Source organism: Lepisma saccharinum, chromosome 7 (genome assembly GCF_977018435.1).
Source record: "Lepisma saccharinum chromosome 7, izLepSacc3.1, whole genome shotgun sequence".
Taxonomy (NCBI): Eukaryota; Metazoa; Arthropoda; class Insecta; order Zygentoma; family Lepismatidae; genus Lepisma; species Lepisma saccharinum.
In genome coordinates this window covers 34,671,333-34,884,146 of record NC_139235.1, presented here as the reverse complement: position 1 = coordinate 34,884,146, position 212,814 = coordinate 34,671,333, and the positions used below count along the sequence as shown (strand labels likewise).

Sequence of the window (212,814 nt, the reverse complement as noted above, 5' to 3'; positions counted from 1 at the left end):
ACATTTCTAAGCTTATCTACATCTTTCATTTGCAGGTTAAAAGCTTTGAAAGGACTAGATTCTTATCGTTAATTTGCAGTAAATTGACACAGAAGTCCAAATGCACTTCATTGGTTCGGTTAAAAGCATTGTTGGATGTCTGCTAGGTTATTATGTTTTATTATACTTTATAAATCAGGATCGATTTCTTAGAAATAATGTATGAAACACAGCACTTGTTTCAAATAATTGTGACGTCATTATCTTTAGGTTGAATGCACAGTCAGAGAGACATTTCTATTGAATTTCAATGCGATCGTTAGAACCCGCAATTGCCGGCCCCCGTGGCACATCACGCTACGACGCCAGGGGTCCCGGGTTCGAATCCCGGCCTGGGCATGGATGTTTGTGAGTGTCCATTCATCAATTTCATCATATCATCACTCATCCCCATCTTCGCAAATTAGCCAAAAGTGGCACAAAAAGCGAAGTAAAATAAAGCAAATCAAAATAACCCGCAAGTGTCCATAACTGTATGCCTCAAATTAATAAAGCATATTAACACGATCAACAAGTCACAGAAACAGTCTATTAAGTAATGCGGAGTGGATTTAAGATCGCCATGTTTCTCCCACGGACAACTTTAATAGAAGATTGGGATAAATAAATACCCGGACAACGCCGGGCAATCAGCCAGTTAATGAATAAAATACAGAATCCAGCTCATAGTTGCATTCATCTTTTCAGCAGCTTCTATTGAACTCATTCGCTGAGAGTCATATTCGAAGTGTTTCTATGATATAGAAAGGTTGTACAATTGTCGCTTAAAAGAAATTTAAGTGGAATAAATGCAGAAAATCAATCGCACTTTATCAGTGTGTGTTTTGAGTCCACATTATGCACTGATAAGCTACTCGGGACTGAACCTACAGTTTAAAGTGGGATCCGAACCACTGTGCAATGCTCTTCCACCTGAGATTCGAACCCGGGACTCCTTAATAATCAAGCTTAGAGAACCTATCTTCACGTACAAATAATAATTTGCCTGACACGAACACGTCCGGTGTCTGATTCAACAGTTTCTATATGTTTGCTTCAAAACTTGGCTTTGCGATTTAATACACATCTGATAGGGTAAGTCGGGTCAGAGATTTGTTATCATAAGAAAATGTTCCATACAGCTAAATGAACAGGTTTTGGTCGATGCATAGTAGTTCACGTGAACTAAACTCTATTTTTATCTGTTTTATCAACGAGTCAAACTATGGAGAGAAAAAAAAAGGGTGTGCAAAACCCATGTTACTTCCGCTATAGTAGGAGTCCAAGGACTCCCGAAACAATTTTGCAAGATCTCAACCTTGAAATTTATAATGAAACTGACTACTTAGCCTTTTACTTGTCCCCAAATTAGTTCTATGGGATTGAGTCAATGCCGTGCACTGAGAAGTAGCAGTGATAGATCACACAATCTTACAACTTATACAAGTTTAAAATCGCAAAAAGCATTGTCTTGTCAAAGTCACTGTTATTACGCGGCAGTTTATTTCACGTGCTGGAAGGAGTTCTTCAGCTCGGTACTCGGAGTGAGGAGGGAATGTGGGGGGCTGGTATCCCCCAGATAGCAGAATTTTCGCAAAGCAACCCCTCATTGTCACCATCCCCTTCAGCCAACCCCAAGCCACAACCAACATACCGCCAACTAGCTTTTTCCTCTTCAGGGACAGTAGATTGGGCCGCATTATATCCCGCTGATGCAGCAGAAATCTGATTCGTTCCAGCCTGCGTTGCAGTGGTGCACAAACGGGGGGGGGGGGGGGGGGTACAGGGGAGGTACAGGGGGGGTACCCCCTCAATTTTTGAAGGAGGATACTGTATCCCCTAAATTCGTAAATCCCGTTGTACCCCCTGTACCCCCTTAGATAATTTGACAGACGCAAGGTGCTACTGTTAAAGGAACATATTTTCAATTTGCTTAATAAAAAAGGTTTAGGTATATTGTTTATATCTTACAAGCATTATCTAATTTATCTTACTTAGCTACCACAGAAATTTAAACTATTGTAAACTTATTCTACTACATTGTGCTTGCTACTATGTAGTTAGTTCATTGACCTGTGTTCTTGGAATCCTCTCTAAGGAGATGAAAATTGTGTAAAATTTATGTGAAACGATGGAATCAGATAAAGTTTACTCTCAGAAAATCACGCTCTAGATGAATGCTCCTTTGCGTAGGGGGGGGGGGTACACTTTTCTAAAGAAGTGGTCGCGTCGATTCAAAGGTAATATATAAATCTTCATCACAATAGTATATGACCGACCTTTTCTTTTGAATTTTTCAAATGGAATTTTCCGAGACGAAATACTTACATAAATGACACGAAACATTGGGGGTTACAATATACTCCTGTACTTCATAACTTTGTAAGAGGGAAAACTATACTTAAACCTATATATTAAGAGAATTTTGAACATATAGATGATACTGAGACAAGAAAAGTATGTGTTTCCTCTCAAATTTCGAAACGAGACTGAAATAAATCTCTGCAAAATCAAAGCGAGGCGATACTCGATGTCCGAGATGATCTCGTTCGAAACTTTGGTTTCATACAGGGTGACAATTAATTAATGACCACATTTATATTGTAAGTTTTGTGGTACTAATTTGGTTTTTATTTTTCATTTTAGGTGAATATAAAGATCGACCTTTGCAAAATTAAGTGGTGTAACATGGAAAGGTGGAGTGCACAACAGCGAGCAGCAATAGTGGAATTTTATTTCGCTAGCAATTACTCGGTGACCACTGCTCAAAGAAGGTTCCGTGCAAGGTTTGGCGGGCGTGCATGTCCTTCGAGAAAATCAATTCTGCGATATGTTGCATCCCATAGAAACAGAGGCAGTGTAACTGATGCTAAACGTACTGGTAGGCGGAGATCTGTGCGCAACGAAGAAACAATTGCAAGGGTGAGAGTTGCAATCACAAACAGCCCAAAGAAATCTGCAAGAAGGTTGTCACAAGAAGTTGGTGTCAATAAAGAAACAGTGCGCAAAATCCTGAGAAACGATTTGCACTTGTTTCCGTACAAACTTCAGGTATCCCATCAGTTGAAACAGACTGATTTTCAAAAACGTTTAGCGCTTTGCAACACAATGATTGGACATACCACTAATCCTAATTTTGGAGAGAGGCTCATAATGACCGATGAAGCTCATTTTCATTTATCCGGTTATGTGAATAAGCAGAATGTGAGAATATGGACTGGAGAAAACCCTAATGAAATCCACGAACGTCGTACACATAGTGCAAAAGTTACTGTATGGTGTGCATTATCGAGATCATGAATCATAGGTCCATATTTTTTTGAAAACGCAAATGGTGTTACTGTAACTGTTAGCGGTGACCGTTACAGACAAATGTTAAGAGCATTTTTTCCCCTGAGTTACAGCGTCGAAACCCCAATTTTGAGGACATGTTTTTTCAACAAGACGGTGCAACAAGCCACACTAGTCGTGAAACAATGCAATTATTGCAACAGAAATTTCCCAATCATGTGATTTCGAGATTTGGTGACTTTGACTGGCCTCCTCGTTCCCCGGACTTAACTGCTCCAGATTTTTTTTTTTATGGGGGTACTTAAAGTCTAAAGTCTATGCCACGAAACCAAACAACTTACTGGACTTGAAAAGAGCCATAAGAAATGAAATTGACTTGATATCATGTGAAACACTTTCAAAAGTTATGGATCATGTATTTGTCCGTATTCAGGAATGCATACGATTCAATGGAGGGTACCTCAAGTCTGTTATTTTCAAAAAATAAGCAGGGTTTGTTATTTTCCTGTAATTTCATATACCATACTACCTACTCCTTTACTTATGTAGCTGCAAGTTTAACACACAAAAAATTATACTCAAAATGAATGTGGTCATTAATTAATTGTCACCCTGTATTTGAAGAAATTGGTAAAAATAAATTTAAATTACTGTGTGTCTTATCAGACATACCAAGCGTATAATTTATTGACTTCTTTTTATTAAAATGTCGTGTATTTTGTTTACTGTAATTGCAAAGTTAATGCATTAGTAACAATTGCGAGCCTGTGCTGCCCGGTTTAATCTATTTATAATATAATTCCGTATTTCGACGGTTCACAGCATCAAAACAAGATATAAAGCAGAAAAACGTTATTAAGAAAGTTTTGCTTTAATGACATATACGTTGTGAAACTTTGAGTGTATAACGATCGAATCTTGCTAACTATCAGGTAAATAGATTAATCACCGTAATAAGCAATAAAGAGAATTAAACTGTGGCTGTTCTCCGAGAGTTGCATTGTGGAATACGGATGACAAGCCGGTTTCCCGAGCGAGGAGGCCGATCCTCGGGTAAAAAAAACAACATAAAAATACAACTTTGGAGACAATGAACGGGTTCGATTGAAATTTAAGACAGCCAAGTATCAGATTCTGATCGACAAAATCCCAGAAACACAACATGATAGGATGTGAATTAAGGGAGATATTAAAGGTTAATGAGCGAGATTTGATGACAATAGGTACAGACTCCTCGTCGCTCTCTACGATGCGACCGTGCGGAATATAACGGGTCCGGCGAGAGGGTAGCCTCCCTTCGAGGAGTCGCTGTAGATAGGTCAAGGAACTCAAATTACACGGGCAAAGATAAAAGGGTAGGATCCCACGGTTTGAGTACGATTTAACAAGGCTTAGACAGAGAGGGTATCATAACGAACATTTGGAATATCACATAAATAGACAAGCGGAGAAAGGGGAAAACACAGTTTCTTTGACAACCGCTCTTAAAAGTACCCGCCTTGTGTGTCTAACCCATCAGTGTTGTATTTAGTTCGTCCGGGATTGTTTACAAACACGATGGAGTAGAGACCGAAAAAGAGCCCACGTGGGGGCGTCCTCCCCCTTGCCTCCCTCGAAGATGCTGAGCTCCAGAAGTGTGAAGCCTTACCGTCTGGAAGCCATCTCATTCATCACGCCGCCAAGAGCATCATCTCCAAGAGGATTACATCAAACATATCCGGCAAAGCTAAGCCGAGTGGTAAGTGAAAATGGAAGCTTCGTTCTCCCCGTCGTAATTATAAACGCCCAATGAACTCGCATATTTACGTATAAATTACTCATTGACATTGCTTATTACGGTGATTAGATCGTACCAGCGATAATTTTACCATGTAAATCAGAGTACAACTTTCAGTCATTCAATTAGGCAAAGTACTTAACCTTCAGATTGTACGACACTATAAATTGTCGATGTAATTATATAACGGTGATCCAAGTTAACCTCAAAAGTAACAATATAAAGATTGACCTAATAACATTCAATTATACCTGCATAAAGGAGTAGTGTTTTCGTCCATGCTTAAGCTCCTACCTGAACATGATACCCGGAAACGGGAGCTCAAAATGTAAAAAATAAGAAAAGATTTAATCAATGCTACGGTCTTTAAACATCACCCGAAACTAAATTTGTATAAATTAATGATGTCTTTTGAAATGCCGAAGTATACGTGAGAGAGTGACTGTAGGAATGAAAGGGGCATTAATGTAAGTGTTTCATGCATGTGCTCTTATCTAGCAATTATATCATATAAAGTGAACTAACCCTGTGGTGTGTAATTTGTTCTACCCTATGTAATCTCTTGGGCTCCAACTGATGGCACTTACCCTGGCACAAAAGGTAAATATTGCATGAATCATTGCCTTTTGTTTATTTGTTTCTTGTTTGTTTACATTACCCATGTAATGTACAGCCAGGGCGTCGTCAGGCACACAATAAGGTAGACGCCGTTATAACTGGTGACACAATGTACGTGTTGCTTATACTAAACATTTCGTGGGTCAGGACGAAATATCTCGCCTTGTAATTGAAGGGGCCAACATGCACAGAGCTTTGGATTTCACATTAAACTGCAGATTCAGTCCCGATTAGCCCATGAAGTGAATATACATAGAATAAGTTTTAACAACTTCTGAGTGGACACCGAAACAAAAGAAAAGCACAAACAAGAACGAGAAGGGCCTCACCACACAGGAGGGCCTCCCCAGATAGCGCAGTGGTTGCGTCGTCGCCTTGTAATCAAGGGATCCCGGGCTCGATACCCGGTGGAGGGCACAGTGGTTCGGATCCCACTTTAAACCGTAGGTCCAGTCCCGATTATCCTTACTGTGCATAAAGTGGACATAAAACACCAACTCAAACAAACTCAATCTCACCACAAAGGAGACGAGATGAGGCTGTGACAATTCTCGACTCGTCTCATCTCGATGCCATTTCCTAGGTCAAATGAAAGGTTCCCCTTATCTAGACATTAGAACAGGGTGCAATTTGTGATTTTATCAGAGGACGTTAACTTACTTTTACCTAAGTATTAGATATAGTATTTAGAATTGGACATTAATCGCTTAAAATCTAATTTTGATATCGAATGCAACACAAACACAACGCCATTTCAAGTTAAACCCTAAAGTCAAACTGGAAGAAAATTACATTAGTCAAATGAATGCACGGGATAAATGAGACTCACTGCAGGTCCTACGGCTTGCCAGTTGACTTGTCAAGGCCACTGTGCTATCTAGACTAGACATCATTCAATTTCTTGCAAATTTATCTGCATGAAAGCAATGCACTGGGGGTATAAGGAAAGTATGTTTAAAACTTCTAAATTAGTTCTCTAATCAGTTAAGGTTAGGTTTATGACACTTCACATTCGGCTGGTAGATATTGGTAGATTTTTGATTGAATTCACAAGGTCTTTGAGCAAGATGGGAATGTTTGATTGAGTGATTTAGTTTATTTTACTTCGCATTTCTGCAACTTCTGGCTAATCGCGAAGATAAGGATAAGTGATGATATGATGAAATTGATGAAGGAACACCCATGCCCAGGCTGGGATTCGAACCGGGGATCTCTGGCGTCGTAGAACGCTATGCTAACCCCTCCGCCACGGGGGCTGGCGAGGTGGGAATGTGTTTTGGATTTTCTTTGTAGATGCGAAAATCTATAACTGTGACGCGCACATGCTTTTGCTTACATTAAAGTTCACCTTTTCACTTAAACGAGGAATTGCCAAGTCACCTTAAAACATACATGTATATGCATTTAATACTACTAAATACGAAAAGAAACCTTCGCCGGCTCTTCATATTATCCACCGAAGATTGAGCGTTTGGCTTTCCTTGCTTGCTCCGACATCTGAAGAATTTCGGTTTTGTATATGTAATGATAGTACTTTCAGTGCTTGAAGAACGTCGTTAGGTACAAATAATTATGTTCAAATAAATGCTTTGTCAAATGTTTTACAAATATTCCAAACTTGGACCTCTTACGACTTGATCGGGAACCATCTCCACTCAATATTTTTTTTAAAAAAAAATACAACACCCTATAGACGTCTGAGGAAATACCGAATACATGAAATTAAAATGAACTGAACTGATGTGGACTCTATAAGTATGATATATTCAATAATATGCTTTCTATATCCAGTTGGTGAGAGACGATTATTCCTGGTTGGGATGGCTGAAGATAGAGGAGAAAGGGGAATCATCCTCACCCCCTTCAATATCACCCTGAATTAAAAATCAATAGATGTATCTTTGTTCGCAATTTTCACATTTCGAACTCCTGATATTCCGTTTCGTTAATTTCAAAATGAGCCTATGAACAAGGTCCAGAGCTTTATATTTTTCGGAATTGTTATCTGGTTAAAATCTGTTTTTAAAATGGCCATAAATACTAAGGAAAACAAAGAAATAAAAATTATCTATGCCAATTTTTAATTTAAAAAAAACAACAGGAAATTCTTGTGCTGTTCTAAAATGGAATATTTCCGATGCCTTCACATTATAGCTGTAGGTACTACCTTTGAAGTAGTATATGCGTAGTATATATATGCGTGTGTGTGTGTGTGTGTGTGTATAATTTTGTATTCCCCCCAAATGAAAAACGTTCCTGCGCCACTGCTGCGTTGTAGCATCGCGGAATGAAAGGGCACAGAAGAGTGTCGCATAATAACTGCAACTTCCATAGTTTGATAAATATTGCGATATAAGTATCATAAAAGATGTGAAGCCGAGTGACGAGTGGCTAGTGACAGCATTAGCAATTTGGAAATACATGCTAACAGAACCAAACAGGACCTGCCTAACCTATACCCAGGGGCGCCGACTTGTAAAAATTATTGGGGGGGGGCTCTGATCACTGAAATAATTTAATGAATGACTCTCACTCTCTCCCTTTTTTAAGTTTTGGCCTCAGTGTTCGGAATCTCATAAAAGCCCATGAATTCCTCAAAAATATCAAAATTTTTATTCAAAGTTCGAATGCAGAATATTAATTGTCCACGGATGGACAATGTCACAAGTTTCGTCAACCAAAATAGCAAAATATTCCCGACTTTTATTATCTGCTACCACGGAGCGCAAAACAGATCTCCCTAATATATCAATGATCTCGTTCTGAATGTCATGTGAGAGCCATTTGTAGCCCGAACGTCCCATCCACTACCCTAGTTCATGCACATCGTATTTTGAAACTCTTTTTAGTAAAAATTTTAACAATACTCATAATTACATACTTAGTATATAGTAATAAGTCATGTGTTTTGCTGTCTCTGGTCATAGCCCCTCCCCCCCCCCAAAGTTGATGGTTTAGCGGTCTCAGCCCCCCAAATTGATGATCTAGAACATTTCAAATGTGTATTTAAAGTTAACTTCATGTGGCGCAATTCAGAGTAAACTTTACAAGTGAAGCAAAATAATACATTAGATCCTCTAAAGCAAAATTATTTGGGGGCTCTGCCCCCACATCGTTAACATTGGGGGGCTCGAGCCCCCCCCCCCAAGCCCCATGCCTATACCCTACATATAATAGCTGAAATAGGCAAAATTTGAACTGCCTAACATATTTACATATTTACATGCTTATTTCAGCTATTATATGCCTGCTTGGATAGGTTATAGGCAGGTCAGGTTTGGTGCTGTTAGCATGTATTTCCCAAGGTGCTAATGCTGTCCCTAGCCGCTCGTACAGAGTGATTTATAATGCTAGATTCTCAAGCAGTGGCGCAGACCCCTAAATCATTTGATGCGAACTGTACCCCTTGTACCCCCTTCTCAAAAAAAATTGCATGCACAAGATGGTGCTCTTTCAAAGAAGTTCGTTTTTAGTGGCTAAATGTAAAAAAAATCTTGTGTGCCACAAAATATCCCTATCCAAAAGAACTCAAGCACTGTGGCACTGGGTCTGTCCTCACTGAAAGCTTTATCCTAAAGTAGAAACTGCTTAAAATGGGTGCAAAATGATGTAGTAAGTGCTTGTGCATGTTTCAAGAAAAACGTTAAAAACCTTGAAAGAAGCCTTAATTTTTTCACAAAAATGAAACAAAATCAAAATCAATTTGTGAATATTGCGTTTCTATTTGCCATAGAAAGTGTGAACACACCCGCACACAAATAATTCGTGTATGGAGATTGAACTTTGTACCTCCAAGTAAAAACGTTCTTCCACCACTGCTCGCTACCCCTCGGTGCGCGGCACTGAGTGTCTCTTGGTCAATTCCCTCTAAATCTGTTCATCCTCCTCGCCCCGGTTAGCCAAAAGTGGATGTAAAGGACATTTTAATAACAAAAATACAAACATATGCATAACTTTACCGAGAGGAAGCCCAAGGAGAAATTGCAAATGTGAAGTAATCCAACAGACCGAAGCGCTAAACTGAAATTCAACAATGAATGGTAGCAAATAAAGTATATTGAAGAAAACTATAGTAAATACTGTACTGTAATAAACAAATATACCTTGTGATTAGAAGATTACATCAGCAATCGAGACTGAGCTCGGGAGAGGGATGAGTGCTGTCCGATTTATGAAGAGAAAATAATCTACGTGGTGATTACTGTTATAAAGACGATTTCACATTGTTTGGGGGGGAGAGAAAGAGACCGAGCGGTACATCTGAAACGAAACAAAACTAAACTTACTTTTTTTTTAAAAAATAAAAAAAGATACTATTTTCATTATTTTAATGGTCGTTTCCACATTCTTTTTTAATTTTTCGATAAGACATTAGTGGGTGCCCAGGCCTCCATGGCCCTCCCGCGTGGGCAAGCCTATGATTGTGCCCCCACCAGAAATCAATCCCGAGTCCCAGAATTACAAGCCGATTACATTTTAGGAATATAACTCGCAAAAGGCACTGTGCGAATTAAGATTTTTTGCTCTGTGGGAATTGGGCACTCAATGGCGTGTTTGTCATTTCATTGCGGGAGGAGCTTTCTATCGATATGCAGATTTATATATGGCCTTTTCTCCTTGGTGGAAAAGAACCTGCGGTTGTCTCGGCTCTTGTGAAGTTGGTCAGTTTCAGAATGGTGTCCTTATTTAATCCACAATGCCGCATAATTTTCGGCAGGGAAATCTTTGATGACTAGATCATTAATAGACACGAATGATTGATTGATTTGCATTATTTTACTTCACTTCTTGTACCACTTTTGGCCAATTTGTGAAGATGGGGAAGAGTGATGACATGATAAGATTGATGAATGGACACTCACAAACTTCCATGCCTAGACCAGGATTCGAACCCGGGACCCCTGGCGTCGTAACGCGATTTGCTAACCACTCCTCCACGGGGGGCGGCTGGACACGAATGAGTTCTTACCATATACTTTCAGTCTCATTTTCTTTGAGGGGGATAAATCATCCCTCCTTGAGGGGGGAAATCCCCGGCACCCCCTCTTCAATTTGCACCCTGGCGAAAGGAATAACTAGGCAGCATTTCTGTCTAAAGCCATTTCGCACTAAAGTAATAATAAATGTCGCTAAAAGAATAAACGCACAAAGAGTGATGCAGATTCGTATAAGAATTGATCATAAAATCACGACAATTTCCTAAGATTGAGAAAAAGGAGGTCAACTGCGGAAAGATATTGTACGAATCGGAAACGCATTCGTATCGAAGCATGTGTTTCGTCTTGCAACCTAACGGTTAACTTGTTTTATTCTACGAATCTATGCATTTGGATAAAAATAACGAATTTTGTTTTCTGTTACAAGTCTGGAGCCCGGTAAATACACTCCGGTTTTACTCCTACAAAAATAGCTGTTACTTTATGATTCATTTATATGCTTGATTGTACCCAGCCTACCCCAGGAAAATTGAATCAATAAAAGTGAACTGCGATAGTGTCAAATTATGTGTATATAAACATTAATGGCCTACCGCTTCAAAATTTGTTCAGAGTTTAGACATTATTAAATAATTTATACATTTTCCGTCTATATACATCTTTCAAATTTTCCATTACATCTGTTAGCAAAATTTATTATGTGCTACGTGCTGCTACCTGTTAATTAAAAATTCAACTTTTTCTCTACATGAATTTTGTTTGCAGAAAGTCGCAATCATGCATAACTGGATTGATTACCAGTAGGAAATTTCCAGTTAGGCTTGGACTAGTTCCGTGGTACTGGCTCATCTGCTAGTTTTCGTCTCACACGATACTTGTTACTGTACTTGTCGGTATGCTTTTGTTCCCTTCCCACAAGACATTGCGCAGAGCAGACAAGCTGAAAAGATGGACGAGCGATTTGAAGAATGCTGTATAGGAATAACTGCTGCTTTTATTAAAAATTAAAATTAAAAGAATTGAAATAAAAGTATTTGCAGGGACCAGAAATTGGCTCGAAAGAGAGTATGGTAATCAACGTGTACTCAACAAGGTATTTAATGAACTCGGATATGTAGGCTACAGTTCATGCATGAAATTCGCAGGATTCATTCATAACAATATATGTATGTTGTAACGACTGCCATGTTAGGCAGATTTCAGTTTTATATTGGCATTTATCTTATTCGTATACTTTCAAGTTTATACTTGGATAAAATTATTTATACTTAATTGTTTTCATAATTCATATATATATATACGTTTTATCTTATATTATTCGCGTATTTTTGCAATATTTATTCAGAATTTATAGGCTAAAGATTATCCCAAATAATATATGCAACGTTTTCATTGTTTTTGAAGCACAAGTTAAATACATTTCTTCTTAATATCGATTTTTGTTCAACAATGTACAAGATTGAAGTAATTTGTCTTTGTTATAAACTAAATCTTTATTTAATCATTTTTTTATGTACAAGGGCAAATATGATTTATTTGATAAAATCAGTTTAGTTATTTCTATATAGTTTAATATTGTAATATTATAGCAAAGTATTTCTCCCTCGTTTTCAATAAAATATCGTATTCCTATTGGCTGTTTATGTTAGGAGTGGGGGAAGCACGCTTCGTGTTCTTCGCGATGTAAAAACTTCCACGTTGGCATTTTTAATTGTTGCCAACCTGAACTTTAGCTTACTATCGCTAATTAACATTGATGTGTTATATAAATTATCAGTTTTTCTTGTGCTATTTTATGTTATGAGTTTGTATTGTAAGTTAGAACAATCTGTTATGCTGCGCCTCGCGCTTGAGGTAGCAGTTGAGGTCTTGCTATTAACTGTGAAGGCGGTGCGCGGACTTTGGTGTTAAATAAATTGCTTGTCACTGCCTGCGAGCGTGCATGACCCAACAAATTATAACTTTTAACTTGTGCGAATCAGTATGTACGCGCGCGATTCGTGATTAAAGATTTTGGACATTTTAATTATAAAGTATTTGGAATTTTATTTACTGTCACGTGTCGCAATTCGGCGGTTTCCTTCCTGGAGGAAGGGTGGATCGTCTTAATCCCGATGCCTGGGTGAGAACTGGTGCTCCCAACTGACCAGCCGGAGCAAGGAGCGGTGTGTTGCCAATTCGGATCTCCATACCCTGGAGTTACGAGTGGTGGCACGTTGATTTTTTTTTTCTTTTTTAATGTCCACGTTGGGAACCACAAATGCAATGCAACGGCACTTTGCTAGGGGCGGCACGATTGTTTGTTTTAAATTTATAAGGACTACCTAATTCTCGGATTGCCTCTTTCTTTCTCCGGACACACGAATGGAATGACTTAATGTAGTTGTATTGTAAATATAAGTTATCGAAGAATATTTCTTATGAGAGATAGAGGCTAGCAGGGCTCGGAACTAGTTTACTAATTTGTTGTTTTAATTACCGACGTTGTTGTTTGGAATGTACAGTAGTATTGTGCTAAGAGGATTTGCACTGAAATAAGTGTAGGTGAACAAGACTTCGTGGCTCTCAGATGCTTAACCTACGAAATCTTGGACACACTGACTGTACTACAAATGGAAATACGTTTTGGAAATCTTGAAAAGATAAAATTTGTTGAATTGCTAGGCCAAAATAGCTTTGCGGGATATAAACTACATTTTCCTGTGATGAAATTAAATAACCTTCTGTCCACATATCCATATTTCAACAAAGAATGATTAGAAAATGAATTAAAGAATATCTATGCTGATGAAGAAAAGCATTTACCTCCTGCAGACCTTCTAAAATTAATTCAAAAATGTAATTGATACTTTTGCGACCAACAAGAAACGACGCATGGACCTGCTGTATAAAAAAATATAAGGTAAGCAGATTTTTCAACCTACCTAGTATTTATTCCTTAGCTTCGCCACTGGTATACAATGTAACATGTAACAATCAAAGTGTGAGTAACAGCGGCCCAGATAGCGCGCTTCTAAGGAAATTCACATGAAAATGAATGAAGTATTATTTCTTGTATACACACATGTGAATGTTAGCAACATTTGTACCTTGTTGGATAGCTGATGACTCAAGGAAGTAATTTAAGTAATTATACGCTTCGTGTCATATCATTTTTGTTATTAATACGTTGCCTAATAAACTAAGAGTGTATTTTTTTTTATCATCACTTGTAAGTTTAGACCCACCCGTTACTTACATGTGATTGTTATTTGGGGAAAACTTTTTTTTTTCAACGAACCACTTATTTGTTAGCTATCAGAAAACGCTGAAATATGTGCCATACAATGAGCAGTTTTTTCTCAATTCACCTTTTTTATGTGGAAAATTGTCATTTTTTAAAAAACAATAGAAATTCGATTGTCTCGAAAACTACTAATTTTCGGACGGGGTATCATATGGTCAAATTTATTGCAATTTGTCTACTTTAACCCCTTTCAGGGAATACATCTAGTAATTACAAGTCACCCTGTATATGCATACATACAGGTATATACGTATATTATTACACTTTACACATATATAATGTTAATGTATCTGTGTGTGTGTAATTCTTGATCTCATGTTGACAAAGTAACATACAAGAGCCTACAGGGTGATTCAAAAGTTCCTTAACACCTCTCCCCTATAAACAGTAATGTAGTTAGATTGGGTCAATTGGTCATGGTAGAAACAGGTTATGCTTGAGGGGAACCACATTGATGTGTTCCAAGCGTATGTTAGCCAAATTTAGTTCAACTCAAAGTTTATAAATGGGAAGGGGGTGATGTGTATAGGCCAGTGGCGTGGCGTGGATTTTTAAAAGTGTTACCGGTTATCAGTAGGACATTTAAGGGAGACTTGGGCGCCTCCCCACCTCATGCCCCCCCCCCCCCCCAATGTCTTCCAAGTAGTTCATATAATATTAATCTGGTACGTATGCAATTCAATACTAGATTTTGGTAAAGTTATTAATCAGGAAAAAAAATGTTGACATAAGGACTAAAGTGAAATCGCAAACATTGGTTGTTGACACAATAATACGTAATTTGATACTTACAGAAACATCGAAGGCTACTTATAGAGCAGATCAATACCACTTTGAAAATAGTTATATGATGCTGGGATCCCGGGTTCGAAACCTAGCTTGGGCATGGGCGTTTGTGATGTCTATTCATCAATTTAATCATATCATCACTCATCCCCATCTTCGCAAATTAGCCAAAAGTGGCACAAGCGAAGCAAAATCAATCAAATCAAATCAAAAAACTTCTATGATGCTGTCATAAAGAGAAGTTTTTCATTTGAATTTGAATTTTTGGATGCGTCATGGTCATGGTCCATGTTATCCACATCTGAATTCGACACGTTTTTTTTTTCACCCGAAAATAGAGTACATGGCCAACAAAAGAGTTTCGACAACTGCACACATCCACATAACCACAGATAGTCGTTATACCACGAAACATTGAAATGTCGGTCATATCCAGCAGACGACTTGGTTTTTAAATCGTTCAAAATAGGCTTTGGCCTCCCTTTCGCCACAATTTCGATTTTTTCTGCAAAATAATGAACCGAAAGATTGCTTCAAAATATCTTCTATCGCACGATTACACACACTGTCCAGATAGGATGAACCCGCCACCTCGGAACTCGGAGCAAGCTTCATTAATTAATTGACAATGCCCGAAAACAACATAAAGACGAAAGACACCAGTCACAAAACTCCCACTGCACAGTCCCTCCCACAAACCGTTGTTTACTTTTGTAACACGTGAAGCACCCTCCTTGCCCCCTCCCCTCTCAGCATCGGCCCTTCCCCAATATTTCCTTCGGAACCTGCAAGAAGTCCAGTTCTACTAATGTTGCCATCTTAGTTCTTTTGAAACCAGATTTGCCCAAATCGCGAAATTTTTCGTTTCAAATAAGACGTATGTAGAGTAGATGTAGTCTTCATCTGTTTCCTAACTACTCCCACTCCCATGTTTCGCTAAATCCACTGAAATCTCATTTCTGACACCACTACTATTTCGTATATTTTACGTCCTTTGCTACCTTTAAGGCTTTCGCTTTATAGGATAATCGTGACGATGAGGATGCATGGTGAATTATTGAAATAAAATTATTATTTCTTTGTGTATGTAATTATTAATTTTTATAATTATGTAAGTAAAATAATAACAACGAACATTGAAATAACCATTTCTTGCTGAGGATTCGAACCTGCGACACCTGACACTTCAGAGCGTGCTAAGATAACAATCGGGAAATTATGCTTGTAAGTATTGCTTTCACCCAAAAACAGTTCTACCACCTCAAAAACATTGCTTCAATCCGAAATTATTGCATTCCTGCGACAACGTATGTCAATCTCAATCAGTATTATCAACAATTATCACAAATTCCTGTAACCGAAATAATATTATATGTGTGAAATATAGAATTTTAGGTTGACATTTTTAGAAGGACAGCGGACCCCTTGACCATACCCATCCCTCTTCTCTCCTTCTCGCCCATGATGTCGAAGAAAGACAAAGAGGACTTTCGTAACCGCTGATATTTAGTGTAAATACAAAATATCACTTGGTAGTTTGCTTTTGCTCCAGTGTGATTTGATTTTTTAAAATTTTGATTTGGCGATTTAAGTTCACTTCATGAACAGTAATGCTAATCGGGACAGTTTAAAGCTGGATCCGAACCACTTGTGCCTCCACCGGGTATCGAACCCGGAATCCCTTGATTATAAGGCGGCGACGCTACCACTGCGCCATCGTTCCCCAGTGTGACTGGATACCTTCAGAGTAAGATAGGCCCGATTAGGCGACTTAGCTCTTTTCTGTCAATTGAATATGGCAACACTGGTATGTTTCCGGTAAGGATCACCGGCAACTGCGCCGGCTAAACAGGCATCCCAAAAACCCGCCTCCTCCTCCCGCGGTCAGTCTTTGCCGCAACGCGAAGTCTTCCTTGCGTGGGCTCAGGGCCCTTTCCTCATGTTGCCTGTGGAGCCTGTGGAGGGTACCGGATCAGTCTTCCTCTTCGCTTTTGCCGGTGTCAGAGAAAATGTCAGTCTGCAATGTTTACTTTACGACAATATTACCAGTTTATGTACATAATAATATTTTAAGACGGGTTCTTCAATTCTTTATATTTTGGTGTTACCTGCGGTAACAGCGGCTACATGCACGCCACGCCTCTGGTATAGGCGCCGATTTCTTCAGAGTTTAGTATAGCATAAATACTGATTTGTCTCTGTTTGCCGGGGGGGGGGGGTGATAAAATTTGGGACCTACTCTACTTGAGTTAACCTATTAAAAATTATAATTACATTAACTAGATTTGACAAGACATATACAGTATATATCAGGGTACATCGAACTTTATAAGCTGGACAAAAAAATTCATTGAACTACTGTGATTATGTAATTACACAACATAATACTATACATGTAACTTTTGACTGAGAATTTGAACATCATATTCGGTTTATAATATTTATTTCTATAATCCTCTATAAGAGTTTAATATCTTCACACATATTTTCAAAAAAATGGAAGAACCAAGATAAAATTTCCATCCAGACAAGGTCGGTTTTTGGCAAGCTAACTGTCAACCCTGTCATAATATACCATGCGTTTTCTTTAATTCATTGTCGGTTTGAAAAATGAAATACTGAAATAGTAAACGCACAAGCACAAGAAAGGGGGGGGGGAAGGTGCAAGCAAGAACTGGAAGGGCCCGGGCCCCCTGCCCCCCCCCGGTTTCGGCGTACGTGGTGATGTGATTTATATATATATACAGGGTGATTCTAAAGGTAGGGTACAAACGAAAACCACAGATACCTCACATGAAATAGAGACGAAAGTGCCCCTTCCTCTTTGCCGAGAGATGCCTCCGTGAGGAGCTAGACAACGCCGAAAACGTGTGAAAATGAACTTCACACCCCTGTACAGCCAGTACCAGTGAAGATAGAAAGGCGGAACAAAGGAAGTCAAAAGGAACACCAAAGTCGCCCATCCGAAAAACACTAAACCGCAGCTGCGCAACGCATGCGCATGGGGTTCCACTAAGGAAATAGGAGTGTCCCGCAAGACAAGTGAAGGGAAAGCGTAGCGATCGACAACGGTAGGGACAAAAGAAGCAATGAAGCATGAAGTAATGACTGCACAGCGGGAAACAAACACCCTGACTGAAACAGTGCAGTCGAGAAAAGTAGTGCGGGGTTGCAGAACCACGGGAGGACGACGTAGGACGAAGAAACACACCGAGAATGCAAGCAAAGTGGTCTGTGACACTCGACAGGCAACAGACGCGTACATGGTTCGGGGCAGAAATGGCGACGCTGGCGGTGCAGCGCATGTGGAGTTCCCAAACACAGTGGGGAGACACCGCAGCAAGAACAAAGCACGGTGCAACAAAAGAGGAAGAGGACCAGACGGGGAATGGTACCTTCCAAGAGACAACAAACGTCGGTCGATACCCTTTCCCTTCACTCGTCTTGCGGGACACTCCTATTTCCTTTGTCGAACCCCATGCGCATGCGTTGCGCAGCTGACGCCTGGTGTTTTTCGGATGGGCGACTTTGGTGTTCCTTTTGGCTTCTTTTGTTCCGCCTTTCTATCTTCGCTGGTACTGGCTGTACAACGGTGTGAAGTTCATTTTCACACGTTTTCGGCGTTGTCTAGCTCCTCACGGAGGCATCTCTCGGCAAAGTGGAAGGGGCACTTTCGTCTCTATATCATATGACGTATCTGTGGTTTTCGTTTGTACCCTACCTTTAGAATCACCCTGTATATATATATATACAGCGTGAGCACAAAAACACTCCCTGGTTTTGAAAGGGTATAACTTTAATACCAAAAGTAGTATTCTAGAGAAATGTTCACAGTAGTTGTAAAAACTCAAAAAGTTTTCGTGGTGTTTATTGGAATTACAAATGCTCAATGTGCGCGCCACCTGTTACGCGGGAAACATCGAGACGATAATCCAGCTCCAACCACACCTTCTCAAGCGTATCCGGTGTGATGAAGTTGACAGCTGTACTGATGCGTTCCTGAAGATGATTCAAGGTTGTGGGTAGTGGAGGTACATAGACCTGGTCCTTCACGAACCCCCAAAAGAAAAAGTCACAAACTGTCATGTCCGGTGATCGTTGGGGCCACTTGCATAGATTTTGATCATGGGTCCAGCTCGTCCTATCCAATGGTGTAGGAGGTTGTCATTCAGAAAGCTGCGTACAGATTGATGCCAGTGTGGGGACACTCCATCTTGTTGTAGAATGTAGTCACCTCTCTCTGCAGCAAGTTGATAAATTAACCAGTCACGTAGCACTGTTAAGTAGCTTTCACCTGTGATTGTTGGCCCCTCAAAGAAGAACGGACCGTACACTCGACGCTCTGACACTGCACAAAAAATATTCACCTTGGGTGAGTCACGTTCCACATCAAGAGTGGCATGCGGATGCTCGCTTCCCCAGATCCTAACATTATGCCTGTTCATTTTTCCACTCAAGTGGAAGGTCGCCTCATCACTAAAAATGATCCTTGTCAGAAAGGTTTCATCGTCCTCCATTAAAGTGTGGATAGTCTCGCAAAACTCACGTCGCTTTACCTTGTCTTGTGGATATAACTTTTGAACCAATTGCAGCCGGTACGGGTGAAAACGCAAACGCTTCTGTAAAATCTTGCTTACGGTAGTTTGTGGCACCTGCAACTGCCTGCTGGCTTGACGTGTTGATTTTCTGGGACTGCATACAAACATGGGCGTCCGGAAGGGGGGCAAGGGGGGGCCATGCCCCCCTTCCCTGGAAAATGAAAGTTAACCAAAAATTATGTATTTCACACATATAATTTCATTTTAGCCACAATAATATGTGTTAATTATTGCATGAACACCATAAATTCAAATTTAAGCAATGTCTTTTTAGGGAACAACACTATTTTGGGGGAAAATGTGCCTTGTTTGCCCCCCCTGGAAAAAAATACCTTCCTTGCCCCTTCCTGGAAAAAATCCTGCGGACGTCCATACATACAAAGGCTTCTCGCACATGCTCCACAATTTCCTCAGAGATGGACGGTCGGCCAGAATGCTCTTTTCTTTGATCACAAATGCATCCTCTCTCAACAAATGTTTTATGCCACTGCAGAATCGATTTGTGTGTAGGTGGATCAACATTAAACTTCCGTTTAAATACACGCTGCACTCTCACAACACTGCTTGTTTTGGCAAATTCTAACACGCACCAGCTTCTTTGCTGCGGAGTGAACGCCATTTTCGATGTTACTGCCCTCTAGCTACCGAATTCACAACTAGCGATTCTGAAAAAGAAAGATATTAAAATATTTTGAGTTAACTGAGCTATGGATATCAATTTTATCAAAATATTCAAGTAACTATTAATTTTATGACATCTTGAAACCAGGGAGTGTTTATGTGCTCACGCTGTATATATATATATATATATATATATATATATATATATATATATATATACAGCGTGACTTTTTCAAAAAATGCCTGACCCTGGGCCGAGTGGTTAGCAAACACATCGCGCTGCGACGCCAAGGGTCCCGGGTTCGAATCCCGGTCGGGCTTGGTTGTTTGTGAATGTCCATTCATCAATTTCATCATTTCATCACTCATCCCCATCTTCGCAAATTAGCTAAGAGGCACAAAACGCGAAGTAAAATAAACTAAATCAATCAATCAGACTTTTTCAAAAGTGTTACCGGCTATCAGTACGACAATTATCCCTCCTAGACGTTATCGCCCCCCCCCGTAAAGAAAACATGTCTTCGAGCTAGATATTTGTTCATTTCGTTCTTGTTTTGCAAGCATCACAGTGATTTAGCCACAAACACTCCTAAAAAGAACTACCACTCATCATGAGACAGTTACCACGAAAATCCAATGAATAGTGGTAGATCCTTGTCAATTCTTCATCTGTCTCTGTTTCTTTGCAATGAGATGCGAAGGGGAAGAAGAAGATACACACTTTTCTCGGGTCAGTTTGACGTTTGTGTGGTGAGCACTGAGCAGACGACAGACCTCCGCTCCTTTGTGGAAGGGAAGCCCAGCTGTACGTACTACTGTTGCTGCCAACTTAGTATTTTGGAAGAAGGTTTGTCCAAATCACGAATCACACCAAGGAACTATATTTTCGTGTATTACCTAACTGGTCTCAGTTGTAGTTCAATCCAGCCTTGGCTCTGAAGTCTACCTCTAGTTGCTTCACAGAAATTGTATTCCTATTTTTAGGCGAGATTTAGCCATAGCTCTTTTCTGCTAATCCGATGTGACAACACTGGCTGACCCGGTAGGTCTGAACGGCAACAGAGCCCCTTAACATGCATATGAATAACCCCATAGCACACTAATATGCCCCAAAGTCCTTCCCCGCTCTTTCCTTGCATTGGCGCCCTCTTATCCCTTGTTGCCTCTTCAGGGTAAAGGAACGGCCTCCCTCTTCGCTTCTGTCGGCTGCAGAAAACATGTCCTAGGCAATATCTACTCGACGGCAACGGTGTTCATTAACATATTTAACAATGTTGTCATTTTATTGAAACAACTTTTTAATTCTTTACATTTTGCTGTTACCTGCGGTAACACCGGCTACATGCACGCCACGCCTCTGAATACACATATATGACACTGTCTTCTCACACCTGGAAAATGGTGCATTTGTTATATAATCATGCAGTCATAAGGTTGAAGAAACCTTCATCACTGCATTTCTCGTGAAATTCTAGCCCGATTTGATTCTATTTTGACTGCCACGCGGGAGACCCAGGGTGGGTGATCTAATGTCAGATTTTTCCGGCTTTATCCCCGCATAAAGCGGCTCCAGGGCCCACCCAGCTTCAAATCGAATGGTACCAGGTGGGGGTAAAGGTGGCCGGAGCGTGGTGCAGATCACATCACCTCCAATATGTCCTACCCCCACATACCCTAAACGTGCCTTCATGGCACGGTACTATATGCACAGGAACTTTAACTTTACCTTTACCTGTATATATTGTATTCGTTTCTGTACCCCTGAGTAACTAAGTTTATTTTTTACATACTCGAATCCTATACTATGTCAATGGCTGAGGGCCCCAAAAAGCTCACTTGTCTCCGCCCCCCCCCCCCCTCCCCGGCTTGTAGATCCGGCACTGATCGTAGCCATTAGCCTAAAGTGGCAGAAAAGCGACTCTAAATAACATAATCAATTAATCAATCAATCCATTAGTGGCGGCTCGTGGTGAACCAAAGTGGAAGGGAGATAGCTCACAAATTTGCTCTATTGATTTGCTTTATTTTACTTCGCCTTTTGTGTAACATTTGGCTAATTTGCGAAGATGGGGATGAGTGGTATGATGAAATTGATGAATGTACACTCACAAACATCCATGCCCAGGCCGGGATTCGAACCCGAGACCCCTGGCGTCGTAGCGCGATGTGCTAACCACTCCGCCACGGGGGCCGGCACAAATTTGTTCTACTAGTAATGTGAGTTTAAATGATTAATTTCGTATAACAGCCAACGTGATAAGAAATTGATACGTTCGTGTTTACCGAATATCATGTTTTACACGTTTGCACATATAATAAATTAATAATTATTTAACAGTAATGCGAAGAAGATGGAAGAAGAAATAAAATTCTAACAGATTTAGTCGTTTAACAGAGGGCAAAATTCAGAAGGGATATTAATTTTTACACAACTTGATAAACACAATGACGAATATTTACATGCATTCATCGTGAAAATTTCTAGTAAAAAAGATACACAGAAAAAGTTTCCTGTCCAGCATGACTAATTGATATGTGAAATAGGGCACCAAAATAAATATCTCACTGGAATGTGATATCTGCGTTACCAGAAGCTCTAAAGTAAAAACTTAAACTTACCAGAAATCTTCAGACATGCTTGTAACTGAAATTCATCCTTCTGTTCTTCAACGCGAAACTTGCGAGGAAACTCACGACCTCCCTTCTTTGACACTTGTTCTAGATTCAAATTCGGCCTAGGATTTTTATGTTTATTTTTTTTTTCATGCAGACTTCAGACTTCTGGTAGAAAAACTTCGCACCAACAATTTCTCCACACTGTTCATCGCGACAAATGCACAACTACAGCACACAAGTACCGAAATAGCTTCACTTTTCCATGCAAAACGACATCGCGCTGCGACGCCAAGGGTCCCGGGTTCGAATCCCGGTCGGGCTTGGTTGTTTGTGAATGTCCATTCATCAATTTCATCATTTCAGCACTCATCTCCATCTTCGCAAATTAGCCAAGAGGCACAAAATGCGAAGTAAAATAAACTAAATCAATCAATCAATCAACCATGCAAAACGAAGAAACAACAAGTGTCAATAATCGTCTTCCCATCCGGTCGTTTTATTGCTTCGGGGTTGCCAGACAATTTTGCCAAATTTTCAGAAATTTGTAGTTCACAGTTTCCTGTAGCTGCTCTTGGTGAGTTTAGATGACGAGTTTCTAATTTATTTAACATCCGCCTTGAAAAGAAATTGGACAACTTTGTCACGTTATCAGGATTTTTTTCAAACGTGCTAATCAAAACATGTAATTAAATCTACGTGATGTACTCCACATCATTGTAATCCAAATGTACTTTTCACTAAACTCAGAAGAAATACAACGCATATATACGATAATTTTGCGTGTAACAAGAATCTATAGTCGACTTCCGTGGCTAGCATATCGCATTACAAAGCCACGGATCCTATTCGAATCCCGGCCTGGGCATGGGTGTTTTTTGTGAGTGCCTCCCATCAATTTCATTATATCATCACTCATCCTCATCGTTGTGATTACCGAAAAGTAGCAGAAAGCGACGGTAAATAACAAAAATCAAGTAAGAGTCTGTACATTTTCAGTTACCGATATTCTCTTTCCTCATTGAAAATTGCGTTATTTATTGCTCTACTCCTATGTCATAAGTGAATAAGATTATGGAATACAGAATGATTTTTTTCAACTGTTGGTAATTTTCTTTCTTATGTTAACTTCATTGCTTCTGGCAACTCTTCATTCTTTACCGTTCGCCGGAGAGAGGGCCAGTTTCGCCTAGGGGTTGGGTTTCGGACGACAAACCCTCCGTCCTCCCAGGCACAGATCCCGCGCGTGTTATTCCCACAGTTCCCTCGCCTCTTACCCCTCGCGACCGCGCCTGAGAATGCTCTACGTCTCGTAAAGTGGGAGGACGGCGCCCTGCCACATTTCTCTCCAAGTTCCGTATTCCCTCGCACGATGGCGTCTAAACTTCGCAATTGTCGCGGAAGAATGAATACAGAACCGACTAACCAACAATCTATAAGCAATGGAATATTTACAATTCAGACAATGTAAAAGCTAATGTATAAATGTTAATGTAATGTTTATTCACTTGTGGTTACACACGGCAGTGCGGCGTCCGAATCGTCCTTATGAGCGGCCGCCTCTGCGAATCCATCAATTTCATATGAAAATGTAGTAGAGTAATGTTGTTGCCGCCCCTTTTTAATTTTTTTTCATTGTTCTTAAAAAATATAAATGCATAAATGAAAAAAATATGTACTATGCATTATCACACTGAAAAGGTAAATGCAGTGAAATATGTTAAAAATTAAACGAATCAGATATTCACGAACCTACACCAGTCCATTCCAACATGGATTGATTGTTTATTTCAATTTTATATTTCTACACCTGTGAACGTGTAACGTGAGCAACAAAAATAATAATTTCAATTTGTCATTTTTTTTCTGGTTGTGAGTTTCAAGAAGGGAAAATTAGACAAAAAGGGGATTTTATTTTCCCATGCTAAAGGGAAATTGTATCTCGGATTTTGACAACACTGCATGATGGTGGTGATGTGTCGCCGTGTACCAAATCACAATCGCAGCGAAGATATACTGAATTTGCACTGAGATTAATGTGTTACCGGTTTTGAAACATGTTAAAGCAATTTTACAAATGAAACATGTTTGCGTTTAGTGTATTTTGAATTTGAATTGGTAGGAAAATCTGAATTCAGGTATGTGTTAATTCAGTGGTCCATAGATTTAGATCTTGCCGTGTAATCATTTGAGAAATTTAAGGGGATATAAGAAAAAGTACATCACTGATTCCTCTTGTTTGGAACTTTTCCTCGCATTCTTTGTTTGCATGGTTAAAACTACAGTAAAAACTTGTTCAGTAACTCGACATTCAATTTGTGGTGAAAGCTATACTTTTCATTGGTCCTTACTTTCACCAAAAAAAAATCCTTTCACAAACTTACCTTGGGGATTTGCATTGTAATATTGCTATTTTCACAATAGAAATTAACATTAGTGCTATGTGTGTTCGTGATGGTCTAATGATGGGTGTTGTATGGAATAAAGCTTATATATAAATATCCAAAATATGATTGTGGTAAATTTCTCGTATCGCACAAACGGCTGAAATTTGCTAGTTCATTTAATTTGAATATTCGTACTTACGTATTCTGCATTGAGAAACATTGCTGAAGGTGGCATTTCTCATATTTCACGGAAATAAGCTCTATTTGCGACATATCGAGTAAGTTTTCTTCGTTTCTTTTTGCCTTCGGTAACATGCAAAATGGCGGTCACAGTTTCACTACCGTACGTGTTTCCACACCACTGCACCCAAAAATACCTACATAGCCTCACAAACAATTGACACATAGCCCCACGAACCATTCATACATATCCCCACATACCATTTCCGGTAAGGTTAGGTTAGTTAGGGTCACGTATAGGTTACAATTAAAAATTGGCTTCGAAAAAAATATGCGTAGCCCCACACCCATTCTCGCATGGCCCCACGAACCATTCACACATAGCACCACAAACCATTTTCGGAAACGTGCCTTCTTCAGTTACAAAAACACGTATTTGGAAACACTGACCCGGATTACGTCATCACACACAGGCTACATCCACCTGGAAGTAAATGGAGAAAGAGCTTTCGTGCATCGATCACACATTTATATCGAGAAATAGATTATTTACCGGCAAAATTCAATGAACGATGCGAGAAAACACTTCCACAAGTATAAAGAAACTGTATTCGGTAAGTAATTTCTCCTGTAAATTTGAAGAAATCCGTTTGTCCGATACGAGAAATTTACCATTATTTTTTCCAGATCTGCATATATTCTGTCAGTAGCTTGACTATTCGTCCATTGAGAATGTAAATGTAATCCAAATTGTAAACAAATCGAGATATTTTGGCTGTGGTGTATTTAAGATGCAATTGTTTCTGTAACAGTTTCATACATCGGAGACACATTTCTTCAATTTTACTCAAGAAACTACTTACGGAGATGAGTTTCTCCAAGGTTTACAACGTTCGTCAAGGTATTTTCTTTGATCGTGGAATATATTTGACCGGGAAATCATGTATTTTTCAAGAGAAATATCTCACCGACGCACAATTGCTATTGCTTTCATTTGCTTGCCCTATGACAACCGGATGCTGCGTACGTTTGATGACGTAAGCCCCTGTCAGTGTTTAAACCCCCCTTTTTTTACTATGTTTGCCTAACGTAACCTAACCTTATCGGAAATTGTTCGTTGGGCTATCGGTCAGCTACCGTGCTTAATGGTTCGTGGTGCTATCCGTGAATGATTCGTGGGGCTATCCGTCAGCTACCCGTGCATAATGTATAATTTCCACATGGACGTCCGGAAGCCCCCCCCCCCTGGAAAATGAAGGTCCACCTAAAAAGTATATATTTCACACACAATTTCAATTCAGTCACAGTAATTTATGTTAATCATTATAAGGGTATTGAAGGAACATGATAATTTCAGACTGAAGGGGTGTTTTTTGTGGGGGGGCAGCATCACTATTATGTGGGAAAATATGCCTTGCTTCCCCCCTCCCTGGAAAAAAATTACCTTACTTGCCCCTCCCTGGAAAAAATCCTGCAGACGTCCATGAGCAACACGAATGCAAATCTAACAGCCAAAGAAGCCTTACAACAATTTCCACAACCAATCATAAGTACCATCCGAGTATGAGATGAACCACTTACATTCTAACCCAAAATATGAATTCTTTATTTTACTTTGCTACGGAGTGACAAATTTATAAAGAAATTGTTTCATCTCCATCTAGTTTCCAGAATGCAGTGTTATATCTGGTAGACAGAACACTGGCACTTTCAAATCAAAGCTAGTGTTGCGTGCAATTGTTCTATCTGAAATTTCAATAATTAATTACAGGATAAATACCTAACCAAACAACTTCTTGTTTTTAGTGAGGCTTCAATATATCAGCCTTTGCAATGATGCAAACTTTCAGCAAGATGGCGATAAAAATCCAAGAAATATATCATGTGAAAATAAATAATAATAATTCCTTTATTTAGCGGGCGAGGTTCAGCCGTAGGCTGCTCTGCCACCTAACCCTTGTCATGAGCTACATAAGAAAATATAAGTATATATAATATAATATATGAGTACAGATGGAAAGCTTGATTACACTAAAGAGAAATTGAAAAAATCACATTACCTACAATTATGAATATTCTCATTTCAGTAATATTAGTCATAAGATAATATAAATGTGAAAGAACAAGAAAAGTAATATATATATAAATGTGATTGTTACCATAAGGTTGCATTTAAGTAAATAATTATAATTATAATAATTTGAAGATATTATTAAAATTCCAATAGTTACAGTTATAGAATATTAGTGTTTTGTCGTTTGTTGAGTGCCAGTTCACTTCTAGTATGTGCTGCTGTTCCTGTAGAAGCATTTCTTTCAATTTAATTTTGAAACTCTTATTGAGTTATATGGATTTAACATTTGTTGGTAGTGCATTCCATGCTTTCGGGGCAGATATAGAAATGGATGAGGTATATAGCGTAGTCGAATGGTGAGGAATGTCAAGTTCGTTGTGACGACGTGTCCCGTGTTTGTGAATTGTGTTGTGATTACTTAATTTTTCCAATAAGTATGCTGGTTTACGTTCAGTTTGCAGATCATGAATGAAAGATAGATAGTGCAGTAGCTTCCTATTGGCCATTGTTAAAATATTATATCTGTTTAAGATGAAAAATTGGGCATAGAACATTTACATTCTCAGTGGACGTATTCTATTTTGTACATTTGGAAGAGTGTCATTTATGGTTTTGAACTGCAGTATTAAAATTGTAGATGCCTTTGGAAGATAATTCGAGTTCGACAAATCGCTTCAACCATTAATTCTGTAGAATTTTGTTCCAAGTGTGAAACTAGTTTTCTTACTATGTGAGGAAGTTATAGTTATCAAGAGCTTTGTGTGTATTGTATATGCAACAAAGAGAAAAAAATATGGAAAAAATATTAGCAATTGAACCCAAATGGCCACTTTCTCCAGTTTACCATAATGAACGTATTAATTTAGCCATATTAGTAATGGTTTCTGTTACTCTTTATCATTAGCGTAACTAGGAGTGTGTTTTAGGAGAGGGAGTTCGAAGTTGATAGATTCACATGTTTCACATTATTTACTTGTGTGAAAAGGGACATTCCAATGTCCAATGAGAATTTCTGGTGAGAGGGGGACATCTGTTGTAAATCAGGAGGGGATCCCATTTTGTTTTATTATACACCAATTTTCTTCCTCTCCAGTCTCATGATGAAAGTGTTTGTTCCTTCTGATGCAGAAACTGGCACATTTCATGAACATAGGCTAGGCTCTTGGTCCAAGTTCCAATTGTTTAATTCCAATTTCAACATGGTATGCTGGCATTGGTTCGATTTCTATTTGTCTGTTAACACATACTTCAGAGTTTTAGCGATTACTTACTGCATGTTTGCTTGAGAATGGTTTTTCACTTCTGTATACCCTTATATGGTTCTTCTCTTGCAATCAGCAATTTGTTTACTGTCATTTTGATTACGGACCTCTACTGACATCTATGTTACGTGTATGTAGGGCGAAAGAGTATCCTAGTTAGCTTAGTTGAGTTAGGTTTGGGGCTCTTAGCATTAGAATAATTTCCCTAAATGCTTTCAACATCTCATCATGTTGGTCTCAAAGTAGCAGTATAGATCCACCAAGCTTTCTGAAACCTCGGAAAATATGCGAATTACAGGTTTCCCGTAACTTAGCTTAGCGACACTAGCGCCACTGCCTCCACGCAAGGGTTTCAAATGTCTTGGTGGATCTATAGTATGGGGAATGCCTTGTCAATGGGAAACTGGCATATTTGTGTAAGGTACTCTTTACATCTTCTTTTTGCTGATAAATCGGACTTTTCAGAACTGCAGACACAGTGCTGATTACTTTCACAATCATGTCTTCTATGAACGAAAAATGCTTTGTCTATAAATAGCACTTTTTGAACTACAATCATGTCTACAATACTGCGTCTTTCTCATATGAAACTTTGAAAAAATTATTATACATTCGGAACTGTTACCAGGTTCTGTAATAGGATAGATATACCCTGTCAGTGGCACATATGTGAACCATTCCATTGAACCACTCACAATCCACAAAATGCCACTTGATAGAGCCACTGTCTTGCTTGAAGTGACATGTCCACCTATAATAACTGGTGTATGATCATGAAACATGGCACAATCAGTCTGCAAATGCACCACTGTCTGGCACCCTTCAGTGCCTGAAACACCCAATCAATTGAAATTTGTATTTTTTTTCTTCATATGTTTACTTGCCTATGTAAGAATAAAAAAAACAGGAGAGAAACAAGTAATAAGTTTCCAAATTTTAAAGTGTGGGGTCCTGTTTATTTTGTTCTGAGAATTAATACCCTATGCTGGCATATTTTCACTTCACTTTATGAATCCTGAGTTGCACTCCCCAAACTAAATGACAGTCTTTTGGTTTGTCAGCCAACAAATCTGGAGACACATAGTGGTTCGGATCCCACTTTAAACTGTAGGTCCGGTCCCGATTAGCCTATCCATACATAAAGTGGACTTCAAACGACAATTCAATCAATCAATCAGCCAACAGAGCCTTGTACCCAGAATAAAATCTATCTATGTGGACTGATACTAGAGGGGCAAGTTTATCTTACTTTTGAAGTAACTAGAAACTTCTTTCTCCCTTAAAGAAATGAAAATATGCAGAATATGACCAAAAAGTGGTCAAATACGCACACATATGCAGGAAACATGGTGAAGATATTGAATGGTAAAGCTCCATGTTTCTGTGTTATCTGATTAATTTCAACAGATGACACATTTTTTTGCACCTGTGATGGAGATCATAGCATATCACTACTTTGCCCCTGGTCAGCAGTAGTTTAGATTACTGGCAATGCTGTAGTGCCAAGTTGTGTCATCATCTGGGCTGTGCTCTTTGGTACAATGTGGTTCATGCTTATTAGGTGGAGGATGGTACAATAGGTCTGCAGTAGATTTTTCATAACTTGAATATTTCTCTCTCTCTCTCTCGCTCTCCCTCCCCTCTTGTTAAAGTGGTGCATATATTGTAACACTGTAATATTTATGTAGTTGTGAGAGTATTAATTTTTTTCCTGTGTTAAAGAGTCCATTTTTGCTTGTCAAATATAAACAGCAGAATTAATCAATTTTTCATTATTTGCGTAACTTGCAGGATAATTCACACTTCAGAATGTGTAAATAAACTCTACTAAGAGTTTATTTATGCATTTTTCAGTTCATTTTGCCGGTAGGAAAATGCACCTCTCACCTTGCAAAAACATGAAAATTTCACGATACAGTGTATTTCACATTTCTTGTTTCTGTCGACAACGAAATATGCATTCCTGTAGTAATTACTATTAAAAAAGATGTTAAGCCAAACTACACAATGAACTGCAACAGGTAAAGTACTTTAAATGTGTGAAATTAACTTAAATGTGAAAGAATAATGTTCTATTATAATATGTATATATCTAATATATCCTATTATTTTTTTTGCAGGCATACTCTCTTAAAACCTTCCAAGTCGATTGAAGCATGTCGTGGATAACTGGTCTTGCAGGAAAGGCTGAGGACTTCCTAAATCGCATTGACCAAAATGCAGCAGTAGCCCTTCAAAAGGAAACAAAGAACTCTTTTCCCAACGACGGATACTTGACAGAGGTAACCTGGGAAGGCCAAAGCAAGAAAAGGTAATATACTGGTAGAAATTTATATTGTCTGTCTTTTTTTCTCCCTTTTTTATTCCTTCCCATTGTCAAGCGTCTGCCCGTAGCACTGACTGTTACTTTCAACAGTTTCTTATGATGGCCAGCCTTTCGTGTAATTGTTATCATTATACCTTTTGCCCCGTCTTTATTACATTTTTGTTTCAAAATTCTTATTTCTTTTCAAACAGCATGTACATTATTGGCGTGAACAACTCTCAGCTCTAACAAAAAGCATATGTTTCTCAAAGCTGCCCTGAAGAACTCTCGGACAGTTCTCCACAAATCTGATATGATATAAAATCACTTACGTTAGACATGTTTCGTATTTTCTATTAACACAACAAAAACATATAGGTATGAAATCCCTCTAGAATCAGCATAGACTTATTGACTAAATAATGCACAAACCTAAATAAAAAGAAAAAAGAAAATCGGCCAAGGGTGAGCCCTGTGCTCACTCTGACAACACACCACAACAATGGTCTCTCTTATACTGCCATTTACATCATGTCATTATAATGTGATCATGCCAGTGGCGGCTGCTTAATACGTGCTACAGCACGTTACTCAATTTGCTAAAATGAAAAGAAAGAAAAGGACAAATTTAATAGATTTAAGAAGTTCAGTAAAACACTGAAGTGAAATGAAACTTCTCATGGTAAGAGGCTGAAAAATTTGCAGCGTGCTATGTATTTTCCGCATGCTATTAAAACATTCACCAGGCTCAAGGAATGAGTACCGGACTATTGGCTTCATAGCACGTTTTCACCATCTTCCGGCATGCCTGCTTACACCCCTGTCAGGTCCCTTCGTTTCTTACGGGCGAGGGTCTTAGCTCGGGAAAACCATTGCTAGCATGCTATGCAGATCATCAGCATGGTTATATGTTGCCATCTCACTATAAGAAGAAAACGTGCGGATTACTTTACAGATTCAGACAACAAAAAATTCACGCGGTTCATTGTTAAGGCTCGGCTGGACCTTTGGCATGCAAATGGGCAAATTTTTTCAAATTTTCCTCTCCATTCGAAAAACTTCTTGGATATTTCAAAATATGAAACATTACATCAGCTTAGAATTCCTACTAGAGCATTGACGTGAAATTTTGTGTAGTTTTCTTTCACTGTTGTCTAGATATTATCAATAGTTTTGTGGTTACATAAGTCTATTAAACTATTGATAATATCTAGACAACAATGAAAGAAAACTACATGGAATACACGGAATACGATCGTACTCTTTAGATCGAAGAATCCTACTAGTAAACATGTATTACGTTTAGTGTTTTAGTCTTTCATCAATTTTGAGAATGTCATACTTGCGAGCATAAGAGTCATTTTCCCCTCAGAAAAAAATCCTGTGCATGCTAGCGGTTCCAAGTGAGTGTGTATGTTGGAGGTAGGGGGACATTTTAAATGATAGGAACAACATCTTCCTGTAGGACACAACTTTGCAAATACTATTGAGATGGCAATTCACTCATCGTGGGTTGATTTGCTCGCTAATAAAATTCCTTTTTTTTTTTTTTTTTTTTTTGCAATATTTACCATAAAGGAATCAAGTTGTTACAGTTTTTATATCCTGGTACTTTTTTGTAGGCTGCAACAATGCTCGGTTTGTCTAATATTCCAATTCAGCCTAGTGTAAGCCACATGTATTACTATTTGATGCATGTGCTCATGATACACATGTAACAAACTACAGGTCCAGGTTACTTTCTGTTTCCCCACATTTTCTGTTCCGTGTGTTAATTGGTGCAGGAACCAATCACAGTTAAGAAACTCGGAAACTTTGCAAACTTCTGTAGTTTACAAAGAAACTCCCACAATATGTTCCATAGGTTGAAAAATATCAATGAATATAGACAAAACTTGGTTGATATAATTTTAATATGTTGCTGAATGTTTTTCAATATTTAGTATATATTTTCAATATTTGTAGAATGTAAAAAAATCTTTTTGACCATTTTAAGTTCTGCTGGAACTTGTTTCAGTTCTTAAAAGATCTACTTTGTTCAGAAAATCTGGACTCTTTAGGTACATGCTGAGTCTTGCAGTTTTCCTTTTATTATTACAAAATCTTGTATTTTCTTTTACCATTTTCATTTTAGGCACATTTTATAATTTGGGAGATGATTTAGTATTGTATTATTCATCTTCGGCAAAATTAATATGATCAAAGCACTTTCTTTCTGTAAAATAATAGATTTGAAATGTCATTTGCACCTCTGCCAGAAATTTCTGAACGTCTTTCCAAATCTGTCTTCCTTTCATGGAACTGATCACATGCCTTAATCATGGGGAAAGATTTGCATTACTTTCTAATGCAATATTCGATACCACTGGTTTTGGTATTGGATAGTATTGATTGGAATTTAATCATAGATTCCTTTCTGGATTCTAGGTGTTGTGAAATTATTAATATTATAATTCAGAATTGAATTGGTGTTTTAAGTTCGCTTTATGCACAGTAAGGCTAATAGGGACTGGAGCTACAGTTTAAAGTGGGATCCGAACCACTATGTGCCTCCAGTGGGTATTGAACCCGGAACCCCTTGATTACAAGGCGACGACGCTACCACTGCACCATCGGAGAGGCCCATTTTAAAGCAGAACTCTGTTAGCTTACTATGATATGGTTCCAATGGAAATCTTTTACTTAAAATTTCTTCTTCGAACTCCAACTTCAAACTGTTACAATTCCTAAGTATTGGCATCACTGTGAATCAGTGTTGGTTAAAAGGTATTGGCTTACAGTAGAATCTTACCTAGGTATACACAGTGTCATCCACTTCAGAGTCATAAAATGTAACACAAACTTAGTGGTACAACTTCATATCCTCTTATCTTTGTTCCCTTTAACCCTTTCTGGATGAGCCTGAAAGTACAGAGTTTTTCGCTGTTTTTCAAAAAATGGAAAAATATGTTTTGTATGTTATTTTAACATTTTTGCAGAAATCTACAAATCTACATCCTGTTTCTACAGATATATAATGTTACATGTTATGTAAATTTTCTCATTTATATTTTGTTTGTGTAACAATTTTTCGAAAGTAAAAAAAAATAACATGGAATAAAAGTTACTGAAAACATATATTGTTAATGTATTATAGAATGAATTAATGAAAAAAATAACATAAAAATTTCCTTCATGATGGATGCAGTAAACGCGGTTTAAAATTACTTAAGTGAAATTTAGAGATTTCGTATTTCCACGTTGCACAATTTAATAGTCGAATCCTATTAATTTTGAGGTCTTCATTCACTAAGGGTATGGCATCTGGAGCAGAGATGGTACCTCGTCAATACTTTGCTTGTTCCCGGGTGGCGGTAGTTGCAAGTTCTCCCGTTTGGCGGTGCTGGCATGTGTATCCTGGTTTGCGTCGTCTGCTTCTTGTTGTCAGGTGGCGCTGCCGGGTGGTGGTGGCAATCCATGAGACTGACAACCCGAACCAAAATCCCAAACCCAAATGGATCGCTTTTCCATACCACCCCACCACATCAAACTAATTCGCCAAGGTTCTCAAACCCTTCAACATCCAACTGGCACACAAACCCATATCCCAAATCGGAAGAGCACTACCCAACTTCAAGAGATACTAACTACCCAAACTTGCATCCCCTGGTGTCTACAAGGCCACTTGCCAATGCCACAACACCTACATTGGCAGAACCATCTGCACTGTCCAAGAACGGATTAATCAACACGTAAAAGATGCCAAAAAAGATACACCAAAACCAGGCCTTTCTCGACACCTCCACTCCACAAACCACACCATCGCCTCTGTATCCAGCCTTCACCAAACAGGCTCTGTTATAGAAAACACTGTCAAAGAAACCCATGCTATCATCCAACAGAAACCAGCACTGAACCTGGACAATGGACAGACACACCCTACTTGGTACACCGTCCACAAAAATATCCCCGACCAGAAAAAGAAAATATGTGGTGCGCATACTCGACCCCTCCAGCCACGTGGGGAACAGGAACTGCACCGCACTGAACAGCACGACACCAGCCCCCCAGCTACCACCTGGCAGCCCCACCTGACAACAGGAAGCAGACGATGTAAACCAGGATACACATGCCAGCACCACAGAACGGGAGAACTTGCAACTATCACCGCCCAGGAACAAACAAAGCAGTGATGCGGTACCATCTCCACTCCAAATGCCGTACCCTTAGTGAATGAAGACAGAGGATCTTCGAAATTAATAGGATTTGACTATTAAATTGTGCAACGTGGAAATACGAAATTTCTAAATTTCACGTAAGTAAAAATTTCCTTTTTGGATCAAAATCATCACTAACTGAAATTTGAAGCGAAATTCTCATAAATATTTCCACAATATGTATACAAATTATTCAATGCTATTCTCAAGAGTATAAACAAAAGCTCCACCTAATTTGACATGAGTACAAGTAAAATTCAGCTATGAAGATAATGCAAGATCTAGCACTCGAAATTTGAAATAGCACACGTGCACAAGAGATGCAGTGTGATTATAACTTGTCATTCATTTACAATAGAATTTTATAGTCTGTCTTATTGGACTGAAATTGTAATATGAGTTATACCCATTGCTCATCCATAAAGGGTTAAAGAACAATGTGCAGCGTCAAGTGTCAAAGGAAGCAAATTTTACTTTGAGCAAGCATGCTTGCTTTTCTCCCCCCCCCCCCCCTCTCTGTGCATTGTACAAGCCAAGAAGTTATCCTGGTGTGCATGTGGTGACAGTTACATTATGTAGTGTCGGGTTTGGTGCTCAGCATTATAATTACACTATTTGCTTAGTGTTACTGTTTATACGTTTTAAGTGAGTGTTTGGTTGCCTTAATATTTATCACACTTTTCTTCAACTGGTGCATGTGTATACATTTTCCATGCAAACAAAGTTTCAGACAGCAGTGACTTATGAGTGTGGTCACTTACAGAAGCTAATTTCATGACATAATTGTTCGCTAATTAATACTTTATACATCCTTAAAGTATACATGCATCATTTATGATGTTATGGGAAAACCACAGTTAAAAATTGCATGTAAACCACAGTACCTATGTTGCTAGTTTCTTGCAGTTTTTAGCCTATTAATTCGAAGGTCCACTGCCTTCATTATTTGAGGTGGCTTGAACCTAAGTTGTAGCATGAGACTTACATCCAAGACACCTCAGGCGATGGAGGCAGAGAACCTTTGAAGTTAATAGCATTAAAGCTGAAATAATTTGGCAATACAGATACTGTTGTGTTCCGTATTACACACATTAGTTTTTCTAACTTCAAACTTAATTTCACAACCATTACACAATCGCATGATGTAGTAACCACATATTTTCACAATCAGAACCATGACCAAATAGGTGATGGCATTCTTCATTTTGCATTTGCTTCCAGGGACATTGCTCGAGCGCCACCTCTGAGATACACACCACCTCCGCCAGTTGCCCGACCCACAGCAACTTTGCCTCTTGTGAAATCGTCACCTAACTTAGGAGCCAATCAGCCACTGCAAGCTAAGGAGAAACAAAGTGATGAGGATCTCATTAATTTCCTGAATAGTCCGGATCCAGTGGAGAAGAAGAACGGTCCAGAACATGTAAGTTGTCGCTGAACAGGGTTGAGTAATTACACTTTAAGAATGCAGTGTGAAACACGAGAGAATTGAAATAAGACTAATTATTCCAGTGTTTTTATGCCTGCATCAAAAAGTAAGATATCTTCTTTCAACTAATTATCATTTAGATGACTAACTTCTTAACGTACAGATTATTACAAAAAATATGTTTCAATTTGCATGATTTTTTTTATTCCTGGAATGTAATAAGCACTTAGGTACAAGTGCTATGCTAGTGGCCGCGGTGGCTCAGTTGGTAACGCATCTGACTACCATGCTGAAGGTCCCGGTTTCGATCCCCGGCCAATTCAAATTCGGGAACTTTTCTAACATTGGAAGCGGCCCACCCAGCGTCGAATAACATGCGTACCTGGGGGAAACCCTGGGGGGGGGGGGGGTGTAAAGGCAGTCAGGGGTATGATGCTGATCACATCACCCCCTCTCACTACCAGATCAAGAAAGTGTGGGGCATTACCCCCACACCCCTATATGCCTTCATGGCATGGTGCTAAGCACAGGGGAGCATTTTACCTTTTTTTTCTTTTTTTTTTTTTACTTATGTACAATAATCATGGCACCTATTAGATTACACTGGGGAACAAAAAAAAGATTTTATTTTGCGGCATAAAGTTTAATAACAGTTTCAGCACACAAAACAGCTGTGATTGCCAATTGTATGATTGGTTCAGTTGAATTGACTCCAGTTATAAAAATAAACACACCATGGAAAATGTAGGAGGTAAAATTACTCTACGCTTTTCTCTGTAATACCAAAATTTGATAATGGGCTGAAATTCCCATTAAGAAACTTATTTATTAATTTGTACATTGTTGCTAAGCAACTTATGAAGCATTGCTAGGCAATATATCGGACACTCAACAAAGCTTAAGGAAGAATACCAAAACATAAAAATGGTTTTAGAAAAAAAATTGAATATGCTGAACATAAGTGGCTCGTGTGTGTGGATTTGAAGATGGTGGATTTTTTACTAGCACAGCAAAGTGGGTACACAAAGTATCCCTGTTTCCTATGTTTGTGGGATAGTCGTGCTAGAGAAATGCATTGGACAATAAAAGTTTGGCCCCCAAGGTAAAATATAAGTGGGAAAAGCTAATATCATTCATGAACCGCTGATAGATAGGGACAAAATCATCCTTCCGCCACTGCATATTAAATTTGGGTTGATAAAACAGTTTGTCAAGGCCTTACATACAAGTGGTGATTGTTTCAAATATATATGCCACACTTTTCCAGGACTAAGTATTGTAAAATTGAATGCAGGAATCTTTGACGGACCACCACAAATTCGTACACTTATAAATTATGCCAATTTTACAACTTACATGTCTTACATCGAATCTGAGGGCTGACTGAGCTTTGTGTCCGTCGTCGAAATTTTTTTGGAAATCACAGAGCAGAAAACTACCGTGATATAGTTGGAAATATGTTGAAAAATTTTGAGAAATTGGGAGCTAATATGAGTGTGAATATACATTTTCTACATAGCCACATTGACAGATTCCCTGAGAACCTTGGTGATTTTAGTGAAGAACGGGGAGAAAGGTTCCATCAGGATATAAGCATAATGGAAGAAAGGTACCAGGGACGGTGGGATTCCCACATGATGGCCGACCACTGTTGGAGCTTACAGAGGGATTGTCCTAAAAAGCAATACAGCAGGAAATCGTATAGAAAACGTTTCACATAGTTTGTTACTTCATTGTGTACATATTTTCTTAATTATTATGATCATAGGCCTATATAAATTTATTTTTATAATAATGATTGTAATCACAATAAGAAATATTAAATTGTTGTTGGAAGTTCATTTATATGTATGTCTTATGTTTCCGCCATTTTGGTTTAGCTGCATTTATTTCATAAATTAGAGCCAATTCAGGAAATATATTATTATATCATTATTCAGCAGCATGAAATTGCCCTAAATTAGCTCTCAAACACTGTGCCGCAATTTCACTGTTCCCCAGTGTTATTTTTTAGGAACTCAACAATTAAATGCTGACCTCACAAAAGTACTGATTTTAAAACCCCGAGTATATTTGTGATGAAAATATACATCATTTTTTTTGTTCTCACGCATGAAGCTACAAAGGAAAAGGCATGTTATCACTCAACATTTAACTAAAAGGCACATTAGCACAAATATTGTACACAAACACCTCTAACATGTGTAAGAAAAATGGTAGCTGCTGGAACTGTCAGACTTAGAGATGCTACTACCAACACTAAGAATGCAATGCAAACAAAAGCAATTACAGTGATATCTTGCAGGATTAACAAGAAATAGATGAGAAACAAAAGTGATTATGGTGATATCTAGCGAGAATCACAAGAAACAAGTATACTTGGTCATTTAAAACACGTACCGTCAGATGGGGTTATTTTTTACAGTTTTTTTGTTACATTTCACTAATGACGAGGCAATTGTACATAATTTTATTTTATTCAGCTAGCTACATGTTTAAGGAGCATATGGAACATTGGAAAATGTACAGAGTAATTCACTATATGGTGTTAAAAAATGTTAAATTGTGTCCGAAGCTACCCCAGTAGGTGGTGTAATTTTGGACAGTTATTTGTTTTAGGAGTTTGTCCGAATTTATCCCACGTATGAGGTTATTTCGGACTCAAAATTAGGAAAAAAATATTATTCAACACTTTTATTAAGGGTAAAATTTTTAATTTCGGGAATTTTATGACTCTTTACTATTTTTTTTGTTTCAAAACTGATCTTACAAAAATTTACATAAGAACAAAATGATAATACAATACAAAGAGCAAAATAATAAATACATTTCTGTGTAGTTTAGTATATACAGGAACAGTTAGATAACATCTTCATCAAAAATGAAAACTCGTTTTTTCTTTGGTGCTGGTAGAATCTTGACAATCTGGTCCTTTGTCCTCGTCCTCAACATTTGGAAACACAAACATTCTTCTACTTCCACTGTTCGATCGCAAGAATTTTACAGTCACTTCTTGTGCTCTTATGTCAACCGCAATGCCAACATTCTGTCTTGTCTGTTTCCTGTTTCCGTGGTCATAATTGTAGTTCACTTCAACAAAACTTTCTAAATCAATCAACGGTCCAGAAATTCCAGAATATTCATTTAGTTCTCTCTCTTGAATTTCTGCCTCAATTTCCACAGTGACATATTCTTGCTGCTTTTCTGTAACAACTGCTTCATTTTCTGCCTGGTTTCTGACAACAACTTAATTGTGAGTGAAGTGGCAACCAAGGAGAGATTGCTCCGCAGGAACATTCAATTTGCGACGGTGAACTGTTGGCCTCTTACCAGAGCCGTAGCGTGCTTCAGGTAAAGCCTCGAAACTGGACGACCAGGATTTTTCATTTTTACCAGATGTTTCTGGAAATATTTTGAGTACCCTCTGTGGGTCAAAAGGAATTAACCCAGTGCTGCGGAAGCCACTCCTTATGATATCCGCGTTTCGTGCTTCGATTTTTGGTAGTGTCTTTTTCAGGAGGGCTGGAAAGGCATCTCTAGAGATAGGCCCACGTGTGGACGTTTTCCAGGTCGTCAGTACTTGTCTCCATGCTTTTTTAAGTGGCCCAAAATAGCACACATCTAACGGCTGAAGAATATGTGTGCTATTTGTTGGTAAAAAATGAAAGAAATGTTCTGTTTTTCACATTCCTGGACCACTGATAAAGACACATGACTGGACAAATTGTCTCCAATAATGACTTTATGTCCCTCCAGCTGTTTTAAATATGGCAGTGCTACCGTAGAAAACCAATCTTCAAAAATCAGGTCAAACCACCCACTTTTGTTTCTGTTGTATCTCGTGCCATGTGTCCTATAAATGTTCGGCCTTGTACAAGACATATGGGGGAGTAGCTTCCCATCGCCACTAACACACGCCATGAGAGAAATACTAGTCTTAGAAGAGTCTATAACCCTCTCTCTATGTTTTATGCCCCTCTTAACAATCACGCGTTTCTTTGCGGGGTCATCACACAAATTCTTTTAGTCATAATTGATGACATTTTCAGGTGGGATGTTCTCTAAGGTGTGTTGTACATGATTGAAAAGAAGCTCTTGAACAGTCTCCGAGCTGACCTCAGCTCAAGCTCTCTTGATATTCTCATACAGACAAACGGAAAGAATATTTGCATGTTTCTTCAAGAATGATTTTGCCAATTCGATGCCTTGCAAATTCTCGTGAAATCGTTTCTCTTTTCTTCCCAACCTGACCAGGTATCCTTTCACAATGTAACGTAAACCATTTAGTGAGAGGGTAACCACACTGTGCTGCCTTTAAGATACCATGTATCAGCATTTCTTCTTCAGGATCAAGAACAGATGGTGCTCCGATGGGTTTTGAGTTTGTTCGATTACCTTATTTTCTAAGGTGGACCGTGGTACACCAAGAAACTCAGATGCCTTGTGGTATGTCAATTTGCCATCTTTAATGGCTTTTACTGCTGCATCTACTTTATATTGTTCGTAGTTGCAGTGTATCTGCGCTCCTAACTTTATTTTATGTGCACGCGGCATTGTCCAAAGTTACCACTGCATATTACACACTTCGGGAAAGCTGTGTGCGAGTTTATGTGCCATAAAAAGCCTTCATTCTCTGATGAATGTCAATCGGGGGACACGTTTTCTGCAGTTAGAAACTCGGTCACCCCACCAATTTTCAGGTGCACCGACATAGTATGGTTACATGCTGCCATTTTCCTCGCTCTAGTTCAGCAACCCCTGGTGATAGAAGTTTGAAACTTGGAATGGAGAAAGGGGAAAGTCTGAGGAGTACAATGCATGGTTGCTCAAAATCCAAAATGTCTTTACACCGTCACAAAAAAATGAGGCATTACTTTTCAGCATGCCCTCGTACAAATGAGCCTACATCAGAATTATGGAATCAAGCCTGAAATTCACAAATCACATTCTTTTTTTACATTTACTTCGTTCTTACACTGGATGGAGAATATCACACACTGTAGTATTTTAAATATTTCCAAATCGGGAGGGAAGATTCCAGTAAATTCTTTGGAACCATAAGCATATATATGTAGCATCCCCCAAGGGATTAACGGTTGCAACCAAATGCACCCTTTATCCCCTACTCAAACAAATACCATTGAGAGACAGGCACTCACACAGATTTATGAAGACAACGTGTTGAGAGCTACGCAACAAATAATGCCACCCTGCAGTCACTGCCACCTGGAACTATGACTCATTTCTTTTTGATGTCGGCGATTGGGTGACTTGTAGGAAAGTGGTTTTCTTTCTCTTTGGAACAAGTGTAGTTTCCTGTTACTGGACGTCCTTGAACCAACCAGGGCAAGGTAATTGTATCCTTGGCACGAAGGACAATAAGATGGAAGATACACTTGAAATAAATGATTGCACTAAATTACTTCCAATATATGCACAATAAGCTCAAATATGCATTTATATGCACTATAAAACCACCAGATTGTTCCCAATCAAGCGAAATGAATAAATCCGTTGAAAGCATGTGAATTTCCTCCAAGGAAAAAACATGCAAATATGCAAAAATCTGCCCCTTAGTCATAATTAACCTACCTGATTGATAAAATGATATCCAAATATATGGTATATATCCACAACTGAATATCCATATTGTTAGATAATCTTGATTGTCTACTGTTTTCAAAACTAATACTGGATAATGTGACATCTGAATGTTCACATTTCTTGTCCTGTAAGTGTTTTTATGTGTGGTTCAGGTGCTGATGTGTCTTAATTAACCTAAGTATTACAATCATTGTTTTCAGACAAAACAAGCTTTGCCAAAAGATTCTGGGAGCACTCATTCCGGAATCTTTGAGAATCTGGGTAGGAACTCCCCTGCAGGATCTCAAGATCTTGACCACCAAAGCGTCGACACCGATGATCTAAGTTCCCATTCTAGCAGGAGCACACCAAAGAAAGAGCTAGTGGAAACCAAAAAGGATGAACCTAGAGCCGTGCCGGTTGAAAGAGTCATTCCGTTAACAAGCGCCGCCTCAGCAATTGAGACGATGGAGAGAAGTGGAAATTCTGTCGACAACAATGCCATGGTGCAAGATGCCGATGTGCTGATAAGCGAGAATAATTTCCTGAAGCATGGATTGAAGAATTTAAACCAGGAAATGCTTCTTCTGGTGCAGCGATCCAAAGCAGCCGAGAAAGGTTAGTAAAACTGAATCATTACTCTTACTAAACACTTGAATAATTTGACATTAAAAAACATCTTATGTCATGTGCCGGCAACATACTTGTTAAAAACTACACAAACAGCACGATAAAAGACACTTTAAAAGTTTGTCCAAGCTTTCGACTCCATCTCGGAGTCATCATCAGAGCTGGTCAAGAAATGGCGAAGGTGACACGGTTAAGTTTCCGCTTACACTACTCACTGTATCTGCCGGAAGATGTTCTTGCGGTCTTGCAGTGATGTTAAGTTCTTCTTTGCTAAGTTTTGGACTATGAATTTTCTGGGTTTATATGCTACACAAGTAATCTCAATGACAATTTAGGTGGAGATCTTTATTTATCGTGGCATAACACAGTCAAACTTAAAAAACTCAATCTCTCTCACCTCCCTCATGAACCATCAACCTCAACAAACAAGAACTTACCAAGACTGCAAGACTTCTTCCTTTAGCTTTCATTACTGGGAGTTCAATGTATAAATTTCATTTTCACTTAAAAGGCCTGTCATTCCCCTCCCCTCCAAAAAAAATTCATCACTCTTGAGTTGTTTTTTTTGATACCACTACAGGTTAAAATTAGGACAGAGCTGACACCAATGCCGATATATTAGCTAGAATTTATTTACCGATACCAGCTGATAATTTTCCGCAAAAAATCTGCACGACACTTTTTATTATCCTGGATATTATGCAAAGTTAAAGGTTCTTTTGATTTTGCACTAGTTTTGTATTAAGAAACTGACTTTTTTTTTTAACATAACAATGTAATTTTAAATTCTGTTCGTTGAATATTTTAAAGCGAAAATGCATTAATTAGAATGGAATGTTTATACACTAATATTAATCAATATTTTGAACTACTATTAATTATTACAATTTTCAAGCATTGGTATCAGTGTCAGTTCCAAGTGATATCAGCTCATCCCTAGTTCAAATATTGATAATTTTACATGAGATAACAATTTAATTCACAGAATTTATCTCTCCCCACAGTGTTGTTGTAAATATGAAGAAAATTGTGTATTTTGCAGATTCCATAGGACACTCGGACTCCAAAAAATATCAGTCAGTGGTGATTACATTACAACTGATAATTAGTGCATAATTTTTCTGAAGCATAAAGAATAATACTTTTGAAGTGCTTGTCTAAGTTTACTTTATACTGCTAATAACTAGAGCCCGGAAGTTCAGGCATTTATTTTCGTTAAAATAGGCAGGCAAAAATGCATTTATAATGTGGAAAATAGGCACTAAAATGAAGAAGAAAAAAAAGGCAAAATAAACCGAAAAAAGGCACATTTGGAAGTCGCTTACTTTTATCTATAATTTCTGGCAAAATATTAAAATCTACAAATCTACATTGGGAAGAGCATTTCAATTTTCTCCATTTTGATTGCACATAACTACAAGGTTTTTTTTTTAAAGTTCTCAACATTCATTGATAGTCGTCTGTCAGAGAGAATGTTTTTCATAGTAGAAAATGATCTTTCTACTTCGACAGAAGTTATTGGAGCATACATAAAACAAGCTAATGTAGCTGGACTCATTTCGGTAACAGCATTTTCACCTTTTAGAATATCACAAATTGTTTTCAGTTGTTTCAAGTCCTCATTTGCACTCACTACCCGTTTGCACTTTTCCGCAACAGCTGACCCCTTTTCTCCTGGCACTTCCATCATCTGCTGCATAGATGCCTCGTAGATTTTCATGGATGCTATAATTGTAATTGTCTCTGGCAATGCACCATAATGTGCAAAGAATAAACTTGAATAGCACAGGAGTTTTTTCACTTCACGAATTGAAGCTGCTTCATTTTCTGGAAGAGCATCGATCACCTGATCAAGGTTGTTAGCATAATATATAGCTGCTGATATCCAGGTTCTCCATCTCGTCAAGATTGGTTGCGGAGGTAAACTAAGCTCAGGCGCAACTTCCTCAAATTTTCGGGTTCGAGAGGGAGATTTCAGGAATATCTTCTTTGTGTTCGAAATCAACCTGTCCACTTCAGCAGTCAATCATGCACAAGGAAATGTTAACCAAAAGCAATATCCTAACTCGGCATGAAATACTTTTTTCTCACACTTTTCTCCTTCAGCAATGTTGAAACATGCGTGAGTTCAATATTACTTAAATAAGGCGAAAATTATTCACATAATAAACGGAAGAAAAATAAATGCCAACAACGTTTTTTGGGAGAAAAATAATTTATATAGACATTTTTTAAAAAAAAAAAAAATTGTCAAATTTCATTGAAAAAGGCAAAAAAGGCATTATAATTAAAAATAGGCATTGAGGTTCCAAATAGGCAAAATGAAAAGGCTTCTAAAACATTCGAAACAACATAAGAAACGTATATCCGGGAAAAAATTATCAATATATGCAGTAGATAAAAAGAGGCATTTTGCCAAACTTCCGGGCTCTACTAATAACTATGATTACAAAACCTCTAGATTTGCGTTATGACAACATGCCTGAATTTCGTAAGGTCAATGAAATGCTAAGAGTAAAACCACGTACATAAATATCCAGTATTCTAAATGAGTTCTTTTTGTACAGTGACTTTTGTAAAACCCCAACCAAATTTTCCATCCAATGTGTTGCGAGCTGTAATACCACAAAATTATTGACACATAGCATGAGGATTTTTTTTTTTAATTCACTAAAAAGTTGTATTGTATAAAAGTATTTCCATTCTCAACACACAACACACAAACGGTATGATAAAACACACTTTAGAAATATGTCCAAGCTTTCAACTCCATCTCCGAGTCATCCTCAGATCTGGTCGAGAGACTTGGAGCGAGAAGCAGCTGTAACTCCAATGCTACTACTTGGCTGTGTCAGTGGGAACATACTACTGTGTAAGCTTGGACGTATTTTTAAAGTGGGTTTGTGTTGTGGACAAAAATGTTTTTGGCAGTACAACATAAGGAATTTTTTTATGGTACATTAAAAAGAATACTTGCCAGAGTTTACATGTGATAAGATAAAAATGCATGTTGGATCTACCCAAGATAATTCATTATAATAAGGGAAGCAATTAATTGCCCTATTTAACACACTGTGTTCTGCTGTACCATGAGGCATTCCCATGTAATCTTATCAATCAGTAACATTTACAATTCATCAGAATAAAGCATAATTTCCATCAAAAAATGTCGAAGAATTAGGCCGTAGTATTGCAGGGAACTTAATTTAAACATGCATTTTAGTTTTTAATTTTGTATTTTGCACTTACTACAGGAGCTTCTCAAGAACAGTGCCTACAAAGGAGGAACTCTTGTTACCTTGTAATCTACAGGTTCAGTCCCTGTGGAGGCACAATTCACAGTGGTTCAGATATCACTTTCAATTGTAGGTCCAATCCTGTTAGCCAATCGAAGAACTTGCTATGCATCTGGAAAACAGGGGAATATCAGGGAATTTGGCTTATCAGGGACTCTCGCAGATCATCTGGAATTCGCTGCAACACCCATCCTACAACCCTGACTTAATCCCTAGTGACTTTCATAATTTCATCTCCCCTGAAAAATATCAGGGAATTTGGCTTATCAGGGACTCTCGCAGATCATCTGGAATTCGCTGCAACACCCATCCTACAACCCTGACTTAATCCCTAGTGACTTTCATAATTTCATCTCCCCTGAAAAAAAATACTGCAAGGTCACTGTTTCAATTAAAAGAAGAGGTTCTAGCAGCAGTTAGAAACTGCTTCTGTTTCCAGAGGATCTTCAAACAAAACTTTCATTGCATCTTTTCAGTGCGGCAGTTCCCTTAACATATATGGGGTTTATTTGTAGAGATCTCTGGGGATACACTTTTTTCCTTTAAGTTACCGGTATCTTTTCGTGTGATCCTCCCTTGTACAAGCAAAATATTTATTTATTTATTTACCTTCAACAGAGACAAGGCTCCAATTACAGAAGGTAGTATTATAATATTACATTTACATTTACAACTTGTACACACACACATACATTCCCCCTCCTTTCTCCTTTACGCACACCCATACATACACATAGACATACTGAACATAATATACAGGGTTATTACAAGTGATTGGAGCGGTGTCATGAGTTTGCTGTAGCTATAATATTTGACATATTGCCATGAAATTTTACGGTAGTGTAGAAAAACTTAAAAGGTTTTCTTCTCTTCTAGGCATGTTTTGGATTTATGTCAGGAGAGCGCAGCACTGAGCAGTGAGTAAATATGGTGACAAGCTTTGAGATAGTTTATGCTGTGCTGGAATTTCATGCATATCAGTCAGTCAAAACAGTGCAACGACGCTTTAGAACAATGTTCAAGAAAGATGCACACATTGTGCCTGTTCAATGTGCTACTTAAAAGAAATGTTGCCTCGTCACTATAAAAAAGTTTGTCACAAAAACCATCCTCTTCCATCAGTTCTTGCATTCGTGTAGCAAACTCCTTGCGAACCACTTCGTCATGGGGCGTGAGGGCTTGTACCAATTGTAAGCGGTAAGGCTTCTGTTGCAATCGTTTCCATAGGATATTCCAAACGGTTGGTTGTGGAGTGTTCAGCTCTCTGCTTGCTCTATTCGTCGACTTCTGTGGGATACGTGTGTAACTCGCTCGCATGCGCTCAACAGTTTCTTCACTCACTGGAGGCTGACCTGTTGATTCCCCCTTACAGAGGCATCCCGTAGTTGTAAACTGTGCATACCATCACCGAATGGAGTTGGCACTCAGTGCATCTTTCTTGAACATTGTTCTAAAACATCGTTGCGCTGTTTTGACCGACTGATATGCATGAAATTCCAGCACAGCATAAGCTTTCTCACCGCCTGTCGCCATCTGTACTCACTGCTCAGTGGTGCACTCTCCCGACAGAAATCCAAAACATTCCTGCAAGAGAAGAAAACTTTTTGAGTTTTTCTACATTACTGTAAAATTTCATGGCAATATGTCAAATATTATAGATACAGAAAAGTCATGAAACCGCTCCAATCGTTTGTAATAACCCTGTTTGGTGACAGAATAGGTTTATTACTTAACTGACAACAAACATTTTCAGATATTTACCCATTTCACCTGAATCACACAAAACGGTATCACAAACACGGGTACTATATTTCATTACAACAAACTTTGATGTGACAAATCCATTATTTAGGATTAACATATTCATAAATTTGGCCTGTGTCATACCAAAATCCAAGTCCACCAAACGGAGATCTTGTTATATTGAAGGGTCATTTTTTGTATTTAAGAACTTTTATACATTTCTGTTCTCAGGAGTAAGTAAATGTCTATTACGTAAATGACCCTGTCTCACATGAAACCATATTATTTCATATATAGTACTACTATCAATATATCCATTTATTATTTTATACAGATACATTTGTTGAGGAATTTCACATCTATTTGACAGGTTTATCAAATCAAATTCATTTAACAAATCATTATATGGTATTTTAAGTATCATTGGTGATATTTGATGCTTCTTATATTACAAAAATCTCAGATTTTTTTTCTGTATACGTTCAATCATATTTTTCTGGGAGTTATAGGTTGGTGCCCATACAGAGCATATATCATTTAAACTTTTAGCATTTCTTATTAGAAATCCATGTTTCTTGTAGACATTCTTGGTAATGGAAGAAATATGCTCATTGAAGGTCATCTTATACATAATAATTACTCCTAGGTCTTTAATGGAATACACTCTTTTTACATATTCACCATTGATAACATACTTATTGAGACGGTGTGTTCGCCTTGCTATCCACCCGCACCACAACTCTTATGCCAAAGTATCCCCAAAATAAACTTCAGCAAATTACAACAGATCTACCTGGTCTTTTGCGAGTCTCGCCTACAGCGCTAGGAGCAAAACTGGAGGCTCACAGATATGAAATTGTGTTGAAAATCACGTATAACAGATTCTACCAAAAAAAAAAAAAAAAATCCAAAACGAGAAAAATGCCACTAATATATTGTGCTATGTATTTTTTTGGTCTTATACGTCCCTCGAATAATTTTTGGGGGTATGACTACTTATACACCTTTGATTTACTATAATTGACTCAACTCTAGCGTTGAAGTAGAATGGGGAGAAGAACTTGCGAGAAAAGGGATGAAGATTAATATTAAGAAAAGTAAAGTTATGCAGGTGGCAAAAGGAGAAAAATATCATGAAATAGCAATTAGATATGGAAACGAGAACTTGGAGGAAGTAGATGAATATGAATATTTACAAACCATCATAACAAGTGATCGTAGGTGTGATGAAGAAATCCTAAATAGGTAAAGAAAAGCAAATACAGTATATTATCAGTTCAGTAAAACAATAATGGGAAAGAAAGAAGTGGCAGTAAAGACAAAAATGCAGCTATACAAATCAGTATTGGTCCCTACATTAACATATGGAATGGACAGTTTACCACTTCAAGATAAACATCTGAGTAAAATTCAGGCTAGTGAAATGAAATACCTGAGAAGAGCTGTTAATAAGACTAGGAGAGATAAAGTGAGGAATGAAAGAATAAGAAGAGAAGTGGAACAGGAGTCGCTAGAGAAAACAATTGAAAAGAGACAGCTAAAGTGGTGGGGACATGTATTCAGAATGAATGAAGAAAAAAAGGTAAAGCAAATTCTAGAAGTAAAGGTGCAAGGTAGGAGAGGTAAAGGAAGACCAAGGATAATGTTTGAAAACAGAATGGAAAAGATTGGAAGAGAAAGGAATAAGACAATAAATATAATGAAGAGAATGATGAGAAAGACAGGAATGGAGGAGATGGATCGGGGCAACCAACCCTACGCTATGATGGCAGAAGGGGACTAGAGGAAGTAAGTAAGTAAGACTCAACTCTAGCAAATTGTTCTTGTATATGGAAGCAAAATATCAAAGGCTAGTCGATTAACTTTAGTCAGGATGCCAATTCTTGAACACCCCTCAACACAGAATAGCTGACCGAGGTGTTAAGTACCAAAAGAAGTTAGTCATGGTGTATACTAGTCACAAATTCAAACTGACAAAATCAAACAGGGTGCTAAATGTAGTAAACCCCCACTTGCATTTTATTCAGTTTGACATCACCATGAATGATCAATTCTTCCTGACATGCCCCTTATCATTTATGAAATTTGCACAGAACAAAGTGAATGTACTTCCCAGCACCAATCATTTATTTATAACCGACTAGAACATGAGCTTCCCCCTGCTGCAAGAGAACTTCACATTAGAACACTTTTTTTACGCAATGTTCTATCACTATAGGACAATTATCACAGGTGAAATGGTAACTCAATGGTAATGTATAGAATGGTTTTATTCAAATAACCACAAAAAAATCACTCGTACAAAGAAAAAAAGTGTTGGTCCTTTGGCACAATTATTCCAACATGTGCGATTTAACATCAGATGTGTCCAGAAATTTAGTTCTAACTATTATACTTTATTTACAACTACCACTGCCCTCCACGCATCTCGTATGTCTGAACTAAGAAAAATTGGAAGGATTTCAAATTTACCATAAATTCAACAATTTTTTTTCAAATACTTGTTTATAATGTATTAGCATGCCACAGGTGGAAGAGATCAAAATACCGAACATACATGCTATTTAATTAGCATTTTTTAAAGTCACGTGACATCTACCAAATTACCATATATTTCAGTATATACTGATAAGTAATGTTCACATCATCGTATTGAGTGCTTAAAAGACCAGTGCAGCGACGCAAATGTGTAATTTTTCTTAATTACAGATTATTTGCAACTTTTTTGCAAATGGCGTCGTGCTTTCCTTTGTTGTCTGCACGAGATCTGAAAGGTTCGAACGCAACTTTTTCTTGCTCGAAACGACACACGTTAAGCTAGCTATATACGACGTATCGCATGCAATAGTACTACCGAGTTTCAAACTGAAATTACTCTCGAGAGATTTGAAAGGTAAAGCTTTGTACTTACAATCCCGTGGGTGGGGCTGGGGTGGACAAGCCAGACAGGGAAATTCACTTTTTTTCCACTCTCCGCTGTTACACTTCCCACAGAAATACTACCTGAAACAATTTCCTTATGTCTGTATTCCATGTTGGGGTAGCTGTGGACTTGTACCCACACGTAAGACACTCCAGCCAATCCTTTTCTTTTGACTCGCTAAACTCCCGCAACCATCTTCTTCGTCTTCCTTGTACCAAGCTTCTTTTTGCTTCCTTCCAACACCGTATAACAAAACTTCCCGCATTCCGCCACCACTCCCACTGTTGCAAAATGCGTGAACAATCTGATTTCACATTCAATAATGTGTGTCATGGACCTATTGTTGACCCATGACACCAAAACAACATGCGAATAACATTCACAGCAAACAAATTTCATCTTCACACTTTTGTCTCCTAATTGATCTTTTGATCAATACCAAGTAAAAAGTTTTTTTTTCTTTTCTCAATTTGCCCCTCACCTCGAACATACACAAATATCACTGATTTACTACAAAGCTAAAACTGTAATCAGCAGTAAGCTGATGCCATCTACTCTGAATTCTCACAACCAAATCGACACTTATGGCGACAACGTCATATTATCGTTTTGCACATTATTTCTTGGTCTGTTAAATATCATATAGGAACATTTCTTAATGTTAAACCTGAGATCATTCTCTACACTCCACCTATGAGCCATGTTTATATCAGTCTGTAATTTCCTAGTATCCGTAATATATCTAACTTCTCTATATATTTTAACATCATCTGAGTACATTAAATACTTGGAAAATTTGATTGTACCTGGTAGATCATTTATATATATTGCAAAGAGTTAAATAACTCTGATGATACAAATCTAAACGATTATAATAGAATAAAGCGAGAAGTTAACCGCACGTTTAGAAGTATAAAAAAAGAGATTACTTGAAAAGCAAAATTAACGAAATTGAAACAAACAGCAAAAATAAAAATATCAGAGATTTATATAAAGGTGTAAATGAGTTTAGAAAGGGGTGGCAACCTAAGGTAAACTTGATAAAAGATAAAGACGGTGATTTTCTAGCTGACCCAAGCGATATTCTAAATAGATGGAAGAACTACTTTAATGACCTTTTAAATGTTCATGTAGGAGATAAATCAGAAGTAAATGAAGTACACACAGCAGAACCTTTAGTTCCAGAACCTAACTTGACTGAAGTTAAAGATGCTATTAAAAGGCTAAAGAACAACAAAGCACCTGGCATTGATTTAATACCAGCTGAGTTAATTAAATATGGTGGAAATTCGTTAATATGTCAAATTCATAAATTAATTTGTTTAATATGGAATAAAGAAGAAATCCCTCAACAGTGGAAAGAATCCATAATTGTTCCTGTGTTTAAGAAAGTGATAAAATGAACTGCAATAATTACCGTGGAATTTCTCTACTCTCAACAACATATAAAATATTATCTAACGTTCTTTTAACAAGACTAACCCCATATGCTAATGAAATTATAGGTGATTATCAATGTGGATTTAAACGTAACAGATCAACTACAGATCAAATTTTTCACATCAGACAGACACTTGAAAAAAAGTGGGAATATAATCAAAATGTCCATCAGCTATTCATTGATTTCAAAAAAGCATATGATTCGGTCAAAAGAGATAAATTATATAATATATTAGTAGAGTTTGGAATACCTAAGAAGCTTGTTAGTATGATAAAAATATGCACAAGTGAAACAGAAAGTAAAATTCGTGTGGGTAATAATATGTCTGACAAATTTACAATTCATGATGGGTTAAAACAAGGAGATGCATTATCTCCATTGCTCTTTAATTTTGCCTTAGAATATGCTGTAAGGAAGGTAAAAGAAACTAACGAAGGACTAAAATTAAATGGTGTGACTCAGTTGTTAGCATATGCAGATGATGTAGACTTACTGGGGGACGATGGGAATACAATTAAGAATAATGCTAAAATATTTTTCAAAACTGCTAAAGAGATAGGTTTGGAAGTTAACAAAGAGAAAACTAAATGTATGCTTACAGGCCGAAACCAAGTGTTAGGTAATAATCAAAATCTAATTATTGATAACAACTCGTTTGAACCAGTTTCCAAATTCAAATACTTAGGAGTAATATTAACAAACGAAAATTATATTAAAGAGGAAATAAAAAGTAGGCTTAATTCAGGAAATGCATGTTACTTCTCTCTTCATAAACTTTTGTCTTCTCGTTTAATATCTAAGAAACTAAAAGTTAATATACAAAACAGTAATTTTGCCTGTGGTATTATATGGGTGTGAAACTTGGTCCCGTACATTGAAAGAGGAACATAAATTGAGAGTATTTGAAAATAAGATCCTTAGGAAAATCTTTGGACCTAAAAGGGATGAGGAGACAGGTGAGTGGAGAAGGTTACATAATTTAGAACTACATAATTTGTATTCATGTCCAGATATTATTAGAATAATTAAATCAAGAAGACTTAGGTGGGCAGGCCATGTGGCACGAATGGGAGAGGAAAGAGGAGTTTACAGGATTCTTGTTGGGAAACCTGATGGTAAGAGACCTGTAGGAAGGCCAAGACGAAGATGGAGGGACAACGTTGAGATGGACCTAAGGGAAATCGGTAGGGATGGAAAGGAGTATATAGAACTTGCTCAAGATAGGGAAAGATGGAAGGCCTGTGTTGCTGCAGCCATGAACCTTCGGGTTTAAAGAAGGCTAGGGAGCCAGCCAGCCAGCCAGCAAAGAGTAGATTTGAACCCTGTGGAACCCCAGATTTAACATGATAAATAAAGGATTTTGCTTGTTTATAAGTTACATATTGTTATTGATTAATAATGTAAGGTTTTAAAAGAAAAAAATATATTGTGTGGAAAACCCAAAACTGCCAAGTTTTCTCAGAAGGATATTATGATTAATTCTGTCAAAAGCATTTGCGAAATCTATATATATATTGCATGTACACTAAGTCTCTTGTGGAACACATCATGTATATCCTGGACAAAATTTATCAGATTTGTTTGTGTTGATCTACGTATTGGCAAGAAACCATGTTGATTGTCACTTAACCTTTAAGAGACCAACAATATTTTAAAAGATAGTTGCCTGTAAATCCCAACTGCCCAAGTATCTTTATAAAGATAGTTGGTCATGTTCGTAGTTATGACGTCATAACGTCGCTAATATTTGCTGGAATTACGATTTTTATCTTGCATATTATTGTTAACACACATATTGCACCGTAAGGACTCTTGCAGGTCTTAGTGGTCCATAAAAAAGGTGGGAAAATGGCAGCTTTCTTTGTGATGAAATAGCGTTGGTACGAACGTAGGTTGTTTTTTTCTACAACAATAATCTGCTTGAACCTCGAGTTGGGGAAAGTGTCATTGCTGATTGCTGGAAATTTCGAAAGAATTTTCCTGGTAGGAGGGGAGGGATTTTGACAATGTCTGGTACTTTGTTGTCCAGGGGGGAGGGGGCAACCCTTTCTTTTTTCAGAAATTTTGGAATTTTCTGGGTTCTGCCCCCCCCCCATCCTTTCCCTCCATGGATATGCTCAATGTGCATACATTTTATATAGTCCGATTCTATGGTTCATTCCGCGTACAACGGTATATTATTCATCTCTGTAGGGCAATTAGCCTCCGATCTACAGTCATCTAAACGAAACTCTGCATTTTGTTAAAAATTGGCCCGGTCCCAAGTGACTTACCTAGTGAAATGGGCTTGGTCTCCTAAAGGTTAAGAAACATTTTACATGATTACAAATGCGATTGTATAGGATGGACTCGAACACTTTCGCCGGTGCACAAAGAATTGATACGGACCTATTTTTGAACTTTCACCAGATTTTAAGATACACGTGTTTCCTTCCAGATATGAGATATTACATGTCTTGCTTGTTTCCTTCATTAAACAGAATCCAGAGACCTGAAGCAGCAGTTGGACATGCAAGAAGAGAAGTTCATAGCCCAGGAGCAGGCGTTCCAGAAAGTCCTTTCACGTGTGTCATCTGCAGAAGCACGCATACAAGAGAAGGAGAAGCACATTGTGCAAGTGGAGGGTCAGTTACAGGAGACATGGCAACAGCTTGCTTCGGCTCAGGAAAGGATACAAAGTCTCCAGTCTGAGAATGAAAGGTAAAGCGGAAACATGCAAAAACAATGTAATTTCCAATATACCATTTCAGGGTGGCTACTGACCAGGAATTTCTTGAATTCCAGGAAGTATGCGTGAATTATGCTCTGGGAAATTGCACGATTTTTTCCTCCGTAGACATGAAAAAATGCAACTTTTGAACTTGTACTTATTTGTAAATGCCATGAGGCAAGTTATCACAGTTTAGCTTTTATTTTTTTTCGAGGATGGAGTAGAAACTGCATGGGAATAAAGCAGAATTCTCTCAAACTGTTTACTTGGTTAGTGTCCTTTACAGAACAGTCTATCGGACAGACGGAAGATTATTGCAAGATAAGATGTCTTGAAGTTGATCAGATAAATTTGAGGTTGAAATTCTTTTACAATTAACAATTTTTCATAGATTAATATACCCCCTAACATTATTTACTTGTGTTTCTAGACGTATTTAGAGTCTGAGTATGTGAAATGCCAACTGTAAACTCTGCACCTTAAATTAAATATTGTAAATATACATATTGTTTAATTGAATTAGAATTTTAGGATACGTTGGAAACACACATTATTTTATATACTGTTAATATATTTGTGTGTGAGTGGTCACAGGTGGTAATACGTAAGGTTGAACTAGAGAAATCATCCTGCATGCACTCTTGAATTTTTGGAAAGTTTGTCTTGAAAACTGGGAATTATATTTGAATTTTATCATGGTCCTAGAGTGGCCACCCAAATTTGGTTCAAACTTTTCAATAGCTTCTAGTTGTTGAGAGAATACTAATAATCGGGTGTGTGCTTACACTAGTAACATTTGTGGTACAATGTTGTGGCAGGCCAAACATAAACCAAGAAGTTTATGTTGCTTTATGCACCAATCTCTGCTACCTTTCTTAACCATCATGTTGTTGGGTCCTTTTTGGTAATGAAACCACGAATCATGGATGCAACAGGGAATGCCCAAGGTGTTAACGAAACATGACATTAATGGTCAACAATGTTAAGCAGTCAACTGACTGATTTGTCACTAAAGAATCTGGATTCAAGTCACAGCTTCAGTGGAAGTATTTCTTTGTGTATTTCTCACTGACCTCTGTGGTGGAGTGGTTAGCACATCATGCTACGATTCTAGGAATCTCTGATTCAATTACCGTCCAGGGCATGGGTGTTCTTTGTGAGTGTCCCTTCATCAATTTAATCATATCATCACTCGTCCTGATCTTCGTGATTAACCAAAAGGAGCAGAAAAGTGAGGTAAAAAAAAACAAGTGATTCAAAAGAACAAAATATAAATGTGCAGAAATCACCAATCACTAGGCTACCTTCTAGTCTTGTAGTCAAAATAATTGGCCCACATTTCATTACCTGTTTTGATATAATGGGTCTCATTAGACCCAGTATGAAGTGACACCGCCCCTGTAGCTTTTTGATAATCCATAAATAAAGGTGGGACTCAATTGGCAAGTTGCTTGATAAGGGCAAAATTTTGATTCACAATGGTTTGTTTCCACTGCTATTGACACAATATTCAACATACTTTTTATCTCAGAAAAAAAATCAGGTGTAGATTCATTTTTCTTGCAGCAGCAACCTCATCTTGTGTCACTGTTAAGTGAACACACTTTATTTTCGCTTTGGGAAATTGTCATCTTGAAAATTCCTTCTCACCACAAAATGTGTCCCAAAGAAGAGTGACACCAGTGACGTTCTTTTTTTTGTCTGGCCCAAGATTTACTACATCACAGTAGCTGCCCAATATACATGCAATACACAGTAGAGTTACACTGAGCCCTCTCAGGGTGTAATGTTGGGGTGTAAGAGGTGACCGTCTCTGAAAACACCCAAATGTCAACCTTACTTCCATGTAGTACACCCTGGATTGTATTCTGCAGACTAACGAGGCTCTGGCGTCTGGACCAATGGCCAGTATATTCCTCTATGAGACTTGCATTGTGTGCTGTCCTGCGTGTTTGTAATTGTTCCTTCCATCTCTTTCATTTTATCACCATTCATTCTCATCTTCGTATTTATCCAATAGTGGCAGAAACATGAATGTGTGATGCCAAAAAATGAAAGGATTGTACATTTTGCTCAAAGTTTGCTGTTTTTTGTTGTTTTTTTTATCGTTGAGAACACACACATGTATATAATGACACTATTGTCACTTACACAAGTTCAATACAGTGAACGTTTCTTTGATAAATAGACTTTTCCATATAAAGCTCATCAGAATCTTCAATCTATCTCTTCACCAAGCGTTGTTCTAGAAACCGATTCAATAACCGACTGTCTTATCAAACTGGACTTTTCTAGAAATTTCTTAAAACCAAAAAGGACTTCAGCTTGTGGTGTTGAGATCCGGGAACTAAGACACTTCATTTTATTGTGTTTAATCAACATAAAGCCCAAAACCCATATATGTATTCGACAACAACATTTAAAATATGTTCTTTTATCTTTACCCAACAAGATGCCTTGCTTGTGCCGCCAATTTTAAAATCAATACAGCTCTTGAACTTATGAAGAAAGATGGCAACAGAACTTTTCCTGGAGTATGGAAATGTTTCACACAAGAAAAACTGTGCTTGACCTGCAATTTGCTATTGCACAAATAAAACATATTAGTGCGAAAATAATCAAATGAATAAAACTTATCAGCAAAATAAATAAGGCGTAGCTCACTCTTCAAATGTTTAAATCTTTTTGTTATTTTTATAATTGCAGCTCCTGATTTAAACTTCATAATTTCAATCCAATAGGTTGCTCCAGGACACCACAAATGCAAGCGGTCTACAGAGCCAGGCACTGCAGGCCCTCCAAGATAGGATCGTAGAGAGAGAAGGTCAATTGGAGCGACTGCACGCAAGCAATCGAGAAGAGGTATCCAATCTTAGAGAGAAACTGAGGGCAGCTGAGTCTGAAAGGATCTCCTTGTCCGACGAGCTCACCAAAGTCCAGTTGCAGATTAGCCAGCTTCAGTCGAACAATGCAGAGATCCAACAGCACCTGGAGCGCACCAAAGCGGAGACAAACGAGGCACGGCAAGAGCTAGACCAGTACCGAGTCAGGGCTCAGCGGATTCTGCAGGACAAGGAGAAGCTCATTAGCGAATTGCGAGGAGATACACGACGAGACGAGGAAGATGACACAACAATCATTGAATTGGAGCAGTTAAGGTAAATTACGCATGTAACATGCCTTGCACAAGTATCAATATCAATGTAGTGAACTTTGATGACTGAAACTTTTATATTGCATTCAAACAAGTGGAGAAATTAAATTTGCCACAATTGATGTATGGAAGAAATATATATATATATATATATATATATAAGTTGAAAATATGTTTTTGCAATATGAACTTTTGATTTATATTAGGGATGGGCCGGTACCGATATAAAATTTACCGATACAAATAACTAGAGGGATGCATATTCCGTACACGAAATGTGAAATAGCACATTGTAATGTTAATTTTTCTTGTTTCTGAAAGGAGTGAGGTGCATTTTCCTACCCTGTTTTGTCACGAAATGATGCGAAATGAACTGCAAAATGCGAAATAGATTCTTAAACATGAAATTTAGCATTTATATACCGACACTACACTTTTCTTAAGTTTGAATTATCCTGCAAGTTATGCAGTTCACGGAAATTTGATTAATGCTGCTGTAAATATTTTAGAAGCAAAAATGCACCCCTTTATACAGGAATAAACTTAATACTCTGGTAACTATATAAATGTGCTATTAGAAGGAATATGTTTCTATGGTTTACTAAGTGCAGTTTTAAAATCAAATTTAGGATTATATTCACAATTTTAAAACCACAATCTCATTTTATATTCCAATTTTTCATCGCTATAACAGCAAAATTTTATTTTATTTGCCACTTTTGAACTCAAAATGGACTCTGTTTTTGTGCCGAAATTTTGCTTTTATATTTACGAAAAATATGTGCCTCTACCGATAACTGATATTTTACCGATCCAACATAATATTCCAAATGGTCCTTGAAGAACTTGAATAGTTCATTGATCTCCATAATAGATGTTTGTTTCTAGGTGAGTGCAGTGCAAAAGAAGTTGCATATTTGGACATGTACTTTTTTTTTTAATGTCGGGCATGGAGATTATTCATAAAGTTGTAACAAGATGACAGAATTTTGCACAAAATTATAAGATATTTACAGATTATTGGATTGGTAAAATAATCGGTAATTTTACTGATACACCAATATGCTTATATCGGCCGATACTTATAGAGTACAGATTACTCTGTCCCATCCTTAATTTATATAAATATTGTTTCTTCTGTGAACCAACTTCTATATATTCTCAGTTTTAATGCTAAAACCTGTACTGGCAGTACATTTAAGCAATATTTACATGAATATGACAATAGAACATTTTGTAATTAGTTATTCCAAAACTAAAACCTTATTCTCCATATCATAATAACACTTTGAGGATCAATGTCAGGCAAGTGGCATTTTTAATTGAGTGATATGTGATTAGCACATTGACTCACATCTGAGTGGTTGAATACAGGCACTGAAGAAATTCAATATGTATTTGAGTTCTTGAGACACTTATTACTTGGGAGTGGGGGAAAACATTTCGTGAAGTAAAGTGAAATTTGTGTTGTGACACCTCTATGGCCGTGTTTATAGTAATTAAAAGAAATATACTGGGTTTCCACTAATCAAATCTTTACTGGTAAGGAGAAGAGATGGAGATAGGTCGATTTAATGACAAACAAAGCTCTTCAAACTTGAAAGATCCATTAAAAAAAGTACAAGTCCCGTATCTTTGGAAGAATTATTCTAATACTATCAGGAATCAACACATAATATTGCTTCTCACCATTCAAATTTAGAAAATGACTCAAATAGGTGTTTCCTAAAATTACGACTGAATTATTACTATAGATGGCTACAAATTCCGGATAACAGATATCAAAGTATGTGATATCCATTTTGAATTCAAACAGATAATCTGAATATCTGGATGCCAGATAGTATTAATATCCAGATAATCCATACCTCCAGGTAGTATGGATATCCAGATAATCCTATTATCTGTATAAAACCGATTTGATGAGGACTTTGTAAAAAAGACATACAGTGAAATATGAAATGAATAAACAATGAAACTGTCTCGATAAAGCACACATTCAGATATCCGGACATTTTGGATAATTCAGATAATCCGTATATCTGGATATAAGAATGTCCGATAAAATTTTACCTGGATTTGACCATCCCTAATTATTACTTAACACTTGGTTTCAGCCTGTAAGCATTCTCCAAACCTATTTCCTTTTCCATTTTTCAAAGTAAATACAACTAAGGATTCCATTCTTCTTTCAGGCAAGAGCGGGACATGCTGCGCGAGGAAGCTCTCCAAGTGACGTCTCAACTGCAAAAGGCAAGGGAGGAACTCCAGGATACGGAAAGACGGCTTGAAATGTTGAAGGAGCAAGCAAGCGAAAGCCAGCAGCATCTCCAAGATGCCGTTCAGGAGGAGAGGAAGAAGAGGCAGGCGGCGGAAGAAGATTGCCAGCAACAAAAGGAGGTAACTGCTCAGATTTTAATAAATATTAGGGCTGAGTCAATACCTATACGTAGCAGAGTGGTTAACACAAGTGTGCTATCATGCCAGGGGTCCCAGGTTCGAAACCTGGCCTGGGCATGGGTGTTCTTTGTGAGTGTCCATTCATCAATTCCATCACTCATCAGTGTCGTCATTAGCCAAAAGTTACAGAAAAGGAATGTTAAAAAAAAAAATCAACAGCAGCAATATCGATACCACGGTCCCACTTTGTCCTCACATGTGGCAACTTCACGTTTGAGAACAAACATTAACTCCAGATCAAAGGCCACAGCCATAGGCACAAGAAAGGCCTCCAACCTATGTAAACCTCTTCATAGACAAACTCAAACAACCCTTGGTGGCTCCACTTTCATGCACTGGACACATGGAGAACCATCGCTATCCGCTTTCCTAGACCAACTGAACCACTTCAACTCCATCTACTTTGCCTGGACCCACTCCACCAATTAAATCACCTTCCTAGACGTGGACGTGCACATCGAGGAAGATCATTTGAAAACATCCATCCACATCAAACCCACCAACCATATGCAGTACTTATGGTTCTCACCGTGCCCCACCAAGAAAGCAATCGCATTCTCCCTGGCCCTCAGATAATGCATCATTACCTCACCCATTCCTGACAGAACAACTACCTACACCTATGCCAAGCCTTGGTCAACTGTGGTTAATCCCCCCTATGCTGGTCACAAAACAAATATCCCAAGCTGCCTTATACACTGTCACCGAGAAACCTGACACCATCCCCTTGTAGTTGTCGTCCCACTTCAACAAAATCAGACACTTCCTACATTCTTTTCTCCCCCATTCTCCACAGTGATCCTGAAAACCCCATAGTTGTTTTCAACCCCCTGAACTTCCAAAACATCCTGGTCCGTGATGCCCCTTCACCCAACAAATGCAAGGTGCAAAGCATACCATCACTTCCCATGCCCTCCAGATTCACACTGCCAGTGGCAAATTTATCCTCTACCTGCAACATATGTGGTGGCTTTTACCTAGGAAAAACATCCACCGCTCCTACACCTTAATCCTGGACTTCATTGTCGCCGTCCAGGCCAACAGTCAAAATACCTCTTTTAGTGACAATCCCAATGTACCAACACCTCAGTACTGGAAAGATGGGAGAGGACCTACATGTCATCCATAAGGGCAACCACAACATCCCCTGGCCTGAATCAGGCCACTCGGTAACTTTCACAACCAACCCTATTTCAATTCATCCCCATTCCCAGCTGTCCCTTCTCACACTGCCCCTCTCTCCACACACACACACACACACACACTCACAATATTTGACAAGCCTGGCAAGAGAATCCCATTTTTCCATACCAAATATATGTTTACTTTGGACCTGGCAATTTGATAGGTTGAACATTCACTCCTGTTCCCACCATCTTTTTTTTGGAACTGAAGATACAGCCCATAGCCATGTACATTTAAAGTTTCCCATGTTTCTTATAATTTGCTATTTAGTCCTTCTGACCCTCCTTCCTTTCATTCACTACATATACCTAGTCATACCATAAATTCTGTTACAAAGTTAATAATGAACTACAGGCACAGTGAGCAAGCTAATGTATTAATATTTGGATGTTACAAAGGTACAGGCTGTGCCAACACAGAGCACCAATCACTGTTCAAAATGGCCACCTCTAGCCTTCACACAGGTCCAAAGTCTCTGAGGCCAGTCATCGATCGAAGCATGCACGGTCTCGGGGGGGGGGAGTCCACCACTGCCTTCACAAGAGAACACTTGAGACTTGCAAGGTTTGGGTGCCTCTTCCTACAGACCATGCTCTCCGAAACGGACCGCAACCTGTAGTCCAATGGACTGAGATCAAGGCTGCCAGAGGGCCAATCAGCCGAAGCAATGAAATGAGGCACCTTCCTCTGAAGCCACTCCTGTGTGGTCTTTGCCTTGTGGGCCGGTGCTGAGTCCTGCTGGAAGTTCCACGGCTCATTGTTGAACAAGGTGCAGGTCAACGATTTCAGAAGTGGCTCCAACACTGTTGCTTGGTACACTATTGCAGATGTTTTCACACAGTTTCAGTTGTGTCATCGTACAAAACCCCCCACCAAACCATCACTGAGGCGGGATGATGTTCTCTGAGGATCCGTAGCTTCACAAGCTTCGTGTGATGTCGTAGCAGAAACACGATCATTTTGAGGATTGTAAGACTCTTCAATCATGAAAATGTTTTTCGTCCGTGAAATGCACTGGGGCGGTCCTCCTGTAGCCACCATTTGCGTAACGCTGAAGGAGTCTTTTTGTTTTCTGCTCCCTCTGGAGTGGAGCTGTGGAGTGAGGAAGTGACCAGTACTTCGCCGATAAGCATGGAGTTCTAGGTCACTTCGGAGCACACACGACATCGACATTTTCGAAATGTTCAGCTCTCGAGCCATTACTGCTTGTTTCCTGACAGGATTTCATCGAATCCGCGCCGCCACTGCTTTCACGAGCTTCTAGCTCCTCATGCTGCAAGGTCTACCTTTCCTGGGGCGGTCCTCAATTGTCCCTGTGTCACAGTATCTGTTGATGGTCCCATGCACAAACATCCTGCTGATATTCAGCTTTTTCAGGGAGTTGAAAATGTCCGATAGCGATTTGCCAACTTTGCGATTACTGCCACACAGTTCTCGTATACACCCCACTACATTCGACTTGCAGTGAAATTCACCTTTCCGCTACCACAGTCTAACACACAATGATACTGGTTGTTGTTTGATCCAACATTGCAGGGTTACCTTGCCAACCAGTGTTGCCATCCCTGTCTAAACTTTTTAACAGAATGTATGATATGACTAGGTACATATGTACCCAAATTATATCATATTTTGGTTTTATGAGGACAACTTATTTGAACCTACTTCAATTCATCTGCTAATTTCTACATATTATTAGTGAGGTATATCACACAGTTGAAACAGGTATACAGAATTGAAAACTCATTTTCAAATTTTACAGAATTTATTTTGTCATTTTGGGCAAAGCAGCAAAAAACTAGTCATCATTATTACACTGAAAATTAGCCTACTATGCCTACTCTGCTGTGCTCTAACAACTCAACATGAACAATCAGTTAATACTTAGTAGGAAATCTCTTGCTATCAGTCACAGCTTGGCATCTACATGGCATGGAATCGAGGAGAGTATGGATGACAGATGGGTCGATCTTCTCCCACTTCTCCTTCAGCTGTCTGAATTTCTCATCTGCAGAAGTGGCTCTGGTGCCTCGGAGACGTCGACTGAGCTCCTCCCAGAGATGTTCTATCGGGTTCAGATCAGGATTTTTGGCTGGGCCACTCCATAACTGGCACTCTGTGCTGTGCGAACCATCCCGTGACATCCTTCAATCAGTGCTTAGGGTCATTGTCTTGTTGGAAAACCCATCTTCTGCCCATGCTGCGACGTGCCCACGGCAGCATGGTATTTTGCAGGATGTTCTTGTAAACATGCCGATCCATGATTCCATTGATGTGTTCCAGGGGGCCAGTGCCAAGGGAAGAGAAGCACCCCCACACCATGACTGATCCACCACCGGGTTTGACTGTAGGAAGCTGATACTTTTGTGAAATCTGGTGCCTGTAGGACGTCGTACCCACTCTATGCCGTCAGTCTCGAACAGTAGATACTTCTATTCGTCACTCCAGATTACGGTATTCCACTCACAACGAGTCCAGTTCAGATGTGCCTTGACCCAATCGACATGTGCCTTCTTATTCTTCTCGGAGACAAGCGGTTTCTCAACTAGCAGACATCCATTCAGTCCGGCAGCCTTCAGCCTTTTGTGTATCGTCTGTATGAATGGCTGGTGATGTCCTGGACTCACTAATTCCCATCCAATATCCACTGCAGTAAGTCGGGGATTCTCCCGAGACAAGCGCAGTATGTTTCTATCTGCGACACAGTCTTGTGATGCGTGGTCTCCCTGTCTTCTTCTTCTTCACGTATCCTCCGTGGACCCACCACTGCTTCAGAAGTTTGCTCACAGCCAACTGGCTGATTGAAAACTGCTTCCAGCTCCTTCTTAGTCCTCCCTTGGCGATGGCCTGCCACAATCGCATCTTGTTGCGCCTTGGTGAGATCGAACGCTTGCTTTGTTTTACACATCACTGAAGTGATTATTATAATACACTTCAGCAAAACAATTACAGATTGAAATAGAAAAATACTTCTAAAATGAAGATTAAAAAAAGATGGAAAATCAGCGAAAAAATCAATTCTGCTTCTTACCATTGCACACCACGCTGTCTGGCTACGGTAACACAATAGACAGTTCAAAGTGCTGTGAAAATTTCATAGAGATCGGGTAAGTCCCCAAAACGTTATTCTCAGAAAAGTTGAATATGATATAATTTGGGCAGGTACTGTATATATAATCAGAGGTAGAAAAAATAATTCAGGAGCCAGCATTTTTTTTTTTTCAAATATGGTCTAAGAAAGCCATTAATTCAACTAAGTTAAATCTACACATTTTGAAATGTGATCATAAAACATCTAATGTATTAAAGTTAACAAATACAAGATTGAATTAGAAGTAATTAATTCTTGCTCCAGAGACTCAACTGGTAACAACATAAATACCGGTAACTATGCAATATATCATATTATATGGCCAACTGTACCATATTGCTGTAGATTTTAGATTTGACTAGCAACAGTGAAAACATTTATAATGGAATGTTTATTATTCTGATTCAATGTTACACATGATACAGTTTTCAGGTGGCATCTGTGCAACCTGTATTTGTCTACTCCTGTATGTATTGTATCGTTTTATATCATATCTCAGTTGATAGCACATGAGTCTCATAAAATAACTTATAACCTTTCAATTACAATTGCTAGAACTTGTGCCTCATAATAATCTAGTTTATAACTTATGATCAACCACCATGTTTGAAACTCAAAATATGAATCTCAAAATTAAACTTATGACCAAAACCAAAATGCTATGGTTCAGATGTCCTGGTTTAATCTAAAAGCAACAGCAGGAGCTTGACTTCATCAAGAGTATGGGAATGAATTGATTAAATAATATATTTTAAATATGTATATAATTCATTCAACAAATTCAATATATATATATATATATGTACAAATTGATAACTATCTGTAATATACTAAAGACAATAATAAATCAAATCATCAATAACTTATCTTCTACATATACAAATCATATTTCATTCACATAGGTATGAATCAGTTATATATCCAATTTACATTATGAAACTACTTCAGATTTTTTTTACAAATTAGATTTAAACATACAAATTTGTATTACTTTTAGTAAATGTCTTTACTTCATTTAGGTTACAGGTCTTGTAATATGATTTAGCCTGTAAAAATATTATCACTTTTGTCGATTAATATGAGGAACAGCTCAAATCCACAGCTTGAAATACAGCCATGAAGAATTATGAAATTTCTTGTAAGATTTGCCAGTTTCAAACGCAATAATTGCACTACTTTGATTCCTTGACACTCAAAGCCACTATTTTATTAGTAATGTGACAGTTTCCACTTACAAGGAATGATCAAGGATACTTATCTTGACTTCACAAGAACACAATCTCCTGTTCCAAATTCGAACATCTTGCCTTTGTCATCAAATTGATATTGTGACAAAATGTACACATATTATGCTGAAATTTAAGTTATAACATAAGTCTGGGCATCATATGCAACTTTTTTGCTACTTCCAATCGTTTAGTATGACTTCAAACCACATATTTGATCATATTTTGTCATCATGACAAGATGCGATGTCATTATATCTGCCATCTTTTCATTTGCTCTCCTCAGTGTTTCCAAATGCGATACTTTTTCACTATAGTTACAGAATGTAAAGTTTTATAATTTTTCTTGTACGAAATATTATTTTACCACATTTTGTTATAATTTTTACTGTGATGCATATTTAATACAATAAATTGATATATTATCATCTATGCTTAGGTTTTTATTTAATTTACACCATAAAATTGTTTGATCAAATATTTGTACCCTCGGTGGGAAAAAGGTTTTCCCGTATTTTATAGATTTTTCCCATGAGAAGGGTTGATATATATAAACAATGTATATCATGTGTAGGATGAAATAAGTCACTTTTTGATCAAATTGACAAATTTATGACTAATTTCTACTGAAAACAGGTTTATTTTGGTTATACTTGCTTCCAAATTAGCACACGCATGTGTACAAACCCAAATTTTCTTGCAAAATTTGCCAAATATTATACTATCGATGTTTTTATGCTTAATGCATTGCAATTGTAAGTACTTAAAGTAACTCTGTATGTTTAAGTACCGTAAGCGATAATTCTTGTAATATTCAATTTCGATCATTAACAAACTTTGTGTTGATAAATACGGAGAAACTAGTACTCACTTTTATCCGCGAAGCTGTTTTTTCTTCTTTTTCGATTAATTTCAGTGGCCACTGCCACCATCCTCGTTGGAACTTGCTGTACTGTTGCTTGGCATGCGTCTTTTGTTCGTAGTTCTCTGGCTGCTGCTAGGTGCACTGTTAACTGTGCGTCTGGGTTTGTGCCGTCTGCTATTTCCGGGCGATAACTGTTGTAGTAGGGATATCCAAGTGTGGTGCGCTTGCCCGCTATCGATGTTTAGCCCGTGCGGGAAGTGCATTATGGTGTGCGTTTCCTTGATTTTGGTGTCTACGAGCATGTGGGCAGTGTGTTTGACTTGAACCTTTTGAATTTTATGGATATTGTATTTGATATGTTTAGTAAGACCAGTAGTGGCTTGGGCTTTTTTATCTGCTTGGTGCTGTTGGATTCTTTCATTGACAGATCTGATGGACCTGCCGATGTAATGAGCCTTGCATTCACACTCTGCATCGTATACACCTGGGTTATCAAGGGGGGAGAGGAAGTACCGTTTGTGTTTGTTCAGTTTATCAGCTATTTTGGAATTGGGTTTGTGAGTACTAGTTTCTCCGTATTTATACGTATACTACCGCATCTCTCTTTTCCCAATTATGAATTTGTGTTGATGTTTAATTTTTCGTATAAGTCATAAATCAAAGAAAATTACAACAACATCAATGAAGTTTAGGTTTTATATTACCAAAATAACTGTTTTTACTAAGCTTATATGCTTAAAAGCAAATAATATGATGAGCAATATAATATACTTATAATGGTACGTGACAATGTACCGTTATAGTTTGAGGTATAATTTTCAATATTAAGTGAAGGTATTCCTTCTTTCAAAATTGGTTTCATGAATTATCCTCATGTACAACATTTGCTTTTCTTTTCAGGAGTTGGCATGTGTGAGAGATGAGTTATCACGGCAGCGAGGCCTTCTTGCCACACGTGTCAGGGAGAGAGAAGCCGAGTTGACCAAGTTGAGAACCCAGCTGTCGACACGGCCTCTCTCTCCGGCTGGAGGAGAATTGGAGTCTCGTCTCCATGCTCTCACGCAGACCCTGGTCCAGAAGCAGAGCCTGCTGGAAACTTTGACAACAGAGAAGAATGCTCTGCGTTTGCAGCTGGAAAAGACAGAGGTAAGCTGTTCTGATTATATTAAGTATGTATATACAGGGTGTCCGGGCTAGAGGTGTACAAAAACATATGCTTATAAAGAAAGAACTATACATTTTATGTTGTTGGGTAAATGTTCAATCGATTGAAAATATCCCAGAGGTTTGATCGTCGCCATTTCAAGGTCTGCACTGAGTCTTATGGATCGCACATGCGCAAAAATGTTCAATGTGACGATCTCTGGCAGGTCTAGCAGCGTACGCCTAACAGTCAACATGTGGACTCCACAACGAAAGGTACAGTGTGTGCTATGGTTAGCAGAGTTCAAATCAGTAACACATGTTAAGCAGCTTGCAAGAAGAGAATGGAACGTGGACCCTACCACATGTAAGTCCATTTATTAGTGGGACAAAACTCTAGAGGGTCTACGTTCTGCATTTGAATTCTGAATTTAAATTGTTCAAAAAGATGCAGTGGTTGAGGAGTTATAGCCTTTTATCTTTAATTTATCACATAGTAACATATAGTTTTTTTGAATTGTGCTTGTTTTTGTATTGTTTTGTAATTCAAGTATATAATACCTTTAGGTGTAAACTAAATAACAAAAAAGACAGAACTGAAATATAGTTTTCAAGAAATTGCACGTTAATCGCTGGTGTGTGCTAACACATGATCAGGGTGAATTTCGACAATCGGGCCTTTGCCCCCAGGTCCCCAGAATCCTTAATTGTTGGACGTTGCTTAAAATGTTGATTTTTACTCATTCTTGCTTGTAGAATTTAAAAAAGATGCAGTAGTTTTGAACTTATAGCGACTTTTAGAAATCTATCCCAAAATAATGTGGCGGCTGAATTTTCAACCGTCAGGCAGTTAAATGTTAATGGGAAATGCAATACAATTTACTACAAAAGCAGAATAATTCTCAATTGTAACATTCTTTTAATTAAACAAACTTCTTAGTGTACATGGCTCTGTGATGTATTATTTTCTTCACCTTAATTATATACTTTGAAAAGCATAACAATATTGCATTAGTATTTTTAGATGCACTGAAAGCAGCTAAAAACTTTGTTGTGTTTATCTTTATGTACCAAATAGTTTGAAAATGGGAAAAAAATTCGTCTTCGTATGTCATTCCATTTTTAACTGTGAAATTTTAATAATTTCACATTGTAAACATGGAATTATACTTGAATTTTATCTTCGTCTTAGAATAGCCACCCTACAATATTATTCTTAATCATGTTTATTTTTTCAGCCTTATTAAGAGGTCTCTGAAGTTGACAGTTTTGGGGAGGGAGGGGGAGTTCCTTAGATATATATTTAGAGGCAGAAATCATTTTTGAAGTGGGCCTCCCTGATGGCGCAGTGGTAGCGTCGCCACCTTGTAATCAAGGGGTCCTGGGTTCGATTCCCGGTGGGGGCACATAGTGGTTCGGATCCCACTTTAAACTGTAGGTCCAGTCCCGATTAGCCTTACTTACTGTGCATAAAGTGGACTTAAAACACCAAATCAAAATCATTTTTGGAGTTTCTTTACTGGGTTTTGCTCCTTCTTGGCCATTTCATGTTATTTTGGTTGTATTTGCTTCTCCAAGAATTTGTCCAGTGGGAATCCATGCTTTACTTTGGCCCAGGGGAAGGAGAGCAAGTAGGTGCCTGGTTGCAGATAATGATAGATACAGGAAGGAATCAAATATTTAATGTAGCAGGCAGTTACAAATTTAAAAGAATGCTATATTATAAAAATTGTAAATTAAAAGTTTGTGTATTTGGTTTTTAGTAGCTTAAAATGCAAAACATAGAGTTTTTGTTTTAAGTCTACTTTATGCACACAGGCTGACTGGGTCTGGACCTACAGTTTAAAGTGTTATCCGAACCACTATGTTCCTTCACCGGGTATTGAACGTGGGACCCCTAGATTGCAAAGCAATGATGTTAAAATGCAAAACATGCTGTTGTGTCAAATTATTTAAGCAGTTTCAGGAGTACATTGATTTTTTCTCTTTACTTTTTAATTTTCGAAGTAACTTGTAGTTTATTGGTTTCTTGTAATTTTATGGTGATTTTATAGTTCATTTGTTTTTATAATGAAGCAACTTATTGTCAATAAATAACTAAAAATTATGGATTTTTTCAAAACTTGCACATTCCAGTGTTGTTTTTGGTTAGTGACAGTCATAAAATGACATACAGAATGTTCATAAATTACTGTGTGCATTTTAGTGATACCATGTTCAAATGTATAATGTAAATGCCGCATCATAAGAGCTCAGTTTTTCTTTTATGTGCATAATGTGCACTATATTTTTGTGGCCATGATGTATTGCTAGCCACAATATTTTATTAATTTGTGTAATAGTGTATTTCACGTGATTTGTATTTTATTTCATTGCCTCAAATATAAATATTCTTTCCTAAAGAAAAGGGTTATTTGGAACATATTAAGAAGTCTTGAAATTGCTATTTGGGTGCAAGAGTTGAAGTAATGTATAATTGTTATTATTTTATTCCAGAAACAATACAGAGATACCGTAACCCTTCTGCATCAGACACAACATGGCATGGTTAACCTAAATGATACAGATGATGGTAAGTTCACATTTTATTCATTAATAGTACACATGCTTTATATGGGTAACAGGATACATTCACCCATCCTTTTGAAGATTTTTATTTTCTTTGGGAAGTAATTTTTTGAAATGTCATGGGTAGACCAGTTCAAATGTATAAGGGTCGAAATGAAACATAGACAAGGATCAAGAAACAAAGATTTTATGTACTGTACGTCATACTCTACATCCTAATGACAGCATACTGAGAGGTGAAATGCCATTCAGGGTTGCTATGCATCTGGAAAAGCTGGGAAACAGGGAATTTGGCTTGTCAGGAAAAAATCAGGGAATTATGCAGATCGTCTGGAATTTACTTGCATTTTGGAGTCTGCAAGAGAAAAAGTTGCAAAATGAACAAGCAGTTCTGGATTCGGTTCTTGTGATTATCAGTCTTGTGCAAAATTATGGTTCCTTCGAATTTCTGTAATAAATTTTCACTTTTATAATACTAGATATTAGAAAGAATATCAAAGTAAAACTTTCAGTCCAGATATCTGATTGATAACTAAAGTACATTGACAATATGTTCATAATTATCGGAAAGGTTGGTGAAGAGGAGGTTATCGTCTATTATTTTGTAGATCTTAGTCTTGTTGGCAGTTCCTATAGAATTCCTATATGCAACAAAAATTTCTCCAGATGCTGTTTACTTATAAATGTAAGCAAAAATAAAAAACAGCATTTTCTATGAAACTATAAATCCGACAGAAAATTAAATATTGTGTATGGTTTATGAAGTTTTTCTGTTGTTTTGATATTGTGGAGATCTGTTATGGTGAAATATGTACCTCTGTTAACTTAGCCTGAAGGCTAAATGCACATGATTGTAGCACCCAATACATTTGATGCCGATTGTAATTTTACATTTTACTCTTTGAATTTTCACGTGTTCTAGTGTGTGTAGAATGAAATTTGCCAAAAAAAAAAAAAAAGTTGTGAAAGTGAATATTCATAATAATTAACAGATTATATATTTAATTGAAAAACAAGGTTCAAAAGCAAAAATCATGATGATAAAGATAAACATGTTTGGAAAAATTTCATTTTTGGACTGAAAAACCTGGAACCAAAAATTGGAGCAACCCTGATGCTGCACAACAGTTTTCCTGGTAATCTGTTTTTCATGGCTGTGCAGAATTTCTGCAGGGTTTCACAATAACGTGCAACATCGATTGTGGATCAAATGACATTGGTGGCACCAGGTTTCACCACCAGCAACAATTTGCTCCAAGGAACCTTGTCCCTCTTCATTGTATTGAGTGAGATTTTGCAGGGATACTCATACATAAGGCTTTCTCTTGGTCTGTGAGGTGTTGGCGAACCCATTGGGTACACACTTTCCAGTACCCCGGTTCTTTGTGAAGGATTCTGTAAATGGACCTGTCGTTGAGGTTGAACAGTTGAAAGTTCACATATGGTTATATGGTGATTTGCCTTTACCAACATGTCCACAGCTTCAATTGTTTCCACAGTGATTACAGATGCCTGGCACAGGTCGTGCAAGATTTGTCATGTTTACCTGTTCTCAAAAACTCAGCACACCAATTGAACACAGTACTATGTTTCTGCCATGTAGAGATATCATGTAAACAAAACTCAAAACATAGGACAGGTCGATGGTAAAAAATAAAGGTAAAGTGCTCCTCTGTGCTTAGCACAACGCCATGAAGGCATGTAGGGGTGTGGGGATGCCCCACACTTTTTTGATCCGGTCGTGAGTGGGGGTGGTGAGATCAGCATCATGCCCCTGACCGCCTTTACCCCCCAGGGTTTCCCATGTCATTCGACACTGGGTGGGCACCGGAGCAGCTTCCAACGTTAGAAAAGGTCCCAGATTTGAACCTGCCGGGGGATCGAACCCAGGACCTTTAGCATGGTAGTCACACGCGTTACCGACTGAGCCACCACGAAAAAGATGTTAGCGTTTCAGGTATCTCGTTAATTAAATAACTATTTCATCTTTTAAATTACATGTCTTGAAATTTATTAGTTATGAAAACCACATACCACATGCTGTATATATCTAATGTTCTCTGCATACTTTGCATTGCAATCAAAAATGCTAACTGGAATTCGTGAACTGCTTCCATGTAAAATATTGTCGGCTGTAGAAAATGCTATAAGATTTTTGGAAGCGTGTACGTAAAATTTATGCTAGCAAAAATGTTAAAGGGAATGCTTCTGTGTAAAGCAGGATTTTCACTATATTCACTGGTGGCGTCAATACACTGCAGAAGTAAGGAAAAAATAAATTAATCATTATGTGAAAACAACTTGCCACATTTATGAAAAATCTTTCATGCATTGGTATAGAGGCATGAGCAGTTTCTGGCCAGACAGCTTCTTTGCAGCATTTCTAGGGCAATGAAAAGTTTCCATGCCACCAAAGCAAAGATGTCAAAGTGTACTAATTTTTACATTATTATTATTATTATATTATTAGTTTGCAGTACTTTCCCAGTAGTAACAATTTACAATAGGGTATTTATGTGCAGGATATCCTACTTATCTAAAAACATCTCATTTTTACTTTAAAAGAAATTGGGTGGGACGGATTAATTGGTGCCCTGTTGGTGTTGGCCAGTGTAGCATGTAGCATTCATTATCTGTGTTGTTAATATTGCCGATAAATTTACCAATCTGATATATTTGTCAGTAGCATATAATTTAGTGTAAAATTCTGCCATTTTGTTATTTTTATGGATATTGACATATCCTAGTTTTCTAAAGTAAGTGTCTAAATACCCAGCTTCTGTTTCAGTGCAAAACTGTTCTAATTTGTGTTTAGTTGCATTGGTGCTGACTTATTAGAAGGAGAGGGAGACATTTTATGTGTCCTCAATATTCTTTGAAAGGAGCAGATATTTTATGTGTGTGAATGCTACTTACACACACACATATTGTTTTTAGCCAATCTTGTCCCCCCACTGCCTCAAAAAAAATATTTGGAGCTGGCGCCACTGAAGGTTAATGACCATAAATTTTATATTGAGTCCATAGAATATTGGTTATTGGTATCAGTAAACTTTATATTGGTAATTTATTGATATTCTTAAAAAAAAAATATTTGGCCACTCAAAAAAAAAAAAAAACAAGTTTGAATTGTAACGGAGCGGGAATAATTTTTTGCCAATATAAAAGATACTAATATTACACCAATCCAAGTGCAAAAGTTTCACTGCCTTAATTAATGTATGTAATCAGATGATTAAATAACAGGGATTAAAATTCATAAGAATAATAACAAAATGCAAGAATTTTGCATAAAATAACATGCCATTATAAAAATATCAGACCAGTAAAATTTTCGCCAATTTTACAATACACTGATCTAATATACATATTTATATCAGCTAATACTGATCGTGTAACTTTGATACCTAGTGGGGGCACACATTGGTTGGGACCACACTTTAAACTGTAGGTCCAGTCTCGATTAGCCTAGTGGACTTCAAACAAGAACTCAAAACTGATGACGTAATGATTAATCTTTCCCATCAGTGTTATTAATTCTATTGTGGAAATAGTTTAGAGGAAAATAGCATTGCATTAAAGATGGCATTCAATTTTTAAATGGTGATTCACGTTTTGGAAGTGTTGGTTTCAAGGTGGTTGTTATGATCAAATTACCTTGTGAATCTCTTTCAGCTAAAGCAAGAGTTCCAAGTTTTCTTATAGAAACACCGTTTGACACCGGAGTTGCTCGACGTGTGAAACGTGCCTACACCTCGCTCGATGCCGTTAGCATAAGGATGGGAGTGTTTCTGAGGCGGTACCCACTGGCAAGGATCTTCGTGGTCTCGTACATGGTGAGTTGACTCAAGTTATCTTTCAAGTTTAATTAATTAATGGAAATTTTTATATATGTTTTTGTAACAGAATTTTGTGTTAACGTGTTTTACGAGCTATATTATTCAGGGCTGTCAGGGTGCCTCTGGATCTTTTCTGTCATTTCAAAGAAGCAGCTACAATATTTCAAATTCTGAAAAATTTAAGGTTTAGCAGATACCACTTGGAACTGATATCGATACTCCTACTGATTCTTTCTGATACCGATGCTTGAAAATTGTAACAATTAAAAATTCAAAATATTGATTAATATTAGTGGGTGAGTATTCCACTACAATTACAAGTATCGGTTTACCAGAGTTTTTGCCGTGAAATAATAAACAATTACTTCGGAATATAAAATTACAGTGTTTCCCTATAATGTTGGATCAAAATCAAAGGAAGCTTCAAATTTTGTAGAACCCATGAATGATCAAAATGCCGGAAAAATACAGCATCAGTAAATAAAATCCAACCGATTTTTTCTGATGCATTGGTATTGGCTCAGCTCTACAGAAATTACATCTAAATTCAAATTGTCATCGTGAATTCAGAGGACATTGTGATATGGGAAGAGAGAAAAAGTTAATTTCATTAAAGAAATACAAAATAATAGAAATTGAATGTAATTTTGATTTGTACTTTCATTAAATAGGACATCATTTTTTTTAGAAGAATTCAAGAATGTTTTTAATATTATTTGTTTTCAATTGTGTTTATGTTGTGATGAATTATTTTCCGCTTTTAAAACTTTTTAAAATGTTGCATGTTGATTTAAATACGAAATTCTGGGGGGCTAATTCTGAATTAATTAATCGTTGGGGGGGACAGTATCCAACTCTACAGCGCAGAAGAAATAGCTTGGCAGTGACGTCATCTCCCACCTTCACCTCTCCTTCCAGAAGCGAAGGCTCATTCGCTAGAGCGGACGACAAGGTGACGTGCAAACCAATCGAAATCATTCCGAGAGGGGTGATGCAGGCGTGCAAACCCCCACACTGCTACAATAGTCTAACAAACCGCAGCTATGAGCGAGGGATTGCAGGCTATTTTGTTTCTTTGTTAGGGAGGTTTTTTTGGCTGGTTTTGTCGTTGTTGTACAATGAGCAGTGGAGTAAAGAAAGGTAAGCCCTTGCACAGCGATGCAAGAGAAATAGTTTTCAATGTGTATAAGTATTTTGATTGCCATGAAAACAAAACCACAGCTGTTCACAGAACGCCCGTGGCGACAGGTGTCAGTGAAAGATCTGTGTGGAGAATTTTGAAGGAGAAAGACAAAAGTGTTGCGATTGCGAGCAGGAAACCTTTTTCAACGGCGGGTAAAAACCGACCGAACGCCCAGCAACGTGTCAGAAATCTGGATTCTTTTGATGAAGCAGTTGAGCGCCGAACAATCCATGATTTATACACGAAAGGCATTGTTGTCACCGTACATAAACTGATGAAGGAACTGCAAGAAAATGTTAATTTTAAGGTTTCGCGTTGGTCGTTGCGTATGATCATAAGAAAATTAGGATTCAAATTTAAAGAGCACAGCGTAAACAGCAGGAAGCTACTCCTTGAACGAAACAGCATCGTTGCTTTGCGGCGATCATTTTTGCATGAAGTTAAAGAACTGCGCAGAGAGCAACCCCGCCGGTCTTTCATTCACATGGATGAAAGTTTCGTGAACACACACCACACTGTCCTCAAAGTTTGGCTGGATTACAAAGATTCGGGGGGGGGGGGGAGTGCCAACAGGAAAGGGTCCCAGGTTTATTATTGTGCATGCCGATGGTGCGAAGTTAGTGTTCCTTCCTTTCAAAAACAACTTCTGGTGACTATCATGGGGAGATGAACACTAACAATTTTATGTTGTAGTTCGAAGAACAGCTTCTTTCCAATCTGCCCCCAAACTTGTTATTGTGTGTGACAATCCTCAATACCACAACAAGTTACTGAAAAAAGTCCCAACATCAAACAGCAGAAGGATGAAATGAAGTCGTGGCTATCATCTCACAATATTCCGCATGCAGAAGGTTTGCTGAAAGCCGTATTATATGAAATAATTAAAATAAAGAAACATAAAATAAACATCTAGCAGTGCTAACATTAAATTGAAAATTGGTAGTTTGCACCGCGATCTTTACTGCTCGTACTCTTACTCGTGCCATGGTTCCTTTCATAGTAGTTGGCAACGCTGACTTAGCAGGGAGTGGCGTCACTGCCAGGTTATTCCTTCCCGGCTGTAGGTCTTAGATTATGGCAGGTATTTTAGTTAGAGGGGGGATTGAGCATTAAATTGAGGGGTATCGAATTGTTGACTATTACTATTGTCTTAGATTGTTGCAGAAATTCTGGTGTGGAGACTTGAGAATTATTTTTTTTTGGAGGAGGCAATATCCACTCTTCAATATCAACAGTAAGTCTAAAATTGGCATGGAAATTTTGTTGGTAAGATTGAGTATTATATTTAAAGGGAGATATGTGAAGTGTTAGATTGTCAACTAAGTAAGTCAAGATTTCTGTAGTAAAGAGAGAGTTCCAACGTTAAATTTTAGAGTATTTAGCAATATGGTATCCACACGTTTTCGACCCCGAACCTGCCAAAAGAGAAGCTGGAAAGGATGCAATATCTCGGGATCCTAAGAAAGTATTGACACCCCATTAAGTTAATGTTCTTCAGAGCCTGCAAAAAAATGGATGTGAAAATTTTCTTGACATTTCTGCAAGCCTTTTGCAGCCCGTAAAGGTATGCTGACCACAAGTTAAGAAACACTTTTCTAGAGCATTCTGAAAAAACGTGTATGTGATGTACATTCACTGCTGATGCACAAGAGATAGTCTGAAAATAAATAGGTTTTGTCATTCTGTTAGTGGAGGGAAACTGGCTTATGCTGGTGCACCATATTAGAGAGACCCTGATGAATCAGTTTGTGCTCTGCATACAAATAAATTTGAGAATGGCATGTTTCATGTCGTCATTGCTGGTGTGTTCAATAAGCACTTTCAAAGTTGGGGAAAAAGTGGAAGATGCCATGCACCAGGTGAGGACTGTTGGAAGAATAGGTGGTCCGTGAGTTCTCAACGCAACTAAAACCAACCTCCGTGGTGGAGTGGTTAGCACAGCATGCTACAATGCCAGGGATCCTGGGTTCAAATCTCAGCCTGAACATTGGTGTTCTTTCTGAGTGTCCCTTCATCAATTTCATTCATTGTTGTAATGAGCCGAAAGTGGCAGGAAAGCAATGCTAAATACAAATCAAATCATTCCAGCTATTTGAGCTTTTGTCACTGCCATGTCGGGTCTTGTGTTGCCAGCTTGAAACAGAAAACCAGAATTGAAGAAGGTCTCTTTCATCGAACTGTGATGTGTGTTGCAGTACCTGTAAAAAAGTCAAGCAACAGAAACACTTTGTCTTTTGTCCATGTCTGCAACCCTAGTCTGTTCACCATGACAAGTCCCATCGGACATTCTCACAACAGGAGTCGCTTGTTTCCATCTGCTTCAGTGAAAGTACAGTACACACTTTCCAGATCAAAATGGGTTCACTGGGGATAGAGGACTACTGCAACTACTAACTACAATTTGGAATCTGCAAAACATATTTCACAGTCCTGCTGCAAAGTCACCAGTTAGGGAGTGCATTTCCATTATATCAAAAACTGAAACCAGTTCAGTCACAACCTAAATACCATAAATTCCTTCAATTATTCTTGGCAACTGAACATATTTTGTAATATGCACAATTGAGCACTCTGAATATACTTATTTTTTTACGCCATTATATTCCAGGTCATCCTCCATTTGTGGGTCTTGGTGGTGCTTTTAACATATACTCCAGAGGCTCATCTAGAACCTGAGCCCCCTCCTAGACATTGAGTGTTATAATTATTCTTCTTTATTCTGTGATACATCTTGAAGTTGGCCGGAGGAAGCATATTTAACACACCATATATGAAGTTCCAGGCAGGTAAGATGTGCACACTGTTAGCTTCATATCGTATTTTGTAAATATATGTACAATGAATTTATCGCTCCATTCCTTGTAAATTCCATGTATATTTTTATGAAATAACATCAATTTTTGAAGTATATGCATCTGTGTTTTTGTCCTGTTCTAACTAGTTACACAAGGCATATTTATTGTGATATCATTGAAACAGGCTATATAAACTATTGGCCATATTGAACAGATATGATTAATAAATAAACTAGAAATTCATCCCAGTATCGTGCTCGAAACAACTTAGTGGATGTCCAAGATGCAGTAAATTAAAGTTTACTTAATTGTGAGCATGTCATAATTGGTGCATAAAATGCTGATGTGAAACAAGAAACAGCCAGTATATTGAAGTGTATATACCAGGTGTTTCAAAAACTTTGATATCATTCGTAATCGAATAACGGTACTAATTCTCATGCAAATGATCTGAAATTTAACAGTATGTGTAGAAACACCTCAAAAGTCAATGTGTAATGTGGTATGAAGACAGCTTTGATACATGTCTTGTTTTTAGTGGTGAGGCCACGTTCCACACAAATGGCAAAGTCAAGAAGCATAATGTTCACATTGGGGGCAAAGAAAATCCCCATGCCACAGTTGAGCAACTGAGAGACTCACCAAAAATGGCTGTTTTCTGTGCCATCTCCAAGAATCGTCTTCATGGCCCATTTTTCTTTGCGGGAAATGTGGCCGGTGATGATTATGTGCACCACCTCACTGGAAGCTCACTGTGCGGGAGTATCTCAATGAGACACTGCCAGTGCGATGGATCGGGCATGCTAGTGATGACGATACCTCATCCTACAAGCCTAGAAGAACTCCAGCAGAGAATCATCGCTGCACTGCAGACTGTTACCACAGACATGCTGCAGCGTGTTTGACAGGAGCTGGACTACTGACTTGACGTGTGCCGTGTCACAGGCGGTGCACATATGAACACTTGTGAACAATCATTTGTGACATCCACATACCTTTGAATTTCTTATTCAAATTTTTATGCATACATCTTATTGAGTTGAGGATTACACTTGTGTAGTTTCTTTACCTTGATGTGTAGGTATTGAGCTATTTACATCTGTAATGATATCAAATTTTTTGAAACACACTGTATAATGAACAACATGAAAAAAATATGAATACATATTACTTAAAGGACAAGAGTACAGCGCCTTGAACACGTAATGTGGAAAACGAGCCAAGAAACTGGTTCCCGAGATGGATGACAACATAGATGGCAGTGCGATCAGTATCGCTGCTAATTTTCTTATGAAAGTAATGCGGCTTAGTTAATTTTTGGAATATGTGTAGATTTGTTTGTCTTGAAAGGTGGTACGTGAATTGATGGAAACAGTTATATTTGTGGAGTGATTTGCAGTCACGAGATGGCATTAATTAGGAAAGAAAGTAAAATTAAATTAATAAATAAACACTTGCTAATAGACTGAAGGCACCATGTCGCTTGTCACTTATTTGGGAACGCTCCCTGTGGCGTGTCACTTATGTCTGAGCACCCTTCCTTTAAGAAGCTTTCCAACCGAAGTAACAAGTGGCAAGCGAGTACGACATATGAACGTGTCGTTTTCTGTTTGGACCCTCATGCGCAATGAATGCTATTTTAGTCTGGAAGTGTCTTGTGTGACTAGTCACATCAGTGTGAACATCCCGTGTGGCTTGTCCCATTGGTCTGAAAGTTTCCTTACACTCATGTCGATGGCATTAAGGACGTTTTGTGGGTTTCCCCTTGTCATTTCATCAATCATCATTATCATCATAGCCGCGATTAGTTTAAAGTGGAAGAAAAGAGACAGTAAGTATAAAAAATACAAATGGTTCAGTGTGTATATCTTTAAAAGAAATGATGATGATAATAATAATGAACCTAATTCAAACACAAAAATTTAGTTGCCAAGAGAACATTCCATGCGTATATTTTCTCCTGTATTATTAATGAAAGTAAAAATAACAGTACGTGGCTGACTGTCTAGAATGTTCGTTAATATCTTCGCGACCACTGTACCAAATATCATAGCAATTTTCATATTCATAGAAATGCTTCATGTAAAAGAATCAGACGTTGCAGCAAAAACTCCGTTTACTTCCATTATAAGCAGACAAATACCATGCTGCGAGACCAGCGCCTCTAGCGGTATCATATTCGAGTGGAACCTGTCAGAGCCCAGAACATCAGTGTTTTCCACACTACGTGTTCAAGGTGCTGTAACAAGAGGTACCATCACAAAACGCTGAACATGACGATCTACGTACGTCAGACTGGTGTCAGAAGCTAGATTTTTACGTACCTACTTCTGGAAGTATGATTTTTTTTTGGTGGGGGGGACACAAAGCACATGCAGAGGATTTGATTAGTGAAAACTTCAAGGACTTGCTACACTTTTCGCTGGGGCCAGCAAAGTTGTTTTCCAAAGTTCCTCTCCTTTTGAAAAAACACCATGATATTCCAAACTCTGAAAAATTGACTGATTCTAATGCATTCAAGCGTATCCCTGAGTGGTTAGATTTTGCTGTTGTTTTAGATATTTGTGATAGTTTTGTGGCACCGTAAACCTATTTTCTATTACATATACTTCGGTCAATCAAATATAAACACACAGTTCATCTTCAAAACATCCAGTCAGAAGTAAGTAAGAAGTTGCAATCATTTGTTTGGATCTCTTGAGGAGACATTGAGATGTCATTTGAATGTTTTGAATGTTGAGCGATGAAGAGGTGGAACTAGAGTGACCATAATAATTTGACCCAAAAACGGGACATCCCAAGGAGATCAGTTTACCCCTCCGAAAAATCAGTAGGCCTAATCATAAAATTGTTGTTATTTATTATAGGATGGATCACATAAATGATACACCATAAACAACAAATGAAATATGATCTCGTGTTGTCAAAAGGTATTTTTTATTATACGAGGGCCACTATTTATATTTTGAGCCTTGGCAACACTGATTGAAGTTAGGCGCGATTTGACGTTTGCAGGGAATCGTCTGGCATTATTGACCATAACGTACTTCAAATGTTTTGTCAATAGCTTGATTTGTGTTGTTTATGTTGCCTTGGAGATTGCGCGACAACAATAAAATGGAATTAACTCGTGAACATTTTCATGCGATGATTTTTTACGATTTTCGACGTGGATTATCAAGACACAAGTGCATCGATCAACTTTCTCCACATTTGGCGATGAAGCCCCATCCTTTGCCACTGTGAAACGCTGGTATAACGAATTTAATCGTGGCCGCCATTCGCTCTCCGACGAGATTCGCGAAGGTCGTCCAAAATCAGTTGTTGTTCAAGAAAACATTGATGCTGTGCAAAACCTAATACTGCAAGATCGTCATGTGACATACTGTGAGATTTAGGCAACCATAGGCATTAGTTCCACCAGCATATATAAAATATTACATGATCATTTAGCTGTGAGAAAGGTATGTTCTCGTTGGATCCCACACAATTTGACAAAAATTCAAAAAGACGCTCGCGTCAATTGGTGCAAACAAATGCTCAATAAATACAATTGTGGTGCTTCAATAGACGTATATAAGATTGTAACAGGTGACGAATCATGGATATATGCATATGAGCCGGAACGTAAACAGCAGTCGACTGTATGGTTGTTTCAAGATGAACCCAATCCAACAAAAGTTGTTACAATGCCAGCTGTCACACATCTCGTCTAACAACCGACTTTATGAAGTCAAAAAATCGAATTGATGGGTCATCCGCCATACAGTCCTGATTTGGCACCCAATGACTTCTTCTTGTTCCCGAATGTCAAGAATAAATTGCGTGGACAACGATTTTCGCCGGCAGAAGATGCCGTTGATGCGTTCAAAAACCATATTATGGAGGTGTCTCAAGAAGATTGGAAAAACTGCTTTGACAAATGGTTCGAACAAATGCAAAAGTGTATTGACCATAAAGGAGAATACTTCGAAAAACAATAAAGCAGTTTTCAATGCCAAATTCCTGGTTTTTCATTGTTAGGCGCAAAATATAAATAGTGACCCTCGTAATCTCTGTATGACTTACATAGCGTTTCTTGTCCTTTCTGATCAACTTTTATGCTGAAGTTGAGTAATGCCAGAAGTATTTAGCAGAAGAACCAATCTTCTTGAGAGCAGCTTTATTCTTTACCAACCATTCATAAATCTCCCCGAAAACCTTACCCCACATATCACACAACTCTAGATTTTTATTTTGTGTCAAGAAGCAGGAAATTTAAATTCCTGTTGTAATTCCGTAAAGAAACTGCATGCTTAATCACTGCTCTAGAAGTAACTGAATACACACAAAACAATACATCTTTTTCAGCATGAAATGTCTCTCAAATTTAGACTTGGCTTTCAAGATAATTCCTAGACTTTTATAAAATGGGACAAATAGTGTATTTTTAATAATATGGGTGGGACATCAAGGACATGCCTCTGAAATGGGACTGTCCCAGTTGAAACGGGATGTATGGTCACCCTAGGTGGATTGCTTCTTGTGCAATTGGCTTTGACAAGAAACCACAGTCTTACTATGCCATGGAATTTAAAATATTACCAATCTGGTGGCAAAAGTGCCTTGATTGTAATGGAATGTATGCAGAAAAATGATCCATGAATACAGGGTGTAACATAAAAATAGGTATTTTTGTTTTAGTTGGGAGAGTTTCTTTAATGGTGTTGGTAACACTTATTGTCATTTGCATCAGCAATGTATGCCATTTACAGACATATATTGATGGAGCGAAGCTCAACATGCTGTAGCTGTGAGGATGTTTCATAAAAATGGTGACTGTTGCCTCTGCGAGACGAGAATATCAACGTTATTTTAATCTCGGGAGACATGATCTTACTCCATCGGTCAATGAAATCAGGGTGTGTGAAGAACTTTGAAGCTACGGGAAGTGCTTTGAAGCATAAACCTGTTGGAACGTGCCTTGGATGATTTCCGTCGCAGATTGTCAAAGTGTCAGCATCGAAATGGTGGTCACCTGAAGGATGAAATTTTCAAAATATGAACGTGACTGCAATATTTTCATGTAATAAAAAGCTAGAGATATATTCTTGTTCATATTTGACTGACCCACATATCTAAACAACAGTGAAACCAAACCACATATTTGCTCTGGAAGGAACTTTAAACAGACGTAATTTATCGGAATTTGGAATATCATATCGGTTTTGCAAAAGGAGAGGAATTTTTTAAAAAGACTGCAGGTGCAGGTTAAAAGTCTAGCGTGTCATAAAGTTGAGGAGCAGGCATTTTCATTCTCCGTAAGAAAATCATGAGAATTGAAACGTATATTGGTTGGAGGTTTAATAGTAGCAACATACAATCATTTACAAATGGTACAGTTCTTTAGTGTAATGACCAGCATTGTGTACAACCCATTGCCAGCGATGTTGAAGTTGTAGTATAGCTGTAGCAGGGCCTGTTCTGTTGATGGCTCGAATGGAGCGGTCTATTGCCTGAAAGATCTCTGGAACAGTTCAGAAGCGAATGCCCTTCATCTTATGAATCAAGTCACAGGGGCTTAAATCTGGGAGTAAGGGGGATGGTAGAGCACTTGCCAGTCCCATCGATCTAAATACACCACAGGTTGCACTACATGCGCCCAAGCATTGTCCTGCAAAATAATGGGAGGATTGAGCAGAAAGTGTCGCCTCTTCTTTCGCAACGCAGGTCATGCTGTACAGCTGTGGAGACATCCAACTCCAACGATACTCTATTCCTCTCGTCACTGTATTGGGAGGTAGCTTAGGTATCAAACTAATGTATGGTACAAGCAAGAAGCACTGGTTCCATTTCATGGTATATATACCCCGTACAACAGTGTTGCCACTATTAAAATCTCCAACCCACTTTTTTATTGATGATGTTTCCAATAAGCTTTATCTGGATTTATAATCATCGTAAAGTCCTCCTTACAGCTTCAATGAAAGGGGAAATCAATAACACACAACTCCTCTCATTCCTTTGAGAAGCCACAAATGAGTTAATTATACATCTGCCTAAAATGACTTCGGACCTCATAACAAAAGCACAAAAAATTACATCTTTTATCACAGGCCGAAGGCTAAGTCCCGAATCATTGACTTGTTGGTAAAAGTAAGAGACTTGGTAGGATTAATTGTTCTATCATTAAAGATATTTTCAGTTGAGTACCCGATCGATATCTGCGCTCCGATGGCCGCCATATTTTATATATCTCGGGAATGGTGTCTCCTATCAACGTCCAGTTTTCTCAGAAATGTTCCAAATAGTGTAAACTTTCATAATAAATCAATTTGTGAAAAATAAGAAATAGAAGCTTTTCAGAAAGTCTTAATTAATAATTCTTGAACCAAACAATGGCATTTTCTATTTTGTAAGATTACTTAGTGTTTGTTAGAAGTATTTAGACGAACTGAACCCCTATTTTTTCTAGATTTATAAATTTGCCTTAAATAACATTTTAAGAGAAATACAATTTACAAACAAGTCAACATAATTTTTGAAAAAAGAATCATTGTTAAGACTTTCAACTCGCAGTTATTCTCATAAAATGTTTTGTAGTTTTTTTCTGAAAAACTTCTATTTCTTATTTTTCAATAATAGATTTATTGATTTATTATGAAAGTCTACACTATTTGGAACATTTTTGAGAAAAACAGACATTGATAGGAGACACCGTTCCCAAGATATATCAAATCAAAAAATATCAAATATGGCAGATTATTTTCAAGATGGTGGCTGTGGGAGCGCAGATATCGATTGGCTACTCGACTGAAAATATCTTTAATGATAGAACAATTAATCCTACCAAGTCTTTTGCTTTTATCAACAAGTCAGTGATTCAGGACTTGGCCTCCGGCCTGTGATAAAGGCGTAATTTTTTGTGCTTTTGTTATGAGGTCCGAAGTCATTTTGCAGCGGGTGTATATGACGATGAAAACAACTTGTATGGAAAATGAGCATTTATCTGCGTGTTCGGTTGTGACTTGATATACCTGCATGTTGCAACACTACTGCACAAGTTTCCATTTCAGTGTATGTGGATAACTTTGCACCAGTAATGTCATTGGATCATAATAAGCCATAGTAGAAGAAAAGGGTTGGAAAGTAAGAAAGAAGGTTATAAATATTCTTTTTATTGTGCATTCGATGAAAAGGTTGTTCCAATCTGTTTACAAAACATAAAATAGCATTTTTCAAATATCTTCATAAGAGATACCAGCGTACTTTGAAAACTAACAGCATTCAAATATTGCACAATACAAGACATGATATGCGACTGGATGTAAAAATATATAACTTATTCTACATAGTAAGTACTACAAGCAAGTTGATCATTTTAAGAAAGCAAGACAATTGTGCCTCAGGAAATGTTGAAAGTACATATGTTAGATAGTAATGAGCAACCTTTTTACAATGAAGATTCTTTTGTACAAATTACGTTGTTTCTAGAAAATAATACTGTTCTTAAGATATACTGGTAATGATGTATTTACAGGGCAGTACATTCTTAAAAGTGTGTCCATTAACTCTCTCTCAATTTGGCATTCTGAGACAAAAAAAAAAAAAAAATAGCGATGACATATTCCCAGTTTCTTACTAAAGATATGTGCTAATGTGTACACTACATACTTGCATTTGGAAGTATTTTTAAAATACAGGTATTCTAACCATAATTAATATTTACAAAAAAAAAGATCACTTGAAGTTATAACAAATGTAATTGTTTAGGGAAAAATAACTTGTTACATACTGGCAAAATACCATACATATTCCAAAATGTAGACAGGTGTTTATTTCTTACCAAATGAAATTTTGTTAGAAGTGCAGGATAATTCAGCATCAACGATATTGAATAAATAAGAGCATGGCAAATGTGCCCAAGCTAATATTCACAAAAAAAAGTTAAATTTATAATTATTTTTTTCGTGTATTAGGTCATTGCAAGTTTATTAGAATGAGCTAAAACAAGAAATGTGTTTCCAAATTTTGCTTACATGCAAATTTTTGTTCCATTTTAATGTTCTCTTCGTGGCAGTGCAAGCTGAACACCAAAAAACTCCCATCTAAACAAAGTTTATAAACGCTTCTTTTATTGTAGCTAGCAACAAGTATGTATATTTTATCGAAAATGCAATTTTTTATCAGAAAAAAATTTTATTTGCAAATGAAGCTTAATATGTAATGGTTTTACTACCTGGACTTTACACATGTTACATACAACCTCTTGAGGGGATATCCGTGTAATTGACAAATGTTTTTATCTATTTTAAAGATAATTTGCAGCATTGTTCAACGTACATTAATCAAGGATAAAACAATAATTGCATACAGAAAAATATAAGAGCTATTTTCACACTACAATGTGAAAATGAGGAACAATCGCAAAAGAAAGAAAGTAGAATGTGCTTCTGTTGTGTTGCTTATTTTCACATCAAACTTTTTATAAAGATTTGATAAGATTTAATTAATGTGTATTTGTTCACACACTATTTCAAAACAAGAGTGCAACTTTTAATGGAAAATGTTGTTATTCTTTGCACAAATTTGCTCAATTTTTGCCATTTCTGCATGGTTTTTCATATTTTTAATACCAAACTCGTTACGTCATCTTATGTTGTAGATAATATTAGAGAAATGGGAACAAAATTTCAACCTGAAAAAAATTTGCATGTTGAACTTTTTAAGATTACAATTTATTGTTCTGCCCTTGTTTTTACTAATTTGACATGATATGCCCTGGCTAAAATATTATTGTCTCTTTTTAAATTGAGAACTGATCAATTGGTCAAGCTATAATTGTCAAAATGAACCATTCTTGTCCATTATATAAGGAGTTCATGATAAGAGATGAAGAATTCCTGAAAATATTTATTATCATCGCTTTAGAAGCATTCTTGAGCAGAAAGTTGGAAAAAGTTTGAAATCACAGCAGACCAATGAAACAATAGAATGTGTTTCATTGAATTTATATATAAAAATAGTAATTTTTTACTACAGCACAAACATCATTTGCCACAAGCTGCATTTGTGTGTTTAAGAGAGTATGCAAGATCAATCTTTACATCTTTTGATGTGCTTCAATAGAGATTGAGTACTTTGGCCAATGCATAGATATTACTCGGAAGCATATGCTTCAACTTGGGTTTCAAAAATCCAGCACTTACACAAAAAGTATGTATCATTTGTCTTGAAATACTGAACACACTGTTTTGCTGCTATGTGATTCCACTGGTTCTTTTATCGTGGATGCACAACTGTCGTTGCTGTTTTCTGACGTAAACACAGAGTCATACACGGGAGATTCACAACTCTCTCTTCTTGATGCAGTACCAGGTTTCAGTGCTACCGAATCACCAAGCCTGAGTCGTTTGTTTTCGGGATTGTTCAACACTGAATGCACGAAGGCACGGGTTTCGGCTTGGAGGGTCATGAGTTGGCGCTGCAGCTGATGATTACGTCGGACGAGCTCCGCTGTTTTTATTGTGATATCGAGGAGACCCGATCTTCGTAGAAGTTCCGTCGTTTGCAGATACCTTTGCCGACGAGCTTCTAAGTCTCGCTTTCGTTCACTGTCTTGAACACTGTTTGAGATCCACACCTTATTCCCTTCACTTTTCATGCTTTCGTGTTCGAGTGCCGTGTGTCCCACGTACAGGGACGAATCCTCTGACTCACTGTCGCTCTCGCTCTGTGACATGTGTCGTCTCTCTCCTGTCATTACACCCATCTGAGCCTGAAGTTCAAACAGTTTGTTCCTTAATGCTCTGCCGTCAAGCACCCATATCTGTAAGGAAAAGAAAATGGCATATTAAGTTCAAGTTCATTGTTAGTGGTCATGGTTGCTAACTTGAGTGAAAAGTTGCTAAATCTTCCCATTGTTGTATTGATAAGCTTTGACATGACTAAAGGTCATTCAAAGCTGTGTAACTTTCTTGGACATACTAAAGACACTTCAGTTACAAGTAAAAATGACGATGTAGTTGTCCAGACGAGGTCCATAACAGTTCTATGCTGTTCGTGTGTGTGGGAGTGTGCGTAATAATTTTTACAATGATTTTGTAACAACGTCACTTTCTTTTGTGGGATGTGAACTTATGCTTTTTGCATGTTTTTGTTCTAAAGAATATTTTTGTATGTTTGCTGAAAGGAACATAACACTAAAGTATGACAGTTATTGGGTATCAAACGTGAAACAGACAAAAATGGGAACCAACAAAATGCTAGGATTAGAAAATTACTAGAAGAATCATACTTAAGTGATGATGTGAGAGGAGGTGATGGAGAAAATGGTCAACCTGATGGTGTTGAAGATGATATCGTCAAGTAGAGTGACAAAAACTGATGATGATCCCGATTAAGAAGAAGAATCCAACACTGAGTCTGATTCGCCACCCGAAAAATAGCAGAGGATGTAAAGAAAGAAGGTGTAAAACTGCCAGCAGTTAACTGTTATATTCAAGTTTCTACCTAACTGATTTATATTTGTAAAATTGGTTTTGAATTAGTATCAAAAGATATTATGTACATTTCATAACATTTAACTAGCTATCAAAAAAATAAAAAGTTTCCTGTTTATTTTTTTAATAAATAAATTCAGAACTCTATTCTTTTTAATTTTTCTCGGCAATTTTTATTCTAAATAATAGCACTAAGAAAACTATTAAAATATATAGTTTTGAAATGATAAGCTAAACTAACAACAACAAACGTAAAAATTATAAAAGTTTACTAAATAAGATGATTTTTTAAAAAGATAAAATTGTTGTAAAATTTACAAGGGTTTTGTGCTTACATTTGTCACTCAAGGTTTGTATTCTACGGTTAATATTAATTCTATACATTTCACATCCCCATGCAACAATTCCTAAGTTCACTACTAAGTGGATAGATTACAGATCTACTGATCTGGTTTTGTGCCAGAAAGCATTTCTCATCCACCATTTTTTCCCCAAAAATAACAAGTTACTTATAATAATGCAGTTAAAAGTACCAGTTATCTTTTCCAAGTAACTGTAAATGAGTTGCTTCTTGAAATTAATTAACTGTAACTTAGTTACTTTTTCAAGTATGAGTAATGAAATTCAGTTACTTTTTCAAGTATGAGTAATGAAATTCAGTTACTTTTTCAAGTATGAGTTATGAAATTCAGTTACTTTTTCAAGTATGAGATGAAATTCAGTTAGTTTTCCAAGTATGAATAATGAAATTCAGTTACTTTTTCAAGTATGAGTAATGAAATTCAGTTACTTTTTCAAGTAATGAGTAACAAACTGCCCAGTTACTTTTAGAGTCACTGTACATATTCATGTGGAAAAAAATCATATCTCAGTTTATATTTTGTGTATGTATGTTATTGCAAAAATAGTGTGCGTAATATTTTTTTAAAAAAACTGAGGTTTATCTTTATTTTTCTTGAATCTAAATTTTTAACATGAGGTTAATTATAATTTAATTAAAACTGTAATTTCAGATAATCATCTGTGAAAAAATATCCCACGTGCAGCTCATGCATGAAACTGTTTCATTAGAATAAAGTAACTTTACGAAGACCATTATTCACAATTCTGTACCTTTGTATGATGCCTAGTCACATGAAAAGCCTGGTCAGCTTCCCTTGGAGATTGAGGAGATTTCAGATTATCACCTGCAATTAAAGACAAAAGTCAAATTAATAACTAGACTACAGACAGTTTTTAATTATTATTATTATTATTATTAATGCAGATCATTTCAATTACACAAATACGAAATACAGGCAACCTCACTAGAAACATACATGCTCTACACCAGCAGTTCTCAAACTTTTTTCTCATTGTACACTTTAATCGTAAGTAAACGTCTAATGTACTCCCACCATAGGTTTTCTCTGAATAGTGGGTTTTGAGGATTTTTTTGGCTGTCTGATTGGTGAGGCATTTTTGATATGGTGGAGGGATTCGGGCTGTGTGTGGAAAGATGGTAAACAAATAAACATTAGAATCAGTGGCGTACGCAAGGGGGGGTTACGGGGTTTAACCCCCCCCCCCCCTTGAGCTTGTGAAATATTATGAAAAGTCCTGTGGAAAAAAATTTAAATGGCCAATTTACCAAAGTCAAAGATCTGGGACAATACTATTACTATTACTACATCTACTACTACTACTACTACCACTAATAATAATAATAATAATAATAATTTGAATTATTATTTCCATGTAGCATGGAGAAAAGCACAGCATTCCAAGCACACGCGTCTTTCATAGTGATGCCTTGAACAAGTTCTTGAAAGTGAAATATGAGGGTAACTATGATTTAAAAGAGAAATAAAATGTTTTGTATTTCAGTTGCAACAATGTTCAATACTCTGGCGTACGCAGTTTTTTTTTTGGGGGGAGAGGCCGGAATAGTAAATGTGGATAACACATGGCTTCGTTTTGGAGGGCAGGATGCATAATAAAATATTTCGTATTTTTGGAGCTTTTCAGTCTATTAAAATTGTATTCAAAGACAAAAATGGTAATCGGGACTCACTTTAAAAGAGGTTTCGTATTTACACTTTGATTTTTTAAAGATCTTAACGGATTTTTATTTGAAAATTCTGATTTTCTCAAAATTTTGGTAGGGGCTGAAGCATCATCGGTAGAGGCATGCATATTTCGTTTTTGACAAAAAAAAAACGAAATTTGAAATGCTATGTTAATTTTTAAGGTTTCTGAAAGGTGTGAGGTTCATTTTCCTACCCTGTTTTGTCACGAAATGATGCGAAATGAACTGCAAAATGCGAAATAGACTCTTAAACACGAAATTTACTGTTTCTATACCGACGCGACACTTTCTGAAGTCAGAAGTATCCTGTGTGTTATGCAATTCACGGAAAATTGATTAATTTTGCTGTAAATATTTGAAAAGCAAAAATGAACTCCTCTATACAGGAATAAACTTAATATTCTGGTAATGATTTAATGTGCTATTAGAAGGGATATGTTTATTTTGTGTAATAGTGCAGTTTTTAAATATATTCACATTTTTAAGACCAAAATGTAATTTTATATACCGCTTTTTCACCGCTATAACAGCGAAATTTCATTTTATTTACAGCTTTTGAACCCAAAATTGACTCTGTTTTTATACTGAAATTTTGCTTTTTTATTTACCAAAAGTATGTGCCTGTAACCATCGGCCAGTGTTCAACGAACATGTATTTTTTTGTGTGAACAATGAGAATTAACTAAAGAAAGTTCTTGGTTCGTTGTTAGAGGCTAATGTATAGACAAAGGCTAGGCGGACAAGAATACAGTCACCAGTCTGCCTTCCCATTGTATTATTTACCGCAGCACGTTTGAATGTCTCTCTTTAAAATGTCTCACCTTGTTGACTAGACAATTATTCAAACGACAATAAGCTTAACTAGTGGAAAATGTTTTGTTGGTAAGAACAGTGAGACAATCCAGATGTGAATTATCGGGGACATTTATGCGGGGAAGAAGCCGGAAAAATTCCAACCAATTCCAGGGAATCGAATCCGGATCTCCCGCGTAATTGTCAGATGCTCTACCGACCAGACCACCGCAGCTTCTTGGATGAGTTCCATACTTTAATTATTTCAATTTATTTTAATATATTTTCTTGTTTTATGGATTTTCTTCACCCTTAAAATGTCTCACCTCGTTGACCAGACAAAAAACAAAAACAAAAACAAAAAAAGGTCCCAGGATTTGATAAAAATTGAATCATTAGAAAGTAATTTCTTTCTATTGTTTTCATAAATGATATATTTCTGTAGATCTCTACTACATAATAGTAGTAGTGGTATTAGTAGTATTATTAGTAGTAATTCAGCTAATTAATTAATTATAAGTATTATTAATTAATTGTGATTATTATTATTTAATTAAAGTATAATAAATCAAAGGTAAAATTAAATTTGGAGGAAGTTTTAGAAATAACCCCCCCCTTGACGAAATCCTGCGTACGCTACTGATTAGAATAGCACGTTTATTATTTTATTGGGTGTTCCTATGTTTACAATCATGGCCGTAACATGGGTCCTAACTTTGGGGGGCAAAATCGAACTTCAAACTTAAGGGTGTCAGAGTCAAACTTGGGACTTAACTTTGGGGGTTAGAATCAAACTTAGGCTTTAATTTTGGGGGCAGAATCAAACTTGGGACTTAACTTCATGAGCCAGAATTGATAAGTTTTCCATCCCACAAAAATAACGTCCAGATCTATTTTTCTAAATAGCTTACATTTGCGTAACTATAAAAATATACTCTTCAATACTTTGCTCCCCAGGTCCCAGGAGGTTAACAAAAGTATTGTTAACTTATACATTTTTTATCCTGAAAATTTTGGAGGGGCAAGTGCCCCTTTACATTTTTTATGATTAGTTACAAAGATATAAATGTGAAACACATGTACGATAAAAAGCATATCAGCATATATTTTTCCAGAGTTATTGGAAAAAAGTAAACAAAAATAAGTTTAAAACTGTCATGCACAATTTTGGAGTTTTTGTCGTAAGTCCTCAGAGTTTCTAGTGAGAAGAATGTGCCTGCATAGCCTGACACAGTTTCTTGATGTCTGGTTGTGCACTTGAAACTTTCAAGCGGAGATTCGGCTCCAAATGTAGCCTATTCTAGATTTTGAAGAAGTGTTTTATTAAATAATAATAAATATATTAAAAAAAAGATAAGAATGTCAGTGACGAAGTCAGCCTTATTTTCCTTTTGAGTGTTAAAGATACGAAGTCTGCTCTACACACCTGCAGCAACAATGTTGTTGTGAGGGTATTCTTGACATTTCTCTTCCGAGCTGATCACATACTCCCTTCAAGTTGTTCATGTACCCCTAGTGGTATGTCTACCACAGTTTGTGAATCACTGCTCTACACTATAGTTATTATGGGAAAAGGTGTAAAAAAACAAGTATTTTCCCCATTGTGCTGCAAAGTCACACGCAGAAGGTTGGGTAGGATCTAAGACACAGTTAGGCACAGACTCATCGAGTCCAGGGCCACTCCCGAAATTTTGTCAAATTGCACTGCACTACAGTGCAAATTTTAAAAATATATTGTAGGGTACTGATTTAAAAAATGATGGACTGGCTCTTGTTTTCATATTTGCAAGAGAATGCCACTGTAACGCATACAAATGTTTGATTTTTGATTTGATTTATTTTGCATCGCCTTTTGTGCCACTTTTGGCTAATTTGCGGAGATGGAAATGAGTGATGACATGATGAAATAGATGAATGGACAGTCATAAACATCCATGCCCAGGCCAGGATTCGAACCCAGGACCCCTAGCATCGTAGCACGATGTGCACATACAAATGTTGTATCATCTGTATATGTAGGGCTATATTTTTCGTAATTGCAATAGCACTGGAAAACATGAATCATTGCCAAAAAAAAATGTAAATGGATGAAATGGCATGCCCTTCATTTGTACTAAGACATGAAATAATGATTTTTAGTGTTTCTGATGAATTTTACTACATTTTGCACAGATTCTATCAAAATCATAAATTTTCTGATATACTTGTCTATTGTGTTTGTTAATATTCTGGCAAAAGAATGAATTCAATATTTAAACTCGTATATGCTGGCAGATTGTTGCAAGTTGTTACATTTTCCTCATATTTTATATTTTCACAGAGCAGGACTGTGGGTAAAAAGTTGGAAAATTATTCGGGGAAAATGGTACTGCTATGACAACTTGAAATGTATATTAATTGCAACTTCTGTAAACTGAAAACTTATCAAAAATATAGGATGCATTTTTTAAGTGCATTTATATGTTACTGAAGTAGGGCTGAACCAATAGCAATACTTGAAAATTGTAACAATTAAAAGTTCAAAATATTTATGAATATTAGTTGTAAATATTCTTCTCCAATTATATGCTATGATTATAATTGCTGCGAGTCTAAACACCATAGCCTTGTTAGTCTGCAAAATGCAGTGCAGTGGGATCCATGAGTATTACCGTGCAGATTGTCCCATCACCATGTTCGTGCAATATATTTGACCCAATAAAAGCTTCAAGATTTAAAATAAAAATTAAACCAAGCTGTTGACAACTTCTGCACCAGCATATATAAAAATCTATCGCTTAAAAACACACAGACGTAAGAGAAAAATTGATGAAAATAGTCATGGACAAAATGCATGGTAATACTCATGGATCCCACTGTACTAAGGGTTGTCCCTATAGAAATGGATATTAAAGTAATAATTAAAAGTTATACAATAATTTCGAGTATAACTGGAAACATAGAAAAATAATAAAACAATAATCATCACCATGTGGCCCGAGCACGTACAGTAATTAGTCATAATATTTTTATTTATTATTATATTTGTTATTGTGATTCATGGTGGAGTGCTCATTGAAATCAGTAAATAACAGATTTTTTAAAATAGAATGAATTGTTGGTGACAGGACAATGTTTTTGAAAAGTTTGCGCCGCTGTTCATCACCATCTATATGCTTTCATTTTATCTTGATCCTGAATTAGCTCATTGTCATTATATTTTACAGGGTAGGCCAATCTGCACCAAACAAGTCGGGAAGTCTCATATTTCATAAAACTCTTGCAGGCTCATCGATTGGAGAAACAAAAACGAAACGCATCCCGCGCCCGGTTTTGAAATCCGAGCCCCGAGTTGCGCAGATCTAAATGGAACAATGCCCTCAAAGAACCCCTGCCTTTGCCATTGACCTAGTTTCGCGGTCGGTGTGTGGTACTGATAAGTATCGATCATATACATTTCCTAGTTACTGAATCAACATGTCATTTGGGAGAAGGATTGCATCCAGGCACACACGCAGAGGTTAACGAATGCTCCCACGATGTTGAAAAAAAAAATCGATTCGGATGCGATGTGACCTGGTTCCGAGGTCAGAGAACACACACACACACAGGTTGTAAAAGCAGGTGGCACGATGCCAGGAGTCTAAGCTTGTGGGGTCAGTCAACTCCAGTATCAACATATTCGGGTTCCGGGCTCTCGACGCAAGGCTAAAATGCAACCTTTCATCTTTCAGCCTACGATGTTTCGGTTTTTGAGCTTGCAAGAATGAAACTCGAGGAATCAAAGGGCTGTATTTGTAATTTTATCTTTACAAAACTAGGTCACTTGGAGCGTTTTTCAGGGAGAGAGAGGAAGAGGGGTGGGGGGGGCTATTTTACGTCCTTGATTAAACACCAGTGGCGAAGGAACTCTTTTTTTTTTATTTGGGGGGTTAGCTATTACAAAGTCCAACCTCCATATAAAATAACAAGAGCCAGGCCAGTAGAACTTCATTTTTTCATATTCCATAATTTAATCCAAAGCATAAGTGGCTCTATAGTTTTCAAAATTCCAAAGCCGCCCTCCTTGGCGGAGTGGTTAGCACGTTGCGCTAGATGTTGATTGATTATATAATAAGTATAAATTGGAGGGAAAGCCCTCACCTTATATACGGCCATGGCTACCACACACTATTTGGGCTAAAAGAGTATCTATTTTATTCCACTTGTTTGCTAGGGGGCGGTAAGGGAAGTGGACTAGTTGATGGATGGGGAAGTATGTCCGACACCCAATACCTCTATCTGGCGCCGTCACTGTGGGTAATAGAGAATCCATACAATGCAATCTCTTTTTCAGTAAATATATAGTATAAAATTTAGGAATTGCAGCATATAGTTATTATTTCTTTTAAATCCACAAATTTTCGCTAACTATGTACATTGTTTTATTTTTATTCACACGTAAATTCTGGGGCCCTTCACCCACCATCTCTCCACTCCCACAAATCACGGCCATGTTCATGAGGAAATCGGCGTATATTTGTGAACACTACTACCAACGTCGATTTTGTTTGTTGTAAATTCTTATCATAAGTGCAGCAGTACTCCAGGGTTTGAGCGTAGGCGCCCACATTTCTCTGCTTATATCTAGTGACGTCACTACATGCTGCGTTGGCTCATTCCTTCTTGCTCAACATAGCTTTGAAAAAAAAAGAAGAAGATGATGATTCTGAAGTTGCAAAACACATACTCGCGACCTGACAACCCTAATTATGCAAATACATCCGTATAAAGTTTCGTACGGGTACCGACCGTACTGTATAGCCAATTCTAAGAAAAGTGTTGACTATTGTTCAGTCGTTTTTCGCGATGCGAGGTTCAACTGCTTCAACATAACATAATTTTCTTTCCTTAAAATGACCAGGGACGGCGATACGGGGGGGGGGGCTGAAGCCCCCCAAAACTGAGCTCAGCCTCCCTTGTAGCCCCCCAGATTTTTATAGTACGACGAATTTTGACCGAAATTAAGAAAAACTAGAAGTTATCTAACTTGATATTTTCCATTCTAAAATTTGAATTTGGCGAATCATGAATCGCCAAACTTGCTACTAAATTGAAATGATACTCTGCTGCCCACGTAGTAGGTTGATGTATTCAGTGGCTGTGAGATTGTTCTTTGGTTGGAGGTTCAAACGGTGACGGTGAATACAGCCTAATGTGTATAATTATTACCCCTATAAATAGAATCACTTTTATTAGGAATAGATTTAACAGGTGCGAGAAATCCATTTTCATTAGTAGGAGGACGTTCAAACATCCAAAGGATCGTCAAGTTTCATTTCTGTTTGCTGGTTCCTCATTCAAGTACAGGCAATGTTCTCTCATTCGTGTCATAATAATACGTATATATCCTTATCATAGGAAATATCCGAGACTGAGAAATACTACACTAATGAATCAACCTATTTCTTAAATGCTATGAACTGGAAATATTAAAATTGAGCTCCCCACCCCGGTAGTCTAGCTGTAAGACTGCTACTTTGTAACAAAGTGGTCCCGGGTTCGATCCCTGGTGGAGGCACATTGCATTAAGTCAGGGCTCGAAATAGAAATTTTCACAAAACTGAACGTTTTACTATCGTTAACATAGTGTTGTCTCTTATTACAGCCAGGGGTCCCGGGTTCGAATCCCGGCCTGGGCATGGATGTTTGTGAATGTCCATTCATCAATTTCATCATATCACTCATCCCCATCTTCGCAAATTAGCTAAAAGTGGCACAAAAAGCGAAGTAAATAAAGCAAATCAATCAATCTTATTACAGCGACGAGATTAACGACTAGTGAAATGTGCGCTCTATTACAATTAATCATGGTTAATATTAAAATTCATACTAAAAATAAAAATGTAGTAAAATATGTACAAAAATTAAATGCACCGAAACGGAACGCAAAAAGTTCCAGATATTCACGAATTCGAGCCCTGCATTAAGTGGATCGGATTCCACTATAAGGTCCTGATTAGCCTCTGTGCATGCAGTGGATGTAAATATAAATCCAACTTACTAAATGCTGCAGTACACTGCAAAAATCAGAATGCTTGCGCAATTGTAATGCTCGTAAATTATCATTTCTGCAGTACTGTCATAGTAGCCCATTTCGATTCCAGCATGTGAAAGCAAAGGAGCTGCATGTGAAGAAGATATTAAAGTTAGGATCCATTTCCCAGTTCTTGATCACTTAATTTCTAAATTAAAGGAAAGCTTTACTAAGGATAGTGATGTACTAATTGGAGTTAGTCTTTTCAGTTCTGAAAATGCCGATGGAAAGCTGCCATCTTTCGCCGCCCACTACTGGTGTGATATGGACAGTTTACAGTCTGAATTAGAGCTGATGTGCCTAAAGTGTGGCCCGTTACGAGACAAAAAGGAAAAACCAAATAAGAATCCTTCAGCAGCTGCTTGCAATGGTTGAAATGTTCAAAATTGCATTTCACTTGTTAAGCTTTGTTTATTGCAATGTGCATACCCCATCAACAGCTGAGTGTCAAAGGACATTTTTCTAGTTACCTTCGTAATCGGATTGGTAACTAGAGGTTGAGTGCTCTATCTATTCCCTCAAATGTAACAGTTATTAAGCAAGATAGTCCTGGACACTATTTTTATGCAATGGAAAAAAATCGATTCTGCCCCCCCAGTTATATCAGGCTGGCGCCGTCCCTGTAAATGTCAGAATTCAGTAGGAAAACATCGAAAATTAGCGATTTGCCCTATTGTGTTAGTTTTTTCCTTCATCGTTGTGTGTCGTTAGAGAATGGAATTGGACTTGTGCTGAACATAACCTAAACATTATTGTAATAAATAATTTATATATTTCTTGTTACGTGAGAGCAATAAGAACATGTTGAAGTTTGAAAATTAAAACCAAAAATTATGGGAGGCTAATAAGTTTCTAAATTAGGGCATAGCATAGAGTTTCTTGTCATTTCCGATACGCCACTAGTCCGACGTTCATTGTATTTAATTACAAAAGTAGGTATGTTCAATATCAAACTGTATTATTTTACCCATCCATTAATATTCTGTCATAATTCACTTTTGTTTACTTTCATTGAATTTTGACGCTGGAATTTACATCCTATCATAAATATAATACTTGTATTTTCATTTCATGATTTTATTCTGAAATTAAACCAATACTATTTATTATTGATAGAAATATTTGACCACCATTTTATGTAGTACTTTGTTTATAACATGACGGTACCCAACCCCGAAGCTCAGGGTCACAGTAGAATGTGAAGAAAACTGGAAACTGTCACGCACAAAACAAAGTTAGGCAAATGCATGGTAGGTGGGGGTGTTTGCGGACCCCAGACAGCTGGTACATACAAGGATATGAATCGTCAAACGTAAACACAACCGGCTTTGGCAACCTCGTAACTCACATTGGGAGATTGATTTGCTTTATTTTGCTTAGCTTTTTGTGCCACTTTTGGCTAATTTGCGAAGATGGAGATGAGTGACGATATGATGAAATTGATGAATGGACACTCACAAACAATCATGCTCAGGCCGGGATTCGAAACCGGGACCCCTAGCGTCGTAGCGCGTTGTGCTAACCATTCCGCCACAGGGGCCGGCCCACATTCGGAGAGAACACACGAAAGGATAGTAAACAACATTAGCTGTCTGACAAAATATTTTGTGACTACTGTTGTGTGGGGTCCAAAAAGACCCCACCATGACAGTGGTTAAACCGTGTTTTTCACTTATTCATGTAATAATAATAATACAATATTAATGTACATATTATAAATAGACCTATAAATTATATTAACATATTAATTCAAACATTTATATTATTATTTCTGAGACACCTGGTTCGGACCTCGAAATATATTTCTAGATAAGTGCCTGATCCCCCCCCTCCCCTTTCGGAGGCGCTAGTGTTAAACGCTGGTGATGGATTATTTGAGTTCATGTCTCTTTAAACCTGACTTCCAAAGTAGGCGTAACAGTGTGACAAATGTCAAGATATCAACTGAAACTGTCACAATAAAGGCTTCTCAGTTTTAGAATGATTCTCTCTTACCTTGAAGTCTGGTGACTTTGTTTTGTCCTTCAAACACTATTCACTATCCTTTAGATCGAGATTAATCCTACAACAAAACACGCACTCAAAACTACAATGCTGCCACGGTGTCAGTGAACGGTCAAATTCATGATCAGCCCCAATGTGTGCCGTGTTTGGTTCGTTCTCACAGATGGCGTTGAGACCAACGAACTCCGCCAGCAGGATTGTATGTAAGCGTGGTTGCCAAGTCTCCGACAATACATGCTACTTATGTATATTCTTTGTTTAATGGTGCTTTTGTACGCCGCTTGTCCAACAACTTCTCTACCTGGATATGTGTGATAAACCGTTATTCAGAATTCGAATTGAAGGAGAGCTTGGAGGAGGGGGCATATCCTCCCATCTGGATTTTTCTTTCAACTTCCTCTGCACTGGAGTTTTCATAAACACGTTTCGATCCCAGGTTCGAACTCGGATAAGGAACGGGTGAATCATTGTGCATTGTGTTTGCCCCTTCATGCATTTCATTTTTCATCACTCATGACCGTATATTCAGATAACGAATGGAAGGGTTCAACTTTGAGTATTATATTATGCATTATTAAGAACAATGTTACATTCAAGGAATGTTTGTTTCTTTCGAATACAAAGATTGACGATGCTGTAGGTTAATTTTATTTTCTGCAAGAATGTTATTTCCATTTAACATAAATTCTCTATCATAATGCGTTAATATTCATAAAATTACATGCTGACTCATACAATACAATATGAAATAGTTATTCTGGAATTTTAAACTCAATCACGTTACTGGAAATGATGAAAGAGCAGATTTTCAATTCCGAACTTATAACTGTAATGTAAATGTAAATTTAGCACCAAAATTATTAATTTAAGTCATTATACAGGGGCGGCGCCAGGAGGGTGCGAAGGGGTGCTCCCCTTAATTTTCTTCCGCGCCCCCTTCAGCCAGCACCCCTTGGACTAAAATCAAAAGAAAATTAAGCACGTTGCTAGTTTTCTTAAGTTTCATTGGCATATTATTATATGCTTACTAAAAGTTGATTAGTATTTGATTTAGTGGCTAAAACATGAATGCGTGTTTCATTTTTTCAACATGGCATCCCCATTCCTCATCCAAATCACTGCTATAAAGTGTACAATTTTAAACTACTGCAAATCTCTTTTAACCATTACAATTTCATATTTTGAGATCTTGCTCATTCGATACTGTTAAATTATGTAAAACATATACTAAACCAATAGAATGCGCTTGGACCTGCTAAACGACGTCAACGTCACCATTCATTCTTATCGTCGTGAATACACAAAAATGGCAGAAAATAACGGAAAATAAAGCGTTGTGTGCGTACTGTTACTGTATTACTATAAATTAGAACATCGTAATATTACCAAAACGATGTAATCTACGTAAATATTCACATCGTCTTCAATGTAGCAAACTGACATTCCTATAAGTGAATGCATGATCAAAGCAACGAGGGTTTTTTATTATTATTTTACTATACATATTCCATTATTATGTATTTATTAACCTAAGATTTTTCCTCAGGGGGGCAGTCATAGAAACTTTATTATTATTGCTATTATAGTATTATTATTACTATTACTACTTTTATATATATATATATATATATATATATATATATATATATATATATATATATATATTCTTTTCAAAATCACATACATTTATAATTTTCATATTCTGTATATCTATACATATTTGCATAACTGTATACTTAACGTGTAGGTGTAGGACGAAAAGCTTTTTTATAGTTAGATATTAGACTGAAAGATTAAATATAACCCTACTTCAATAATAATAATTGTTGTTGTAACTTACGGCCTGTAAGTCACAAAAAACAATATTTTTTGTTGTAAAATATATCTACAGTATCACCATTCCAATTACGTTAACTCTTTCCAGAAAATCAAGGAGGGCAAGTGCTTTCCCTGGCCCCTCCCTGAAGGCGCCCTTGGCCACGCGGGAAACTCGGGTTAGATTCCCATCCCGGCATGGGTGATCTAAGGTGGGAACTTTTCTCACAAAATGTCCCTGTATGAAATGCTTCTGGGGCGTACTCAGCCTCTTACCAGTGGGGCGTGGCAATTACGTCACCACTACTAATGACCGAGGTCAGGAATGTGTGGGGTCTTCCAAGATTGTTGTGTATGTATATCTTTCTCCGTGGCACACGCATACGAAATAATTAGGGTGCAGCATTCATTATCTTTGATCGCCTTTTATCAGTTCAGGAGTGAAAGTTGTTGACAGTTTTCTCAAACAAAGGGGTTTTCTTCTCAGATAAAACTTGCGAAGGTCTGGACGCAAACACTTTCCTTATCAGCTGGAAACATGTTTTCGCCTTGTGTAGACGATGCATTCAGAAAACCTCAAAGACACTAGCAAGCTTTTGGGCTTTCCTACGTACAAAGTCCTTCATATAGGCAGCAGCAACCTTGTATCGTACTTATTTTTATATTTTTCTTTCTTTCTCTTTTTCTTTGTTCTTTCTCCATTTCTCCTTCCTCTTTATTTTATTTCTTTCTCTTTCTCTTTCCCTATCTTTTTAATTTTCTTTTTCTTCTTCTTTATTCTTTTTATTTCTCTTTCTCTACTTCTTTCTTTCTTTTTATTTATTTTCTCTTTTTTCTTTATCTTCTTTATTTTTCTCTCATTCTCTTTTTCTCTTTATTTTCCTTCTTCTCTTTTTCTCTCCCCCATTCTTCCGTCTCAAGTCCTTTCCATCTGTTATTTTATGTCGCTTTTATACATGTTGGGTTTACCGCGACGATGAAGATGAAAAATGAACTGATGAAATAAATGAGATCAAAAACACATGCCTTACACAGAGTTGGAAAACCTCTGGAAACCGTTATGCTGACCCAAGGGCGTTCCCAGAGAGGGGAGCAGGGGCACTTGCTCCCCTTGAGATTTCTGAAAAAACCTAATATAATTCAAATTTTGAAATTGTAGCATGAAAACATTGTCGAGAGGTGCCGTGAAAGACAGTAGATTAAGTGCCTATGCAAATTATCCTAGTGCTGGGGGATGCTTTATGAGAATTCTTTTAACTGGGGGAAAGCGTCACTCCACGTTTTCCCCACTTTAACCCCCCCCCTTCCTGAGAAAAATCTGACCACTTTCTGCCGTTTTCTCATCCTGCCTGGAAACGAACCGTGGTTGACCAAAAGCAGAGCCACCACCATGAGAATAAATGGTGGTCAGTTCAATTGACAAATATCCACAGACAGGACACACCACAAAGCCCTCAACGAAGGGTTATGCTGGCTGTGAGTCAATGCGCCATATCCTCGTTAGTCTGCAAGATAGCAGTCCAGGGTAATGTGAAAGTATTTGCATTGGAGTACCTTTTAAAAGAAAAACAGGAAAATAAATAGATTGAGAGATAATTTTGTTGTTTGTTTTTAATTTCCTCTTTATGCACAGAAAGGATAATAGGGACCGGACCTACAGTTTAAAGTGGGCTCGGAACCATTATGTGCCTCCACCGAGTATTGACCTTGTAATTAACGGATCGCGCGGTGTTTCCCTTAAAGGTATAGTGCCAAAACCAAGCACTAGAGAGCTGTCTATAGAAATACCTTAAATTGTAAGGTTAATCTGTTCATCACTTTTCTAAAACGTTAATTCACTATTTGTTGTCATCGTCCCCACATCTCCCGCTGCAACCCACTGCAGAAGTCGCTTTTAAAAACTGAAACCATTCATCTGTTCGTGCAATGACCCGAAGTTTCATTCGTCGGCGCTAGATGTCGGGACCTGCTCGCAGAGTGGAGCATCTGGGCTAAATGACCCACTTTTCGGGCAGAACTTTTACCCCCCTGCGACAAACTCGTGCATTTATGCGCACGTGTACGCCCCGATTCCGAGGATTCTGTGCGTTAGCCAGAAATTGTCCTTCTATCATCTCTTCTTCCATCTCATTCAACCGTTTAGAGTTCAATAGAATTTAACTTACAAGCAATGATGTGCAGTAGACTATAAGTTTACGTCTACATGTGTTGTCTACACGTAATCTACGCGTAGTTTACATTGGGTTGTAGTTTACATAGACTACGTACACAATCTAAAGTGCATTAAAATTAATTTTCAAGGGTTTCATGAAGGGAAAGTGACATATTCAACTATATTGGTTCCTAACGAAATGAAAAGAATCCTATGTACAACAAAATTTCTCTTATCTTCTATTATCAACTATGGAAGAAGATAAATAGTATGCAAGAAACAACAACAGATGGCAGTCGTGAGGTAAAAGTGGTCTTTTCCCCATAAAACACTAGAATATTTCCTATGTTAGGTTTCTTCCTACGTGAGAAATTGTTCGAATTTGGAAGGGAGCGTACTCCTCACACATTAGCAACTGATACGCAGTATAATTTTGTTTTACTTCCACGTCGTCCTTTGCTAAGTTATCACCTTTCGCGATGTTGTTTACATAGATTACGTAAAATAAGCGTATAAAATAGAATCAGGGAAAAATGCGCCTGGGAAAAATGCGCTCTCGCAATAAAAGTGGGAAAAATGCGCCCTCCCAAGAGTAACCACATTAGAAAGTGGGAAAAATGCGCCCAGCACACATGACCTTCACCAACTAATCCATTGAAGGGTTGGAATTCCCGGTTATCTAACTCTGTTCATTTGTTTGCTTCTATCGCACACCTTGCAAACTACTTGGCTTTGTGTTAAAGAGAAGAAAGAGAAATGTAGAGGACAGTTAGTTACGAAAGGAAAATAAATCATCAGCTCAACAGATCACAAGTGCAAACCGGACGTCGCCAAAACAGAAGTCCGAATTAAGCGAGTGGCAGCTAAGAAGCGAGCAAGAGAAGGAGACGAATCTATGTCTAAGCTCTACCAGGAAGAAATGGGTCCCTTGTTTAATCAAGGATTCGACCTCGTGGCGGAAGTTCCTGTGTACTCCAGCTTCAAACGCAGCATGAACTATGTGAGGAGGCAGGCACAAGGAGATCGTCGGGACCCGAATTCCAGACAGAACATCGGTTTATCTGAAGAAGACCTGAAAATGGGCGACAGTTCAAGTTTCCTTTTGGTAGATGAAGGAGACGAGCAGAGAATCCTCGTTTTTTGTAGCTCCGAAGGCAGGGGAATACTGCAGAATCACAATCAGTTCTTCATGGACGGGACTTTCAAATCGTGTAGCAAGCAGTTCACCCAGCTCTATACAATCCACGCAGACCTTGGCAGTACAGATAACGAGACGAACATCGCTCCAGCAGTATTCGCCTTCCTGCCCAACAAAAAAAAGAGAAATTACGACCTACTTTTTGGGAAAATGAAGGAATGTTTACCGAGTTGGAATCCAGAAAGAATCATGGTTGACTTCGAAGATGCGTGCATTTCTTCCCTCATTTCAAACTTCCCGACTTGTACCATCAAGGGATGCTACTTCCACTTTAACCAGTGTCTGTGGCGCAAAGTTCAAGACGTTGGATTAGTACCGGACTACAAGAATGACGAAGTAAGGCTTCATGTCCGCATGTGCAGCGCTCTGGCAATGATCCTCCGCGAGGACGTTGAAGATGGGTGGCTCCAAATCCATAGTACGGAGCCAACAGGAGAGAAACTGACAGAAACTTCATCCCAACTTCTACACCCTTCTGAAGACGCTGAAGCAGGAAGCGGAATACAGCGGATACAAATATGACAGGGCTAGCATCGGTTTGGAAGGAACGAAGAGGAAACGAACATACATAAAACTGGATGAACAGATTAGCAACATTTTACATACTTACAAAACAAGCATACCTAAGGACCTTACCAAGTGCCTGAGAAGTCTGGCGTACATCCAAAAAATGGAGTAAAAAATGGAAATACAAATGTAAATAAATACTTTAATCAAAGAAAATAAAAATTACAAAAGTAAAAGAAAAAAAATTATGACAAAGGACATCATCTCCAGCTTCTAAACACGCCAGAAAAGAGAATATTTTTACTGTACTTTAAAAAAAATTATCTTTCCTGACAGTCCCAAGCCTGTGTTAAGTGTGAGGGGAAGCTGCGTAAAGGTTGTTTTAATCAACATATTATCATATTGGTGAAGGTCATGTGTGCTGGGCGCATTTTTCCCACTTTCTAATGTGTTCCCTCTTGGGAGGGCGCATTTTTCCCACTTTTATTGCGAGAGCGCACTTTTCCCGGGCGCATTTTTCCCGACACCATAAAATAGTCTACGTGTAGAATGTAGACTATCGTTGTTTACGCGTAGACGCACATCACTGCTTACAAGCTGCTATCAGGATGCACTGCGGATTAAATACGCGTAGAATCCTCTACTTGTAGAATTCTCATGCTACAGTAAAGTTGATTGATTGATTGAATTGTTTTTTCAAGTCCACTTCATGCACAGAAAGGCTAATCGCTGCTGGACCTACAGTTTAATTGGAATCCGAACCACTGTGTCATGTGCCTCCACATGGATCGAACCCTTGATTACAAGGCGACGGCGTTACCACTACGCCATCGGGGAGGCCCCAACAGAACAATATAATGAAAAGGTGTTGTGTATACTAGGGCCACTATTTATATTTTGAGCCTTGACAACACTGATTAAAGTTAGGCGCGATTTGACGTTTGCACGGAATCGTCTGGCATTATTGACCATAACGTACTTCAAATGTTTTGTCAATAGCTTCATTTGTGTTGTTTATGTTGCCTTGGAGATTGCGCGACAACAATAAAATGGAATTAACTCGTGAACATTTTCGTGCGATGATTTTTTACGATTTTCGACGTGGATTATCAAGACAAGAGTGCATCGATCAACTTACTTCCACATTTGGCGATGAAGCCCCATCCTTTGCCACTGTGAAACGCTGGTATAACGAATTTAATCGTGGCCGCCATTCGCTCACCGCCGAGATTCGCGAAGGTCGTCCAAAATCAGTTGTTGTTCAAGAAAACATTGATGCTGTGCAAAACCTAATACTCCAAGATCGTCATGTGACATACTGTGAGATTGAGGCAACCATATATATAACCAGCATATATAAAATATTACATGATCATTTATCTGTGAGAAAGGTATGTTCTCGTTGGATCGCACACAATTTGACAAAAACTCAAAAAGACGCTCGCGTCAATTGGTGCAAACAAATGCTCAATAAATACAATCGTGGTGCTTCAAAAGACGTATATAAGATTGTAACAGGTGACGAATCATGGATATATGCATATGAGCCGGAACGTAAACAGCAGTCGACTGTATGGGTGTTTCAAGATGAACCCAATCCAACAAAAGTTGTTCGCGCTCGAAGCACATCGAAACAAATGGTCGCCTGTTTTTTCGGGAAAACTGGTCATGTGGCAACTGTGCCTCTAGAGGAACGTAGAACGGTCAACTCTGAATGGTACACAACAATTTGTTTGCCAGAGGTCTTCGGTCAAATACGGAAAACAAACAAACGCCGTCGGATCATTCTTCATCAAGACAATGCCAGCTGTCACACATCTCGCCTAACAACCGACTTTATGAACAGTCAAAAAATCGAATTGATGGGTCATCCGCCGTACAGTCCTGATTTGGCACCCAATGACTTCTTCTTGTTCCAGAATGTCAAGAATAAATTGCGTGGACAACGATTTTCGTCGGCGGAAGACGCCGTTGATGCGTTCAAAAACCATATTATGGAGGTGTCTCAAGAAGATTGGAAAAACTGCTTTGACAAATGGTTCGAACGAATGCAAAAGTTTATTGATCATAAAGGAGAATACTTCAAAAAACAATAAAGCAGTTTTCAATGCCAAATTCCTGTTTTTTCATTGTTAGGCTAAAAATATAAATAGTGACCCTCGTATGGACATCCAAGACAGGAAAAAAATATGTATTGTGTAAATAAATTGCCTTTAGGTGGGGATACCCCCAAACTTAGAGAATTGAATTGAAGTCATCTGAAATTTGTGTGGAAAAAAAAATCTGAAAAATCTAAACAATTATATGTAATTTACGTCCGACGCTTGGAAATATTAGAAAATATTGCGCTGATTACTTGGGGGAAAAACAACCAAATCCCTATGTAACAACCGTAGTTTATCTTACAAAATAAAGTAATCAAAGAGTAAGTCTGCAGTTTTCTACTAGTTTCGAAACGAATAATAAATTGCAGAAACAAATGACGTCAGTTCACGGAAACACACAGGATTATCGAATATGTTATGCAGCAGTAAAGGGCTTGCCCGATGGCGCAGTGGTAGCGTCGTCGCCTTGTAATCAAGGTGTCCCGGGTTCGATACCCGGTGGAGGCACATAGTGGTTCGGATCCCACTTTAAACTGTAGGTCCAGTCCCGATTAGCCGTTCTGTGCATAAAGTGGACTTAAAACACCAAATCAATCATTATGCAGCAGTAAGTTGTGAAAGCGGCCCCCGCTTCCCTGGTTTAATCCCGGCCCTCTGGATTATTCCCTTCATTAATCCTTTCTGTATCCCTCCTTTCACACCTCACCCTGAGTGATAATGCGTACCTATGGCTTACACCATTGGCACTTCCTTTACTGCAGAGTGCTTAACTATCTCTGCGGGCCTACCCTCAGCTTAAACGATATTCCGTCCATTACAATGCGTTTCCTTACGCCTTTACATCCTCTCACTTTGGGCATTAACTTCAATACGGAAATATCCAAATATTCAAAGCTTTTCTAAAGGTGACTTTGGGGACAGCAAACAGGGGCTGGCTTATATCAAATGCTACATTGTTATTATCAGTCTGGCCACCATAAGTGGACTAAACTAGAGGAAAGAGTCCTCATCGTCGTGAAGGTGGGAAGTAACTGTTTTTTCTAAATCCCAAATGGCCTTTTTTATAGTCGGGGTTGGAGTCCGTGGACGTTCGCACTGGAATTCTCCACAGCAACGGTCTTTTGAAAGACAGCTCCCCCAACTGGGAAGCTAAGAACAGGGGAATCTAATATCCAGTAAAAAACACAAGCACATATACATACATGCAATGACATATAAAAGTACACACATGGAAACATATTAATTAACTCTACATCTTGTAGCTGGCCAGCAATTAATTAATACAATACCACAAACCAGTAATGGTCCTTGAAGGGAAAGTAGCGGAAAGTAGCATTGAAGATAAAGGCAAGCAAATTGTCCATCACGATGATTATTATTTACTTTGTTTTACGCAATGAGAGCTTCAGGGATTTTAAAAAGCAACGCCAAACAAGCCACTGGTGACCTCAGCATACGTAAAAATGCATTCCATGGAAGAGAAAAATTAATGGAAACAGTAATGAACAATTTGTCGAACAATAATTGTGTATCTCACTGTACATCGACAATTTCCAATGATATAGATGATCGATTGGCAGATAACATGTCAGTTGTGTCTTAATTTCAAGAAACATACAGGCCTATTCGTTTTTTGAATAGGCAGCCAAAAACTAATTTCATACTTCTTTGCGTGTTTTCAATGTTACTAGTGCGTTCGATCTTTTTGTGTATGAGTTTAGGATTTTTTAGAACGTAACTATGGTAACAATAAGTGTAAATGTTAGCATAAGAATTAATGATCTGGGTTAGAGCCTATGTTCTCTAATGTACTTGGAACCGCAAGGCAATATTTTGCTGACTGATAGCATATATACAAATTTGCATGTCAGAAAAAACTACTCCCAAAAATTAAATCAGAAATACGCCACTGAGTGACCACCTCCCCCCCTTCCCTTTTGAAAGCAAAGAGCTTAATTCCCACAGCGCCTTAAAAAAAAGAAAAAAGTAAAAAAAATGACATCATTATTTGTAGTAGTAGCAGTTTCTAACATTTTCACTGATCCTAGATGAGAAATGGTTGATCTTTTGCCAAAGTCGACTTCGGTGCCTCAAAGGAAAGGAAACGTCAGACGCTGCAACAATAAACTTCCAAAACCTTGTGAAGACGTGAGAACTTTGAACCTTTGTAAGCAAGCTTATTTGAAAAACGTGACGATCGAATTTCGCACACTTGGAATGGGTTGGTGAACGTTCCTGCTTGCCACATTGCATCGTCGAGAAATCAAGTCTCACTCTCTGCGTTCACTGCGAATGGAATTTCTGTGTCAACAGCCTTGACATGTTTTACGCCAGATCCTTTCTTCGCGGTTGAAAGTTGCCTTGCAAGCGATTTCGAAGGCGACGGGCTTCGCGGATTGAGAAACTTACTGAAACTGTTCGAACCGTAACGAAATTACTTCATCAAATCTATCCGGTCCCGAATTCGCAAGCCAATCACTTCAATCAAAAAGATCCCGCAAGCAAGTTACTTTAATCAAACATATCCGATCCAGAATACGCAAGCAAATTACTTCAATTAAAAATATCCCATCTCCAATCCGCGAAGAAATTACTTCAATGTAAAATATCCTATCCCGACACACAGTGGCGGCGATTGGGTTCCAAAACTGGGGCAAGGCAAGTTGCCAAATCTGTGGGGAGGGTAAGGACAGTTTATTTTCCCTTGGTAGATAAGGTTTAGCATGGTGTGGGATAAAAAGTGGTGGGGTAATTGCCCCCACGCCCCCTCTAATCGCTGGCCCTGCTGGTACAGTATCTTTGGTGAGAATTGTTAATAAGATTCTCTCTCGGGCCTTCCTGTGGCGCAGTGGTAACGTCGTCGCCTTGTAATCAAGGGAAGGCACATAGTAGTTTGAATCTCACTTTAAACTAACGAGAGAGGTTATCTAAGTGTCCCCCTCCGATGTCCATGAAACTTGGCAGGTGTGTAGGGGGGTCCAAAGAAAGAAATACGTGTTTTATGTTTCGGCTAAAAAACAGTTTTAGGGGGCAACCCCCCCTTCCTCAAATGTCAAGATGAGGACAAATTGAAGTGGGGATCTGACCCCTGTGTCCCCCTCCGATTTCCATGAAACTTGGCTGGTGTATAGAGGGGCCCAAAGGAAGAAATATGTGTTTTGTTGTTTCCCCACTTCAGTTTGTCCTCATCTTGACATTTGAGGGGGGTTTTGCCCCCTAAAACCTTTTTTTAGCCGAAACAAAAAAAACACGTATTTCTTCCTTTGGGCCCACCTGTCAAGTTTCATGGAAATCGGAGGGGGACACTTAGGCTAATCTGGACGTACAAGGGAGGTTATCTACCTGCATAAAAGTGGATTTGAAACAAAAATTCAAACATTAGATAGAGGCTGTAAGATTTCTGAAACGTAACACCGCAGCGCCACTGAATTTAACGGAATATCTATTTTTAGTTCCCCATCCCCACATGTACGAAATAACAATTAGAAGTGTCTGAATGCACATAGTGAGTGTACTTACCTCTCGACAAACAAATCCTGCCCACTGAAAAACACGAGTTTCGACGATCTTGGCTTGGGCGCAAAACTATTTCCCCGAGCCGACTCGAAGCAGAAAATCCCGGCAATGAAACAATAAAAGCGACTACGTAAGGTATTGCCGCATGCAGTCTGATTGAGGAGGGTTCGGTGTTAGTAATGACGTCACGTGGAGACAACGTGAGTGTGCGAATGCTTCGTCACGTTCAGCACAGCGGTGGGGGGAAAAATTAACTACTGAAGGCAGTGAGAGTATATAAAGGGAATCCAAAAATGAACAAACGTGGGGAATTTTTTTTTCATTCCTCTACAAAGACTTGTGAGGTACATTTCAAAGAATTGAATGCAATTAATTATTTTTTCTTATGCGTTAACGGTTTGTGTGAATCTAAAAGATGAGTAGGTGAGAAGCGGAAATGGTGAACTCGAAGTCAGAGGATCAAGGTTTCAAACCCAAGTAGTCTAGGACGAGGGGTCCGGACCCGACCCGGAAGACTAACCAATTTCAAAATTAAATAAGGGAAAATGCTTGTTGCTGCTGCATAATTCGCATACAGCTAAGGATTAGATTGTGAATATATAGTTTTGCTATAGAGGAGATCTAAATATGGGCGAAGGTTTAAATATGGGTTTTGGAGTTATCAGCGCTCCCGGGTGCTGCAGCCTGGCAGAGGCTATTGGAACTGGTTATTTGTCAAGGACAAAGGTTGCGGCACCAATTCGCAAGAGAAAGTGGTGGTTAGTTTCGGCCTTGGACGCTGTTAAAGATTTTCGACCTCCGAAAACTTTTTGCAGGTATGTTTTAACTCAGTGTTTTCTGAATTCTCATCCGCTTTGTATAGATTATGATATTAGCGGTGCATAAAACGAATGTGGGCTTTTATAATGCCATGATTTGTTTGTGAAATATGTACCACAAAGAGCGAAAATAAATTGAAGAAGAAAAATAGCGTGATGGTCTAAATATGGGCTATGACATGAGGTCTAATATTGAGATCATTTTCAATAAATATTTGGATGTTTTTCTTAATTTCGATTTTTCCCATTCCGCGTGATTTTCAAAACAACAGATTATTCATAAATATGAATTTCATAATGTTTTAGCGATAAATGACTGTTTTTTTAAGTGTAATTGCTTTTTGTGATATTGCCACTAGTAGCCCATATTTAGATCACAATTTTGAAATATATCATTTTACCATTTTTTGCAAATTGCTTTTTTTTTAAAAAAAAATGGAGACCTTCTATACTTTAGCATGCTATTACATTTAAGTATATATTTCATAGATATGCATTTTAAAGGCAGGTGCTTGATATATTAATTTTTTTCCTCCGAAAATGACAACATATAAAGGGGGCCCAAATTTAGACCTTTTCCTCTAACAGTGCCTGTGAAAATTTATGCGTCGCACTACTACTAATAATACATACAAAAATAATGATCAGGGGCATGGGCGTATTTAAGGGGTGTCCAACCCCCCCTCTTTTTGGTTCAGTAAAATTACCAGATTACCTGTTCCATCCACTTGTTCATGAAAATTTCTTCGGATTTATTTTATTCTCCTAAATTCCAGAAATATAGGACGGGATACGGATGGAAAGGATATTACGTAATTCCACACACTAGATGGGACTGCAGACCAAACGTCTGCAATTTCCTGATAGATTCGGAATTTTTGCGATAAGAAACTGCATTTCGACTGCACAAATCAGTTATAATTTTTTTCCTTGAGTCTTCTTAAAGGAACTTGGTTTTTAAAAACGCAGTGCAAGAAAAGCCACGAAAACACCGCAACATTCTCAGGTTGTTTGACACAAGATCAATACTACACAGACTACAATTTACTATGACAATAAAAATATTTCAGCAAGCTCTTCAGTTTTTTCACTGTGTAACCTGTGGGGAGTTTGAAATATCTCCATTTGTTCTAACCAAATTGTTTTCATGCAGTGCAAGATTATGTTGGGCACCTCTAAAGGTGGACTGTTCAGTACTGTGAAAACGTCAGTATTCTAACAGAGATATTAAAAAAAAACTAAGAGAGAGTTCTGAGAACTTTAATGAAATTTATTCCAAAGCGGAGAAACTACTTAGAGACTACGATGAAGAAATGAAGAGACCTAGAACACCCAGCCATCAAATCTGAGGGAACAATGCACCAGTTGAGAGCATAAAATAATATTACAAGGTAAACCTTCGTTGTCCATTTTAGGACCATTATGTAGTAGAATTGAACTCACGTTTCTCTTAACACATTCAACACATTGCAAAATTGCAACAACTTATTCCAAAAATGTGAAATGGCTATCCCTCATTCATTGGAACAGTGTGTCAAAATGTTGTATGGCCTGGTTGATAGATTGGATTTTGCTAGCCTGATCATACCTACCTAGGACTGCTATATGTCCCGGATTTTCCGGGACAATCCCGGAATGATATAATTTGTTCTGGTGTCCCGAATAGTTTCTTCGGGACGCACAAATGTTCTGGAATTGGGCGGGAAAGAAAAAAAATATTAAGACTATACTTTCCTGAACTTTATTTATATTTAAATGCGTAATATTAAAAATTCTCATTTCACTAAACAATCCAACTGTGCATTGAACAGCTCCCTCTCGATAATAAAACAGTTATCGAGTTACAAGATGCTGCAAAGATATTTACTTCACGATGGCGCCGCCGTCTGCTAGCAGCACTGAATTTCAGTTGCAAATCTCTTCCATTGCATAGTAAGCTGCTTCCTGTAAACAGTCAGTGATTGGGTGCCCGCACTTTCGACATTGTGAGATAGCAGCTTAGTTCATCATGGCACCGAAAACGAATTGCAAGATTAATGATATACTTTGAAGTGGATTTCTGTAGGGTTTTTTTTTAAAGTGTAAAGAATATGATAATGGGTATGTACATACACACAACTTTGTCGTTGTGTATTTTATGTAGCTCGTGGTGTCTTACATTAATAAAAATGTAAATTTTTACAATTTAAATCCATATTTTGGTGAAAAAAACTAAATATGTAAATACATATTTGGCAGATTTTTACTACATATATATCCGTTCCCTTATCATGAGGATGATAATTATTATTGTTATTGTTGCTACTATTCAAGTTTTATCAATGACCTGAAAGCCCTACAAAAAATTATGGCAACAACTTTCCATATTGTTTATTATTTACACGAGTCAACCCTCCCCTTCCCCTCCCCTCCCCCAACAAGAATCTGCGCCTATGGCCTTCACACGAGGAAAGATAACAATCCTGTGTATTATCAATCTTCTTCGCACAATTGGGCTCCTTTGACGCGTATCTAAGTTAGAAAACATCTCCAGATAAGACAAGAACAAAGAAAGGAAAGTGGAAATGCGAAACGTATAATAGGGGTGGCGGTATTATTGCTAAAGCTATAAAAAAGTGACACAAATAGAAACAGAATCATCCTGGGATTTCGTCGTGTTGCTTCATTGATGATAACGGCCTGACACGTGCGGCTTCGAAGCTTCATTCGCACTCATTAAAAAAAAAATCTCTCTCAGTGTTGCCACATAATGGCCTCTTCTGTTACTAACTCTCCGGTATCCCTATTTTTTTCTTTCTTTCTCCTCCTCTTCTTTTATCGACGAGTAGCGTTCGCACGTGGTGCCACGTGGAAACACCGTCCTACTTCCCCCACAGGTGACGTCACTCGTTGCGTCACGCATTCGGTGTGACGTGGCTACGCACGATCTTGCGAATCTCGCTGGAACAGCTGGTTCTCCCGCCAGTGCGTACGGGAGCGTGAGAGTGTCACGTGGTGAGAGCTGAGCTGTGCTACGGCAGTTACACATTCCCCTCCCCGTCTCGGCTTTCAAACTTAATTACGTCGTAAGTGCAACACTGGAAGAAGGAATTGTTGACGGGGCGGAAGGGGGGGGGCTTTGTTTTTCCTAGAATCTCGCTCCATTTCGACCACTGCATAAGTCCCCAGGGGTGGCTTAAGGGCCTGGCGACTTCCCGGGGCGCCGCACTCGGGGAGGGGGTTCCAAACTCACTACAGTGACGCCAAAACCTTAATTCTGATTACATATTAGTTTAAAAATAGTTGGATACTTCTCGACAATAATGTATTGAAGTTACAGCGTAATAAATTAAGTATATTACAAAATCATGTAGCAATTTAAACCAAGAGATTTTATTTGGATGTCATTATGTATATGTAGGTATTAAATAAACACATACATACAAAAAATGTGTTCTTTAACAGTAAACACTTAAAGCAGTGGCGGCGATTGGGTTTCAAAACTGGGGGTTGCACAGTTTATTTCCCCTTGATAGATAAGCATAGTGTGGGGGCAAAAGTGGTGGAGCAACACGGCCCTCCTACACTTATTTTTTTTTAAATAATGCCATTACGTTTCGTCATGAAAACCGTGTGTGTATACATAACGCAGCCATGTTTTTTTATTGGAGCTGGAGGGGGGGGGCAAAAGTCCATCTCGCCAGGGTGAAAAAATTATCTTTAGCCACTCCCCTAAGGTCCGCTGTAGCGAGATTTCACACCGAAGCGATACATGTTGCTTGAGGGTGCCAATAGAACAGAGGCTTGTCATTTCGCTACAGTGTGAAATGTTGCTGTTGATTGGTTCGTCCCCAAGCGACATCTAAAGCATGTCGCTTCAGTTTGAAAACTGCCTTAGAAAAAATATTTTTCATAATCCGGCTAGATCGAAATTCTACCGTGTAAAGTGAAGAAGTCTTATGGCATTTTGATGTCATAGCATATTCCGTGGTGTATTTCACAGATAGAATCGGTACTAGTTCGCTTAGGATCTCGCGTAGCGTAACCAATCAGAAGCGAGCTCTACGTCACATGTGCACATGTAATGGTGGCCGAAATGAGATGTAAACAATGTCTCACTTCACATTTTCAAAAGGCGATAACTATTCAACAGAGGGGAAAAACGTTTCCTACAAAACGTTGTTAGGTACAAATCAATAGCGCTGCTTTACAGCGCATACAGTACACGCGTGAAAGAAAAAAACAACAACGTTAGTTTCAATTGTAAACACTGGGCACTGGTTCATGGACATAAATGTCTCAATATAGTATAAGTGAGGTTGATGGTTGGCTAAGTTTTCGGATCGATAGCCAATTTTGTGTATTATATATATAGTTTGAGTTTTCTTAGAATATTAATGGGATAAAGTGTTTCTAAATGTTATTAGAACCAATGTTTCCACAAGGTAATAGTTGTTTACTACCTGGTAACATAAACCGGTATATAAAAATTTGCATACCCCCAATAAAACGTCCTTTGAAAATACGCCACTGAGCACCCCCCCCCCCCCTTTCCCAAACCTGTTGCACATATGAACCTAACACATCATTTTGTTTTACACCATGAGAAGAGAAGACATTAATCGGCTTATTTTGATCCATGCTAGATGAAATCAAGATTAAATTTACTTACGCATTCTGTCGGTTCGAGGAGTGTCTTCGTCCGTCGATGAGTTGTCTTCCTCTTCCGCCGATAGATGTCTCCGCTTCCGACTGGGAACTCCCGCAATGTATACTGTTGGCGCCATAATAGATTTCCTGCGGAAAAGGAAACGTAAAAAATGAATTATTTGTGTTACTTACTTTCTTTTTGTACATTACGCAATGTGTAATTAGTTGTGAGAAGTTTTTATCCAACTTCGCACACTACTCATGTTACTTCTATGTGAATTCCTGTATTTCATGTTCTTTTTCCGCTGCACCGAAATTAACTAAGATTCTTCTTCGAGCAATTCCATATTGAAAATTACATAAACCAAATTTACTTTACTGAGATTTCTTCAGCCATACAAGACGAACATCTATCTACCCTGATAATTTGTAGATGAATCATGTAGTTGTTTATAAGAACTGCAAAGCATAGGCGGATCTGGAATTTTGTTCCCTGGGAGGGGTACACAATATGCTGTAAGCATAAAAGCATAACTTTGGAAAATAATGTCCCGATTTTTCTATATATTAATATCCGAACGATTGTGCGATTTTTCCAGCCTGTCCCTGCATAAAGCGGCTCTGGGGATAACCCAGCCTCAAATAAATGGACATCCGGGGACAACCTGGGGGGGGGGTAAAGGCGGCCGGAGCGTGGTGCTGATCACATCACTAATTCACATTTCAATCTTTCTCTCTTTCCTGTCTTCCAGCCAAGAAGTTCCGGGGATCCAGTGTGGTCCAGAGGAGCAAAGTCTCCCTTCACGAAAAGGGGATTATTCCCGAGGTCTCTACGCAAAGCCGAAAGGAGGAAGTGCAGCGGGTCGTTGGCCTTGAAGTGACCTGGCGTCAGTTCAGCGTCCCCCTTGTAGGAAATCGCTCGCAAACACAAGGTCTTTGGGAAATTTTACGTAGCAGTGTTACGACGCGAGGGAAAAATGTATCGCGGTCGAGGGATTTTCATCTTTGTTTACATAACTAAGAATGGGATAAAAGGGAAATTTAACGTAAAGAAATTGAAAAACTGGATGACCCGTTCTTTCAACTTCGCATCTTACGTTTTGCTAATCGCTACGGTGAAGCTGTGAAGTTCTGAATAAGGAAGAAAACGTCAGTAGCCTTCGTTACGCGGCATTCGCTTGGAGTGGCTGGGGAACATCATCACGAAATATCGGTCGGCACAGGCACCATCGTGATCGTGGTTCGAACACGCGACTTTTTAGATTTAAAACACGGACAAACATAGAAAATTCGTTTGGACTAAAAGATCAACATATTATGCACTTAAGTTGACAAACATTAACTTAAATTGACAAGAATATGCACTTACTCCACAATACATGAACTTAAATTGATAATACAAGAACTTGAAACAAAATTGTCAAAAGTAGGCACATAAGAATTTTCACTTGACATTCGATTTCATGCACAATTCCTGTAATACACTATAAAATATGTTTTGAGTGTCACCTTGGTAACTGGGTGCATTGAGTTGTCTGATTATGATCTCGCCATGGAAGATTCCAGGTTCGAATCCTAGGCTGGGCATGAGTGTCACTTAGGTAATCAATTCCATCTAATCTTTTACCCTCATCGTCGCGATAACCCCAAAAGAACCAGAAAAAGCGACGTAAAAATGAAAATACAAATTATTTTGAAGAGTCGTGTGAGATATCCGGCAAAACTTGATCGTTGCTTATAATCTTGAAGATAAAACAGAAACCGTCATTATGCACGCTTCACCAGATTTAGATGTCTCCATTTGCTTCGCGCTGGAGGGATATTTTTTTTAGCCGATTTAGGTAATTTAAGGGGTGGCAACACTGATTCGCAGTTCGCGTGCGTCGGCGCGTGAGAAAAGAGGGAAGCGGGCGATCGTTTTTTGTTCACGAAAAAGTCTCAAGGCCGTTTTCAAACGAGGTCAAACTCTGCGGGAAAATAAGGCCGTGTCTGAACGTGCAAGAACACCTGTTCTCCGCGAATTGTGAAAAGGTCACAGATACGGTGACGTAGACCGTGACGTAGGACGATTGAAAGCCAGTAAAGGTGAGAAGCGACGCTCACGCAACGGGAGGGCGTTTCGGTAATTTCAAAACTGCTCATTAACTAAATATATTGACATTTTTTTGTTCTTTCGGGGTCGTCAACCTTTCGGGTACACCTTATCGCTCAGGATTGCAACATTCGAATGGGTGTGGCCTGTGAGTGCTTCGTTAGCAATGTGAAGAATGGATAAGGGGAATCCACAGATTCGAGACTCGAACCTGGAACAACCGTAAGAGTTTGGTTGGGTTTAAAAGTGCGGTTTTGGTTGGGTTTAAAAATTCGAACCCGGGACCCCTGGGGTCGTAGCGCGCTGTGCTAACCACTCCGCCACAGAGGTCGGTTAAGCAATGGAATGTAGCCTTCGTGAATAACAATAGTATTTAGAAACTCGTAAATCGTATATTGAAGTTTTGTTTTTAGTCCACTTTATGCATATATAGTCTAACCGGGACTGGATCTACAGTTTACAGTTTAAAAAGTGGACATAAACATGAACAAAGTTGGATCCGAACCAATATGCGCCTCCACAGGGTACCGAACCAGGGATCCCTCGATTGCAAGGCAATGACGTTATCACTAAGCCATGGGAGGTGATACCTCTAATTTTATATCAATCTTTCTCCTTTCTCTCTCTCTATCTTTCCAATTTTCTCTTAAAAAGGAACACAACAAATTTGTGCATTGGGCTCATACAGTAAATTATAATACGGATGTTAGCGTTTGTAACGTGTTCATTACACTGAAAAGGCACGTAACTCTTTGTAGATAATTTGTCATTAGCAATAGTGGGAAACTGTTTTAAATCACTATGAACAAAGACAACAAGAGAACTACAATAGCCTTAGTTTACAAATTGTAAACGTGTTAGCACATGCATGGCAAAGGAGAAAGACGAAATTTATTTATTTATTGAGAAAATTCCAGATACTGCACGGGTGGCCATTTTACACTGAAATTGTCAACAATGAAAAAGCAAAATAATAATAATTAAAAGTAACAAACTAACACAAAAATGAATAGCAAATTAACAAACAATAAGTAAAAGATCTATTATTTACAAAAGTTTATTCTAATAGAACTGAAAGTAAACTCGGAGGAAAATAGGTACTTGAGAGATCATTGAATTGTGTGGCAAGTCTTTTTTGAATTTGTAGGCTAGCTTTTCTTATGTAAAATAAGCTTGTGGTTGCGTGTTATGCGCAAGTGGAATTTCTCAAGGATTGTGTTGTAGGGAATTTGTCTCCGCTTCCCATTATTCGCATGATTTATTGTGCAAATACAAGAAAGTGTAGCTTTCCTGACGTGAAATATCACCCTGTTGCATAACTGCATTCTGTTAACAATAGAGTACAGTATCAGAGCGGATATGAGTAATTAAATATGCTGTTTACATCTCGCAGGCCGAGTGCTATAATAGCTGCGAGAGGAACGCCTGCAGAGACAGGCCTGGTCAACCCGCCGTATTCGTGGAAGAGCGCTCTCGTACGCACAGCGAGGCAGGAGGCTTCGTCGGTCGCTTTCATGCAATGTGGCACTGTAATCGTGGCGGAACAAACAGGTGGTTCTGTGAGAATGTGGAGCCTTTATTTTTCTCTCGACGCAAGCCGTTCCTGTTGCGCTGCAGGTTATTGGTCTTGAGGTGTGGCGTGCAGTCGGGACGCTCACAACGCACGGAGCGCTCTCTGTGTATCTATATTTTTAGTATTTTCTTATTTTTCTCTGGCCTCTGTGTTCACTTCTTAACATAGTGACATTCAAAGTATATTGCATTTCCCAACAATAATATAGCCTATTGCACACCTCCGTGGCGGAGTGGTTAGTACTGCGTGCTTCTACAGCAGGGGTCCTGGGTTCGAATCTGGGGGTTATCTGAGTGTCCCTTCATCAATTTCATCATGTCATCAATCATCCTCATTGTCGCGATTATTCAAAGTAGCAGAAAAGCGACGCTAAATAAAAAATCAAGTAATAACCTTTGTTCTTAATATGTTATTAGTAAGAACATTATTAATATTGTTATGTTAAAGCCCATTTATATGCACAGATAGGGTAATCTGGACTGGACCTATATATTTTAAATTGGAATCTGAACCACTATGTGCCTCCACCGGATATCGAACTCGAACCAGGGACCCCTGATTACCACTCTTGCTATTATATAAAGAGTATCTCAATTCTAGATAAGATATTTTTCTATGTAAGAAGAAAGTTTTTACTTTCACTAAGAAGGAATTAAAGACTTGAAGGGGAAAACTATTCATAAACAGTCGAATAATGCCGGGCGAGCTGAGTGAACCAATGACAGCTGAACTACATAATTATCGTCATTACAAATTCCTCGTTGATTGGTGAGAAACAAAATTAGCGGCACAACTACAGAGGGACGAACTGCATGTGGCACTGCTTCTTATCTGCAGCCGTATCAGCTTGGTGCGTTAGCGAGATCGGCAGCTCCCTTCCCGGTCGACTAGGAAGTTCTCGCTGGAGCAGACAAGCGGCCACGTGGAGTGCCCTCCCCTCCCCTCCGCGCCCCAAGGTACACGTGTAGCGAAGTGAAACCACGAGGATGGCCTCGCAAAATATTTGCTCGGCTCGACCTCGCCGTTTTCACAGGATTGCCAGGGGGGCGCAAGTTTCACCAGGCGCCGTGATGAAGCCGATCCATAAATCAGTCTCGACTATATAGAGAGGAGTGACGTAGAGGTTTTTATTGGATTCGATTCTCTTCTGTCAGGGCCACATAGTGGATTGTCACGTTCGTGATGGAGATCCAATCCTCTCTCAGCACTTGAGGGATTGGCGTAGCAGCATCGTATGGACTAACGGGTCACGAATAGTGTTTCGATATATCGCGATATTGGAAAAATATCGACCAGGCTATATCAACTAGACGATATATCGTCATGATATCGTGTCGGCGATATATCGTCATGATATCGTGTCGGCGATATATCGTCGATATTTTGGCTATATATATCGTGTCGGCGATATATCGTCATGATATTTTGGAGATATATATCGTTTCGGCGATATATCGTCATGATATTTTCGCGATATAGGCTATATCGTGTAGGCGATATATCGTCACGATATTTTGGCGATATATATCGTGTCGGCGATATATCGTCATGATATTTTGGCGATATATATCGTGTCGGCGATATATCGTCGCTCTTTTGGCGATATATATCGTGACTACGATATATCACGATATTTTAGCGATTGTATATCGTGTCGGTGATATATCATCACGATATTTTGGCGATATATATCGTGTCGGCGATATATCGTCACGATATTTTGGCGATATATATCGTGTCGGCGATATATCGTCATGATATTTTGGCGATATATATCGTGTCGGCGATATATCGTCGCTCTTTTAGCGATATATATCGTGACTACGATATATCACGATATTTTAGCGATTGTATATCGTGTCGGTGATATATCATCACGATATTTTGGCGATATATATCGTGGAGACGAAATATCACGACACGGAAAAAATAACGTATCGCCTTGAGACGATATTTTCTTGACGATATATCGCGATGTCAAATTTTCGATATCGTCCTCGCAAGCCAGCGGCAAGGAATGTTGCCAAATTATATACAAATATTGATCAGTGCGTTAAGGATGCTTGTATTCAACTTGGAATAACATCTTCAAAAATCACGATTTCAATTTTTAGGCTGAAATCGATTTACAAACAACCAACTATGGGCATCAAGAAAAGGGGGGAGGGTCGACTTTTCGCCTTGGAAATCGGCATCGTTCGTTCAAGTTACAAAAAAAGAAGAAAGTTTGTTATTTTTATTTTGAATAACAGAAATTAGGTTCAGTTAGCATTTGAACAGAATTACCAAAGTAAAAACTGAGTTACATCGAAAGAATAAGTGTAAAATACGGGAGCCAGATTATATTTCTACACCCTATCCTTTAATTCAAAGAATAAGTAGTAGTTATGCAGTTTTCAAAATTCCTCAAATTAGAAACTTATACGAGAATTCACACAACATAAACTTTATTACTAAAATGTTCCCTAATTTTTGTGTATGTAAATGTTACCAAAATAGAAGAACTATGCTTTTTCACAGTGGAAATGTACAAAAATATACCCACCATTCCTCTCTTTCCACGGTGTTCCAATCTTGTCCTCTTCTCCTAAAACTCTCTCTCCACTATCTGCTCTTTCCACCGACATCTTGGTCTTCCCCTTGACCTTATTCCCACTCCTTGTGCATTATAAGCTCTTACTAGTAGTCTTTCTGCATCCATCCTGTTCATGTACTGTATCCAAACCATCCCGCCTGTGCCTTATCTATTCTTTCCTGAAGCTTCACCACCCCCACTGTCTGTCGGATCTTCTCAGTTGTGCTGGATATTCATTCACGTGGTGCTCTAATAGAAAATATGCCTCACGTAAGCATATTTTTGGCACTCTAATCGGCTTTAGCCAGTCCGACCCGCTGTCGACGAACTAGTGTTATTTTGTTCTCGTTAGTTGGCAACACTGCCGTCTGCTAAAGTCGCTGGATTGCCAATAATTGTGACAGGACTTTTTCCCTCGTTTTTTCCGCGCTCGTCATGTCGACGCTCTCGACTGCTACACAGCCTCCGGAAACGCGAACAAAGACCGTTGTAAATTCTATTCCCTCCTTGATAAACAACTAAATGAAAAAACGAAAGCAGAAAAAGGGATAACACGCGCTTCAGTCTTCGCCACGAACAATGGGGACCAGGAAAGCAACAAGGGAGAATGGCGCAAAATGGCATTTCCTATCTAACAAGTTCACTTCAAGGTAACGAAAGCTATAAAACATCTGTCTTTTCCACTTCTTCCCTTCTGGGCGATAACTCAGGGCAGACATGAGCTTGCCCTATATGTGTCGGAAGTTTTAAGTGAAACAGTTGCTTAGCTGTGCACGTTCCATCAAATTTGCATTGTTACACGTGTTGTGCGTATCAAATTACCTTTTGGTATTTTATGCATGCATTTTAATAGAAATTGTTCTTGTTATTTTTCTTAATCAAGTCAGATTCTTACCTCAGACCACCCAGAAATTATCTTCCTTAAGGTTGAAGCACACGGAGACGAGGGGGCAGAGTTCCACCCTAAAACCCTTTATACAAATTGTAAGATTAAGAAATGCAGATATAGCCTAACGGCTCTTTAGTGACGAGCAGGGAATGGCGTTATATGTAAATAGATATTTAGGTATGAAGCTGAAATCAGTTATACAGAATTTGTTTTATCTTTGTGCATCATGGCATGTAGACTCGAAAAATTATGTTTTTATTTTCCATATTTGTACATATTGGCTCATATTTTACATATTTTTACATATTATTTCCATATTTCAGACAATTTTTCAACATATACTCCATATTCGCGTAATAACTACATGTCCCCGTGTGGCCGAAAGAGTTGAATGAATTTCTTGCGAATAACTGACAAATTTGCTACACTACCGTTACTTCTTGAGATATTGAACGCATTTTTAGTTAATACAAATCCACCTTAAGAGTTAACAGAATCAAATTCGCGTTTGAAGAAAATAACGGAACACTTAACAATAAAATTTTGTTATTCATTGTCTTGGAAACAGAAAATGAAAACACATTTTGTGTTGTTTTACAATTAATGTCAATGTAAGCGTATTTTACGTAGCTCGTATAGTGTCTTATATTATTAAAAAGAAATTTTTAGTTTTAAGTCCATATTTTGGTGTAAATAACTAAATATTTAGTACATTTTTACTACATATAAATCCGTTGCCTGGATGGTGAGATATTTATATTGCTTTCTTAACAATCGTATGAATTTCTTTTAAAACCCACAGCACAAAGTTGGAAGGGTAGCTGAGATTATTCCTGTCAGCTCTATTATATACAGGTGTGGCTAAAGGGCAGGGCGACTCGGGCGCCACCATCCTTGGGGTGCCAAAGAAGAGTGTCCCTTTTGAGTAGCGCCAAAACCTTATTTCTGATTATATGACCGTTTTAAAAAGAGTTAGATTGAAGTTACTGCTACATAACATAATAAGTATATTGTAAAATCATCCAGCAATTTGAGTTGAGAGATTACTGTTATTTTGATGTCATTATGTAGGTATGAAATAAATATCTATAATAAACGTGTTCTTTAACAACAACACTTATAATATTTAAAAAAAATACCCGTAATATATAATGAAGGAAAATAAAATGAATGAAGAGAAACAATCACAGGGGAATAATCACATACGTAGATGAACAACACAACTGGCTGTGAATCCAGACGCCAGAGACTCGTTAGTCTGCAAATTGCAGGCCAGGGTGTTTTACTTGGAAGAAAAGCTGATTGGGTATTTACAGGAAAGTCATCTCTTACATCCCTCAAGAAATATGCATATTTGTTTAGTCAAAATTTGAAAAAAAAATTATTATCCATATTTCAGCATGTATGTGCTACACAATATTAAGCAAAATTTATCTTCCTTCATATGGTGTAGCGTAGGAACAAGGGGGTACAGTTCCCCTGCAAATCCCTTAATCTGAATTGTAAGATTGACAAGTGCAGATATAACTGCTCTTGTGTGAGGCACTTTCTTAGAATCGCAAGGTTTACTTTTCAAATCGACAGCAGGAAGTTGGAAGGATAGTTGAATATTACTCCTATCGACTCTTTTATACAGAGTGCTTCAACTGTAGCACTTTTTTAATTAGTTATTATTCTTCTGCGATCTTGGTGACGTGTAAAATGTAAATGCGTTCAAATGATGCTAAAAAATGTAGGAGTTCTCTGTAGATGGTGGCAGTTGACGCTAGTTTGGCCTCGCGTTCCTTTGTTAACGTGACCATTGTTGTCACAGCACATGTATTTAGACTTGGTGAAGTCAATATTTTGTTATTTAGTCAAACGATAGACTTATTTTAAAAGTGGGACATCCCACTGAAACACCCTGTATACTAAGTCCGTGTGTCAAAATCGATATATAGGACTCGGTGAGTATGTTGTCAAACATTGAAAGAAGATTTAATGTATTGAAATTTTTATTCATTATTTTACATGAAACACAATATTTAACAAAATTAAATACGTGCAATACTATCGCTTCTTCATTAATTTTGATTTGATTTTTTATTTATCGTCACTTTTCTGCCACTATTGATTAATCGCGATGAGGCTCAGTGATGACATTGATGAAGGGACACTCAGAAAGAAATTTTAACTTAATAATTCAGGCATTTTCTGAGATGTGTGTGCAGGATAGTCGAATACCGTTGTTTTTCTATCTTTTCATATCATTTTCCTAATAATAAACGAAATGTTAGGCACAGACAGAAAATAAGTTCGTTTTGACAGGAAGTAAAATATCTTAGAAGGATATGAAAGTTGACCATGTACAATAAATAGAAATCATTATTTTTACCGAGAAATACTTATCTAACCCGTATGAAAATACCATAAACAAGAACAACAAAAGAACAAGGATGGCAATAGTGTGCTATTGTAGGGAGAAGTGGCAATTTCCATTTGCTGTCTTCCTGGAAATGAATTTTCTGCACGTAGACAAAGAAATCTCCACCTGACTCTTTTGTCTGCTCAGTGTCTGCCCCCCCCCCCCCCCCCCCCCTCGTCCTGCCCCAGTCTGCTCTTCATTTCGCGCCACTCAACCTCATCTTAACCCCACACTTAATTTCCGCTGACGGCCAGACGGTGGTCTGTCTGTCTGTTCCGAGAAAACGCGATTGCTTGCAGTGCTAGGAAACGCCTCGTCTATCTCCTTTTTTTGTTACTCGATTTGCCACTGCCAGCTGTTACGATTCGCAAGCTCTCCCACAGATTCATGCACAGTACAGATGGTGCACTTTCGGTTTTGAAATCACGCCGCGTGGCGCTGTAATGATGACGTATTCACGGCAAACAATGGAAAGCATTATTTCCTTATGCTGTTCGTGGCGCTGCAAGGTGCGGTATGGCGCTTCTACAAAGGTATAGGGCTGAAAAAGAAACTTACCAATATGGTACGGTTCTGGGTTGCACAAAAAGTTACATTATTCTTATCAAATTTAGTCGGATTGATGGGAATAAATGCAGAACAGTGGCGTTTCTCAGGAGGTGCTTGAGAAATCATAGGTTAAGTGATCACTTACTGACTGAGATGGTACGGGAACTTCACACACACATAGACAAAGAAAATTCACGGCATTAAAAGGCCTAGGGTCCCAGAATAAATCCTAAATACGCCTCTGATGCAGTACTACATGGTCAGACTCCATTCAAAAAGCGAATCCTAAGCGCTCACTTTTAAGGTCCAGTAATTTCGTGTGTACTAATTTCGCACTACATAGAGTAAGTGATATAGCTTAGGTGACAAGTCTTTCTGCTTCTATGGCGATAAAACGAACAAAAATGCCACCACAAAAAGAAACATGTGCCTTCTCCAATGTGCCTGTTCGGCGAGAAGTATAAGGTAGCTGCCATACGGATTATACGGATTTGAAGCGGACGCCAGCCGCTATTTCTACATCTTCTTTAAAAGAGATACTAATGCATACGTATGCTTCATACTTTCTTTGTATACCTGGTGTTTAGACAAGGTTTACAACTAGCATATAAATAAATAAATATAAGTTCAAGCAGTGGTTCATATACGAGTGTTCACAATAATGTCAAAAATTGACCAATTGAAGTGTGATTTGCTGCCACATCCTCCTTATTTGCCTGACCTGGCATCCTCAGACTTTTATCTCTTACCACAGCTTAAAAATTCCTCATCAGATGAAGACGCGAAAGCGGCAGTGGAGGACTATTTTGCAAGCTTTGAGGAATCTGCGTTTCTTGATGGGGGGGTCATGGCTCTGAATAATCGCTGTATGAAGTGCATTGCTGTCTAGGGAGACTATGTAGTAAAATGAAACCAATTCTAACAGGAAACTGTGTTTTTCCCTTTTCTATTCTTAGAACTTTTCAAACTACCCTCGTACACATCGAACTCCATACCTACTTTTCCGTGCGATAACGCGCACTCAGAAACAAAGCCACGCTTGCATTTCAACAATCTGGCAACAGTGGTGCTTGATTTCCGGTTTTTCCCATGCATAGCGAGAAACGACACGCTGCACTTGTCTTGACTGTACAATGCACACGCAATCTTTGTGTTTTCAGAGTGTGGCGAACATCACATGGGAACACGACGAACCGAGATAAAGTAACATACTGCATGTAAAGTGGGATCCATGAGTATTACCGGGCAAATTGTCCATCACCATGTTCGTGCACTTTACTTGACCCAATAAGAGCTTCAAGAATTAAAGGAAAACTCAAAACAAGCTGTTGACAACTTCTGCACCAGCATACATAAAAACCCATTGCTTAAAAACACATAGGATGTGAGAGATAAATTTATGAAAATAGTCATGGACAATTTGCCGAGCAATACTAGTGGATCCCACTGTACTTAGAAGCATACACGTGCCTAGGGTTCATGCTTTAGCGAAACCCAACACAAAAATCATCGGTAGTTTTCCACGGGTTCCTTGCAGGAAATTGCACAACAGGAAATTGCACATGTTCTTCTCTTTTATCTCGTAATATGTGCGGGGGCAAAGTTCGTTATCTGCTATCTTCAGTATATCTTGCTACGCTTGCTCTTTATATATCATTCATTACTTGTACATTTTCTTCACGTGTTTAGTGGCTATATTTTATCTCGAATGAATCAAATTTCAGCAACAGCTGTTCAGTACGATAAGCCACGTTTCTTCAAATACAAGAAAAGGGATAAGAATAGCTCTTGCTGAACCGCATTAAGTGATTTTCAAATTTCTCCATCTTGAAACTCCTTGACCAGACTGCCCCTTCGCCCAAAGCATCTATTCTCCATCCATCGCAAAAACGAAGTTGATGTAAACAAAAACCACGTGACTTCTGAAAAACAACGAGTTCCCTTTTCATTTGTGTTACTTCTGGCGTAATTTTGCCCACGAATATATTGGCCATGGCTTTACGGCTCCCAGAACTTCAATATAGCATTTACGATGCACACAGGCAAAAAAGCCTGCGCAGACTCGCGACTCCTGTGTACCGTAATCCCATGAACCATGTTTGCCGGAGCTGAACTGATCGAGGGGAAGGTGCGCAAACGATTTTAGCCGAAGGTTTTTTTTTGTTTGCGGTCGCTCTATATATTCCTACGCTCAAGATAACTCTGGCTGACCACTCCGCCATGGAGCACTTCGAAGCTCTAGAGGCTGTTCCAGGAATCTGTGGAGGAACGCCGCCAATATCGGTAGAGAAGGGGAGAAAGCGAGTGGGAGGAGCAAAAGCAGTACAGGCTCCTGGAAACGACTGGTAGCTGCAGCCATGTTTAACCCTTTCAAGTCACTACTTCCAGGGAGGAAGAAGCTCACCGCTCACGAGAAGATCCCCAAATGAGGGGCGAGGACGTGAGGAGAGACTGGGGAAGACCGGTCTGTTTGCAGATTTTTGGGGTAGCAGGAAGTCTTCCGCTGCGGTTATTGTCGTTGTGGAAGTGCTTGTGCGTAGGTGTTTAATTGCGCTTTTTGGGGGGATTTTGCGTGTTTTTCGTGGTGTTTTAAGAGTTATGGCAGGTGTACGGAGGAAAGGTGCTATTGTGCATAGTGAAGCGCGTGAGATTATCAGCAAAGTTATTGAATTCTGAGATCGTGAATCTCAAGAAAAGAAATCTGTCAATTACGCAGAGCAGCAAGCATGCGTCTGCAGCAACAGGTTTGTCGGAGCCGACAATCAAGAAGATTCGGGAAGAATCGCTTGAACGGAATGATCGGTCACCGATAAGAAAACTTGTTTCCCCCGGAAAGATTACAAAAACACCACTTTACCGTAATGTGACTCTCAATGATTTTGACATGAATGTCATCATGAATTCAATTCCTTTTGAATTATGAATTTGTTTATTTCTCAATGGTTGCTGTTTTTTTCTCATTTCAGTGTACAGAATATTTTTGTACTGCTTATCCTGTACATTATTTAGCCGTGTTGTGTCGGAAACGTTCGAATAAAAGAAATTATCAACAATGTCGATATGAATCAATCAGCCCAAAATTTTCATGCCAAACAAAGTAATGTTTACCATTGTTGACATTGCACATTGTAAGTGCAAATAAATGTTCCCTATTTTTCTTTGCCATTTTCTTCGAACGCCAGTGCTGTAACAGCCAATTCCGTCGTTAAATATATCTTAAACATTGTAGTTAGTACAATCGTCAGGTTCTTTATTTTAAAAAAAATCAAAAGAAAAAATCGGTGTACTCTGTCAAGAAATCAACACCAAATTGACGATGATCATACCTTGACCGCTGTGAATACCCCCTGACCGTGCGCGGACAGTGATTTGAGCGTAGATGTGAATCAAGCCTTACAGCTTACAGTGAGACCAAAGCGTTTGTTTCTGACCCAGGGTGCACTCCCCCAACGTTAATAGTGGAGTCGCCTGCCCCTACGTCACTTGACTTCCGGCAGAGATCTTCTCCTGAGCGGTGAGCTGTACTGTTGACAACAGTTTCAGATCTTTCCTAGGAACTATACTGACCGCATTTCCAGGTGACGGCTAGGAAACAACGAATCAGCGATCAGTTGAATTCTCTTCGACTGACACTGTCACTACGGCGTGTCCGTCCCGTTCTACCCCGTTGGTATCGTGTGCCGTCGAAGTCGTGCGAATCTACATGTCCCCTTGCAGTACAGTTGTCACTTTTCCAGCCAGGAGTCAGCCCCCGAACGTCACTCACCGCACTCTTTGGTGCAGGCGCACAGTGCAGAAGCAGAAAGCAGACGCCAACCACACATTACAATGATTTCTACCCTACTACTCATAATGGCAAAGTTCGTGTTTTCCTTATTTTCAGCATCGCCCCCCCCCTAAATTTCTCTCCGCACCCCCTCAGCACCCCTACTGATTAATCCTGGGGCCGCCGCTGCAAACGTACTGTACAACGGGGAAGATACCGAGAGAGAGAGAGAGTTGATCAGCGACCTTACTGGATAAATGTTGTACATACACAACGCATGGAAACCTACACAAAACACCCAAACACTGAACAAACAAGGTAATAAAATCAACTGACAAAAACATACCTACGTTTGGCAACACTGTAACGGGAGCGCGATGTTACCCCTACAGCTCTAACTTCGCAACGCGATTGGTGGTCAGATAGAGGTATGTAGGTCAGCCGCCAATTCAGCGTGTGATCAGTGTAGGACCTCTGGTGAAGGCACATGGCAGTTCGGATCCCGGTTAGCCTATCTGCACATAAAGTGGACGTTCAGAAAACTGAGTTGGTTCGTCATATTGAAACACGATCGTTTATTCCTCAAATGCAATAACAGATTAGTAATTGCCAGTGGCGTTTCGCCACTTTCGCCTCCGCACTATGCTAACTCTCATCTACAAAGGGAAATATACTGTCTTTGGCCCCCCAACCCCGTTTTTGGAACCTAATCGCCGCCACTAGTCATTGCTAGTATCCAGGTACCGTGAAAGCTTCATATCGAAACTTCTGAACGTACGGCACTATCGTGCACACATGATTGATGACTTGCCCTCCCTCAACCATCTCCTAAAACATCTTCCATATAAGGTTTTTATTGGTAAACTGTAACACAAGTGATATTGTAACACTGGTATGAATATCGTTAATGACCTCTAAAAATGAAGTAAACATAGAGTTTTGAAAATGTCACAAATGAACAAAAGATGGAAGAGTCTATGTATTTATCTAGGATCGATGCAGTGCCTCCGTAATGGCGTATTTTCCAAAGGTGAACCGTGGGCAACAATTAGGAACATTATTACGAATAATTTGACAGCATCAATTCCATCGTATTGTACAACATACGAGGGAGAGTCAATTGAAAACGTTGAGGTATCAACTGTTATTTACCTCAAGGCTGCAACACTGGTCAAAACGCCTTTTGTCATTTTAAAGATGGCGCCTCCTATCCACACTTGCACCAGTGAAGAGGAGTGGTTTTTTGCCCGCTGTCAGCCTAAAACTTACAGAAATTTCTCGGCAAATGAAAATTCAATATCTCTGTGCATGCATACCACACCAGCAGGTTTAGTAATGGAGGAGAAAGTTCGACAATGGCCTCAGTTCGCAGGCCTTCGAAGTGGCTCATAGGTGACTCCACGTGGACCCCAAAGACTTATTCTTCTTAAGGTACAAAGGCACTAACTCAAATTTGAAAATATGTAGATCAGCAATAAGTCTGTGCTAAAATGCAGCTAACTTGTGCAACCCTACATACAGAAATCTACTAGGTAAGAAACAGAAACAAATGAAGGTTTTAATTTGATTCTCCCTTGTAGTAACGACGATGCCGTTTGACTTTTGCATTAGTAAATAATTTATTCCATAATTTTTATAGCAGTAGCTTTTATATAGCAAGCATACTGTAATCCGTAATAAAATATACAGGAACCTTCTTACTCTAAAGCAGTGTGAGAATGAAAGGGAGAGGGTGCCAGGGACCCCCCTCCACTAAAAAATATTCACGGGGGAAAAAATAATTATTTTTTCCCTGACGGTGCGAAATCCTGGGAGGGAAGGGGGGATTTCCCCCCACCAACAATCCTGGCCTCTAAAATCCACCCCACCAAAAATTTCCAGGGGGGAGAGAGTTTTTGTTAAGACAACAAAAGGTAACAAATTAGTTTTGATTTCAATTATACTTTACTAAAGATAATATCGAAAACATACACAAAGTAGCGTGGTTGTGAGTGTTGAATGCTTTCTCTCTCTATCTGTCTGAAAAGACTACACCAATAACAATATACGCACAATAAAAGTAAAACAAGAATGCAAGACAGAAATAACTATGAAATCTAATTGGTTTTAATAATAGAAAGCAAAAACTAAAGAAAACTTATACATAATAAAAATCATTTAAACTATTTCGTAATTTATTAGTGTGCTGATTATAAATATCTGATAAATGTAACAGTAAGAAATTATACTTCCATTATATGCATTCACAGGGTGTCTACTCGCCGAGAATTCTGCTTGAATTTTTCTCCGTAGACGTGGAAAATTGCAACTTTTATTAATCCAAATCCCATTCAATTTATAATGTTTATAAATGTATTGAGGCAAGTTTTCACAGTATACCTTTTATTTTTTATCGAGGAAGGAATAGAAGCTGCGAGGAAAATAAATTTTCTCAATCCGTTTTGTTAGTGTCCTTTGTAGGCCAGTCTATCTGAATAGACGGAAGATTATTGCAAAATAAAATATCTTGAAGTTGATTAGGTAAATTTGATTTTAAAATATTTACACAATTAATTTTTCGTAGATTATTATATTCCGTAGCATTTGTGACTTGTGTTTGTAGATGTATTTCGAGTCTGAGTATGTGAAATGGCAAATGCAAACTCTGCACCTTAAATCAATTTTTTAAAGTTATATGCAGTTTAATTGAATTGAATTTTTGGATACTTTGGAATCGCACAGATCCTTTATATTGTTAATATTTGTGTGTGTGTGAGGAGTTTGGTTGTTTGTGAGAGGCGGTAACACTTAAGGTTGAAATAGAGAAAACATCTGCTTGTATCCTTGAATTTTTGGAAAGTTCGCCTTGAAAACCAGGAATTATACTTGAATTTTATCATGGTCTTAGAGTGGCCACTCTGATTTAATAATAAAAATTATTATTTTAAATTTATTTTTACGTTCAAACATTATAAAGATGTAGCTATATTATAAAAATGTGTGTGTGTGGGGGTGGAGTTGTAGATTAAGATCTTCCTCCCCCCAACATCCTCATTGATTTCGCACCCTGCTGACGGGGATGTTGCTATCCCCCTCAAAGAAAATTAAATTGAAAGCAACTGAAAAAAGATCATTCGTGTCCATTAATGGTCCAGTCAATGATTTCCCTGCCGTAAAGTATATATCCAAAATCCTTGCAGTTGGGAGGGGACAGGGGAGCACTTTCCTTTTTTCCTCTGCCATTTAAAGTATAAAATGTTAAGATAAGAGTAAATATTTGGAGAGGGGGAGTACTTTGGACACCCTTCGGTACTTGCTCAATCCCCCTTTCCCCCCAATGGGTCGTAAGGTTAATCCGCTTCATGACCGAACTCTAATTTGGATGCCATGTTTCATGATGCTTAGGAAATTTCGTACATGCGGAATTTGCTCTGTAAGCCTTCTGGATTTGAACGAAGCTGAATTTCAAATTAAGCCCGTACTTACCAACGCCATTTGTGGTATTTTTACTCGTTCTCTTTAACCTACACCATCGCCTTGTTTTCACGATAAAATTCTGCGCTGCAGTTGCACTGCGAAAGAGGCGCGAAACCGCGTGGAATACTCGCGTAAGCAATTAGCGAGAACACGAAACAAAGCACATCACCCGTAATATGACACCGAAAAGAATTAGCACCAACTGTAATAGACACGAGAAAGAATTAAGCGCGAATATAAAATTGACTGCCGCCTCGGAATGCGAATGAAAAAACTGCAATATGGACGAGAAGGATTAAGCACGAAAATAAAACTTTCGGGATATAAATGAAAGGTAAAAAAAAACGTGAAAATTAGTCTGACTACCAGAATATGGCCAGGGCATGAGTGTTCTTTGTGAGTGTCCGTTCATCAATTAAGTAACGTAATTTAAATTTTTCTTAAACATGTAAGGGGTGTCACTTTCTGAACCAAGTCAACCTCAATTCCACGAACTACACCTCGTCAAGTGCAGTTTTGCAGGCTAACGAGGCTCTGACGCCTGGACTTAAGTCAGTATAATCCTCTACAGGACTGTATTTTGTCCTTGCATTTGCTGCAGGGCAGCTTTACAGCTTCAGCTTGTAACCTAGTAAGGGAGGTTTGTCCTGAGACAGGTGTTTCGCCCCATAACGTGACGGTGCAAACAGTCGAAATGCTGACGCACACAAAATTTGCTATTAATATACGGCATCCTAATCTTTTTCATGCACGGTGACAAGAAAGTTAAATAGAAAACTGCCCGAAAATTACTGGATACTAGGGATGTGCCGAAGCCGATTACAGATGTATGAAAATCGGCCGAAATTGACACATCGGCATCGGTATCGGAATCGGCAAAAATCCGATATTTAAACCGGTACAGATTATACTAGAGTTTTTACCTTCTAATAAGTTTCATATTCTAGTTTTGTAAGATTTATTGAAAATTTGGTTAGATTCGTCATTATTGTAGAGTTTTTGTAATAAAATTATTGCAAACTCTCATTCAGAGGATCAACCTAACTATAAATCGGAAATAAAGCAGTACATTGCTGAACCAGGATCTGCTGTTGTATTGGAAATTCAAAAATGAATATTCAAACCTGAAACAAGTCCTGAGAAAATACTTGGGCATACCTGCTGCATCAGTATTCAGTGATTGAGTGTTCAGTGTTGCTGAACAGATTTGCGATAAGAGAAGAAGTAGGTTACTTCCTGAAGTTCTTCCAAAACTCGTGTTTCTGAAGTTGAATCTGGCAGAACAGGAATTCATTTTGCATTTCAAAGAACTGCTTGTGTACTAATGTTTAATCTCTTGAGAATCCATGTTCTTCTTAAAGGTTCACATAACATTTTGTACATGCAAATGTACATTCGCATCTCTTGAGAATATATATGTATATACATATGATATGCAATAGAAATGTACATAGCAAATTTATTTTTGTCATGCTGAAAATAATATCCCATTTCTGTTTAATAATCTTATGTATCGGAATCGGTTAAATATCGGCATCGGTATCGGTTCCAAAAATTATCGGTGAGTACATCGGCATCGGTAAATTTTTAGCTTCGTCACATCCCTACAAGATGCTCATAAATAAGGGCTAGTATTTTGATGCAAATGCATCTTTAGTTGGTAAGGCAGAAACATTGCATAAGTATAGATAGAAATGTGTTTTACACGTAAGTGAATTAATTGGTATGCCTTTGTTAGGGCATTTTTTTGAATTTTTTGACCCTTTTTGAAGAAAGGTCAATTTTTAAACTTTTTAAACCGTTTAAGTCATTTTCCGGCCTTTTAAAAGTCATTTTATGCATTTTTCTACATTTTGGTGAAATGCAAATGTACCCCTTTGAAGGAGAGAGGTTCCCGACTCTCGTCTCATTGCCTTCAGCGCAGTTCTGAACGACTGTGTTTGAAGAAACACGGAAATTCTGTGCAGTATTGTTGACACAAGCTGTTGTGTAACAATTCAGCTCAAACAGTGTGATTTCCCCCTCTATCAGTAAATATATTGTCGCCAGACGGATTATTGTCAAAAAATAAGGGGTACAAAGTTTTGTGCTCTCTATCTGACATTTTGTCAGGGAAGCAATTTGCGGAATGAAAGTGACCTAACAGCAAGTGATATTGTTCATTTCAAGTACGTTCCTCTTGTGTCGGTGGAAGTCGAGAGAAGTTTTTCCCTGTAGAAGGCTCTCTTGTCCGAAAACCGACAATCATTCACTTTTGAAAATTTTCATATGATTTTCGTTATGTACTGCAACTCGGTACTTAAAGTGTAAAAGATGGCAGAAAGTTAACTTTCTTACTTGTACTACCATACGCAATGAACATGTGATAGATACTGTAACGTTGATTTGTAATTTGAATTTCTCTTGGTAGTTTATAAATTTGTTTTACAAATCTTTCAGAATTTTCAAGTCATTTTTCTAAGTTTATAGGGCATTTTCTTGCATGTATTAGGTCATAAATGCATTTTTTAAATGTCATTTTTTGGCAATTTTAAGGTCATCAAAATCATAGCCCTACTAATAAATATTGTTCGGCCATTATATTTTAATGGAGGAAAATATTTAAAGTGACTCGTAAAATGTTGCAAAAATAATTTGTTTTAAAATTAGTTAGTATTCTCACAGGTCCATCATCAAAATAACGACGACTAATTAAAAATAGGTCACGTAAAATAATATTCAAACCCGATCAATACATTAAGATTGTGTCAGGAAGACAGACACATTTTAAATTTATAGTTTTTCATTATTGTTATTGCAAAATTTCCTATTATTTTCCTCACTTCTTCAGACAACAACGTAACTCAGAGCAATTCAGTAACATTCACAAACACGATTGGCAAAAATGGAAAAAAAAAAATTAATTAGAATCGCATGCGAAATAAAGTAAATAATTCAATTGTACTTACAGATGGTCATGTGCAGTTCTTCGGTATGAAAGCCTTTTTGTTGCAACACCTTCAACTTGCGGCTCTGAATGAACAAAACAGAACACAAAAGACGCCGCAGAAGTTACAAAGAAACAAACAATATCGCAGCACAGAGCTCCACACTTTCGCCACCTGCAGCGGCTGTACAGATACTGAATTGGAAAAGCGAACACGGGCTCAGCTCCACAGGCCTGACCGGCTTCTTTGTTGCGCAGTGTTGCCAAATAGAAGAACTGAAAAGGAGCTACATTTGCAGATGATACGGCCTGTTACCTCAGGCATTCTTGCATCGAACACCACGCAAAGTGCTTAAAGTTTTATTATACGAGAAGACAAACAAGCAGCAATGTCTGCTGACAAGATCATCGCAAGGATGATGACATTGAATCTCGTCATACAAATGCACCTTTTCATTCGCTTGTTTGTGCGTTGTGGCTACTTCAGTGGGCGTGTGCTGAGTTCTCGACTCACGGTTCCGGGTTCGAGTCATCAGCTTGACATGAGTATTATTTTGTGCTTTTCTCCGTCAGTTTTTCTACAATCATCATTCATCCTCATTGTCGCAATTACCATGCGGTAGTAAAATTAGCAATAAGCCATGGTCGCAGGTTCGACTCCTGGGTAAGCCAGGGATGATTGTTTCATTTGGCATTTCATAATTCATTCTTATTCTTGCTACTTGTGGTGTAACGGATGATGCTTCCAAAAGACATCGAAATGGCAACCTCTCTTCCACATACCACAGCGTGGGCAGCATTTTGCAGCCTAGCGAGGCTCTGGCGTCTGAACTCACGGCCAGTATTGTCACGGTATGTAGTGACAGGTGAAACGCAGTTCGATATAAATTTTTTTGTTTATTGATTCATTTTATGCACAAACATGAAAGTGTGAGGTTTGATCTTATTTTGTGGATAAACTTGTATCCGAGCCACACGTCGGGAGTTGGGAGAAGGGTTTTTCTTGAGTGACAGCGGAACTGTCTTTTCGGCTTAGGACATGACATATTTGCACCAACGCGAAGATAAGGAAAGATTATTTTCGTCGCTACCAGACTTGAGTCGCAGCGGGCGGGCTAACCCATGTTCACGGATGACCAGAGATCCCAGCTGGAGCTCAAGCTTGCAAGGATCGACGACGCGCACTTGACCGCGTTTCAAGACAATGGAGAGAGGTCATTTCCATCCCTCTGAAAGAGAAGCCAAGCCACTAGAGCGTCCTTTTCAACGGAATAATTCGAATCTCTTATATATAGGCAGTACTATGATTCCAGAGACAGGTTTTTACCCGGATTTCATAGAGAGAGCATCTCCGCGCTACACTCTCGCGTGATCATTGTTTTGTGTCCGTGGACTTTGTTTCCTTACGTACCGTGAGCGAATTGCAGATAGAGTTACCAGTGTGCGCCTCATTTTGGTGAAGATTACGCGGTGATTTGTTTTTGCCAAGCGTGGACTACATAATCATGGGAGGCTAGAGAAGATAGAGAAGGGAGCCGTCGCTCCCCCTGACGCCTGCAACGACGCCGAAGCCAGTCAGCCAACGCCAAGGACGACACCAAAGCCAAACACTGCCCAAAGCCCGTTACCAGGGAGAGAGAGAGAGAAGGACGTTTTCCAGCTCGACGTTCCAACTGAAGCCCGCTACCAGAGAGAGATGATTGCAGATCGACATCCAATTGATGCCCGACACTAGAGATATCCCGACCGGCGCGTACATCCGACGCTAGTGACAAGAGGAAAGCCCGAAGTACTAAGGAGGTGCAAGTACAACAGATCGTCGCAATTATTCTTCGTCGCGATCGACCTCGGAGGACAATTTCGCCACAAAGGAACCGTGTGCAAGTCCCGCGTCCAGGAGAGATGAATGACCACGCCATGTAGCAGAGTCTGGTACAGTATACTTCAGAGGGTCTCATGTACATGTAAACGTGCGTCGTTAGAATCAACACCGTACTGTTAACGCCGAAGTCTCACTTATTCGCAAAGTTACTCAGGAAAAACCTAAACCTAATTCCCGCGTCTGATAATTTTGGTATTGTTATAAAAAAGGGTAATTTCATGTTCAGATGTTCTAATTTAATTGTCTGCATTCAGCGTTAGAAGCTCCATTTCATTTCTTTAATATTTAGTGTAATTTGTCAAAGTGTGCTCCATTTCTTGTGTAACCGACCGCCCCGTCGCGCCATTTAATTTGTCGATAGTTGACCGGTGAGTCCCTTTTAATTGTGGAAAGCGTAGTTGTTTTTATTGCAAGGTCGTGTGCGTGAAATAGTATTATTTGTTGCATAGTGGTTTTTAAGGTAATTTTTGCTCGCGCCGACGATTGATTAGTGTATTCCGGCAGCTGGAGCCAATTAAGTTTTTGCATCACTATGTAATTGAGTAGTTGTTCTCATGGGACGAGAGAGGCTTGTGTGTAATGCCCCCGTCCGGGAAACTTGTATGATGTCGAGCTTGCGACTCGATGCATATGTTCATTCGAACGAAAGATTTAACCACGCCGACCCATTGTCTTAGTTAACCGCTTTCCGAGGGCTGGCACTTAAGTTAATTTAAAAGAGCACAGGAGCTGGCAGACAAATGCCCTAAATTCACATAAAGGTTTAAAAATTAAAAGGAATGATATGTCAATGAGATCCATGATTTGTACCCATACTTCACATGTAAAAATACCTCATGTGTGTGAAAGAGAGATAGCGTGAATGTTGTGAGAGTGAGGAGGTTTTGTAAACAGTTGTTGATTGCAATATTTTATTTGTTGTTACAATATATATTCACTTTTTTACCGTTCGTCAGTGTTGTTATTTGACGTTTTTCAGGTACCAGATATTATGCTATTAGTGTTTTATGATTGTTCGAATCTACATATCAAAGGTAAACAAAACAGTGTAACTTTTCAAGGTATTAATCTCCGCCTCGCAATAGTATGACAATAAACGACCGTCTCAGTACCGAACTTGATAACTGGACCGTGAGTCACGACCGGTTTCCCGTACACATAACGACGTTTGGCCCCGTGCCGGGGTATGATTGACACGTCATTTCGGGAACCGTGAGTGCACTCGTTACATTTGGCGCCGCGAACATGGGACGGCAACTTTTGTCATGTCTTTCCAGGAAAGCCAGGTTGCGAGAGCGGTAGAAATTTCATTGTTGTATACGTCACGCATAAAATTCTTGTGTTAGGTTCCTGGTTATTTTTGTGTTTTTTGCTTTGTATTTCGAGGGTTATTTTCATGTATTTGTCGTATGTTCACGTGTAAGGACACGTTATTGGCGTAATTGGTAACAATAGGGCAGATATTTTTTCGGCGAAAGCAGCAAGGGCAGCTGCATAGGGCATTTTTTATGTACTTTTTGTGTATTTTTTTGGTTGTTGGCATAATTTATGGCATCAGGCTGAGTTGCGGGATAAGGGATTCCCGACGGACCTCCTTTTTCTTTTTATGTATCGATTTGTAATTTACATTTTGTGTGAGCTCGCGTAAGTTTGCGTAACTGTTCCAAAGTGCGACATAAGATTGAGCAGATAATTAAGGAAAGGCCTTCATGAGATTAAGAAATCGTCGTATAGACTGTTTGAACAAGAGTGACGTCATGATGGTTTGCGAGGCTTGTGGAAAGGAATTTGCTGATTTCGAAATCGACAGCGAGGGGGCCAGACCGGCTTGTCCCCAGTGCAAGGGCCCGTTGGAAATGGAAAGGGAGATACCAAGTGCCCAAGGGGGTACATCGTCACGTGCGGACAGCGACCACAGCAAGGAACAAGATGACGTAGGAAGTGGCAGTGGTGCCAACCAATTTCAGCTGGTTCTCCAGATGCTCCAGGGAATGCAGACCGAGATGCGGACCAACATGCAGGGATTGCAAGCCAGCATGCAAAGAATGCGGATCAACATCCAAGAAATGGGAACAAAGGTACAAACCACCAGCCAGGAGTTGCAGACCGAGGCGCAGACCAATATCCAGGGGTTGGAAACCAGGATGCAGAGCAACGTACGAGGGATGGAAGAACGCCTCCAAGGAACAGTTCGCGCCTCCGGAGAGGAAATGACGCGACAACTCCCCCCAACGATCCTAGAATCCGAGGCTCGAATCAAATCCAGGACCGCCGAGACCGACGCTCGCATCAAGGACCAAGAAGCCAAGGTGGCAACACTGGCGCAGAGCGTAAGTGAGCAGGAAGGAGCTTTGCAACACATCGGCCAGCAAAGCGCACAGCTGGAGTTCCTTTGCAATCGGAGCAACGATGCCCCCGAGCGACAAGTGCGGCGAGCAGCGAACCCAGCGGAAGGGAATTCCGAGAAGATAAAGGGAATCGAGGAAAAACTGCAACAATTGAACGTGGCCGACGTTCCGGGATCACCGCGAGAGCCGGCAGCTATGACGTCATCGCAGCCAGCTGAAGTTCCTTCGCCTTCAAGAAGCGCGAGTGACGCAAGGCCGACTACAGGTGTCAACCGAGGAAGCGAAGTGGAATCGAGACTACATCTTCCATCGCCGCGACCGTTCGAAGCCCAAACTTCAAGCCGGGACGACATATGGTCTAAACCACCGTCGGCGAGAGCTTTGTACCCGCCCGAATATGAGAAAAACTTCAAGAAGTTCTCCGGGGACGACAGGATGTCGCCGTCTGCCCTCGTCGAGGAATTCGAAGCAACAGCCCGGGAGTTAGGACTGGCGGATGGAGAGCGATTGCTTATACTGAAAGGCTGGGTGCAAGATCGAGCACAGAACAAACTGGATCAGAATGAAAGGCACTTTCATTCGTACTCGGCGTTTAGGGAAGCCTTCCTGACGCACTTTCCACGCTCTATGCAAGTGAAGGGAAAGATCAAGAAGCCGTTTTTCATGTACGACGGGCCGTATTTTTGCAGAGAAATGCAAAAGGTGGAACTGCTCCGACGAAAAGCGCAAAGAGTGGTTAGCGCGATATAAAAGCACAAGCGAGTCTTTGGTTTGAGTTCTGATCAGGATGTTAGGTACATTTATTCTATTTTTGTGTAAATTATTGAGAGTGTATAATATGTTTATCTATTATGTAAATTGGAGGTATCATTTATATCATGTGTTTTGTGTTATCGAACTGGTTTACTTTTCTTGTACAGGGTGTTCAAAAATTTGTAGTCAAAAATTTCATGCCTCTGAGTAGTAAAAATTTTATTCGCCTACAGAATTTTTGATCGGAAGGAGGGCGAGAATGTCACGGTATGTAGTGACAGGTGAAACGCAGTTCGATATAAATTTTTTTGTTTATTGATTCATTTTATGCACAAACATGAAAGTGTGAGGTTTGATCTTATTTTGTGGATAAACTTGTATCCGAGCCACACGTCGGGAGTTGGGAGAAGGGTTTTTCTTGAGTGACAGCGGAACTGTCTTTTCGGCTTAGGACATGACATATTTGCACCAACGCGAAGATAAGGAAAGATTATTTTCGTCGCTACCAGACTTGAGTCGCAGCGGGCGGGCTAACCCATGTTCACGGATGACCAGAGATCCCAGCTGGAGCTCAAGCTTGCAAGGATCGACGACGCGCACTTGACCGCGTTTCAAGACAATGGAGAGAGGTCATTTCCATCCCTCTGAAAGAGAAGCCAAGCCACTAGAGCGTCCTTTTCAACGGAATAATTCGAATCTCTTATATATAGGCAGTACTATGATTCCAGAGACAGGTTTTTACCCGGATTTCATAGAGAGAGCATCTCCGCGCTACACTCTCGCGTGATCATTGTTTTGTGTCCGTGGACTTTGTTTCCTTACGTACCGTGAGCGAATTGCAGATAGAGTTACCAGTGTGCGCCTCATTTTGGTGAAGATTACGCGGTGATTTGTTTTTGCCAAGCGTGGACTACATAATCATGGGAGGCTAGAGAAGATAGAGAAGGGAGCCGTCGCTCCCCCTGACGCCTGCAACGACGCCGAAGCCAGTCAGCCAACGCCAAGGACGACACCAAAGCCAAACACTGCCCAAAGCCCGTTACCAGGGAGAGAGAGAGAGAAGGACGTTTTCCAGCTCGACGTTCCAACTGAAGCCCGCTACCAGAGAGAGATGATTGCAGATCGACATCCAATTGATGCCCGACACTAGAGATATCCCGACCGGCGCGTACATCCGACGCTAGTGACAAGAGGAAAGCCCGAAGTACTAAGGAGGTGCAAGTACAACAGATCGTCGCAATTATTCTTCGTCGCGATCGACCTCGGAGGACAATTTCGCCACAAAGGAACCGTGTGCAAGTCCCGCGTCCAGGAGAGATGAATGACCACGCCATGTAGCAGAGTCTGGTACAGTATACTTCAGAGGGTCTCATGTACATGTAAACGTGCGTCGTTAGAATCAACACCGTACTGTTAACGCCGAAGTCTCACTTATTCGCAAAGTTACTCAGGAAAAACCTAAACCTAATTCCCGCGTCTGATAATTTTGGTATTGTTATAAAAAAGGGTAATTTCATGTTCAGATGTTCTAATTTAATTGTCTGCATTCAGCGTTAGAAGCTCCATTTCATTTCTTTAATATTTAGTGTAATTTGTCAAAGTGTGCTCCATTTCTTGTGTAACCGACCGCCCCGTCGCGCCATTTAATTTGTCGATAGTTGACTGGTGAGTCCCTTTTAATTGTGGAAAGCGTAGTTGTTTTTATTGCAAGGTCGTGTGCGTGAAATAGTATTATTTGTTGCATAGTGGTTTTTAAGGTAATTTTTGCTCGCGCCGACGATTGATTAGTGTATTCCGGCAGCTGGAGCCAATTAAGTTTTTGCATCACTATGTAATTGAGTAGTTGTTCTCATGGGACGAGAGAGGCTTGTGTGTAATGCCCCCGTCCGGGAAACTTGTATGATGTCGAGCTTGCGACTCGATGCATATGTTCATTCGAACGAAAGATTTAACCACGCCGACCCATTGTCTTAGTTAACCGCTTTCCGAGGGCTGGCACTTAAGTTAATTTAAAAGAGCACAGGAGCTGGCAGACAAATGCCCTAAATTCACATAAAGGTTTAAAAATTAAAAGGAATGATATGTCAATGAGATCCATGATTTGTACCCATACTTCACATGTAAAAATACCTCATGTGTGTGAAAGAGAGATAGCGTGAATGTTGTGAGAGTGAGGAGGTTTTGTAAACAGTTGTTGATTGCAATATTTTATTTGTTGTTACAATATATATTCACTTTTTTACCGTTCGTCAGTGTTGTTATTTGACGTTTTTCAGGTACCAGATATTATGCTATTAGTGTTTTATGATTGTTCGAATCTACATATCAAAGGTAAACAAAACAGTGTAACTTTTCAAGGTATTAATCTCCGCCTCGCAATAGTATGACAATAAACGACCGTCTCAGTACCGAACTTGATAACTGGACCGTGAGTCACGACCGGTTTCCCGTACACATAACGACGTTTGGCCCCGTGCCGGGGTATGATTGACACGTCATTTCGGGAACCGTGAGTGCACTCGTTACAGTATAATCCTCCGTGAGTTTCGTGCTGTTTTCTGTCCTTGTGTTTCTGTGATTGTCCTTCCATCACCATGCATCCTCATATTCGCGATTAGCCAAAAATGGCAGAAAGTTGAAGTAAAATAAAGCAAATCAATGAATTTTGTTTCTACTTATCTCATGGCTGAGGCTCTATCCGAAAGGTACGAAGTACCTGAAGCATGGTTTTGGCGGAAGTTACGTCACCTAGTACAGTTCGAAAGCTCCAAGAACAGAAGTACGCAAGTGCATAGGTCGCAGTGCAGATGGAAGCTGACAGCAATACAGGTTAAATATACGTTATGGGTCAGCAAGTTGTTGGTTAAAGTGCTTCTAATGTGTGAAAATGTATGTGTACGAACATTTGTAAATGCAACGTGATTTCTATGGTGAAAAACAAGTGTTTAAAACGTGGGGGAAACAACGAGTACTCAGATTTATCTACTGATCGTATTTGGCGCTGCAGTCAAAGTGCAATTCGAAAGACTTTCACTTCCAGTCCACGACTGCAAGACCGCACTCCCAAGACCATACTCGGAGGATGCTCGCTTCAAGTACGGTCTTGCGCCTTTGGGACACGGTCTGAGTAAAAGAATAACGTATATAATTGCAAATAAGTTAAAGTCCCAGTCCGCATTGGAACATCACTTCAAAGAAAGTTCCGTAAGATCAGTTTTCCCTCTAACGATCATATGTCAAGTCCACGTAGAGCCCAGTAAATCCTCACCTCAAACTATTCCTACTAATAATGTCCTTCCAAGAATTGACCACTTGTGAAGTCCACGTGGAGTAGCTAAATGAAATGATGGCAATTCAGTTCGCCGCAACCGAATTGCGCACAAATCTCACTGACCTGTTTTGCGCACATATTTTGATCCAACGTTGCCACTGAAAAAAACTTTTTTTTTCCTTTACACAAGAAGAGAGAGAGAGAGGTTAGGTTAGATTAGGTTAAACACAACAGAAGTGAGAACGGCTTGAGAACATTTTACATCTGACAACATCGCCTCCAGTGGCGTGCGGTGCTAAATCAGTCAGGGGAACAGGTGACCTGCACTTGCCCCCTCCTATACCTGTCGTATTAAAATGCAGTAGACCAAGTAAAATTCAACTCTTGTTGAAATGAACCAAATAAACGTACGATACATATGTTACAAATTGTCAGAAGTGACATACATGAAGCACGTTAAAATTATGACAATACCAATGTTAAAGCAAATATGATATAATGTATAGAAAACATTAAAAACAAAATTGTTGATGCACAACAAAGAAAAAATTAATGAAAGCAATTTATGAGTGATCAGAGAAAAAAAATGTTTTGTCGAAACCTGTAGATTAAGTTGACATTTTTTTTTTTGTAGAGTTGAGCATTCTTGTAATTCAAACGTCTTCAATGCAATAATGGCAATCAGATAGCAGAGTTTTTTCATGACGTCCGCTAGATTTGTAGAAATTGTGACAAAACCCGAACTGTTCCAAACTCCCTTCTCGGGAACAAACAAGGATAATAATCACTGCACAACAAATTTGAAGACATTTTCTGTCCTTTAGATGAAATCATGTGATTTGGACTAAACACAGGATACAGAATTGAAGTGTAAAAGCCGTATACTTCTATCACGTATCATTTTCATTGGACAGCCACCTGATGCATGTGTGAAAGGCATATTACAATACACTGTACAGTAAGAAAGCACAGTAACAATACCTACAAACATGATGTTGTGGAGCATTTACGCTTGTACATATCTGTAGGGGTCTCCCTGATGATAGACCAACAATAGTCAGCAAGCATACTGCTGTTTCAATGTCTTCTGAAGCGCTTTTCAAACCCAGCAATGTTCTGGTGGAACCTTTCCCCATGTTCATCACTGAATGCTCCCACGTTTTTCGGGGAAGAGGCCCACATGCGAGTCCAGAAAGTGTAATTTGAGGTACATGTGGCATCTCGTGATATGGAATCAGTTCACCATGTCACGAACAGTGATTCATATTTGTGTGCTTTGACATTACCCAGGAAACTAGAACACACCAACTTGAATGCCTGCCATGCTGCATTTGCTGGGTCAGAAAGTGTAGAATCAAACGGCTCTAATCTGTGTGCCAACAAACACACCTTCCTTAACCTTTGCCTCACTTAAGTGTGGGAATTTCGAACAGAGGTACCTGAAAGCTTTTTGGCCTTCTTGGCCTAGTGCTTTGACGAATATTTTCATCAAACCAAGCTTTATGTGTAATGGGGCAGAAATACATTCTGATTGATTGATTATATTAAAATAACTTCTCTCTCGTTGCCGCATCCCACATGTTGGGGCTTCTCAATTAGATCTCGTGATATGTTCTTGATGCCTGTAGTAGCGGCTAGTGTTTACGGACATAATGATTATCTCTGTCCCACTCACAGAAGAAGCAACAGTATTTCATGTAAACCTTCTTGCATACATCTTATCCTGTCATACCAATGCATAATTTCGAGCATTCATTCTTTGTAACACAGGAGAAACACACTTTCGGCTATGTACCTTACGTTAATTATGTAACTTTCAAATTTTCTGTTTTTGGCTAAATTATACGTGATACATGGAAACAAATTTCAGATTCGTTTTTGTCATATATTTTTCATCTAAAGGACAAATTTCGTGTTGTGCAGTGTAATTTGCCACTGGAAGAGTTAATCATTTTACAGAGTTGTAGTAACTTGTTTGAAAATGCCTTGTGTACGATATCGTTTTAGTGTTTAATTCGGTTAGGAGGGGTGTTGGTTTGCAGTGAATGAATGGTTGTCTATTGTCTAAACACTGCAGATAAAAGAGACAACAACGCTTTCCAGAAAGAAAGAAAACAACAGGTGGCGGCTTGAAACTAGATACGCGTCCTGTCTGCTTCCTCTGGAGTTGTGTCAAAGATTCTGAATTGATGTTCCAATGAAGACTTAAGCTATACCTACCGCTGATCTAGTGACATTGAACGTCCCAGGTTCGCTTCATTGTCAAGGCATGGGCGGTTTCATTGTGTTTGTTGTCCCGTCATCCATTTAATACGTTCATTCATCCTCATAGTCGCGATTAACCCCAAGAAGCGCGAAGTCGACGCAAGATGACAAAGTTGTAGAAAAGAACCAGAGACGGGTGCAGATAAGTCGAGCTGCCAACACTGCCGATCTCGCAGACTTCGCCACACGTGACGTTGCGAGTTCGTTGTCACGTGCCACGTGCGTTGTCATGGAAACGAGGACAGTAGATTGGCCCCGGCGGAAACCCGTTGCACGTGCATTATTTTTAATCTGCCCACTCCCCCGACAAAGTGGGTCTGCGCGCGCGCGTGTGTGTGCGTGTGTGTGTGTGCTCTTTTGTGTATGTGGGAGATGCGTTCGGCTGGGCTGTCTTTGTTTCCCCCTCTTGCAAACACGCGCTTTTCTTTCGCACACACTCATGCACGCGGATACGCACTACGTGCATGTGGAGCAAGTTGAATGAACTTATGATGCAATCTGTAAACAATAAATTATTGTCTCCTTTTTTTAAAAAAAATCTTCTCTCGAAAGGCCAGCATTGAAATTCTAGAAACTGTTTACGTTTTTTTGAAGCTGTTTACATTGACCCTCAAACAAAGAATGGCCTTGTTTCAAGAAAACGAATTCTTTCGTTGCCGGAAATTAGAACTTCTCGGATTAAATCATGGGCAGATTATGAGTGCGGATGGGGCAATCCTCCTCCTCCCCTCCCAAACAACGTTGAAAGCGATTCCGCACGAGCTACATTTCCCATGAAATATTAACTTATTGTTGATGAATTAATTAACTTGGATGTGATTTACAGCGAATTTGATTGATTGCCGACTTTCGTGGCGGATTGGTTATCGCAACGCGCTACGACGCCAGAGGTACCGGGTTCGAATCCTGGCCTGAGCTAGGGGGTTTTCTTTGTGCGTGTCCCTTCATCAATTTCATTTTATCACTCATCCTCATCTTCGCGATTAGCCAAAAAGCGAAGTAAAGTAAACCAAATAAATAAATTATTGGGTAATCACGGCCATGAGGATGAGTGATAAGACGCAATCGATGATACTCTCAAAGAACACGCATGCCCAGTCCGGAATTCGAACACGGGACCCCTGGCGCCGTAGCACAATGGGATATCCACTCTGCCACGGAGGGCGTATACAAAACATTTTGGAAGTTTCTGCACAGAGCCTCTAGCGTAGGTCACGTGAACTAAACAAACCACCTGTTTATTCTAATAAAATCCAGGTTTAAAATGTTTCATACTTTTTCTGTTTGGTATGTTCTAAACTGGAAAACTTAGAAGAGAGTGTTCGATAGAAGAAGTAGAATACAGTTTACTTTTTCGTGGTAGTATTAAGAGGCCAAAGTGGCAACTGCCTCCAAACGCTATCCTAAGCGCCGCCACGGTATCTTAAAACTCAGATTTTTAGGTTCTAAAAAGTGTGCTTTAAGGTTCCTAAAATAGGCTCTAAAAATCCAAAAATAGGTCCTAAAAATCCTAAATCAGGTTCTTAAAATCTTAAATTAGGTTCGTAAAATCATGAAGTAGGTTCCAAAAATATTAAAATGGTACAAAATTCCTGAAAAATACTGATTTTACAATCGTTATAAACAAAATTTCACAAGAGCCGTAAGAAATTTTAATAGGTACATATATAACAACCAACAACTTGATTTCTTGTTGTGCTGCTATGTGTATGTAATCTTTCTGTGTACAACTTGATTTGTTGTTGTGTTGCTAGTGACCCTGCTATGTGTATGTAATCTTTCTGTGTGTAGTATATTTCTTCATTTTAGTTTAGTTCTTCGTCTGAGGAAGACCCTGATACAGGCTCGAAACGTTACCTGTTAAGTGTTTTTATCTTAATAAACTGCCTTGGTCAGCAACTTAGTGTTTTTAAATATGGAAACAAGGCTTAATTATATTACAATAACAACCAAATTTTAATTTTCTTACCAAATATATCATTTTCAAAATTATCCACAAATTATTGTGTTACTATACTTGTGTTGTTAGCAAAAGTTACTTGTTGATATAAAAAAATGAATTACGTATGTATAATTTGCTGCACAATATCAGGGTGGCTACTCACTTGGAATTCCTTGAATTCCTGGAATTAAGCGTGAATTACTGCCTCTGGGAATTATGCGTGAGTTTTGGTAAACCATGAAAGAAAAGGTACAAGGAGATGTTGTCACGGTACCTAGTGACATGTAAAACGCAGTTCGATAAAAATTATTTTTTGTTTATTGATTCATTATATGCACCAACTTGAAAGTGTGAGGTTGTTTATTTTGTGAATAAACTTGTATCCGACCCAGACGTCGGGAGTTGAGAGATGGGGTTTTTCTTGAGTGACAGCCGCCGCTTGGAACATGACATATTTGCACCAACGCGAAGATAAGGAAAGATTATTTTCGTCGCTACCAGGCTTGAGTCGCAGCGGGCGGGCTAACCCATGTTCACGGATGACCAGAGATATCAGCTGGACCCCACGCCTGCAAGTATCGAAGACGCCTCGGTGACCGAGTTTCAAGACAATGGACACAGGTCATTCGCATCTCCTCCAAAAGCGAAGCCAAGCTACCTGAGCGTGGGTTTCAACGGACGAATTTGATTCTCTTATAAATATACGGTGCTACCATCCCAGACACAGTTTTTACCCGGATTTCATAGAGAGAGCAGCTCCGCGCTACACTCTCGCGTGATCATTGTTTTGTGTCCGTGGACTTTGTTTCCTTACGTATCGTGAGCGAATTGCAGATAGAGTTACCAGTGTGCGCCTTATTTTGGTGAAGATTACGCGGTGATTTGTTTTTGCCAAGCGTGGACTACATAAGGATGGAGGGCTAAAGAAGATAGAGAAGGGGGGCGTCGCTTCCCTGACGCCTGCAACGACGCCGAAGCCAGTCAGACGACGCCAAAACCAAACACTGCCCAAAGCCCGAAGGACGCTTTCAGATCGACGTCCCAACCAAAGCCCGAAGGACGTCTTCAGAACGACGCCGATCGAAGCCTGTCACCAGAGAGAGAGATTGAAGGACGACTGCAGAACGACGCTTCCAGTAAGACGCCGAATCGAAGCCCGTCACCAGAGAGATTCCGAACCGACGCGTGACCACGTACACCCGACGCTAGTGACAAGAGGAACGCCCGAAGTACTAAGGAGGTGCAAGTACACCAGATCGTCGCAATTATTCTTCGTCGCGATCGACCTCGGAGGACAATTTCGCCACAAAGGAACCGTGTGCAAGTCCCGCGTCCAGGAGAGATGAATGACCACGCCATGTAGCAGAGTCTGGTACAGTATACTTCAGAGGGTCTCATGTACATGTAAACGTGCGTCGTTAGTATCAACACCATACAGTTAACGCCGAAGTCTCACTTATTCGCAAAGTTACTCAGGAAAAACCTAAACCTAACCCCGCGTCTGATAATTTTTGGTATTGTTATAAAAAAGAGTCATTTCATGTTCAGATGTGCTAATTTAATTGTCTGCATTCAGGGTTAGAAGCTCCATTTCATTTCTTTAATATTTAGTATAAATTGTCAAAGTGTGCTCCATTTCTTGTGTAACCGACCGCCCCGTCGCGCCATTTAATTTGTCAATAGTTGACTGATGAGTCCTTTTTAATTGTGGAAAGCGTAGTTGTTTATATTGCAAGGTCGTGTGCGTGAAATAGTATTATTTGTTGCATAGTGGTTTTTAAGGTAATTTTTGCTCGCGCCGACGATTGATTAGTGTATTCCGGCAGCTGGAGCCAATTAAGTTTTTGCATCACTATGTAATTGAGTAGTTGTTCTCATTGGACGAGAGAGGCTTGTGTGTAATACCCCCGTCCGAGAAACTTGTATAATGTCGTGCTTACGACTCGATGCATACGTTCATTCGAACGAAAGATTTAACCACGCCGACCCAATTGTCTTAGTTAACCGCTTTCCGAGGGCTGGCACTTAAGTTAATTTAAAAGAGCACAGGAGCTGGCAGACAAATGCCCTAAATTCACATAAAGGTTTAAAAATTAAAAGGAATGATATGTTAATGAGATCCATGATTTGTATCCATACTTCACATGTAAAAATACCTCATGTGTGTGAAAGAGAGATAGAGTGAATGTTGTGAGAGTGAGGAGGCTTTGTAAACAGTTGTTGATTGCAATATTTTTTTGTTGTTACAATATATATTCACTTTTTACCGTTCGTCAGTGTTGTTATTTGACGTTTTTCAGGTACCAGATATTATGCTATTAGTGTTTTATGATTGTTCGAATCTACATACCAAAGGTAAACAAAACAGTGTAACTTTTCAAGGTATTAATCTCCGCCTCGCAATAGTATGACAATAAACGACCGTCTCAGTACCGAACTTGATAACTGGACCGTGAGTCACGACCGGTTTCCCGTACACATAACGACGTTTGGCCCCGTGCCGGGGTATGATTGACACGTCATTTCGGGGACCGTGAGTGCACTCGTTACAATGTTTTCTCTATTCCAATTGTTTTTGTCCGTTGACGTGAAAAATTGCAACTTTTATTAAAGGGGGTGGGGGCTAGGACAGTTTACTTCCTCTTAGTAGATAAAGCTTAGCATTAAGAGTCCATACTGCGGGGGCAAAAAGTAGGAGGGAACTGTCCCTGTAATCGCCGCCACTGTGTGGCATCAGGCATTTTGTTTTGTTTAGAGCTTTGAAAATCATCACAGACTTGGAGGGAAGGAACTCGACAGAAAACAAGCTTCAAACACGCGATTCAATGAATTGTTTTGTCACCAAACCGAATAAATATAGCTCTGTAAGATATAAAAATCCTATAAAACCTAAAAAAAAATATAAAAACCTAAAAAAAGATTTAATTTTTGCACATAAACCTAAAATAAGTTCTAAATAGCAAAATAGGTTATTTTAGGCTCTATAAAACTTCGTCAGTTGTTGCGTTTTTTAATGAAACGCTGACATAACTTATTTCTTATTTACCTGCAAAGGAAAAAAATAGGTTAAAAGCCTAAAATCCGAGGTCTAGTTATAAGCTATCAAGTTTAGTGCGAGCTAGTTTTATATTATAAACACGGTGTAAGTCAATTTCGTTCAGCAACAACATTGACCCCTTTTTATAGTTCTTTGCTCATTTTGTTGAAATAGGATCTATATAATAATTATGGAAAACTTAACGTAATATTCATTCGTATGAGTTATTTTATGCTGTTAATTTATGTGTTTCAAAACTTACGAAATACACACACATGTGCAAAAATACGGAACTCATTAAACATATACTCAATATAACAATGATCCATTTTTTCAATTTATACCCTGTGTAGGCTATATTTACAAAGAGTTACCTTTTATATGAATTGTAATACAAAAGGCGTTTTCAATGTACTAACCTCGATGGGTTAGTAACATTGCAATGCTTTTCATTATAGTTTCAGTTCATTAGGAAGATTCCGACAGATGGCTCTGCTAATTAAAATTATGTATTCAGGAAACATTCTCTTCTATCTCCTTGTTAGGTGGAAACTATAATTTTAACTTCGTATTCTCACCCGCCCATTACCTTAATAAGACAACAGCAGCAGCCAGTTAAGCGTAATTAAAAAAAAAAAAAAAAACACTTTCGTAACAGTTTTACGGTTCGTGAGTTATCCAATCCCAGTAACTGGTGTAATTAGCACAGATAAATGGCCATAAAATAAATTACACGATGCATTGTAGGTGGCACAACTGTACTTTTAATGTAGGAAACCTAACACTAAGATTAATTACACAATTTGTACAAATATCAAACCCATATGAGAGTAAATAAGGCATGACTTTAAATACATAGTATCGATAAAAATAATATAATACAAACACAGCTTCAATCAAATTTACTGTGAATTTAAATGATTAGGCAATGACAATATATGTCTTTTTATTATTGAGCTATATGTTATAAAAGGAAGCGCGAAGTCTACTTTAATTCCCTTTTGAACAAGGTTGTTATAATTTGTGCATAGTCTGATACCAACTGAAGATTTATGTATATTGTTTCTCGATTTATCAATAAAAAAGGAAGCAAACACCTAAAATTTATTGGCTTAACATTAAGTTTAAAATATTGCAACACTTCAGGCGAATCTATTAAGTAATTCATAATCTTATAAAGAATAAAATATTGTACTATTAATCTTCTAGATTTCAAAGGTGGCACCTGAAAATCTACAACCAAAAAAATTATAAGAAATTCTATTTAATACTGCTGAACGATTATACTTTTTAAAATACAAATATCGTAAAAATTTAAATCGAATTCGTTCAATATTACCTGAATGTACTTTATAAAATGGATCCCAAATTTAACTTAAGTATTCAAGCCTTGAACGAACGATTGCATTATATAGGTTCATTAAAACCTGCGTATTCTTAAAATCTTTAGTTGACCTAATTATAAATCCAAGACGTTTATATGAATCCGAGCAGATTTAAGAATAATGATGTTTATAGTTTAAATTCTTATCCAATATTAATCCTAAATCATTGATTACATCTACGCGTGTAAGTACACTTCCATTAAGAATATAATTAGGAAGTACGGCTTTTGTTTTATTTGTAAACGTTATTGTTGAGCATTTACTAATATGAAATTTAATTTATTCTGAACGCTCCATTGATAACAAGCATCTATATCTTTTTGTAATAGGATAGCATCTTCTGGAAGTATAATGCCTTTAAAAATCTTTAAATCATCTGCATACAATAAGTAGCGTGAAAACTTTATAACAGATGGAAGATCATTTATATATAACTCAAAAAGAAGAGGACCAAGATTTTATCCCTGAGGGACACCTGAATATGCTGTATATACTGTCGATGTAGCATAGTTATAAACCACTTTGTATTTTCTGTTTTTCAAATAAGAGATAATTATTTTTAATAAAACATCAGATAAACCAAATGAAGAAAGTTTATTTAATAATAACGGATGATCAATCTTATCAAACGCCTTAATAAAATCAGTGTATATAACGTCTACCTGAATGTTTTCATTAAAAGAATCCGAAATATATTGAGTAAAATACATAAAATTAGTGAAAGTGGATCTTTTTGGATAAAAACCATGTTGAACATCAGAGATATAAGGCTGTGTCACGGTATCCAGTGACGTATAAAATCACAGTTCTATATTTATCATTTTGTTTATTTAATCATATTATGACTTGTGTAAAGTGTGAAGTTTGGTTTATGTAATCTGAATATTTCCAATGCATATATGGTAAAATAGATATTCGAGCAAGACATCGGGAGTTGGGGGACAGGTTTTCTGAGTCACAGCACGAACCGTCAACACGGCAAAGTACATGACATTTTTGCAACCGAAGCGGCTCGTCACTGAGGAAGGATGGACTTATTTTCGTCAGGACCAACAGAGAATTCGCCGCGGGAGAATCCATGAGATGCATAGTGCTCACGGTCACCTACAATTGACTGCCAAGTTGAAAGACTTTTAGGTTCAGGCATAGGACCTAGAAACTTGACATCGGTTTCCAAGAAAGCTTTGCTGCACGTAGCGAGTTACGCGATATGTTCCCTTGTACGTACAAAAAGTACAAAAGTAGCTATGTATTTTCATTCGATTGTTCTTTCTGTAGATGCTTTTTTTACATATTTACATATTATACAATAATTTGCGACGTGGAAAGTGATTTATAGTTGACAAGATTGGTTTCTTAAATAGGTACAGTTGCTGTGCTTTTTTGAATTTATAAATTTGATACAAATTTAAATTTGAACAACTTATATCCTTAATATTATGTTGAATATGTTCAAGTAAAGTAAATATTTAGTGGGATTCTTGAAGTGACTTGGATACTCGATTATTATTAATATTACATATTCTTTGATACTACATATCCTTCTGATAATACATATTTAGGTACATATTTTATCAATTATTGTTACATATTTATGTACATATTTTGTACTTTGATATTAGAATCCGGGAAGGCGAAGGCCTTTCCACCCATCTGCCTGCGACTGAAGCCATTGTCGAAGTTTCTCCTCCATTAATAAACATGCTGGTGTGGTAAGCATACACACAGATATTGAATTTTCATTTGCCGAGAAATTTCTGTAAGTTTTAGGCTGACAAAGGGCAAGAAACCACTCATCTTCACTGCTGCAAGTGTGTTTAGGAGGCGCCACCTTTAAAATAACAAAAATTGCGTTTTGAAGCTCTCTTGATTAGCGTTGCAACCTTGAGGTCGTTTTGTAAATAACAGTTGATACCTCGTGTAAATTTCAGCTGCATAGAGTCTGCCCTACATTTTCTATTGGACTTTTAAGATTTCTATTTGATTCTTGTAATGTGTAGGTTTAGATACCAGGCACCTCAAACTACGCACACACACACACCTATAAATAGGGCAGTGACCATCACAAGTGGGCATGGTTGATAAAGCTCCAGGAAAACCTACCTGGTGCTTGAACCTCTGGAAGACATAATCGACTAAGAAGTTGGAAAATTCTGAAGAACTCACACGGAACTGTATATCCAGTTACTTGGTGCTGAACTGGCTACCTACCCGGACGTAATGGCTGGCTGCTTGACTGGTTTGGAGAAATAGGACATGTTCTAATTGCGAATGGATTCTGTGGAACAGCCAATCAGAACAAAGTTTGGCCATGTGAAGATAATCTGTGAGTTTGCAAGGCAGAGTTTTTTTGTCTGTGGTTTCCGAGTGTTGGCTGTTTTTGTTAGTTTCTCGTTAAAAAAAAAAAAAACAGTGTTGTAGTCCATCCCTTTCTTTTTTAATTATTAATAAAAGCACAAAGCAGTAATTCTCCAACATTCTTCAAATTGCTCGTCCATCTTTACAGATTGTCTGCTCTGCGCAATGTCTTATGGGAACAAAAGCCTATCGACAAGTACGGTGACAAGTGTGAAGCGAAAACTAGCAAATGAGTAGCCAGTCCAGCGCCAACTAGGGTATTCCTACTGGAAATCCAGTTCCGTGTGATTCAGGCTTTAATTACCCAGAATCAACACACTTCTTAAGATTTACTTGCGAAAGTTCCCTCACGATGGCCGAGCGAAATCATGGAGCATAAAAGAAAGAAGGTACTTAACAATGCATAAATGTTTTTAAATTGTCCGTAACGACTTCACTGCAAAAATCACGCACGCTGTTTTATCTAGTACACGTGCACGAGAAAGCAGTTGCCAGATTTTTCTTGTATCTGGCCGTGAAATGGCATGTTTGAGGGAAGAGGAGTCGTTTTGTGGGTTCAATCAGCATTAGCCGCGCATGCCACCATGAAGGCGGGAGGCAGCCCGGAATAAAAATACGAGAGCCAAGGTCCAGAGGTGGGTTTTGCAGTTCCAGGGCAGGCGCGTGCGGCAACTGAAGCGTGTAGTCGCACGTGGTTGCGTCATGGCCTCTGTGGCGATCGTCGGTGAAAAGAATGTAAGTGTCCGTCTCGTGACAAAGACTTCTGGGTTTGACCCTCACCTACAACATGAGCTATTCCGTTGTAATTCATTGATTTGATATATTTTACTTCTGCCCCTTTTGACTAGTCGTGATGATGATGAGTGATGAAATTGCTGAACACTCACCCACGCCCAGACCGGGTTTCGAATCCGGGACACTTGGTGTCCTAACGCGCTGTGCTAACCATTCTGCCACGCAGGTCGGCTATTCCATTGTAAGAATAGGTTATTTTACGTCGGTTTTTCTGTCACTAATCGCGACGATGGGGATGAATGGTGCTAATGGTTGAAGGGACAATCAAGAATACAAATGGACTACACAACACAATTTTTTACTGAGGATTATCCTGCAAGTCTAGCCGCCAGAGCCTTGCTAGCCTGCAAAAATGAAGTTTAGTGTGTACTATGCGAAAGAGAGGTTGATTGATATTTTGGTTTCTCCAGAAAGGTTCACCCCTCCCCCCACACCTGTGGCTTGGGGGTGGTTTTTCCAATGGACCACAATGGTCACGTCAACAACGGACCACGGTTGAGTCCAAACAAAGATCACCTGGTTTTGCTACAGCATGCTACATACAGAATAGGCCAAAACCACGTGACAACTTTGGCGAAAGAGGCTCCACATTATACATATATTCTTGACCAGGGTGCCAGAAGCGTCAACTTTTGAGAAACATTGGGTGGGTTGAACTGTTTTATAATTTTATTCAACAATATGTCATAAGAGGGGCTTCCACGGTGGCGTAGTGGTAACGTCGTCGCCATGTAATCAAGGGGTCCAGGGTTCGATACCCGGTGGAGGCACATAGTGGTTCGGATCCCACTTTAAACTGTAGGTCCAGTCTCGATTAGCTTTACTGTGCATATGTATGTATGTATTAAAGAAACTTTGAAAACACAATTTAGTGTTAGCATGTTGCATATGTATTTTCTTGTTTTACGTCGCTCCATATTACATAAAATATGTGTAAAACATATGATGTACAGTCATGTAAAATAATACTTCCCCCTTAGAGCCTTAATACCAGTAGTCTTGTGGGGGAAATATTTCTTTCCACGACTGTACAAGAAAGTTATACCTGTTATATGAACAAAATAATTATATTCGGAATGTATTTATCATGCATTTTCTGCTACCCAAAAATACAGTTAGTGTGCTTGTTTTCCCTTATTAGTTAATGTGAAATTGAACGTTTTAAAAATATATTTCAAATCGTTTGTTCCAACAAATGCTTTAGCACCAACTTCCATCTCCTTTCTGCGTAATTTTCGAGGATAATAACGTATTTCATATCACTACTACTACTACTAAGTAATGAGTGGCGTAGCGTTATAGTACGCCCGTACGTCCGGCGTTCCCAGATTTAAAATTTCAAAAATGTTTAAATGCTGTGTTTATAAAGTAAAACGTGACTAATTTCATATATGTTTGACCTTCATGGCATTATAATAGCTATTTTTCGCGATCCGCTTGCAACGCTCCATTCTCAACACTCGTTCTAGCATCTCTTTTCAATGCCTTCCCCGGACGGACGCCGAGCAGGTTCGGCGTAGAGGACTCTATATTCCTTGCTGCCTTAGCTTCGATTTCTACAGCACGCGCGTAAATGCTCTCTCGTACGCCAGCGTACGGAGCAGAGAGGTTTACCGTGATTGGTTCATGTGACCCTTCCTGCCTTCTGAAGCACACGACAGCGGTAGAATTCCTACCCGGTTCTTCGCTCTTCGCGCTCATGTAACTCGTGCTATTTGATGCTACAATACGCAATATTGACTGACGTAACTTTACCAATCTCAAATATACCGCTTCTTAATGGCCACTGCATTGTAAAATTTATCGCACGAACAGCGATGTGCATTAGAAACTAAAAGATCAACACAGTTTTTGTCAAATAAGTTGGTGAAGTCCTCGTGGTAGAAATTCAGCCTGTGGCTGCTCTACCACTTATCCCGCAAAACTATTATTTTTTTATTGTATTTTTTCGTTATTATCTAACCACTTAATATTGTATCAATGGAAATGTTTAGCATTCATTTGAAAACTCTTAACATCGAATGGTCTCTGGACAAAATTATTTTAAAATATTTATCAGCATTCTCAAGATGTAATAAACAGTGGTCTGAATTACTAATCGGCACTGTTACGTCAGTAGAGTGTACGATATTTGGATCATCCACTCTGCTTTGCACAGTGCACCAAGACGACAGAGGTCCCTGGTTCGAATCCCGGCGTGAGCACGGGTGTTCTTTGTCAGTGTCCCTTCATCAATATCATCACTCATATTCATATTCGCAATTAACCAAAAGTGGTAGAAAAGCGAAATAAAATAAACCAAATCGATCAGTAGTTGGATCATCCACAACAATGACGTCTACTGTTGTGCAGAGGCGCTTATGATTCAGGTAGGTTTTGAATGACTTGCGTCATGCAGAAAGATATAAAAAAAGGTATAGAACACCAGAGTTCAAAACATCTGTGGCATAGTGAGGCATCTAATTTTCTAGCTAAAACATGCAATGATGATGTTTTATTGAAAACCCAGCTTACTTCAGGCAAATAATACCTGTGACGACTAATACCATAAGTTAATTATTAAGCGAGAAACAGCCGACCCTTCCTTCGGACTTGGCGTTCCCACCCGAAATGTCCATGCTACGCCACTGCTAAGTATTATAATAATGTCATTATGATTATTATTATTGGTACGTTTATCCTGGTACTTGCCCCTCCCCCTCCCCTCTAAGTTGACGTCAATACTGGGCGCAGTAGCAACGACTTCAATTTTTTTGTTGTTGTTACTCGGCAGAATGTCAGGTCATCAGTTGAAAGATGATGACCCACGACACTGAGGGAAAGGCGAAACGACATAAAAGACAATGGTAAACACGCGAATAATAGCTACTTCTTCATTGTGTCTTATCAGGAAGAAAAAACTGCGTGATGGAATAAAGAAAGCGTGACCTTCTCTGACAAAATCTGCTGCACTCGTTTGTACAAAGGACTTCCTTGTAGGCAGTGCGCAATTTTCCCCACGTGTCGACCTACGTATGTGGAAAGAAGAGTCTTCGCATGTGCTAAATATGTACGTACGTTGCGCATATCTTTAAGTATAGAAGGCGGAGGCTTTTAAGAACACTCTCGCTCGGCAAACATTTGTACAGTACGATAAGTGGGTTGCCCTGTTTTCACATGTCTTCCTTCGACCAATAGAAGAGTTGCGTACCGCGTTCATAATTTTTTAAAGGTATTGTGATCTCGAAAATCAATGCAAATTGTATTATCTTCACTGCGAACACAAAAGTGTAGAAATTCTTTTTTGGGGTAAGTTTCCTAACCCCACGCTGGAGTGAGTTTTCCTCCCTTACCTTAGGGTTAAGGAGATATGTTCCTGAAAAAATTCAGTTACGAGAAAATTGTGGATTGATTTAGTTTATTGTACTTCTCTTTTGTTCCACTGTTGGCTAATTGCGAAGATGGGGATGATTGATGATATGATGAAACTGATAAATAGACACTCACAAACATCCATGTCCAGGCCAGGATTCGAACGCGGGACTCCTGGCATCGTAGCGCGATGTGCTAACCACTCCGCCACGGGGGCCGGCGAGAAAACTAATGAAAAAGATTATTTGACCATTTTCTACTCGACTTGAATACAGTTTCCTGGTCACATTAACATATTATCCCTTTTTCTGAAGGAAGAACTTTCTTCATACACTTAACTATTTTTCGAAGTGGATTAAAATTTGCTTGTCTTGTGTAGGAAGAGGCAGGCATTAAGAAGAACCCTGCACCGTACAGGCCTTTGTTGGCTGACCATGCAATAGGCCACTGGCGTAAGCAGAAGGGGGCTGCAACCCCTTCCGAAATTATGAGGAAAATCAAAATTTGTAAATGAAAGAAACCAAATCGGTAATTAAAACTCCGCCTTAAATGAACAATTACATTTTTTTGTCTTCGAACAACTTTTAAGACTAAGGTTATTATGAAATATTTTATAGTGTATCCTGCCCCTCCCCCTACCTTCCCAACTAGAGCGTAGATAGGCCTATGCCCCCTCCGAAAAGAAATCTACGTACGCCAGTGCAATACGCTACAGGTTAGGTTTGAAAATTTACACAGAATAGTTAATGAACAGTAAGGAGTCAGTTGCGGCGATTAGGGGGGCATGGGGGTCAGTCCCCCCACTTTTTGCCACTTCCCCTCCCCCATTACCAGTTTTGGCACGCAATTGCCGATACTATACCGCGTTTGGTAGAACCTGTCCCGCTTCCCGCGCTAGGGAGCGCTCGACAGTTTCGGTGCCAATGAGAAACGAGGAAAAAATCGTCTGCGGGGCAGCGAGGAGCGAATGGAAGCCAGAAGAGAGGCGCTTACGTAGACGCTGTTGCGACGTTGCGTATTTTAATTGGCTGCCTGGCTTTGACTTTCCCCAACACCGAGAAAATCCAGGGAGCAACTAGCGCGGGAACCGGGACAGGTTCTACCAAACGCGGTATAGCTAAGAAGTTAACTGCTGTTTTATTTATCGCGAGAAACAACCTCGTATTATGCATTGCTTCTTCTTTTAACATTATCTGGTTTGTGTGCCAAATGGCAATTAAATTATTATATCAATTTTAGTCTAGGTTTTAATGATGCTAAATTCCTACAATGCAACTCAAGGCTTGTAAAATTTCCATTTATAATTTTGTTATTTACCATCTCTTTCCTGCCACTTTTTAGCTAATCGCGACGATGAGGATGAGCGATGATTTGATGAAATTGATGAAGGAACACTAAATAGGGGTTGGGTCACTGTGGACGTTGTGTGATCAGCTTCGAATGACGACATACATGTCTTTGCGCCTATTTTTTTCTAGCTTGTTATAAGTTACGAGAGCGAGATATACGAGCAATGCAGTATGCTATTCTTGGACCGGCCCTATTGTAACTTCCGATTTCTTCCACGGCACGGCGCTGTTATCAGTTGGCAAAGATGGCCGGAGTGGTCAGGAAGTCCACGCCATATGAGCATCGAAGTGTTATTCGTTTTTTATGGTGCAAAGGACAAAAAGCCACAGATATCCACAGGGAAATGGAGCCAGTGTATGGGGACAAGTGTACAGAAGTTATTAACCGACAACAATTGACCGTAGGAAATGCCAAGTTCAGTGGCAGTGTCCTTCAGATGAACACGTAGATCAGCTTTTACCATTTCATCAACACGGGTAATGTTGTCTGGTGTCAGAGAGGAACGAGGTCTGCCCGATCGCCCATTGTCATCCACATTTTCCCTTCCATTTTCAAACTCCTTGCACCACCACTGCACACTTCGCACTGATAAACACTTGTCCCCATACACGGGCTCCATTTCCCTGAGAATATATGTGGCTGTTTGTCCTTTGCACCATAAAAAAACGAATAAGGCCGGCTTCAGACGAAAGCATTTCCTTTGGTATTTTTGCTAGCATAAATGCTATGTAAAAGCTTCCAAAAGGCTTATAGCAGATACTACTTTACACGCAACGCAAGCATTTCGTTAACTTTTCGACTAGCTTTTGCGATTACAATGCATAACATATACCGCATGAAAGGCACGTCGACTTACACCATATACAGTATGTAACTTTCTTATTCGTACACACGGATTTTCAAAGAAAATGCTTAATATCTAAAAGGTAATACACTCTTTTGAAATTGTTTCTTTATAATTCAATAACTAATATCATTAGGAACATAAAATCTTACCCAAATTCTCTATAACCAATAACAATAATAAATTAAATGAAACTGAAAGAGAAACATGCCATTTTTTGTACAACTTTTCTATTCGTACACTTAATAATATAAAAGGAAAAAGTATATTCAGAGCAAATTGACTGACAGTTCTAATACTTTGATCCGTATCCTTTGGCTTTAATTACTGCTTGACACCTGTTTTTCATAGAATTAACCAGTTTCCGAGATGTTTCAGAGCTTATTTTATTCCACTCGGCTTGCACAACTCCTGTTTGGACTTGACGCCTGCTCTATGGACTCGCCTCTTCAAAGTTGCCAATAAATGCTCAATTGTATCTAAGTCTGGACTTTGAGCTGGTGTTTGTAGTAGTTCGGGCACATTCCATATTAGCCAATTCATGAAACAAACAGCAAAAATAAGAATATCAGAGATTTATATCAAGGTGTAAATGAGTTTAGAAAGGGGTGGCAACCTAAAGTAAACTTGATAAAAGATAAAGACGGTGATTTTCTAGCTGACCCAAGCGATATTCTAAATAGATGGAAGAACTACTTTAATGACCTTTTAAATATCCATGTAGGAGATAAATCAGAAGTAAATGAAGTACACACAGCAGAACCTTTAGTTCCAGAACCTAACTTGACTGAAGTTGAAGATGCTATTAAAAGGCTAAAGAATAACAAAGCACCTGGCATTGATTTAATACCAGCTGAGTTAATTAAATATGGTGGAAATTCATTAATATGTCAAATTCATAAATTAATTTGTTTAATATGGAATAAAGAAGAAATCCCTCAACAGTGGAAAGAATCCATAATTGTTTCTGTGTTTAAGAAAGGTGATAAAATGAACTGCAATAATTACCGTGGAATTTCTCTACTCTCAACAACATATAAAATATTATCTAACATTCTTTTAACAAGACTAACCCCATATGCTAATGAAATTATAGGTGATTATCAATGTGGATTTAAACGTAACAGATCAACTACAGATCAAATTTTTCACATTAGACAGACACTTGAAAAAAAGTGAGAATACTATAATCAAAGTGTCCATCAGCTATTCATTGATTTTAAAAAAGCATATGATTCGGTCAAAAGGGATAAATTATATAATATATTAGTCGAGTTTGGAATACCTAAGAAGCTTCCTGTGAAACAGAAAGTAAAATTCGTGTGGGTATCAATGTGTCGGACAAATTTACAATTCATGATGGGTTAAAACAAGGAGATGCATTATCTCCATTGCTCTTTAATTTTGCCTTAGAATATGCTGTTAGGAAGGTAAAAAAAACTAAAGAGGGACTAAAATTAAATGGTATGACTCAGTTGTTAGCATATGCAGATGATGTAGACTTACTAGGGGATGATGTGATTACAATTAAGAATAATGCTAAAATATTTTTCAAAACTGCTAAAGAGATAGGTTTGGAAGTTAACAAAGAGAAAACTAAATATATACTTACAGGCCGAAACCAAGTGTTAGGTAATAATCAAAATCTAATTATTGATAACAACTCGTTTGAACTAGTTTCCAAATTCAAATACTTAGGAGTAATATTAAGAAATGAAAATTATATTAAAGAGGAAATAAAAAGTAGGCTTAATTCAGGAAATGCATGTTACTTCTCTCTTCATAAACTTTTGTCTTCTCGTTTAATATCTAAGAAACTAAAAGTTAAAATATACAAAACAACAATTTTGCCTGTAGTATTATATGGGTGTGAGACTTGGTCCCTTACATTGAAAGAGGAACATAAATTGAGAGTATTTGAAAATAAGATCCTTAGGAAAATCTTTGGACCTAAAAGGGATGAAGAGACAGGTGAGTGGAGAAGGTTACATAATTTAGAACTACATAATTTGTATTCATGTCCAGATATTATTAGAATAATTAAATCAAGAAGACTTAGGTGGGCAGGCCATGTGGCACGAATGGGAGAGGAAAGAGGAGTTTACAGGATTCTTGTTGGGAAACCTGATGGTAAGAGACCTGTAGGAAGGCCAAGACGAAGATGGAGGGACAACGTTGAGATGGACCTAAGGGAAATCGGTAGGGATGGAAAAGAGTATATAGATCTTGCTCAAGATAGGGACAGATGGAAGGCCTGTGTTGCTGCAGCCATGAACCTTCGGGTTTAAGAAGGCTAGAGAGTTAGTTTAGTTAGTATGTTAACTCGCGCCTTATGCTTACTGTCATTGTCATGTTGGAATCTGTAGATAGGCGGCATGTCCATTTTTTGGGCACTCTGTTTTACATTGTTCTTCAGTATGTCCAAATAGACACATGAATCCATGATACCATCAATAAACTGGATGGTACCAACACCTTTGGAAGACATACAGCAAACCACCGTGTTTAATTGTTGGAACTGTGTTAATGTGATCATTGTCTTTATGATTTTCTCCAGACCCAATTTATCCCATTTGACCCGTATATATTAATCTTGGACTAGTCTGACCATATGACACTATGCCAAAATTCCTGGTCCTTGTGGATGTGCTCTTTCGCGAATGAAAGTCTATTCCTGCGATTCACCTTATTTACATACGGCCTCTTTCGTGGTATTCTGGCATGATATCCATGCTTCCACAAGGCACGTGGGACAGTTTGATCGGACATCATCTTGCCAGCAACATTTTCTACTAACGGTCGTAACTGAGGAACACTTAGTCTGGGGGGGGGGGGGGTTCTCGCACTCTTTTTAAAATAAATCGTTCACCACGTTTATTCAACCGTCTCTCTTTTGGTTTTCTCGGCACATTCTGTGTTGAACCTTCCTCTCTAAATTTGTTTACTATGTATTGAACTGTGGAATGTGATTTATTGACTATTTGTCCAATTTTTCTTAACGAATAACCTCTAAGGGTCAAATTTATAATAACATCCTTCAGATCGGAACTAAGTCCTTCACCTTGCCCATTTCGAACACGCTGATAGGTAGACGACAGGCCTAGAACACTACCTACGCCAGCATTCCGCTTGACGGGGAGCGCGCCTGCATGTTCAAACTTGTTACGAAGTTGCAAACTGCACGAAATCTCCCGAATGGCGGTGCCGCTGTATGCGAGGAAGATTGAAACTCTTAACTAACTAACTAACTCCCTAGCCTTCTTAAACCCGAAGGTTCATGGCTGCAGCAACACAGGCCTTCCATCTTTCCCTATCTTGAGCAAGTTCTATATACTCTTTTCCATCCCTACCGATTTCCCTTAGGTCCATCTCAACGTTGTCCCTCCATCTTCGTCTTGGCCTTCCTACAGGTCTCTTACCATCAGGTTTCCCAACAAGAATCCTGTAAACTCCTCTTTCCTCTCCCATTCGTGCCACATGGCCTGCCCACCTAAGTCTTCTTGATTTAATCATTCTAATAATATCTGGACATGAATACAAATTATGTAGTTCTAAATTATGTAACCTTCTCCACTCACCTGTCTCCTCATCCCTCTTAGGTCCAAAGATTTTCCTAAGGATCTTATTTTCAAATACTCTCAATTTATGTTCCTCTTTCAATGTAAGGGACCAAGTTTCACATCCATATAATACTACAGGCAAAATTACTGATTTGTATATTTTAACTTTTAGATTGAAACTCTTGCCTGTACGAATAACAATGTTGCATGAAACAGCGTGTTTTTCTCTTTTCAGACAAATTATATGCTCTGTTTATACACTTTGAACATACATTTTTATTGACATTTATTGGTGAAACCTTCAACAACAGTAATTTCCAGGTACATATGAAACTTATTATATTTACTAGTAGATATGGCATTTTTCCTCGGAAATTCTATGTGTACGAATAACAATGTTACATACTGTATGGTGAGTGCGCGGTGTTTACAATTGAAAAGAACTAAAATATTATTCCATACGTGCACAGTAAACGTTGTAATGTATATATTTAATCAGTGCCATGCTTCTCTACCTAAAACCATTTAATACGAAGCGAAATTCCTCTCGGTTGAATAATTATCGTGCTTTAAAAATGTGAAGTGATACGTTGTTTACATCTCACGCGGCCGCCATTACATCTGCACTCGTGACCTAGAGGTAGCTTCTGATTGGTTATGCTACGAAAAATGCTACGGAAATAGGACGGGTTCTATCCTTGAGAAATGCCATGAAATATGCCCTGGCATCTGAAATGCCATAAGATTTTTCACTTTACAGGGTAGCATTTTGGTCATGGCATAAATGATAAGAATAACGCCAAGGGAAATGCTTTCGTCTAAAGCGGGTGTAACACTTTGCTGCTCATATGGTGTGGACTTCCTGAGCACTCCGGCCATCTTTGCCAACTCATAACAGCGGCGTGCCGTGGAAGAAATCGGAAGTTACAATAGGGCCATGCCTACTGCATCGCTCGTATATCTCGCTTTTGAAATAACACTTACAAGCTAGAAAAAAATTAGGCGCAAAGACTTTTCGATTTGCTCTCGTATGAAAATGTGCGTGGGTGTATATGTATCTACAAAGAAATGCAAGGGAAAAATAACTACTAAAGGAAATTAAACAATAATGTTGTGGGTTTTGTATTATTTTAATGTTTTCTTCTTTTATGGCTTGTTTGTGGACAGTTGCGATGACGACGATGAATGATGATTACATTAAATTGATGAAGGGTCCCCTCACGAAAGGCCGAGAAACCCGGTCCCGTAACTTTGACAACATTGCAAATCGATCATAGAATTATTTTTAATTCATTGAAAAGAATAGTGCGCATTTATCTTCTAAAACATCTGTAAAATAAGCAAAGGACAAATCTGTCTCTGCTAAAAGCAAAAGTACCTACACTTGGATGCGCAAGTATTTTCTTGAAAATTGTCCATGACTATTTTCATTCAATTATATCTTTCTACTACATGTTATTCAAGAAATGAATTTTTACGTATGCTAGTCGAGCGGTTTTCAGCATCTTTTTGAGCGTTTTGTTTCAGTTCCTGAAGCTGTTGTTGCGTAAAATAAAAACTGACAACTTGCTTGGTAGTGGACTACTTATGCATCCAACTCTCCCGCTTATCTATTGACTCGTGGAAACAAATGCACGTGTTGGCAAAGGTGATGGATGTACTCAACATGCAGTTTATTTTTACGCCTTGGTTGTCAACAAAAGAGGGGAAAGTGCAAGTTGATAAGAAATATAACACGGGTCCTTGTCTGAGGCTGATAGGCAAAGGGAGTTGGATAAGGAATGTTAGGATGAACTGCTTGTTGTTGGCCAAGGTTGATACGTAAAGGTGGGTTCATCTGGTCCTCTTTTGTGGTCGGAGATTTTCGTGTTGTTGTTGATTGACTCTCAAAGTTACACGAAACTTGATTCATTGATTGATTTAGTTTATTGAGTTTCGCTTTTATTCCATTTTTGGCTAATCGCGAAGATGAGTGATGATGATGAAATCGTATAAAACTTGATATGAAACTTCTTTCGGGAGCGCAACTCCCGTGGTAACTCCTTACGTAACAATTGATCATTAGAAGATAAATCGGAGGCAACGACTGTTCACGCGATAACTTTCTGATTACAACTAGGTTGAGAAATGTTCTCTCGAACTATTTATGTGAGATTCAAATTTCCGATCGTTAGAGCCGTTGGAGAGCCGGGTCTTGTCGTTAACGGTGCTTTTAGCATAACGCTGAGTTTGCTTATTTTTCGTACGATTTCCGGTAGATTCCCGTGTCAGCGGAGTTTTAATGATTCGCTGAAGATTGCCGGTGTTATGTGCTTGCAAGAAGTTGCTTCCAGCGCTTCAGCCGGACCCCTTGGCGAGGAGTTATGACGCCGGAGGTGCCGGGTCCAAGTCACGCCTTCGGCGTGATACGAAACTGACACTGACACTGTGACACTGACAATAACACCCGTGCCCAGGTCGGGTGTCATGGCGCGCTGTGCAGTTACACGAAACGACTAGGTTTTTTGATTGATTGATTTGGTGTTTTAAGTCCACTTTATGCATAGTAAGGCTAATCGGGACTCGACCTACAGTTTAAAGTGGGATCCGAACCACTATGTGCCTCCACCGGGTATCGAACACGGGACACCTTGATTACAAGGCGAGGACGCTAAGACTGCGCCATCGGGGAGGCCAACGAAACGACTAGGGATGGTACACCCAACGGCATAAATAGTAGGCGAATTGTCCACCACTGTTTTTATTCATTCTGTTTTCCACAATGCGTTGATCATTAATTTCAATAAAAACGACAATCGGCATAAAACTACACCTGCTTTGCATCAAAAGATTTTCATTTCCTTAAAACAACACAGGATTTGGAATTTAAAAAAATGAAAATAGTGATGTACAGTCAACGGCAAAGATAATGGTAGGCAAATTGTCCACCGCTATTTTCATTACTTTTTTATTCTACATCCTGTGTTGTTTTAAGGAACGAAACTATGGTGGTTCGAAGCAGCCATTGTTCTCTGCTTAATGACGTCATTATTTCAATTCATTGTCATCACATTTGTGTAATACAGACCGAATGAAAATGGTGGTGGACAATTCGCCTACTGTTTCTTTCGCCGTTGAGTGTACAATTTGCCTACTATTATCTTTACCGTAGACTGTACCGTTTCTCGTGTAAGAAGGTTATTCTGGTTCTCGGTATCGTCTCGATTCATAAACACCCGTCTCGATGGCTTAGTGCTGTCGACATCCGTGGCGCAGTGGTGAGCACAGAGATCCCGGTTTCGAATATCTGGCAAGAAGACATATGGATGTTTGTGTTTGTCTGTCCTGAAATACTGAATGAAAAAATAGAGAAATTGAGTTAAATTGATATGATGTTGAGGTGGGGAAAACTGCCGCTTAGGAAATACCTTTTAAATAAAATCAGGGGTAACGTCGCCGCCTTGTAATCAAGGGGTCCCGGGCAGGGTTGTTAAAGGTCAAGGAATATTAAATAGAATAGAATAGAATAGAATAGAATAAAATAGAATGTAGATTTATTTCAGTATGAGCCTTTGCGTACATCAATGAAGATTTTTTTCCCCCTTCTTCTTCTCTCCCGCCCCATAACCCCTCTCTTTATGCCCTCACATGTTCAACTTTACCATTCCTACTAATTGTGGGTTCTTCTCTCACTACAATCTATCACCCTTTTTCATTTTTCTCATAATTTTACACCTATAGCACTAGTTCTTATATTGTCAAAAATAAGCTTTCTGCACACCGCTCTCAGGCACTTCCACTCCCGTCCCTCAGGAGTGGAAGTGCCTGAGGTCCCTTATTTGAGTTTCGTCCCTTCCAGCCATTTCCCTCCCCGTAATGGCCTTCATTAGCCCCTCCATTTTTGATTCGTTCATATCCCTTATGTATTTCCGTCTAGCCTCTGCTGTTTCTTTGCACTGGAGGAGGATGTGAAATTTCGTCTCTTCTTCCCCTCACGTTTAGACATTCTGCACTCCCGTCCTCTCTCAACGCGCTTTAATTGTGTCCATCCCCTTAGCCTGAACCATGCCAAACCCGTCCTGTCACTCGCTCCACACACGTCTGCGTATTTTCGCCTTCCCCATTGCCTATCCCCATCCACGATTTGTACCGTAATCAAAGATACTTTTCCCGCACATTCTGCCAAAATGTTTTGTTTTCTGATGTCCTCCAATCTGTCCCGTATGATCCCCATTTCCTGCATGTCCAACCTCCCCTCGACTCCTTCTTCCCAAATCCACCCCAGCCCTATGGTGTACAGTTCCTTCTTTATCATTGTTACCCAGTGGCGTTCCTTTAGGTCAATGCTCTGTGCTTGTATCGCGAGTTTTTTAGATTTCCATCCTCCATATTTAGCAGTCTTGTCCAATATTTGAAGCCTCCCATTTTTGCATCTACTTCCTCCCTATACTTTCCCATTTCCCTAAGAACCCCGCACGTTGACGTACACCTTCCTACCCCCAGAACTTGTTTTAGAAAGTTTGCTAGTACGCAGATTACCATTTCTGTTGCCCCCCCAGACCCACAGTTCGACACCATAGAATTCTGTGGCCTTGACTGTAGCTTCGTATACTCCCTCGAGTGTTCTGGTTGGCATATTAGGAACTTTGTACTTTAATTTTTTAGTTTTACCCAGCGCATATATAGCTTTCCTTTGATTCTTTGTGCCTGTCTCGTCCACTTACCCGACATTGTCATGACCATACCCAAGTAAGCGTACTGTTTTAACCCCTCTAGTTGTGTCCCCCCATATTTCCATTGTTCGTCCCTACCGAATACGTACCCATTCTTAAAAACCATGACTTTCGTCTTCGTAATATTAACTCGGAGAACCCTTTTCTCGCAGTACATATGCTACCCATCTAACCCTTCCTGTAGCCCTTTTATTGTGCTAAGGTCGTCCGCGTACAGTAATAGTGGTATTTTGGTGTCCGCGATCGACGGAAGTTGCGTGTCCTTCTGTGATAGTTCTTCTACCATATCATTAATAAACATAATGAATAAAAGCGGGGAGAGTACGCAGCCCTGCTTCACCCCCAGTACCGATTCATTTGATCCCGTCACTTCCCCATTCCAACATTTAACGCAAAACTCTACCTTTTCATAGGCGGCCTGGAGAGCCTTTAGCATTTTGGCAGACACCCCCACCCCCCATAACTTGGTCCACAACATTTTCCTGTTAACTGTGTCAAACGCCTTTTCAAAATCTACGTAACAACAATATAATTTACCCCTCTTTTCCCCCAGCTTTTGCTGTATTAATGTTTGTAACAGAAGTATATTATGAATTGTTTGAAAATTTTTTCTGAATCCTGCTTGCATGGGGGAAAGATCATCAAAAATTTCACACCAATTTTGTAGACGCCGGTACAGAATTTGGCAGTATACTGTACTCATTACTGACAACAATGATCCCCCTTGTAGCTGTTTGGATTCCCTTTATCCCTTCCCTTTGTAAATTTGGCAGATTATTGTCTTCGCCCATTTTTCCGGGAAGAGTCCCTTCTGGAATAGCCCGTTCATTATTTCCCTGCCTATTTTTGCCATTTGTGGATTTTTGTTCATGGCCTTTATGATCTCCGGACTTAAACCGTCCCCAACCGCAGCTTTTCCGTTTTTTAGTGTGCTTACTGCCGAGGCGTATTCACATTCCGTTATTTCCCCGTCTATAACTGGGACAAATGTGCCCAGATAATTGCCACCACCCTCGAGTGAGTTCCTCGGTTCCTTTTTCCCTCCCATAATTTCCTTGAAATGTTGTTCCCACGCACAAAGGTGAAATTTTTGAATCGTTGTATTCTCTACCCTGCAGGTTACGAATTATTTTCCATAGTAGTCCTGTAACGAGTGCACTCACGATCCCCGAAATGACGTGTCAATCATACCCCGGCACGGGGCCAAACGTCGTTATGTGTACGGGAGACCGGTCGTGACTCTCGGTCCAGGTTTTCAAGTTCGGTACTGAGACGGTCGTTTATTGTCATACTATTGCGAGGCGGAGATTAATACCTTGAAAAGTTACACTGTTTTGTTTACCTTTGATATGTAGATTCGAACAATCATAAAACACTAATAGCATAATATCTGGTACCTGAAAAAACGTCAAATAACAACACTGACGAACGGTAAAAAGTGAATATATATATTGTAACAACAAAAATATTGCAATCAACAACTGTTTACAAAGCCTCCTCACTCTCACAACATTCACTCTATCTCTCTTTCACACACATGAGGTATTTTTACATGTGAAGTATGGATACAAATCATGGATCTCATTAACATATCATTCCTTTTAATTTTTAAACCTTTATGTGAATTTAGGGCATTTGTCTGCCAGCTCCTGTGCTCTTTTAATTTAACTTAAGTGCCAGCCCTCGGAAAGCGGTTAACTAAGACAATTGGGTCGGCGTGGTTAAATCTTTCGTCCTAATGAACGAATGCATCCAGTCGTAAGCACGAATTTATACAAGTTTCTCGGACGGGGGTATTACACACAAGCCTCTCTCGTCCAATGAGAACAACTACTCAATTACATAGTGATGCAAAATCTTAATTGGCTCCAGCTGCCGGAATACACTAATCAATCGTCGGCGCGAGCAAAAATTACCTTAAAAACCACTATGCAACAAATAATACTATTTCACGCACACGACCTTGCAATAAAAACAACTACGCTTTCCACAATTAAAAAGGACTCATCAGTCAACTATTGACTTATTAAATGGCGCGACGGGGCGGTCGGTTACACAAGAAATGGAGCACACTTTGACAATTTATACTAAATATTAAAGAAATGAAATGGAGCTTCTAACCCTGAATGCAGACAATTAAATTAGAACATCTGAACATGAAATTACCCCTTTTTATAACAATACCAAAAATTATCAGACGCGGGGTTAGGTTTAGGTTTTTCCTGAGTAACTTTGCGAATAAGTGAGACTTCGGCGTTAACTGTACGGTGTTGATACTAACGACGCACGTTTACATGTACATGAGACCCTCTGAAGTATACTGTACCAGACTCTGCTACATGGCGTGGTCCTTCATCTCTCCTGGACGCGGGACTTGCACACGGTTCCTTTGTGGCGAAATTGTCCTCCGAGGTCGATCGCGACGAAGAATAATTGCGACGAAATGGTGTACTTGCACCTCCTTAGTACTTCGGGCTTTCCTCTTGTCACTAGCGTCGGGTGTACGTGGTCACGCGCCGGTCGGGATATCTCTAGTGTCGGGCATCAATTGGATGTCGATCTGCAATCATCTCTCTCTGGTAGCGGGCTTCAGTTGGAACGTCGAGCTGGAAAACGTCCTTCTCTCTCTCTCCCTGGTAACGGGCTTTGGGCAGTGTTTGGCTTTGATGTCGTCTTTGGCGTTGGCTGACTGGCTTCATCGGAAGATGGCGATGCATCGTTGCGGGGTCAGGGAAGTCGACAGACTCCCTTCTCAATCTTCTTTAGCCCTCCATCCTTATGTAGTCCACGCTTGGCAAAAACAAATCACCGCGTAATCTTCACCAAAATAAGGCGCACACTGGTAACTCCCTGTCTGCAAGTCGCTCACAGTACGTAAGGAAACAAAGTTCACGGACACAAAGCAATGATCACGCGAGAGTGTAGCGCGGAGATGCTCTCTCTGTGAAATCCGGGTAAAAACTGTCTCTGGGATGGTAGCACCGCGTATTTAAGAGAGATTCAAATTCGTCCGTTGGGAATGACGCTAAGGTGGCTTCGCTTCCCTTTCTGAGGGGGTGGAAATGACCTCTCTCCATTGTCTTGAAACGCGGTCAAGTGCGCGTCATCGATCCTTGCAAGCTTGAGCTCCAGCTGGCTTTCCTGGTCATCCGTGAACATGGGTTCGAACGCCTGCTGCGACTCAAGCTCGGTAGCGGCGAAAACAATCTTTCCTTATCTCCGTGTTGGTGCAAATATGTCATGTTCTAAGCGGCGGCTGTCACTCAAGAAACCCTTCTCCCAACTCCCGACGTCTGGCTCGGATACAAGTTTATTCACAAAAATAAACAACCTCACACTTTCAAGTTGGTGCATAAAATGAATCAATAAACAAAAATTAATTTTTATCGAACTGCGTTTTACATGTCACTAGATACCGTGACAGTCCTGTATTTTTCTCTTTTATCATATTTACACTTTCTTCCCCTCATTTATCCCTCTCGCTTTGTAGTGTTGCACCATGTAGCTTCCGTTCTGCCACGTAAGTTAATCTATTTGCTAAATTGCTGCTTGCTTTGAATTCTTTCAGTGCTTCTGTCATTTTCTTCTTCTACAGTTTACATGCTTCGTTGTACCACCCTTTATTTGTTTTCCCCCTCTCTTCCCGTCAACTGTCATGTGTCTAGCCGCCCTCTCCTTACAGTGATAGTATAATTTTACGGCCCCGTGTATGTCCCTCTGTGATAATAATTCAAACATTTGACGTGTCATCAAATCCGATATCCCGTCTGATAAAATCTCGGAAAATTGTTGCGAGCATTCATCCTTAGATCAGTACCTGCGGAATGATTGCGAGGGCAGTTGTTCCCCCTCTCCCTCCCAGTTCCTATGTTGTACCCCCCTCCCACCGTTACCCCACTAAGATTCATTCCAGCCACCAGAGGAAGGTGTTTACTCTCCTTTCTAATATCTACCTGAAAATCCGTTATATTTTGGGTAATATCCCTGGACACTACAAAGTAATCTATAATGCTTGTGCCATTGTCAGCAACGTAAGTGAAATTTCCCTCTCTGTACCCCGTACATTTCCCATTTATGAGAACCAGGTTAAACGCCTCCCCAAGATCCAGCAATTTCCTCCCCTCGGCGTTTACCAAAGAGTCTTTACTTTGCCTGGTGTTATGCAACCACTCACTGCTGAAGATTCCCCCCCCTCCCCCTATCCTCGTTTCCTGCCACTATGTCGTCCGCCCCTGTTCTTGCGTTGAAATCCCCCTCTATAATGATGCTTGCGTCGGGATGCTTGTCTTCCACATCGTGCAAAAATATTGAGAGTTTTCCAAGGAAGTTTTCATCCCTGTATTTCGATCCCACCGGTTGGTTGTATACTGTAATGACGCTAGAATACCATTGTGTCCTGATTCTAGATTTGTCACTCTCCCCTCCCATCCTGCCCGAAAGAGGATCATCAAACTCCCACGTTACGCCTTCGTTTTCCTTTTTTCTTCGTAAATTTTGCAAATCCAGAGATCCCTCCGATGTTTCCTGGAGTACCACAATGTCAAACGACAACAAATAGATTCTGAAATCTTCCGAGCACATTTTCCTTTTTTAAACCTTCTACATTCCAGCCCATTATGCGTATTGACCTCCCCGCCATATACCTGCTTGCCGTGTCGGTGCTCTTGCGTATCATTCTATCGGCTCCTGGCGCCGTGAGAGTCTTGGGTCCCGAATAGCGCCACTCGCTCCCCGTGGTCCTGGTGTCCAGTCTAATAAATTCAATCCCGGTCCGGGAGAGAATGTCAGCAAGCGTAAATGGGTTCTGGACCGTAAATAACCTTTTTATCTGTAAAGTATTTCAATTCGGTCCAGGAACCTTTTTCCGGTTCAATTTAAATACGGTCCAAGAACCCTTTTTTCCCAGGCGTGTTCTTTGTGAGTGTCCCTTCAATTTCATCAAATCATCCTCAACTTGGACCGAATTTAAATTGTGCTAGAAGAAAGGTTCCGGTCCTGCAGAGGAATTCAATAGAACCCAATAGAATTTATAGGTTCCTGGACCTTTAGCAACCATGGTGGAGGCACAATGTAGAGTGTTTCGGATCCCTCATTAAACTGTAGGCCCGGTCCTGATTAGCCTATCTGTGTATAAAGTTGACTTCAAACAATAATTCAAATTCAAATTCGACCAAAAGAAACTATATCAGTTCATATATGTTCAGATAGGCTAATCGGGACTGGAAACCAATACGAAATGTGAATGTGAGGGCCTCCCCGATGGTGCAATGGCCTTATAAGCAAGGGGTCTCGGGTTCGATACCCGGTGGAGGCACATAGTGGTTGGAATCGCACTTTAAACTGTGGGTCCAGTCCCGATTTGCCTTATGTGGACTTAAAACATCAACTGTGAAATGTGACTCCATCGGGTATCGAACGCGGGATCCCTTGCTTAAAAGGCGACGACGCCACCGCCTCGTCACCAGGGAGGCATAGACCTCAGTCCCATCTCACAACAAAAAATAATGAAGGGGTTATCTTATGAAGGCAAAGTGTCAGCCACAATCTGTTATATTTGAACATTGTATAGTGGGATGCATAAGTATTACCAAGCAAATTGTCCATCAACATGTTTATTCTCGTACTTTTACGAAAGTAGAGCTTCCAGACTTGCAACAAAAGACTTCATAAGCTGGTTAATAACGTCTGCAGCAGCATAAGTAAAGATAGTCATTAGAAACAAGCAGAATTCAAGAAAAAAGTTATTTTATTTTAATCATGGACAAATTGCCGAGCAGTATTTTTGAATTCCACTGTACTTGCACGCCGAGCCTGTGCAGCTAATAAGGGTGCCCGCAGGTTGTCCTCAGGGGGGGCAGGGTCATACACACTATTATTATTATTATTATTGCTATTATTACTGCTTTTATTGTTGCTATTATTTCTGTTATTATTATTACTACTACTACATGTTTTTTTTAAAAAAAATTACATATATTTGTAATTTCCATATTCTGTTGATCTACAGGGTGTACCAAAAGTCCCATTACCCCCCCCCCCCCTTTGAATTGTAGACAAACCTTCAAAATGTTATTTTAAGAGCATGCGTATGATGAGAGGATGGTATACCATTAAATCAGACCAATAACCACTATTTACTCCAGAGGATCTGTGTGCACACCGCCATTTTCATGGCACAGTATTATTCGCCTCCAGTTGCGATGTGAAATCCTCCGTAACGTAAGATGTCAGAACTCGATTTCGGGGTGGCCATTTTAAGAGAATTCCTCAATGATGTGTTCAGAGACAAACGGATTGGACGAGGATCGCCAAATTTGCCAGCACCTCTGAAATGGCCACCCCAAAGTCCAGATCCGACATCTTGTGATAATGCGCTATGGGGGCACATCAAACAGAAAGTCGCCCATAGCCGTTATCAGACAACTGAGGAACTTCAAGAAGCTGTTCGCAGTGCGTTTCCTTCCTTTACGCCAGCAAAGTTACGGAGGATTTACCATCGCACCTGGAAGCGAATAATACTGTGCCATGAAAATGGCGGTGTGCACACAGAGTGGATGGTGGCCATTGGTCTGATTTAATGGTATATTATCCTCTCATCATACGCATGCTGTTAAAATAACATATTGCAGGTTTGTCTACAATTCAAAGAGGGGGTAATGGGACTTTCGGTACACCCTGTATATGCAATTTGCATAACTGTATACTGACAAGAAGCTGTTTTTTTTTATAGTTAGATGATCAGTGTAAAATAGACTACTTATAACAATAATACTAATAATAGCTGCCGTAACGTACGGCCTGTAAGTCACAGAAATCATTTTTTGTTATAAAATATATATCTACAATTTCACCATTCAAGTTACATTAACTCTTTTCAGAAATCTCAGGTCGGGAAGTGCCCCCCCCCAACCCCTCCCTGTGGGCGCCCTTGACAGTTAATGTATTGTTTTTGCTTGCAGCAAGGTCCAGTGAACACACGTGCATATTTTTAGCTCGCAAACAAATCAGGAAGTAATATTTACCCACAACAAGTCATCAACTTGCGTTAAATAATCGGTTAACCTTGCGAATAACACGTGGTTGTGGTATCGAGCTGTTTCCATAGAGGGGGAAAATCTAGAACTTGCTGGTGTTGCCTTGTACGGAATAATATAATAAGTTTATTCTTTTTCTTCAAATAACCCTACCTTGTCGTTATTATTCTCAGGGACAGCTAAGAGCTATTTTCACATAAATAGTAAAGCATTGCAACGAGTACCTTGCGATACGTTTTTGTTCTTATTTTCGTCCGAGTGACGCAATGAAGAAAACGCTCATATGTGAACGTGTTTAAAGCAAACCGCATGCGTTCATACACAGAAGAAGAGTTTGAACGCCAATAAAAAGCTTTGAAATGAGCAAAATCAAAATTGATACTAAAAGTGGGAAATTGGACACTACGGCGACATGTAGCATTCCCAGGTCTGGGTTTTTCCAAAATAAAAAGGTATACTGTTGCTCTTTTTCTACCTTGATTCTCTCTACTTTTCCTCTTTCCATTTCCTTCTCTCCTTTTATTTTTCTTCCCTTTTCTCTTTTCTTTTCTCTTTATCTATTCTCCCTTTTCTCTTTTCTTCTTTTTTCTCTATTCTCCCTTTTCTATTTTCTTCTCTTTTTCTCTATTCTCCCTTTTCCCTTTTCTTCTCTTTTCTCTATTCTCCCTTTTCTCTTTTATTCTCCTTTTCTCTATTCTCCCTTTTCTCTTTTCTTTTCTTTTTCTCTATTCTCCCTTTTCTCTTTTCTTTTCTTTTTCTCTATTCTCCCTTTTCTATTTTCTTCTCTTTTTCTCTATTCTCCCTTTTCTCTTTTCTTCTCTTTTTCTCTATTCTCCCTTTTCTATTTTCTTCTCTTTTTCTCTATTCTCCCTTTTCTCTTTTCTTCTCTTTTTCTCTATTCTCCCTTTTCTCTTTTTTTCTCCTTTTCTCTATTCTCCCTTTTCTCTTTTCTTCTCTTTTTCTCAATTCTCTCTTTTCTCTTTTCTTTTCTTTTTCTCTATTTCCCCTTTCCCTCTCTTTTCCTTTTCTTTGCCTTTTTTCTTCTATATTTTCTCTTCCTCTTTTCTCTTTTCTCCTCTCTTTTGTCTTTCCCCCTTTCTCTTTCCCTTTTCTTTTTCCTTCTCTCTTTTCCTCTTTTCTCTCTCCTTCTTTCTCTTTTCTTCTCTTTCCTTATTCTCTATTTTCCTCTTTTCTCTTTTCTTCTCTTTCCTTATTCTCTATTTTCCTCTTTTCTCTTTCCTTCTCTCTTTCTCATTTTCTCTTTTCCTTCCCCTTTCTACTTTCCCATTTTCTCTTTCCTTCTCTCTCTGAATCGCTACAAGTCCAACTCTTGAACAACATGGAACCCCATGACGTAAAAGGGACACGTGACAAGCTTTCTGCACTTGGATAGTATCCACCCTATTCACCAGACCGTTCCCCATGTGCACTACCATTAATGTTTGTTTTTTTCCCTGTGGGACCGAAAAAGAATGGCAGGAGTTCGTTTCAAAGAAACAGTACTGTTTGAGAGAATATTCATAATTACTTCCTTCATTAAAGAAATGATCTCTGAATTATTAGGGGAGACTCGTCTCCCATACGCCTCTAATAAATCGTGTTTCCGAATTATTGACGATAAGAGTCGCACCCTCTCCTGGGCGATTTTAGAGGGTAAAGGCGGAAAAACAGATCCTTCCCCCCGAAATAATAATAATACTATAGTAATAAGGCGATCACTGCCTTCCTTTAGACGACCAAAAGACACTCGCTTCCCATTTGATGCCTAAAATGAAGCGATCTTTCTACACGAGGCGCGTCTAAAACCAACAATAGAGAGCCAACTTCCATGGAGGATGGTCATTTCTTAGCAGACGCTATTGCAAAGGGGAACTCTGTTTAAACGACAAAGGAAAGAGGGTGGGAATAACTTAGAGAACGAATTAATTTTCAAGTTTTAGAAGCGTGGTTCAGCCAGTAGGGTGTCTGACTGCCACACGGAAGTCTTGGGTCCGATTCCCGGAGTGAGCGATATCTGGTGGATTTTTTTCGAACTCTGAGGTTCACCCAAACTCTAATCAATGGTTACCTAGGTGGAGGCAGCCGGAGTGTGGTGCTGCACATCACCTCCATTATGGTGAAGATCGAGAATGTGTGAGCCTCCTGCACATATGTTTGATTGATTCATTTGGTTCATTTCACTTCGCTTTTCTGCCACTTGTGGCTAATCGCGATGATGAGAATGAGATGATAGGCTGAAATTGTTGGAGGGACACTCACAAAGAAGACCCATGTCCATATACCAAGATTCGAACTAGGGACCCCTGGCTGTAGCGCGTTGTGAAAACCACTTCGCCAAAGAAGTATTGTCATAATTGCGTTCAGGTTCAGTCATGATTAACATAGTTAAAGCACAAAGCTTTCCGCTGCGCATTTCAGTGTGACATGAAGGCAGGACTCCACACATTACCATACACCACCACAAATCTCCATGGGATATCCATAGGATATCCACAATTTCGAGATCAAATTCATGGATATCGTGGATATCACATGGACGTTCCATGGATATCGAGATAATCTCCCGTCCTGGATATTTATGGAACGTCCATGGGACATCCTGTCCTGGATATCCAGAGGATCACTCGTTCTGGATATTCATGGGATATACGGTATCATGCCCACGTGTTATTCAAAGATTGACGTAAAAGTTTTGATAACCGTGAGAAGATTCATTGATAATATCTAGTCTCAAGTTAGTTATCCACTTGATATCCAACATTTCGACACGGATATCCAGAAGATATCCATTAGATGTCTTGTATGGATATTTGTGTACTGTATGGGTTTTCGACCTGGAAGGTGATGAGATCAGCATCACGCTCCGGTCGTTCTTACCACCCGGGGGTTTTGTTGAGTGAGTCAGTGTCACATTATGTGGGGACGTTGACGTAAAATTTCTCTTCTAAGATCAACCACGTCGGGAATCGAACTTGGATCCCACGCGTGACATTCAGGCGACCTACCAAACACCGTGACTCTTGAACATTTCTTCTAGATTTGTCAAGGACGTTCACGTTTTGCGCAATAAAATAGCATCGACACATGGATTTAATTTTATAGAATTCTTGCTGTGTTGCAAACCCGTTAACCGAGCCATACAAGACACGCGAACATTTTTTACTGTTATGCAAGCTTCGGCAACATGCGATACGTAAATATCTTATATTCTGCTCGTCAGCAACGTTCAGATAATTACACGTGGTGAAAGCTACACGTGCAAACATGTTAAGATAATATAAAGCTTCCAAACGTTCTATACGTTTTACGACCACTTCCGGCGTCGAAAATTTGACACGTTTGCCAGTAAAGGAAAACAACGTTAATTAAGAACCCTTACACGAGGCCACTGAATGCCATATTTATGTTTGTGGACTTCTATGAATCATGGATTGATTTTGGTTATTTTTCTTCGCTTTGCTGCCACTTTTTAGTTAATCGCGAAGATGAGGATGATTTGATTAAATTGATGAAGGGACACTCACAAAGAACACGCCTGGATTCGAACCTGGGACCCCTGCATTCGTAACGCGCTGTGCTAGGCACACCCCCACGGACGCCGGCCCGGACCGGCCCCATGAATCATGATATTAATGCCCACGAACAATGAATGCGTCCTTCCTAATTGTCGAAGCACGAACCACGGTAATAAAATTATTATTATAATAATATGGCACGACAACTGGATGGGAAGGCTCTGACCCAACGAGCTCGTAAAAGTTGACACCTATTTATTGGGTTCTGCTGCATGACCGGAACCTTTTTTCTCGCACAATTTAAATTCGGTCCAAGTTGTGCATTGTTTCATCGGAAAAGGTTCCTGGACCATATTTAAATTGATGCGAGAAAAAAGGTTCCTGGACCGAATTTAAATTCTTGCGGAAAAAATGTTCCTGTACAGAATTGAAATTCATTCTGGAAAAAGCTTTCTGGACCGTATTTAAATTGATTGGGGAAAAAAGGTTCCTGGACCGAATTGAAATACTTTACAGATAAAGATGTTCTTTACGGTCCAGAACCCATTTACTCTTTGATTTTCTCTCCTGGACCGGAATTGAATTTATTTAAAATTCCTGGACCTTTAACAACCTGGTTGACACCACTAGTATGCTGCACGTTAATAAACATAAACGACGAGTGTTGCGAAGTAACTACTTACTTTAACTCAGTTACAAGTAACAGTTACTTGTTTGAGTAATTCTAACTCTAACAGTGTAACTACGTAATTACTTTGTAAAAGTAAGTAGCTGTAACTGTAACAGTGTGGCTTATTTGCAAAAAAATAATCTTAAAAACACTTATGCTATCTTGAAAATTTGTAACGTGGAAGATGAGCTTAATTTGGCAACTCTGTTTTCAACTACGTGTCTTCTCTGGATGCTAAGGTGAAAGGATTTTCGTGGAATTGCTAAAGACAATGAAGCCAAACTTCCTTGACTGCTAAATTATGAACATCCACGTCTTATTAAACCTAGCTTACCCTTGCCGTACAAGGGGAGGCCTCACACTTTTTTAATTATTGAAATTCAACAGATAATTTTCTTATTGAATCACTGCTTCCTTTGTTGTTTACCTTTGTGTAGTTATTTATTAATCATAATAATTACAAAAGCTACCAAAATTAATAAGAAATAATAAACATACGAGTCATTCCATGCCAAATCAACACAGATATGTGCAATTTTCAACCTGACCATCTCCGATTTTCATGAGGTTTGGGGAGTTGAAACTATGCATGGAACTTAGTAAGTATAAAATTTTTTAGTTTCGTGCGTCTTGTAATTGTTAAATTATTCAAGGTCAAAGTTTGCAGAAATTGCTTTTTTTGAGCCCGCTTAGCTATACTAAATGTGCTGTAACTCCGCCACTATTTTGCCTAGGAAGCTCAAATAAAGCTTATTGTACAGGGAATTGAACAAGCTTTTCAGTGATATATAACAAGCCTACCTTTGGATAAAATTATAATTTTGTCACGTGACCTTGACTTTTGACCTTGAATATCTCAAAACATGTCATCACCAAAAATCGTGAAAAAAATATATTTGATCCCTCATACCATACTCTAAAACATATCAAAAAAATTTTTCTGGGACTGCAATGGGATCAGAAGATACAAAATAATATGTGTAACTATGTGACTGATAAAAGCCCCATTACATGAACTATGAAGAGTCAAATGTCCCTTAACACCCCCTACAAAATGTAAAGGAGTTATCCTGGGTATAATTGGTCATGAAAGAAATAGTAGGCACAGGGAGATCCCTAGCCGTGTGTGTCAAGTGCAGATCCGGCATATTGTTGACCGCCATATTGAATTCAACGCAAAAATTTCAAAGGAAAGGGGGTGATGTGATATATCAAATCAGGCTAGAATTTCACAAGAAATGAAGTGACGAAGGTTTATCCAACATATATTTAACCAGCAAAAAATTATTACTGCATGCTTGTAACCATTTTTTCCTTTTCGAGGTGTTAAAAACAAACCATTGGAATGCTCCTAACATGTTAGGAACTCATCGAGATCACGCTGACATCTTGGGAGAGAAAGAAGTATACACACCATTGCATATGATTTTAATCAGCTACATTCACCAAATAGTTGAATAGTGAAGAATATTGGGAAAAGTATCTCAAACAATTACGTGACACTTCCTTTGGAATGAAAAGTTCTTCAGTGACGAGGCTAATTTTTATGTTCACGGTGAAATTAATAAAAATAATATGCAATACCTGTGATTTGCTCAGTCGAATGGTTGTTGCTGGTAAGCTAATTATGTGGTATAATGTATGGCGAACGGAAATGGTTGGTCCATATTCAACAACGGAACCTTAAATGGTGAGGGCTTCTTGGATTTGTTAAGTGAACATTTTTTTTTCACCCTTGCTTACGGGATATGGTACTTTTCGAGGGTTTTGAAACAGGACAGAGTGTGACCACACTATGTGGACATTTTTGCAATTTCTTCATGGTAATTTTCTAGGTAGATTGATGGACACACGGGGATCTATTAAAAGGCCTGCACATTCCCCAGATCTAACATCTTAGGAGAACTTTTACCTTCAGAAACATTTGAAGAGAATGGTGCATGCACTAAAAGTCCCTGATATTGACCATCTGAGAGAAGGCATAGTTGCTGCTTGTTGTTGCACATGCTACATTGCCAAATGTTCTATGCAAGTGTGAGAGACGTCAACGAGTGTGTTTGTTCACAGGAACATTGACAACATTATAATGTGCATATATCGTAAGTGAAAGATATGTGTATAACTTTTTGCTGGCGTAAGATACGTTGGAAAATCCTTCGTCACTTCATTTCTCGTGAAATTCTAGCCTCATATGATATATCACATCACCCCCTTTCCTTTGAAATTTTTGCGTTGAATTCAATATGGCGGTCAACAATATGCCGGACCTGCGCTTGACACACACGGCTAGGGATCTCCTTGTGCCTACTATTTCTTTCATGACCAATTATACCCAGGATAACTCATTGACATTTTGTAGGGAGTGTTAAGGGACATTTGACTCTTCATAGTTCACGTAATGGGGCTTTTATCAGTCACATAGTTACACATATTATTTTGTATCTTCTGATCCCATTGCAGTCCCAGAACGATTTTTTGATATGTTTTATAGTATGAATTGAGGGACCAAATATATTTTTTCACGATTTTTGGTGATGACATGTTTTGAGATATTCAAGGTCAAAAGTCAAGGTCACGTGACAAAATTATATTTTTATCCAAAGGTAGGCTTGTTATATATCACTGAAAAGCTTGTTTAATTCCCTGTACAATAAGTTTTATTTGAGCTTCCTAGGAAAATATTGGCGGAGTTACAGCAGATTTAGTATAGCTAAGCGGGCTCAAGAAGGGCAATTTATGCTAACTTTGACCTTGAATAATTTAACAATTACAAGACGCACGAAACTAAAAATTTTTATAATTACTAAGTTCCATGCATAGTTTCAACTCTCCAAATTTCATGAAAATTGGAGATGGTCAGGTCAAAGGCTGTGTTGATTTCGCATGGAATGACTCATACATATTTTTACCATTCTTTAAAACTCACAAAAGCGATGATAATAATTTTTCATTAATCCTTGTTTTTGTTTATAGAGTTGTTTATTAATTATAATAATTACAGAAATTGCCATCATTACCAATCATCATCAAAGATGTGCCTGATAAGCCCACCAAGTGCATTTTGCCTCCTATTTACACTACATTCACGTTTTCATGAACTAAAGTAATACAGAAATATTGGAACACTTTTGGGATCAAAGTAATATATTTTCAATATTTTCAATTTTTTATAAAAATTTCCACAGTTTAAAAATCGAAAAAAATAGAGATGGTGGGCTTGACAATTCCCTTCCCCCATTTGTAAGTGCGCGTGAAAACTTCATTGTTTTGGGGCTAGCCCCTCCCCATGGCCGCCGGCTCTGGCTGAAATCGTCACTTTCGCTGTTCCATGCCGAAATAAGTCGCCCAATTTGTATTATATTTATAATTCATTTCCATTGTAGAACAACAATGTTGAATATACCAGCACTAAAAGAACGACGAATTTCGTTTTTCGTCCAACGCTAAAGAAAGATTTATGAAAACAAAGTGTTGAAACAAAGTGCATACAGAAGCGCTAGTTGGGTCAAAGTATTCATATTCCAATTTTATGCTTGTGACAACTGTCTAGATTTTGAGATGAAATTTCTGTAGCAGTTGAGTACGTACTTTGGTGTGCCTATCCAGACTAGAAACGGAATCACACGGAACAGGATTTCCAGCAGGAATGCCCTACTGGGCGCTGGACTGGCTACCTGGCCGGAAATGATGGCTGCCTTTGACGATTGGTCTAATCTAATTGCAACTGGCTTTCTCTGCTAGATTCTGTAGATCAGCCAATCACAGAAAAGTTTGGTCATATGAAGATAATCTGTGATTTTGGAAAGAGAAAGTTTCTTGTCTGTGGTATTGTGTTTGTTCACTTTTCTATGAAAGAAAGGAACAGAGATAATGTGCATTCTGGTTTATTAACATTTAGGAATCAGAGGCGCAACCACGAATTGTTGTCTGGGTGGGCAAGTACCAGGATAAACGTACCAATAATAATAATAATACGTAATAATGACAAAACATTAATAATGGCATATATATATATATCAGCGGCGTATACTCTGGGTCACCTAGGTAATCGGAGATGACCCGGCTATAATTTTTTAAAAAGTTGTTTTTTTATTTCTTCGCAATATTCTTCCGAACCAATCTTTGATTCGCATATTTCTTTGCTTCCAGCCCGCGAATGTTTTCAACCGTTTGCCGCGGAATCTCCGTGAGGCTTTCAGCCACTTTGTCCAGCTGGTGGAATCTGGAGATTCCACCGGGTCCCTTTAAATCCCTTGACGGGAGGGAGGGGAAGGAAACACTGCTTCTCAGGCCCGGTGATTCCAAGCCGGTGATTCAGTGGCAAGGGTCATCAGTCGGACTCTCCACCCCAGATAGAGCCTTTGCCGTTCCCTCGGCTGTCACCCTCTTCTGCCAATCTTCCCCGATGGCCTTTGTATCGTAGGAGCTGTGTTGTTTGCGACAGGGATATTTCTCAGGAAACAGAATTTTGGGTTCACAAATTACGTACTGAAAAGGGAACTAGAGAAAATACATCTGAAAGTGCGCGAGAAACAGTGAAATCTGAACAATATTTGCGAACCAAGGTACTACTTTACTATACCGGAGACACCTATCAATGATTTATTTCGCAATTTTTTACATTGCTAACGTACTATTCTTCATTGCGGAACATTTATTTAGGTGAAATAATGAATTTTTAACGAAAATAATGTATATTCCTTACATTAACGAGTACTTACTATTGTTCCTTACTTATCACAAACCATCCACGGGTAGCCCCAAAAACCATTGACATTAGCCCAAAAATTCACGATAGCCCCACGAACCATCACGGAGACGAGGTTTAGGTTAGGCCTGTTAAATTAGGTTCCATTAGCACTCCTTTCGTTCAATTTAGCATATACGGATATGACAATCAGTTTTTGTCACCTACGTTTTCGTTATTTTATATTTTTTTGTAACCTTCTTATCCTCGTGAAGCTTCGGTAGAAAAACACCACGTTTCTGAACCTTTTGTGTTTCTCTGCTTTTGTTGACATTTCCCCCCTTTCGGTCGTAGGAGCTCGGGACCAACAATGTGCTGTGATAAATCTTTCACTGTTTTTGAGCGACTTTTGTGCATTTGGCGACGGAAGTCAACGTGGGAGGCCAATTACTGGAGGAACATGTTACGTACCGGATGAGGGTAGAACTATTCTTTTCACCCCATTCTAACGCAACACGTGTGCTTGAAGAAGCTGGACCAGGCAAAAAATGGACGCTTGACCACCAACGTCGTAACTTCAGATTCCCGCGCCTAAAAGTCAGTCCGTTGTATTCGAAGTTTCAAGCTGTCTTTATATAGTGGCAGTGTATAGGAATGTGTTCTTGTTTTCATTATTTGGTTTTGATGATGTGGGTTAAATTACTTTTATTCTCAAGAGATGGCGTAGGTGGTCATGTGTCAGCTGTTTGCGTGGGCGCCAAGCAAAGAAAACTGTTAGTGAGTGAGAAGCATCATGGCGCGAATCGCGATAACCACAGCTGGACATTACTAAGAACATACGTCGTCTAAAGTGATTAGAATTGTATTTCAGTGATACTTCATGTTAGTTAGTGCATTACAGGTAGAAAATAGATGTCTCAAAAGAATCAGCGTGTGCATTTGTTATTGTGTTTTCTTACAAGAATCAACGCAACTCCAACATTTTTATGGTCCTCCAAGCCTTGGATGTCTACATCTACCTGACTTTGTGAACTGTAAACTTTGTGGTGAACGGTGTGTTCTAGTTTTGCATTGACATAGCGTGGTCCAGTTGTGTGGATTCGTGTCTCAAGAACTGAACGTTTCGTGCGGGTGGCAGAAGGGACATTCCGGAATCTCGATACTAAATTTATTGCGTAGCAAGCATATTCAGAAGGCGGGGAAGGAAATCAGCTGATTCTTCGTGCGAGCAGTGCAGCAGTGTTTCCAACCGGCGAGACGATTGTGTGTCCAACATCGGCAGCGCTGAAGTTTGCAGGTAATCAGGCTCATTTTAGTACCATTTCCTTTTCCTTTCTTTACATTACATTACGTTCATTAATTGCATTATTGTGAAACCTTATCAGTTATCCTTTCACCATGACAGAGGCAGAGATTAAACGTTTAAAAGTTGTGCGAGGAAGCTACAAAGGGCAATTGACCCGTATGAAAGCATTCGTCGATGCATTTGACATTAATATACAGAGTGTTCAGGAAATTAAATTGAGATTAAGTCACTTGACAGAGATGTGGGACAAATTCAATGACGTTCAAACCAGTTTGGAACTTCAATCGGAAGCAACCGAAGAGGAAGTTCACAGAATAGAATTTGAAGAAAAGTACTACAGCATTAGGTCTCAAATGGAGACAATAGTGATGCGGCATGATCAAATGAATCAGCCCAGTGTTAGTACTAGTTCTGTTACGTCAGTTCAGTCTCAACTTAGACTTCCAAAGATTTCCATACCCTCTTTTGATGGAAATTATGAAAACTGGCTTCCATTCAAGGACAATTTTAAAGTGTTGGTCCATGATAACAATACATTACCAGCAATACAAAAATTTCATTATTTGCGGTCCTCTTTAAAGGGACAAGCCAGTAAGCTCATTTCAAACTTGCAAGTCAGTGAGACAAATTATACAGTAGCATGGAACTTGCTCACTGAAAGATATGATAATAGCAGGCTTATTGCATCACATTACGTTAGTGAACTATTACACATAAAGTCGGTGCGTAAAGAAGATGCAAATGAATTGAGACAGTTTGTAAATACAGCAACCTCAAATCTGAATGCTTTAAAGGCTCTTAAACTTGAGGTGCCTTTGGATGAAGTCATTTTATCACAACATTTTGTATCTCATTTGGATCACAATACTCGTAAGGAATTTGAATTATCACAAGAGCATGATTACTTTCCTACCTTGTCAGAATTATTTGCATTTGTAGAGCGCAGGTGTCAAGCTTTAGAAAACATGAAACCGACACATAGTGACACCAATGCTAAGCAGTTTCAATCACATGATAAACAAGGTAAATTCCTGAAACAAAGCAACATGTATTTAGCAACATCCACTAACATTCAGTGCATGTACTGTTCCGCAAATCATACTTTGTACCAATGTGAGACTTTCTTACAGGCAAGTTATAAACAGAAGCAAGAATTTGTGAAGAAGAAAGGTCTTTGTTTTAATTGTTTATCTTCAAAACATTCATTGAAATTTTGTAAATCTGGAAATTGCAAAATTTGTAATTTGAAACATAATACTCTCTTGCATAGGGATACTCCTGAAAGACCAAGATCGTCGAGTGTCAGTAACAATACAAGCAATAGACAACAATTGAATTCTAGGGTGTATCCTCAAGAAAGCAACAATGGGGCAAGAGATGAAGCACCTCAATCTTCATATTGTACAGTCAAAGAAAGACACACTTCACAAGTTTTATTGTCAACTGCCTTAGTGAAGGTAAAAGGCAACAATGGACAATTTCATTATTGCAGAGTCCTCTTAGACAGTGGGAGTCAGTCAAATTTTGTAACTACATCATTAGTGCAGAAACTGCGACTGAAGAAAGAAAACTATGTTGTTCCAGTCCAGGGAATAAACAATTCGTGTCTTGAAACTAAACATTGTGTAGATGTTGTAATCCAGTCTAGAACGTCTAATTATACAACAACAGTGAAGTGTCTTGTGTTACCAAAAATCACAGGCGACTTGCCCACACAGGTAATCGATTGCAGTACTTGGGATCTCCCAAAGGATATTCAGTTTGCTGATCCTTCATTTCATCAGCCAGGCAGCATAGATTTGTTGATTGGATCTGAACTATTTTTCTTGCTACTACGTTCAGATAGAAGAACAAGAATAGGAAATTATCCTGTACTTCAAGATACAGAGTTAGGATACATTTTAGCAGGAGCTATGCCTCAACAATGTGAAACACCTACAACAGTTACTTCATGTTTTGTACGTACTGAAGATAGCCTTCAATTACAATTACAGAGGTTTTTTGAGTTAGAGGAAGTATTCACGAAGACCAAGAGCAAAGAAGAAATGGATTGTGAAAGGCATTTTCAAGAAACAACCATCAGGCAGAAGGATGGTAGATTTATGGTTAGGCTACCATTCAAACCAAATCATACTGAATTAGGGAATTCGTTTCAACAAGCTGACAAAAGATTTCATCAGTTGGAAAGAAGATTAACAACACAGCCAACACTCAGGCAGAACTATTGTGAATTCATGGACAATTATGAATCATTAGGCCACATGAAGCAAATTAAAACTACTGATGAAGAGAACAAGGAGTCATATTACCTACCGCATCATGCTATTATTAGAGAAAGTACTACAACACCTGTGAGAGTTGTATTTGATGGATCATCGAAAACAGACAGTGGACTATCCCTTAACGATGTTCTAATGACAGGGCCTACAGTCCAAGAAGATCTATACTCTATTGTACTGAGGTTCAGAACACACAAGATAGTTTTTACAGCAGATATAGCCCAGATGTTTCGCAACATTAGAGTCCATCCTTATGACACTAAATATCAAAGAATATTGTGGAGAAAATCACCAAACGAAGAAATACAGACTTATGAATTATTAACTGTAACTTATGGCTTAACCTCATCGCCGTACCAAGCTGTTGCAGCATTACAAATGCTTGCAAGACAGGAAAACGAAAACTTTCCCAATGCATCCAGCATATTATTAAGGGATTTTTATTGTGACAATGTAGCATCAGGAGGTGATAACATTGAAACTATGCTCAACTTACAGTCTGAACTGAATGAACTCTTGAAACGAGGTGGATTTATTTTACGCAAATGGTGCTCCAATTGTGAGGAATTAGTGCAAGCAGTACCAGAAGAACACAGAGAAGTTCATTTACCATTTCAGTTCAATAATGAAGCAGAAATAAACACATTAGGCCTCATCTGGCAACCATCAACAGACAAATTTTTAATTTCGTGCAAAGTAGCGAAAGATGGAGACTTTTGTTCACCATTAACGAACATAACCAAACGACAAGTTGTGTCAATTGTTAGCTCCATATTTGATCCACTGGGACTTATAAGTCCAACTGTCATTTTATACAAGATGTTTTTGCAGAAACTTTGGAGTTGTAAATTGGAGTGGGATGAACAATTAGATTCAGATTTAAGAAACCAATGGACGAATTTGTATCAACAACTACCAGATATAGTTCACATCCAAATAGAGAGATTTGTACTGACAACAGAAAAGACAAATGACATTCAGATACATGGATTCTGCGACGCAGCAGAAGAAGCTTATGGTTGTTGCATTTATATCAGATCAAGAGATGAGTCAGGAAGAATCAATGTTAAATTACTGTGCGCAAAGTCAAGAGTAGCGCCAATCAAAAAAGTTACTTTGCCACGACTAGAATTGTGCGGTGCTCTTCTATTAGCTAAACTAGTTAAGAAAACAACACCAATTTTGAGAATTCCAATTGACAGTACATATTTTTGGACAGATTCAAAAATCGTACTTGGGTGGCTAGCAGCGTCCCCCACTCGATGGAAAACCTTCGTAGGTAACCGTGTTGCACAGATCCAGGAACTTTCTGTTATTAACCAATTACATCATGTCACATCTAAGTGTAATCCAGCAGATTTGATAACAAGGGGAGTAGAACCAAGAGCCCTCAAGGATTCAGAAATTTGGTGGAGTGGACCTACGTGGTTAAAAGAAGATACTTGGCCATTACATGTTATGGAAAATAGCGAACTTGAAGAATGCATAACAGAACAAAGGAAGATTGTTACATCAATGTTTAGCAAGATACATGGAACAGAAGCAGATTTCATGTTGAGATTTTCCACATTACAGAGATTGCTCCGTGTAGTAGCAACATGCTACAGATTCATTTACAATGTTAAGAATCCTGTTTCGAAGAGAACAGGAAACTTTTCTTACGTTGAATTACGTGCAGTACTGATGAAATGTATCTTAATTGTGCAACGCATTTCATTTCCACAAGAAATTCATGACTTAGAAGAAGGACAACAAGTATCAAAAAATAGTCCTATCAAGGATCTTCATCCATTTATTGATGACAGACAGCTGTTACGAGTTGGTGGAAGACTCGAAAATTCAGAATTGCCATATGAGAGCAAATATCAATTAATTTTGCCTACCAAACATCATCTGACGCAACTCATAATTGAATCAGAACATCGTCGTTTATTACATGCAGGGCCTCAATTGTTGATAAGCTCTTTAAGACAGGAATACTGGATTCCACATATCAGACAAACAGTAAGATCTGTCTTGCATAAATGCTTAATATGTTTTAAGTTGCAAGCCAAGGCGTCACATCAACTCATGGGACAATTACCAAGCCCAAGAGTCACACCATCACGTCCATTTTTAAATACAGCAGTAGATTATGCTGGTCCTTGTATCATAAGAACAAACAGAAGAAGCAGAATCACTACCAAGGGATATGTAGCTATATTTGTGTGCATGGCTACTAAGGCAGTGCATATTGAAGCAGTTATTTCCTTAACATCAGAGGCATTTATCGCTGCTCTACGCAGATTTGTTTCTAGAAGAGGAAAATGTCAAAACATATACAGTGACAACGGGACTAATTTTGTTGGAGCTAATAGAGAACTGAGAGAACTCAGTCAACTCTTCAAAGCAGAACAGCTAAAAGGTGGACTTGAAGATTTTGCAATAAAAGATGGAATCAACTGGCACTTCATTCCAGCTAACGCGCCCCACTTTGCAGGATTGTGCGAAGCCGCTGTAAAGTCTATGAAATATCACTTTAAGAGGATAGTGGGAAATGCTACTTTGACATACGAAGAGCTTGCAACATTGTTAACGCAAATTGAAGCATGCCTCAATTCCCGACCCCTGACCTCAATATCTGATAATCCCAGTGACACCTTTTACTTAACACCTGGTCACTTTCTTATAGGGTCACCTCTCATGTCCATACCTGAGCCTGATTTAACTAACTTGCCACAAAACAGTCTTTCTAGATGGCAACACATTCAGCAATTACAACAACATTTTTGGAAAAGATGGTCGAAGGATTATCTCCACGAACTACAACAGCGTCGTAAATGGACGGCTTCAACAGAAAATCTTCAACCAGGCATGGTGGTTCTGGTCAAAGAAGACAACGCACCTCCACTTACATGGAAAATAGCAGTAGTGGAAGAGACGTTTCCTGGTAAAGACGGTGTAGTGCGTGTGGCAAAAATTAGATCAAAAACTGGTTTTACTAAAAGACCAGTGAACAAATTGATTCCCTTACCTAATGACAATTGAATTAGCAAATCTGTTGATTGGAATTTATCCAATCAAGAGGGGGGAATATGTATAGGAATGTGTTCTTGTTTTCATTATTTGGTTTTGATGATGTGGGTTAAATTACTTTTATTCTCAAGAGATGGCGTAGGTGGTCATGTGTCAGCTGTTTGCGTGGGCGCCAAGCAAAGAAAACTGTTAGTGAGTGAGAAGCATCATGGCGCGAATCGCGATAACCACAGCTGGACATTACTAAGAACATACGTCGTCTAAAGTGATTAGAATTGTATTTCAGTGATACTTCATGTTAGTTAGTGCATTACAGGTAGAAAATAGATGTCTCAAAAGAATCAGCGTGTGCATTTGTTATTGTGTTTTCTTACAAGAATCAACGCAACTCCAACAGGCAGAACGAACAAACACCTACAGTCTACGCCAGTTTTTGAACCGACACCACCTCTGCGACAGTCGGAGTAAAGATTTGGGACTTTGTCTTTTTCTACCGCGCCGTGTATTTTATCCTGCGTGAGTGAGTGACAGTGACTAGTTGTACGAATACGCAGTGTTAATTGGTGACCTGTGCACTGGATTCGAGTTATTCGTTTTGTGACGAGGAACATTAATACAACTATGGCGGGCTAAAATCAAGAGAAGGAGGGCTACGGGTCTTCCTAGCCTGCATGAAGCCGACAACGCAGCAGATCATCGCTCAGCGTCGCGACGTCACACTACTAAAACGCCACATCGCCACAAACGACGCCCACAGCCCGATTAGAAGTCATGAAATGATACCACCGAAAGCCGCCAGTCGAAACAGCATTCCGAGAGTACTTCGACGCCGACACCGACGCCCGACGAGAATTCTACGGAGTGAGAAAGAGAGAGACAGAGAAACTGGAAGATGAAGCGACACCAGCCCACACTTAGATCTACCGTCTAGAAGAGAAGATTGAGATAATGAAGCGACACCTACTGCGTCTTGAGACGACGCCGACGTCCCGCGTGAGATTAGCAGCGAGAATCCACGAGTACCCCCGGTAAAGAAACTTCGCCCGTTTTCGCCGTCCCCCCAGAAAGAGAGAGAGAGACGATGCGAAGCAATTAATCGCTCCATTACGAGGCCGACAAGAATATCGCAGTGATGTTGAAGCGTAGAAGGAAGAGGTGTCCAAGAAGATTGCGAAGTGCCGCTACAAAGAAGAAATGTGGGGAAGTGTTAGTGTTGCAAAGAGGACCGCGGATCGACGTCCCGCCGCCGTTTAGAGGACTACGGTAAACGTCGCTGGAACGTCTAGAACGTCGAGATGGTATAGTATACTACTGTTAATTTTCTATATGTGTGAGTGATCATCTACCCAAGCCTCCAAAGATCGGCCGTCGGACGAAAAGATACCAGTATTTAAAATTAAAAGTCGCAAAGGTATTGATTATAATTATTTCTCGCCAGCATCATCTAAATTTCACGACAATTGCTAATTCGGAAGATATATTCACAGCATACTGTTGTTTTCCACGCTCTGCGCCGAGCTGTTGAGTAATAATGTTTATTTATGTCACCTTATATGCTTTACTCGGTAAATATTTGTTTAAAACGGCATAAATCGTGTATCTCTTGCAGAGATCACCTCTCAAGTTTGCTAAGGGAGGAAGTAAGTTAACTTCGTGCTATTTTTAATATATATTCATACATAAGTGTCTTCATTTTTTCTGTAAACATGTATGCCTTGCAGTTGATATCTAAGCCTAATGTTATTGAAGTTCCAAGGCGCATTAGTGATAATTCTACAACAATTATTTAAATGTTTTAATAAATTGCAAGAATAAAAAGTTTACGTGTCTTGCCCGTTGGCAGAATGTAATGAGCACGCGCAGATGAAAGTTTTGTATCTTTAATTCTAAGCAAATTAACGTCTTCGGGCGCAGTTTAATATTCATAAGAAAAACTAAATATTGCATGGTGTCTAAAAAAGGACCAATGTATTTATCTTAATGTAATTTTTCCCCTGCGGTATGAGAGAGTGTGTGAATGCTTGAATGATAGTGAGGGGTTGTGTAATCTGTCTATTTTTGTGTGTTATATAATATACATTTTTGTTATCTATGTTTACCTATGATTTGTGTTCATACAAATAGTATACTAATCCTCATAACTGTTGGTATTTATATTTTAGTTCAACGTTAAGTCAGCAAAGCATTTTTGCGGGCTAACATCAATTATTATTATTATCTACGTAATTATTATTGATTATTATTATTATTATTCAACGTCACTTTATGCACTAGTCGGCTATTCGTCGGGGGTAAAAACCGATCCGGTCACACGTACCCTGGAATCAAACCGTTTAGCTGGGCCCGGCACCTAGGAAGGGGACTTCGGTCTCCGGACTAAGTGTCAAACATAGGTCATGTACAAAGGTCCCGGTGAGACGGACAATACGAGAGCGTATTGTGTGTGCTCTCGTGCAGAAAGCAAATGGCGGCAGCAGCAGTAGCGCGTCGGAAATAGATTTTCGTAGAAAACCACATGCATTCGCATTAAAATGGATCGAAACTACATTCCCGAACATCAAAATGCTACAGAAAATGATTTGCGTAAGTACTTTTACTTTTGTAAATTTGAAGAAATCCGTCTCCGGTATAGTAAAGTGTTACCCGAACCAATTCTATGTTAATTCTAATTTTACGTTTGTTTCTGTCTTCCTGATCTCTGCTATTTCAACAGATGTTTTCAAAGGAAAAAAAACAACTTTAATATTGAAGATGAATGTAATTAAATAAATTAAAATTTGAACTAGAAATTCAAGAAATTACACCGACCTCCGTTGCGGAGTGTTAGCACAGCTCCCTTCGACGCCAGAGCTATAGAGTTCGAATACTGGCCAGGGCATGGGTGTTCTTTGTAAATGTCCCTTCATCAATGTCATGTCATCACTCGTAGTGATTAGCTAAACGTGGCAGAAAAGCGACGTCAAATAACAATTTCATCAATCGATTAATGAAGTTATTGAACTATTTATATGCTTACTGTTTTAATTTTTGTATTTTAAAATGCGTGATTACTTTCTTTGTAGCCTTCAAAACCAGTGAGAGTACTACAGAAATGAATAATTTTTAAAAGGGAAAGCTATCAGAAATAAATTATATATATACGTACACATATACAGTATTAGGTAATTTAAGTTGTTTTCCTCCTTCTTTAGATTAATAATGATCATAAAGATAAAAGATGTATGAATGTAAAATATTTAAACAAAAAACGCAATGAATCCAACTTATAGAACCTCGCGCATCGCAGGGAATTTAAAGCTGGGAAAGGGAATTTTTCAGCATCCATAGGGAATTTAATTCTGAGTCAAGGAGTAAGGAACCACAATAGAAGATTGGCGCAGGGAATTGAGTGCATGTTGTAGCGATACGAAAATTTAATATTTGTTTAGCTGTTAGTGGTTTAGTATTCGTGCTAGTGCTGTGTTTACTGAAGTTGTAGGCAATGGATATAATACAATATTTGCGTGTGAAAATATTTGGAACAGGATCTTTTCCGGAGAAATTGCAAATAGTTAATGCAGGTAGGCCAGTAGTATATCTTGTACCACAGGTCTTGAACTTAAACTTCCAAGTATAAAATCACAAATCGGGAATGCACGAGTTATTGGGTACTGGGATAACTTGAATTTTACACTTCAATTTATATTGAGGGTTTTTATTTCACTACCGAATTCCTTTCATATTCTTTGTTACAGGTTTTTTTTCTTATAGGTTTATTATATTTTCTTGTTTCATTACTTGAAATTCTAAACGTAGATTAACTGCAATCACAACAATTATTCGACAGGGTTCGCAACAATAAGGTAAAATTTTTCACACATAATTCATAAATTCTGTATGGATGTTGAGGTAAATTTGCAGGAAGACTTCAGGAGTGGGTGGATGAATCAAATGTCGGAGATTACCCACTAGTTAAAACCAGCATACGCCACTGATATATATATATAATATCACGTATATATAAATGTTATAATAATAACAACAAAACATTAATAATGGGATTATTATTATTATTATTTCTACTACTACTAGTGGTAGTATTAGTATCAAAGACGTTATTATCCTCTTAAATTACGCAAGAAGGGGGTAGAAGTATAGATAATGATATATCTTTATCTGTGGTAGAAGTTTGTGCTAAAGCATTTGTTTGGAACAAACAATTTGAAATATTTTTTCAACGCCGTCAATTTCACATTAGCTAATAATGGAAAACAAGCACACAAACTGTATTTTTGAATGGCAGAAAATGAATGATGAATGCATTCCGAAGATAATTATTTTTGTACATATAACATGTACAGTGACGGATTATGGTGGGTGCTATTGTTAATGCAGCATTAGGCCCTTTCCTGAAATAGGCCCAGATGAAAACACGAGAATTTTCCGAAAGCTGAACAGTTTTCTTTTGCTATATTAACCTGAAAATAAATCTTAGAATGAAATTTGGAGCCCCAATTTCGGAGGACCTAGACACAGCGTTACCTATTATACAGTTACTACTATTCTTTGCGCTGTGACGGAACTATAACGTCGTTGTGTTTATTGTTCACCGAAAATGTCAAGCATCAGGCCCCATTTCGTCTTAATCCGGCCCTGAACATGTACAACATATGTTTTACACATATGCAACATGGAGCGACACAAAATAAGAAAAAAAATGCAAAATGTTAACACTAAATTGTATACGTATTATAAGTTAATTCAATACATATATACAATACATCAGGGGCGCCGACTTGTCAAAATTATTGGGGGGCTCTGATCACTGAAATAAATTAATGATAGATTCACTCTCTCCCTTCTTTAAGTTTTGGCCTCAGTGTTCGGTATCTCATAAAAGCTAGGGGTGTGCGGGATCCCGAAAAGTCGGGACCGGGATCGGGAAAAAAATTTCCCGTCCCGATCCCGACTTCAGGAAATGATTTCCCGACTTTTCGGGAAATACCGAATGGTCATTTTAAAATGTTGTTATTTCTCGACGTTTTCTGCATTGTCAATTTCTGGAACTTATCGTAAATTGTTAGTTTTTAATCCAGAAATCACTTAAAGTGAAAATGGCGTGTAGAATTAGAGATTTTTCAGAGCTTCGGGAAATTTCGAACATTTCCCATCCCGATCCCGTCCTGCACACCCCTAATAAAAGCCCATGAATTCCTCAAAAATATCAATTTTTTTATTCACAGTTCGAATGCAGAATATTAATTGTCCACGGATGGATATGTCACAAGTTTCGTCAACAATAATAGCAAAATATTCCCTACTTTTAATATCTGCTACCACGGAGCGCAAAACGTATCTCCCTAATATATCAATGATCTCGTTCTGAATGTCATGTGAGAGCCATTTGTAGCCCGAACGTCCCATCCACTACCCTAATTCATGCACATCGTCTTTTGAAACTCTTTTTAGTAAAAATTTTAACAATACTCATAATTATATACTTAGTACATAGTAATAAGTCATGTGTTTTGCTGTCTCTGGTCATAGCCCACCCCCCAAAGTTGATGGTTTAGCGGTCTCAGCCCACCCAAAGTTGATGGTCTAGAAAATTTTAAACGTGTATTTAAAGTTAAGTTCATGTGGCACAATTCAGAGTAAACTTTACAAGAGAAGCAAAATAATACATTAGATCCTCTTAAGCAAAATTATTGGGGGGGGGGGGGGCTCTGCCCCTACATCGTTAATATTGGGGGGGCTCGAGCCCCCCCAAGCCCCATGGAGTCGACGCCTATGCAATACATACACATATTACATTACAGGAAACAAACACAGCGAACGAAGCGAGCAAGAAAATTTTTAGATTCAACTTTTGCAATTGAAAGCAATATTGATTATCAGGGTGCAAATAATTTCACTGGATACCATGGCATGGCATCCTCTCTTTCACAATTTTTTCTTTCATTTAGATCATTCGGCGGCCACGTGGCGACTCCCACCGCCCCTTACCTACGGGTCTGAACTTGACAAGACTGAGAAAAGCAGGGTTTGCGAGCGATTTTTTTTGCATAAAATTTTAAATCGAAATGGGTAATTGCTCCTCTGTACCCCCTTACAGGTGCCCTTGGCCATCAATGTCCCCCCCTAGAATTGACTTCCGTCGAAGGTTGGGGGGGGGCAATGCATCCCTGCCCCCCCTGTGGTTGCGCCACTGTTAGGAATTTATTCAAAGCAATGAGATTGGTACGCGATAAATGTGATAGCTCATTATGAAAATCCTTACTATTACCAGTGTTTGACAGATTTAGTTGTAGAAATAAATATACTTGCACATACCAGACTTCGTTCATTAAAGAGCTTGTTGAGTGCACCTAGATTGCCATACTATCTTTAATTTTAATTTTTAATAACAGCAGTAGCTAGCTGTTCTCCTACGTTCTTCGAATCGATAGTCTTAGATTTTCAGCTTGTCTGTTCTGCGCAGTGCCTTGTGGGAACAAAAGCATATGGAAAATCAGCAGAAACTCTAACCTCGTGTGATCCAGGCTTTACATTTGAGCGAAAAACATAACATTCACCGCCGAATGCGTTGAGCGTCCGACCCACAATCTGACTAGTGTTGCCCACGAGACGAAACTTTGGCCTGTCTCGTCTCGTGGAAATGCTGTGAAATGCTGTCTCGTCTCGAAAATATTCGTTCGTCAAAGGGACACATGATCAATCTCGTCTCGTCTCGAATTTTTAAAAGCCTGTCCCGTCTCGTCCCGTGGGCAACACTAAATCTGACCAGGGAAGGTTCCTGGTTCGACACTGTCCGGGCATTGGTGTTCCTCTATGAATGTCCTGACATTTCAATGAAATGTTATAATCGAACCACTCATGTAGGGTTACCAGACGTCCGGTTTTTCCCGGACATGTCCAACATTTTAGCCTTATGTCCGGCGTCCGGGAGGAATTTGAAAAATATCATAATTGACCTACATTTTGAGCGTCACATAATATGAATTAGGAAAATACGTGTTTCAGTTGAACAAACAGAAATCATGCAAGTTACAAGTATATGGACTACGCTCCCAAACTCAATAGTGAAATTTATTTTCATTCAGTCATTGCACAAAAAGAAAATACAAGTTTGTCCTGCTATATAACAGAAAACGGAAGCAATTTATAAATATGTTTTGGGGCCTCATTCTGATGATGTCACTGTTCGGTGCATGAGCGAAATTTCTATCCTTGGGGTTTTTTTACTGATAGAACAAGGTGTTTCTCATTCTTATTTAATATTTTGATTGTAAAGCAGAGGGTTAGAGAACAAAGTTATTGAACTAAAAACTATTTCAGATCAAACTTCTGGAACGCATTTCAAGTTACGGTAATTGCTGAGTCATGATGCAAATGTTGGGAGTACTTTCATTACAATTATCACAACTAACTCTTGAGAGAAATAATTTTTTCATAAAGTCTGTACAACGTTTGGTACTCATTCAATATATTTTCAAAGAGTTTGACTGTTCATCATTGTCTCAGAAATATATTTTGACTAAACCTGAAATTTTTAGAAGTCTATTGTTTAGTTTTGATTACAAGTTTGGAAATTTTGCATATAATAATTCATTAACACACCATATTTTTAAAAACTGAAAAATGCCAATTTTAAATTACTTTCTAACTCGTTCTAGAAATGTGTATTATTTGTTGCGAGTGTTTTGCGTTCTACAGTTTGGGACATTATGTCCTACATTTTCCTTACAGCGATCTGGTAACCCTACACTCATGGTGAGAAGATTGTCGACACTCACAAATGTTCGAATTGTCAACTCGATAGCTCAGATTTGCTTTATTTTACTTTGCTTCTTGTTCCACTTTTGGCTAATTTGCGAAGATGGATATATGATGATATGATGAAAATTGACAAATATCCATGCCAGGCCAGGACCCCTGGCGTCGTAGCGCGACGTAACACTCGTAACACTCCGCCACAGGGGCCGGCGATAGCTCGAATGATTTTTATTATCAATAATACTTATATCGCTATTTCCAGCGACTCGACGAATATCTGGCAGACACCGATCGAATTCCAGATTGCAAACCACGCCAGTCGAAGCGTACCATAAACAGTGGCAGAGGAAGTCTCAAAACCTGTTTTACACACGCCACCATGTTCTCTTTTGTTTTTATTGCGATTGTTCAAAATGCAATTCAGTGTCAACGAGCCGTGAAAATAGTGTCAAGGCCACAGACATAATCGTCCTGTTTCACCTGCGGACGATACGTTTATATCACGTGATCTCTGGCCAATCGGCATTACCAGTATCTCTACGGTCCGTTGCAACCATGATGCCATCTTCACAGCTGTTGCAAACGTCTACTAGTGTTGCCATAATCAGCAAGAAGCGCTTAAACATTTCCCACAGGTCTTAGCTTCCGAGGTCAAATTTGTTGTGAGCCAAGTGACAGAGTAAAACTGTAAAAATGCTTTGGAAAACGTTAAATGAAGTTACTGTTTCATTTTAAATTACTTAAATTGTTTACTGTTTTTAGGGGGGGCAGTTGCCACTTTTTGCCACTTTTGCTCCTGCACTATGCTAAACCTGATGTATAAAGGGAAAGTAAACTGTTTTTGCCCCCCCCCCCCAAGATTTGGCACCTTCCATGGTACACATGACCTGCATTGTTCATACATTGTTCTGTTCCATACAGTGTCGTCTTCCATTTGTATATTTCGAATTTTTGTACCGGTCCTGCATTCTCGCGCCAAGAAAAAAATTGCCTCCCTACTTGCTACTGAAAGGAAACTCTTGCAACTCTTTACATTGTTCTGTAACGTAGATCATTTTACAAAATATTGCGTGCGGTTAGAATTCTGTTAAGTGATCAAAGAAACAAACCCCATGATTAATGAACGATTTCTTCTGTTACAGTTACAATGATGATTCATATTAATTAGGGTGACCAGACATACTCTTTTTAAGAGTATTATACTCTTTTAGAGGTTGATATACTCTATACTCTTTTCAATTTGCAAAAATCCCCAAATATACTCTTTTCCTTGCTATTTAATTTCATTCATTATTTTACGCGTAAAAATGCCTTAAAATCCACAGAACGGAAAACGTCAAGATGTCAACAAACTGAGGTATTTACTCCTTGACTCAAGAATTTCTTATGAACAATTTCAAGAGTCATTTTCATATTCCATCAACAGGCAAAACATATTTCAAATTCATTGGAATTTAATGATAATGATATTTTTGACACTTACTGTGCAATTTCAAAAGCCATGAAAAACATTTTGAAGATTGGGGGGAAAGAAAAGAAACAATGATGGGTAAGTGGAGGTCAGTACAGGCTGGGTCAAATTTAAAAGTGATTGTGCCTCCGATAAAATTCTCCTTTACTCTGCCTGGTACAAATGTTGATTGTAAAAGACTCTTCAGTGTTATTAAAACTTATTGGCGAGAGGAAAAAAGTACACTCCTGGTGTCAACACTCGAACAAGTAACTAAAGTGACCTGTGAAGAGTTTGGACTTGCAATAAAGTACGATTTATACATACTCAAGAAAGAAAAATCATCCCAGAAGTATGAACGATGGTGCCATTGGTGAGTAAGTATTTGTAATTAGGTAATTACATTAGAACCATAAGTAATTTGAATCTGTAGAGTTAGGCCTATTTTATAGGGGCTACAATAGAAGCAATAACAAATAACCACCCGTAAGGGTGGGAAATAACCTTTTGCTAGGGGTCCACAGTAAAAATTAACAACAATTAAGAAATTATGGTAATACCAAATGTTTACTACGACAATTGTGGTTACAAAAACAAAATTAAATGTTTGTATGTCCGCCGTTTGCTTCTCTCACAGCACGAAGACGATCAGGGTAGGAGCTCAGAAGATTCGCAAACAGTCCGTATTCCATTCCATGTCACGGACGACTTGTTCCAGATGTGCAAGGAGTGTTGGCCGGGAATAGCGGTCCGGTCCGCGTTCCACTATCATCAAGGACTCAACTGCGTCCTTCAGAATAGCCCCAAAGTGCTCCGCTGCATTCAGGTCCGGTGATGCACCTGGCCATTCAGAACTGCTGAACAAGTTAATGCCACTTCGCCGAAGAAGGTCTTGGTTTTAGCATTTGCCTTGAAGCAAGGGGCTTTGTCGTGAACCGACTTTTAATTTTGTTTTTGTAACCACAATTGTCGTAGTAAACATTTGGTATAACCATAATTTCTTAATTGTTGTTACTTTTTCCTGCAGACCCCTAGCAAAAGGTTATTTCCCACCCTGTATATTCGATTTCTTTTTATGATTTGTGCATGCGCACCTTTAACCTATAGACTATACTCTTTTTGGTCAACAAATATCTGGTCACCCTATATTAATCTGCATGTAATGTTTATCCCACAAGTATATCCGCATTCTTAAATAAAACCTAGAGAAATGGTGCAAATACTTCAGTTTATGTAAAAATATGTGCTTTAAACGGAAAATATGTATACCTCAAAATATGCAACTTTTAGCAAAAATATGCAACTTTTAGCAACACCGTAATTCGTCGACTTCGGCCATTTTTGCTTGTCTACATACAAGGGGTGCCCACAGAAGTGGGGTCAAGACGCGCCTACGTCATGGACATTTTTTTGGGGGGGAGGGGCCAAAAGTTTAGAGTTCTATATAACTTCACACAAAAAATAGGGTAATTGATTCGTTTGATTGACTTGTTATTGATTTTTAGTTTTATTTGCAATTTTTATGACTTAGATGAAGTTCAAGTTGCGAGAGATATTTATGTCTGTTGGACATAATTTTTTTAGCTTCTTGTAAGTGATATTGGAGTAGGAGAGTTAGGAGAGAGACAAAAATCAGCAACCTCCTTTTTCGAAATTTCCAAATTTGCAGGTATTGTATAAAATTCTGATATCTTTAACAGTGACAAGTTGCTCTGCAGAACTCACAATGAGTGTGATTAGAATCATTAAAACAGACTACGTCCGTGTATGGCTGATACACGGATTCCATCCTGAGAGTCCGAAATTTTAAAAATGGTGCAAAATGAGGAAATTATCAATAAGTTTGCTGAAACAAATTTGTAGCGTCAGTAAAATGTTATTTCCATCAATGTCAAAGTAATATACCAGGGCAAATCGAAAAGTCTTTGCGCCTAATTTTTTCTAGCGTGTTATAAGTGTCTATTACAAAAGCGAGACATACGAGCGATGCAGCAGGCCTTTCTTGGAACGGCCCTATTGTAACTTCCGATTTATTCCACGGCACGGTGCTGTTATCAGTTGGCAAAAATGTCCGGAGTGAGCAGGAAGTCCACGGCATATGAGCAGCGAAGCGTTATTCGTTTTTTATGGCGCAAAGGACAAACAGCCACATATATTCGCTGGGAAATGGAGCTAGTGTACGGGGACAAGTGTTTATCAGTGCGAAGTGTGCACTCGTGGTGCAAGGAATTTGAAAATGGACGGGAAAATGTGGAGGACAATGGGCGATCGGGCCGACCTCATTCCTCGCTGACACCAAATCGTCAAACTTCAGTCATGGTGGTAGGAAATTATGGAGCATCCCCCGTACAACCCAGACCTAGCCCCCAGTGGTTACCATCTTTTTGGTTCATTGAAGAAGTTCCTGGCAGGACAGAGGTTCACGAACGACACCGAAGTGCAGAACGTTGTTCGTCGTTGGTTCCGTGATCAGCCGGCCACCTTCTATGCAACAGGCATTGCGAAACTTGTGGTACGGTGGGACAAGTGCCTCAACAGGTGTGGCGATTATGTGGAAAATAGCTAAAAGTACGTAGAAGATTGTGTATATCTTGTTTTTCTTTTATGGTTTGTAATCTGGCAGTAAATAGTTAGGCGCAAAGACTTTTTGATTTGCCCTCGTATAATATATATGTAAATTTCCATATTGGAAACAATACCTAAAGTGCGAGTAAATATACAGTATATTGCTTAAATATGTCTGCATATTGGTCAGGGAATTTTGTCTGATCAAAATAATTTGAGTAAATAATACGGCATGAGGGGGGTGTTCTACCTTTTGGGGGGAGTGCGTCATAGACCTTGGGGGGATGGGCACCCCTGCTACATACAGAGGAAATATATGTAATTGAATTGCATAAAATTCCTGGCTCTAATCATCAGGGCTCACAATGCACAGATATCAAATAGGGACCACTTAATCTACTGTCCTTCATGGTACCTCTGATCAATAGTACGTGCCGAAGGGTACTGTGGGAAAAAGTAATAACTTCAAAATGACGGGGTGTGAAATATTAAGGTCAGATCTGGTCTTCGAGAAATGATTTCCCTACTTTTCGTAATCCCGAACAGTCAAGAAATTCCAAATGATCTAATTCAAAGAAGCAAAACTTGACAGCCTGTGAATAATTAAACAATATTATGGCTACAGCAGGATTGCGCACACTTTTCCGGTTTTATCAGTGATATCTGATAAGTCGTTGACAAGCTATGATAATGTACAGGATTGCGCACAAAAAAATGAGGCGATGTTGTCAGATGTAAAATGTTCTCAAGCAGTTCTCACTTCTGGTGTGTGTGTGTGTGTGTGTGTGGACTTACACGTGTTTTTGCTGTGTTTTGCCTAACCTAACCTAACCTAACCTAACCTATCTTGACTTGCTACATTTACTGGTCAAATTATATTTTTTTATATAATCCTTAAGAGATTTACTATTTTATTTCTAATTTCTCTCTCTCTTCTTGTCTAAAGAAAAAAAAACAGTTTTGCGCACAAACTTTAAAGCTATCAAAGTGGCAACGTTCGATCAAAATCTGTGCGCAAAACAGGTCAGTGAGATTTGTGTGCAATCCTGGATCTAAAGTGTGCGCAATTCGGTTGCGGCGAATATTATTTATAATAAAATATCGCTACAATTTCACCACTCGATTTACATGAACAATTTCCAGATATCTCATGGGGGAAGGGCAAGACTATTAGGAGAAGGCTGGGTCCATAACTGATCACGTGGTCCTTGACGAAAGCGTGACGTCACCCGGCGAACAGATCGCTCCGCGCCACGGTTTAGCAGCGGAATCAATGCAGAAATTATGAACAAAAAGGAGCCGTCATTATGCCCAGAAGCTAGCTGGGAATGAATATACAGATTCACTTAGGATCCGAGATAATGTATGTCTTCAGAATTGGATTATACAGCTATTAACACATATATTGCATCGGTAGTTTTTGGGTCGTCACATTTCTCTGTGAAACGTAAAGGTTCATGTAAAATTGAAGTTAATATGCCTGGCCATGCGTTTTGTTAAATAAAGAACGGCAGAAAGCCAAAATTATGGATAAGTTGAATATGTAAAAGAAAACAACCTCATCTATTGCTCTCTTTTAGGAATGAGAGAGGAGCTGTTTTCACTTAACTTCTTCAAATTGATAACTTTGCTTCGACTATTGATATTTGTTTCTTCATTAATTTTTCTTATTCAGATTACAGTTCTGAGTCTTATGAATCTTTGAACTACACTGGGAGGAATGTGAGGAACTTCCGTGTGTATTTTGCCACAAACACTTTAAACAACTTTCCACTGAACAGAAACTTAGGACATGGAACTGAAGAAAGTCGAGGCTCACTTTATGGGTGCTGTTCACCGGATGTTCTTTCCCCGCCATCAATAATCGAATTATCTGATCGAACAAAAGGTTCCTGGACCGTATTTAAATTCATTCAGAAAAAAGGTCCCTGGACCGAATTGAAATACTTTACAGATAAAAAGGTTCTTTACGGTCCAGAACCCATTTACGCTTCTTGATTTTCTCTTCTGGACCGGAATTGAATTTATTTAAAATTCCTGGACCTTTAACAACCCTGCTCTACAGCGTCTCTTTCTCTTCACCACAGAATAACAATAAACTGCATTTTTTGCCTCGATGCTTTATCCGATAATTCATTTATATACACGTGCCCTGGTTGGTCGAGAATCTGAGTTGGAAGACTTCATATATAATTCCTGAATGTTAACCTTGAATGTAAGAAGGGCTGGCATAACGTTTCACAAAGTTTAAGTCCATCGTATGCTCAGACGTCATTCTGTATAAACGGGCATAGGCGTGCGCAGCCCCTCTGATTGGTGGGGGGGGGGAGCCTTGATGAAAGTTAAATCGGAGTAAGAAAAACCTTATTTCATCTCACTGTTTTATTGTATTCATGGGTATGGAACAGGGGTGTGTGTGTCCGAACCCACCGAAAATCACTGTATTAGAAAAATTCAAATTTCCGTGGCATCAATGTTCTTTGCCCCCTCCTTTATTTCCCTTCTGTGGTTCAGAGGCTATTTTACATATAACCATGGTTTCGTACCGCAGATTCAAAACAACTACACTTAATTTATTCATTCACAACCGTGACGTTTAGGGGGGCGTGCAAGCAATCGCCCCTCCCCACTTTTTGCCCCGACACTAATGTTAAACCATGTCTAACAAAGAAAAAGTAAACAGCCTTTGCTCCCTCCCCACTTTTGTCACTCCATCGCTGATACTGATTTCAAATGTATATGGGCAATTTATTTTGCAGACACACAGAGGTAACACAACTAAGGAATAAAGTGTGTGGGGGTGTTATCAACAAGAAATTTGCTAGAGAACGAAGTTATAGTTCAATTTCATGAAAAATTATGCACCTTCCTCCCCCTCCGTAGTAGCTTGGAACTTTCGTCGGCTTGAACACACTTATTTTTTAAGAGTATAATATTTTTTTTAAATAAAGACGATAAGATTCCACTACACTAAATTTCTAAGTGACAGTTAGGAGGGGTACCTGCCCCCTCTTGACCCCCCGTGCGCATGCCTATGCAAACGAGTTGCTAAATGCGTTGTTGGAGATTAATTCACAATCCCATGCTTCAAGTTATGGATAAACTCGGGGAAATTTGAAAAACGCTGTGCGACTTTTTTTTTCCGCATATGAGCCTGCAACACTGCCTGTTTGGAGAGTCAGCGGAAGGCATGCAATTTCTCCCAAGCGAGAATTGTGACTACACGTGGAGCAAATTAGGTAACGTACACGTGTAAGACCTGGAAGGGGAGGGGCCTGGCAACTGCAGGCGGGTGCAGGGTTTGCAATCTGGAGGGGAGGTAGGGTAGCTGTAAATATCGATAACAATTTTGCAATGGCAAACCTGTTACGTCTCGTGTCAACGTGCCTTGTGGCGGATTATATTTCCCGGTTATGACTTGAAGTTTTCTGTTACCGACGCTATAACTCGTTTGAAGAGGAGGAGGGACAGATAGCTTTATTGCAGAAAGCAACTTGTGGAAGTGACTCTATTAATCTTTAAATGACAAGTAAATAATGAATTACCGTGATTGGCCAAGCATTTGAAATAGACAGTCATGGCATATAGGTAGAGATGTCTATTAAATGATAAAAGAGTTGCATTCGATTATTCACCACAACCATTATTAATTATGCATTGGAAGTGGACAAGTATTGCAAACTTGGATATCATTGACTGAATGTTAAAACGCAATGGCACCTGTAAGAGATCACTTGACCCCCTCTGGGGAGGTGAGGATTTTTGCCATTTTAATTCCTTTGTGCTGAATGTTTTAACTTTGTGTCACGTTGTTGCGAGCCTTATAATGCATCTTTATAGCGCCTACAAATACCTAGTTTGAGTTGGTGTTTGAAGTCCACTTTGTGCACAGTAGGGCTAATCGGGACTGGACCTACAGTTTAAAGTGGAATCCGAACCACTATGTGCTTCCACCGGGTATCGCACCCGGGACAACTTGTAATGGTCGGATTGACCATTAGCTACTGGTTTTGGTATATTGCATTAATTCATTCCTGGCCAACTACAAGGTGTAGGGTTAAGTAATATGTTTCCATGAGTGTACTTTTATGTTATTATTGCATGTAAGTGTATGTGCTCATTGGATTGTGCTTTACTGGATATTAGATTCCCCTGTTTTTACCTCCCCGGTTGGGGGAGCTAGCTGTCTTTCAAAAGACCGTTGCAGTGGAATTTTCCAACGCTACGGGGTCCACGTCCACGGACGTTTACCCCGGCTATAAAAAAGGCCAGTGGGCTTTAGCAAAAAAAACAAAAAAATAAAACAGTTTTTCCCCATTGATCGTCTCCTCAAGTTTAGTCCACTTATGGTGGCTAGACTGGTTATAATAATGGAGCAGTTGGTTAAGCCAACCCCTTTTGCTGTCCCAAGTCCAATTCTAGAAAAGGCTTTGAATATGTGGATATTTCCGTATTGAATAATTGATGCCCAAAAGAAAGAGTGAAGGCGTAAGGAAACGCATTTGTAAGGAACGGAATATCATTTAAGCTGAGGGTAGGCCCGCAGAGATAGTTATGCTAACCCTGTGTTAAAGGAAGTGCCGATGGTTAAGCCATAGGTGCTTTAGAGATTTGTTAATTTGGTCTATGCAAGACACACATGGGAACGCAATGTAAATATGTATATATATATATAAAACTACGTATAATAAACCAATATATCCTACTAGAATGTTATGATTCAAAGAACTACGGTACTGTCCATTTAAAACCAGTTGTATATTCACTTGCTGTACATGTGTAAACGAACCAGGGACTAAAAATATAAATTATTATGTGAAACCCCCTTTTGTGATTCCGGTGCAAAAATAATCTGCTCGGTTGGCACCCAGGGTGAGGTGAAAGGAGAGATTGACGGATAAAAGTAGGAAGTAATCCAGAGGGCCGGATAGAAACGAGGGATAGGGGGGCCGAACTTTCACAACCTTGATTACAAGGCGACGACCTAGTTTGAGATAGTGCAAATTTTGCACAATGTTGTGTACAAAAACTCTTTGTTTTGTGTTTCTCTTATTACCATTTTCTTTCACCATATTGGCAGCGAAATGAAGAAGGTAATCTCTTGGCGTAACCATGGGCGTCCGGAAGGGGGGGAAGAGGGGGCCATGGCTCCCCTGGAAAATGAAAGTCAATCAAAAATTATGTATTTCACGCATATAATTTCAGACACAATAATATGTGTTAATTACTGCACGAACATAATAAATTCAGATTTAAGCAATGTTTTTTGAGGGAACAACACTATTATTGGGGAAATTGTGCCGTTTGCCCCTCCTGGAAAATATCCCGCGGACGTCCATGTGCGTGCCCCTTCATTTATATCATCCAACCACATGCCGTATGTGGCGCTGCGGTCGTTAAATTATAAAAATGTACGGTAGGGTTTATAATAGTACCTTGGAAGATGAAAAATTGCTTGGTGAAATTAGTAGTCTTGTTTTTTATTGTGGAGTTCGTTATAAAGCTTTGGTGCATTCCAGGAATAAATTGTGTCGGGTTACTTGATTCTTAGGGCTCCGGCGTAGCCAAATGGTTAGCGCTATCACCTTTGGTGCGAGCGGTTCCGAGTTCGAATCCTAGTTAGAGCCCCCAAAACTTCGGCGTTGATCCAGCGTCGCGTGAGGAGTTGCTTGAAAAGAAAAAGTAGCGGGATCGGTCATGAAAACCAGAAAACTGCGGCAATGGTAAAGAAGGTACTTAAGAAAGTATACTGTTTCGTTTCATTTTGAGATGCACCGCTCTCTCTCCCCTTCCCCATGCAGCACCAATCTCCCAGGGATATCCATTAGATATCCACAATGTCCAGATCAGATCCATGGATATCCATTGGATGTCCATTAGATATCCATTTCTGGATAACCAATTCGGGATAACCTTGGGACGTCTATTGGATATCCAGAACTGGATATCTGAAACTCGACGAATTCTTGATATCTAATACACAGCCTAAACGTGTGTAGAACTGGCTGTCAGAAACATTGTCCAATTCCGAATATCCAATACGTCGCCAGATCTCTTCCAAAACTGGATATCCAAAACACATCCAATTCTGGATATCCAAAACATATCCCGATCTTGTCCAAAATGGGATATATAAAACATATCCAATTCTGGATATCCAAAACATATCTAGATCTTGTCCAATACGGGATAAAAAAACACATCCAATTCGGGATATTCAAAATACATCCAATTCTGGATATCTAATACATGTCTAGAACTGATCCAGAACTTGTTATCAAACAATGAACATAAATTGGATGTGTTTTGAATATTAAAAAAATGGTCATAGTATTCCCGTTGTGTATACTTTCTCATACTTTATCTTGGAAGGGATCCGGAAATGTCCAAAACATATCCATTTCTCGATATCATGTATGCGGACAAATGGATATCCAAGGGACGTCCAATGGATGTAAATTGGATATCCAGAACTTCCGACCCAAATACCCAAGGGATGTCCAATGGCTGTCTTTTGGACATGTGTGGGCTGTGTGGGCTGTAGTCGCTAGATGGCACTATAGAGAAATGTATAAAAGAAACTAAAGTTTTCGTAACACAAATAATGGTATATTTGATTATAAATATAATGAACAATTGTGTTTTAACACGCTTCGAAAGATATGTCTCTACAAAGCATTGTTAGGGTTACTAGATGACAAACTTTAAAAAAGAGGACATTTTTAGATGCAGCATTTCAAATACCCATTTTGTGTTTACCAGTGTTTTGGTGAGCTTGTAGATCACACACCGCTGTAAAATAGTTTAACACCATTTCTGGGTAACTAATATAGGCCTCATTACAGGCAAATGTCTGAATATTCTAATATTTATTTCCTACGCCGGTAGTATTATGCGGTTGTGAAACTTGGTCTCTAACTTTAAGAGAAGAACATAAATTGAAAGATTTTGTAATAAATCAGGAGAATATTTAGACCTAAAAGATAAGAAGAAACACGGGAATGGAGAATATTTCATAATAATGAACTGCATAAATTATATTAATTCATTGTTGGGAGAAAAGTTTCTTGTCTTTGCGCTTGCAACATGAGAGCGTTGTATTTCCTCACATTGGAATTGAACACGGAAACAACATTAACAATTATTTACAAATATAAAATTTTGTTACGGGTCTTGAAGTTGAAGCAGTTGTCTATACCCCCCAAAAGGAGGACATTTCCCCATTTTCCTAAAAACCCGCGCGGACCAATTTTAGGACCCGAAAAAGATGACATGTCGTGTTATAAAAGGACGTCTGGTAATCCTACATTGTGATATAATATCAATAATAAGGTAGCAAAGAAGATGTTTTTCACTTTATAAATCGCACAGAGTATTAACAATCAAGTGACAAGGTACAATATTATATTTTATGATGTGCGTTAGAAAACGTGGAAAAACTGAATCTACAGATTTATTTAATGAAAAGGATTCAGCTGATATTACCTGTAGTAAAGTGACCTTGTATTGTATAGGCACAGATAAGGGTATATCCTTATCTGTGGTATAGGTATTGCATTTGTACGAGTTGGTTAATTGTTTACTTTATCCGTGTAATTTTGTAACTTTTTTAGTTCGCTTAGTGCTACATTAGGTTATATAATGTGCTTAGAACTTAACATTAAACTATTATTATTATTACACTAAATGAGAGTACCTTACTTTAGTCTAGTTAACTAACAGCAATGTTAATATTCAAGGCTGGACCATTACCTTTGACCCCAGTACACTATTGTTTACGCCACAGACCAACGGTTTCTGAATATACGTGAATTTAGTGATTAACATAAATATAAAATTATTTTACTTTGAAAACAAAATAAAAACAAAAAAAAATGAAAAATATGATTCATTATGGCCACCTTGATTCTCCCAGTTCTTGCCAGACTTTACTCCCCCCTCCCCTTCCTCCCTCCACTGCCTTTCTTCCGACTTGTCTCCGCACATGTTCCGACACGCCCAGAAGATTCGCACGTGGGGATCGCATCACAACACGTGATCGCAGATCGAGCGCCGTGTCTGCGAACGTGACGCGACGTGGTTTTTTAATTTCGACGCTTCTG

The 212,814-nt window shown here is 38.8% G+C and overlaps 3 protein-coding genes across 4 annotated transcripts; 2 read left to right on the top strand and 1 right to left on the bottom strand.

The window, feature by feature from the left end:
• The first annotated feature begins 24,495 nt into the window (after window positions 1–24,495).
• On the top strand, window positions 24,496–78,328 carry LOC145989803 (golgin subfamily A member 5-like). Of its 2 annotated transcripts, none has more exons than XM_083125156.1 (11): window positions 24,496–24,683; window positions 30,569–30,759; window positions 36,171–36,372; window positions 42,183–42,579; window positions 54,475–54,694; window positions 57,446–57,862; window positions 60,054–60,258; window positions 67,586–67,831; window positions 70,325–70,400; window positions 74,102–74,232; window positions 78,027–78,328. In XM_083125156.1, the coding sequence occupies exons 2-11, from the start codon at window positions 30,605–30,607 to the stop codon at window positions 78,111–78,113; spliced, it is 2,136 nt and encodes a 711-aa protein (XP_082981282.1). In that variant the 5' UTR covers window positions 24,496–24,683; window positions 30,569–30,604; the 3' UTR covers window positions 78,114–78,328. The 2 variants fall into 2 exon arrangements, with proteins under 2 accessions (XP_082981282.1, XP_082981281.1); XM_083125155.1 differs by having other exon boundaries at window positions 74,072–74,232.
• A 7,052-nt stretch (window positions 78,329–85,380) lies between these two features.
• Cipc (Clock interacting protein circadian) lies at window positions 85,381–136,762 on the bottom strand. Its single transcript, XM_083125851.1, has 4 exons — window positions 136,606–136,762; window positions 116,376–116,500; window positions 89,808–89,881; window positions 85,381–88,021 (listed from the first exon to the last, which is right to left on the bottom strand). The coding sequence occupies exons 2-4, from the start codon at window positions 116,488–116,490 to the stop codon at window positions 87,416–87,418; spliced, it is 795 nt and encodes a 264-aa protein (XP_082981977.1). The 5' UTR covers window positions 116,491–116,500; window positions 136,606–136,762; the 3' UTR covers window positions 85,381–87,415.
• A 50,978-nt stretch (window positions 136,763–187,740) lies between these two features.
• Window positions 187,741–192,954, top strand: LOC145990423 (uncharacterized). Its single transcript, XM_083126117.1, has 2 exons — window positions 187,741–188,046; window positions 189,643–192,954. The coding sequence occupies exons 1-2, from the start codon at window positions 187,741–187,743 to the stop codon at window positions 192,952–192,954; spliced, it is 3,618 nt and encodes a 1,205-aa protein (XP_082982243.1).
• Window positions 192,955–212,814: the final 19,860 nt, after the last annotated feature.

What these genes read in the sequence shown, in the direction of transcription:
- LOC145990423 (XM_083126117.1), top strand. Translation starts at nt 187,741, where the DNA reads ATGACAGAGGCAGAGATTAAACGTTTAAAAGTTGTGCGAGGAAGCTAC. An exon ending in ATCAAATGAATCAGCCCAGT is followed by an intron (nt 188,047 to 189,642) that starts GTTAGTACTAGT and finishes TTACAATTACAG; the next exon opens with AGGTTTTTTGAGTTAGAGGA.
- LOC145989803 (XM_083125155.1), top strand. Translation starts at nt 30,605, where the DNA reads ATGTCGTGGATAACTGGTCTTGCAGGAAAGGCTGAGGACTTCCTAAAT. An exon ending in ATCCAAAGCAGCCGAGAAAG is followed by an intron (nt 42,580 to 54,474) that starts GTTAGTAAAACT and finishes TTCATTAAACAG; the next exon opens with AATCCAGAGACCTGAAGCAG. An exon ending in TGCAGCTGGAAAAGACAGAG is followed by an intron (nt 67,832 to 70,324) that starts GTAAGCTGTTCT and finishes ATTTTATTCCAG; the next exon opens with AAACAATACAGAGATACCGT.
- Cipc (XM_083125851.1), bottom strand. Translation starts at nt 116,490, where the DNA reads ATGGCGCCAACAGTATACATTGCGGGAGTTCCCAGTCGGAAGCGGAGA. An exon ending in TCCTCGAACCGACAGAATGC is followed by an intron (nt 89,882 to 116,375) that starts GTAAGTAAATTT and finishes CTTTAATTGCAG; the next exon opens with GTGATAATCTGAAATCTCCT. An exon ending in TGACTAGGCATCATACAAAG is followed by an intron (nt 88,022 to 89,807) that starts GTACAGAATTGT and finishes TTTTCCTTACAG; the next exon opens with ATATGGGTGCTTGACGGCAG.